The sequence below is a fragment of the Mytilus edulis genome, chromosome 10 (assembly GCF_963676685.1).
Source record: "Mytilus edulis chromosome 10, xbMytEdul2.2, whole genome shotgun sequence".
Lineage (NCBI taxonomy): Eukaryota > Metazoa > Mollusca > Bivalvia > Mytilida > Mytilidae > Mytilus > Mytilus edulis.
Genome location: NC_092353.1, coordinates 62,683,987 through 62,937,581, shown reverse-complemented (window position 1 = coordinate 62,937,581; position 253,595 = coordinate 62,683,987). Strand labels below are relative to the sequence as shown.

The 253,595-nt window shown below is 31.9% G+C and overlaps 5 protein-coding genes across 9 annotated transcripts; 2 read left to right on the top strand and 3 right to left on the bottom strand.

The window, feature by feature from the left end:
• Window positions 1–28,705: 28,705 nt before the first annotated feature.
• LOC139492221 (methylosome protein WDR77-like) lies at window positions 28,706–64,217 on the bottom strand. 2 transcript variants are annotated; one of them, XM_071280405.1, is made up of 9 exons: window positions 64,065–64,217; window positions 54,903–55,088; window positions 52,695–52,836; window positions 51,181–51,230; window positions 46,962–47,032; window positions 46,220–46,316; window positions 38,250–38,433; window positions 37,547–37,618; window positions 28,706–29,681 (listed from the first exon to the last, which is right to left on the bottom strand). In XM_071280405.1, the coding sequence occupies exons 1-9, from the start codon at window positions 64,120–64,122 to the stop codon at window positions 29,402–29,404; spliced, it is 1,140 nt and encodes a 379-aa protein (XP_071136506.1). In that variant the 5' UTR covers window positions 64,123–64,217; the 3' UTR covers window positions 28,706–29,401. The 2 variants fall into 2 exon arrangements, with proteins under 2 accessions (XP_071136506.1, XP_071136507.1); XM_071280406.1 differs by having other exon boundaries at window positions 46,262–46,316.
• A 207-nt stretch (window positions 64,218–64,424) lies between these two features.
• On the top strand, window positions 64,425–104,060 carry LOC139492222 (calcipressin-2-like). The gene is made up of 4 exons (XM_071280407.1): window positions 64,425–64,806; window positions 94,845–95,018; window positions 95,800–95,968; window positions 102,788–104,060. The coding sequence occupies exons 1-4, from the start codon at window positions 64,591–64,593 to the stop codon at window positions 102,913–102,915; spliced, it is 687 nt and encodes a 228-aa protein (XP_071136508.1). The 5' UTR covers window positions 64,425–64,590; the 3' UTR covers window positions 102,916–104,060.
• A 17,112-nt stretch (window positions 104,061–121,172) lies between these two features.
• Window positions 121,173–169,349, bottom strand: LOC139492219 (TBC1 domain family member 15-like). 3 transcript variants are annotated; one of them, XM_071280404.1, is made up of 15 exons: window positions 169,245–169,349; window positions 163,468–163,569; window positions 162,430–162,568; window positions 161,918–162,119; window positions 159,829–159,940; window positions 154,677–154,871; window positions 153,204–153,332; window positions 146,582–146,685; window positions 145,036–145,130; window positions 143,565–143,681; window positions 140,399–140,499; window positions 136,221–136,320; window positions 126,924–127,021; window positions 124,543–124,659; window positions 121,173–123,656 (listed from the first exon to the last, which is right to left on the bottom strand). In XM_071280404.1, the coding sequence occupies exons 1-15, from the start codon at window positions 169,260–169,262 to the stop codon at window positions 123,234–123,236; spliced, it is 2,052 nt and encodes a 683-aa protein (XP_071136505.1). In that variant the 5' UTR covers window positions 169,263–169,349; the 3' UTR covers window positions 121,173–123,233. The 3 variants fall into 3 exon arrangements, with proteins under 3 accessions (XP_071136505.1, XP_071136504.1, XP_071136503.1); XM_071280403.1 differs by having other exon boundaries at window positions 143,478–143,681; window positions 169,245–169,330; XM_071280402.1 differs by lacking the exon at window positions 169,245–169,349 and adding an exon at window positions 168,804–169,056.
• Window positions 169,350–169,496: 147 nt separating this feature from the next.
• LOC139492218 (ras-related protein Rab-21-like) lies at window positions 169,497–205,621 on the top strand. The gene is made up of 6 exons (XM_071280401.1): window positions 169,497–169,834; window positions 179,766–179,825; window positions 186,929–187,036; window positions 189,528–189,646; window positions 202,479–202,567; window positions 203,802–205,621. Exons 1-6 carry the CDS (start codon window positions 169,697–169,699, stop codon window positions 203,921–203,923), a joined length of 636 nt encoding a protein of 211 aa, XP_071136502.1. The 5' UTR covers window positions 169,497–169,696; the 3' UTR covers window positions 203,924–205,621.
• A 5,686-nt stretch (window positions 205,622–211,307) lies between these two features.
• Window positions 211,308–238,568, bottom strand: LOC139492216 (tuftelin-interacting protein 11-like). Of its 2 annotated transcripts, none has more exons than XM_071280399.1 (16): window positions 238,457–238,568; window positions 235,673–235,809; window positions 234,939–235,093; window positions 233,863–233,954; window positions 231,773–231,830; window positions 229,529–229,741; window positions 228,593–228,743; window positions 226,432–226,594; window positions 225,962–226,084; window positions 224,375–224,522; window positions 223,707–223,891; window positions 219,144–219,559; window positions 218,367–218,573; window positions 216,126–216,307; window positions 213,859–213,930; window positions 211,308–211,541 (listed from the first exon to the last, which is right to left on the bottom strand). In XM_071280399.1, the coding sequence occupies exons 2-16, from the start codon at window positions 235,776–235,778 to the stop codon at window positions 211,362–211,364; spliced, it is 2,451 nt and encodes an 816-aa protein (XP_071136500.1). In that variant the 5' UTR covers window positions 235,779–235,809; window positions 238,457–238,568; the 3' UTR covers window positions 211,308–211,361. The 2 variants fall into 2 exon arrangements, with proteins under 2 accessions (XP_071136500.1, XP_071136501.1); XM_071280400.1 differs by lacking the exon at window positions 238,457–238,568 and adding an exon at window positions 237,143–237,241.
• Between the last annotated feature and the right edge of the window lie 15,027 nt (window positions 238,569–253,595).

Genomic DNA, 253,595 nt, shown 5'->3' with positions numbered 1-253,595 from the left:
CATAGACTAGTCTCCAAAATTTCTACGGACCGACTTGTCCAATAATCATCATTAAAGGGAAATTCCGCGATTTTTTACTTATCATCTAATTATGTTCATCTTAACATAAAAAACACATTTGCAAAGTTTTAAATTTATATTCCTTCTAATAACGGAGAAAATCAAGTATTTGTAACTTTTTTGGTTGAATTCTCGAGTGGGTCGTGACGTATTAGCCCGATTTATTGAATTCTGGGAAAAAATAAAATCTGTTTAACTCTTATAGCTTATCGACAATATACGTAATTAAAAGCGCACAGCTGACGAATGGTCGAAGTTATAAACCACAATATAAGAATGAACGAAAGTGAATATGCATATATATACCGTTTTGTATTGATTGAATTAAACTCCTATAAAATTATCTCTGGTAAATGTTTTTGAATAAATTTAATTAATTATTGTTGAGATTTTTTTCATAAAATATTTATTGAACATTTTTACTGATTTTGAACTGAAAATATTTCAGTTCTATTTACCGTTATTGTTTTGATAATCATTTCAATGCAACTAATGTGTGAGCAGAGTGTGTATATTATTTTGTAAAGGTCACTGTATATTTCTCGGCTTGAGGTCAATTCGTTTACCTTGTAGCTATTTAGCCGCAGGTGTGAGTTCAAGCGTACACAGGTATAAATGTTGTTATTTGGAAAGGATAAATAGAAAGGATTAGAGTATATGCTGTCATGATGTTAATACACTAAGATTAAATACACGATGAGAATAAAGATACAATAATTAAATTGTGTAAATTAATTGAAAATAAAATTCAGATTCGTAATTCCGAAAGTGTATAAAAATAAAAGGAAACAATTTTTGATTACTTTCTTAGCGGCAATTGGCGTAAAGATTCAAATATGAAGCAAAAAATAGTAGTTTTAATCTTTAATAAAAACTAAATGCAATATTACCCAATTTGATATACCATTGTACATCTGTTTGATATCATTGACTTTACCGGAATTTCTTAACTTGTATTCAAATCTGGCTGTGTTTAAATGCTAATAAAACTATTGCAATTTTAAAGTTTTTAATTGACAAAAAAATACAACATACAACATGCATATTTTTTTTTTAGTTTCTTTTTAACATTTTATTCTTACATAATTAAATTCATTTGACAATCATTTACACGAACTTTTTGTGAAAAGAATACTAATTATCTAAGCTAAGGAGGCATTATATCTTTTGAGGATTTTTGAGGATTTTTTTTAAAATTCTATGATAATAGTTGTGCAATGTTGAACATGATAGCCGTCATTAATCCAAATAAGTAATACAGTAGTTGTAATAAAAGTTATACTTTAGTCATGCATTACAGATATTGACGAATTTATAATAGTTCGTTCATACATCGTTGTTCATGAAACAATCATTATTAGTATACATGTAAGTTTCCTGACGTATAAGAGCCATTGAGGATGAGCTCCAGAGAAATCAGACTAGTTGCGTTTCGTTCGTTTGTTTGTTGGGAAAGGAGAGGAAATGCAACCGCTTGTACAGATAAACGACAGAATTACCATACAAGCATTTATAGTCAACACAATCAGAAAGAGTTCCCATCGTTAGACGGGGAATATGAAGGCTTCCAAGAATGAACAAGTGACATGTCTAACTCTGAACAGTTAGAGAACAGACTATCGACATCGAACGCTTGTTCTTGATATTTGAAACTGTATGCATATATATACGTATACGTTTATGATATAGTGATGAGTTCTGACAAAAACTAAATTCCTTCATGGTTATATCTTGCCATACGTTTATATTGGTTTGTAAGGTGATTACTCAAAATCGTTATTTGAAAATCCTGTTTGTGAGATGTAGATTCATTTCAATACAGAAATTTCGTCTATATATTTCACAAGTGTATAACACGGAGAAGCTCTGAAGGTTCATTACTCCCATTTTGTTTGGGTGTGAACCATCGATGTTTACAGCAATATCAAGGAATAAGGTGATGATGGTAGAAAGAACTATGGGCGTCATGTGGCAAATATTACATGCATATCGGACAATGAGTTGTCAATCTGTATGAAAAGTTTTCCAATACAACCATATTATTGAGAAGGAATGTTTACATGCTATACTCTCGTACTAGTATTACAGGGTTCTTGTGGCGTTCACCTTAGACACACATCGTTTTAACGATGTTTAAAAAAAGACAGAACCAATTTAATGTCATATTTCCCTATTTTTTGAATATAACTAAAATTCTTTTATCTGACAAGAATATCCCTATTTAGCGAACAAGTAATTTATTCTTTTTTCGGTTATTGAATACCAAGAAAGAAAATAAATCCCGAAATTAATTTGAAACTTTGATACTCAAAAGTTTCCCAGCAAAATATTCACATCCCCTGGGGATAATTAGTGTTCGTCCAGTGGCATATATAACAATTGTGATGACGAATTCCTTCCTTTGTTTGAGAACAATCTTATTGAAATATAAATCTGTGATTTTCCTAGGTCCACAGCTTCAATGAACCAAAGCAAAAGTTATACATCGACCTGTATTTAAATCAAATTGGTTCTCTTCTTCTTTTGGTATACAACTGTAGTCTATCGACATTCGATGATTACATACTGTTGGCATACGTTGGCTAGTCTATTTACAACACTTTTACCCCTATTTATTCAAAATATATGTTTTTTTCTTATGTTCAATGTATACACGTATATATTTTAAATTGCGCTATAGTTCCGTAACTTTATATCCAGTCGTATAAACGAATCGTCGGCAAGTGCGTACATTTTTTTAAATCAATATTTCTGGTCTGTTCCAATCTGTCCTTCACTATTGACAATGACTATATATTACATTTTCCCAAATTCACCCTTGGAAAAAATATATAAATAGATTTTAATTTCATCAAATCTTATTTTTTGGGTATTATTTATATATTATGAATTATATTCTTTACACCAGAAATGTTATTTATAAACAAGCGTATGAGTTTAGTAATGACAAGTAAGACAGAGTTGTATATTATACATCTGATAGTTCAAAATGGAAAGTTATAAGTTATAAGTTATCAGCCGTGTACACTGATCAATACCTGCAGAAGTGAAACGATGCATGAACTTGCAAGCCCGACAGGAAATCGCTTGAATACCTGGACGTGTCACCTCACACCCCTCACAATACCTTTGGAAGTAATACCTTTAGCCATGCTGGTGATCAGATAAGGGAAGATCAAAATATATTTGAAAAAAGTTTATTACTTTAAAGAATTATGAACAAATTAGATTTTCGAAAACAATTTTCACGGAACACTTATTTATGATTTCAACTTTGACTTTTCACCTAATTCCAATATCAACAGTTTAAAAACAACAGACCATGGTAATTTAAAAAAAGTAAGAATATTTTCCGTATCAAGTTAGTTAGTCGTAATAAACAACCGTACGATTGACAAGATATCGACACGCAATTACGACTACATCGGTTACTGTAGTTTTGTTTCTTTGTGGTTTATAGACATATCGTTTTTATTCATCGGGAAAGAAGACAAGATGGCGGATCTCGGAGAATTGATACTCTAAATTTAAAATCGATGGTGATCGCTTATCTAGCGGAATAAAACTTTAATATCTATGAATTTGAACATTTTTATACAGAATGAACATAATATCAATTTTTGATTTTTTTGCGAAGTTTCCCTTTAAAGGGAAATTCCGCGATTTTTTACTTATCATCTAATTATGTTCATCTTAACATAAAAAACACATTTGCAAAGTTTTAAATTTATATTCCTTCTAATAACGGAGAAAATCAAGTATTTGTAACTTTTTTGGTTGAATTCTCGAGTGGGTCGTGACGTATTAGCCCGATTTATTGAATTCTGGGAAAAAATAAAATCTGTTTAACTCTTATAGCTTATCGACAATATACGTAATTAAAAGCGCACAGCTGACGAATGGTCGAAGTTATAAACCACAATATAAGAATGAACGAAAGTGAATATGCATATATATACCGTTTTGTATTGATTGAATTAAACTCCTATAAAATTATCTCTGGTAAATGTTTTTGAATAAATTTAATTAATTATTGTTGAGATTTTTTTCATAAAATATTTATTGAACATTTTTACTGATTTTGAACTGAAAATATTTCAGTTCTATTTACCGTTATTGTTTTGATAATCATTTCAATGCAACTAATGTGTGAGCAGAGTGTGTATATTATTTTGTAAAGGTCACTGTATATTTCTCGGCTTGAGGTCAATTCGTTTACCTTGTAGCTATTTAGCCGCAGGTGTGAGTTCAAGCGTACACAGGTATAAATGTTGTTATTTGGAAAGGATAAATAGAAAGGATTAGAGTATATGCTGTCATGATGTTAATACACTAAGATTAAATACACGATGAGAATAAAGATACAATAATTAAATTGTGTAAATTAATTGAAAATAAAATTCAGATTCGTAATTCCGAAAGTGTATAAAAATAAAAGGAAACAATTTTTGATTACTTTCTTAGCGGCAATTGGCGTAAAGATTCAAATATGAAGCAAAAAATAGTAGTTTTAATCTTTAATAAAAACTAAATGCAATATTACCCAATTTGATATACCATTGTACATCTGTTTGATATCATTGACTTTACCGGAATTTCTTAACTTGTATTCAAATCTGGCTGTGTTTAAATGCTAATAAAACTATTGCAATTTTAAAGTTTTTAATTGACAAAAAAATACAACATACAACATGCATATTTTTTTTTTAGTTTCTTTTTAACATTTTATTCTTACATAATTAAATTCATTTGACAATCATTTACACGAACTTTTTGTGAAAAGAATACTAATTATCTAAGCTAAGGAGGCATTATATCTTTTGAGGATTTTTGAGGATTTTTTTTAAAATTCTATGATAATAGTTGTGCAATGTTGAACATGATAGCCGTCATTAATCCAAATAAGTAATACAGTAGTTGTAATAAAAGTTATACTTTAGTCATGCATTACAGATATTGACGAATTTATAATAGTTCGTTCATACATCGTTGTTCATGAAACAATCATTATTAGTATACATGTAAGTTTCCTGACGTATAAGAGCCATTGAGGATGAGCTCCAGAGAAATCAGACTAGTTGCGTTTCGTTCGTTTGTTTGTTGGGAAAGGAGAGGAAATGCAACCGCTTGTACAGATAAACGACAGAATTACCATACAAGCATTTATAGTCAACACAATCAGAAAGAGTTCCCATCGTTAGACGGGGAATATGAAGGCTTCCAAGAATGAACAAGTGACATGTCTAACTCTGAACAGTTAGAGAACAGACTATCGACATCGAACGCTTGTTCTTGATATTTGAAACTGTATGCATATATATACGTATACGTTTATGATATAGTGATGAGTTCTGACAAAAACTAAATTCCTTCATGGTTATATCTTGCCATACGTTTATATTGGTTTGTAAGGTGATTACTCAAAATCGTTATTTGAAAATCCTGTTTGTGAGATGTAGATTCATTTCAATACAGAAATTTCGTCTATATATTTCACAAGTGTATAACACGGAGAAGCTCTGAAGGTTCATTACTCCCATTTTGTTTGGGTGTGAACCATCGATGTTTACAGCAATATCAAGGAATAAGGTGATGATGGTAGAAAGAACTATGGGCGTCATGTGGCAAATATTACATGCATATCGGACAATGAGTTGTCAATCTGTATGAAAAGTTTTCCAATACAACCATATTATTGAGAAGGAATGTTTACATGCTATACTCTCGTACTAGTATTACAGGGTTCTTGTGGCGTTCACCTTAGACACACATCGTTTTAACGATGTTTAAAAAAAGACAGAACCAATTTAATGTCATATTTCCCTATTTTTTGAATATAACTAAAATTCTTTTATCTGACAAGAATATCCCTATTTAGCGAACAAGTAATTTATTCTTTTTTCGGTTATTGAATACCAAGAAAGAAAATAAATCCCGAAATTAATTTGAAACTTTGATACTCAAAAGTTTCCCAGCAAAATATTCACATCCCCTGGGGATAATTAGTGTTCGTCCAGTGGCATATATAACAATTGTGATGACGAATTCCTTCCTTTGTTTGAGAACAATCTTATTGAAATATAAATCTGTGATTTTCCTAGGTCCACAGCTTCAATGAACCAAAGCAAAAGTTATACATCGACCTGTATTTAAATCAAATTGGTTCTCTTCTTCTTTTGGTATACAACTGTAGTCTATCGACATTCGATGATTACATACTGTTGGCATACGTTGGCTAGTCTATTTACAACACTTTTACCCCTATTTATTCAAAATATATGTTTTTTTCTTATGTTCAATGTATACACGTATATATTTTAAATTGCGCTATAGTTCCGTAACTTTATATCCAGTCGTATAAACGAATCGTCGGCAAGTGCGTACATTTTTTTAAATCAATATTTCTGGTCTGTTCCAATCTGTCCTTCACTATTGACAATGACTATATATTACATTTTCCCAAATTCACCCTTGGAAAAAATATATAAATAGATTTTAATTTCATCAAATCTTATTTTTTGGGTATTATTTATATATTATGAATTATATTCTTTACACCAGAAATGTTATTTATAAACAAGCGTATGAGTTTAGTAATGACAAGTAAGACAGAGTTGTATATTATACATCTGATAGTTCAAAATGGAAAGTTATAAGTTATAAGTTATCAGCCGTGTACACTGATCAATACCTGCAGAAGTGAAACGATGCATGAACTTGCAAGCCCGACAGGAAATCGCTTGAATACCTGGACGTGTCACCTCACACCCCTCACAATACCTTTGGAAGTAATACCTTTAGCCATGCTGGTGATCAGATAAGGGAAGATCAAAATATATTTGAAAAAAGTTTATTACTTTAAAGAATTATGAACAAATTAGATTTTCGAAAACAATTTTCACGGAACACTTATTTATGATTTCAACTTTGACTTTTCACCTAATTCCAATATCAACAGTTTAAAAACAACAGACCATGGTAATTTAAAAAAAGTAAGAATATTTTCCGTATCAAGTTAGTTAGTCGTAATAAACAACCGTACGATTGACAAGATATCGACACGCAATTACGACTACATCGGTTACTGTAGTTTTGTTTCTTTGTGGTTTATAGACATATCGTTTTTATTCATCGGGAAAGAAGACAAGATGGCGGATCTCGGAGAATTGATACTCTAAATTTAAAATCGATGGTGATCGCTTATCTAGCGGAATAAAACTTTAATATCTATGAATTTGAACATTTTTATACAGAATGAACATAATATCAATTTTTGATTTTTTTGCGAAGTTTCCCTTTAAAGCGTTTGACAGATAATGATTGATTTGCCTTATATTAAACGCTAAGGTTACATTGATGTTGATTTTTTAATATTAATAAATGATTTTTTAATATTAAAAAATCAGCGTATTTAATATTAAAAATTCATTTATTAATATTAATAAATCAGACTGAATATTTAATATTAAAAAATGATTTTTTAATATTAATAAATGAATTTTTAATATTAAATATTCATTTATTAATATTAAAAAATCAGCGTATTATTTAATATTAAAAATTCGATTTATTAATATTAAAAAATGATTTATTAATATTAAAAAATCATTTATTAATATTAATAAATGATTTTTTAATATTAATAAATAGGGAATAAATTCCACAACGGCTTGCCATATTGGTCATCAATATTCCTAAGTTAAAACGTCAGGGGCGGATCCTGAACCCCGATGTCTGGATGGGTGAGGGGGGCAACATGAAACAAAACAAAAATATTATGCGAGTGTGAGTAGGTTTTTCTCGGGGCGGGGGTGTCAGATCATCGTTTCTATATTTTAATATCTTTTATTTGTTTCCCTATTTCGGGTCTCACTAATTAGCGACAACAAGCGTCAAGAAGCGACAACAAGCGTCAACAAGCGACAAGAAGCGACAACAAGAATTATTTTAGCGACAACAAGCGACAAGAAGACTATTTAGCGACAAGAAAACATTTTTTTTTATTAGATATGTTTTTTTTAAAATATACAAGCAGATATGTCTAATTAAAATGTTTTATTATATAGATAGACAAAGAAATGAAACATTTGTGAGGAAGAAAGAGATTGTGAAGTTTATATTAGTATATTGGTAAATGAAGAAATTTAACATTTGTGAAGAAGAAAGAGATTGAGCTTCTTTTTTTAATTTTTAAATATGAAGAATATGTATAAGATAATGTATGTATCTGTTTTCATCAAAGTCAAAGTATGAATAAACGAATGGAGATATATATGGAGCGGGCATAATGGAATATAATATTTTGATTCATTTGCTTAATACTATGCTCTAAGTGTACTCTTGTTATGTCAATTCGATGCTTTATTTATAGAACGCTCAGCCACGCTTTGCCATCTTTATTATTTAAAGGGGCACTAGCTGTCAAATTCATTGTAACCGATTTGACTCAAATTCTCATATTTGGTTTATAACAATGTAAAACATTTATCCAAACTATCAAAAGTCTAAAATAAACAGTTTACAGAGCATGGGGTTGATAATATATAGGTTCGTTTCGTGTGTATATCTCGCCAAGGCCTACAACATATTACAAATTTATAAAAATGACTTTTAATCGAGAAACTGTATCGGATGTCTACTTCGGTCGATTCAATTAGTTTGTGTGAAATATTTGAACTGATTTATTTATTTAAGACGCTCATATTCAAGCTTAAATATGACAAATCTATCAGTTATGCCATAATATGTCACTTTTCAGATAGTTTTTGTAAAAAGAGAAAGTTGCCGCATCCGTGTTCAGCCTCAACCTTTATATATGTTTTTTTTTTTTATTATAATCAGATACAACTTACATTTAAATTTTAAGAAATCAATGAACACGAATGCGGCCACTTCCATTTAAGACGAGAACCGTCTAAAATGTAACTCAAATGCTAAAATTGTGAAGATCTCAGTAATTTAGCATGACTTAATGATGCTAGTACCTAGAGCCCCGCTAGGGACATGAAAAGAAAAAAAATATATTGTGCGCACAACTTAAATAAATTGTGCGCACAAAATAATATAGTGTGCGTACAGAATAATATAGTGTGCACACAAAATAATATAGTGTGAGCACAAAATAATATAGTGTGCGCACAAAATAATATATTGTGCGCACAAAATAATATAGTGTGCGCACAACTTAAACATATTGTGCGCACAACTTAAACATATTGTGCGCACAATATAATATGGTGTGCGCCCAAACTTGGGAAAACAGTTTTCACCTGACCATGAACTCGTTTTGTGGATCATTAAACAAGGTTAAGTGTTCGTGGTTTAGACGAAATCTAAGATACCAAATGCAATAGTTTGGTCGTAGGAAACGATTTTAATGTGTAAATGTCCACTTGACAGGTGTCATCTGACCTTGATCTCATTTTCAGGGTTTATTGGTCAATGTTAAATATCTCAGAATTGGTCTATTTTTTAGATCCGATAATAAAGGTATAGTTTAACTGTATTTTATGTACCAAATCATTATAAGGCGCGCGTGTTGTATGATGTTTGTTTCTCAGATACATTTGGTTCTTCAATACAGCAAAAAAAATGCACACCCAAAGGCGCGCTTCAGCTGGCCCATAAACATGAATATGTACTAGTTCAGCGTCAATGGACGTCATATCATACTTATTATGTTTCTCGTTTCTCTTTTTTTTTATATAGATTAGACCGTTGGTTTTCCCGTTTGAATGGTTTTACACTAGTAATTTTGGGGACCCTTAATAGCTTGATGTTCGTTGTGAGCCTTAGCTACGTGTTTAAGACCGTACCTTCACCTGTAATGGTTTTCTTTTATAAATTGTGACTTGGATGGAGAATTGTCTCATTGGCACTCATACCACATTTTCCTTTATCTATCCAAAATATATACAAGAAACTAAAATTAAAGTTCTTAGAAGACCAACCCAAAGGCCAGAGGCTCCTGATCTTGGACAGGCACGAAAATGCGGCGGAGTTAAACATGTTTTGTGAGATCTCAACCCTCCTTTTATACCTCTAGCCAATGCAGATAAAAAAAAACCCACAGCAATACCGACAGTACAACTCAGTTTAAAAGAAGTCCGTATCCGACGCAAAGTGGAAAGGGATTAATATAAGTTGCAAAACTTGTTTCCCAATCCACCATAAGAAAATATGTTGAAATTATCCGATGTCAGAATACATTACAAATGAAACTTAACAAAATGACAATGATACATAAATTAACAAAAGACTACTAGCACTTACTGACATGCCAGCTCCACATCTCAATTAAACTGATTTAAAGATTATGTGTTAATCATTTGAATATCAAGCACAATCCCTCCCGTTAGGGGTTAAATATCAAACCATCATAAAATATACGAGAAGAATATAACCCGTATTAATTGTATGAGCTATGGTGTAAACGTATATAGTTGTCTCATTGGTACTCGCATCGATCGCGATCAATCGGGCCACACATTTTTTTAATAAATGATGCCCCAAAACGGACCATATTTGGAAAAATTGAATCATAATTGTTCCGTTTGTTTTCAATATATACCACTGAGGAATACATTTTCATTGACTATTCCTAAATTGCTTCGTAACATTTCAGTTCCATAATGAATACGAACAATATTCGGTATTAAATATGTAAAATGAAATCGATAAAAAATAGATACGATCAGTGACCTCTTGTCCTCTCTTCTTTTAATCAGAATGAAACATTTGTACACAACTCTTAAAAATTCTAAATCATAATTAGCATACTGTTCTATGTCGGAAACTTGTTATTTAGTGATTCATTATTCATTTAAGTTGATGACACTAAATCATCATCATAAACTATAACCAAAACTTTTACCATAAACAGAGACGGACGGACGGAAGGACGGGCGTAAAGACTTTTAAATATAATGACAATCTCTATCGTCGACGGAGCATATCAAAATCAAAGTCGTGGTAGTCTTGTGTCAATCAACATTAACAAAATCTTGAGATTTTCAGAAATAAAGTATAATGCATAAGTGCATAAGTGCAAATAGTAGTTTTATATTTGTTACACGAAAGTCTATTGTCAAGTCTGTTTCAAATCGTTCCAATAAACTCTGATATAAAGTGGAGACTTCCATCGCATCTGTTGGTAAACTAAGTTTCAGACGAAATAGACGTAACTTCTCCAGTATTCAGGAGTCGATACAAATGCAGTGATGATTTTTTGCTAGAGTATTTCCATGTAATCTAGCCCCATTTCAAAAGAAAACCTTATGCATTTCTCCATTCTGTCACTTTACAAAGAAGACATTGAAGCCCCGTACCATGTGTTAGGTTAAAGAATTTATCGCACACTATATTATTGTGTTGTGCGCACAATATATTTAAATGTGCGCACAATATATTTAAATGTGCGCACAATATATTTAAGTTGTGCCAAAATATATTTAAATTGTGCGCACACTATATTATTTTGTGCGTACACTATATTATATTGTGCACACATTTTTTATATTGTGCACGCAATATATTTAAGTTGTGCGCACAATATATTTTTTTTTCTTTGTATATCCCTAGCGGGGCTCCGTAGTACTTAGTACCTGATATATGTGCAATTATATTGTCAAAAACAGCCCATATTTATGTAACAGAAGTATTCTACTTTCAAATAAATACCTGGAAGTTTACATTTTAAAAATTTTGCAAAACTGATATATTTTGAGGCCAAAAAGGGGCCGTCTTACTGAACCTACTCCTTTTGCTTGAATTTATAAACGACGCTGGTCTAAATACTAATTAGAATGTGATTGATGTTAAGAAAACTAAAACACAACAATACACATTGGTATATCTTAAACGTATTAATATAAGCTATGTTGCTATGAATGATATGACGTTACGCACAGTAAATTGCGTCGCAAGACGTAACATATATATAATTGACTTTGACGCCATATACTAACGTTGACATTTTGATATCAAGAGCGGAGAACCTACTCGATCGACTTTTATCAAATAAATTCCATTAGCTGAAGAAATGTTTCGAAATTTATCCTGTATAACAGGCAATTAATGTTTAAACTAAATTAATTACGTAAGGATCGGTTTTATTTTCTGATCTGTGATGAGATGAAAACAAATGCAAATTTTTTCAATTTTATTTTGGATACTAAAGAAGTAAACCAAAAGTCTTGACTGCTAAATAATACAGAACAACTTTGTCAGAACTATTTACAGAAACAGCAAGAATGCCAGGATAAACTGAAATCAGCAGAAAATGAAATCCTTCAGCTGCGACAGCAATTAGTTCTACAGTCTACACTTGGACAAAATGCATTTTTACCTTTGAGAAACACAGGTATTTGTCAATTTGAAAATTTACAAATATAAATTTGGCTAATTTATTTGTAAAGTGTATTATGAATGACATTTTGAGTTTATATCATGTTGATCATTAAGAGGAGCTCTGTAGGGAACAATTGATATTCAAAAACTTCCTGAACACCAAATATTTTGCATATTTCAGGTGATGTTTTTTTTATGCCCCACTTACGATAGTAGAGGGGCATTATGTTTTCTGGTCTGTGCCTCCGTTCGTCTGTCCGTTCGCTTCAGGTTAAAGTTTTTGGTCAAGGTAGTTTTTTAAGAAGTTGAAGTCCAATCAACTTGAAATTTAGCACACATGTTCCCCATGATATGATCTTTCTAATTTTATAGATACTTGTCAAGTTCCCAAATGACATAGAATATCGTAAATACTTCTTAGGACGACATATATAGTTCGTATGAAGATACTTGTCAAGTCCCCAAATGACATAGAACATCGTAAATTTTTGTCAAGTCTTAGCATAAAATATAACATCGTATAGTCTTAGGACGACATATAGCATTGTATAGATACTTTTCAAGTCTCCAGATGACATAGAACATCGTAGATACTTGTCAAGTCTTAGGAAGACACAAAACATCGTATAGATACTTTTCAGGTATGCAGATGACATAGAACATCGAAGATACTTGTCAAGTCTCAGGACGGCATAGACCATTGCATATATACTTGTCAAGTTTCCAGATGACATAGAACATCGTAGATACTTGTCAAGTCTTAGGAAGACACAGAACATCGTATAGATATTGATCAAGTCTCAGGACGACATAGACCACTGTATATATACTTGTCAAGTCTCCAGATGACAAATCATGTGAAAACATTGAACATTCGCAAGCTAAATCTATTATGTCTATTACATGTACATCTAATACATGTTCAAACACGGAAAATAAGAATATCAATGAAGAAAATTCTGAGATATCAACCAAAGATAACAGTAACATAAAAAAGAAAGAAGATATAAAAGAAATTCACTCCGATACAGTACGCCAACCATTACAGAATGTTAATGAATTGTTACATGCACGTGAAAATATCACGCAAGATGAAAATTCTGTCAAATCACTTTTACATCAACTATTAGATAAAACCGACAGTTTATTTGAACTCGTTAAATCAATAGACAAACAATGTATAGAAGACAAACAAGATTTCCAAAATAAGATCGATCAAGTCAACGATAGGATTACCGCTTTTTCAAAAAAAAATGTGTACTATTGACGAACACCAGACACAACATTTATATGACATTGAAAACAGTGTCAAGTTGGTTAAAGTTGACCAGGACAAAAATTTTAGTCACGTTCATAACAAAATACAAAGCCTCGCCGATAGAGTAAAAGATTTACCAAGCCGTACACAGTACAACGCCAAAAACTTTGAAGTGGAAAAATCAAATGAAAATATAGATTATCGTAGTGTTAACTGCAACACAGCCAATACATCAAAGACATATATAGATCAATCACATACAACAATAAGAAACTCTCAAATATTTCCAGACGAACGGAAAGAAAAAACATTGATAATAGGAAGTTCCATAATTAAAGGCATCGATGCAAACAAAGTTGGAAAAGATGTTCACATACGAACAAATAGAGGCGCAACAGTACCAACATTAACAGAAAAGATTAAAAAATCTAATATACAACATTACAAAAGTATTATTTTAGTTGTTGGTGGAAATGATGCCTCGTCAAGGATACATCCAGAAGCTTTCAAAGAAAAATATGATGATATGATAAAAACTGTCAAATCGATAAACCCAGGCATAAACATTGCTGTATCTGAGATTTGTCCAAGACGGAATGTTGATACAGAAATTTATAATGCAATATTACACAGGGTTTCTACTGAACATAAGTTAAAAATCATCAAACAAACAGATGCATTTGTCTCCAGAGGCGGCGATCTCGTTTCTTCTTACTACCACCGTGATGGAATACACCTCACTAATCAGGGTACAATTCTTTTACTTAGAAACATAAACAAAGTTGTAAACGTTTTCAACCAAACAACTATTTCTCAGTCCAATAATGAAAGTAATGAACAGCATGGTAAAAGACAAACCATTGCAAATACATTCAATGGTATCTGCTTTAATTGTGGCTTTTATGGTCATCATTGTAAAGACTGTCACACACTTTAGGATAAATCTGATGTATTTCAATTTGTAGACAGAAAACAAAGAGATAATTTTAATGGGGGACTTTAATATTGACTTGATTAAAATTGAGAATAAAAAATGGATCAATTTCATAAACAATTTTAATCTTCAACAACAAATTTGCACTGCAACACGTATTTGTGACAAATCTGAAACTCTAATTGATCATATTTACACTACTAATCCTGAAAATATTGTCCATTGTCATGTACCTTCATATGCTTTAAGTGACCACTATCCTGTATGCTTAAATAGAAAAATCAATATAAAGATAAAAAAGAAAATCATATCGAAATAAAGTATAGGTGTTTCAAAAAATTTAATGAAGATGCCTTTTGTACAGACTTACATCAAACCCCTTTTCATATTGTTGAAATGGAAGATGATATTGATATTGCTGTCGACAAATGGTATGAACTTTTTAATCAAGTTATAAACAAGCATGCACCAATGAAAACTAAAAGAGTAAAAACATTTAAACAAGCCGAATGGTTTAATGAAGAAATTAAAAACTCCATTCAATATAGGAATATGTATCATTCAAAAAAAGATTGGATAAACTTTTAAAAGTGGCGTAATAAAACAACGTCGTTAATATTTAATGCAAAAAAGGAATATTACCAAAACGCCATAACTAGTTCCAAAAATAGTAAAGAACTTTGGAATCATATTAAAGAGTTAAATCCAAAAGAGGATAATATTTTTCCACCTAAAATGCAGTATGAAAATCAAACGGTTTATAACAACCAAGATATTGTAAATACTCTTAATGTTCATTTTTCATCCGTAGCTGAAAAACTTATTGGAAATAATACTTCAGATATGGATTTTTCTATGCTACAAAATTTTACTAGTGAAAAATTAAAGAAAACTGAAAATTTTCATTTAAAACTCATTTCCATTGGAGAGGTGTGTTCTCAACTAAAACATCTTAATATTAATAAATCCGCAGGTTTAGATGGAATAGGTCCCAAATTCTTAAAGCTAAGTGCAGAAATAATATCCCCATCACTAACTTTTTTAATAAACAAAAGTATAACTTCAAATCGTTTTCCGCAAAAATTAAAACCTGCAAGAGTAACTGCTATACATAAAGGAGGACCAAGAGATATTCCCTCAAATTATCGTCCAATTTCTATTTTGAATACCATATCTAAAATTTTCGAAAGACATGTATGTACACAGTTATATAAATTCCTTAACAATAAAAAATTGTTACATATCGCCCAGTCAGGTTTCAGACAAGGTCATTCCTGCCAAACACCGCTAACTAAACTAATTGACGAATGGTTAAAATATTTAGATAATGGAGAAATAGTTGGTACAGTGTTTTTAGATTTCAGTAAGGCTTTTGACCTTATAAACCATGCCATACTTCTAGAAAAGTTAAAATTTCATCATATCGGAAAACATATGATAGATTGGATAAAATCGTATTTGTCTGACAGACAACAAGAAGTCCAATACGCTAACATTAAATCTGATAAATCGTTTGTAAAGTATGGAGTGCCTCAAGGTTCTATTTTAGGTCCGCTGTTATTTTTAATATATATAAATGATTTACCACTTCATGTTAAACAATCCAATATGGATTTATATGCTGATGATTCAACATTGCATTTTCATGATAAAAACATTGAAAAAATAAACAGCATATTGCAAAATGATTTAAATGCTATACAATCTTGGTGTAACAATAACAGTATGAAAATCAATGCACAAAAAACTAAGTGTATGAAATTGGGTTCAAAACAAAAACTTAAACAACTATCAGAATTATGTATTACCGTCAACGAAACATGTATTGAGAATGTCCATTCTTTCAAATTACTTGGAACAGACATTGATGAAAATTTAAGCTGGGAAGATCATGTTGATCGTATATGTAAAATTATCTCATCTAAAGTATCACTTTTATATAAAATTAAAGTATATTTGCCAATACACACAAGGCAACTATTTTATAATGCATATATTCTACCATATAAGGACTATTGTAGTTCAGTTTGGGGAAATTTATTACAAAAAGATTCAGATAGAATCATAAAACTTCAAAAAAGAGTAGCAAGAATTATACTGGAATGCGATATTTCTATTCCATCTAATTTCATGTTTTCTTCTTTAAAATGGCTATCTTTTACCAAAAGAATAAAATACCAACAATCAATTCTAATGTATAAAATTGTAAATGGGCTAACACCTGATTACTTAGCAATACTAAATATTGATGATGTGCAACGCCACAACTTACGATCTGTCTCTAATAATGATCTTTTTGTTCCAAGACCAAATACAAATTTTTATAAAAAATCTTTTCATTATTCTGCAACCAAAGTATGGAATAATTTACCACTCGAAATAAAAAAAATGTCCTAATGTGGAATTATTCAAGAAACATAGTTATAATCATTTTCTTGAAAATTATATGCAAGTCAACTAATTTGTTTTCCTTTAACAAAACTATATCAAATATTGTCATTTATTACCCTTTGTATATTTCAATGATTGAATTGTGTATATACTAGTAATATATATTGTAAATTAATGTATGAATGTATGAATGTTAACTGTATGCATGTATTTTGTTTGAGGGCCTCAATGAAAATTAGACTATTTCTAATTGAGTTACCCTCTTTAAATAAAGAATTTATTATTATTATTATTATTATTATAGAACATCGTAGATACTTCTTAGGACGACATATATAGTTCGCATAGATACTTGTCAAGTCCCCAAATTACAAAGAACATCGTAGATTTTTGTCAAATCTTAGGAAGACATATAAAATCGTATAGATATTTGTCAAGTCTCAAAACGACATATATCATTGTATAGGTACTTGTCAAGTCTCAGGACGACATAAAACATCGTATATATACTTGTCAAGTCTCCAGATGACATAGAGCATCGTAGATACTTCTTAGGACGACATAGTTCGTATTGATACTTGTCAAGTCCCCAGATTACATAGAACATGGTAGATACTTGTCAAGTCTTTGGAAAATACAGCACATTGTATAGATATTTTTCAAGTCTCAGGACGACATATATCATTGCATAGATACTTGACAAGTCGTAGGACGACATAGAACATCGTATAGATACCTGTCAAGTCGTAGGACTACATAGAGCATCGTATATCCACTTGTCAAGTCGTAGGACTACATAGAGCATCATAAATATACTTGTCAAGTCCCAAGACGACATAGAACATCGTTGATACTTGTCAAGTCTTAGGAAGACTCAGAACATCGTATAGATACTTGTCAAGTCGTAGGACTACATAGAACATCGTATAGATACTTGTCAAGTTTCAGAATTACATAGAGCATCTTATAGATACTTGTCAAGTCGTAGGACTACATAGAGCATCGTAAAGATACTTGTCAATTCTCAAGACGACATAGAACATCGTAGATACTTGTCAAGTCTTAGGAAGACTCGAAACATCGTATAGATACTTGTCAAGTCGTAGGACTACATAGAACATCGTATAGATACTTGTCAAGTCGTAGGACTACATAGAACATCGTATAGATATTTGTCAAGTATCAGGATTACATAGAGCATCGTACAGATACTTGTCAAGTCTTAGGAAGACATAGAACATCGTATAGATACTTTTCAAGTTTCAGGACTACATAGAGCATTGTTTAGATATTTGTCAAGTCTCAGGATTACATATGGCCTGATAGACACCTGACATTTGTTGACGACTGATTAGGTTTTGTGTGTTTTTACAGCACTTTTAAGCAATGCTTTGTGCTATCTCTTGGCAGCCAGTTTCTATTTGATGAAGAAGCCGGAGTCACTGGAGAAACCTACTAACCTTCAATAGGAAAACTGACAATCCTAATCAATTAAAATTGAATGCACCCACACGAGCAGGGTTCCAACTTACAACCTTAGTGTTGACTGGCTAGTGATTACAGCAACTTCTTAAGACCACTCGGCCATTGAGGGCCCTGGTGAAGACTGTATGTGCTGTCTAGATGTTCTTTTGAGCTTTATATGTTTAAGGTAGTTTTTTGAATAAGTTACTCAGGACATGTTGATGTATAGAAGATTGGCTTTGCTCTGAATTTTTAACATTTGAACTTCAAATTTGGAATCCACAATCATTTAACTTTGGTATAAGCATATGGATTGTTATACTTATTAGGTCTTTCCACCTTTCCGTGGAAAGACCTATTGATTTTGTTCTGATTATTATTAGGTCTTTCCACCATTCCGTGGAAAGACCTATAGGTTTTGTTCTGATTATTATTATTTTTTTCTTCCGCCAAATTTTTTTCTTGCGTAGTATGGTTGTTTCATAAGTTGTCGCTTAGATTTTTATACGACCGCAAAATTTGAAAAATTTTTCGTCGTATATTGCTATCACGTTGCCGTCGTCGTCTGCGTTGTCGTCGTCGTCGTCGTCGTCGTCCGAATACTTTTAGTTTTCGCACTCTAACTTTAGTAAAAGTGAATGGAAATCTATGAAATTTTAACACAAGGTTTATGACCACAAAAGGAAGGTTGGTATTGATTTTGGGAGTTTTGGTCCCAACATTTTAGGAATTAGGGACCAAAAAGGGCCCAAATAAGCATTTTCTTGGTTTTCGCACTATAACTTTAGTTTAAGTTAATAGAAATCTATGAAATTTTGACACAAGGGTATGACCACAAAAGAACGGTTGGGATTGATTTTGAGAGTTTTGGTTTCAACAGTTTAGGAATTAGGGGCAAAAAAAGGGCCCAAATAAGCATTATTCTTGGTTTTCGCACAATAACTTTAGTTTAAGTAAATAGAAATCAATGAAATTTAAACACAATGTTAATGACTACAAAAGGAAGGTTGGTATTGATTTTGGGAGTTTAGGTCCCAACAGTTTAGGAATTAGGGGCCAAAAAGGGACCCAAATAAGCATTTTTCTTGGTTTTCGCACCATAACGTTAGTATAAGTAAATAGAAATCTATGAAATTTAAACACAATGTTAATGACTACAAAAGGAAGGTTGGTATTGATTTTGGGAGTTTAGGTCCCAACAGTTTAGGAATTAGGGGCCAAAAAGGGACCCAAATAAGCATTTTTCTTGGTTTTCGCACCATAACGTTAGTATAAGTAAATAGAAATCTATGAAATTTAAACACAAGGTTTATGACCATAAAAGGAAGGTTGGTATTGATTTTGGGAGTTTTGGTCCCAACATAATAAGGGGCCCAAAGGGTCCAAAATTAAACTTTGTTTGATTTCATCAAAATTGAATAATTGGGGTTCTTTGATATGCCGAATCTAACTGTCATGACTGTGTATGTAGATTCTTAACTTTTGGTCCCGTTTTCAAATTGGTCTACATTAAGGTCCAAAGGGTCCAAAATTAAACTTAATTTGATTTTGACAAAAAATGAATCAGTTAGGTTCTTTGATATGCTGAATCTAAAAATGTACTTAGATTCTTGATTATTGGCCCAGTTTTCAAGTTGGTCCAAAATTAAACTTTGTTTGATTTCATCAAAAATTGAATAAATGGGGTTCTTTGATATACCAAATCTAACTGTGTATGTAGATTCTTCATTTTTGGTCCTGTTTTCAAATTGGTCTACACTAAAGTCCAAAGGGTCCAAAATTAAACTTAGTCTGATTTTAACAAAAATTGAAATCTTGGGGTTCTTTGATATGCTGAATCCAAAAATGTACTTAAGATTTTTTATTATGGGCCTAGTTTTCAAGTTGGTCCAAATCAGGATCTAAAATTATTATATTAAGTATTGTGCAATAGCAAGTCTTTTCAATTGCACAGTATTGCGCAATGGCAAGAAATATCTAATTGCACAATATTGTGAAATAGCAAATTTTTTTTTAATTAGAGTTATCTTTCTTTGTCCGGAATAGTAAGCAAAAAATATCTAATTGCAAAATATTGTGCAATAGCAAGATTTTTTTTTAATTGGAGTTATCTTTCTTTGTCCAGAATCAACTTAAATCTTTGTTATATACAATATACAATGTATATTCACTTTTTACTACCAACTGATAAATTAAAATAATCTTTACCATTCATTGATAACAAGCAGTTTTTTTACATCTTAATATTTTATGATGTATTTAAATGAGTAGTTATTGTTGCAAAACTCCATTAGAAATTTTAATTGAGATTAGTTTTGGAATAAGGGAAAGGGGGATGTGATTAAAAAAATTGGGTTCAATTTTTCTCATTTGAAATTTCATAAATAAAAAAGAAAATTTCTTCAAACATTTTTTTGAGAGGATTAATATTCAACAGCATAGTGAATTGCTCTAAGAGAAAACAAAAATTTTAAGTTCATTAGAACACATTCATTCTGTGTCAGAAACCTATGCTGTGTCAACTATTTAATCACAATCCAAATTTAGAGCTGAATCCAGCTTGAAAGTTGTGTCCATACTTGCCCCAACCGTTCAGGGTTCAACCTCTGCGGTCGTATAAAGCTACGCCCTGCGGAGCATCTGGTTGGAAGATGATATCGCATAGTTTATACGCTTCAAAAACTGACAACCGCGTAACCAAATACTTTACGTTGTAAGAGTTGTCTCCCCAAACACTGTTTTTCTTGTGGCCACTACTCCTTCGCAACCATAAAACATTATGACAAATTTATTTTACCAAATTGCTCGTTACATCTTCAGGATTAGGCTGGCTGTTTATACCGAAGCTATATGGAGACTCCATATGAGAGTTATTCCCCCTTATGTATTTGGTATAAGTGATTTGCATTTCTAACTGGTAAACCATAAGTGATAGAGGCCTAGGGTTTTCGGATTTGATGTCCTTGGTCCAAAAAAATGAAAATAAGGTCAAGGTCAAAGGTCAAGGTCATATTTTAAATTTTGATTTTGGCTTATTTTCACTTATTTTCAATTACCGTATGACATATCGACAAATAATTTTTCATAAATTGTTAGTTGCGACATGTCCTTACTTGTATATTTTGGTTGAAAGGGTGCGCATACAATAAATGGGGGTTTTTGTCAATCTTACATTTACAATTACGCGTAAAGTGGTATTACTCATTAACCAAACATATTAAAGGCCTAGGGTCTTTTGATTTAAGGTCTTTGGTTTGTGACCTTGAAATTGAGGTCAAGGTCATAGGTTAATAGGACGTTCTATATTTTGACCTTTGCTTTAAATTCATATTAATACATCACAAAGCCATAGGAACTAACATTTTAAACTGATTTTTCATATTTCAATATCAAAATAGATCTTTACTAGTGGAAAGACCTTCAATTGTTCTCTGAACAATTGGTTTTTCGTGGAAAGACCTATTGGATTTCTTCTTCTGATTATTATTATTATTATTTTTTTTTTATTCTTCCGCCTAATTCTTTTCTTGCGTAGTATTGATGTTTCAAAAGATGTCGCTTAGATATTTGGAATATGATATCGTAAAGCGTATGCACTTTTAAAACTGACCACTGCGTAACCAAATACTTTACGTTGTAAGAGTTATCTCCCCAAACACTGTTTTTCTTGTGGCCACTACTCCTTCGCAACCATAAAAGATTACGACAAATTTATTTTACCAAATTGCTCGTTACATCCTCAGGATGTTCTGTTTTATTTTGACCGAAGCCGTATAGAGACTCCATATGAGAGTTAGTTCCCCTTTTGTATTTGAAATTTTGAAATGTATTTTAAACTGGAAAAGCATAAGTGATAGAGACCTAGGGTCTTTTTGTTTTGAGATCATTGGTCCAATAAAATGAAAATTAGGTAAAGGTCAAAGGTCAAGGTCATATTCTAAATTTTGATTTTGGCCTATTTTCACTAATTTTCATTAACCTTATAAGATACCGACAAATTATTTTTACTAAATTGTTAGTTGCGACATGTCGTAACTTATAGATTTTGGTTAAAAGGGTGTGTAGACATAAAATGGGAGTTTTTGCCCCTCCTACAAGAATTAAACGTAAAGTAATATAACTCATTAACTATACATATTACAGACCTAGGGTCTTTTTATTTGGGGTCCCTGGTTTATGACCTTGAAATATAGGTCAAGGTCATCAGTAAATTTGACGCTCTAGATTTTGACCTTTGCTCAAAATTCATATTTATACATCATTAAGCCATAGGAACTGACATTTTCAACTGAATTTTAATATTTTCATATCAAAATAGATCCTTATTGGTGGAAAGACCTTCAATTGTTCTCTGAACAATTGGTTTTTAATTATTTTTTTTTTCTTCCGCCTAATTTTTTTTCTTGCATAGTATTGTTGTTTCATAAGATGTCGCTTACATATTTGGAATATGATATCAGATAGTTTATTCACTTACCGCGTAACAAAATACTTTACATTGTAAGAGTTATCTCCCCAAACACTGTTTTCCTTGTGGCCACTACTCCTTAGCAACGGTAAAAGATTACGACAAATTTATTTTACCAAATTGCTCGCTACATCTTAAGGATTAAGCAATTCATTTGGACTGAAGCTTTCTGGAGACTCTGTATGAGAGTTATTTCCCTTTATGCATATGATATAAGTAATATGCATTTCTAACTGGTACACCATAAGTGATAGACCTAGGGTCTTTTGATTTAAGGTCCTTGGTCCAAAAAAATGAAAATAAGGTCAAGATCAAAGGTCAAGGTCATATTCTAAATTTTGATTTTGGCTTATTTTCATATATCGTATGACATAACAACAAATAATTTTTAGTTAATTGTACGTTGCAATATGTCGTTACTTGTAAATTTTGGTTTAAAGGGTGCGAAGACAATAAATGGGAGTTTTTGCCCAATTTACATTTAGAATTACGCGTAAAGTGATATTACTCCTTAACCAAACATATTAAAGACCTAGGGTCTTTTGATTTAAGGTCTTTGGTTTGTGACCCTGAAATTGAGGTCAAGGTCATAGGTTAAAAGGACGTTCTAAATTATTTTTTTTGACCTTTGCTTTATATTCATTTCAATACATCATAAAGCCATAGAAACTGACATTTTAGACTGATTTCTAAAATTTTGTTATAAAAAATATCTTAACTGGTGGAAAGACCTTCAATTGTTCTTTGAACAATTGGTTTTTAATTGTAAAATATTCTTCTTTCTTAATAAATTAAACTTTTTTTGCAATAAGTCCAAAACCTGACATTTCTTTATATATAATTTACAAGTAGTATAAGGTAGGTAATTCCAAACATACCCAACATTTTATGTTACGAAAAACTGCCGTTTCACTGCTTTAAAATTGTCTTAATTGTCCAATGACCAGAAAAACCTAGTTTTCCCCCTTTTTTTGCCCCTCATCCCAAAACATTTTGAGCCATAACCCCCCAAAGCCAATACTAACCATCCCTTCATGGTATGAAAACTTGTGGTGTAATTTCAGAGAGATTCATACACTTAAACACAAGTAATTGTTTGAAAACTACAAAAATGCTTATTTTGGGCCCCTTTTCTATCCCGTAATTCCTAAACTATTGGGATAATAACCCCCAAAATCAATCCCAATTTTCCTTTAGTGGTATTGAACATTCTGGTAAAAATTTATAGAGATCCATTCACTAAAACTAAAGTTATTGTCTGGACACTAAATGCATCTTTAGACAACAACGCAGACGACATGATAGCCTTATACGACGCAAATACGGTCATATAAAATATGCTAAATGTTTGCTTTATTCAAAATGAAAGCTAAATTCTGGTTTTAAGATATTAATAGCTACTGTGGGTACTACCAATTTTAGTGGATGAACATAAACTCGCATGTTTGTAGATATTCAATTTTGTGGTTTTGCTGAAATCTGCACACAAGCCTATTGAAAATTTTTCATTCGTTGAATATTTATTATCGTGGTACTTCTGGGAAGGTATAACAAAATGCTATAAAGAAACAGCAACTAACACCCTAGGTTTCAAAGAGCGTGGGCAAAAGCCCTGGATCTCCAATGAGTCATGGAAACTTGTAGATGAGAGAAGACAACTAAAGGAAAGAACTAACAACAGTAGATCAGAATGAGTTAAGAACAACTTACATGCCAAGTACAGTGACAAAGACAAGGAGGTGAAGAAAAGTATGAGAAATGACAAAAGGCAATGGACAGACAACTTAATAGAAGAAGCAGAAAAAGCAGCAAGCAATGGTATGATGAAAACAGTATACGAAGTAACAAGAACAATTTTCAATGAAAAACAGAAACCACCTCAAGTCATCAAAGATAAGTCTGGAAATCCTTTATCTAGCCATGATGAACCAGGTGCTCCACAGGGCGCAGCTTTATACGACTGCAGAGGTCGAACCCTGAACAGTTGGGGCAAGTATGGACAAAACATTCAAGCGTGATACAGCTCTGAATTTGGATTGTGATCAAATTTTTGACATTACATGGTTTTTTTTTTACACAAAACAAATGTCAAGATTTTACAAATCAATTAAAGATTTCTTCTTCAAACTTTTTAAATCTAAAATTAAATAGTTGACACAGCATAGGTTTCTGACACAGAATGAATGTGGTCTAATGAACTTAAAAGTTTTTTTTTGCCTTTGATCAATTCACTATGCTGTTGAATATTAATCCTCTCAAAAAAATGTTTGAAGAAATTTTCTTTTTATTTATGAAATCTGAAATGAAAAAAAATTTAAACCCCCCCCTTTTTTTTTCTTCACATCCCCGTTTCCCTTTTTCCAAAACTGATATCAATTCAAATTTCTAATGGAGTTTGCAACAATAACTACTCTTTTAAATACATCATAAAATATTAAAATGTAAAATAAAGTGCTTGTTATCACTGAATGGTAAAGATTGGTTGGTAGTAAAAGTGAATATACATTGTTTATTGTATAAAACAATAAAAAAAACTTCATCAGCAACAATTTATATTGGCAAATTTCCAATGAAGTTATTTACATAAAGTTATTGGCAAATAAAAAAAAATAATGACATCATAGTCATGTCTGGCAAATGTCCAACATACATTATCTAAAAACATTTTAGATAAGATAAGGAAAAAAAGCTTCATCAGCAACATTTTATATTGGCAAATTTTCAATGAAGTTATTTACATAAAGTTATTGGCAAATTAAAATAGAAAATGACATCATAGTCATGTCTGGCAAATTTCCAACATATATTATCAACTACTATTCTATACAAAGAAAAATAACTCCAATTGAAAATTAATTGCTATTGCACAATATTGTGCAATTAGATATTTCTTGCTATTGTGCAATACTGTGCAATTGAAAATTTCTTGCTATTGAACAATACTTGATATGGAATCCTGATTTAGACCAACTTGAAAACTGGGCCCATAATCAAAAATCAAAGTACATATTTAGATAAAGCATATCAAATAAGCCCAAGAATTTAATTTTTGTTAAAATCAAACTTAGTTTAATTTTGGACCCTTTGGACCTTAATGTAGACCAATTTGAAAACTGGACCAAAAATTAAGAATCTACATACACAGTTAGATTTGGAATATCAAAGAACCCATTTATTCAATTTTTGATGAAATCAAACAAAGTTTAATTTTGGACCCCCATTTGGACCAACTTGAAAACTAGGCCAATAATTAAAAATCTAAGTACATTTTTAGATTCAGCATATCAAAGAACCCCAAGGATTTAATTTTTGTTAAAATCAAACTAAGTTTAATTTTGGACCCTTTGGACCTTAATGTAGACCAATTTGAAAACGGGACCAAAAATTAAGAATCTACATACATAGTTAGATTCGGCATATCAAAGAACCCCAATTATTTAATTTTTGATGAAATCACACAAAGTTCAATTTTGGACCCTTTGGGCCCCTTATTCCTAAACTGTTAGGACCAAAACTCCCAAAATCCCAACCTTCCTTTTATGGTCATAAACCTTGTGTTTAAATTTCATAGATTTCTATTTACTTATACTAAAGTTATGGTGCAAAAACCAAAAATAATGCTTATTTGGGCCCTTTTTTTGGCCCCTAATTCCTAAAATGTTGGGACCAAAACTCCCAAAATCAATCCCAACATTCCTTTTGTGGTCATAAACCTTGTGTTAAAATTTCATTGATTTCTATTCACTTTTACTAAAGTTAGAGTGCGAAAACTAAAAGTATTCGGACGACGATGACGCCAACGTGATAGCAATATAAGACCAAAAAATTAAAATTTTTGCGGTCGTATAAAAACTAAAAAGATGGAAAGAACACTTTCAAGAAGTCTTGAACAGACCTGAACCTGAAATACCATTTAACATTAATTTAAACTATGAAATCGAGGAAAGAGAAATAGATACAGGTCCAATCAGGAAAGAGGAAATTTCAAAAGCATTGAAAAGACTAAAAAATGGGAAGTCAGGCATAGATGGCATAACAGCTGAGATACTAAAACCTGATACAATAACAACCACCAAGTATTTACATAAACTTTACAATATGATATGGATTGGAGATGAAATACCAAAAGACTGGAATAAAGGTCTGATAGTTAAAATAGTAAAGAAAGGAGATCGAACATACTGCGATAACTACAGAGGCATAACACTACTTTCTGTGCCAAGTAAGGTATTCACAAAAATCATTATCCAAAGAATACAAGAAGGAATAGATGAAGAGCTGAGACAAGAACAAGCTGGCTTCAGAAGGGGTAAAAGCACTACAGAACAACTTTTCACGTTAAGAAACATCATAGAACAATGTTTGGAATGGAATGCTCCTTTATACATCAACTTTGTAGACTTTGAAAAGGCGTTTGATTCCATCCACAGGGAAAGCTTATGGTCCATCTTAAAAGCTTACCACATCCCAGACAAACTCATCACAGTTATAAAACTCTTTTACAACTCATTTGAGTGTGCAGTCATAGACGAAGGAATACAATCGGAATGGTTTAAAGTAAAAACGGGAGTAAAACAAGGATGTGTGATGTCTGGTTTCTTATTTCTATTAGCCATTGACTATGTCATGAAACAAACGATTACAGATCATGAAACAGGAATCAGATGAAAATTTACCTAGTTTAATCTAGAGGACCTTGATTTTGCTGATGACCTAGCACTACTGTCTTCCAAATTCCAACACCTACAACTGAAAACAGATAAACTTCAAGAGAATGCCAGCAAAATAGGACTAAAGATAAACACCTCTAAAACAAAAGTAATGCGAATGAACACCACAAACAACAACCCAGTGAAGTTAAATGAGAAAGACCTAGAGGATGTCGATACCTTCACTTACCTAGGAGGAATAGTAACAACAAAAGGTGGCTGTGACAATTACATGGACAACAGGTTGAAGAAAGCTAAAGGCCAATTTAGCAGGCTAAGAAAAATATGGAGATCGTCGGTACTGTCATTTAAAACGAAGGTCAGGTTGTTTAACAGCTTAGTCACATCAGTCCTACTATACGGATGTGAAACCTGGAAAACAACCGAACAAGACAAGAAGAAATTAAACACCTTAGAAGTTTAAGACAGATACTGAAAATAAGATGGCCTGATACAATATACAACGAAAACCTTCACATAAAAACTGGAACAAAGAAGCTAAGTGAAGATATAATAGAACGAAGATGGAGATGGATTGGCCATGTACTAAGGATGGATACCAACAGAATATGCTTAGTTGCACTGACATGGAAACCTGAGGGAAAGAGGAAAGTTGGACGTCCCAAAACTACCTGGAGACGGACTGTAGAGACTGAAAGAACATCACTTGGATGGAACAGCTGGGCTACAGCAAGAACAGCAGCTAAAGACCGTGTAAAATGGAAAGAATGTATCAGGGCCTTAAATGCCGACCGGCATGAAGAGGATAGGTGAGGTGAGGTGAACATTTATTATTGTGGTACTGCTGTTCCCATGAAACCCACAAAATTAGTATCCAATGAATAATAATAAATCCACAGTATAACATAATGGTGTTTCTCAATAGTTGTAGATCCTTTCAAGTGATACATAAGTGTTTAAAAAACAGTGCTTATGGTCGTTTCAAACAAATTCATATCTGGTTACATCAAGCAAATGTTAGCTTAATACAGTGAAATCAATTGGAATGAAAAGTGATCACATGCTGCAGTTTCAAATCCTTTCAATCTGACCAAAAAACAAGCTGACTGGCATTGAATTGTTATGATTTTATTAAAAAAATCAACATGATACTGAACAATCATATTCTCTGACATGGCACAAATTTCATCTTTTTGTCATACAAGATAGATAAAAAACAATGGAAAACCCTGATTAAACTTGTCATATGAACTGTTTTTTTTTTTTTAATTCATTTGTTATTCCATCTTGTTTGTACAAACTTCATCATTGAAAATGCTGCTCTCTTTCATCCAAGCTAAGACTGATTCTTAAGGATATTTAAACTGCCCTAGCACATTTATTACAACATAAAAGGAATGGTAAAAGCTCATATGGTTCATTGGCTCAAATGGTTTAAAAATGCGTGTTATCAGGATAAAAAACAACTATCAATGGACATTTTTTTTTCAATTTAAGACTATCCAACAAAATTTTATATAAAATATTCAGTCAACAAATCTTATATTTTGTCAAAATAGACTGAAATAAAATATACATTAAAATGCATTCCCTTCTAAGGAATTGGAATAAAATAAAAGGAAAAATGCATTCCCTTCCAAGGACTGGTTAATAATTGAAAGAAATCATAACAAAATTGAGTATAGCTTCAAGATCACTACTTTTTCAGATCCATAACAATTAAGGATATAACAAAACAAAAACAATATAAATGCAAGTTGTTGTGTTTGGTCTTGTTGTAGTTTGTTACATGTAAAGAGAGGTAGTAGTTATGTTGTGTCTAGCTTTGTATCTGTAGCACCAGTTTCTATAGTAACACCATTCCCGTTACATTTTACTTCCTTTGTTGATTGTTTTGCGTTTGAGTTGTCATCTGATCCACCATTAACGTCCATTTGAACACTGTTTTCTGCTGATTCCTTTTTATTAGACAATAAATGCACAACATTGTTTAATTTGACTTGTGAGTCCCAACCACACGTATATAACTGTAAGTCATTCATCCAAGACACTCCTCGTACATAATCTTTATGTGAACAATCTCTATATCTGAAAATATATATATAATTTTGCTAAATTGACAGTGTTCTCCACAGATTTTTGGATAGCATCACATTTGGCATAAAAAAAAAAATTGTATTTTTGTCAATGTAATTTGTCACGTCGTGGCAATGCTCCTTTTCCTTTATGTTATATACATTTTTGTTTATTACAAAATGTATTATATTGTTTGTATGCTATAGGCCCTTATTTGGTGAATAAAATATTCTATTCAACACTTTTCTTTGTGTCTATATTGTTGAATTCATAACTGAGAATACAATTAAACTATAACCATGATAACAGTATTTTCAGTTTATGTTTTCTATATTCCTTTATAGATCCAGAATTATTTTTTTCCTCTTGGGCCAAATAAAAATATATGTGTGGTTCTAGTTACCCTACCTACCCTAAATAAATGGTTCATTACAGTGCAACCTGTGTAGATACAATTGCACTAAATATGTAGGAAAAAACACTGGTTTAAAAAAAAAATATATGACCACAGAGGTTGAACCCTGAACGGTTGGGGCAAGCATGGACACAACATTCAAGCTGGATTCAGCTCTAAATTTGGATTGTGATTAAATAGTTGACACAGCATAGGTTTCTGACACAGAATGAATGTGGTCTAATGAACTTAAAATATTTTTTTTGCCTTTGAGCAATTCACTATGCTGTTGAATATTAATCCTCTCAAAAAAATGTTTGAAGAAATTTTCTTTTTATTTATGAAATCTGAAATGAGAAAAATTTAACCCCCCACCCCCATTTGTTTTCACATCCCCCTTTCCCTTTTTCCAAAACTGATCTCAATTCAAATTTCTAATGGAGTTTGCAACAATAACTACTCATTTAAATACATCATAAAATATTAAAATGTAAATAAAGTGCTTGTTATCACTGAATGGTAAAGATTGTTTTAATTTATCAGTTGGTAGAAAAAGTGAATATACATTGTATATTGTATAAAACAATGATTTAACTTGATTCAACTACTATTCTGGACAAAGAAAGATAACTCCAATTAAAATATTAATTATATATATTGTATAAAACAAAGATTTAAGTTGATTCAACTACTATTCTGGACAAAGAAAGATAACTCCAATTGAAATTGCAATTAGATATTTCTTGCTATTGCGCAATACTGAGTAATTGAAAATATTTGCTATTGCACAATACTGTGCAATTGAAGATTTCTTGCTATTGCGCAATACTGTGCAATTGAAAATTTCTTGCTATTGCACAATACTGTGCAATTGAAGATTTCTTGCTATTGCTGAATACTGTGCAATTGAAAATTTCTTGCTATTGCACAATACTTAATATAATAATTTTGGATCCTGATTTGAACCAACTTGAAAACTGGGCAAATAATCAAAAATCTAAGGACATGTTTAGATTCAGCATATCAAAAAAGCCAAAGAATTCAATTTTTGTTAAAATCAAACTTAGTTTAATTTTGGACCCTTTGGACTTTAATGTAGACCAATTTGATAACGGGACCAAAAATTAAGAATCTACTTACACAGTTAGATTTGGCATATCAAAGAACCCCAATTATTCAATTTTTGATGAAATCAAACAAAGTTTAATTTTGGACCCCGATTTGGACCAACTTGAAAACTGGGCCAATAATAAAAAATCTGAGTACATTTTTAGATTCAGCATATCAAAGAACCCCAAGGATTCAATTTTTGTTAAAATCAAACTAAGTTTAATTTTGGACCCTTTGCACCTTAATGTAGACCAATTTGAAAACGGGACCAAAAATTAAGAATCTACATACACAGTTAGATTCGGCATATCAAAGAACCCCAATTATTCAATTTTTGATGAAATCAAACAAAGTTCAATTTTGGACCCTTTGGGCCCCTTATTCTTAACTGTTGGGACCAAAACTCCCAAAATCAATCCCAACCTTCCTTTTATGGTCATAAACCTTGTGTTAAAATTTCATAGATTTCTATTTACTTATACTAAAGTTATTGTGCAAAAAACCAAGAATAATACTTATTTAGGCCCTTTTTTGGCCCCAAATTCCTAAAATGTTGGGACCAAAACTCCCAAAATCAACCCCAACCTTCCTTTTGTGGTCATAAACCTTGTGTTAAAATTTCATTGATTTCTATTCACTTTTACTAAAGTTAGAGTGCGAAAACTAAAAGTATTCGGACGACGACGACACAAGACGATGCAGGACGACGACGCCAACGTGATAGCAATATACGACGAAAAATTAAAATTTTTGCGATGGTATAAAAATAAGGAAGAGAAAGTTTCATAAAGGCAATAAAATTTAAATTAAAAAACTTTTTCTTTATCATGTCTTTGAAATATATTGGTTTATGGTACTCATTGAATTAGTCCCACTTGGTTCTTTTTATCAAAATGATTGTTATCTAACAAAATGTCTGTTAATGCTAAGTTTTCTCTTCAAGTATCATTGTTTTCTGTCTACTGTGTCATTTGTGCATATATATGTAGTTATTATCGAAAAATGCAGATTTTTGTCATATCTGGTCTGGTTCCGATCAGTAGTTTACACTAAAATATTCAATGGCCGCCGAAAGCAATAAAAAATACGAAAATAAACAATGTTTGACAAGAGATTGGAAATGAATATTGTGTTTTTAATGCAATTAAATGGATGAAACATAACTAAAGCCAATTATAATCACTCTCTAAAGAAAGTACAAAACTTATTAAGCTCATAATCAAAATGTTCACTCTCGATTTACAAAAAGTAATAGGAAGAGAAAGAAATTAATACTAATATTTTAAGTCATAAAAAGATACGACTCAACCTCTTCTTGAAAGAGAAAAATTGTATGTTTCTTTGACTTTTCATTTTGTAAACATATATTTCAATTTTTTTTATGTTTTTTTGACTACATTTTCTCCTTGTTGAAATTTACAATTGCAGACCACGTTGTATTAATCATGTCACAAGTGACAGCTTGGGGTATTCCTATCCAAACAGTTATCATCCAAAGGGCAATTAACACCTTTTTAATCACTCTAAATTGCTTCTATTGTCCGACTTGAAGGGATTAATTTACAGTTAAAGATGATGTATTTTTTTTATGATCATAAGCGGTAATTAGATAAAGTTTAAAATTTAGGACATGTTCTAAACGAGAAAAATAACATCCTGAAAATAACTAGAGGCTCTAAAGAGCCTGTGTCGCTCACCTTGGTCTATGTGAATATTAAACAAAGGAAGCAGATGGATTCATGACAAAATTGTGTTTTGGTGATGGTGATGTGTTTGTACGTCTTACTTTACTGAACATTCTTGCTGCTTACAGTTATCCATCTATAATGAACTTGGCCCAGTAGTTTCAGTGGAAAATGAAAATTGTTAAAAATTGACTATAAAGAACAATAAATCCTTAGGGGGTCAATTGACCATTTCAGTCATGTTGACTTATTTGCAAATCTTACTTTGCTGTACATTATTGCTGTTTAAAATTTATCTCTATCTATAATAATATTCAAGATAATAACCCAAAAACAGTAAAATTTCCTTAAAATTACCAATTTAGCGGCAGCAACCCAACAACGGGTTGTCCGATTCATCTGAAAATTTCAGGGCAGATAGATTTTGAACTGATAAACAATTTTACTCCATGTCAGATTTGCTCTAAATGCTTTGGGTTTTGAGTTATAAGCCAAAAACTGCATTTTACCCCATGTTCTATTTTTAGCCATGGCAACCATCTTGGTTTGATGGCCAGGTCACCGGACACATTTTTCAAACTAATAACCCAAAAGATGATTGTGGCCAAGTTCGGATTAATTTGGCCCAGTAGTTTCAGAGAACATTTTTGTAAAATATTACTAAGATTTACAAAAAATGGTTAAAAATTGACTATAAAGGGCAATAACTCCTAAAGGGGTCAGCTGACCATTTCAGTCATGTTGACTTATTTGTAAATCTTACTTTGCTGAACATTATTGCTCTTTACTGTTTATCTCTATCTATAATAATATTCAAGATAATAACCAAAAACAGCAAAATTTCCTTAAAATTACTTATTCAGGGGCAGCAACCCAACAACGGGTTATCCGATTCATCTGAAAATTTTAGGGCAGATAGATCTTCACCTGTTTAACATTTCCACCCCATGTCAGATTTGCTCTAAATGCTTTGGTTTTTGAGTTATAAGGTTATAAGCCAAAAACTGCATTTTACCCCTATGTTCTATTTTTAGCCATAGCGGCCATCTTGGATGGTTGGCAGGGTCACCGGACACATTTTTTAAACTAGATACCCCAATGATGATTATGGCCAAGTTTGGGCCAGGTGAGCTAAAAATGGTTAAAAATTGACTATAAAGGGCAATAACTCCTAAAGGGGTCAACTGACCATTTCGGTCATGTTGACTTATTTGTAAATCTTACTTTGCTGAACATTATTGCTGTTTACAGTTTATCTCTATCTATAATAATATTCAAGATAATAATCAAAAACAGCAAAATTTCCTTAAAATTACCAATTCAGGGGCAGCAACCCAACAACGGGTTGTCCAATTCATCTGAAAATTTCAGGGCAGATAGATCTTGACCTGATAAACAATTTTACCTCTGTCAGATTTGCTTTAAATGCATTGGATTTTGAGTTATAAGCCAAAAACTGCATTTCAGTTTATCAGTTTAATAATATTCAAGATAATAACCAAAAACAGCAAAATTTCCTTAAAATTACCAATTCAGGGGCAGCAACCCAACAACGGGTTGTCCAATTCATCTGGGCCAGGTGAGCTAAAAAAATCTACCATGATGTAAAATATCTGTCTTTATTTAAACTTGAATCTGACGTTCAGTAGTTGTGGTTTGCTGGTGTGGTTCATAAGTGTTTTCTGTGTCCTGATTTTTTTTATAGATTGGTTTTCCAATCCAAATGGTTTTACACTAGTCATTTCATAGCTTTCTGTTTTCGGGGTGAGCCATTGAAGGCTCTGTGTTGAAGACCAAACCTGACCTATAATGGTTTACTTTTATAAATTGTGACTTCGATGGAGAGTTGTCTCATTGGCAATCATACCACATCTTCTAATATTGAATGTTGAAAATATTTTTTTTATTTCAATCCCTCAATGAACTGCCCTTTTATTTATTGCAGCTGAAAAATGGTCAGTTGTTGTCAGTATGTCACAATTAACTTGAATACTTACACTTGTTTCTGTGTGTCCAGTGATGTCACAACTAAGTTGAATACTTACACTTGTTCTGGGTGTCCAGTGATGTCACAACTAACTTGAATACTTACACTTGTTTCTGGGTGTCCAGTGATGTCACAACTAAGTTGAATACTTACACTTGTTCTGGGTGTCCAGTGATGTCACAACTAACTTGAATACTTACACTTGTTCTGGGTGTCCAGTGATGTCACAACTAAGTTGGAATACTTACACTTGTTCTGGGTGTCCAGTGATGTCACAACTAACTTGAATACTTACACTTGTTCTGGGTGTCCAGTGATGTCACAACTAAGTTGGAATACTTACACTTGTTCTGGGTGTCCAGTGATGTCACAACTAAGTTGAATACTTACACTTGTTCTGGGTGTCCAGTGATGGCACAACTAAGTTGAATACTTACACTTGTTCTGGGTGTCCAGTGATGTCACAACTAACTTGAATACTTACACTTGTTCTGGGTGTCCAGTGATGTCACAACTAAGTTGAATACTTACACTTGTTCGGGGTGTCCAGTGATGTCACAACTAACTTGAATACTTACACTTGTTCTGGGTGTCCAGTGATGTCACAACTAAGTTGAATACTTACACTTGTTCTGGGTGTCCAGTGATGTCACAACTAAGTTGAATACTTACACTTGTTCTGGGTGTCCAGTGATGTCACAACTAACTTGAATACTTACACTTGTTCTGGGTGTCCAGTGATGTCACAACTAAGTTGGAATACTTACACTTGTTCTGGGTGTCCAGTGATGTCACAACTAACTTGAATACTTACACTTGTTCTGGGTGTCCAGTGATGTCACAACTAACTTGAATACTTACACTTGTTCTGGGTGTCCAGTGATGTCACAACTAAGTTGAATACTTACACTTGTTCTGGGTGTCCAGTGATGTCACAACTAAGTTGAATACTTACACTTGTTCTGGGTGTCCAGTGATGTCACAACTAAGTTGAATACTTACACTTGTTCTGGGTGTCCAGTGATGGCACAACTAAGTTGGAATACTTACACTTGTTCTGGGTGTCCAGTGATGTCACAACTAACTTGAATACTTACACTTGTTCTGGGTGTCCAGTGATGTCACAATTAACTTGAATACTTACACTTGTTCTGGGTGTCCAGTGATGTCACAACTAAGTTGAATACTTACACTTGTTCTGGGTGTCCAGTGATGTCACAACTAACTTGAATACTTACACTTGTTCTGGGTGTCCAGTGATGTCACAACTAAGTTGAATACTTACACTTGTTCGGGGTGTCCAGTGATGTCACAACTAACTTGAATACTTACACTTGTTCTGGGTGTCCAGTGATGTCACAACTAAGTTGAATACTTACACTTGTTCTGGGTGTCCAGTGATGTCACAACTAAGTTGAATACTTACACTTGTTCTGGGTGTCCAGTGATGTCACAACTAACTTGAATACTTACACTTGTTCTGGGTGTCCAGTGATGTCACAACTAAGTTGGAATACTTACACTTGTTCTGGGTGTCCAGTGATGTCACAACTAACTTGAATACTTACACTTGTTCTGGGTGTCCAGTGATGTCACAACTAACTTGAATACTTACACTTGTTCTGGGTGTCCAGTGATGTCACAACTAAGTTGAATACTTACACTTGTTCTGGGTGTCCAGTGATGTCACAACTAAGTTGAATACTTACACTTGTTCTGGGTGTCCAGTGATGTCACAACTAAGTTGAATACTTACACTTGTTCTGGGTGTCCAGTGATGTCACAACTAAGTTGAATACTTACACTTGTTCTGGGTGTCCAGTGATGGCACAACTAAGTTGGAATACTTACACTTGTTCTGGGTGTCCAGTGATGTCACAACTAAGTTGAATACTTACACTTGTTCTGGGTGTCCAGTGATGTCACAACTAAGTTGAATACTTACACTTGTTCTGGGTGTCCAGTGATGTCACAACTAACTTGAATACTTACACTTGTTCTGGGTGTCCAGTGATGTCACAACTAAGTTGGAATACTTACACTTGTTCTGGGTGTCCAGTGATGTCACAACTAACTTGAATACTTACACTTGTTCTGGGTGTCCAGTGATGTCACAACTAACTTGAATACTTACACTTGTTCTGGGTGTCCAGTGATGTCACAACTAAGTTGAATACTTACACTTGTTCTGGGTGTCCAGTGATGTCACAACTAAGTTGAATACTTACACTTGTTCTGGGTGTCCAGTGATGTCACAACTAAGTTGAATACTTACACTTGTTCTGGGTGTCCAGTGATGTCACAACTAAGTTGAATACTTACACTTGTTCTGGGTGTCCAGTGATGTCACAACTAAGTTGAATACTTACACTTGTTCTGGGTGTCCAGTGATGGCACAACTAAGTTGAATACTTACACTTGTTCTGGGTGTCCAGTGATGTCACAACTAACTTGAATACTTACACTTGTTTCTGTGTGTCCAGTGATGTCACAACTAAGTTGAATACTTACACTTGTTCTGGGTGTCCAGTGATGTCACAACTAACTTGAATACTTACACTTGTTCGGGGTGTCCAGTGATGTCACAACTAAGTTGAATACTTACACTTGTTCTGGGTGTCCAGTGATGTCACAACTAAGTTGGAATACTTACACTTGTTCTGGGTGTCCAGTGATGTCACAACTAAGTTGGAATACTTACACTTGTTTCTGTGTGTCCAGTGATGTCACAACAGTTGTACAATCCTCTGATACAGAGGCTAATAATTGAGGTCTAAAAAATAAAAATAATTGTGCTAATTTTTTGAACACTTTCTAAAAATAATCACATCATGAAAATAAAATTTATCCATGCAAGGCTTGTTTCTGCCTTTTCCAAGTCATACATGAAAACATGAACAAATCCATGTTTTGGTTTAGGACACTTAATTCAGATTTATTTTTCATAAATAGATGAACAACTTCATGACCTCTTAAAGAATCTGTGCAATTTTGGTTGAATTCCCATGCATGGCATGTCAGCCTTCCAGATTGAACATGAATATTTGTAACATGTATTTATTGAAGCATTCTGTAGAGAACTTTGTTCAAAACTCTGTACTCCTGGTCTTATCTTGAGTTTACTAATTTGAATACTTATTTGAACTAACTAAATAATTATAATACCTTTAGTGGATACTTAGGATTCATTACAATTTATTTCAATTCCAAATTTACAATTTTGTGTTATTTTTGCAATTGGAATTTTATTCTTCCAATGCTAGGGTTTAATATATTCTTTCATCAAATAGAAATCAAATAAAATCTAGACAACAAAACTTAAAAAATATGTGAAAAATTTAATTGCATACAGCCAATCAAAATGCCAATTTTTTTTTAATATATGAGTTTGAATTATAGATTACCTGTCACTACAGAATTCTAATTTATACACATCTCTTGTGTGTGGTGTAAATGATAAAGGAGTTCCAATTGAGGTCCGTGTGTCCTTAAAGACAATCTGCCCTGTGCTGCTACCAACAGCAAACATGTTCTTGGATTGTGGTTGCCATGCTAAGCTCCGTGGAGAATTTTCTAATGGGGAAGAATCTGTTGGAAAAAATGTGAAAGAAAAAACTTATTGATAAATACAACAATACTTCTTGACAGCAATACTATATCTTTATCCGGCAGATAGAGTTCAAATAAGAGCAAGCAACAACATTACCATGCAATTTCAGAATACATATGGTAAAATTTGTAAGGGTTCCGTGGAACCCAGTGTCTGGGCCAAAAACAATAGATGTATATGTCTGTTTAAGGTTACATGCTTAAAAAAACTAGGGTAGGTAGGTCGGTATTTCCATTTTATTTTATTTTTTGTGACATAATTTTGTGTCATGCAGTTTTGTCTTGTTGTGGTTCGAGTTGTTCATGGGCCGAGTTTACCTGAATTTAAATGATTGGATTATATCCCTTACTTATTGGTTGGACAAAAAATGGCCGCAAAGTAGTTACTTCATCACAAGAGTTGCCAATTTCCTTAAAACAGCTAACGTATTCACGATTGTGAACATTGGGATGTATCAGACAATTAATTATTATTGGCTACACTAACTTCACTTTTGACACCAGTTCAGTTTATTTTCACTTAACGTCGGAAATAAAAATGACTTAGGGTTGGCGCTCAAAATAGCGACGGTCAGGTAACTGACAGCAGGGAAAAAAAATAATGGTCGCCCAGTCGCAAATGGCGAACAGAAATTGACCTGGGCGATCTTTTTACTCAGTTGTGGTAGCCAGGGTGGCGAATTGAAAACAAGTTCTTGACTGACTGAAATCCCTTTTTGTAGTTACATTTTCAAAGCCCACGTGGTGTACAGAGAATGAAGGTCAAAAAAGAAAGTAGAGTATTGTCGACCACAATAAATAACATTTATAGTTAACTAGAGGCTGTGTCGCTCACCTTGGTCTATGTGCATATTAAACATGGACACAGATAAATTCATGACAAAATAGTGTTATGGTGATGGTGATGTGTATGTAGATCTTACTTTACTGACATTCTTGTTGCTACAATTATCTCTATCTATAATGAACTTGGTCCAGTAATTACAGTGGAAAATATTTTCTAAAAATTTACAAAAATTTATGAAAAATGTTAAAAATTTACTATTAAGGGCAATAACTCCTTAAGGGTTCAATTATTTTAGTCATGTTGACTTATTTGTAGATCTTATTTTTTACTGAACATTATTGCTGTATACAGTTTATCTCTATCTATAATAATATTCAAGATAATAACAAAAAACAGCAAAATTTCCTTAAAATTACCAATTCAGGACAGTAACCTAACAACGGGTTGTCCAATCCATGTGAAAACATCAGGGCAGATAGATCTTGACCTGATAAACAATTAAACCTCAGTCAGATTTGCTCTAAATGCTTTGGTTTTTGAGTTATAAGCCAAAACCTGCATTTAACCTCTATGTTCTATTTTACCTGCATTTAACCTCTATGTTCTATTTTACCTGCATTTAACCTCTATGTTCTATTTTACCTGCATTTAACCTCTATGTTCTATTTTTAGCCATGGTGGCCATCTTGGTTGGTTGGCCGGGTCAAAGGTCACATTTTGTAAACTAGATACCCTAATGATGATTGTCGCCAAGTTTGGTTTAATTTGGCCAAGTAGTTTCAGAGGAGAAGATTTTTGTAAAAGTTAACGACGACGGAGGCCAAGTGATGAAAAAAGTTCACTTGGCCCTTCAGGCAAGGTGAGCTAAAAAAATGACATTAAAAAAAAATGCCAAAATTGTCAGAAGAGCAACACTTTTTCTTGACATTTTGAAATTATTTTTTTTATAAAGACAGAGCAACATGTAATATGATGATATGTGCCATAGATTCTAAATTATATAACAACTATTATGTCTTAGTGATGATTTTAGGTACAAATGAAGCTTGTCTATTAAACAGTTTTGATACAGATATGTGTTGAAAAAAAAGTTGTGCCCTGTCAGGAGTGCAACACAAAAATTAGTACAACTAAGGAATCAAATGATTTTTAACAAGAATGTGTCCATAGTACACGGATGCCCAATCCGCACTATCAATTTCTTTGTTGAGTGGACCGTGAAAATGGGATAAAATCTCTAATTTGGCAAAAAAATTAGAAAGATCATGTCATAAGGAACATGTGTACTAAGTTTCAAATCGATTGGACTTCAACTTCTGAATCAAAAACTACCTTGACCAAAAACTTTAACCTGAAGCGGGACATACGGAAGGATGAACGAATGGACGGACAAACAAACCGACTGACGCACAGACCAGAAAACATAATGCCCATAAATGGGGCATAAAAATATGAATCACACCTAAACTTAAACAAAAGTCAATCCAGTAAAAAGGATGTGTCCTGAATTACTGAATATTTCATCAATGGAAAGCAGAAGAATATCAATAGTGATTCCAAGACTATTACCACATATTAAATATTGAAAAAAGTTTGATTATCTCCCCTTTAACAGGTAGGACAGATTATATATTTCTTTTCCTCAGGTAGAGTATTGTTAAATATCCATACAGCCTGTTTGTTAAGATAAGGTCAAGATTGGCTTACAAGACAAATAGACGGACAGGGTGATTTCTTTATCACACTAAAATTGGTTTGGAAAGTTGATACATATCTGTCATAAAATCATACTAGTTTTGTGCTGTAGATAAAATGATAAATAAATATTTTTTTGCTTCTGAGCATCTATACTATTAAACGAGAAGACCTCATTTTTGGTGTCGCTTCTCTTCTTTCCACAATAAATTAATCAACACGACTCTGTGTCCTATATGTACAGTGCATAGTCGCATTTGTCATCCATTCATATGATTATTCAGATTGAGTTATTTTGGTAGAAAAACGATAAAAAAAAGGCATCCGGATATTGTCCCGTCATTGGACGAAATTTTAAGTCAGATTATACTTCCGGTTTGCGTTTTTCTGTATACTTTGAACAAACAAATAGTACGAATAAAGTGTATTTTAATTCTGTTCAGAGTTTATTAAATGGAGAGGTTCTGTATACTATGTCAATTGACCACCATGGATCGATTACTTAACTAAGAATTGAAAGTAAATACACTTTATTTATATAGTAATATATAGATAAGCGCTAAATTATTCATGTGAACTTTTGATACCTTTTCTGAAATTCTCCATTCATTAAATATTTTACAAAATTCATTGATTACAAAAACTAGAGGCTCTAAAGAGCCTGTGTCGCTCACCTTGGTCTATGTGCATATTAAGCAAAGGACACAAATGGATTCATGACAATTTGTATTTTGGTGATGGTGATGTGTTTGAAGTTCTTACTTTACTGAATGTTCTTGCTTCTTACAATTATATCTATAATGAACTTTGCCCATTAGTAACAGAGAAAAATATTTGGTAAAAATTTACATAAATTTACCAAATCAATGAAAATTGTTAAAAATTGACTATAAAGGGCAATAACTCCTTAAGGGGTCAATTGACCATTTAGGTCATGTTGACTTATTTGTAGATCTTACTTTGATGAACATTACCACTGTGAACAGTTTATCGCTATCTATAATAGTAGTCAAGATAATAACCAAAAACAGCAAAATTTCTTTAAAAATTACCAATTGGAGGGCAGCAACCCAACAATTGGTTGTCCAATTCATTTGAATATTTCAGGGCAGATATATATTGACTTGATAAACAATTTAACTCCTTGTCAGATTTCCTCTAAATGATTTGGTTTCAGAGTTATAAGCAAAAAACTACATTTTACCCCTGTTCTATTTTTAGCCGTGGTGGCCATCTTGGTTGGATGGCCAGGTCATCGGACACATTTTTCAAACAAGGTACATCAAAGATGATTGTGGCCAAGTTTGGATTAATTTGGCCCAGTAGTTTCAGAGGAGAAGATTTTTGTAAACGATAACTAAGATTTACGAAAAATGGTTAAAAATTGACTATAAAGGGCAACAACTCCTAAAGGGGTCAATTGACCATTTCGGTCATGTTGACTTATTTGTAAATCTAACTTTGCCGAACATTATTGCTGTTTACAGTTTATCTCTATCTATAATATTATTCAAGATAATAACCAAAAACAGCAAAATTTCCTCAAAATTACCAATTAGGGGCAGCAACCCAACAACGGGTTGACCGATTCATCTGAAAATATCAGGGCAGATAGATCTTGACCTGATAAACATTTTTACCCCATGTCAGATTTCCTCTAAATGCTTTGGTTTTTGAGTTATAAGCCAAAAACTGCATTTTACCCCTATGTTCTATTTTAAGCCGTGGCGGCCATCTTGGTTGGTTGACCAGGTCACGCCACACATTTTTTAAACTAGATACCCCAATGATGATTGTGGCCAAGTTTGGTTCAATTTGGATTAGTAGTTTCAGAGGAGAAGATTTTTGTAACGACGACGGATGACAGACGACGGACAACGACGACGACGCCGGACGCAAAGTGATGGAAAAAGCTCACTTGGCCCTTTGGGCCAGGTGAGCTAAAAAAGATGTGGTATGATTGCCATGTTGAGACAACTCTCCACAAGAGACCAAAATGACACAGAATGGAAATTCTCCATTCATTAAATATTTTACAAAATTCATTGATTACCAAAAAAAAAAGATGTGGTATGATTGCCATGTTGAGACAACTCTCCACAAGAGACCAAAATGACACAGAAATTTACGACTATAGGTCACTGTACGGCCTTCAACAACGAGCAAAGCCCATACCGCATACTCAGCTTTAAAAGGCCCCGAAATGACGATGTAAAAAAATTCAAACGAGAAAACTAGCGGCCTTATTTATGTACAAACCAGATGCTCCGCAGGGCGCAGCTTTATACGACCGCAGAGGTTGAACCCTGAACGGTTGGGGCAAGTATGGACACAACATTAAAGCTGGATTCAGCTCTAAATTTGGATTGTGATTAAATAGTTGACACAGCATAGGTTTCTGACACAGAATGAATGTGGTCTAATGAACTTAAAAAAAATGTTTGCCTTTGAGCAATCACTATGCTGTTGAATATTAATCCTCTCAAAAAAATGTTTGAAGAAATTTTCTTTTTATTTATGAAATCTGAAATGAAAAAAATTGACCCTCCAATTTTTTTTTCACATCCCCCTTTCCCTTATTTCAAAACTGATCTCAATTCAAATTTCTAATGAAGTTTGCAACAATAACTACTCATTTAAATACATCATAAAATATTAAAATGTAAAAAAGTGCTTGTTATCACTGAATGGTAAAGATTGTTTTAATCTATCAATTGGTAGTAAAAGAGAATATACATTGTATATTGTATAAAACAATGATTTAAGTTGATTCAACTACTATTCTGGACAAAGAAAGATAACTCCAATTGAAATCCAATTGGAATTTCTTGCTATTGCACAATAGTGTGCAATTAGATATTTCTTGCTATTGTGCAATACTGTGCAATTGAAAATATTTGCTATTGCACAATACTGTGCAATTGAAGATTTCTTGCTATTGCACAATACTGTGCAATTGAAGATTTCTTGCTATTGCTGAATACTGTGCAATTGAAAATTTCTTGCTATTGCACAATACTTAATATAATAATTTGGACCAACTTGAAAACTGGGCCCATAATCAAAAATCTAAGTACATGTTTAGATTCAGCATATCAGCATATCAAAGAGGCCCAAGAATTCAATTTTTGTTAAAATCAAACTTAGTTTAATTTTGGACCCTTTGGACGTTAATCATTGTTAATGTAAACCAATTTTAAAACAGGACCAAAAATTAAGAATCTACATACACAGTTAGATTTGGCATATCAAAGAACCCCAATTATTCAATTTTTGATGAAATCAAACAAAGTTTAATTTTGGACCCCGATTTGGACCAACTTGAAAACTGGGCCAATAATAAAAAATCTAAGTACATTTTTAGATTCAGCATATCAAAGAACCCCAAGGATTCAATTTTTGTTAAAATCAAACTAAGTTTGATTTTGGACCCTTTGGACCTTAATGTAGACCAATTTGAAAACGGGACCAAAAATTAAGAATCTACATACACAGTTAGATTCGGCATATCAAAGAACCCCAATTATTCAATTTTTGATAAAATCAAACAAAGTTTAAATCTGGACCCTTTGGGCCCTTTATTCCTAAACTGTTGGGACCAAAACTCCCAAAATCAATACCAACCTTCCTTTTATGGTCATAAACCTTGTGTTTAAATTTCATATATTTCTATTTACTTATACTAAAGTTATGGTGCGAAAACCAAGAAAAATGCTTATTTGGGTCCCTTTTTGGCCCCTAATTCCTAAACTGTTGGGACCTAAACTCCCAAAATCAATACCAACCTTCCTTTTGTGGTCATAAACATTGTGTTTAAATTTCATTGATTTCTATTTACTTAAACTAAAGTTATTGTGCGAAAACCAAGAATAATGCTTATTTGGGCCCTTTTTTGGCCCCTAATTCCTAAACTGTTGGAACCAAAACTCCCAAAATCAATCCCAACCTTTCTTTTGTGGTCATAAACCTTATGTCAAAATTTCATAGATTTCTATTTACTTAAACTAAAGTTATAGTGCGAAAACCAAGAAAATGCTTATTTGGGCCCTTTTTGGCCCCTAATTCCTAAAATGTTGGGACTAAAACTCCCAAAATCAATCCCAACCTTACTTTTGTGGTCATAAACCTTGTGTTAAAATTTCATAGATTTCTATTCACTTTTACTAAAGTTAGAGTGCGAAAACGCCAACGTGATTTTTTCAAATTTTGCGGTCGTATAAAAAGGAACGAAAAACAAATATGTAACACACAAACAAACGACAACCACTGAACTACAGGCTCCTTACTTAAATGTTCATAACATACTAAATGTATGTTCATATTGAAATTGATGGAAAACCAAAAATTGGGAATTTTGGAAATGAAGGAGGAGGTATAAAACTTCTAACAACACTTAACATACTTTTAACTCCGCTCTGAATGCCCGCGATTTCACGGGTGTGTTCTAGTGTTTTTTATACTAAGAAACAAACCCAGTTTTCTCATTGAAATAATATTCAAAATGAATATAACCATCAGATGACTGAAATGTTTTGTTTGGTCTTTGAATATAAAGTCTTATCAGTTTCCAAAATGATTGTTATATTCAGGCCTAGGACACATGAAAATCAATTGTACTTTATAAACCTCAAATGTTTTTATGGAACTTGAATGGAACTTTATTTTGTATTAACAAGTCGTTAATTTGAAACATAAATGTATACATTCTCACTATGAAAAACCTTTTTGCAAAACTTCATGGATAATTGGCAAGTAATTGTGAAAAAGAATCTATGACTTTGAACAAATATGGGTCATATATTTATTTACTGGAGTGAGTCATTTCTTTTCTGGATATTTGTACTTCTTACTTAGAGTTTTATTTTTTTCTCTCTATCTGTTTGGTTTTGTTTCTGATGATTTGGTTATATATTTTATTTCCTAAAAACTTGTACCTAACAATGAGTGATTATTCATTTGGAAGAGATTGAAAATGTGTCTTGTTTTGAATAAAGTTACTATATTATTGCGAACCCAATCATACTTGACCACAGATTCACCTGATAGTTACTTCTTTCAATTTAGCAGATACATTTTTTACTCAGTGAGTGATAGATTTCTCTTAGAAAAAGAAATTTAAAGGTCCCAGTGAATAAACTACACACAGAACAATACCTGTTGTATTTGTTCAATCGGACAATAGAACTGCCAAAAGTTTAAATGGACAGGTAACTATCAGGTGAATCTGTGGTAAAGTATGATAGGATTTCGCAATAAAACAATCTTCTAGCAACATGCACCTACCTACAATAGAGGGTAAAAATTTTCGTTCTATAGGAAACATACCTACTACTGATGCAGGTCGAGGTTTCCGTGTGTCCCATAGTAATATTCTATTATCCTGAAAAAATGGTCTTGAAATAAGTTTTACAATGTAAAATACATCATACAAAAAAGTCCTGAAATCTAAATAATGTCAATAATTTATCTGCAATTTTCAACAAAAATTGTATTGTGATTCACATCAGCAAAATTTATCTCAAAATCAATATAGAAATAAAAATGCCTCTGTTTCTCAATGAAACTGCTTATAAGTAATTACAATTACAACTTTTATAACCAAACATTTACTAGGCAACAGGATTTTTGGCATCAATTCATAATTCATAGGAATGTTGTTTTTTTGACAATGACTAAACAAGACAAATATTAATATATCTGATTATTGCTTGCTCATCTTTAAAAAAACTTTTTTTGTTACGTAATAACTATCACCTTTAAACAATCCATACATCTATTATATAATTATTTAGTTCTAAATGACTCTTCAACATCTATCACAGATTCGTTTTTGTTGGTACTGTTTTAATAATGATCCTGGAAAAAGCTCTAGATGTTGTTCAAGGCAACACTTTCTAGATTAAGAACAATAACTGCCATATTATTCAATAGGTTTTCATTTCTCAACGATGATTTGAAATGATTTCATCATTATCAAATGTGCATTGCTCTTTGATCTTTAGTTATTATTAATTTGTTATCTTACTTGTGAACAAGACAGGAACATGGATGGTTCTAAAGGATGACATCTGACACATTCTACTATATCGTAATGCCCTAAAATTAACAAAATAAATAAAAAATAAATATCTTTCTATACTTCTGCCTCTTGATGAAATTGTGCATTGTACGTTTTACCTCTTGATGATTTTTTGGGCTGTTGGAATGCTGTCTCTTTGATGTACACTAACAGATCCTTTTATTCATAATAAATAGATTACGACCCTCAGCATTATCTGAATAAACGCAGGTGTGACATTTAAATATGATCAGCTTTAAATGAGAATCTGGTTTTTAGCATCATGTGAATACTTTTTTGTAAATTTTGTAAGGCCAAATAAAATAGTGTGTGGTTCCAGTTACATCTGAAAAAAAGTTAGGGTAGGTAGGTAGGTTTTTTTTTTACATTGAGTCTATGGGAGCATCATTTTGACTTTAACAGTGCTTAATGAAAAATGACAATATCTTTAGGGTAGGCTAATTTCAAGACAAACCAGGTGCTCCGCAGGGTGCAGCTTTATACGACCGCAGAGGTCGAACCCTGAACAGTTGGGGCAAGTATGGACAAAACATTCAAGCGTGATACAGCTCTGAATTTGGATTGTGATCAAATTTTTGACATTACATTTTTTTTTTTACACAAAACAAATGTCAAGATTTTACAAATCAATTAAAGATTTCTTCTTCAAACTTTTTAAATCTAAAATTAAATAGTTGACACAGCATAGGTTTCTGACCAGTGTTTTCCTTTTTTCACTAAGGTAAGGTGGGTGTTTTAAAAAAATAACTTGCAACCGGGTGGTTTTTTTTAAATGTCCAACCTTTTTTTTTATTATTATTGTGGGTGCACGCGGGGGTCACAAGACTAAAGATAAGTATAATATTCACATTTAATGGAGTTGAACAAACATAAATAGAAGTAGTCATGTTAATTGTCAAATATTCTTTGATTTTATTTTTTCAAAAATTTATCTCTTCTTTCATTTACAATTTTATGCATCAGCATGGATTTAACCCTTTCACCGATTGCTGCCCAGACAGAAACTACTCTGAGACGATGGCTTCCCTGGCTACTTTTACTCAAGTGAGAGATCTTCATAATAAATGTCAATAAAAACTTGTTTGTAGTTATTTGTTTATTTATTTCATTCACTAACACCAAGTTCACAGGTTTTTTTATGTTTTGATAATTTTTTCCTCATAAAATTTTCAAATTTTCAATTTTTCGGCATTATTTCAGTGAAATTCTCAAAATTCTGCTTATTGACCCCAAATCGTAATTTTTTTAACCCAAAATGGCAAAATTTTGAAAAAAATTATGAGGCTGTACAAATTCCTCACACTGAACGATGTCCATTCCAAGTGTTTTGAACATAAAACGACATTTTATGTCAAAAAAGTATACTGGTTTGGCTTAAATTCTTCCATATTCTTTCCAAAAAATTGTTCCCTCATTTCAAATTCTCGTAAATTCCGTAAATTTCCTCTGATTTTGACACGGTTTTCAACAAACTGAAGCGTCATGTTTACACTTTCATCCGGGTTATTCATCAAAGAAAGATAACTCATGTTTGCACTGTTTGAGCGGAAAATATAAAAGATGTATTCCGATCCCGGTAAAACGGGACTCGTCGTCAGCAGTCTGAAGCGTGAATCCCGGTAAACCGGGACTCATCGGCGAAAGGGTTATTAAGGCCTTTTGATCCAGGTTTCTGTCCTGTTTTTTGCTTTTGTGCCGTATTTTTGGCACACAGAACAGTAGTATCCTTCCTCTGTGACTATAATACATTTGAAGTCTTGCTCATATTTGTCTTCACTTGCCTGTCTTTTCCGTTGTTTGGTTGATTTTTGTTCAATTTCCACAACTTAAACATTACTATCATTTTTTTTTAACTTATTTGGTCTAGTATTTTCTTTATCATCACCGTCATCTGCCTTTCTTTTTCCCCCGATTGATAAATGAAAACATTGAAATTTGACAATTGGACGCCATCTTTGTTAATGAAAACAAGGCGGGATTAGTATTCAAATTTTAACGGTAAAGAACCGAAAAAAATCCGGATTTTGAAAAAAAAGGCCGACCACCTCCTAAAATCGAAAGGTGGTCGGCTTTCAAAAGAATGTGGTCGGCACACCCGGCTTAAATGCCGAATGGAAAACACTGCTGACACAGAATGAATGTGGTCTAATGAACTTAAAAGTTTTTTTTTTGCCTTTGAGCAATTCACTATGCTGTTGAATATTAATCCTCCCAAAAAAATGTTTGAAGAAATTTTCTTTTTATTTATGAAATCTGAAATGAGAAAAATTTAACCCCCCCCTTTTTTTCACATCCCTGCTTCCCTTTTTCCAAAACTGATATTAATTCAAATTTCTAATGGAGTTTGCAACAATAACTACTCTTTTAAATACATCATAAAATATTAAAATGTAAAATAAAGTGTTTGTTATCACTGAATGGTAAAGATTGGTTGGTAGTAAAAGTGAATATACATTGTTTATTGTATAAAACAATAAAAAAAACTTCATCAGCAACATTTTATATTGGCAAATTTCCAATGAAGTTATTTACATAAAGTTATAGGCAAATAAAAATAGAAAATGACATCATAGTCATGTCTGGCAAATGTCCAACATACATTATCTAAAAACATTATAGATAAGATAAGGAAAAAAAGCTTCATCAGCAACATTTTATATTGGCAAATTTCCAATGAAGTTATTTACATAAAGTTATTGGCAAATAAAAATAGAAAATGACATCATAGTCATATCTGGCAAATTTCCAACATATATTATCAACTACTATTCTATACAAAGAAAGATAACTCCAATTGAAAATTAATTGCTATTGCACAATATTGTGCAATTAGATATTTCTTGCTATTGTGCAATACTGTGCAATTCAAAATTTCTTGCTATTGCACAATACTTGATATGGAATCCTGATTTGGACCAACTTGAAAACTGGGCCCATAATCAAAAATCAAAGTACATATTTAGATAAAGCATATCAAATAAGCCCAAGAATTCAATTTTTGTTAAAATCAAACTTAGTTTAATTTTGGACCCTTTGGACCTTAATGTAGACCTTTGAAAACTGGACCAAAAATTAAGAATCTACATACACAGTTAGATTTGGCATATCAAAGAACCCCAATTATTCAATTTTTGATGAAAAACAAACAAAGTTTAATTTTGGACCCCAATTTGGACTAACTTGAAAACTAGGCCAATAATTAAAAATCTAAGTACATTTTTAGATTCAGCATATCAAAGAACCCCAAGGATTTAATTTTTGTTAAAATCAAACTAAGTTTAATTTTGGACCCTTTGGACCTTAATGTAGACCAATTTGAAAACGGGACCAAAAATTAAGAATCTACATACATAGTTAGATTCGGCATATCAAAGAACCCCAATTATTCAATTTTTGATGAAATCACACAAAGTTCAATTTTGGACCCTTTGGGCCCCTTATTCCTAAACTGTTAGGACCAAAACTCCCAAAATCAAACCCAACCTTCCTTTTATGGTCATAAACCTTGTGTTTAAATTTCATAGATTTCTATTTACTTATACTAAAGTTATGGTGCAAAAACCAAGAATAATGCTTATTTGGGCCCTTTTTTGGCCCTTAATTCCTAAACTGTTGGAACCAAAACTCCCAAAATCAATCCCAACCTTCCTTTTGTGGTCATAACCTTGTGTCAAAATTTCATAGATTTCTATTCACTTTTACTAAAGTTAGAGTGCGAAAACCAAGAAAATGCTTATTTGGGCCCTTTTTGGCCTCTAATTCCTAAAATGTTGGGACCAAAACTCCCAAAATCAATCCCAACCTTCCTTTGTGGTCATAAACCTTGTGTTAATATTTCATTGATTTCTATTCACTTTTACTAAAGTTAGAGTGCGAAAACTAAAAGTATTCGGACGACGACGACAACGACGACGACGCCAACGTGATAGCAATATACGACCAAAAAATTAAAATTTTTGCGGTCGTATAAAAAGTAGGGACGGTAGGGTCATTCGAGCCACACATATATTTTTATTTGGCCTAATGAATTAGTCAGAACATTAAAAATATCTGTCTATGTTACAATTTATGTGTTGCCAATAACAAAGGTGAAAACTTCTTAATGGTCCTAAAACCAATATTAATCATAAAAGCCTACTTTTCATTGCTATAAGAGGCTGCTTACCTCTAAATGAGTGAACTGATGAAAGTGTTTCTACATCCCAAACTTTGATACTGCAATAGAAAAACAATTTATTTTACTTGTATATAGTTTATACTCAAAATAAGCAATAGCATACATGTTTAAACCCCACCATATTTTTGCGCCTGTCCCAAGTCAGGAGCCTCTGGCCTTAGTAGTCCTTGTATAATTTTTAATTTTAGTTTCTTGTGTATATTTCGGAGTTTAGTATGACGTCCATTGTCACTGAACCAGTATACATTTTTGTTTAGGGGGCAGCTGAAGCATGCCTCCAGGTGCGGGAGTTTCTCCCTGCATTGAAGACCTATTGGTGGCCTTCTCCTTGGTCAGGTTGTTGTCTCTTCGACACATTCCCCATTTCCATTCTCAATTTCATTTTATATAAATATACATATTAACAACTTTTTGTGGAACTGTTCAACTTTATAGGTGTAATACCACCATTGATTTTCCCCTATTAGTCTTTGTTAAATTTGCACTTTTCAAAAAAATGTGCAGAATTTGTCTTTGTTTCAAATAAAAAAATACTTGGCATAATTAAAGTTTTATCCTGTCCAGTACTATAGAAAAAATTTCACATAACATTTCATTGATTATAAGAAAATAAACATCATTGGAAGTTAACCAATCAAATTTCTCCCCTTGTTCTATCTGTGTTCAAGGTTTAGTCACCATGTAATCTGAAGATTACAAAATATTCTATAGAAATCCCAAATAAAAAAATAATGGTGTTTTGAAATACCCAAGACAAATGTTTATGACACAGAAATTGTTTTACTGCAATAAAATGTAGGATTAATAATCTACAACTGTCAAATTCAAGGGAATATTTTTTCGACCTACTTTCGTATACAACCGGATGTGACGTACCATGATTTGGTGGTAATACACCTTTATTTATACTCAAATTAAGAAATTTTAAAATCCTTCAGTATTCATGTTAAAAATAAAGCTTATACTTAAGGAAACTTTAAAGCAAGGTTAAAATGTGCAATATTCAAGTAATGGAAAATAACCACATTGTTTTTGAAATGCAATGATACTTTTGGAAACAAATAGCTTTTCAGAACATACATATAAAATTGATGCATTTTTTAATTTGTGTTGTTATGAAGAATATTTTTTGATGTAAAGAACAATCTGTACAAGGCATGATATAATGCAACATTTTTAGTAATGTTCATTTTGATTGGTTTACACCATAAAGTTCACATGTTGTGTAAGAGATTAAAAATTGAATGATTTTCTCTTGCAATAAAATAAAGATAACAGTCAATGATAGTTTGCATTTAAAAATTTGTGGGTTCAAATTTTGTTTGATGTCACACAATACCCTATGACTGAGCACAGTAAATTTTCACCAGTAAACTCAATTTCTGACCATTAAATCTCTCTTTGAAGCCAACAAATATTCAAAAACATATTACTGTTATCTCCTTATGCTCCTAATTGACACAACTATATAGAGGTTTCTGTATTCCAATGTTTATACATACCATTTATCATATCCACATGATACAGCTCGTTTGTTGTCACATGACAGATGTACACTACTGATGATGTTATCATGTTCTAAGGAGGAATGAACGTGTACAAATGTGTGGTAATTTTCTATTAACTCCCAGATCTCTATACCACCTATAAAACAAATATTGTATCTTTGAGAATGTTAGTCTAGCAGATGGTTATTTCATCAGATCTCCAACATAATGAAAAATAAGGGTCTTTGGAATCTTTTGAAAGGCAGAATGGTCTCATGAAATGTTACATGTCATTCAGATATGCAAGTCTTTTCTTGTTGAAATGATGGCAACGTCTTTAACTCTGGTTTTATTTCAATTCTGTCTTAAAATGGGCATTAGCTACGATTTAGACAAAAATCTAAAATAAGCTTTTTTGCTTCAACTATTAAAAGTGGAATTTTGAAACAATATTTTGTTATAAGCAGACAGGTTGGACCTAATAAGTCGATAAAAAAACCCAAAATAATGTTCTTATACAGGTAAAAACAATAATTAGTACATTTTTCTTATTTTCCACTTGTAACATAAAATCCAACAGACCTAGAAAAATCCAATTGCACATGTTTGCTTTCTATTTAGATGTTAGTATATATGTATAGTTATATTATAAGTACAACCTGTATATTTAACATACTATATAACAAAGTATTAATTTTCCTGACCACCACGTCCTGAAGTGGTCAAGAAGACATTATTATTTTTCCAGGGGTTGACAGGATACACGTAATTGTTATAAATTTTAACTTCACAGTTCTTATGTAAGCAAATTTAATAACATTTCATAGGGCAATATTTCTAATCTTATTTCTGTGTACACAATTCTAAATTTTCAAAGTTCACCTTTATTATTTGGACAATTCCATATACCATTACCGGTATGTTTTATGTTTTTTTTAAACCTTCAGTGTCGAGTCGGTGTATACTATTAAGGCTTGTAATTATATAAAATATCTGTATGTTCCTCTTCAGAGGAACTATTAGACTTCTGATAAGAAATATATTTTTGACCAGGATAAGCCAAAGAACAGTCAGGGGTGCTACTTGTGCAAGTTATTTTTATTTACTTGAAGAAGTAAAAAAAATATATACACATATCAGTAAATATATATAATGTTTGAATAATTTCCCCTTAATTTTCTCAAAAATTTACTTGTATAAGTATAAGTAAATTTTTCTTACATCCCCACAAAAGTCCTCAAGTTTTGAGATGTAAAATCATGTCTTTAATGATTTTTCCCATGTATGCTCAAGTTTTTTTTATTAGAGTTCAATGTTTCATCTCATTAATTCAACAAAGAAACTGATTGCGCAAAGATCATAAGTATTTGTGCAAGGCCTTCTAAAATTGCTCCTAGGGGCTTGTAAATGAGCAGTGTTCTGAAGATAACAGACAATGGGATTTTCATTGTCCATGAAATTACACTTTAACAAGAATGTGTCCATAGTACACTAATGCCCCACTCGCACTATCATTTTGTATGTTCAGTGGACCGTGAAATTGGGGTCAAAACTTTAATTTGGAATTAAAATTAGAAAGATCATATCATAGGGAACATGTGTACTAAGTTTCAAGTTGATGTAACTTTAACTTCATCAAAAACTTTAACCTGAACTTCGCACTATCATTTTCTATGTTCAGTGGACCATGAAATTGGGGTCAAAACTATAATTTGGCATTAAAATTAGAAAGATCATATCATTGGGAACAAGTGTACTAAGTTTCAAGTTGATTGGACTTCAACTTCTTCAAAAACTACCTTGACCAAAAACTTTAACCTGAAGCGGACGGACGAACGGAGGCACAGACCAGAAAACATAATGCCCCTCTACTATCGTAGGTGGGGCATAAAAATGATTAGTAAAGACATCTGCAAAGGGCAGATAATTTAAAATTCTATTAGAGCAAAGAAATCATAAGAATTCAATAAAAGAAGATGGAATGACTTTTTTACTTCTACAAGTAAAAAATCTGAATGTCTATATATATAGCTAAGGGACATAACTCAGCCAATATTTTCTTTTTTACCTAATCAAGTAAATAAAATTCACTTGTATAAGTATCCTACAAATTTACTTATATAAGTATATTAATATTACTTCTTCAAGTATTCAAAAATAACTTGTACAAGTAGCACCCCTGACTGAAGACAATTCCAGCATGTTTACACATGTCACATGTACCTGTATCTAAGCCCACTATAACTTTGGTATTATCTATCCATCTGGCATCGGTAAGGCCAGCCTCTAACTGGACGCCAGCTGTACATTTTTCTACATCAGGTGCATTATTTGGATTCTGATAAAACCATAATGAACCAAGCCAATATCTGCCTGTTAAACTTGAGGCACCAAGTAATACTCCGCCATCTGAAATTAAAAGAATATCAAGTACAGATACTGGATGGCTTAAAATAACATTTAATAGATATGAACTATGATCATGATGATTAAACTATTGTAACTCTGTAAGGCAGTCTGGTTTTGTTATGCACAGGTGTGAAACTTCATGCTGTATTTAATAATTTAAGAGTTGTAAATATATCATTTACATGTATATTATCCCTGGGCCAGTATATACATCTACTGGATAAGAAATATACACATATTTTGCTTATTACTCATATCCCTTTCAATCTGAATCTTATAAACCTTTTCACCTAGAAATATAATTATTAAAAGATAATTGTTAGACTTGAGATTTAAGCCAATTTAAAAAACAATCATGAGAGAGACAGTAAATATACAGTTACAGGGCTCACACTACTTCATTTTTTATTTTATTTAAAAAAAATGTAAAGAAATTATAATATATCAATTACAATTTAATCAAAATCTATCTGGTGTATGAAATTCAGTGTTTTTCATAAAAAATTATAAAAGTTATTAAGCTGGGCCATAATATATTGATATTAGTATAGTCTCAGTGTTCAGCAACTTTAATCAATAGTTTGAAACAATCCATAATAAACAGCTGCGCCATGAGCGCATGATACGCCCGACGTCTTGTGTGGAAGTTTTATGCAATAATCATAAATAGTTTCTGAAAAAGTTTTAAGCAATAACCATATATTGTTTTTGAGACACGGCGGGACATGTGAAACCCCCAACCCCAAAAAAAACTAAATATCACTAAAATAAAATTTTGAATCAAAACCAAAAAGTATACAGATCTTTAGATTAATATAACAAAGAAGTGTGTAAAGTTTTAAGCAATAATCATAAATTATTTTTGAGATACAGCGCGACATCTCCCCTGTTTAACAAAATACTCAAAAACTCCAAAATAAAGTTTTGAATCATCACCAAAAAGTATACAGATCTTTAGATTAATATAACAAAGAAGTGTGTAAAGTTTTAAGCAATAATCATAAATTATTTTTGAGATACGGCACAACATGTAAAAAAAACCTCCCCCTTTTTTACAAAATACTCAATAACTCAAAAATGAAATTTTGAATCATCACCAAAAAGTATACAGATCTTTAGATTAATATAACAAAGACATATGTAAAGTTTTAAGCAATAATCATAAATCGTTTTTGAGATATGGTGCGACATGTAAAAAAACCCTCCCCCTTTTTTACAAAATACTCAATAACTCAAAAACGAAATTTTGAATCATCACCAAAAAGTATACAGATATTAAGATTAATATAACTAAGAAGTGTTTAAAGGTTTAAGCCATAATCAAGAATCGTTTTTGAGATACGGTGCGACATGTGAAAAAAACACATCCCTGTTTTAGTTACAAAGTGCTGTAACTCAAAAAGTTTTAATCTTATTTTCACCAAAAAGTATATAGATCATTTGACCATCATAAGAAACAACTATGTTAAGTTTTATGAAATTTGGATAAGTCGTTCTCGGTGCGACATGTTTACGTCGGACAGACAGACAGACAGATGGACAGACAGACAGACGGACGGACGGACACACGACATTTGTATACCATAATACGTCCCGTCAAAATTTTGACGGACGTATAAAAATTATAGGGAGTTTATATACACCAATCAATTAGATGTAACCAAAAGTCTGTTAATGCGTGTGGAATGCATAATTTTCCCTTTGGGATCGATATTCTTCTGTCAGCTGTTCCATCCGTGCGTCTGTAGTAATTATTGTAAAAGTACGGATTTCAATCATAGCTGGTGCGGTTCCAATGCGTAGTTTAGAAATCAGTGAATGTCGGACGAATGCAAGAAAATTTACAAAAATAAACGATGTTTGACAAGTTATTTGGAAAGGAACATGACGTTTTTAATGCAATAAATGGATTAAACATTTACTGGAGGCAACTTTTATCACATTTACAATGCTTCAACCTCTTTTCTTCTTAAGATAATGAATCGTTTATGTCTGAATTTCTTTAATTATCAATAAAAAATTGATGTTTCATCAATTTGGTAAAAATTGAAAATGTTCGATGACGGAAGCGACTGAAACGAGTATCGTAGAGAACAGGGCGACATAATGTTGCTAAGAGCTTTTATAGTATTAAAGCTTATTGTAATAGCTTGGACTAATAATATAGTATAAATAACACCTCCATGCAATGTAGATATAAAATATGTATCTCTTATGGTCCAACTAAAATTAATTAGTAGATTTTCATCCAAAGTTTTGAAAAAAATGGGGCAGGTGGGAGGATTTTATTTTTTAAATTTTATTTAATTCGAAACCTTCTTGTGGCGTGAACTTCATATATATATATATGTAAGTGTTATAATTACAAAATGTAGCTTATACCATGTAAATGTGTAAACATGTATAAAGAATCGTACATATTTTTCATAATTCTTGAATAAACATCTCTGATTTGCAACGACTGTTCTACATGCCATTGCTACTTTAAAAACCTATTTTCAGTAAACAGTAAAACCATGGAGAAATTCTCTATTCAGTTTGACAACCAACTCCAAATTAATTTTGCTCTCTAAGCGATGGTTTGTAGTCCCCATAAACTTATGCAAATGCAATGGTATGCAACACAAGTATTATGAATTAAATGAAAACTCAAACAAGTGTTGGGAATACATTGTAGTAAAGTTGGCACTTTTAAGATTCTTAAGTTATGCAAGAATGACGCAAATATAATAACATTGTAAAACATGAAGTTGTGTAAGGTAGATTCATGGTATACCGCCATCTTGGATTGTACAATCACAGTACAACAGGGGCAGATGCAGGAATTTTCGAAAGGGGGGGTGCTAACCCAGGGCACCCAGGGCAAAGGGGGGGGGGGGGGGGGGGGTGCAAAACATATGTCCCGATACAAATGCATTGATCGGCAAAAATAAAGGGGGGGGCGCGCACCCCGGAACCCCCCCCTGGATCCGCCACTGGTACAAAATCGGTCTAGATATTTGCCTAAATCTGCAAATTTGGAGACAGATTTGCAATTCAATTGTTAGAATGTTTTTTTTCTATTTGAAGAAAACTTGTTAATTAATTGTTTTATACAAAATATTTTAACAAATATCAATTTTTTGGGTTTAAAAATCATTTTTTTCAAATGAGCCATTTAAGGGGAGATAACTCTTTTAGTACAAAATTTATACTGGGCTAACGGGGAATTTTTTTATTTTTACTTGTAGCAAGAAAACAAGATCGGTGACACCATGTTTTCTTTATATTTTCTTAAAACATATTATGAAACCTTTCTTCTCACAATTTATTTCAAAATTCTATCTCATAGAATATTTTTTATGCACACTAATGTGTCTTTTCATGATCAAAGTAACCAAACTTAGACAATTTTCAACGACTCATAGCTTGAAATATAGCACATAGACCCATACTTTTTATTAAATTTTTGAAAAGGGCATAGTAAAATCTTCATTTTAGCATTTTGTGGTTATCACTGAATGGTAAACATGGTAAAGAGTGTTATAATTTATCAGTTGGTAGTAAAAGTGAATATACATTGTATATTGTATAAAACAATGATTTAAGTTGATTCAACTACTATTCTGGACAAAGAAAGATAACTCCAATTGAAAATTTCTTGCTATTGAACAATACTGTGCAATTGAAGATTTCTTGCTACTGCTGAATACTGTGCAATTGAAAATTTCTTGCTATTGCACAATACTTAATATAATAGTTTTGGATCCTGATTTGAACCAACTTAATCAAAATCTAAGTACATGTTTAGTTTCAGCATATCAAAAAAGCCCAAAATTCAATTTTTGTTAAAATCAAACTTAGTTTAATTTTGGACCCTTTGGACTTTAATGTAGACCAATTTGAAAGCAGGACCAAAAATTAAGAATCTACATCCACAGTTAGATTTGGCATATCAAAGAACCCCAATTGTTCAATTTTTGATGAAATCAAACAAAGTTCAATTTTGGACCCTTTGGGCCCCTTATTCCTAAACTGTTCGGACCAAACCTCCCAAAATCAAACCCAAGCTTTCTTTTATGGTCATGAATATTGTGTTCAAATTTCATAGATTTCTATTTACTTTTACTAAAGTTATGGTGTGAAAACCAAGAATAATGCTTATTTGGGCCCTTTTTTGGCCCCCAACTCCTAAACTGTTGGAACCAAAACTCCCAAAATCAATCCCAACCTTCATTTTGTGTTCATAAACCTTGTGTTTAAATTTCATTGATTTCTATTTACTGATACTAGAGTTAGAGTGCGAAAACTAAAAGTATTCGGACGACGACGACGCCAATGTGATAGCAATATACGACGAAAAATTATAAATTTTTGCGGTCGTATAAAAATGGATTTAATATAATTGTACATGTACATATAAATAGCTGGTCTATTTATTATTCAGGCTAGCTTTCATTTGCTAACCTGTTTCTTTGAGGTAAACGGATTAAAGTTACATGCCTTCCCCATTCCCCTCCCATTTTGTAAAGTATCCTGTTTGCAAAGATTTTCCAGCATTCAGAGAGAATATTTGTAAATTCTGTATATTTGTTAGGCTAAGAATTGTAAGAAGCTAGAATAATTACTGTTTAACTACTCTCAATCTCAGTGATTGAAGTTTGTCTTCCTGTGCTTACTCCAGGAGGCTGAAGTCTATTAGATAATATAACAAGGTACTGTTATTTTTAAAGTATAATTTATTAGAAGATGGCATAGATATAATATACATGTATGTTAATGTTATAGCATATTGAATAGTTGGTTGAACACTGTAGCAAATAATTTAGATAAAAACTGTGTAATATTGTTTACTGAACAATTCGTGAATTAACTGATAAAACATCTTTATGCTCACAATTATCTTACTTTTCCTTGCTGATAACACATAATACACCATACAGTCGGAAACCAGGTTGAAATAGAACAAAAGAATCGAAGCTCTTTGTTAGAGAAGGCGATAAATGTTTACTGTATTGTTTACTATAGTGACAACATTTTACAAAGTTAATAGAAACAAACAAGGTTGCAATTTTCTTCTCAATTACGAGGTGTTTTATTTTAAAAACACCATTTGCATAAGTTTTCAATTTATCTAGTACATAGTTAAGCAGAACAATTAGATATCAAGTCGACGACATGGGTATCTTTCAAGTTGGATGAAGAAAATTCATAACCTCCGATTTTTATGAAAAAATTAGGCCAAAAAAAAAAAAGGTGTGTTTCCGGTCACCCGACCGACCCTAATTTTTTGGCGCCGACCCTAACTTTTTTTCCACGGAAAAAAAAAAATAAAAAATCCGGATTTTTTTCGTTTTTTCCGGAAACGGTTTTTGTTTAGTATAGCCTTTGAATGGCATCTTTTAAACGTTTGATTTCAAATAAAATTTTAATACAGTAAGCATTTGTGTGATACAGATTGAAGTCAAACAACGGCATGGCTTCTGCTATGGCCATCAGTCAAAGTGTGTTATCAATAACAATCGATGAGTGTCCACACAGGAACGAGAAAAAAAGTATAATAGCCCCATTTTCTAATTCTACCACCTTTATTGATATATTCAATCAGTATCATGACTTTGGATTAAAGAACAATGAATTTACATAGCCCCAAAACTCAATTTGTAATTGATTTTCTTTTAAACAGCTAGTATATAATCAAAATTTCAAAGATTTTCACCCATCCCTCTATCATGTTATTAATAATTTGGTATTTGTAGAAAAGCTGGCATCAGTTCTGTGAACTAAATTGTCTGAAAGAAACTGATTATAAAACAGGTCTTTGCTGAGACAGACTTTGATGGGCTTTCTGTGTAAGACTATAGCCTGACCCGTACAGATGGCATATCAGTTCTGAAAAGTTTGAAAATTTTATAAGCTGGAAGTCCTGGCCAAGTCTTCTGCAACTTTTGAACATGGACTATTCATATCTTGTATACTTTATACAATGAACTGATGAAAATAACCTGAAAGAATAACAAACTGATTTATATAAAAATACACAAAAAACAACCGAAGCAGGCCAGTAAAAAAAAAAAAAAAAAAAAGTACCTACCTACCGACCCTAATTTTTTGGGGCATGCAACAGGAAACACACCTATTTTTTTTTTTGGCCTTACCACGGACGGAAAACATATCAATCTATTAGTTCAGTAATTTTCGTGTCTGCCCTTCCATTAAGTGACTGAAGAAAAAATTTCAAAAAATGGGTAACAATTGTATCGAAAAGAGAAAATCGAGTGCACCTTTTTATGTTAGGGCGTGTTTGAGTTGAGTATTTTGTCTTGATATCGTACAAAATAAGAATATTTCATACATCGTCTTGCTTCAGATTCTATCATTTTTATATATTAAAGCTACAGGTTGACTTTATAACACAAAAAAATTACAGTACTAAAAGATGAAATATATGGGTCAAGTGAAATACCTATCTAATGAGTGACAAAAACAGAGAAGGTGTGTTCGAATAGCTATTTTTTTACTGAAAGTACTTGACGACAGTCTTTCAAGTTGGATGATGAAAATGCATATCTTCGAAAAATTCTAATTTTTTGTGTGTGATTACTAGGGTTTATAGTCTTCATACACTAAAAAAATATAGTCTGCCCTTCCACAAAATATTTAATTAGAATTTTTTTAAATGTTTATGAATTTTCGAAAATTCCACCTGACAACCGATCAGACAATAGTTTTAAGTTGAATCAATGCAGACAAGATTATTAACTGATGCTCATTAGCTAGTTGATACATTTGTCTTTTAAAATACAACTGACATATAAGGATCGTAATGGTGCAATGTTGATAAATTTATCGGTTTCCAAGAGCAATATTGGTAGCGTGTCATCCCTACAATGGCTTCCATTTCTACTATTGTGAAAATGAACTGGCGTAATGGGGAGATAATTTTGACAAAGTAGACTCCTGACTGCATAGTTGTCCAACTGGTCTCTGATTGTTGTCATTACACTGTCTCGTGAGAGAATAGATCTTCTTGTTAGACAGAGACAAGAGACTATTCGATTGTCAGATAGATAATATTCATTTGTGGAATAGTCTGATGGTACTGCCCTGGAAGTTTCCACTTCTTGAGTGTTAGTTTATATGCGATTCCAGGTTATAGAGGTGCAGCCTCTATTTGACAGTGTAATGCTGTTCTATAAACTACACGATAGAAAGTGCGTTTAGATACACTGACTATTACGTATTTGAATATTCTTTACCCATATTGTTCTCGCAATTTGAGTTTCTTGTTAAATATAAAGTGAAGTTAATGTGTCAGAAGTATTTTAACCCTATTGGCCTGGTAATATTAAGAACACCAGTGTTTAAACCATTCTCTGTTTTAGACTAGCTTATTCTAGTCTATTGAGGTTCCCTGTGTACCTGTAAACACAGGTGGTGGCAGCAAAGTAAAAGACACCTGTTTGGCCAGTTATTACAATAATGCTAGAGATTATAGCCAATATAACTAGAAAATGCCATTCTGCCCTAATTTGCTTTAAATACAGTGCAAACAAAAATACCCCTCTATAGAGGAAGAATTTTATCCCTCTAAAGAAGGATTATCCCTCTATACAGGTATAATCACCATACAGGGGGTTTGTTCCCAACCTGTCCAATTCAAGATGTCATAATTATTTGGACTAGCAAACTTCCTTCTAGTATTGGACTGTCGATTGTTAATGTCCAGTGGATTCCTATAGTAATGACTTCTGGTAAAAAATAAACATGCACATGTTTTTTTAATCTATCTGGCAAAAATGTCTGGATGGGATCACTTTTGGGGAAATCGTGTATAATATTAACCCTTTCAACGCTATACACGGCATATGCCGCGATGACGTACGCCGTTCGCCACTGCTATTCGCGGCGATGAAAAAGGATTTTTCATTAGGACTCTTAAACCATTCGGTTTTCATTCGGGTTCTCTCTAATTTTTCCTCGTTTGAATCTAGGATATGCAAGGTCTCTTTTGCGCTTGAAATCCCGACAATTTTTATAGTAAAATCATGCAGTAGAAGGAAAATAGAAGGAAAATAAAAACAAATATTTTGACAAATGCAAATGGCGGAAATCGGAAACGAAGCTGTAAATATGGAAAAATTTCAGCATTTCCTTGGCGAAACTAACAACGAGGATTAGTTAAAAGGTTTCTTGTTATCTCAATGTGTTTATTACATTAAATTCGTGTGGGAAATATGATTTGATCGATCATTACGAGACGTAGAAAAAGGGGGGAAAACGGAGGTTGACTGAAATTTTTTAGGACGGAGCTATTTATTTGTGCCACGATTACATAAAACGTTATGTATGGTACAAAACGCTACGGAATCGGGCAACTGGTGTCTTCTTTACAATATGGCAGATAAAACAACAAAATAAATGAAGACTAAAAGTAGTTTTTATTCAAAATTCAACACAAATGTAATAAATTACACCTTTTACCTGTTAATTACCTGAAAACGCAGGTAATCTGACAAAAATTTCAGTAAAATAATTGCCTAACATTACAGTTCATGCTCTCCTGATCATTTTTCATGCAATAACTTTCTCTGTATCTCATATAATAAAAAAGATACAGCAGTCTGAAAAGGAAAATACTGTTCTAATGAATGAACTAAAAAAAAATGCAGCAGCAGCAGCCATTTTTCATTTTTTTTGTGTAGCGTTGAAAGGGTTAATAAATTATGTTTACTGATTTTATAACTTTATAATTAAATTGATTAACACAACTATTTTACTCTTTTTTATTTTTTGTAATAACCACGTGTATTTATAATACATACATGTAATTGTTATCTTTATAACCCGATGGAAAAAGTTAAAAGTGGCATTCAAATAGAAAGAAAAGGGAAACAAAGCACTGTGATATGTGCAAGGTAACAAAGTCAAACCATGAAACACGTTTTCACTGATGGACAGTCAGTTGTGTCTGATTTATCTAGTATTTCTACAAACCTGTGTGACACTGAATCACATCTAATTGTCTATCCATGGCGGCCGGGATTTGATCCATCACTGCTCAACCGAAGCTTGTTTATTTTCCGGATAAGAAAAATTCGTCAACCAAAACCATGTGCACTGTTTGCCGGAAATGGGCGCGAAATTTGAATCACTTTTTTATTATAAGTTATTTAAAATAAAAATAAAAAAGTTACCATTTTAAAGAGACAGTCAGAAATATTTTTTGATTACTTAGTGTTTTTAAAACCCCAAAAGGTAATGTTATTATAAGTTACGACATCAACTGTTTTGGTACGTTGTATTGTATTTGGTTTCAAATTGACATTTGGTAACGTGCTAGACCTAAAAGTCTGAGTCATAACGATGCTTCAAATTTGACCTAAAATTCATGTTTTTATAAACGACAAAAAGGTAAAGATCTCGTATTTTTAATGAATCTAGTTTGACAGATTGACGTCATGTACTTTTTTCGTATTTTGATTCTTCAGTCGTGTTGACCCACATAGTGCATTATTTTAGCATGCCAAAAGCATTGAAAGAGTCAATTGAACCAGAGCGACTTGACAATCGATGGGATATAATGGAAATAGAAGATAATATCAGTCATGCCGAGGATGTTGGCACCGGCGCCAGCATGGAAAGGGAGTTTATGGAAGACAATACATTTACAGACTTGCCAAATGCATTAATTGTCACTAACGTTGCTGAATGTGTATTTGATGATGAAGATGCAAAGGTGAGATACTCAATTTTTGCTGGAAGCTGTTAGTTTTAATTATAGTCATAGTTATACATATAAAGTTTGGCATCAGATCCATTCATGCATTACCTGTGAATAGGGACGAAGTCTGTATGAATTATTTTTTTTGTAACTTGAATATTTGTTAAAAAAAGAAACGGAAATACCGTAACGTTTCCAATTTTGGTTCTGTTGTTAGGGATTTAAGTTGTGACGTTATTTAAGTTATGACGTCATATGCAATGTAAACAAAGAAACGCTATCATCAGGTAACATTTTTATATATCAAGGAATTATTAAAAATGAAATTGGTATTGCGTTGACCTTCCTTTGTTATACTACTAAGACTGATAAATATATATTTTACTAAAAGTTTCATACAAACGAGACCGGAAAGAGGAAGTACATCGTAGATTTCTGCCCAGATGCCCAGGAATTCAAAACATGACATCAAAAAAATTGAGTTCATTAGTACAATGAAAATTTCTGGGAAAATTTTCCCGATTTTTTTTTTTTTTATTGAATTTTCTACTGCTACAGTATTATAAAAAACTCGGGTTTGAGTGAACGTCGATGCATTTCCGTCAAAAACTCTGGTTTTAGTGAACATCATTTGTGCGTTTAGGGGCGTCGTCACTTCCATTCCAATGGTGAGCTATATTGTACGAATTATTCGGCAAATTGAATCCTCAAAATTGACAATCAGCATTGCTGTCACTAGCTATATATAGGGAATTGTCATTAGCAAATGATTAGTCTGCGTCGTCGTCGTCGTCCGAATAGTTTTAGTTTTCGCACTCTAACTTTAGTAAAAGTGAGTAGAAATCTATTAAATTTTAACACAAGGTTTATGACCACAAAAGGAAGGTTGGGATTGATTTTGGGAGTTTTGGTCCCAACATTTTCGGAATTAGGGGCCAAAAAGGGCCCAAATAAGCATTTTCTTGGTTTTCGCTCTATAACTTAAGTTTAAGTAAATAGAAATCTATGAAATTTTGACACAAGGTTTATGAGCACAAAAGGAAGGTTGGGATTGATTTTGGGAGATTTCGTTCCAACAATTTAGGAATTAGGAGGCCAAAAAAGGGCACAAATAAGCATTATTCTTTGTTTTCACACAATAACTTTAGTATAAGTAAATAGAAATCAATGAAAGGAGTAGGTTCAGTAAGACCCCTTTTTGGCCCCAAAATATAGCAGTTTTACAAAATTGTTAAAATGTAAACCTTTAGTTATTTATTGGACAGTAGAATGCTTCTGCTACATAAATATGGGCTGTTTTTGACAATTCAATGCACATATATCCGGTACTAGCACCATTAAGTCATGCTAAATTACTAAAATCCTCATAATTCTAGCATTTTAGTTAAATTTTAGACGGTTTTCGTGTAAAACGAAAGTGGCCGCATTTGTGTTCATCCTTAATATTGAAATGTAAGTTGTATTTTATGATAATACATAACACATATAAAGGTTGAGGATGAACACGGATGCGGCCACTTTCATTTTTACCAAAAACCATCTGAAAAGTGACATTTTTTGGCATATTAGGTAGATTTTTCATATTTGAGCTTGAATCGGATCGTTTTTAATGACTATATCTGTTAAAATCTTTCACATAAACTAATTAATTCAAATAAAATAGACACTTAAGTGTTTAAAAAGGGGTCAAAATCTTTCGTCAGATGAACCTGAAATTTGAGGCCAAAATCGGTCCTTACCGGACCTACTCCTTTAAACACAAGGTTTATGACCACAAAAGGAAGGTTGGGATTGTTTTGTTAGTTTTGGTCCCAACAGTTAAGGGGCCAAAAAGGGGCCCAGCTACATGTAAGCATTATTCTTGGTTTTCGCACCATAACTTTAGTATACTGTAAGTAAATAGAAATCTATGAAATTTAAACACAAGGTTTATGACCATATAAGGAAGGTTGGGTTTGATTTTGGGAGTTTTAGTCCCAACAGTTTAGGAATAAGGGGCCCAAAGGGTCCAAAATTGAACTTTGTCTGATTTCATCAAAAATTGAACAATTGGGGTTCTTTGATATGCCAAATCTAACTGTGTATGTAGATTCTTAATTTTTGGTCCTGTTTTCAAATTGTTCTACATTAAAGTCCAAAGGGTCCAAAATTAAACTAAGTTTGATTTTAACAGAATTTGAATTTTGGGCTTTTTTGATATGCTGAAACTAAACATGTACTTAGATTTTTGATTAAGTTGGTTCAAATCAGGATCCAAAATTATTATATTAAGTATTGTGCAATAGCAAGAAATTTTCAATTGCACAGTATTCAGCAGTAGCAAGAAATTTTCAATTGCACAGTATTGTTCAATAGCAAGAAATTTTCAATTGCACAGTATTGCACAATAGCAAGAAATCTTCAATTGCACAGTATTGTGCAATAGCAAATATTTTCAATTGCACAGTATTGCACAATAGCAAGAAGTATCTAATTGCACAGTATTGCACAATAGCAAGAAGTATCTAATTGCACAATATTGTGCAATAGCAAGAAATTTTCAATTGGAGTTATCTTTCTTTGTCTAGAATAGTAGTTGAATCAACTTAAATCATTGTTTTATACAATATACAATGTATATTCACTTTTACTACCAACTGATAAATTATAACACTCTTTACCATGTTTACCATTCAGTGATAACAAGCACTTTATTTTACATTTTAATATTTTATGATGTATTTAAATGAGTTGTAATTATTGTTGCAAACTCCATTAGAAATTTGAATTGAGATCAGTTTTGAAAAAAGGGAATGGGGGATGTGAAAAAAAAGGAGGGGGAGGGGGGGGGGGGTAAATTTTTCTCATTTCAGATTTTATAAATAAAAAGAAAATTTCTTCAAACATTTTTTTGAGAGGATTAATATTCAACAGCATAGTGAATTGCTCAAAGGCAAAAAAAATATTTTAAGTTCATTAGACCACATTCATTCTGTGTCAGAAACCTATGCTGTGTCAACTATTTAATCACAATCCAAATTTAGAGCTGAATCCAGCTTGAATGTTGTGTCCATACTTGCCCCAACTGTTCAGGGTTCAACCTCTGCGGTCGTATAAAGCTGCGTCCTGCAGAGCATCTGGTTGTATTTCGTTGTAAAAATATGTTAATTTACTTCAATTAAAGCAGGTTGAATGATTAAAATAATTTAAAAAATTAGATTAAATATAAATGTTTTGAGGGGAGACAACACTGTAAACAGTCTGTTTTTTTGGCAGTGAAAATTGAAAACTTAGCAGCCTCTGTAGCTCTTTTTTGAGCAGGTGAACATATCCTGAAACACAAATTTTTTGAAAGACCAGGTAAAAATCTATGAAATTCATTCAATTTTGATTATGAAAAATGTGCAGGTATCATGTCTTCAGGGGTGTGCACATAACCTGATTTCAGGTTTTTTCAAGCTTAAATTAGGCAATGTTTTTCCCAGTTTCTCTGGATAAAACTTTTTTATACTATTAAAAGTACACTTTTTTTTATTCCTTTATAAACTAGAGAACATTCTGATTCCAGTGATATCTAGTTTTATACAAGTATCCTTATTAATCAGTCCACCACTAAGGGTCACTTATACATGTTCCCTCAAATATGACGTCATAGGAAAAACTGTTGAATGTACCCTAAATGAGTCATAAAGGCGTGTATAATTGACAAGTTTTTTTCCGGTGACGGATAAACTCGAAAGTGATCTATTGAATTATTTTGTTGACAAATATCAATAAAGATAAATACATTTATTGTTTTCCAGTATTATATATACTACATGTACATTGTATATACATGCAAATTAAATCAAAGAGAAGATAATTATAGCGAACCCTATGATAGTTTTCCATAGATTCACCTGCAAGTTACCTGTCGATTTAAACTTTTGGCAGTTCTATCACTGGCAGACCTATTTGGAAAATCACCGTGATTTTTGTAAAAAAATCGGTGTTTTTTGGACAATCTGCGCGGAACGGATAATTAATAGAGGTTCATCGTAAATTTTCCGTTTTACAGAATATTTTGCGGTTCTCCGGAGATTTTCCGTGTCTCAGGGAATTATCCGTTTGTCCGATAAAACGGGTGTGTATTGAGTCATTGATAGAACCAGTGATGCGTGAGCGACGGTTATTAAAAGGTCGGTTGTATAATCCGTTATGCGTGAGCGACGTTCAATCATTAATTGATCGTTGTATAATCCGTGAAGTGTGAGGGACGGTTGTATTGAGGTACAGATTGTGATATATGTAGAAGTTTACAGAACTACTAGTATCATTAATCGATTGAGATATAAGGAATTTTCAAAAATTTATCACATAATGTTTCTGTAAATTTAGAGAGAAACAGATTATATATTTCTCGGGGTTAAAGGTTTACTTTTATGATGGAAAAATACATGTGTATTTCTGAGGACGCAGATCATTTAAACTTCATTGGCAAATAGGAATTTTTAAAACGATCTTGATCACCTGCTGATCCATTAATCTTTCAGAATGAAATGCACATTTATACCTCTTGGGGTTGAAGGCATATATTAGCAAAATTAACAATATGCTACGATGAGATAATAACAAGTTGCGAATTTTAGTCCGAATGTGTATATATATATGAGCATATGGACATACATTCATCTTTATAATTAATCAGTTCATCTGTCATTTGTTTTATTAAATTACTTTTCAATTGTGGTATAAATACAATTTTATCATTGTGTAAGACGATTTGAGAATAATGCTTTCATCGTAAATACTTCAGAAATTATAATTGATTCAAGAACCGTTTTATTGGAACAAAAATAAAATGAACGGCCTGGAGGAAGTTCTAACCTTAGTTGATATTAGGGGTCAATTGGTATAGCAGTATGTTACGTAATACAACGATCGTCGATGCATAATATGCATATGTATGTATATAGTATGCATGCAACTGGATTTCGACAACTCGTGGGTTGTCTTTTAGACAAAGAAGTTCCATTTTAAAGATATGAAAGTACGTCAATGCACGTCTTGTAAACTAATCTGTTACTTTTTGATATATAAATAAGTTATATTTAAAAGATTGGATGGTTATTTCACACGTATCAAAGTTCTTCTGTCATCATTACTGTTTTTCAATTATCTTTTGAGAGTTCGATCTTAAAACTAAGTTCGTCCTGACATTTATGGAATATTTGCCACTGGAAGTTAAACAACCAACAATCAATCATCTTATTACAAAATTTAAAATATGTCTGAGCGATAATATTCTTTTAAATTTTAATGTGAAAGACAGTTTCTCCATTTATAAGAAGGCACTTCCAGGTCTAATGTTAAGTGTATCTACATCCCGGGATTGAGATTTATTTACTATACTAGCAAAAAAAAAAAAAAAAAAAAGAAATGATGATACGTTTTTTTTTAATAATTAAATAATTAACGTTAAAAATATATGTAATTAACTTGATCTAAAACTTGACCTCGCTCATAATAGAGAATGTTAAAAATCAATTGTGTCGACTGCACGGGATTGTCCAACGGCGGGAAATACCCTGTAACTATAAACACAGGTGATGTTACTGACCGATTGTGGAATGTCAACTCAGGGTTAAAGTGATGTGTAATGATTGTGCGCTTGAAAGTTGAGGCTCTAGTAGGTTCATTTCAATTGATAATCGAAAATCTAAAATCATTTTTTTTTCAAATCAACGATGAAGTTTTGGATATTATGGAAGGGATTTTTTTAAGGACAACGGAGGTACCTTAAAAGTCTATAGGAAAATATACAAATAAAATAATATAAAACAATTTCGAAGGTCACAACTCGTATCTTATAAATCAATGATAAAGCGACTTCATCAGTATTAACAGTTATAAGATTGCAATCAGATGATTTTTAATTTTGTTTGTGTTTCAGGAGTGGGAGTGTATAAGATTACCTTATATTACAATGTTTGTTTATATTGCTTGACCCTTATGGGTGTAAAAGGGGGCGGACACCGTGTCATTCCCCCTTTATAGCCGACTGAGAAACTCAAAGGGCTGTTTAGGCAGTCAATGTCGTCAAAAGCTTCTATGTGTTGTATAGCCAGTCATTGAGTCAGTGTCGTTAAAAACTTCCATGTATATCAATCAATCAAATCAAGACTATTAAAAACTCTCATCAACGCCATTCCCCACTAAATCCGGCTCTGGTTCTATTAATTTCATTACTTCTGCAACATACTAGTATCGGGAGCATGTGAGTATGGTAGCACTCCGTAGATAGGTCTGTAGTTTTGCTTGTATGACAATAACAGTTTGCCTAACGTATTAGAAGGCCAGGGTTGGAAGGTTATTCAACATTCTGTGGCTCAATTGTAACTATATTTTCTGTGAAGTGCTACCTAAGCCGTGGCCTGGTAAACCCTACCCATTTTTTTCAAAGGATTTTCCAATAGCACATCGAAACACTTCCAGCATTCTATATTTTTTTCACCAAAAAAATTGTACCTCAGCATAATACAAGTCATGAGGTACATTTGTTTGAGGAGGGGGTTTCAATTACTGTTTAATTTCCTGTTACTACGAATTTTCGGGATTTTTTTTTCATCAGATTTGCCCTGTTGTCTTTTCTTTTAACTCCGTGTAAACCCTCACACGCGATGTTTACAGAATTATTTGTTTGAAAAATTAAATTTGTTGTATTACCTCTTTTATCAAAATAATATTTAGTTAGCTTTATTAGCGCCTTTTCATTGTACAAGGTACAAGCATTGAAAATTGCAAACACATATAGATATTTTCAAATGAATTAGAAAATATCTTCCCAAATCGACAGAACGAACAGAGAGATATTTGCCACTGGTCTTTATCCAGTTAACGATTCACTCTTAAATGCATTTCTCAAAAAACGATGAGAAACAGAAAAAAAACCAGACTATATCTTTTGGATAAACAGCCAAGGACATTTCCAGACATGAATATAACTGCATGGACCATCGCTTACAAGTTTTGTGACAGAACAGACTTACAACTTTACTATAGTACATGTACAGTGCTTAGAACTCTCATAATTTTACTCCAGTTTACAAAGTGCATTCTTTTATGTTTTATGATAACAGAACTGTGTTTTATCAAGGTTTATCATAACTCGTATGGTTTTATGATAACTGATTTCTGAGGAATATGTTTAATAATGTAAACTTTATTTAAAGATACGTTTTTTTCCAATTGGCGCTTAAGAAAAGCACCATATGAATATTCATGAACCTACAACGATTGCTCAAAATCGTTATTTAAAAATCCTGTTTGTGAGATGTAGATTCATTTCAATACCGAAATTTCGTCTATATATTAAGTTTCACAAGTGTATAACACGGAGAAGCTATCAGAAGGTACATTACTCCCATTTTGTTTGGGTGTGAACCATCGATGTTTACAGCAATATCAAAGAATAAGATGATGATGGTAGAAAGAACTATGGGCGTCATGTGGCAAATATTACATGCATATCGGACCATGAGTTGTCAATCTGTATGAAAAGATTTCCAATACAACCATATTATTGAGAAGGAATGTTTATATGCTCTCGTACTAGTATTACAGGGTTCTTGTGTCGTTGACCTTAGACACACATCTTATTTAACGATGTTTAAAAAAAAAGACAGAACCAATTAATGTCATATATCCCTATTTTTTAATATAACTATAACAAGAATATCCCTATTTAGCGTACAAGCAGTTTATTCTTTTTTTCTGTTATTGAATATTGAATACCAAGAAGGAAAATAAATCCCGAAATTAATTTGAAACTTTGATACTCAATAGTTTTCCAGCAAAATATTCACATCCCTTGGGGATAATTAGTGCTTGTCCAGTGCCATATATAACATGCATGTCGGAACAGGAAATTTTGCATAATGTACTTTCAGAACCATGTTCACATCATTATACATTATAGCCAACAATTGTGATGACAACTCCTTCCTTTGTTCGAGAACAATATTGTTGAAATAGAAATCTGTGATTTTACTATGTCCATAACTTCGATGAACCCAAAGCAAGTTAAATATCGACCTGTATTTAATTCAAATAAGTTCTCTTCTTCTTCTTCGTCCATCGACATCCCATGATAACATACTGTTGTCATACGAGGACTAGTTTATTTACAAAACTTTTAACCCAAATAAACAAAATGTATGTGTCTTTCTTATGTTCAATGTAAAAATGTATATAATTTTGAATTGCAACTATCTATAGTTCCGTAACTTTCTATCAAGGCGTATAAAAGAATGGTCGATAACTGCGTATTGTTTGTTAAATCAATATTTCTTGTATGTTTCAAACTGTCCTTCACTTTTGAGAACGAGTACTTACATTTCCCCAAATTTACCCTTGGAAAAAATGTGAAAACAGATTTTTATTTTATCAAATCTTTTTTTTTTGGAATTATTTAGATTTTTATAGATAATATTCTTTACAACAGAAATGTAATTTATAAACAAGCTTATGCGTTTAGTAATGACTAGTATATCGGACACGCAAGACAGAGATTTATACTATACACCTGATAGTTCAAAATGGAAAGTTACAAGTTATCGGTCGTATACACTGATCAATACCCTTAGAAGTGAAGCGATGCATGAACTTGCAAGTCCGACAGGAAATCGCTTGAATACCTGAACGTGTCACCTCACAATACATTTGGGAGTAATACCTTTAGCCATGCTGGTGATCAGACAAGGGAAGGTACAAATTTATTTAAATAAGTTTATTACATAAAAGAATTATGAACAAATTAGATTTTCGAAAACAATTTTCACGGAATACTTATTTACGCTCATTTATGACTTTGAACTATGACTTTTTCACCAATTCCCATATAAACAGTTAAAAACGACAGACCTTGGTTACCACGGTATAGCTGGCTTATATTAACCCTTAAACCAAATTTCAGAAATCCTTGTATTGTAGTTCCTGAGAAAAATGTGACGAAAAATTTTCAACTTGGCTATCATGTGTAAAATCAAACAAGTGTTCGGTAAACAGGAAGTTGTTGAGTGATGAATCTGAAAACGCATCAACTTCCAAGTATAGCTGACTTATATCAAGCCTGAAACCAAATTTCAGAAATCCTGGTAGTGTAGTTCCTGACAAAAAATGTGACGAAAAATATTCATGGGACGGACGGACTGACTGACAGACTGACGGACGGATGGACTGGCGGACAGAGGTAAAACAGTATACCCCCCTTTTTTCAAAGCGGGGGTATAATTAAATATCTTACAATGCAAAGCTAGTTATTTGCGATGTGCGATGATGCGTAGCTGCATGGTAGATTACCACGTGAATTAGATCATTTTGATTATCTTTGAATTCACCACAGTCGCTTGAATTTTAGTGATATATGTATGAAAAAAAAATTTAAACAATACTGTTATATCAGAGACATATATATACACATATATGTCTCTGGTTATATGTACAATATATATATATTATACATATAACAGTATTTAAAAAAAAAAATTTCATATATATTATACATATAACAGTATTTTAAAAAAAAAAATTCATACATATATCACTAAAATTCAAGCGACTGTGAATTCACTAACACGTGGCTGTTGACACATTACACACAATATACTTAAAATACCTGGGGCAATTTACACTTCTGGTTTATTGTCCCTTTAACCAGCCAGTGTATCTGTGTATATTGTATTTATCTACCGTGCAAGGGTTGTGTAGCCAGTCAAGGTCGTTAAATGTATCTCTAGCTCCATTGACAGACTCCCATAATATATTCGAAAGCGGATCCCGAATTTTTAAAAAAAAGAATGTGGAAGGACGTAAAGACAACATTACAAATTGGACTAGTGTACATGCAACATTCAATCTATTTCTTGTGTGACAGTTTAATGACTGTCAAACCCGTGTTCAATTTATTATTTTGATATGGTTCCATCATTCGAAAATAAGTAATTAAAATCTCAGTAGGCTAAAAAAAAACTACTGGATTTTACCCACAGAGTGCAACAAACTCAGGTCACGGAAATGGTCTCTACTACTTCAAACTTTGGCAATCATGGCTAAAATAAAATCTAATCAGTCAATTTCACAGTATCACAATTTCATGTAACAGAAGAAGATAGTGCCTTGAAGATAGCTGAGTAAAATAAATATTTTTTTAAACAAGATATATGTAGGGAGCTCTATTTTTAACCAACCCGCGCATGAACAGATTCATTTTTTCTTGTATTTACTTCCTGAATGACACGACTCTAGAAATGTTTGCCACTGGACATCAATTTAAAAATTAAATAGAATCAGACAGTCATGCTCGAGCAAATAACATTGAGAACGGAACTTTATAGCAAGATATATACTATATATAGTGTATACAGATTGTATTTGAACACATACGAGGGTCTTGAATATTGTCTTATAGTTGTAAGTAATTTTTCTGTAGTCTTCATATTTCCCCCCATTATTCTATATTCTTTGTTTTCGTGGTGTCTATTTTATTTACTTTTTTGGCCCTTTGTTGTGCACTTTTTGTCCATATATATTCTCTCTTCTTCTATATAAATCCTATTCAAACCCTTATAAACATACACAATCAAAATGTTCAACTCAAAATCCCAGTTGATTTGTCATCCATGGAGTTTTTCTCAACCGTTGAGAATATAACAAATGCTAAATGAGTCCGTTTAAAAAAAAGATGTGGTGTGATTGCCAATGAGAAAACTCTCGTTAAGAGACCATATGCCACAGAAATTAACAACTATACATGTAGGTCACTGTACGGCCTTCAACAATGAGCACAGCCCATACTACATAGTCGGCTATAAAAGGAGAAAAAGTCTAGGAGTCCATTACTGATATTACATATATATATGATTAATGTATCACGTATACGTCTGATGCTTAATTGTTGGCTCTGCTGGAAGGCAAAATATTTAGCTCTTTACTGACTAGTATTTAACAACTGAATCTAGATAAGTTATGAAAATCAAGGAATCTATACATGCTATAACAGCAAATTTGAACGGAACCAAAACGCAAATTAGTAAAATAATAAGTATACAACTTGCATTTCAGCATTTTAATATTGGTAATTATTAATGAAGTAATGCGTAAATAATTTATCCTACACAGTGGAACAAATGGGAAGCCAAAGTACGTTAATGTCTGGATTAATCTTCTGCAAAAACAATGTCATTTTTTTTATTTTATCTGGTTAAATCTTCTGACATCAGACTCGGACTTCTTAAGAACTGAATTTTAAATGTGCGTATTGTTATGCGTTTACTTTTCTACTTTGGCTACTAGAGGTATAGGGGGAGGGTTGAGATCTCATAAACATGTTTAACCCCGCCGCATTTTTCCGCCTGTCCCAAGTCAGGAGCATCTGGCCTTTGTTAGTCTTGTATTATTTTAATTTTAGTCTCTTGTGTACAATTTGGAAATTAGTATGGCGTTCATTATTACTGAACTAGTATATATTTGTTTAGGGGCCAGCTGAAGGACGCCTTCGGGTGCGGGAGTTTCCCGCTACATTGAAGACCTGTTGGTGACCTTCTGCTGCTGTTTTTCTATGGTCGGGTTGCTATCTCTTTGACACATTCCCCATTTCCATTTTCAATTTTATTTCAATAAACTGACTTAAATAAAATTTAAGCAAGTTAAACTGTAAGCTTGCCGCCGTTGATACCCCCGCCGAAATATTTCGGTTCACAGGAAGTTGTTGAGAAATGAATCTGAAAACGCACCACACGGTACAACTTACTTGCATAAACCCTGTAACCAAATTGATAGATACGAAAAAGATAGATACGAAAAAAATTTACTTAAATAAATGTTTAATTTACATGTAATGTATGACGTACTTAAAATCATCTTTGTGTAAAGAAACGTTTGAATTGGCTGATCTTTTTGTAAAGCATGCTATTTTAACGGTTACGGATTCAGACTCATTAAAGATGCATTTCTTTCTGACACAAACGATGCAAACAGCTAAGCTCGCACATGTTTTGATCAACGTTTGTAAAACAAGTCTGATTACCAACAACATGTGCATGCATTATTGACAATTCAAACAGGGTCATTAAAGATTTATCAAACGATGTATTTGTTTCTACTCGTGTATCGTTTAGAAAACAGTAACACACGCGACACAACGTTTACAAAATTCTTGTTAGAAAATAATGCGGCCTAAGAAAAATCTTATTAGAATCACAAGAAGTTCTGATAGGTCGTAAAATAAACTTCCCATCACTTTATTCTTTTCACATGTCAATTTAAAAAAAAAAATTCGCAACGATGTCATAATTGAAAGCACGAGGAAGGCTGGCCAAAATGTTCAACTTGCGGGTAGTGATTGACAGGTATGATTATATCTTGGGGCTCTTGTGGGGAGCGTGGTGTCGGACGGAAAAAAGATTTCCAGTATTCATATATATATAAATGTCGATCTGATGTGGAAAATTGTGAGTTTTTTTTTAATAGCACAAAGAAAAAGACGTTAGAAGAGTAACAATGTGTAACTATAAACGAATAACTCGTTTATAATCTACGAGACTGATCAGATCGAAGTTTGATAAAAAAAAAAAAAAAAAAAAAAAAAAAAAAAAAAGCATTCAATATCAAACCTTCTTGGTTGGAGAAAACATGTTCAATGTATACCTGCAAATATGTCTTAATAAATTATATTGTGTATTTAAATTATCTCCATTGAATACAATACAATTTATTAAATGTATCTATGATATCCTCCATAGATAAATATCTGTACAGGTAAAGTTAAATTCGGATCAACAGATTGATTTACGACCTTCCGCTTGTCCATGTTGTATTGCAAAAATATCACAGCAGATGTTACTCACACTAGACAAGTGTCAAATCAGTATGACATTATGTCGGATTACGGCATCTGCAGTAATTAAGACTCTGTTTTTACTGTTTTTACAGGAACTGATTTATCTTAACATGACAATAAAGAAGAATTTTGTAAGGTGAACATATTTGTAGTATTGCAAAGTTACCACGTGCATTTTCGTGTTCATTGGTCACATTTAAATAGATTATTCTTTATTGAACTAAATTCGATATTTAAATTGCAAGTAACTTTAATATCAAAACCACCGCTTTTTATTTCTCGACTGAAAAGGGTAATAAGACGGTTATTTTTATCTGACTGTAAACAGTGTATATAATCACAACGATCTATTAATAACCGTTGCTCACAGATAACGGATTATACAACGATCTATTAATAACCGTCGCTCACGCATCACTGGTTCTATCACTGACTCAATACACACCAGTTTAATCGGACAAACGGATAATTCCCTGAGACACGCGGATAATTCCCTGAGACACGGAAAATCTCCGGAGAACCGCAAAATATACTGTAAAACGAAAAATTTACGATGAACCTCTATTAATTATCCGTTCCGCGGAGATTTGCCAAAAATCGCGGTCATTTGCCAAATAGGTCTACCAGTGTATTGTCCCATCTAACAAATACAACAGGTATTGTTCTCTGTATAGTTTATTCACCAGGACCTTTAAATTTCTTCTAGGACAAATATATCACTCATTGATTAATTTACCTGAACAAAAAATTGAACTGTCAATGATGAAAAAATACTTATACCAATACTAAGAAAGGACTCACAAAACTGCATGTGGTGTTGTATCTTTCAATACCAAAAACTCGTTTTTAATGTGTTCAATATTATAGCGAACCCTATGATAGTTTTCCCTAGATTCACCTGCTAGTTACCTGTCGATTTAAACTTTTGGCAGTTCTATTGTCCCATCTAACAAATACAACAGGTATTGTTCTCTGTGTAGTTTATTCACTTGGACATTTAAATTTCTTCTAGGAGAAATCTATCACTCATTGATTAATTTACCTGAACAGAAAATTGAACTGTCAATGATGAAAAAATACTTATACCAATACTAAGAAAGGACTCACAAAACTGCATGTGGTGTTGTATTTATTCAATACCAAAAACTCGTTTTTAATATGTTCAATATTAATACTGATTTAAAAATTAAAAGTTGATTTCTGATCAAATATTCAATATTTTTGTGTGTTTGATAAATAAAAATTTGAATATTATTATTTTTAAATTAAGGTCTTCATAAACATAGTCTATAAATTAACAACAACAAAAACATGCAAATTCTTTGGAAAATACTAAAAAATGTGTCTAAAATAAACTTTTTATTATTAAATCAGATTTTATATTGAACAGATTGAAAATATATTAATGATATATTGAATAAATACAATATTGCATACATTTTATGTGAGTTTATAGAAGTATTTCAATAACAAAAAGATATAATTTTTTGGTCAGGTAAATAAATCAATGAGTGATATATTTCTCGTAGAAGAAATTTAAAGGTCCTGGTGAATGAACTATACAGAGAACAATATCTGTTGTATTTGTAAGATGGGACAATAGAACTTGCAAAAGTTTAAATCGACAGGTAACTTGCAGGTGAATCTATGGAAAACTATCATAGGGTTCACAATAATAATGATTTAAAAATTAAAAGTTGATTTCTGATCAAATATTCAATAAATATTTTTGTGTGTTTGATAAATAAAAATTTGAATATTATTATTTTTAAATTAAGGTCTTCATAAACATAGTATATAAATTAAAAACAACAAAAACATGCAAATTCATTGGAAAATACTAAAAAAATGTGTCTAAAATAAACTTTTTATTATTAAATCAGATTTTATATTGAACAGATTGAAAATATATTAATGATATATTGAATAAATACAATATTGCATACAGTTTATGTGAGTTTATAGAAGTATTTCAATAAAAAAAACAGATAATTTTTTGGTCAGGTAAATTAATCAATGAGTGATATATATTTCTCCTAGAAGAAATTTAAAGGTCCTGGTGAATAAACTATACAGAGAACAATACCTGTTGTATTTGTTAGATGGGACAATAGAACTTACAAAAGTTTAAATGAACAGGTAACTTGCAGGTGAATCTATGGAAAACTATCATAGGGTTCGCTATAATTGATTGCGGCAATACAAATACTCAGCAAATTTTTCAACAAACTTATTCTGTTCAAATGATAAACATAATATGCAAGTACTCACAATTAGGCAATAATAAAAAAGATTAAAAAATCAGGACCCAGGGCGAACAAGTATCAGGCGAACAGATACTAGGTTGTACAGGTACTTAAGGGCCAACTGACCCAGATTCATTGAGTTCTAAGCTAAATGTAAGAAATCAGTTTTCCAAGTTTGTTTGAATTATAAGCCTGAATTTCAAGTGTCTCATCAGGTGGACACCTCCTGTCTTTCAAGGGACATAAAGTTTGATATACATGTATAAACGTTTAATCCCGCTGCAAATGTTTGCACCTGTCCTAAGTCAGGAATCTGATGTACAGTAGTTGTCGTTTGTTTATGTAATATATACGTGTTTCTCGTTTCTCGTTTTGTTTATATAGATTAGACCGTTGGTTTTCCCGTTTGAATGGTTTTACACTAGTAATTTTGGGGCCCTTTATAGCTTGTTGTTCGGCGTGAGCTAAGGCTCCGTGTTGAAGGCCGTACTTTAACCTATAATGGTTTACTTTTTAAATTGTTATTTGTATGGAGAGTTGTCTCATTGGCACTCACACCACATCTTCCTATATCTATATATATAAATACATGTAGTTGTACATTTTGTAATTACACATATGCAAATTTTTCAGTGATTTCATTGTCATGTACTTGAAATATAAACTTAAATTAAGGCATTCCAATTTTAAAAGTTTGACATCATAATACATGTGTAGTGATTGTTGCTTGATGTCAAAATGTTTTTCAGCAACAGCTGACTAAGGTCATTTGCAGACAAAGTTCAGATGTAAATTACACTATGATACAATAGGTTTTTAAAAGTTCACAATAGAATGGTATTGGTCATGAACATTTTCATTTTAAATATAAATGTTCCAGACCGTATGAGTATTTGGACCGTACGTGTATGGTCTGGCCCATATGCATACTTTTTCAAAATACTCATCTACGGTCAAGTGTATTAGATACAAATGCATATAACAGATCAACATAACTTACATTTTTACTTCTCAAATTAATAAACTTTCTATTTTAACTATTTAAAAAATTCACACTTATTAAATCTGTTAAATTAGCATGTCCATCAGTAATACATTAATTGAATTAAGATCACTGAAATTGAAGATATCGGAAGTAAACATAATGTGGAAGGACAATTGTTCTAGAATATTTAGCAACTTTACGAAAAGAAGCATATGCAAAGGAACATGCATGAACTGCTAACATGTAAACACGTAACTTGTTGTAGCATTTATTAAGTGTCACTTTGGGCTAGAGTACCAAAATTGGATTCAGATAATCAAATATTTAATTCTAATTGTTCGTTTGTTCATTTTATCCATCAAATTGTAATAATAACAATTTGTAAAACTGAAAAAAAGATTATGATAAATGTTTTTTTTTTTTTAATTTAACCTATATGATCCAATAACATTTATGGTCAGCTCGTACTGTACCATACGCATATATACTCATACTGTCCGACCGTACACTCAGGTATGGTCAAATACTCATATGGTCTGGAACATAAACACTGTAGTTCCAGAGGCAATAAGCAGATGAACTTTTTTTTCAGTATAGTAAAGTCAATCAATTGTAGGTAACTAAGCTTGATTTTACTTTATTTAGTTGCTCTTACTTGACCTAGTACCAAGCTGTCCTATTTCAGCATGTTCAGAGTACAATGTATATAAACTGTTGAAAAGTATAATCCAGAGTCATGCGTTACTATAAATACAAAAAAGGTCTATTTGTTGTTACAGCTAATCCTCTTATTTGATTGGTCATAAATGATCTTCAATTTCAAAAGTAATTTGTATAAAATTTATAGATTTGGTCAGTCACTTTACATAATTACTTCAGAGGAGGACATAATTTGTGTTTTCATGAGTTTCACATTAAAAAAGACATATTTGCAGTAAGAAGAAAACTGTAATGGACTCATAAAAAGATATTGGGTAATTTGCATTCTGTTATTTCTTTTTTAATAATCAGAAATTTGTTGGGTTCTCAGCAGTACTTGTCGGTCTTCATTTCTAATATTGATATACACATGCAAATGTACATGTACTAAAGGATGGCCATGCTATATAATTTGTTGATAGTTGATAGTATAAATGTACTTGTGTATAAGACTTTGAAGGTACAAATGTACATGTAGCAACAGTAGGAGCACACCCGGGAAGCATAATTTCTTTTCAAAAAAGATATGTCAATGATAATTTTTCCCTGTAATTAAAGATGCTTTGCAACTCTATTACTTTTGAACACGTTGTAGTAGCCTTTTGAATTTAAACTTTTTAAAACAACTCACTGTATTAGTAATTGTTTTTAGATGTCAAGTAGAAACTATATAATTATTCAAATGTGAAAAGAAAAAAAAACCAATGGATTGATTTATGACCATTGAATTATAAAATATGAAAAACAAATATATACATGTATGCATTTGACAGCCAGCAATCAAGGACAACTAGTGAATTGCAGGCACATGAAGAATTTTGTAGGGTAATAAATATGTGTGTGAGCACGTCACTGAACAGCCAAACCAGCCCAAACATATACATGAGACATGTACAGTCACATGTATTTATTGCGAACCCTATGATAGTTTTCCATAGATTCACCTGCAAGTTACCTGTCGATTTAAACTTTTGTAAGTTCTATTGTCCCATCTAACAAATGCAACAGGTATTGTTCTCTGTATAGTTCATTCACCAGGACCTTTAAATTTCTTCTAGGAGAAATATATCACTCATTGATTAATTTACCTGACCAAAAAATTATCTGTTTTTTTTTATTGAAATACGTCTATAAACTCACATAAACTGTATGCAATATTGAATTTATTCAATATATCATTAATATATTTTCAATCTGTTCAATATAAAATCTGATTTAATAATAAAAAGTTTATTTTAGACACATTTTTTAATATTTTCCAATGAATTTGCATGTTTTTTGTTGTTGTTAATTTATAGACTATGTTTATGAAGACCTTAATTTAAAAATAATAATATTCAAATTTGTATTTATCAAACACACAAAAATATTTATTGAATATTTGATCAGAAATCAACTTTTAATTTTTAAATCATTATTAATATTGAACACATAAATACAACACCACATGCAGTTTTGTGAGTCCTTTCTTAGTATTGGTATAAGTATTTTTTCATCATTCACGGCTGGTAATCTACACACGCAGAACATTTGGTTCTGCAATGAAAACCGTGAGAGGATTTTCCGGTTGTGCTTGAGTGGAGTAATTGTCACCGCTTCAAAAGGTATGTACATTTCTAAATCTCAATTTTCTTATACAACTGATCAAAATATTGAAAATCAGAGAATGCTATGCTGTGGTGAATACTTTAACGAAGAAATACATGTATCATTTACTGTTGTACGTAGAGTTGAACTCTTACATAATCAGTTGCCCCACGAGAAATCGCCTAAAAAAGTGACATTTTAATTTTAAAATGGTTCTATTTACAGACCTACAAGTTCAAATTTAGTTTTTTTTAGGGCAATGGGTATGAATGTTGTTTTTGGCGGCGTGTACGCTGTCCGGTGTTGATAGACGTCTTAATAATTCAAAAAACTACATTTTTTCATTAAGTCATGCGTGAGGGGATCGGTTCTGATTGAGTACATCGTGAATGCGTGAGGGGAAGTACAAATCATATCTTTATATTCAAGCTATGAGTCGTTGAAACTTATCTAAATAAGGCTACATTGTTCATGAAAAAACACATAATGTGTGCTAAAAAAATCACTGAGATTGATATTGAAAAAAATTGTTGGAACCTAGGGTTTAATAATATGTTTCACGAAGAATAAAAACAAAAAATGTTGTCAACGATAACCAAAAATACTGCAGAGATGTTGGGGAGTATCTCATTCGTCTTGATTCGTCCTTTTCAAACCACTCAACAATGTCCAAAAACAGGTCGAATGCAATGTTGTTTTAAAGGAAAACGTCCACTAATGAAAAAAAAAAAGCACTTTGAAAAACTTTATGTTCTTCCTCAATGTCTTCCATGTGGTATTTCTCGTGGTCTACCATGTGGTCTTCTTCTGTGACTTCTTCTATGTCTTCTTCGTTGTCTAATACATGCTCTTCCTTATGGTCTTCCTCGACATTATCTTGGCTTACATCGATGTTCGTGAATAATAAATTCTGTATATCTGCCCTTTTTGTTTCGGAAATTTCGTGATTTTGGGTGAACAGATTACGTCTAATATATATAAGTATTGAAGTTTTGATCGGCGATATACTTTTCTTTAATATATGTGGTGATCTCTGTGACGTATATTTGACGACAGGACTACTCCCACAGGGTTTAGTTCGCTTCGAGGGCTGGGATAACTTTTATCTCCATGGCTTTTTGTAGAGAGTCAATTTTAGTTCTCTTTTCCTTTTACCTTTGAATAATGGCATTTTCTGAATTTGAGCAAACAATTTTAAATAGTTTGATTTTATTCAATCAGTGATCAGTTTAAATCTGTTAAAGTATAAGGACAAATCTGTGATGATTTTTAATCAGCATTGATCACATTTATTGAGTCAACAAAAGTCACAAAGCCAAAGATTAAAAAAATTTTCTGTACTTCCCCTCACGCATTCACGATGTCCTCAATCAGAACCGATCCCCTCATGCATGACTTAATGAAAAAATGTAGTTTTTTGAATTATTAAGACGTCTATCAACACCGGACAGCGTACACACCGCCAAAAACAACATTCATACCCATTGCCCTAAAAAAAACTAAATTTGAACTTGTAGGTCTGTAAATAGAACCATTTTAAAATTAAAATGTCACTTTTTTAGGCGATTTCTCGTGGGGCAACTGATTTTGTAAGAGTTCAACTCTACGTACAACAGTAAATGATACATGTATTTCTTCGTTAAAGTATTCACCACAGCATGGCATTCTCTGATTTTCAATATTTTGATCAGTTGAATAAGAAAATTGAGATTTAGAAATGTACATACCTTTTGAAGCGGTGACAATTACTCCACTCAAGCACAACCGGAAAATCCTCTCACGGTTTTCATTGCAGAACCAAATGTTCTGCGTGTGTAGATTACCAGCCGTGTCATTGACAGTTCAATTTTTTGTTCAGGTATATTAATCAATGAGTGATAGATTTCTCTTAGAAGAAATTTAAAGGTCCTGGTGAATGAACTATACAGAGAACAATACCTGTTGTATTTGTTAGATGGGACAATAGAACTGTTAAAAGTTTAAATGGACAGGTAACTTGCAGGTGAATCTATGGAAAACTATCATAGGGTTCACTATAACAGCACAACATAAAAACAATCACATACATTGTAGGTTTTTAGAAGGCATGCCAGGCACTTGTTCTGTACATCAGATTTATATGCTATGATGCAGCACTGTTTAAGGAAACAGATACATTTTAATTGGAAGAAGTAATTATTGATTTTATCATCTTTCCTCATGGTTAGATTGTCATAAAATTACATAATCTCCTTAAATATTCCATTTTTGTATTGCAAACTAAGTTTTCTGCATGCAAATTACTTGAAATATAGCTATAGTTATAAACTAATGTTAAAACCATTAAATTGAATTTTTTGTATAACATTAATTTCTATCTTTAACTGAAGGAAAGACACAAAAACAAAAGTCTTACACACTGATATGTCATCAAGTTATAAATAGAAATATGAAATGTCTAAAAGCCTTTCGAAAAGTGTGCACAAATACATGTATGAAAAAAGGAAATGTGCTCTGATCAGAGACAACTTTCAACCAGACAACCAAGAACAAGGGTTTTTTGTTTTGTGGCCTTTTTCCCTCAATATTTTGACTATTCATTAATCAGCCCACAAAATGTTATTTTGATGTACCGTTACATTTACATTTAAAGATTGAATATATATATGCACATGTACAATGTACATATATGATACTTATTTCATTACACTTGGCAGGTTTCTGGAATTATATTAAGGACTGGAAGTTTAGAAAGCTGTGAATGCACAAAATAATTCAGAGCATCGAAAGAAAAAAAGACAAAACCACAATTATTGTCCATGCTAAACTTTGCCTTGTAATCCTAGTTTAAGTACAATAACCAGGTACATATCCAGGATTTGAACAGGGTTGTGGCCCTTATACAACTTATTTTATATATGCAATAAATACTATTTTTCTTAATTATAGGGGGACAGGGGGATATTGAAATACCTCCTATCATATAGTGTATGAAATTTGCATTAAGAATTAACCTATTAATTTGAATAGTATTTTAAATGGTCTGTCTGTATGTGACAATATTGTGTTTTATATGAAGCCCTGACTTGTCATGATCATCTTAATGGAAACTAAAGGCAATCAATAAAAAACTCATAAATCTGCAAAATTATACAGCTAAAACATGAGTAATGAACTCTCTAGCTTATGGATAAAAATTGGAGATTTTGGGACATGTTTAGTAGAACATCAATATGGTATGACGTCAATGGTAAACAAAATACATTAGGAGAATCATACAAAAGAATTTATAGTCTAAATGATGACTATTTGAGTTCGATGTTATAGCAAGAATTGTTGTACAATATTGAAGTAAGAATTGTACAGATTAAAAAATGGAATACTTTTATGATTGTCATTATCCATTGAATTGCATAACCTTGAATGAAATAAATGAATAAAACTGAATTAGTATGTTAGTGCAGTACTCAACTTTAGATTCAGAAATATATAGTAACATGTAGTTCTTAGTCATGGATGTTGTCGTTTCATATAACAAATGAAAGGATAAGATAAACTTCATAACACTGGTGGATTATTCTTTGATATTTGAAAATTATTATTAAACCATTTTGAACATGTTGAAATGACATGTACATGATCATGCAATAAACTATTTTAATGAAAACTTCTGTATAAAAAATTCCCGAGGCACTTAAGTATAACAGGAATTAATTGTCTTCTTGCGCATGTGTAATACATGTACGTGTAGGCGTAGGAATTTTTGGCGCCAAAAATTTAGGTTGTAAAGTGACTGTTTTATATAGTTAATTCTAGCCTGTACTTTGTACTGTGATCATCGTATTTTTAAGGGTTTTTTAAGGAAAAAAGATTTGCATTATTTTGTATTTTGATAAATATATTGATTTTTATGTCCTATTGTCCATGCCAACGAAACTGTAAGTGTTGGACCTCACTTATCAAATGAGAAAAAGAAAAACATAATTTTGTTTGTAAATATCGAAATAGAAAAGAAAGCGAGTCTTTTAGACTCAAGGGCTATGAAAATTTTTGGTACAAAAGTCTAAATATGATTACGTTTGTATAGCCAATCAACCTACATAAAAATCAATATATTTATCAAATACAAAATTATGCAAATCTTTTTTCCTTAAAAAACCCTTAAAAATACGATGTTCACAGTACGAAGTACAGGCTAGAATTAACTATTTAAACAGTCACTTTACAACTTAATTTTTTGGCTCCAAAAATTCCCGTTATACTTATGTGCCTCGGGAATTTTTTAGTCTTCTTTCCACTTAATACATCTAAACTATTTAAAGAAAAACACAACACAAACTTATGTTTATGCAGTACTCCAGCTAGTCAACAACATAAGTTTGTGTTGTGTTTTTCTTTAAATAGTTGAGTTTAGATGTATTAAGTGGAAAGAAGACCTAAATTTTTCTGCATTGCCCTGAGCACAAAGTTATCTTTTTTGGTAATAAAGTGAATTCCTCTTTTTTTATTAACCTTAAGTCTTTTCCTTAGTCTCTTTGATTTGATAACATTTAAAGCTATAAAGGCATCTGATCAGCTTTTTATACGACCGCAAATTTTGAAAAAAATTTCGTCGTATATTGCTATCACGTTGGCGTCTGCGTCGTCGTCGTCGTCGTCGTCGTCGTCGTCGTCGTCGTCGTCGTCGTCGTCGTCGTCGTCCGGCGTCCGAATACTTTTAGTTTTCGCACTCTAACTTTAGTAAAAGTGAATGGAAATCTATGAAATTTTAACACAAGGTTTATGACCACAAAAGGAAGGTTGGTATTGATTTTGGGAGTTTTGGTCCCAACATTTTAGGAATTAGGGGCCAAAAAGGGCCCAAATAAGCATTTTCTTGGTTTTCGCACTATAACTTTAGTTTAAGTTAATAGAAATCTATGAAATTTTGACACAAGGTTTATGACCACAAAAGAACGGTTGGGATTGATTTTGGGAGTTTTGGTCTCAACAGTTTAGGAATTAGGGGCCAAAAAAGGGCCCAAATAAGCATTATTCTTGGTTTTCGCACAATAACATTAGTTTAAGTAAATAGAAATCAATGAAATTTAAACACAATGTTAATGACTACAAAAGGAAGGTTGGTATTGATTTTGGGAGTTTAGGTCCCAACAGTTTAGGAATTAGGGGCCAAAAAGGGACCCAAATAAGCATTTTTCTTGGTTTTCGCACCATAACGTTAGTATAAGTAAATAGAAATCTATGAAATTTAAACACAAGGTTTATGACCATAAAAGAAAGGTTGGGTTTGATTTTGGAAGTTTTGGTCCCAACATAATAAGGGGCCCAAAGGGTCCAAAATTAAACTTTTGTTTGATTTCATCAAAATTGAATAATTGGGGTTCTTTGATATGCTGAATCTAACTGTCATGACTGTGTATGTAGATTCTTAACTTTTGGTCCCGTTTTCAAATTGGTCTACATTAAGGTCCAAAGGGTCCAAAATTAAACTTAGTTTGATTTTGACAAAAAATGAATCAGTTAGGTTCTTTGATATGCTGAATCTAAAAATGTACTTAGATTCTTGATTATTGGCCCAGTTTTCAAGTTGGTCCAAATCGGGGTCCAAAATTAAACTTTGTTTGATTTCATCAAAAATTGAATAAATGGGGTTCTTTGATATTCCAAATCTAACTGTGTATGTAGATTCTTCATTTTTGGTCCTGTTTTCAAATTGGTCTACACTAAAGTCCAAAGGGTCCAAAATTAAACTTAGTCTGATTTTAACAAAAATTGAAATCTTGAAGTTCTTTGATATGCTGAATCCAAAAATGTACTTAGATTTTTTATTATGGGCCCAGTTTTCAAGTTGGTCCAAATCAGGATCTAAAATTATTATATTAAGTATTGTGTAATAGCAAGTCTTTTCAATTGCACAGTATTGCGCAATGGCAAGAAATATCTAATTGCACAATATTGTGAAATATCAAATTTTTTTTTAATTAGAGTTATCTTTCTTTGTCCAGAATAGTAAGCAAGAAATATCTAATTGCAAAATATTGTGCAATAGCAAGATTTTTTTTTAATTGGAGTTATCTTTCTTTGTCCAGAATCAACTTAAATCTTTGTTATATACAATATACAATGTATATTCACTTTTTACTACCAACTGATAAATTAAAATAATCTTTACCATTCAGTGATAACAAGCAGTTTTTTTACATCTTAATATTTTATGATGTATTTAAATGAGTAGTTATTGTTGCAAACTCCTTTAGAAATTTTAATTGAGATTAGTTTTGGAATAAGGGAAAGGGGGATGTGATTAAAAAAATTGGGTTCAATTTTTCTCATTTGAAATTTCATAAATAAAAAAGAAAATTTCTTCAAACATTTTTTTGAGAGGATTAATATTCAACAGCATAGTGAATTGCTCTAAGAGAAACAAAAATTTTAAGTTCATTAGAACACATTCATTCTGTGTCAGAAACCTATGCTGTGTCAACTATTTAATCACAATCCAAATTTAGAGCTGAATCCAGCTTGAATGTTGTGTCCATACTTGCCCTAACCGTTCAGGGTTCAACCTCTGCGGTCGTATAAAGCTACGCCCTGCGGAGCATCTGGTTAGTACACTGTTAAGATATTACATACATTATGCTATATATATATATATATATAAAGAACATTTAAAAAATTTACATTAAGATGAAAGATAATAATCTGTTATGAATTGTTTTATGGTTTCCTTTTACTAAGAATTTTAATTTGCTAAGAAGACAATTACTTTATTAATTTTTTATACAGTTTGGATTATCATTATACATGCTTATATTTTATCTGAAACAAAGAACAATTCCCTTTAAGTATTTGTTGGTACATGTATAACTTTATTTGCACCCTTAATTACTAGACATGCTAGAAGGCACATTGTGACTTTGAATTTTCAATTAATTCATCTAGTTATGACAATTTATAATCAGTTACAATTTATTTAAGGATTGACTGTTATATTTTTAAGCCTTCCAATTATTAGTGGGGGATATGGCCGGAGCATTACGTTCCATAAATACTGAAATTGGTTTCTGTTTTTTAACTATAGTTTGCCTCAACCAAATGTTAAGAAACTTATACACAATACTTATTACCACAAAACACAGATCCAGTTTGACATTTGGGGGTGTCACTTTTACCATTCTATAGATCTGCCCCTTTGCAAAACGAAAAATTGTTGAATTTTAGCTTCCTTTCTATGACTTATATTTCACTGTGTCTAAACCACACCGGCAAAATTTGCTCGGACTCGATGGTATCTAACATCCGGCACAATGACGGAACACCAATAGACAAAAGAAAGGTAGGTTTCTCCTTATTTTTTTATTTTTTTTATGATATCGAAGAATATATATACATATACAACTATTTTCTATTGTGAGATGCAATATTTTCTACAACCGTTCTATATTAACGGTGAAATAAGTCAAAATGCATGTCAAAATGACGAATTGAGTGAACCTTGCCTCGAAATTGTTTAATTTCTCGTTAAATTGTTCACATTGTACGAAAAGAAGGTACGTGAAGATAGATATTGACACGGAGATTGCAAATTTAGTTATTATGAGCATCTCAATAATTGTATTTCTGTGTATGGAACGAAAGAAAAGGGTCATGTCAAATTAAAATAAACCGGTTTCGTCAATGTTGTTACTACACAATCACCCGGTTTCGTCTATATATATCACCCGATTTTTTTTTTTTTTTTAACAAACAATTTATTAAAAGAAACTTTGGCACGGATCTGAACATTGCCTTTCGAGAATTTAAATATATATTTATTGTAGAGTAAACTTGGTGTGTTAAAATCTATTTTAAACGGGCACTTTTGGACATAGTTAATTATGATAACACACATTTTCCTAATGAAAGGCGTATCCCTTATTTCACTTAACTTCAAACTAATTTTAAATGGAATATTATACTGAATAGCAAACACTGGTATCTAATTATTTTGTAACATTATTATATTTTCTTTGTTTATAATAGTAGTATGTAAAGATGAAAAATAAAAGGATGTGTTTTGATTGTGCCATAATTTTAATTTACTATACTATATTATATACACTTACAATATTTACTATCAATTATTAATACATTTATGCATTCAATCATTGACGAACAGTCCCAAACCGTCCCAAACCGACTATAGTCTATACTGTTCTGCACAAATTAATCATGCATGCAGTCCTGCCAGATTTTCTGGTACTCTATATACTGTGTTAATTGCGCACTAAAGCGAGTTTTCACACTTAAGCATCCATAACATAGCAGTGAGATTTGTAACTTTCTACCCGTTTCTGGTAGGCACATTTATTTTCATAGGCATGTTTTTCACATTATTTTTACAGTTCAAATTCTTTTTTTGTAGTTCAAATTCAATTGAAACTTCAAGATAACTTTCGAAAACAATATCTGACAGTTTTGTATTTTCAATGTGAATAAAAGTTGGTTTGCAAAACATGACCGTCATTTATATCTAGGTCTTGTTAAGAAGAAGTGACGGTAACCACTTATCCCATAAACATTGACAATGAGACAACTTTCTTTTAGACACAAAAATTATGTTGAATTAATCAAGTTTAGGTCAGCGTATGCCTTAAACAATGAGAAAAACACATGTAAACTTAAGAAAGCAACCTATAACAGGACTCTGAATTATAAATGTAAAACAATTCAAACAAGAAAACTGCCTACCTATTTTATGTTCAAAACGCATATGGTATAAAGCAACCAAAGACAACCATGGAATTACAAGCGTGTGATTCGGGAATGGACTGAGTCAAAGTGTTGTCGCTGACATAAACAGTACAACAAAAGTACAAATAATAAAAAATGATGAAAAAACTTTAACTCGTCCGATGACCAACGTCAGTGTACGATCATCATAACACAACGGCGACAGTACAGACTCGGTTTTTTTTTAGTAATGTTAACAAAATAATTAGGTCTTTCCACTTTTCTGTGGAAAGACCTATTGCTTTTCTTCTGATTAATTTTTTTTCTTCTGCCTAATTTTGTTCTTGCGATAAATATTTGTTTCGCAATATGTCGCTTAAATATTTGGTATATGATATCGAACAGTTTATGCGCTTTTGAAATTTACCCTGCGTAACCGAATACTTTTCTTTGTAGGAGTTATCTCCCCAAACACTGTTTTCCTTGTGATCACGACTCCTTCGCAACCGTAAGAGATTACGACAAATTTATTTTATAAAATTGCTCGTTATATCCTTCGCATGATTTGTCCAATTTCGACCGAAGCAATATGAACGCTCCATATGAGAGTTATTTCCCCTTTTGTATTTGAAATTTTGAAATGTATTTTAAACTGGAACACCATAAGTGATAGAGACCTAGGATCTTTTGATTTGAGGTCCTTGGTCCAAAAAAAATGAAAATTAGGTCAAGGTCAAAGGTCAAGGTCATATTAACATTTTTTGAATTAGGCTTATTTCCACTCATTTCCAGAAACCGTATAAGATATCGACAAATTATTTTGACTAAATTATTAGTTGTGACATGTCGTAACTTAATAATTTTAGTTGAAAGGGTGCGTAGACAATGAATGGGAGTTTTTGCCCCTATCATATCTAAAATTATGTGTAAAGTGATATAACTTATTAACCATACGTATTAGAGACCTAGGGTCTTTTGATTTGATATCCTCAGTTTGTGACCTTCAAATTGAGGTCAAGGTCATAGGTTAATTTGACGTTCTAGATTTTGACCTTTGCTTTAAATTCATATATATACATCATAAAGCCATATGAACTGACATTTTAGACTGATTTTAATATTTTAATATCAAAATAGATATTAACTGGTGGAAAGACCTTCAATTGTTCTCTGAACAATTGGTTTTTAATTATTATTGAATTTTGTCGATGACCTGAGACTATTATACTAATTTGTACATAGCAGTATAGTTACAATAAGGGATAAAAAAAATTATTTTAATGCATGGTAGTTGTAATCCTACATTCATTTTCTATGTCGATTATGCATGCATATATACAGTTGTCTTATTATCAACGTTTATCCTTAAGAAGATTTATTTTTAACGATTGTAGAAAAGATTACATACATAGAATGATTAGATTACTTATAAAGGTGTCCATCCTTTTGTGCGCGAAAATCACATATCAATTGTGTGTTTCGATTTTTAAGACCGTAAACTTTAATTTCAAGTTTAAACATGTTCAACATATTTTCCCATAACTCATATAGAAAACGCATATTTAGAGAGCTTTAATCTCAATATGCTGTTAAAAAATTTCGGAATGCAAAGTAAATTAAAATATTTGTGTTCTATAAGAGTAGGAATTCAAGTTTTTGCTTATTATTTATTTGAATCTGAGACTCATATAAATAAGAAGCCGTTGTCCGGTGAACGAACTTGTTTTCCAACGACCCACAAAACTCCTTTTGAATGCTGAAGTTAAATAATCAATTATAATGTAATGCGATTATGATTTTTTTTATTTGACCAAACCGGGTTATGCATTTTGAAATCTATGACGAAACCGGGTTGTATACATTGACGAAACCGGCCAGTTCCATTTTGACATGACCCATTTCTTTCGTTCCATACATAGTGATATAATTATGAAGATGCTCATAATAACTAAATTTGCAATCTCCGTGTCAATATCTATCTTCCCGTACCTTTCTTTCCGTACAATGTGAACAATTTAACGAGAAATTAAACAATTTCGAGGCAAGGTTCACTCAATTCGTCATTTTGACATGCATTTTGACTTATTTCTCCGTTAATATAGAACGATTGTAGAAAATATTACATCTCACAATAGAAAATAGTTGTATATGTATATATATTCTTCGATATCATAAAAAAAATTAAAAAATAAGGAGAAACCTACCTTTCTTTTGTCTATTGATGTTCCGTCATTGTGCCGGATGTTAGATACCATCGAGTCCGAGCAAATTTTGCCGGTGTGGTTTAGACACAGTGTATTTGTCTCAACCAAATGTGATAAAACTTATATATATATACAAAATGCTTAATTCAACAATTTTATAAAAAACACATCAAATTTTAATGTGGGTGTGTCACTTTTACCGTTCTAAAGTTGTGCTTCTTTACAAAGGATTGCTGAAATTTTCCTTTATGTTAGCCATGTTGGCTTTAAGTTAACCTCAACTAAACGTTATGAATCTTTTATATAATGTTTTTACCACAATACACAGATGGATTTTGAACTTTGGTAGCATAACTTTTCTTGAGTTATGTTCCTTTATAATGTTGAATGCAAGTGTTGGCAACATCTCCATTGACACATTCCTCTTTTGTCTACAAAGAAATAACATAAAAAATGTGGTGCACAGTCCACAGGTTAAAAGTGTGCACCACATTTGTTGGGGTAATTGTAAAAAGGACAGAAAAGTATTACAGTCAATCTTTATAATTTAATTCTGAATTCCATTTTTAAGGACTCAGGAGTAGATAATTAAGAAAATGTTGATGAAGTCACTGTCACATGACAAAATTGTGTCTGTGCTGATAGACTAAAATCTCAGGCAATCAGAAGATGTGTTAATTACATCCAAAATTAAATTGGTATGACATATATAGATAAACATTACTCTATCTACCAAGATTGAAAGGAATTAAAAGTATTCATGAATTTACCTTTTATGTTTTCAGACGAAACTAGAAGATGTGTTTAGAGTTTTTGATGAAGATGCGTCTTTCCAATATTTAAAATGTTTTCGACGAGTTCGAGTAAACTACATATTGCCTGATGCTGCAGTTAAGGCCAGAATACATTTACATGAAACACAAATTTGTGGGCAGGTGTCAAAATGTTTTTTTGTTCAGGTAAGCATATATATGTATACAGTAAATGATGGCCATACTTTTACCTATAATGGTTTACTTTTACCAATTTTGACTCGGATGGAGAGTTGTCTCATTGACACTCATACCACATCTTCCTATATCTATATTCACAGTTCACTACACTTAAAAAGCTGTCCAAACCCCTCAAAATGTGTTCATATGATGGCACTGAACTCTCAAACATATCTAGTTGATGAACATGTCCTTTTTATGAACGCCTAATAGTGTCCATATTTTAAAAATGTTCAAACGTGTCCACCCTTTATATTAATTAAAGAATCTTACAAATGTGGAACAAAAACAAAATGAAACCTTAAATACAAGGATATATACTTTTTAGAATTAATAAACCAGGTGATAAATTTTTGCGTCTTTGTCACTATAATTTACCACGTTAAATGTCTGAAAGTTGTTTTTAAAAAGTGTAACAAAAATCTAATGCTTCAGATTAAAACATAAATAACAATTGTTCTTAGATTAAAAGACCAAGCTTTTTATTTTTATGCCCCATTTATGGGCATTATGTTTTCTGATCTGTCCTTCTGTACCGTTTCAGGTTTAAGTTTTTGGTCAAGGTGTTTTTGATGAAGTTGAAGTCCAATCAACTTGAAACATAGTACACATGTTCCCTATGATATGATCTTTCTAATTTTAAAGACAAATTAGAGGTTTTACCCCATTTTCACGGTCCACTGAGGCACTGAACATAGAAAATGATGGGGCATTCGTGTACTAGAGACATACTTGTTTTATTTTTCAGCCAATACATACCAGTGGAGGTAACAGTCCTCATCTGAAACTGCCACCTCTTACTAAACAATTCCTCATCTCACCACCAGCCTCTCCACCTTTAGACTGGGAACCAGTGCATGAAGCTGAACCAGTCATTAATTTTGATTTATTACATGCTATGGCCAATCTTGCTCCAGGTTTGTAATTTTTATGCCCCATCTACGATAGTAGAGGGGCATTATGTTTTCTTGTCTGTGCGTCCGTCCGTCCGTCCGTTCGTTCGTCCGTCTGTCCCGCTTCAGGTTACAGTTTTTGGTCAAGGTAGTTTTTGATGAAGTTGAAGTCCAATCAACTTGAAACTTAGTATACATGTGCCTTATGATATGATCTTTCTAATTTAAATGCCAAATTATAGTTTTGACCCCAATTTTACGGTTCACTGAACATAGAAAATGATAGTGCAAATTTCAGGTTGAAGTTTTTGGTCAAGGTAGTTTTTGATAAAGTAGAAGTCCAATCAACTTGAAACTTAGTATACATGTTCCCTTTGATTAGATCATTCTAATTTTAATGCCAAATTAGAGAATTTATTCCAATTTCAGGGTCCACTAAACATAGAAAATGATAGTGCGAGTGGGGCATCCGTGTACTGTGGACACATTCTTGTTTATTGACAATTCATGTTAATATTGTGAGAAACTGAAGTCCAAATAAACACATCATAAATCTTAGGTCCGAGACCACAATTATTTTGTAGTGCATTTCTTTTAGAACATAAATGAAAATTAAAAAAATCCCACCTTCGCTTTCTCAATGAAATTTTTATAGTGTGTTGTACTATTTTTGGGTCAAATTATATCAAAAATATAGAAAACTTCTTCGGCTCTAACTCAAAATATGGAAATTTAATGTTTAGGGCGTCTTGAAATCTTTTGACAACTTCCTAAGTGCTAATTATACGACCACAAAAATTGAAAATTTTTTGGTCGTATATTGGTATGACGTTGGCGTTGTCATCGTCGTCGACCGAAGACATTTGGTTTTCGCACTATAACTTTAGTATACTGTAAGTAAATAGAAATCTATGAAATTTAAACACAAGGTTTATGACCATAAAAGAAAGGTTGGGATTGATTTTGGGAGTTTTGGTCCCAACAGTTTAGGAATAAGGGGCCAAAAAGGGCCCAAATAAGCATTTTTTTTGGTTTTCGCACAATAACTTTAGTAAAAGTAAACAGAAATCTATGAAATTTTAACATAAGGTTTATAACCACAAAAGGAAGGTTTGGATTGATTTTGGGAGTTTTGGTCCCAACAGTTTAGGAATTAGGGCCCAAATAAGCATTTTTCTTGTTTTTTTGCACAATAATTTTAGTATAAGTAAATAGAAATCTATGAAATTTTAACACAAGGTTTATGACCACAAAAGGAAGGTTGGGATTGATTTTGGGAGTTTTGAACCCAACAGTTTAGGAATTAGGGCCCAAAATGGCCCAAAATTAAACGTTTTTTGATTTCATCAAAAAATGAATTATTGGGGTTCTTTGATATGCCAAATCTAACCGTGTTACTCAGATTCTTAATTTTTGGTCCTGTTTTCAAATTGTTTTACATTAAGGTCCAAAGGGTCCAAAATTAAACTTAGTTTGATATTAACAAAAATTAAATTTTTGAGGTTCTTTGATATGCTGAATCTAAACATGTACTTAGATTTTTGATTATGGGCCCAGTTTTCAAGTTGGTCCAAATTTGGGCAAAATTAAATTTTGTTTGATTTCAACAAAAATTGAATATATTGGGTTCTTCAATATGCTGAATCTAACCATGTATTTAGAGTTTTAATATTTGGGCCCGGTTATCAAATTTGTCCACATTGAGGTTTAAAGGGTCTAAAATTGAACATTATTTGATTTCATCAAAAATTGAATTCTTGGGGTTCTTTGATATGCTGAATCTAATGTATTTAGATTTTGGATATTGGACCATAATAGGTAAATCTTCAATTTGAAATTTTAAAGTTTTTAAGTTTAAGTTCTTAGACCACATTCATTCTGTGTCAGAAACCTATGCTGTGTCAACTATTTAATCACAATCCAAATTCAGAGCTGTATCAAGCTTGAATGTTGTGTCCATACTTGCCCCAACTGTTCAGGGTTCGAACTCTGCAGTCGTATAAAGCTGCGCCCTGTGGAGCATCTGGTTTTTAACTTTTAAAACCAAATCACTACTTTCTTTAAAAATTCTGGACCCAAATTTTTTTACAGTGTAATTTCACCCCCTTAACTTGCAATTTGAGGCATTAAACATGGAGAAATAAATTTGGAAGGGGTATAAAAAGTAATGGCAAGTAACCCACTGTCAATTGATACTAGCGACTATATTCGTGGACAACGAAAAAATCAAGGAACGACAATTATGGTCTCGGTCTTTCGAACCTAAAAGGATAGAAGAGTTGACCAATCTTAAAAAAACTTGGTAGGACCAAATCTTAATAAATTATAACACTGCTTACAAAGTTTCATAATAATAGGATATATATATCATAGACAATATGTTAAATTCTATACTCATCTTTGCGTGTTAAATTTTGAAGTTAAAATTGAAAATTTTCAACTATCAACATTTGGGGCTTTAAAAATTAAAATATTGCAAAAAAATAATTTTTAAATGCCTTAATATATAATTTATCATGTATTTAAAGCAATAGAGTGCTCATTTGATCTATCAGACTTAGCATAATTATTCAAAAGTCAAATTTATATGAGCCTGTGCCTAAAAATTGAGGTTTTTCAATGAATAGGGGGGCCTTACATGAAGATGTAATATTTTCCAGCAATTTTAAATTTGTGAAGCTTTTTGGTTATAAATAATCCTTACATATGTATTGAATGTACTTTAAATGGAAAGAAACAATACAAATAACCTATCATATTAGTTTAAAAGGGGCTTAGGCCAAGTAATACTGGACAAAATTTAGGGTCAATTTAGGCTGTGCCACATATTTACATTAAAAATGCATATTGAGGCTATAAGAAATAAAAATGTGTGTCTTTTTATCATTTCTATACTCATATGTGACATGATACAACAAATCTGAGCACAAAAGACTCTTGCAATTAACTTTTCTTGCAGACAGTATGGTCTGATACAAAGATTTTTGCCTTTTTAGTGAAAAACTTGCATGCAATTTTAGTCTCAACAGGCTAATATTTAAACCACTTGATATCCTACAGAAGAAAAGAAAGATATTATGTGAAATGGAACAGGTACAATAGACATCTGTAAAGTGCTTTTATGTACCAAGCTTCCCACTTTTGACTACATCCAAACAGGGCGTTAGACAAGGGTCATTTATACAACACATTTTGCAGAGTGCATAAATAAGTAAAAGAACTAGATAAAGGCATAGAAACACAAATATTGACACATGAAATCCTGTCTGATAGAAAGTCAGGATGCCATTTATGCATCAATATTGAAAAAAGCTATAAAATGACTATTTGACCATAAAATGCCAAAATTTGTCATTTTTACAGAAAGTCCTTAAATCCTTTTAGTTCATGCTATTTGACAAAGTGACACCATCAAATCATTTAGGGAAATGGCCAAAGTACAGATTCTATATTTACAAATATTGCAGACCATAATTTTTTTGTAGTGTATTTCTTTTAGAACATAAATGAAAATTAAAAAATCCCACCTGCGCTTTCTCAACGAAATTTTTACAGTGTGTTGAGCTGCTTTTGGAACAAATTATATCAAAATTATAGAAAACCTCATGGGCTCTAACTCAAAATATGGACAATTTTATGTTTAGGGCGTCTTGAAATCTTTTTAAAGCTTCTGAAGTGCTAATTTTTAACTTTTTAAACCAAATCACTACTTTCCTTTATAATTCTGGACCCACATTTTTTACAGTGTAATTTCACCCCCTACTTGCAAATTGAGGCATTAAACATGGAAAAACAAATTTGGAAGGGGTATAAAAATTAATGGCAAGTAACCCACTAGGGACTATATTCGTGGACATCGAAAATCAAGGGACGACAATTGTGGTCTGGGACCAAATACCAGGACTAAAATTTTACACTTACACCAGACCATGTTTCGTCTACAAAAGACTCATCAGTGACGTTCAAATCAAAAAATGTGTAAAAGGCCAAATAAAGTACAAAGACGAAGAGCATTGAGGACCAAAAAGTCCTAAAAGTTTTGCCAAATACAGCTACGGTAATCTATTACTGATGTAGAAAAGCCTTAGTATTTCAAAAATTCAAAGTTTTGTTAACGGTTAATTCATTATTATGAACATATCAATGATAACTCTAGTCAACACGGAAGTGCTGACTACTGGGCCAGTGATACCATCGGGGAAATAAATCTCGATCAGCAGTGGCATCGACCCAGTGGTTGTAAATAAACTCATCCTATATACCTGGACTAAAATTTTACACTTACGCCAGACGCACGTTTCGCCTACAAAGGCTCATCAGTGATGCTCAAATAAAAAAATGTTTAAAAGGCAAAAAAAAAGTTATTTCCCTTGATGAAGTGTTAAGTAGTCATATATAGTTATATATATGTGTGAACTGAAATCCTTGGAGGCCTTTTGTCAGAGTATACTTCTTATATTGAATGGACTATAAAAAAAAATTGTATATAAATCTACCCATTTTGAATCCAAAATTTTGAATTGGTGGCAATTGTTTTTTGTCTTGAGGATAAGGTATGAGTTGCTCAACATTTTCACTATTGTTGCCTGTTAGTTAACAATGTTTTTTCACAACGACTATAAGTAATACTGTTTCAGAATTAAACGCATTGGTGGGGGTAAGCTTCATTACCAGTTACCTGGTTTTAGTTGCTCTTACTTGAACTTTTACCAGAATGTTCTAATACAGAGTAGGTAACTAATCGAAAAAGTTATATACTTCAGAGTCAAAAGTCGTATGGAATTAGTTAATTAATAGTGTCTACAGTATAAAGAACACATTAAAATGAATAGAATAAAATTAGCTAACAACTCTAGCTTAAGGTGGCTCGTGGGTACAAAAATTTCAGCAAAAAATCAAACCTTTATTTTTTCATTACAAATTTTATTTATTACACTATTAGTTATAACTTTATGATATGGTACAAAAATCAACCCCAAAAAAACGATTCGGTTTGGCCCCAGATGACTTTTAAAATGTTTATATCATTGAAAAAGCTCCAAATTATCTCCCTTTGGTGCAAAAATGCCATTTTTTGGCATTAAATTTGAAATATCTTTTTTAACTCATCAGTGACCTATATTTTTTATTAATGTTTTCAAATAAGCTGTACATAACTAAATAATTGTAAAATTGAAGCGATTTCTGTAATTAGGTTATTTTTTTTTTATTTCGATATTACCTCTATTTCTCCTATTAGCTCAACAGAAAAAAAGGACATTAACAAAAATGTGACCTATATTTTTTATTATTGTTTTCAAATAAGCTGTACGTAACTAAATAATTGTAAAATTTAAGCGATTTCTGTAATTAGGTTATTTTTTTATTTCGATATTACCTCTATTTCTCCTATTAGCTCAACAGAAAAAAAGGACATTAACAAAAATGTATGCTTCTTCTGGAGGCAGATTGTGAGCTTAAATGAACGGTGATCCATTTTTTTTTATTTCATTTTTCTTGTAAGGTGGTACCTAACACTGCAGGGAGATAACTCTGTAAAATCAGCTAAACGTTTTAATTACGTTGTGTTGTTAAGGAAATATTACAAATGTATTAAGCTTCTCCAATGATCAAAATTAGTGTTTGTCAAACTGCTATGTAACCAGTGTAATTTTTCTGATAAATTGGTTGGTTCAAATTTGTAGAAATTTTTATATTCATGTCAAAGGGTCAAAGTAAATACTTTGTCAAAATTTTATGAAAATTAAACGAGCCAAATTAATTTTAGTAAAGGTGTTGGGTACCACCTTAAGTATATGATAAAGTTCATTTATGAAAAAATATAGCGAAATCATATATAAGAAAAAGAAAAAAAGATTTATACCCAGGAGCCCCCTTAAGCTTAAAAGAATCATTTCTCAAATTGAAAAGATAGAATAATTCGGCAAAACAGAAAAGCCCTTAATAAATATATCTAACTGATGAATAGAATATACAATAATTGTCACATTCCTGACTTCAGAAAGGCAAGTTAGTATACCCATGGGAACAATATTATGTATGCAGCATTAGCAAATGAAATGTATTTATTTTTAAATCAAAAATCATTATTGTAGAGCATTGTACTTAAGAATAACATGAACCCTGGTATTTAGTTGAAGACTGTCAGCCATGAGTAGCTGTTTTGGTAGTAAAAGTAGTCATTTATGTGTACCTAATCTAATTTAGAAACATGGCTTACATTGTAATCTGAGTCTAAAGTAGGTCATTAATTAAAGCATGCTACATAATAGGTTAATTATAAATCTCCAGTCTTTAAATAATTGTACAATTTCCTGTCATTAATTCTTAAATGAATATGAAAAGATTCATTATATTACTTGATATTGACTGGATTGAGGCAATATGACATTGATTTTAAATAAAATGAATATCATTTATAAGGAAAAGACAACCCCTTCAGCAGTGTTTAAACATTTAATTAGGAAAACTAAGAGTAATGTTTATTTATTGAGAACAGAAGTTTGAAGTGTATACCAGATATTCCTAGCAACAGATGCTATTAAATTTGAAAATTAATCATTTTTGAGTGAAATGGATACAGCAGTATAAAATCCTCAGCAAACAGGATCTAATAGACCAGAAGTTTAAAATCATAACATTGTTTCCTGCTATTGATTTCAAAGCAAATCCAATCAATTACTGATTTTGTAAAGTTTTTAAAGCAGAGTGAGTATGAAATAAGTCATATTGCACATGCATTGATCCGCAAAGAGGAAAGGTCAAGACTGAGAGCAACTTTGTGTTTAATTAAGAATGCAATAAATATTGGCACACATAATTTTTTGTCTTTTCTTTTCGCAGGTCAAAGTCACGAACTTCATCCTCCATCAGACAAACACCCAGCCATTGTTGTACATATTTGTGAAGACTCCTCAGACCCCGACATGAACCAACCTCCAAAGATTATCCAGACACGTAGACCGCCATAGTCTTATATCCCTTTATATGTGACAGAAAACTTTTCCAAGAATTTGTTCATGGCAATTATGTATTCTTCAACTGTTACCATTGACGACCTGTGTTGCCATCTGTTGGACATCAAAAACCAATGTACAAAACATGTATTATTTAATCAGTGTTATTGTGTTATATGTAGATTTTATTTTTACAAATATATTGAATTTGAAAAAAAGAAAAAAAGATATTTTTGCTGAAGATCTGCATTTGTCCTTTTGTGAACTGGAAAGTTTTGATATATAGTTCAATATGAGTTATAAAAGGTCTGTCAGACATGCTATCCTTCAATGGGCAAAAGGATGAGGCAAGCCAAAACAAATAGTCAAACAATAAACAATAGTTAAAAAAATCAGACCATTGAAATATTTTAGTCACCTAAATGGTTTAGTTCACAGTATATATATCTCTTTGATCTAATTGTGTTTGTTTTATTGCAATCTAGTTATTTCAGAATAAAAAACCCTCAACTGTAAGCAGTAATCCTAAAAGGTCCTGTTGGACATTGGCAAGGATCCTATAAATTAGAGTTTGGTACAGTGACAGGTTGTCTTAGATTTATTGTAACTAAATAAAATAAAAATCGTAACTACAATCTATGAAATATGAATAAATCAAGTTATATGTTGATATGAGTGTGAAGCAAAGCAACATGAAAATAATCCTAAGAGGACATCTTGATATCGCAATAACTTATCTAACATTTTTGTCAATAACAACTGCACATAAAAATTTCTAAATGTATAGTAAACATGGTATACACCGCATCTCCTTTTATTCATACTTAAAATTCATTTTTTCTATAAAAATGCACAATTTGATTAAGAAATATTTGATCATTTCAAATTGGATTTTTTTTTCATAATATTTTTTGTATTGGTCAATTTGATACTTGTTCATGTTGAACATATACAAATGAAATAAAGTATCATAGCGTAATGTTTGTAATAAAAATACACTAAAAGAAACCACTTACTGAGTATGGGGAAATATTTTCTAAATGCACGGCAATATAGAACAGACTTGTATAACAATATTTAGAAAGTTGTCTCTAGTCATCTAAATTTAATATTGTCAGTACTTGCATGTAGTTTGAAAGAATATATCATTAAACACTGGTGCTAGATGTATATGTATATAACAAATATGTAATGTAGTTGTATAATTTAAAGTATTCCATGTTTTGTTGAGGCAGGAAAATCTTCTATATAAACATTGATGGTTTTTATACGACCGCAAAAATTGAAAATTTTTTGGTCGTATATTGGTATCACGCTGGCGTCGTCATCGTCCGAATACTTTTAGTTTTACGCACTCTAACTTTAGTAAAAGTGAATAGAAATCTATGAAATTTTAACACAAGGTTTATAACCACAAAAGGAAGGTTGGGATTGATTTTAGGAGTTTAGGTCCCAATATTTTAGGAATTACCTGGGCCAAAAAGGGCCCAAATTAGCATTTTCTTGGTTTTCGCACTATAACTTTAGTTTAAGTAAATAGAAATCTATGAAATCATGACACAAGGTTTATGACCACAAAAGGAAGGTTGGGATCGATTTTGGGAGTTTTGGTCCCCACAGTTTAGGAATTAGGGGCCAAAAAGGGCCCAAATTAGCATTTTCTTGGTTTTCGCACTATAACTTTAGTTTAAGTAAATAGAAATCTATGAAATTTTGACACAAGGTTTATGACCACAAAAGGAAGGTTGGGATTGATTTTGGGAGTTTTGGTCCCAAAATTTTAGGAATAAGGGGCCAAAAAGGGCCCAAATTAGCATTATTCTTGGTTTTCGCACAATAACTTTAGTATAAGTATATAGAAATCAATGAAATTTAAACACAAGGTTTATGACCACAAAAGGAAGGTTGGGATTGATTTTGGGTGTTGAGGTCTGAACAGTTTAGGAATTAGGGACCAAAAAGGGGCACAAGTAAGCATTATTTTTGGTTTTCGCACCATAACTTTAGTATAAGTAAATAGAAATCTTTGAAATTTAAACACAAGGTTTATGACCATAAAAGGAAGGTTGGGTTTGATTTTGGGAGTTTTGGTCCCAACAGGTTTTTAGGAATAAGGGGCCCAAAGGGTCCAAAATTGAACTTTGTTTGATTTCATCAAAAATTGAATAATTGGCGTTCTTTGATATGCCAGATCTAACTGTGTATGTAGATTCTTAATTTTTGGTCCCGTTTTCCAATTGGTCTACATTAAGGTCCAAAGGGTCCAAAATTAAACTTAGTTTGATTTTAACAAAAATTGAATCCTTGGGGTTCTTTGATATGCTGAATCTAAAAATGTACTTAGATTTTTGATTATTGGCCCAGTTTTCAAGTTGGTCCAAATCGGGGTCCAAAATTAAACTTTGTTTGATTTCATCAAAAATTGAATAATTGGGGTTCTTTGATATGCCAAATCTAACTGTGTATGTAGATTCTTAATTTTTAGACTCGTTTTCAAATTGGTCTACATTAAATACCAAAGGGTCCAAAATTAAACTAAGTTTGATTTTAATAAAAATTGAATTCTTTGGCTTTTTTGATATGCTGAATTTAATCATGTACTTAGATTTTTGATTATGGGCCCAGTTTTCAAGTTGGTTCAAATCAGGATCCAAAATTATTATATTAAGTATTGTGCAATAGCAAGAAATTTTCAATTGCACAGTATTCAGCAATAGCAAGAAATCTTCAATTGCACTGTATTGTGCAATAGCAAAAAATGTTCAATTGCACAGTATTGTGCAATAGCAAGAAATCTTCAATTGCACAGTATTGTGCAATAGCAAATATTTTCAATTGCACAGTATTGCGCAATAGCAAGAAATATCTAATTGCACAATATTGTGCAATAGCAAGTAATTTTCAATTGATTGGAGTTATCTTTCTTTGTCCAGAATAGTAGTTGAATCAACTTAAATCATTGTTTTATATTCACTTTTACTACCAACTGATAAATTAAAACACTCTTTACTATTCAGTGATAACAAGCACTTTTTGTTACATTTTAATATTTTATGATGTATTTAAATGAGTAGTTATTGTTGCAAACTTCATTAGAAATTTGAATTGAGATCAGTTTTGAAAAAAGGGAAAGGGGGATGTGAAAAAAAAAAATGGTGGGGGGGGGGTTTAATTTTTCTCATTTCAGATTTCATAAATAAAAAGAAAATTTCTTCAAACATTATTTTGAGAGGATTAATATTCAACAGCATAGTGATTGCTCAAAGACAAAAAAAATATTTTAAGTTCATTAGACCACATTCATTCTGTGTCCAAAACCTATGCTGTGTCAACTATTTAATCACAATCCAAATTTAGAGCTGAATCCAGCTTGAATGTTGTGTCCATACTTGCCCCAACCGTTCAGGGTTCAACCTATGCGGTCGTATAAAGCTGCGCCCTGCGGAGCATCTGGTTAAGTTTAAATTCTTATACCACATTCATTATGTGTCAGAAACCTGTGTTGTGTCAACTATTTAACCACAATCCAAATTCAGAGCTGTATCAAGCTTGCATGTTGTGTCCATACTTGCTCCAACTGTTCAGAGTTTGAACTCTGCGGTCGTATAAAGCTGTGCCCTGTGGAGCATCTGGTTATTATTTTATTTCAGTAAAGGACAAGGGCTATTGTAGAACAAAGTTTTTAGCACAAGATTTGTCGTTTCTATAGATAAAAGTAGACAACATTTGTACAATTCAGATTTCCTTGCTATTTTCTATTGTTGACCTCACTTGACAAACACTTCCATTTAGCTTAATTTAGGGGTCAACTATGTATGGGATTTTTTTCCTGTCATGGGCTGAATTGATCAAATTTTGTCCCAGTGTTTTTTTATTTTTATCAATAATGGTTTATAGATGTATAGAACTTAAATCATTTGTTTTAGCTGGTGGTGTCAAATTCTTCAGAGCAATTTTTGCATTACTGTGTAATAAATTATATCATTTCAGTGGAAGCTTTAAAGGGTCATATGAGGTTTTACCATCTCTTGGTATCCATGAACTTTCTTTAAGGGAACTAAATGGATTAAAGCCAAATTTGGTATAGATTTTCATTACTTTCATGATCAAATGCAACTATGATATCCAATATACCAACCTTGTCTCTGATGGATGGAAATAAAACCTCTCAACTTGTTCAAACCAGTGATGACATCCTTTTGGGGAATGTTTTAGGAGTGTTAAAAATTAAAATAACATTCCTGCTTGTAGAAAACTTTTTATATATACATTGAACCAAGTGTGACCTTTACAGATAAATAATCTTGTGGAGAACTACTTTATTAGTCCAAACCAATAATTAGAAATAAATGGATAAAATTTGTTCACATGTTTCTAAATCCATGGTTTGACTCAGTAATCATCAAAATTGTGGAAAACTTTATTTTACTTGGTTATGAAAGTTTAATTAATATAAGATTGACTGAACTGATGAAGATATCCTTGTGGTTTATTTGATGATGAATGTTTGCTTATATGGTAATATGTTAGTTTGACAGGACAGACTGTATGCCTTCTGATTGAGAGTAAACAGTAGAATAACAAAAACACTGAGCCCTGTGGAAAGTTCAAAATGCAAAGTCTCTTATCAAATGGCAAAATCAAAAGCTCAAACACATCAAACTAATGGATAACAATTGTCATATTCCTGACTTGGTACAAGCAAAATGATCTCAATATAAAATTTGTTTTTTTAAAAACCATTTTTTTTAATACAACAATTCATACCACCAATTTACAGCATCTTTTGTTGCTCATTCCATATACATGCATGACAGACATTTAACCTCATAGTCCACTGAAGACTCAGAATTGGGGAAATACAGTTTAAAATTCTGTCATGTTCATCTTGGGTCTTATAGACTATATAAGAAGTGAAAAAAATATTTTAAGATAATAGTTCTTCTCCATAATTATTTTGTTTATTTTTAAAAGTTACTTGTAAATTACAACCTCATTTTATGAATTGTTGTGTATTGACATTAATTTATTCATTGGTATTTTGCAATTAATGAAAGAAAGTTGAGGTCTGCTTGCATTTTGGAGGCTTTTTTTCAGATTTGCATATTTAAAATAAGAGGGGAAAATTACCGGATTATTTGTTTGGTTTAAATGAAATTCTGGAACTCAGCAATTGGTTGTCCTGGTTTCTTGATGTTATTTCTTTTATCAAGGAGTATTTCATCAGTAGTTTCAATTGTTTTGGATTATAGGATTATACTCTAGTCTTCACAATTAATCAAAAGCTTGACAGCCAGTAATTAGTATTGGATCAGATGCCTCATTAGCCATATTACTGTAATTGATAGATTTATTTTTAATTAAAATATTTGAACATCTGAAAACATTTTGTGAAGACTGGCACCTTATGTTGACATCTGTTTGCTTTTTTATTTGGTTTGTGTTGAATTTTTGGGGTGCTGTACGTATTTGTAAAATTACCAGAAATTAATTCTCTGCTAATGATTGTATTTTCTCCACAGTTATCATACAAACTGTATAACGTTGCATAATGCTTAGAGATATTTATACTTGTTTTGTTGTTTTACGTTTGTTAATATGTTCATTATAATTGTGTATTTACATAAATGAACAAAACTGCCTATAATAAATATGAAAACCATAATTTTGTACTTGTAGTTTTGGCCCTGTCAAATAAATTCCTTACAAAGTAAACAGAGTCTACATGCCTATGCTAATACCGTGGCGTCATTTATTTTAGTGGGTACCAATATGTTGTGGATTGAGGAAAACTTGCATATTCAGGAATATTTGATTTCATGGCTTTGGCAAAGTCTTCATACATTCCTATAGAAAATTTGTAGTTTGTTCAACATTTAAATTCATGGTTCCCCTGTACCCACAAAATCCACGAAAATTAGTATCCAACGAATATTGATGAATCCACAGTAACCCCCTGTTGTGAAATTAAGTATTGTAGCAATGACATTTTGATACATCTGCCTACATAGTTTTGTCAATCGAAAGGCTTAGTTCTACAAAAATTATAAACCAAATGCATATCAGGCAATATTTGACTATGATAATGGTCAAAGTCTAGGTCAGAGTGACCTGACTTAGGTATATGGTCCGAGACCACCATTGTCGTCCCTTGATTTTCGTTGTTCACAAATATAGTCCCTAGTGTTGACGGTGGGTTACTTGCCATTAATTTTTATACCCCTTCCAAATTTATTTCTCCATGTTTTATGCCTCAAATTGCAAGTAGGGGGGTGAAATTACACTGTAAAAAAGTTTGGGTCCAGAATTTTAAAGGAAAGTAGTGATTTGGTCCAGGTAAAAAAGGTTGAAAAATAGCACTTCGGAAGCTGTCAAAAGATTTCAAGACGCCCTAAAGATAAAATTGTCTATATTTTGAGTTTGAGGCGATGAAGTTTTCTATAATTTTGATATAATTTGTCCCAAAAGTAGTACAACACACTGTAAAAGTTTCTTTGAGAAAGCGCAGGTGGGATTTTTTTTATTTTCATTTATGTTCTAAAAGAAATGCACTACGAAATAATTGTGGTCTTGGACCTAAGAGGTGAAATCTGTAAATATAGAATCTGTACTTTGGCAACTTCCCTAAATGATTTGATGGTGTCAATTTGTCAAATAGCATGAAACTAAAGGATTTAAACTTTTATTTTATAGAATTTCTGCAAAAATGGACCAATTTTTGCATTTTATTGTCAAAATAGGCATTTTATAACTTTTTCAATATTGATGCATAAAGGGCATCCTGACTTTCTATCTGACAGGTTTTCATGTGTCAATATTTGTGTTTCTATGCCTTTATTTACTTTTTTTACTTATTTATGAACTCTGAATCTACAGAAAAGAAGATTATCTCAGACAAAATGTGCAAAATGTGTTGTATAAATGACCCTTGTCAAACGCCTTGTTTGGATGAAGTCAATAATGGGGAGCTTGGTACATAAAATTTGATGTCCATAATAAAGACCTCACTAAATTTGTATCAAATGCACTTTACAATGTCTATTGTACCTGTTCCATTTCACATAATATCTTTCTTTTCTTCTGTAGGATAGCAAGAGGTTTAAATATAAGCCTGTTGACAATAAATTGCATGCAAGTTTTTCCCTAAAAAGGCAAAAATCTTTGTATCAGACCATACTGTTTGTAAGAAAAGTTAATTGCAAGAGTCTTTTTGTGCTCAGACTTGTTGTATCATGTCACATGAGTATAGAAATGATAAAAAAGACACACATTTTTATTTCTTATAGCCTCAATATGCACTTTTTAATGTAAATATGTGGCACGGCCTAAATTGACCCTAAATTTTTTTCCAGTCTTACTTGGCCTAAGACCCTTTTAAACTAATATGATATTTTATTTGTAACTTTTCTTTCCATTTAAAGTACTTTCAATACATATGTAAGGATTATTTATAACCAAAAAGCTTCACAAATTTAAAATTGCAGGAAAATATTACATCTTCATGTAAGGCCCCCCTTCATTGTAAAACCTCAATTTTAGGCGCAGGCTCATATAAATTTGACTTTTGAATAATTATGCTAAGTCTGATAAATCAAATGAGTACTCTATTGCTTTTAGTACATGATAAGTTATATATTAAGGCATTTAAAAATTATTTTTTTGCAATATTTTAATTTTTAAAGCCCCAAATGTTGATAGTTGAAATTTTTCAATTTTAACAGTCAAAATTTTACACGCAAAGATGAGTATAGAACTTAACTTAATGTCTATGATATACATCCTATTGTCATAAAACTTTGTAAGCAGTGTTATAATTCATTAAGCTTTGGTCATACCAAGTTTTTTTTAAGATTTGTCAACTCTTTCTACCCTATTAGGTCCGAGACCACCATTGTTGTCCCTTGATTTTCGTTGTTCACAAATATAGTCCCTAGTGTTGACAGTGGGTTACTTGCCATTAATTTTTATACCCCTTCCAAATTTATTTCTCCATGTTTTATGCCTCAAATTGCAAGTAGGGGGGTGAAATTACACTGTAAAAAAGTTTGGGTCCAGAATTTTAAAGGAAAGTAGTGATTTGGTCCAGGTAAAAAAGGTTGAAAAATATAGCACTTCGGAAGCTGACAAAAGATTTCAAGACGCCCTAAAGATAAAATTGTCCATATTTTGAGTTTGAGGCGATGAAGTTTTCTATAATTTTGATATAATTTGTCCCAAAAGTAGTACAACACACTGTAAAAGTTTCTTTGAGAAAGCGCAGGTGGGATTTTTTTAATTTTCATTTATGTTCAAAAAGAAATGCACTACAAAATAATTGTGGTCTCGGACCATATGACAGACTAAAGCCCATGATGCATGTTTGACCAACCTTATTTTTTTGGTACAAAAGATATTCACAGGGCACAAATCCAAAAAGGTAAAATTACTATCATAGGAGTCAAAGGTCAAAGCTAAGGTCAGAGTAACCTGTATTTGGTATATGACATACAACATCCAAATATGCAGCTGCATGCCAGGTTTGGTTTACCAAAGTTTTACGGTGCAAAATTTATGAGCCAACAATAATTGAATAAGGAATTTCTATAATAGGGATCATGGAACTTGTATGAAATATTTGAAACTCTGAAAAAATGCTTACTTTTGATTGTATCAAATACTGTAATTGGTGGAATACAATGATTCAATTCCAATTGCATTTTTTTCTGCATAGCCATTACTACTTGATGTTTGTTGAAATACCAGGAAAATCTCATTCATAGGATCACATCTTTAGTATTTTTTCAAATAAACCTTTCCAGAAAATCTGTGTCTAGCTGAAATTTGGTCACTCTGACCTGTTTTTCTTAACTGATATCAAATTACATCAAAATTTATATTGCAATTAATTAACACTAAGAGTGCAGATGGTAAACTATTTACTGCTTTAATTCCATGATTGATTTAATGTTTAAAGTCCCAATGGTAATTAAAGATTTTACTGCAAGTGTCATAAACTTAACATTATCCAAGACTCATGACAATAAAGGTCAGATAAACCCTGCAAGGCAAACATTTACACCTAACATTCATACACCAAATATGGTTGACCTATTGCTTATAGTATCCAAGTAACAAACCAAACCATTAAGATTCTACATTGACCAATGCACCATGAAAGTTATGTCAAGGTTAGATGATACATATCAGATAGACATGAATACCTTACCTTAAGTCAGCCTCATATCTTGACTTGCATCTAAAAATTGACAATGAGGGTCAGTTGAAAACAACTTTAAGACAAAAGAGATGATTTCAGCTTTCCAAACGAAACTTTCCATTTCAATTCCATTTCCAAGTAGCAACATTCCAGTAGCACCTGCATACAGGGTATATATCTTCCAATTGATACAATATTCCCTTTCTTGCATTTCCTATTATGATTTTCTTGATAGAGGGTTGCTGCTCACAAGGAAGCTATTAAAGCAAGAGTTCCAAATGGTGAAGTTGAAATCATCCCTTCGTAAATTTTACGGACGCCATCATGAGTTGGTTGACCGTTATGGAAAAACCGTTTCACAAATGATCGGATATGTTCTTTACGTAGTAACTACAATCCCCTTCCCTTTCATGAATGTGACCTACGGAATTAGACTATTTACCGGATTTGTTATCACATAAGCAACACAACGGGTGCCATATGTGGAGCAGGATCTGCTTACCTTTTCCGGAGCACCTGAGATCACCCCTAGTTTTTGGTGGGTTTCGTGTTGCTTATTCTTTAGTTTTCTATGTTGTGTCATGTGTACTATTGTTTGTCTGTTTGTCTTTTTCATTTTTAGCCATGGCGTTGTCAGTTTATTTTTGATTTAAGAGTTTGATTGTCCCTTTGGTATCTTTCGTCCCTCTTTTATAGTAATTCCATGCACCATATAACATATTGCTTACAGTATCTGAGAACCAGACCTAGCCATAAGACTTTTATTTTTGTGGATTGAGAAAAAATGTCTGCATGTATGGCTGTACAAAATTTGTACTTAAGTTTTATGACATTTAAATTCATGGCTCACTAATACCCTCTGAATAAACATAAACTGGAATCCAACAAATAATGAATCAACAGCAATTCTAGTTTATATATAGCCTGGCATGAACATATTCTTTATTGAGTTGGTTATTATCCTGGTAGAACTATGTTAGCTCAGCTCACTTTACCATGCTCACTTGCTCAGGAGCCTGTTGTTCAGTGGCTTCCATTTTTTGGTTTGATTCATAGGTGCTTCTCGTTTCTTGTTTTTTATAAAGATTAGACAGTTGGTTTCCTGTTTGAATTTTTTACACTAGTTATGTTGGTGCTCTTTATAGCTTACTGTTCGGTGTGAGCCAAGGCTCTGTGTTGAAGGCCATACTTTGACCCTTAATTGTTTACTTATAATACGACCGCAAAAAAAAATTGGGATCGTATAATGGTATGATGTTGTCGTCGTCTGTGATGCCATCCGAAGACACATTGGTTTCCGGACAATAGCTTAAGTGAATGGATCTCTATGAAATTTTTTAAGAAGGTTCAATACCACAAAAAGAAGGTTGGGATTGATTTTGGGGATGATGGTCCCAACCGTTTAGGCAATAAGGTGTCCAAAAGGGGCTAAAAACAAGCATTTTTTCTAGTTTCGGGATAGTAACTTGTGTATACCGGTAAGTATTTTGATTGCTCTGAAATTGTACCACAATATTCCATATCACAAAGAGAAGTAGAAGGTTGGGATTGAGTTTTGGGATAATTGCAAAAAACTTGAAGGAATTAAGAGGCAACAAAAGGGCAAAAAACAAGCATTTTTTAGTTTTCAGACAATAACTTGTGTTTAAGTGTATGGATCTCTCTGAAATTGTACTACAAGGTTTCATACTATAAAGGGAAGGATGGGATTGAGTCTTGGGCTAATTTTTCCAAATGGGAGGGGGGGATTTTTCTTCCAATTTTATTGAGGAATTCATATTTTTTTTCAAAAATTTTCAAATTTCAAATTTGAAAAGGTTAAAGAATAAATCTCTAATTGCGCAGTATAGCCCAATAGATTTGTAAGATCTTTGACCATTTTTATTTTGTGTCAAGAGACCTTTACTATGTCAAAAATTTGACCACAATCAAAATTCACACAGTATCAAGTTTGAATTTTGTATCCAAATTTGCCCCAACTGTTCAGGGTACAACCACTGCAATCGTAACAGGCTGCGCTTAGCGAGGCATTTTATTATACATTGTGACTAATTGATGGAGAGTATTCTTATTGGCACTCATACCACATCTTCTTATTTATATTAACTAAATTTTTCATCGTCATTTACATCTGTTATTCTTAAACTTAATTGAAGCATTATCTTAAAACTAGCAAAGACTGAGTTAATAGATTGTAGCTAGTTCAAAAACCTGGCAAAAGTACCAAAAGTTCAGTCTTTTTCCATTTAAATACTGTTATATAAATCAAGCCTAACTGAGGCAGTTGCATATATATGTCGTGTACAAGTTGCGATTTTGTACAGGTTATAACATGTACAAAAATATTGTACATGTTATAACTTGTATAATGCAAAAATACAAGTTATAACATGTACAAAAGTACCTCGTACATGTTATAACCTGTACAAAATATTGCTTAAAAATGGTTTTAACTTGTACAAAATCGAAAAAAAGGATATGTATCTATTATTGCAACAGATGTTATTGACCTCAATAATATTTTCATAACGTTTTTATTATTCCTTCATGATAGTGTGTTTTGTCCTTTTTTGATATAGTTAATGTCCAGGGGTCGGTATTACGAAGCATTCCTAAGATTTGTCATAAGATATATCTTAGGACATGTCTTATGATCCTCTTATGACTATCTATGGACATATCTTTATTTGATGAATTATAATTGTGAGTGTCCACTTTGAGGGCAATAGTAAAATACTTTCATTCTGGTTCACACTTAAAGACAGAAGAGGATAGCCAGGACAGATGTGTCTACAAATAAAATTGGGAATGGAAATGGGGTATGTGTCTAAAAGACAACAACCAGACCATGGAGCAGACGACATCCAATGGACACAAATACATGCTTTCAAAGTAGAGGATATATATTTAAAACATCAAAATGACATCTGCCTAATGCAATGATCTTATAGTTTATATAAAAAAAATAATTATAAATTTACATAAGTCATGCTGAAGGCCAAAAATGTTGAAGAGTAGATCCAAAGATATTGATAATGAAGCGTGGTCCAATGATAATTATTTCAGCTCTCTCTTGCTTTTACAGAGTAAGCATATAAGACATTATTTTAGTCTTTGCATGCTATAAAACGAGAGGGAGGAGTATTACCCAAAATTTTAAGGCATCGTTCTTAAAATTTTTGGAAGAATTAAATCACAAGTATCCAACATGTCTAATGTAATTGTCATTGAGGAAATGCAAGCTTTTAGTAAATAGTGTCACATTTATTTAAGCCATGATGGACTACATAAAACATACAATTACATGAAAACACATTTTGCCAACATAAGTCATAAAACATATATTTCTGAAACTTTGTGATCATTGTCCTCCACAGAAAAAGACACATTCTGACCTATTTATTGTTGTTCTTTATGCATTGGTGAATTTAAATGTATATTTTACTTCATTAAGATTTATCTTAAATTTTGTACAAGTTAAAACCATTTTTAAGCAATATTTTGTACAGGTTATAACATGTATGAGGTACTTGTGTACATGTTATAACTTGTATTTTTGCATTATACAAGTTATAACGTGTACAATGTTTTTGTACATGTTATAACCTGTACAAAATCGCAACTTGTACACGACATATACATACTAAAACACACATGCGAAATCGCGGGCATTCAGAGTGTAGTTTAAAGTATGTAAAGTGTTGTTGGAAGAATTTTGTGAAATATTGAATGACTGGAGAATTTCAGCAAAAGTATCATAAATCATAGGTTATTGGGGACAGGAAAATGTTCAGTTTTTTAATCCCTCCTCCTTTATTTCCAAAATTCCCAATTTGTGGTTTTCTATCAATTTCAATATGAATATACATTTAGTATGTTATGAACATTTAAGTAAGGAGCCTGTACTTGAGTGGTTGTCGTTTGTTTATGTGTTACATATTTGTTTTTCGTTCATTTTTTGTACATAAATAAGGCCGCTAGTTTTCTCGTTTGAATTGTTTTACATTGTCATTTCGGTGCCTTTTAAAGCTGAGTATGCGGTATGGTCTTTGCTCGTTGTTAAAGGCCGTACGATGACCTATAGTTGTTAATTTCTGTGTCATTTTGGTCTCTTGTGGAGAGTTGTCAACATGGCAATCATACCACATCTTCTTTTTTTTTGTAATCAATGAATTTTGTAAGATTTAATGACTGGAGAATTTCAGAAAAGGTATCAAAAGTGCACATGAATAATTTTAGCGCTTATCTGTATATTATGAACATTCACTATATAAATAAAGTGTATTTACTTTCAATTCTAAGTTTTCTAATCGATCCATGGTGGTCATTGATATAGTATACAGACCCTCTCTATTTAATAAACTCTAAACGTGTATTTACTTTCAATTCTAAGTTTTCTAATCGATCCATGGTGGTCATTGATTATGATATAGTATACAGACCCTCTCTATTTAATAACCTCTGTGACCACCGTGGATAGTAAACTTGAAAATGATAGCAGATAGAATTCTGAAAATACACTTTATTCGTAGTATATATACAGAAAAACGCAAACCGGAAGTATAATCTGACTTAAATTTTGGCCAATGACGGGACAATATCCGGATGCCCCTTTTCTCGTTTTTCTCCCAAAATAACTCAATCTGAATAATCATATGAATGGATGACAAATGCAACTATGAACTGTACCTATAGGACACAGAGGGGTGTTGATTAATTTATTGTGGAAAGAAGAGAAGCGACACCCAAAATGAGGTCTTCTCGTTTAATAGTATAGATGTGATTAAATCTTGCATATAAAGGTGATTAGTGCCAAAATGCAAAATCTTCCACACAATAAACTCTTTTAGGTATAGAAATCCTCAAATGGACACATAAAGACATGAAAAATATCTTAGATTTTTATTTGTTTCAGTTTCATAAAAATGCAAGTTCAATACAAAACAACCATATATATCAGCCATAAAACTCTCATACTCACAAATAAGCAATCTTTAACATGGTTGGTCTACATAAATATATAATCACAGCTTCTATATCGACACGTTTAAAAATATAACAATGAATAAGTTACTGAATTCTGAAAGAAATGTCCCCAAAAATATAAAGGGACATTTAAAAAAAATATTAAAAACATTTTTTTCCCTTTAAACTCTGTTTTAAATCAATACTTTTGATAGAATCGAAAAACATACCGGTATTTGATTTTTTTTTTAAATTACTTTTATAAATTATGGAATGTTATCAGAAATTACCAGTGCAAATAATTTTTTTTCCAACAACTTCATAGACTTAAAGAATTCACTCTGTCAAAATGTTGCACTACTATTCAGTGTACCATCTTAACAAGATGACAAGATTTTATGAAAAGATATTTTTATTCTACCCTTTAATTACTCTAATGACTGTCACAGGATTTTTCTTTTAATTCTTAATATTATATTATGTACAGACTGAAGGGTATAAGGAGAAAGAAAAAATCTTCCTTTTAAATCCCCCTCCCCTGAAAGAAATCAAACAAAAATTATACCCATACAAAGCTGTAACTAAATTCAAATCAATTCTACTTTAAAACTATCTACTTTCTTCTATCTATGGGTTGGTCACATTTCCTTATCAGAAATCCAAGCAATCTCTTAAACCTGAATGTTGTTCACTATCATAAAGCACATTTACTTTTCCATCAGAAACTCACCATTAATATTTAAGTCATATTTACATGTATGTACACATAACAAGAGGCTCTCAAGAGCCTGAATCGCTCACCTGAATTTTTTTGGTTTAATCTCATATCAATGATTATTTTGGCTTTTCAATTTATTTAAATGTTCTTTGAATCGTCCTATTTTCTTCAAAAGCAAAAAAAAAAATCATTTTCTCCTATGTTCTATTTTAGCCATAGGAGCTATGTTTCTTGACATACAAGGAAATGAAATATAAAATTTACACTAGATACTCTGAAACTCTAAAACTCATTTAGCCTAAGTTTGGCTGAAATTGATACAGCAGTTTCAAAGGAGAAGATTTTTTAAAGTAAGTCAACATGATGAACAAATTGTGAAAAAAGTCTTTAAAGGGCAATAACTCCTTAAGAGGTCAATTGACAATTTTGGTCAAATTGACTTATTTGTAGATCTTACTTTGCTTAACATTTTTGCTATAAACAGTTTATCTGTATCTATAATAATATTCAAGATAATGACCAAAAACTGCAAAATTTCCTTAAAATTACCAATTAAGTGGCAGCAACCCAACAATGGTTTGTTTGATTCATCTGAAAATTTCAGGGCTGATAGATATTGACCTAATGAACATTTTTACTCCATGTCAGATTTGCTCTTAATGCTTTCGTTTTTGAGATATAAGCCAAAAACTGCATTTGACCCCTATGTTCTATTTTAAGTAACGGCGGCCATGTTTTTTGACGGATCAAAAATCAAAGCACACACTTTGTGCAGGATAATCTAAGGAACAACCATGCTAAGTTTTAACCAAATCCATTCAGTAGTTTCAGAGGAGAAGATTTTTTAAAGTTAGCAAATATGATGAACAAATTGTGAAAAATTGTCATTAAAGGACAATAACCCCTTAAGGGGTCAATTGACAATTTTGGTCTTATTAACTTATTTGTAGATCTTACTTTGCTGATCTTTTTTGCTGTTTACAGTTTATCTTTATCTATAATAATATTCAAGATAATGACCAAAAACTGCAAAATTTCCTTAAAATTACCAATTAAGTGGCAGCAACCCAACAATGGTTTGTTTGATTCATCTGAAAATTTCAGGGCTGATAGATCTTGACCTAATGAACATTTTTACCCCATGTCAGATTTGCTCTAAATGCTTTCGTTTTTGAGATATAAGCCAAAAACTGCATTTGACCCCTATGTTCTATTTTAAGTAACGGCGGCCATGTTTTTTGACGGATCAAAAATCGAAGCGCACATTTTGTGCAGGATATACTAAGGAACAATCATGTTAAGTTTCATTCAAATCCATTCAGTAGTTTCAGAGGAGAAGATGTTTGAAAAATTGTTAACGACGACAGACGACGACGACGACGACGACGACGTCGACGACGACGACGACGGACGCCAAGTGATGAGAAAAGCTCACCTGGCCTTTGGCCTTTTAGGCCAGGTGAGCTAATAAATACTAAAACAAATTCAAAACTGTAAATAAAAGCAACAACAACAATGATAGATAAACTTCACAACACGTGTGTATGTGATATACTATATTTAGGAATGTTATATATATGTGATAAGTCATGAATATTAATGAAGACTTATTTCAAATAAATTAATGCTGATTAAAAAATTAAAATCAATAAATTCTGATTATAAGAGTTCAAATTCAACTTTGATTTAAGAAAACAAAAGTATATCTAATATGTACAATGATGAGTGATTTTGAAAACTTGCCTTGATCAAACCATCCAATATTCAAGGTAAAATCAACACTGCTTTAATGGATGATACAAAATAGAAAACACTACAAATGACCAAAAGGTATCAGATTAATTATCAAGACAGTATAGATTACCAAAATAAGGTCATTTTCAAAATTCTCAACAGATACAAAACTGCTGTCAAGTATATGACCCTGATCTATAGGACTAACTGAGAAATTAGAGATCATTTCTGTCCCGACCTTTGGCACAACCCTTATCTTATTATATATTCATTAATGATGTAAGGTTGTTTGCAATAATATATTTAACATAAATATAACAGTTAGTAAGAAACTTTAAGAACAAAAAGGCGGCATTACTTACATCCATTCAAAACACATCAAACCAAAATAACAAATATCTCAATAGCACTTTATAATAGATCGCACCATATTGTTGCAATAAAGATACCTTTAAATGCAAAAGAATTGATTTTCAAGATGAAATGGAAAATACTACATTTAACATTTCTTAGAAGCATGTATGTGGTTTGTGTCCTTATAATGAATCTATAATTTTGGCATCCTAGCAGGAAGTGCTTGATGTTCTCTACTTGTCAATAACAGACAAGTTATAAAACAAGATCAAGGAAGAAAACATTGAACACTTTGTAAGTTACATTGTACAACATATTGTTTTCTAAATGTTTACATAAGGTAGGATCCATAAGGGTATTAGTAAATGCATAATATTGACAACAACTGCTGCTACCTAATAATAGTATTAGCCTATAATTAAATATTGCACTTGATCTTTGGAAAAATGGAAGATGATCAACTTTAATTTACAGCAGCATTTTTCATGAATTGAAACGAAATTTAAAATTGTATACTAAAAAATAGAATTATGGTAAATCTTTGTTCCAAACTGTTCAAGACTAAAATGCATTTTATGAATAAGTCAATTTATTTTTTCAGTCACTGAAACCACTATCAAATTATCAATATCTACTTATAAGATTCACAAATTATCATACTAAATGTGTTTCTATATACGATATCACAGATGAAAAACATAATCATTTTTGTTCAGACTGGTTGGTGGGACAAGAAAATAATAAAGTAGTGTGTGTGAGTATGTTAAATGATTAGAATTGAGCATATTTTGGAAAAACTGATCACTCAAAAAAAAATCTTTTCACAGATGATTACATAAGCAAACATAATTCATATATCTTCTCACAGATTATTTACATTGAATAAATAAATTCAACATTACTTTTTTAATTAAATATTCAATTAACATGATTATAAAGTTTAACCAGTTTTAGATGAGAAAAAAAGAAACATAAGAGATTGACAGGAATAAAAAAAACTGATCATATTATTTTTGAGAACAAGAGAGTAAACAAACAACTCTAACGTTTCTGAATCTTCTCATAGATCCCCAAAAGATAAGAAGTTGACTAAATCAAAGTAGTTCAATCTTATGCTTAAAAAACAACGACTTATACTTTTGTATGCCAGAAAATTTGTCGACAAAAGATTCATCAGAGAAATAAGATACCATAAGTACAAAGCTGAAGAGCATTGAGAACTGCAATTTGTGAAAGTTTTTGAGGAATACAGCTAATATACCTACATTTGAATAAGGTGTTAAAAATTCATTGTCTGGGTTTGGCTTTATTTTTTGTCCTTTTTTGGTATTATCAGATAATCAACATTTGTATAAGGTTTTGGATTTTCAATATTTATAGTCTTGAGCATCACTGGAGAGACATTTCTCTAAATGTGTGTATAGTACAATTAGGTCAATATTGTTAGTATTATCATAATTATTGCGAACCCAATGAAAGTTTACCATAGATTCACCTGATAGTTACCTGTCCATTTAAACTTTTGGCAGTTCTATTGTCCCATCTAACAAGTACAACAGGTATTGTTCTCTGTGTAGTTTATTCACTGGAACTTTTAGATTTCTTCTAAGAGAAATATATCACTCATTGATTAATCTACCTTAGTAAAAAAATATCTGCTAAATTGATAGAAATAACATGTTTACCATTAAAAATGCATGTGATTTCGTGTTTATTCACTATTAATAAAAAAAAATTCAATCTGTTCAAATTAAACACTAATTTAATCATAAAAAGTTGATTTTTTAAATACTTGAGCATTGTTTCTATTGAAATTTTCAGTTTTTCAGTTTTTGTTAAGTTATAGAATACTTTTTTAAAAGAAGGCCTTAATATGAATATCACCATTTTTAGGGTTTTTATGTCAAATGTTTGTTTGAAATCTAGGAATAATGTTGACTTCCCTCAGTCCTCCTTTATTCGGACCCAGAACTGACAGTTTACACAGCAAATGTTTCCTTTTCTGAAACATTTCTTGTTCTTACTGCTGCTGCATGGGTACTTCCCAATTCAATGTATGTAGTAGCTTGTAACTTCACTTTATTGTCCAAAAACACAAACATTGAAGGATGAAATGTATAAAACAGTTAATCATAATTCCTGTGGAATGCTTCTGGTCCATTACTGGTACGTCTTGTGGTAGATAGTTTCAGCCCATATGCATGGTTTGAACAGAGCACTGTGTCATCAACATATGTGGCTAAAACATAATCAGCAAAAGTTCTATTTTCCTCTCTTTTGGCATATCTTGTATTAAATATTCAGCAAAGCAATAAGTTTTATTCTCTCTCTATACATTGACTGTCTTATGCATTTTAAGTCATTTTTCTGCAGATGCTCATCTTCTTGGTGAAATATATCCAAACATATGATACTTTTTAAGCCAAAAATAAGAATAAATATATATTAATCATGAATATTTATGATAGATATGTGTACTGGTAAATTGGCACAAGTGAGTTCTGAAAATATTGGCGCAATTGATACATTTGGAAAACAAAATTTGGCACAATGATACCCCTGAAAAACAGTAATTAAGCAAAAGGACTGCTGCCAAACTTTCATAGGGTTCGCAATAACAGTACCCATGCAATGTCTTTTGCATACAAATATTTGCTGACTTCCAAGACAATAAGATTGGCAAATTACAAAATTAAATATGAAGGTAACTTTAAAAATAGTCAAAGTGTAGAATGCTTTACAAAAGTTGATCAAAATACAAAGAATATAAAAAAATGTTTTCCCATTGACTTACTAAAGAATGTTTAGTACTTGTTTGTACAGCTGTGTAACATTACAATAAAAATAGTACTAAATGCCAAAGATAGTTACTGTAATCTCACTTCATTCTGAATTTCTTTTATCACAGTTCGTTATATATAAAGTTACAACATAATTATTTATTAAACAAAACAGACTAGACACAAAAATCAATTACAAGGAGGTATGTAGTTTGTTGAATAGATAAAATATTGATATTTGAAAAAAAAATACACCATTACATAATAGCACACTCTTTTCATCCTTCTAGATTGCGGTTAGTCTATACTAGTAAAGCTTTAAAGTTACATGTGATGTTAATCTTAATTCATAAGTCAAAAGCTATGAACAGATTTGTTACCAACTTGATGAAATTCTTTTTCTGAATCCATCTGCCAATATTAATCCTAAAGACACACTGACTGTAGCAGTGATTTTCTGATAGGATACTTATATACTTAATCAACTAGTCTGAAAGTAGGTAGGTCTAATTCTAAAAACAAGACTAGAACAACCATAAACTTTCAATTGAAAGCCCATCTGAAAAGCAAGTTAATTTCAAAACAATCAGTTATAAAAGTTATTGACAGCGGTGTCACAAGTGTCTGACAATATTTCAATACTACTGTCATTGTTTGGTGTACTGACAGCTGTCCCACTCCCTGAACTTGGATTACTGTGGCCATTTGTCTGAATACTTGAAAGACGTGCAGATAGTTCTAGTTTTGGCACTATTGGGGGGAACACTGGGGTACTTGCTGGAGTTGTTTTGACTGGACTTGCACTCTGAACTACTTCAGGGAACACAGGGGTACTTGATGGCGTTGTTTTGTTAGAACTTGATGCAGAATTATCAGGTGACACTTCAAATCCAAGGATTTCTTTCAGATGGTTAGGTAACTTTTTACTCTCCTTTAATTGTAGAAAGATAGATTCTGCCTTCTTCAGTGTTTCTTCTAAATGTATTGCACCTGTCATATCATTTATATGCTGAAATACAGAAAAAGAATGTATTTGTTTTTAAAGTTAAAATCATCAGGAATCAAAATTCCACCATTCAGCAGATTCTGTAGATTCATTATTATTTGTCAGTATAGATGGACCATAAATTAAAAGTGATAAATGCAAATTTCTAAAACTCTCTATGCTGAATTAGTTAAATCATAAAAAAATGATAAATTAAATTTCTTCTCCATACAAACATGATTAATGAAAATAATAAATGAATCCACAGTTACATATGTTATTGTCATTTTTTGTTAATGTTAAGAGTTTTAGTGTCACCAATTAATAAAAGATTGACAAGCGTGCTCTAACTTTGTATTTCTGAAGTATGAAACAATCATCAGGTGTATAATGATAGATTTATGAATCAACCATGTTGACCTATACATGTCTTTAATTATATGTATCTTTGGGTCACTGTCTCATCGGCTCAATTATTTCTTTATCAATGTCATAAAAGTGTTTTATAAAAACAAATTTCAGTACGAGGCTTTTTATAAAAAACATTAATTTTTATGCCCTTACTACAATAGTAGAGGCGAATTATTTTATCTAGTCTGTGTGTCTGTTTGTTTGGCCCTCTGTCCCGCCTCAGGTAAAAGTTTTTGGTCAAGGTAGTTTTTGATGAAGTTGAAGTCCAAGCAACTTAAAACTTGGTACATGTGTTCCCTATGATATGATCTTTCTGATATTAATGCCAAATTAGAGATTTGACCCCAATTTCACAGTCTACTGAACATAGAAAAAGAAAGTGCGAGTGAGGCATCCGTGTCAATGGAGGCATTCTTCTTCTTCAATGGTTTTACTTGGAAAAATGTTTTTTGTTTCATCAATAGTTGTAAAAGAAGTATTGATTCGTAAGTAAACATACCTTTAAAATTTCAGTAAAACCAAATTTGTTTTCTATGAGTGTAGATTTTTCTGTATCAAGTATGGCTAAGCAAATAATGAGATGAAAATTCTGGCAAGGTCTGTCTGTCCAAAGAACCTGAAAATAAATTATCCATTATATTGCAAATTTCACCAATAATACCTCAAAACATTCTAAAAGAATAATATAAGAATACAACTTATTTCAACAATACAATTGTGTCATAGTCTTTCAATTCTTATTGTTTTTAAGGATGTTACTATTTAACTACCAACATGTTGTTACATATAAAACTGTAGGAATATGAAGCCTCCTTATATTAAAAGATTTTACAATTATATCTATAAAAATTATTGAAACAAGTGTGCATGGAATTTTCTGAGTTATGTCCCTTAGTGTACCCAATTATTTTCTAATTGCTCTTTACTGACAGTGGTTGTATATTATGTAGCAAGGTCTGGCTGTATGTTGTTAGTATTTTCTAATTGCTCTTTACTGACAGTGGTTGTATATGTAGCAAGGTCTGGCTTTATGTTGTTAGTATTTTCTAATTGCTTTTTATTGACAGTGGTTGTATATGTAGCAAGGTCTGGCTGTATGTTGTTAGTATTTTCTAATTGCTCTTTACTGACAGTGGTTATATATGTAGCAAGGTCTGGCTGTATGTTGTTAGTATTTTCTAATTGCTCTTTACTGACAGTGGTTGTATATGTAGCAAGGTCTGGCTTTATGTTGTTAGTATTTTCTAATTAATTTTTATTGACAGTGGTTGTATATGTAGCAAGGTCTGGCTGTATGTTGTTAGTATTTTCTAATTGCTTTTTATTGACAGTGGTTGTATATGTAGCAAGGTCTGGCTGTATGTTGTTAGTATTTTCTAATTGCTCTTTACTGACAGTGGTTGTATATGTAGCAAGGTCTGGCTGTATGTTGTTAGTATTTTCTAATTGCTCTTTATTGACAGTGGTTATATATGTAGCAAGGTCTGGCTGTATGTTGTTAGTATTTTCTAATTGCTCTTTACTGACAGTGGTTGTATATGTAGCAAGGTCTGGCTGTATGTTGTTAGTATTTTCTAATTGCTCTTTATTGACAGTGGTTATATATGTAGCAAGGTCTGGCTGTATGTTGTTAGTATTTTCTAATTGCTCTTTACTGACAGTGGTTGTATATGTAGCAAGGTCTGGCTGTATGTTGTTAGTATTTTCTAATTGCTCTTTATTGACAGTGGTTGTATATGTAGCAAGGTCTGGCTGTATGTTGTTAGTATTTTCTAATTGCTCTTTACTGACAGTGGTTGTATATGTAGCAAGGTCTGGCTGTATGTTGTTAGTATTTTCTAATTGCTCTAATTGCTCTTTACTGACAGTGGTTGTATATGTAGCAAGGTCTGGCTGTATGTTGTTAGTATTTTCTAATTGCTCTTTACTGACAGTGGTTATATATGTAGCAAGGTCTGGCTGTATGTTGTTAGTATTTTCTAATTGCTCTTTACTGACAGTGGTTGTATATGTAGCAAGGTCTGGCTGTATGTTGTTAGTATTTTCTAATTGCTCTTTACTGACAGTGGTTGTATATGTAGCAAGGTCTGGCTGTATGTTGTTAGTATTTTCTAATTGCTCTTTACTGACAGTGGTTATATATGTAGCAAGGTCTGGCTGTATGTTGTTAGTATTTTCTAATTGCTCTTTACTGACAGTGGTTGTATATGTAGCAAGGTCTGGCTTTATGTTGTTAGTATTTTCTAATTAATTTTTATTGACAGTGGTTGTATATGTAGCAAGGTCTGGCTGTATGTTGTTAGTATTTTCTAATTGCTTTTTATTGACAGTGGTTGTATATGTAGCAAGGTCTGGCTGTATGTTGTTAGTATTTTCTAATTGCTCTTTATTGACAGTGGTTATATATGTAGCAAGGTCTGGCTGTATGTTGTTAGTATTTTCTAATTGCTCTTTACTGACAGTGGTTGTATATGTAGCAAGGTCTGGCTGTATGTTGTTAGTATTTTCTAATTGCTCTTTATTGACAGTGGTTATATATGTAGCAAGGTCTGGCTGTATGTTGTTAGTATTTTCTAATTGCTCTTTACTGACAGTGGTTGTATATGTAGCAAGGTCTGGCTGTATGTTGTTAGTATTTTCTAATTGCTCTTTACTGACAGTGGTTGTATATGTAGCAAGGTCTGGCTGTATGTTGTTAGTATTTTCTAATTGCTCTTTACTGACAGTGGTTGTATATGTAGCAACGTCTGGCTATGTGTTGTATTTTCTAATGATTTTTTTAAATAGGCTGTGTGTAGATATCTCCAAAGTTACAAAATTTTGGCAGGTGGATGAACTTGTCTAAAATTAAATTTGTCTTAAAACTGATATAGTTCTTACCTCCCATAATCTCTGAACATCAGGAAAAGAAAATTCTCGTTTAAATAATATCAATATCCACCGAAAACAGAAATAAAAGTTACCAGAATCATGGCTCTCTGAAAATAATAAAAGAGTATAATATGAACTAAAAGAGATAGTTTGTTCAATAAGATAGTAAAACACAATTGTCCTTTTTCACATTACCGATTTTTGACTCTGGAGTAAGTAATTTTTCTACAGGTTACGCAGTCTGTGGTTAGACATCTTGACACTACGTAAAATCAAACATAAAATCTGAGCCTTTTGAAAGCAATGTGTACTGTTTTTCGTTTATTTTGTCATATACATGATATAATGAAAACATAAAACAGTCTTTTTCCTTAAAAAAAAATGTACTGATTAAAAGTTTGAGTTGACTTCTTTGTGTTGTTCTTGATTGACACAGTACCAGGCTGTCCAACCAGAGACCAGGTTACCTGTTGAAAAAATATAAACTCTGGCGTCAAAATTCAGTAATATGAAAAAAGTCTATTTGATAACGAAGCAAATCTTTATAAATACTAATACTGAAATCTCCATCAGTAGTGTTTATTACTTCATCTAAATGTAATTTATCTCTTATAATACAATCCTCTAACCAGATGCTCTGCAGGGCACAGCTATATACGACTGCAGAGTTCGAACCCTGAACAGTGGGGGCAAGTATGGACACAACATTCAAGCTTGATACAGCTCATTTGGATTGTGATTAAATAGTTGACACAACATAGGTTTCTGACACAGAATGAATGTAGTCTAAGAACTTAAACTTGAAAACTTAAAAATTTTAAACTGAAGATTTACCTATTATGGTCCAATATCCAAAATCTAAATACATGGTTAGATTCAGCATATCAAAGAACCCCAAGAATTCAATTTTTGATGAAATCAAATAAAGTTTAATTTTGGACCCTTTAGACCTCAATGTGGACCAATTTGATAACCGGGCCCAAATATCAAAAATCTAAATACATGGTTAGATTCAGCATATATCAAAGGACCCCATATAATCAAATTTTGTTGAAATCAAACAAAGTTTAATTTTGGACCCCAATTTGAACCAACTTGAAAACTGAGCCTTTAATCAAAAATCTAAAAACATGTTTAGATTTAGAATATCAAAGAACCCCAAGAATTCAATTTTTGTTGAAATCAAACAAAGTTTAATTTTGGACCCCGATTTGGACCAACTTGAAAACTGGGCCCATAATCAAAAATCTAAGTACATTGTTATATTCAGCATATCAAAGAACCCCAAGAATTTAATTTTTGTTGAATTCAAACAAATTTTAATTTTGGATCCCCATTTGGACCTTAAAGTAGACCAATTTGAAACCATATGCTCCGCAGGGCACAGCTTTATATGACGGCAGAGGTTGAACACTGAACGGTTGGGGCAAGTATGGACACAACATTCAAGCTGGATTCAGCTCTAAATTTGGATTGTGATTAAATAGTTGACACAACATAGGTTTCTGACACAGAATGAATGTGGTCAAATGAACTTAATTTTTTTTTGCCTTTGAGCAATTCACTATGCTGATGAATATTTATTCTCTCAAAAAAATGTTTGAAGAAATTTTCTTTTTATTTATGAAATCTGAACTGAGAAAAATTGAATCCCCTCCCCCCAAATTTTTTTTTCACATCCCCCTTTCCCTTATTCCAAAACTGATCTCAATTCAAATTTCTAATGGAGTTTGCAACAATAACTACTCATTTAAATACATCATAAGATATTAAAATGTAAAAAAAGTGCTTGTTATCACTGAATGGTAAAGATTGTTTTAATTTATCAGTTGGTAGTAAAAGTGAATATACATTGTGTATTGTGTAAAGCAATAATTTAAGTTGATTCAACTACTATTCTGGACAAAGAAAGATAACTCCAATTGAAAATTTCTTGCTATTGTGCAATATTGTGCAATAAGATATTTCTTGCTATTGCGCAATACTTTGCAATTAAAAATTTTTGCTATTGCACAATACTGTGCAATTGAAGATTTCTTGCTATTGCTGAATACTGTGCAATTGAAAATTTCTTGCTATTGCACAATACTTAATATAATAATTTTGGATCCTGATCAGGGATCTCCATGGATGAAAATTGAACGATGGAGGAACTTTCACCATTACAAACTGTGTCTACGCTGTACAGTGTAGCGCGATCGGAAGTATTTTATTCCTCCATACAAGGAATGGTGAACATGCTAATTCATTGCTTATTTAAATTATATTTATTTGAATTTTCATTATAGAATTAGAAGTATCAATATTTTCCTTTATTGTTGTTTTTAACCATTCAAATGACAAGTCCTCATGGTCCCCCCTTAGTCGACAATGACCAAAAGCTGTCATGAAGGTCCCCATGTAGATTTCTTGTATTTTTGGTAATTGTTATGGGGGTTAAAAATCATATGATGCGGAGCTTATTTTTCATGGACACTCAAATTCAGAACCCATTACCGGTATGGCTGATTTGCAGCAACAACAAAACGATTCGTACGGGTTAAGTAAAAGGTTAAAGAGATTTGTAAAGCAAACGTTGACAAATGAAAAGGTTTTTAATGACTTTATCTGGCAAATTAATGCTGTGGAACATGCATCTTTCGAGTCTGAATAGAAACCGGAAACGCGGATGTATCAATTTGATTGTAATATACGAAATGAATTCGGAATTACGATACGATATTTCTTTACAGGAAATATTTAAGTTTTTACTTTTAAACTTTTAAAGTAATTCTAAATTATCGTTACAGCAGTACTCGAGTTATTTCCGATGAAATAATATTTACTGTTTTGCTTCTTATTTTGTACTTCTTATAAAAGGGGGATGCTGATTGCGTAAGTCAAAATAAAGCATGTGTTCGACTTGTTAAACTGTTTTCTTTGTAACTGGATTATTTATTTATTTAATCTAAATTATCATAATCATTTGCTGAAACTTAGTTGATTAATTCGACAAATGGATCGTCTATCCACAGATAGTATTCTCCTGTCTGGTTTGTTGATCTACCTGTACAAGCTCAGGTACAAGTGATTAGCGATCTTAATCCGGATATGCCTCAGGTGTTAGAACTGTATTGGATTATAACATAAAAAGCCTAAATAAAAAGCCTAAGGGTTATGCAATTACATGCATTTGATTATAATTGATAAAAAAAAATGGCGTCAGGCTACAAAAAACGATGAAGTTTTGAACGATGGCGAAAGTCAATTTAACGATGGCGCAAGACAATTTAACGATGGCGCGAGTCATTTGACGATGGTGGGGCGCCATCGTTAAACAGGCCATGGAGATCCCTGCCTGATTTGGACCAATTTGAAAACTGGGCCCATAATAAAAAATCTAAGTACATGTTTAGATTCAGCATATCAAAGAAGCCCAAGAATTCAATTTTTGTTAAAATCAAACTTAGTTGAATTTTGGACCCTTTGGACTTTAATGTAGACCAATCAAAACGGGACCAAAAATTAAGCATCTACATTCACAGTTAGATTTGGCATATCAAAGAACCCCAATTATTCAATTTTTTATGAAATCAAACAAAGTTTAATTTTGGACCCCAATTTGAACCAACTTAAAAACTGGGCCAATAATCAAAAATCTTAGTACATTTTTAGATTCAGCATATCAAAGAACCCCAAGGATTCATTTTTTGTTAAAATCAAATTAAGTTTAATGTAGCCCAATTTGAAAACCGGGCCAAAAATTAGGAATCTACATACACAGTTAGATTCGGCATATTAAAGAACCCCAATTATTCAATTTTTGATGAAATCAAACAAAGTTTAATTTTGGACCCTTTGGGCCCCTAATTCCTAAACTGTTGGGACCAAAACTCTCAAGATCAATCCCAACCTTCCTTTTATGGTCATAAACCTTGTGTTTGAATTTCATTGATTTCTATTTACTTATACTAAAGTTATGGTGGGAAAACCAAGAAAAATGCTAATTTGGGCCCCTTTTTGGCCCCTAATTCCTAAACTGTTTGGACCTCAACTCCCAAAATCAATCACAACCTTCCTTTTGTGGTCATAAACCTTGTATTTAAATTTCATTGATTTCTATTTACTTATACTAAAGTTATTGTGCGAAAACCAAGAATAATGCTTATTTGGGCCCTTTTTTGGCACTTAATTCCTAAACTGTTGGGACCAAAACTCCCAAAATCAATCCCAACCTTCCTTTTGTTGTCATAAACCTTGCGTCAAAATTTCATAGATTTCTATTTACTTAAACTAAAGTTATAGTGGGAAAACCAAAAAAAATGCTTATTTGGGCCCTTTTTGGCCACTAATTCCTAAACTGTTGGGACCAAAACTCCCAAAATCAATCCCAACCTTCCTTTTGTGGTCATAAACCATGTGTTTAAATTTCATTGATTTCTATTTACTTATACTTAAGTTATTGTGCGAAAACCAAGAATAATGCTTATTTGGGCCCTTTTTTGGCACTTAATTCCTAAACTGTTGGGACCAAAACTCCCAAAATCAATCCCAACCTTCCTTTTATGGTCATAAACCTTGTGTTAAAATTTCATAGATTTCTTTTTACTTATACTAAAGTTATTGTGCGAAAACCAAGAAAAATGCTTATTTGGGCCCTTTTTTGGCACTTAATTCCTAAACTGTTGGGACCAAAACTCCCAAAATCAATCCCAACCTTCCTTTTATGGTCATAAACCTTGTGTTAAAATTTCATAGATTTCTTTTTACTTATACTAAAGTTATTGTGCGAAAACCAAGAAAAATGCTTATTTGGGCCCCTTTTTGGCCCCCTAATTCCTAAACTGTTGGGACCAAAACTCCCAAAATCAATCCCAACCTTTATTTGGTGTTCATAAACCTTGTGTTTATATTTCATAGATTTCTATCTTGTTATACTAAAGTTATTGTGCAAAAACCAAGAAAAATGCTTATTTGGGGCCTTTTTTGGCCGCTAATTCCTAAACTGTTGGAACCAAAACTCCCAAAATCAATCCCAACCTTCCTTTTGTGGTCATAAAGCTTGTGTATAAATTTCATAGATTTCTATTACTTAAACTAAAGTTATAGTGCAAAAACCAATGTGTCTTCATACAACGACGAACACGATGAGGCCGACGCCAATGTCATACCAATATACAAGCACAAAATATTTTGCGGTCGTATAAAAATTATTCAATAAATTTCTCAAATTAAACAATACTGTATATTCAAATAAAAGCAACCTTGTTCAACATTATTGTAAATATAGCATACCTAGATAACTACATAATTCTGGATCTGTATGCTGTATCAGTTTGTGTATTTGTTTTGTAATGTCATTATCTATATACTATACCATACCTAGATAACTACATAATTCTGGATCTGTATGCTGCATCAGTTTGTGTATTTGTTTTGTAATGTCATTATCTATATACTATACCATACCTAGATAACTACATAATTCTGGATCTGTATGCTGCATCAGTTTGTGTATTTGTTTTGTAATGTCATTATCTATATACTATACCATACCTAGATAACTACATAATTCTGGATCTGTATGCTGCATCAGTTTGTGTATTTGTTTTGTAATGTCATTATCTATATACTATACCATACCTAGATAACTACATAATTCTGGATCTGTATGCTGCATCAGTTTGTGTATTTGTTTTGTAATGTCATTATCTATATACTATACCTTACCTAGATAACTACATAACTCTGGGTCTGTATGCTGCATCAGTTTGTGTATTTGTTTTGTAATGTCATTATCTATATACTATACCATACCTAGATAACTACATAATTCTGGATCTGTATGCTGCATCAGTTTGTGTATTTGTTTTGTAATGTCATTATCTATATACTATACCTTACCTAGATAACTACATAACTCTGGGTCTGTATGCTGCATCAGTTTGTGTATTTGTTTTGTAATGTCATTATCTATATACTATACCATACCTAGATATCTACATAATTCTGGGTATTCTAGGTCTGTATGCTGTATCAGTTTGTGTATGTGTTTTGTGATGTCATTATCTATATACTATACCATACCTAGATAACTACATAACTCTGGGTCTGTATGCTGTATCAGTTTGTGTATGTGTTTTGTGATGTTATTATCTATATACTATACCATACCTAGATAACTACATAACTCTGGGTCTGTATGCTGTATCAGTTTGTGTATGTGTTTTGTAATGTCATTATCTATATACTATACCATACCTAGATAACTACATAATTCTGGATCTGTATGCTGTATCAGTTTGTGTATTTGTTTTGTAATGTCATTATCTATATACTATACCATACCTAGATAACTACATAATTCTGGATCTGTATGCTGCATCAGTTTGTGTATTTGTTTTGTAATGTCATTATCTATATACTATACCATACCTAGATATCTACATAATTCTGGGTATTCTGGATCTGTATGCTGTATCAGTTTGTGTATTTGTTTTGTAATGTCATTATCTATATACTATACCATACCTAGATAACTACATAATTCTGGATCTGTATGCTGCATCAGTTTGTGTATTTGTTTTGTAATGTCATTATCTATATACTATACCATACCTAGATAACTACATAATTCTGGGTATTCTAGGTCTGTATGCTGTATCAGTTTGTGTATTTGTTTTGTAATGTCATTATCTATATACTATACCATACCTAGATAACTACATAATTCTGGATCTGTATGCTGCATCAGTTTGTGTATTTGTTTTGTAATGTCATTATCTATATACTATACCATACCTAGATAACTACATAATTCTGGGTATTCTAGGTCTGTATGCTGTATCAGTTTGTGTATGTGTTTTGTGATGTCATTATCTATATACTATACCATACCTAGATAACTACATAATTCTGGATCTGTATGCTGCATCAGTTTGTGTATTTGTTTTGTAATGTCATTATCTATATACTATACCATACCTAGATATCTACATAATTCTGGGTATTCTAGGTCTGTATGCTGTATCAGTTTGTGTATGTGTTTTGTGATGTCATTATCTATATACTATACCATACCTAGATAACTACATAATTCTGGATCTGTATGCTGCATCAGTTTGTGTATTTGTTTTGTAATGTCATTATCTATATACTATACCATACCTAGATATCTACATAATTCTGGGTATTCTAGGTCTGTATGCTGTATCAGTTTGTGTATGTGTTTTGTAATGTCATTATCTATATACTATACCATACCTAGATAACTACATAATTCTGGATCTGTATGCTGCATCAGTTTGTGTATTTGTTTTGTAATGTCATTATCTATATACTATACCATACCTAGATAACTACATAATTCTGGATCTGTATGCTGCATCAGTTTGTGTATTTGTTTTGTAATGTCATTATCTATATACTATACCATACCTAGATAACTACATAATTCTGGATCTGTATGCTGCATCAGTTTGTGTATTTGTTTTGTAATGTCATTATCTATATACTATACCTTACCTAGATAACTACATAACTCTGGGTCTGTATGCTGCATCAGTTTGTGTATTTGTTTTGTAATGTCATTATCTATATACTATACCATACCTAGATAACTACATAATTCTGGATCTGTATGCTGCATCAGTTTGTGTATTTGTTTTGTAATGTCATTATCTATATACTATACCTTACCTAGATAACTACATAACTCTGGGTCTGTATGCTGCATCAGTTTGTGTATTTGTTTTGTAATGTCATTATCTATATACTATACCATACCTAGATATCTACATAATTCTGGGTATTCTAGGTCTGTATGCTGTATCAGTTTGTGTATGTGTTTTGTGATGTCATTATCTATATACTATACCATACCTAGATAACTACATAACTCTGGGTCTGTATGCTGTATCAGTTTGTGTATGTGTTTTGTGATGTTATTATCTATATACTATACCATACCTAGATAACTACATAACTCTGGGTCTGTATGCTGTATCAGTTTGTGTATGTGTTTTGTAATGTCATTATCTATATACTATACCATACCTAGATAACTACATAATTCTGGATCTGTATGCTGTATCAGTTTGTGTATTTGTTTTGTAATGTCATTATCTATATACTATACCATACCTAGATAACTACATAATTCTGGATCTGTATGCTGCATCAGTTTGTGTATTTGTTTTGTAATGTCATTATCTATATACTATACCATACCTAGATATCTACATAATTCTGGGTATTCTGGATCTGTATGCTGTATCAGTTTGTGTATTTGTTTTGTAATGTCATTATCTATATACTATACCATACCTAGATAACTACATAATTCTGGATCTGTATGCTGTATCAGTTTGTGTATTTGTTTTGTAATGTCATTATCTATATACTATACCATACCTAGATAACTACATAATTCTGGATCTGTATGCTGCATCAGTTTGTGTATTTGTTTTGTAATGTCATTATCTATATACTATACCATACCTAGATAACTACATAATTCTGGGTATTCTAGGTCTGTATGCTGTATCAGTTTGTGTATTTGTTTTGTAATGTCATTATCTATATACTATACCATACCTAGATAACTACATAATTCTGGATCTGTATGCTGCATCAGTTTGTGTATTTGTTTTGTAATGTCATTATCTATATACTATACCATACCTAGATATCTACATAATTCTGGGTATTCTAGGTCTGTATGCTGTATCAGTTTGTGTATGTGTTTTGTGATGTCATTATCTATATACTATACCATACCTAGATAACTACATAATTCTGGATCTGTATGCTGCATCAGTTTGTGTATTTGTTTTGTAATGTCATTATCTATATACTATACCATACCTAGATATCTACATAATTCTGGGTATTCTAGGTCTGTATGCTGTATCAGTTTGTGTATGTGTTTTGTGATGTCATTATCTATATACTATACCATACCTAGATAACTACATAATTCTGGATCTGTATGCTGCATCAGTTTGTGTATTTGTTTTGTAATGTCATTATCTATATACTATACCATACCTAGATATCTACATAATTCTGGGTATTCTAGGTCTGTATGCTGTATCAGTTTGTGTATGTGTTTTGTGATGTCATTATCTATATACTATACCATACCTAGATAACTACATAATTCTGGATCTGTATGCTGCATCAGTTTGTGTATTTGTTTTGTAATGTCATTATCTATATACTATACCATACCTAGATAACTACATAATTCTGGGTATTCTAGGTCTGTATGCTGTATCAGTTTGTGTATGTGTTTTGTGATGTCATTATCTATATACTATACCTTACCTAGATAACTACACAATTCTGGATCTGTATGCTGCATCAGTTTGTGTATTTGTGCCAGCTGATGCTTCATTCCACCTTGGTCCATTTCAAAATTGTTACACTGTATTAATATAATAACCATAAAGTGAGAATATTTTCTATTAATCATAATTGTCAGTTTCATTTCCATGATAAAATATTCTTATTTTATAAACTGTATTTATGTAATCTTAAAGGTTTGATTTAAATAAAATAATTTTATTGTACTGATTTCCCTGAAACATTTCTGAAATAACCTTCATGAGTGACAAAAAGATTTTATAGGTGAATTACATTACATATGAAAATACAAAACAATGTATCATACCAATTTCCATGCACATGACATGTATTTCATGAGGTAGGCTTAATGTAGTTGATAAATATATGTGTTCACTATCGAAAATTAGATAACAAATAAGGCCTTTGAAAAATAGTGGAATTAATTACTTTTGGAGTGTCAAAAACTCATTGGAAGTACTTGATAAGTTGCATGCTTATATTGGTGATTTTGAATCTGTTCAAAGTTTTGATTTTTCTACCCTATATGCCTCACATTCTCATTAAGAAAAAAATCACACACCTAATTAAATGGGCATTAAAAAAGTCAGAATGTGAATATATATGTTCAAACTCTTTTAGGTCATTCTTTAGTAGCAATAAAACAAAACAAGGTGCTCGGCAGGGCGCAGCTTTATACGACCGCAGAGGTCGAACCTTGAACAGTTGGGGCAAGTATGGACAAAACATTCAAGCATGATACAGCTCTGAATCTGGATTGTGATCAAATTTTTGACATTATATGGGTTTTTTACACAAAACAAATGTCAAGATTTTACAAATCAATTAAAGATTTCTTCTTCAAACTTATTTAAATCTAAAATTAAATATTTGACACAGCATAGGTTTCTGACACAGAATGAATGTGGTCTAATGAACTTAAATTTTTTTTGTTGCCTTTGAGCAATTCACTATGCTGTTGAATATTAATCCTCTCAAAAAAATGTTTGAAGAAATTTTCTTTTTATTTATGAAATCTGAAATGAGAAAAATTTAACCCCCCCCCCTTTTTTTTTCTCATCCCCCTTTCCCTTTTTCCAAAACTGATATCAATTCAAATTTCTAATGGAGTTTGCAACAATAACTACTCTTTTAAATACATCATAAAATATTAAAATGTAAAATAAAGTGAATGTTATCACTGAATGGTAAAGATTGGTTGGTAGTAAAAGTGAATATACATTGTATATTGTATAAAACAATGATTTAAGTTGATTCAACTACTATTCTGAACAAAGAAAGATAACTCCAATTGAAAATTTCTTGCTATTGCACAAAATTGTGCAATTTGATATTTCTTGCTATTGCGTAATACTGTGCAATTGAAAATATTTGCTATTGCACAATACTGTGCAATTGAAGATTTCTTGCTATTGCGCAATTGAAAATTTCTTGATATTGCACAATACTGTGCAATTGAAGATTTTTTGCTATTGCTGAAAACTGTGCAATTGAAAATTTCTTGCTATTGCACAATACTTAATATAATAATTTTGGATCCTGATTTGAACTAACTTGAAAACTGGGTCCATAATCAAAAATCTAAGTACATGTTTAGATTCAGCATATCACAAAAAGCCCAAGAATTCATTTTTTGTTTAAACTTAGTTTAATTTTGGACCCTTTGGACTTTAATGTAGACCAATTTGAAAACGGGACCAAAAATAAAGAATCTACATACACAGTTAGATTTGGCATATCAAAGAACCCCAATTATTCAATTTTTGATGAAATCAAACAAAGTTTAATTTTGGACCCCGATTTGGACCAACTTGAAAACTGGACCAATAATCAAAAATCTAAGTACATTTTTATATTCAGCATATCAAAGAACCCCAAACTAAACTGTTGGGACCAAAACTCCCAAAATCATACCCAACCTTCCTTTAATGGTCATAAACCTTGTGATTAAATTTCATAGATTTCTATTTACTTATACTAAAGATATGGTGCGAAAACCAAAAATAATGCTTATTTGGGCCCCTTTTTGGCCCCTAATTCCTAAACTGTTGGGACCTCAACTCCCAAAATCAATCCCAACCTTCCTTTTGTGGTCATAAACCTTGTGTTTATATTTCATTGATTTATATTTACTTATACTAAAGTTATTGTGCGAAAACCAAGAAAAATGCTATTTGGGCTCCTTTTTGGCCCCTAATTCCTAAACTGTTGAAACCAAACATCCCAAAATCAATCCCAACCTTCCTTTTGTGGTCATAAACCTTGTGTCAAAATTTCATAGATTTCTATTTACTTAAACTAAAGTTATAGTGCGAAAACCAAGAAAATGCTTATTTGGGCCCTTTTTGGCCCCTAATTCCTAACATATTGGGACCAAAACTCCCAAAATCAATCCCAACCTTCCTTTTGTAGTCATAAACCTTGTGTTAAAATTTCATAGATTTCTATTCACTTTTACTAAAGTTAGAGTGCGAAAACTAAAAGTAATCGGACGACGACGACGACGCCAACATCATACCAATATACGACCAAAATTTTTTTAATTTTTGCGGTCGTATAAAAACTATGTCAATTGGACATGCTTTGATACTATATCTGCCCTTGAATTTTTACTAGATAACATTATTGTTCACTTTGGAGATTATGTATATCGTCAGGTTATCTGAATTCCAATGGGGACTAACTGGGCACAACTTATTGCGGACCTGTTTTTGTATTGCTATGAGTAACAATTTATGACAAAAATCAGCAGACCCATCAAAACAACATCTGATACATAAATTTAATAATACTTTTAGATATTTGGATGATATTTTGACTCTCAATAATGACGACTTCAGTATGTATACTAAAGAAATTTATTCTGTTGAACTTACTTTAAATAAAGCTAATACTAACAATGACCACTGCCCTTTTCATCGATGTTGATATCTATATCATTAACGGAAAGCTTAATACTAAAATTTATGATAAAAGAGATGATTTCTCATTACCTATTGTTAATTATCCATTTTTAGATGGTGACGTTCCCTTGTCACCATCTTACGGTGTTTATATATCTTAACTTGTACAATTTGCTGGTGTATGTAACAATGTTTTAGATTTAACGAGAGGAATTTATGTATTACTGAAAAATTATTACACCAAGGTTTTCGATATCACAAACTAGTCAGGCTTTATTAAATTTTATCATTGGTATAAGGACATCATTCGTAAATATAGCTCAACATTCAGACTTCTTATATGTTCAGGTATTTCACATCCAATATTTAATGGAAATATCCTTTATAAAGCATAAAAATGTCAGTATTCACCTCAGAAGCTAACAAAACCTTTAAATAGACTTATTAAGAAGTTACAATACTGTTGTCAGGTCATTAAAGATTGCATATTTTGATGTTAATATTGATTCACTCATAGGGTCTTTGCATCGGAACTAAACACATTTATTTAAAAACCAGTTGTTGGCATGACACCGGTTATGTCCTTCTCATATATGTTATGACGGTATGATACTAAACCCCTCACGGGAAGGATTGTGCCTGATATTCATATTATGAAGACATAATCCTTCAGTCAGTTTAATTGAAGTCTGGAGCTGGCATGTCAGTTAACTGCTAGTAGTCTGATGTTATTTATGTATTATTGTCATTTTGTTTATTTTCTTTGGTTACATCTTCTGGCATATGACTTCTCTTGAACTGAATTTTAATGTGCATATTGTTATGTGTTTACTTTTCTGCATTGGCTAGTGGTATAGAGGGAGGGTTGAGATCTCATAAACATGTTTTACCCCGCCTCATTTTTGCGCCTGTCCCAAGTCAGGAGCCCCTGGCTTTTGTTAGTCTTGTATTATTTTATTATTTTAACTTTTAGTTTTTTGTGTACAATTTGGAGTTAAGTATGGCGTTCATTATCACTGAACTAGTATATATATTTGTTTAGGAGCCAGCTGAAGGACCCCTCTGGGTGCAGGAATTTCTCGCTGCATTGAAGACCTGTTGGTGACCTTCTGCAGTTGTCTGCTCTATGGTCAGGTTGTTGTCTCTTTGACACATTCCCCATTTCCATTCTCAATTTTATCATAAGTTTTTGACAATGAAAACCAAAAAAAGCTTTGATTAGATATTCATACATACCACTCGTTCCATTAATCCAGCAAAGCACCAAAAAGCATCTACTTCATTCTCCATGACAACCAGTACTGGTGACAGTAAATCACTCATTCCTTGTACATAACCTGAAATATAAATATAAAAAAAACCACTTCAATTAATCAAAGTACTGAAGAATGAACCATCACATAACCACAAGTTCTGGTGGATGGTCTCAGGTAAAAAAAATCATATCTTTATAACTGAAGTCGATTCACTTAAAACTACTGCTGAGATTTATCACAAGTATACAGAATTGTTCTTACGATCAATCTTAATTGTAAGTTTTTTGTGAAACTGACTCCTGAAAAGTTAGGCTAAGGTACATAGATCTATCTCATCTGAGACAAGATCCTGTGTGGTTAATGAATAAATGACATGGAATTCAACCTCCCCATAATAATTATCATATTATAGTGATATTCTCATTGCTATCAGTATAATCCAGATGGTTTATTGTTATATATTCTGCTATCAGTCAAAAGGGCTAGAAAATTTCTGCAGCAACATCATTGTCACATCTGATGTAAAAATTGACCAGATGCTCCGCAGGGCGTAGCTTTATACGACCGCAGAGGTTGAACCCTGAACGGTTGGGGCAAGTATGGACACAACATTCAAGCTGGATTCAGCTCTAAATTTGGATTGTGATTAAATAGTTGACACAGCATAGGTTTCTGACACAGAATGAATGTGTTCTAATGAACTTAAAATTGTTGTTTTCTCTTAGAGCAATTCACTATGCTGTTGAATATTAATCCTCTCAAAAAAATGTTTGAAGAAATTATCTTTTTTATTTATGAAATTTCAAATGAGAAAAATTGAACCCAATTTTTTTAATCACATCCCCCTTTCCCTTATTCCAAAACTAATCTCAATTAAAATTTCTAATGGAGTTTGCAACAATAACTACTCATTTAAATACATCATAAAATATTAAGATGTAAAAAAAACTGCTTGTAATCACTGAATGGTAAAGATTATTTTAATTTATCAGTTGGTAGTAAAAAGTGAATATACATTGTATATTGTATATAACAAAGATTTAAGTTGATTCTGGACAAAGAAAGATAACTCCAATTAAAAAAAAATCTTGCTATTGCACAATATTTTGCAATTAGATATTTCTTGCTTACTATTCTGGACAAAGAAAGATAACTCTAATTTAAAAAAAATTTGCTATTTCACAATATTGTGCAATTAGATATTTCTTGCCATTGCGCAATACTGTGCAATTGAAAAGACTTGCTATTGCACAATACTTAATATAATAATTTTAGATCCTGATTTGGACCAACTTGAAAACTGGGCCCATAATAAAAAATCTAAGTACATTTTTGGATTCAGCATATCAAAGAACCCCAAGATTTCAATTTTTGTTAAAATCAGACTAAGTTTAATTTTGGACCCTTTGGACTTTAGTGTAGACCAATTTGAAAACAGGATCAAAAATGAAGAATCTACATACACAGTTAGATTTGGTATATCAAAGAACCCCATTTATTCAATTTTTGATGAAATCAAACAAAGTTTAATTTTGGACCTCGATTTGGACCAACTTGAAAACTGGGCCAATAATCAAGAATCTAAGTACATTTTTAGATTCAGCATATCAAAGAACCTAACTGATTCATTTTTTGTCAAAATCAAACTAAGTTTAATTTTGGACCCTTTGGACCTTAATGTAGACCAATTTGAAAACGGGACCAAAAGTTAAGAATCTACATACACAGTCATGACAGTTAGATTCGGCATATCAAAGAACCCCAATTATTCAATTTTGATGAAATCAAACAAAGTTTAATTTTGGACCCTTTGGGCCCCTTATTCTGTTGGGACCAAAACTCCCAAAATCAATACCAACCTTCCTTTTATGGTCATAAACCTTGTGTTTAAATTTCATAGATTTTTATTTACTTAAACTAAAGTTATTGTGCGAAAACCAAGAATAATGCTTATTTGGGCCCTTTTTTGGCCCCTAATTCCTAAACTGTTGAAACCAAAACTCCCAAAATCAATCCCAACAGTTCTTTTGTGGTCATAAACCTTGTGTCAAAATTTCATAGATTTCTATTAACTTAAACTAAAGTTATAGTGCGAAAACCAAGAAAATGCTTATTTGGGCCCTTTTTGGCCCCTAATTCCTAAAATGTTGGGACCAAAACTCCCAAAATCAATACCAACCTTCCTTTTGTGGTCATAAACCTTGTGTTAAAATTTCATAAATTTCCATTCACTTTTACTAAAGTTAGAGTGCGAAAACTAAAAGTATTCGGACGACGACGACGACGACGACGACGACGACGACGACGACGACGACGACGACGACGACGACGACGACGACGACGACGATGACGCCAACGTGATAGCAATATACGACGAAAATTTTTTCAAATTTTGCGGTCGTATAAAAATGTATGCATAATAATATTCTTTATAAAGGAATCATCTTAATTTTAAGTTTTTTAATTTCAAGCATAGTCTCCATTCTAAGATCTTTTTATCAATTCCAAAATCGTACAAAAGTTAAAGTATGAGAGGTCAAATATAATAATGGATTTGCTATTTTAAAAAGAATAAAAGTTGAACTATCATCAATAAGGGAATCTACCAACTTGAATCTACCAACTTACCTAAATCAAAGTTGTACATACAGTATGTCATCAGAATATCATTTAATACTTGTAGATTAGGATTACCTTCTCCCCCAAAACTTACCTAAATCAAAGTTGTACATACAGTATGTCATCAGAATATCATTTAATACTTGTAGATTAGGATTACCTTCTCCCCCAAAACTTACCTAAATCAAAGTTGTACATACAGTATGTCATCAGAATATCATTTAATACTTGTAGATTAGGATTACATTCTCCCCCAAAAAATGTACCTAAATCAAAGTTGTACATACAATATGTCATCAGAATATCATTTAATACTTGTAGATTAGGATTACCTTCTCCCCCAAAACTTACCTAAATCAAAGTTGTACATACAGTATGTCATCAGAATATCATTTAATACTTGTAGATTAGGATTACATTCTCCCCTAAAAAAAACTTACCTAAATCAAAGTTGTACATACAGTATGTCATCAGAATATCATTTAATACTTGTAGATTAGGATTACATTCTCCCCCAAAAAACTTACCTAAATCAAAGTTGTACATACAGTATGTCATCAGAATATCATTTAATACTTGTAGATTAGGATTACATTCTCCCCCAAAAAACTTGTGTGTTCTGTCTGTCCTTGTTACATCTTTCTCTGAAATAGTATGTTTCAATTATAGAAGACAATAGTGATGTTTTTTATTGTTAAATGTGTTGTGTGGTTGCCATATCATTTGTTTGATTGATCATTCCCATTGATAAACAGGCAACACAGAATCCTACCATAAAGACTCTTCATATTAGGTGTGGGGGGTATATAGGTAAAACTAGATGAATTCTAACACATTTTATGCTTGTACCTTGTCAGACTATCTAAACTATGTGTTATTCATTGTTGTTTGTCATATTTGTGTGTCTATTTTCTCAGAGGTTACTGGTGTAGGTACACTATAGCTGGAATAGTCTGTTGTATTGTCACTCATTTTAGGTAATTCCATTTATTCCTTTTAAGGTCAGTAACATGTTATTTGAAAATAGAGTCAGCACCTAATGACACAATTTAAGAATTTCAAATACATAATGTCTGTACAAATACTTGACACTTTCCTAGGTCCAGTGTATATTTTTATGAAACAGAACTATGGGAAGGGTATTAGAGAAAAACTTTAGTTTTAATTTCAAATCATGTATTATCAAAGTTTTTTTTCATTATCTTACAGTCATATGAAAGGAGTGACTGGTGAAAAATAATGTTTATCCAATTATTGAACCAATGCATGTATATCATAAACTTAGTCTTCTGTGCACAATTTTATCATTTTTTACGCAAATATGTTGTATAATCTTCAATTTTTTTTATTCTCTCTGTCTGTTATGATAAAAATATGGCAGCTAATTAATTGTCGTGTTTTAAAGCAGTAGTTTACCGATTGTCACCTAATAGTTATCAATCAGCAAAGAAGCATGGTTATTGAGCACGTGTATAACATGTTCAATCAGATAATAGTTTATTTTAAACACAGATTCATGCTTATTGTGATCACCAATTTTTACAAGAGGGTCACGCTAAGGTCACTTGCATACTGAATATATGTCAGCAAATTGCTTCTAGGAAGCAAGCAATTGAAAATGATAAACGTCTTCTAAATGCGGTCAAATTAAAAAAAAATCTTCAGAAAAAAAGTTTATGTACATAAGCATGATAAGTTTTATAATGAACAATATCCATTTCGTTATAAAAACATACATGTATGCATCATTTTTTTTTAATTTGAGGTTTCATATGACTTTAACTGATTGTATGGTTTTCTAATTACAAATAGAACAAACAAACAAAATTAAAAAGTTTGAAATTTGCAATTCACTTTTATCAATTTCTCCTTTTATTTCAAACTAATTCTGATGACTTAAAATTTTGTTTCTTATTTGTCTTTTCTTTTCTATATTTGTAGATGGAATTATTAACAAAAATTCTTCTTTTAATTCAGAATGGATTGACTAGTTTTTACCAATAAGACATTTCCTCTCTCTTAACATTGCAAATCTTTTTTCTTGTTCAGCAGTTATAGTTTTCCACTGTAACTTCATTCTAAAGTAATCATCTCTGAAAAATAAAAGTAATTTATAACAGTTTCATTGAAAATTAGTTTTGACCATCTTATCCGAGTCTTTTGCTTTCTATGAAAAAAGTTAGGCACAAGATGTGTAACACCAAATTTTAACTTTTTTGAGGCATTAACCATTTCACACTACACAAGAAAAATGGCTGCTGCTGCTGCATTTTTTTTGTGTTCATTCATTAAACAATATATTCTTTTTCAGACTGCTGTATCTTTTTTATTATAAGAGATCCAGAGACAGTTATTGCATGAAAAAATGCTCAGGAGAGCATGACCTATAATGTTAGGCAATTATTTCAGTAAAATTTTTATCAGGTTACCTGCATTTTCAGGTAATTAACAGGTAAAAGGTGTAATTTATTAATTTTGTGTTGAATTTTGAATAAAAACTACTTTAAGTCTTCATTTATTTGTTGTTTAAAATATAAAAGACACCAGTGGCTCGATTCTGTAGCGTATTGCACTATACACAAAGTATTATAATCTTGGGACAAATAATTGGCTCCGTCCTCAAATTTTTCAGTCAACCTCCGTTTCCCCCCTTTTTCTACGTCTCATAATGATCGATCAAATCATTTTTACCACACGAATTAAATGTAATAAACACATTGAGATAACAAGAAATCTTTTAACTTATCCTCTTTGTCAGTTTCGCCATAGAAATGATCAAATATTTCCATATTTACAGCTTCATTTCTGATTTCTGCCATTTGCATTTGTCAAAATTTTTGTTTTGATTTTCCTTCTACTGCATGATTTTACTATAAAAATGGCCGGGATTTCAAGCGCAAATGAGACCTTGTATATCCTTGATTCATACGAGGAAAAAGTAGAGAGGACCTGAATCATTGGCAGATCCAGGGGGGTTTCCGGGGTCGGAACCCCCCCTTTTTTTTTGGCTGATCAATGCATTTGAATGGGGATCCATATAGTTGGAACCCTCAATTTGTCCTGGGTTGGGAACCCCCCCCCCCCCCCCCTTTTTAAAATTGCTGGATCCGCCCCCTGCGAATGAAAACCGAATGGTTTGAGAGTCCTAATGAAAAATCCATTGTCATCACGACATATGTCGTGAATAGCAGTGGCGCAAGATGAACGTATAGCTTTGAAAGGGTTAATATAAAATAATGCTTGCAAATGAGACAGTTAGCTAACATATTCCAAATAAAGTCGATTTAAACACACATAGGTCAGCCTTCAAAAATGAAGCAACACCAACAGTCAGTTATAAAAGGAACAGACACAACAAAATGTGGAACAATGCAAACAAAATATAACAATCATTAATTTCTTACAAAACAATAAGCGAACACAAATATGACAGATATCAACCTTCTCTCAAAATCACTCTTGATAAACCAATATGCATGTTTTACAGAAATATATAAGTAATATATATATATATCTATAAAGTAGTAGTGAAAAGTAAACTTACACCCTTCTTTTCCTTTCATCTGTTCTAGTTTTATATGTTGACTGCCAATTATAATAACCTAACAAGAATTTCCATACATCTATTCTTAAAGCTGGATCAACTCCCTGAAATAAATAAACATATCTTCTATAACTATATATGTATTACAACACTAATAAATATAATTCTTTTTTTCCTTAATGTAGCAAATTTACCTGACCATATCGGGAAATAGGTATTTAGTCAGATCTTAACACATACTTGTGATTTGTTTAAAACCGGTTTTGATAAAAAAATAAACAATTAAATCTGTATTTCGGTAAGATGGTGCAAGCATACGATTTTTATTGGGGCTTACACTTTGAGAAGCGAATAATCTTTAACTATTTTATTCAAATATTGTGTAACCAGGTGCTCCGCAGGGCGCAGCTTTATACGACCGCAGAGGTCGAACCCTGAACAGTTGGGGCAAGTATGGACAAAACATTCAAGCATGATACAGCTCTGAATTTGGATTGTGATCAAATTTTTGACATTACATGGTTTTTTTTTACACAAAACAAATGCCAAGATTTTACAAATCAATTAAAGATTTCTTCTTCAAACTTTTTAAATCTAAAATTAAATAGTTGACACAGCATAGGTTTCTGACACAGAATGAATGTGGTCTAATGAACTTAAAAGGTTTTTTTTGCCTTTGAGCAAATCACTATGCTGTTGAATATTAATCCTCTCAAAAAAATGTTTGAAGAAATTTTCTTTTTATTTATGAAATCTGAAATGAGAAAAATTTAACCCCCCCCCTTTTTTTCACATCCCCGTTTCCCTTTTTCAAAACTGATATCAATTCAAATTTCTAATGGAGTTTGCAACAATAACTACTCATTTAAATACATCATAAAATATTAAGATGTAAAAAAACTGCTTGTTATCACTGAATGGTAAAGATTATTTAAATTTATCAGTTGGTAGTAAAAAGTGTATATACATTGTATATTGTATATAACAAAGATTTAAGTTGATTCTGGACAAAGAAAGATAACTCCAATTAAAAAAAATTCTTGCTATTGCACAATATTGTGCAATAGGATATTTCTTGCTTACTATTCTGGACAAAGAAAGATAACTCGAATTAAAAAAAAATTTGCTATTTCACAATATTGTGCAATTAGATATTTCTTGCCATTGCACAATACTGTGCAATTGAAAAGACTTGCTATTGCACAATACTTAATATAATAATTTTAGATCCTGATTTGGACCAACTTGAAAACTGGGCCCATAATCAAAAATCTAAGTACATGTTTAGATTCAGCATATCAAAGAGGCCCAAGAATTCAATTTTTGTTAAAATCAAACTTAGTTTAATTTTGGACCCTTTGGACTTTAATGTAGAATTTGAAATTTGAAAACAGGACCAAAAATGAAGAATCTACATACACAGTTAGATTTGGCATATCAAAGAACCCCAAGGATTCAATTTTTGATGAAATCAAACAAAGTTTAATTTTGGACCCTTTGGACCTTAATGTAGACCAATTTGAAAACTGGACCAAAAAACTTCAATAATCAAGAATCTAAGTACATTTTTAGATTCAACATATCAAAGAACCCAACCGATTCATTTTTTGTCAAAATCAAACTAAGTTTAATTTTGGACCCTTTGGACCTTAATGTAGACCAATTTGAAAACGGGACCAAAAGTTGAGAATCTACATATACAGTTAGATTCGGCATATCAAAGAACCCCAATTATTCAATTTTGATGAAATCAAACAAAGTTTAATTATGGACCCTTTGGGCCCCTTTTTCCTAAACTGTTGGGACCAAAACTCCCAAAATCAATACCAAGCTTCCTTTTATGGTCATAAGCCTTGTGTTTAAATTTCATAGATTTGTATTTACTTATACTAACATTATAGTGCGAAAACCAAGAAAAATGCTTATTTGGGTCCCTTTTTGGCCCCTAATTCCTAAACTGTTGGGTCCTAAACTCCCAAAATCAATACCAACCTTCCTTTTGTGGTCATAAACATTGTGTTTAAATTTCATAGATTTCTATTTACTTAACCTAAGGTTATTGTGCAAAAACCAAGAAAAATGCTTATTTGGGCCCTTTATTGGCCCCTTATTCCTAAACTATTGAAACCAAAACTCCCAAAATCAATCCCAATCTTTCTTTTGTGGTCATAAACCTTGTGTCAAAATTTCATAGATTTCTATTAACTTAAACTAAAGTTATGGTGCGAAAACCAAGAAAATGCTTATTTGGGCCCTTTTTGGCCCCTTATTCCTAAAATGTTGGGACCAAAACTCCCAAAATCAATACCAACCTTCCTTTTATGGTCATAAACCTTGTGTTAAAATTTCATAGATTTCTATTCTCTTTTACTAAAGTTAGAGTGCGAAAACTAAAAGTATTCGGACGCCGGACGACGACGACGACGACGACGACGCCGACGCCGACGCCGACGCCAACGTGATAGCAATATACGACGAAATTTTTTTCAAAATTTGCGGTCGTATAAAAACGTTAATTATGAGCCATGAAAGTCAGGTGGCTTGAGCATTTTTCTGAGGAAGTTTTAAAAAATTGCAAAGAAATATTTTTACAGTGGGTTAGCTTTCATTAGTCTTCACTATCTATAGATTAACAACTTTTGTTTATATTTATAATTTAGAATCATCATTGAAAGTGGAGCACAATTGCACAGTTAATTAATTATATTGATGTGCCATTTGATTTGTATGCAAGAGTGACATTCCATTGTATTATGTGCCAATTCGAAAAAGTTATGCGAGTATTGTCTCCCTTTAACAGGTTCATTACTTTATAATTAAGTTTAGGTTTCTGATATAATTTTGAATAATTACAAAATGTATCGATTCAATATGTTTCAGTTTTTTGTTATTGGTGTATCAAAAACATTGATGTACGAATATAATTTCATAAATTTGAAATGTTTAAAATGATTACATACCAATATAAAGAACCGTTCATCATTTTTGAAAAAGACTATGAATATCGAATTATATATGTCGACCGTGCAAGGGCTGCATAGCCAGTCAAGGTCGTTAAAAACTTCCATTTGTTGTATTATTTATCTTCCATAGATGATATATTGATGGGGAAATGAACTAGAGTTATATAATGGTTATCACAGAGAGGGATTAAGAAGCAATTTTTAATTGTAGCTTATTAAACGTTAAAACGAATGTAACTTTATACAAATATAAGGACTTTGTTAGCTAAATCTACAAATTTTATTAGATATTATGATTTTTTATTGCAATAGATTAATATGCTACTTAATGTGGTCCACCTAGATAAAGGGAGATAACCCTTTAATTGGTAATGCTTTTGCAATGATTTGTTTCATCCATGTGAAACAGAATTAAAATCATTTGTGGTTGATACTTAGAAGCGTTGAATATACTTATCAAAATTGTAAACACAAAAATGCAAATGATTTTTAAGAGTTATGTCCCTTAACCTTAAATAGCCCTCCTTAAAATATCTAGCAATGTCACATCTAAATATGTTAAAACTGAAAGGGGTTAGTTCTGTAGGGGCCCTAATTGGCCCAGATTATAAAGTTCAATGTAAATGATAAAAAAAAGTTTTTTAAGATGACTTAACTAGAGCTCTCAAGAGCCTGTGTTGCTCACCTTGGTCTATGTGCATATTAAACAATGGACACAGATAAATTCATGACAAAATTGTGTTTTGGTGATCATGATGTGTTTGTAGATCTTACTTTACTGGACATTCTTCTTGCTACAGTTATCTTTATCTATAATGAACTTGGCCCAGTAATTACAGTGGAAAATACATTCTACCCCAAGAGAAAATGAAAACAGGATCCATCGGGATCCCAATGCTATCCAGGTGAAATTGTTGGGAAAAGCCGGGATAAGCATCTGGAGGAGGGATCCCATTCGGGATAAATATCTGAAACTGGGATCCCATTCGGGATAACTGTCTGAAGCCGGGATTCCAGTCAAGATGAAACGGGATAAATATTGGACACTGGGATCCCAATCGAAGTAACTGTCTAAAGCTGGAATCCCAATCGAAACTGTTTAAAGCCCAGATCCCAATCAGGATGACTGTCTGAAGCTGGGACCCCAGTCTAGTTAAAACGGGAAATTGTATGAACCATATATTATGTTGTTGAAAATATGTAAGTGTTTGGTTTCTGTGGTCGGGTTGTTGTCTCTTTGACACATTCCCCATTTCCATTTTCAATTTTATTTTTATATGTCTCTGATAACATCAAGTACAGGTTATTGGTGTTAATTAACAATGTGTATGACACCAAAGCTGTCAGTTGAAGCCAATCACATTTAAGTGTCACTTAAAATTCAGTTTGACAGATATTTATAAGTCAGAAAAATGCCGAGATTTTCGCGATAAAAATGGCAGGGCGTCCGAGAAATGTCAACGAGTGTTTTGCCAGAAAAGCTTGGGCGTTTCTGATGTTCCCCAAGTTCCCATAAGTGCGTTTCTATTAGTTGTCGTCCGGCATCAATGATAAGATAATGATCGACATCGTAAAACTTTGATTTCTCAACTTATGAAAACTGTAAAAAATCATAACCACGTTCTTTGTTTTCAACTGTACTGCCGCAGAACAGTTCGACCCTAGAAAATACTGACTACTGTCCTAAATAATGCGGCCACTATCTTATCCGCATGCACCATGTGCCGATTTATAAAGTATAATTTTCTTATATTTAGTAAAAACTGGCCAGTAATTAATACTTTTATGGGATACCTTTAATTTATTTATAATACCGTTACAGAGACAGATCAACTTCTGGCCGATATAATTTGGGGCGAGATTCGACGTTAGTGTACTGGTAAAAACGTCATCAAAATCTGATTACGCTGATGATGATTTACGGAGGAACAAGATGATGCAGATGTTTTCAGATAAGTGCATTAATAATAATATTTAACATGTGTATATGTGCATATAATGATTATAAAAATAATTTATTGAGAATCTATGATTTTTTATGGTTTTTATTTCAGCAAATCAACATCAGAAAGTCTGAATGCATAAACTGAAAATATATTTATTTTTAACATATACAATGAATAAACTTGTTGTCACATAACAGGCATAACTAGTAGGTATGTACAAATTTAATTCAGTTGTGTATATGTTTATTTGGTGAAAATAATAAGTCGCTAGTTATTTATCTTCAGGGGATAAAAAAGGGGGAGGGTAATTAATTTGCCAAAAAAATTAAAATAGCCTTCCAAGACTTCATAATTATTTGCTACTGTATAAAAATGCAATAATATTTCTATTGAATTTGTTGCTTCAAAACGTATTGAACAAATGATTCTTTGTGGATTTTTTTGATACTTTTAGGGGATTTAATGATATTTTTAAATGGAGCTGCCAACGGAACAGATTGCATGCAGATATTCCAGTTACCATAATTTACTCAGGAATACTAGTTGGAAGTACAGAGACAGCAAATTAATTAACAGAAGGGAGAACATGACATGTATCCTTTTGCATAAATAACCCAGGAATCCCAGTAGCTGAGTGCAATTTGAATTGGTGCATGTATATCCTGCTGGGATTTATTTTTGGGATCCCGCTTTTTTTTCCAGGAATCCCAGTATATTTCCACTGGGATTTACATCGGGATCCCGCTTCTTTTACGGGAATCCCGAAATTTTATCCCAGTACATTTACATCAGGATCCTGCTTCTTTTGGATCCCAATTGAAATCCCACAATATCCCAGTGGTATCCCAGTACATTTCAACCGGGATTTGCATCAGAATTCCCGGATTTTGGGGGGGTTTCCTGAAATTTTATCCCGGTGGAATTAGGTGGGATCCCACTTGGAATCCCCATCAAAATTCCAGCCGGGATTCCAGTGGAATTTCAGATTTATTTTCTCTTGGGTAATGCTTATTTGGGCCCTTTTTTGGCCCCTAATTCCTAAACTGTGTGATAAAACTCCCAAAATCAATCCCAACCTTCCTTTTGTGGTCATAAACCTTGTGTCAAAATTTCATAGATTTCTATTTACTTAAACTAAAGTTATAGTGCGAAAACCAAGAAAATGCTTATTTGGGCCCTTTTTGGCCCCTAATTCCTAAAATTTTGGGACCAAAACTCCCAAAATCAATCCCAACCTTCCTTTTGTGGTTATAAACCTTGTGTTAAAATTTCATAGATTTCTATTCATTTATACTAAAGTTAAGAGTGCGAAAAACTTAAAAGTATTCGGATGACGCAAGATGACGCAGGACGACGACGACGCCAACGTGAAAGCAATATACGACAAAAAATAAAATTTTTTGCAGTCGTATAAAAAATATTAACAAAATGAAAAGCAGGTACTTTTGCTGTTGTTGCATTCAAATTTTAAATTGGTCTTGTAAAAAACAACTCAAGAAATTCTATCAAAATGTCTTTATATGAAGTATGTAAATCTGTTTTAATGCAGCACCAATCTGATACACGGAAATAACTGTTTTGTTAAATTTTTTTATTTGGTTGCAAATGTACGGCCATTTGTTATGATGAACCTTAAGGACTATTGTATCTATACTTTCATTAACTTTGTATTAGAGCCAGGAAATTATCTTTTTTTTCATGACTTTTACCTACCCCTCTAAATATAACATCTTTCAGTTTATCTATATCTTTTATTTTGCCATCACTATCCATATGTTTAGACCATTGCTCTCCTGTAAGTGGAGTACCTCTGGATACTGAAGGTCTGCTGGGTAATTTTGTCTACAATAAAGGATCAATACAAATTAAACATCAAATATATGCTGAACAATAGACAGTATTTGAAAAAATAAATACTTATTAGTAACTGTAGATTCTTTGACAAATCTCTGTATTTTCTAAGTAATTGATGAAACATAGAATAAATAAAAGTGACCCCTAAGAAAATCAAAAATTAACTGTATTTTGTGGTTATAAGCACTGTGTATAAGTTTCATAACATTTGGTTGAGGTAAACTCAAGTAAGAGAACAAAAACTAAAAAAATTGCAATTTTTCCATACATAAAGGGGCATAAATCTAGAACAGTTAAAATGATCCCACCAAAATTCAATCTCGATCTGTTTTGAGGTAATTAGTATCGTGCATAAGTTTCATAACATTTGGTTAAGGTAAAACAAGTAAGAGAACGGAAACTAAAAAAATTGCAATTTTTCCATTTATAAAGGGACATAACTCTAGAACAGTTAAAGTGACACCACCAAAACGCATACTTGATTTGTATTTCATGGTAATAAGCATTGTGTATAAGTCTCATAACATTTGGTTGAGGTAAACTCAAGTTACAGAACGGAAACTAAAAAATTTCAATTTTCAATTTACACTACAGCTCGGTGTATAAAGGGGCATAACTTTTGAACAATTAACATGACGCTACCAAAATTCAAACTTGAACTGTGTTTTGAGGTAATAAGGATTTATGCATACCTTTCATAACATTTGGTTGAGATAAACTCAAGTTAGAAAACGGAAACCAATTTTGGGAAGTACATATATACTTTCAGACAAGGGTTAAACTTAATGCTCCCTCCGCTACGACAGGGGCATAAAAACATATTTCTGTTTGCCATAAACATGCATAACACTGACCCATAAAAAAAATATGAGAGAACAAGAATGTGTTCCAAGTACACAGATGCCCCATACACCATGTACACATTATCATTTTCTATGCTCAGTGGACCATGAAAATGGGATAAATTTCGAATTCTAATTTGGCATTTAAATTAGAAAGATTATATCAGAGGGAACAAAATTGTTTACTAAGTTTCAAGTTGATTGGACTTAAACTTCATCAAAAACTACCATGATCAAAAACTTAACCTGAAGCGGGACGAACAGACGGACGGACGAACGGATGATAGAGGAACAAACGGACAGACAAAAAGACACACAGACCAGAAAATGGGGCATAATAAATGGGGCATAAAAATAAAAAAAAGTTTTTGTAGAATAAAACTATTACAATTTTTGTCAGATACAGCTAATAAAATGTATTAATTCATCTAAATATTCAAGCTTTAATATATGTAGCATTGTATATTTCTTTTCATAAACCAATAAATACCTTTGTTATTAACTCATATCCCGGTTCGTCCTGGTTACTTATTTCCATTCCAGGAATGTCCTCACTGAGGATATCTGCTACCTCCTCCCGTTGTCTAGGGATCTGGGCATCAGGTTGTAACAACACATCTTTCAGGAAATTTGTAACCTTGGAAAATCCTGCTAAGGATGTTGTGTAAGGATCTTTAATAAATTTCTGAAAATAATAGTTTAAACATACATTGTATACATTTTATAGTGGATTGGGAAACAAGTTTTTCAACTTATATTAATCCCTTTCCACTTTGAGGGTGTGATTGCTATAGATATGAACTACGACTCTTTGAAGATAAACTGTACACATGACAGTGAAACCTTGATCCTCTGTGTTAAAAATTACATATACATGTAATTTCATCACTAAGAAAGCAAAGCATGGTCAACTAATCTCATTTGAATCAAATTTCTTTTCCTAGTATCTTATTCCCCTATTTATTTACTTCATGATTTGCACTGTATGGCTTTCCTCCTGCTTCCCCAACATTCACAAACACTGAAAGAATGATGTCTTTAGAAATATAGATTTATAAAATATATAAAATAAACTGCTACGCTGAGAGTACCTTGATTGCATCCCAGAGGTCCAACCCTGAACAGTGGGGGCAAAAATGGACTTAATATTAAAGCTTGATACAGGTCTGAATTTGAATTGTAATTAAATATTTGACACATAATAGGTTTCTGACACAGTATAAATGTAGTCAAAGAACTTGAAATTGGTAATATGATTGGAACTTATATTCAATTGAAGATTTTTTTTTTCAAAATCCCCCCCCCCAATTTTTTTTTTGGTTTAAGCATTTACCCCCAATATGAATCCAAGCCTTCTACTTGTGATATTGAACCTTGAATTGCAATTTCAGAGCAATCAAAATACTTATACACAAGTTATTGTCCTGAAACTAGAAAAATGCTTGCTTTAATTTGGGTCCCTATTAGGCACATAATTCTTAAACGGTTGGGACCATCATCCCCAAATTCAATACCAACTTTCCTTTTGTTGTATTGCACCTTATGGTTAACCTGCACAGAGATCAATACACTAAAACTAAAGTTATTGTCTGAAAACCAAATGTGTCTTCGGACAACGACACAGACGACATCATAGCATTATATAAACCTCCAAAAATGTCTGTGGTCGATACAAACCGGATTTTCTTCAATTGTTTTAATTATTTCATAAAATTGAGAATGGAAATTGGTGATGGGTCAAAGAGAACAACCTGATTAAAGAGCAGAACAGCTGAGGCCACCAATGGGTCTTCAGTGAGAAAATACCATACCTGGAGGAGGGGTTCAGCTTGACCATAAACTAAACAAAAATTATAAAGACTTATCCCAAGCAGTTTCAAACAGATATTTACTGAAATAAAAGATAACTAGATGGAATTGCCTTAGTTCTACTATCCCTTTGATGCATGTATATAGAAATCATTTTGACATAACAAAAACAATTGATTATGGTACTCCGACTACTGAACTAAATATTTTATGTGATTTGGTGAATTTTCTGATCATGGCAGCTGAACATAGATATTCTATGATGAATTCATTCACAACTTTTTCAGACTCATGTCAGTACACAGCTTGACATATTGTATACAGTTGGTAAAGACCATTCATTGACATTTAGATGTCTTTCAAATTTTAGTATTGTTGGGTTGCTGTCTCAATGATATATCTTCGTTTATCATTTTAGGGGATGTTTGAGTGTCATGGGGCTTTCATGTTTATTAATTTGAAACTATACATTTTTCTTTTAAATCAGAAAATGAGAAACCACTAATCAATTTCAGGTGGTTTTTTAAAAATCATCTTTTTAGTTTAAGGCATTGCTTCCTGATTTTGAAAAAGCTTTACGAAAAACACCATTGAATAAAATGAAGTACCATGATACATGTACCATGGTGAAATGGGATCCTAGGGAGAGCACTAACAGCTTGATATTTAAGAAATTTATCATAACTGCGATAAAAAACAACATTTTTCAATTGAAGACCATAGCAATATCTTTTTATCTAAAACGAAAATTCTAAACACAATGCTTGGTTAATTTCCTGGTAACTTTTTTAAGTCTTAATTTTCATAATATTTGTGCATTGTATTGACAGCTTATTTTAAGGTACTTTATATATGTTTACATAATTAGAGTTAATAAAATAGAAAAATAAAAATTTCCTATTATAAGGAGTATCTGTAAAGTTGCATAACATAATTAAACCTTATATCTTTTAATACCTGTACATATATGTTTATATATTCTAAACATTCATGTTCAGTTAATAATGAATTTAGCCATCTCAATCTCCCTAATAAACAAACAATGACCTCACTTTACCTTAGATACAGGTGTAAGACCAACACTTTATATCCTTAGTCATAATGATCTGTACATTTTATCAACAAACCACTTAATACAGAACAATAAGGATATCAATACTTAATTGTATACTCAAGGTCAATACACACAAAATTATCTTTTAAAACACACATCACACCTCATTAATTCTTCCTTGTCTTGTTATGTAAGAACCTGATTAACTGTGTCAGCATTATGGACTTATTTGCGTTGTCTTGGTTTGCTTTTTTTATTAAGTGAACTTAGTTCAAATAATTTTCTCTCACTTTATTTTGTATTATGGAAATTTAAAATCTGACAGGAAACTTTATTTTCATAATATTTATACAATCAAGATAATAATCAATTTGGTATTAAGAGTTGAACAAGGAAAATGTACCAGGACATTATTATTCCCATACATACTGAATTGTACATTTTTTGTAAAAGTAATTTTCAACCAAAAAAATGATCTTAAAATTTGATGATTTTATTTTAAAGGGGCATTAGCTGTCATACTATTCATATGTTATCTATCTCTAGCTAAGGGGTTAAATTGAAGTTCACATGAATACAGATTCAATGAGGTCGAATTATTTAATTGCAAGTGAATAATTCATCATCAATGTTTCTTAGCTTATTTTGACAAAACTGAACCATGCTGGCTGCTAAAAGCGAATAATCATTTCACTACTTCACTTTCAATAATGACTGAACAAAATAAATGGGGAATGTGTCCATAGGGACAGATGCCCCAGCTAGCATATAACATTATAAATGGACATAACAACTCAAGAACTGTAAAAGTGACAGTTCCAAAATTTGAAGTTAAATTTAGTTTAGTGGTACATTTATATATACATTTCATTTAATTTAGTTGAGACAAAATTATGTTAGAGAACTGAAACAAAATATCATATAAGGTTATCAAGGGACAAAACTGAAGAACAATAATCAAAGTGCTTGTAAGCACCGATGGGTAAAGACTGTTTTAATTTTTTCAGTGAACATTGCATTGTGTAAAGCATTGGTTGTACATATGTAGTTGATGTAATTGTTAAAACTATTTTTTTTTCAAATCAGAGTTATCTTCCTTTGTCCATAATTGTAGTTAATTACATCATTGATATTTTAATAAAAGAACAGACATAGATTCATATTTTCCATTTGTAAAGGAGCATAACTCTAGAAGGGTTGAAGTGACACCATCAAAATTCAAACATGAACTATGTATTTTTTTGTCGTTATAAGCATTGTGTATAAGTTTAACAACATTTGGTTGAGGCAAACTAAAGTTACAGAACGAAAATAAATAGCTTTTTTTTATATTTGTGAAGGATTATAACTCAACAACAGGAAACGTGAAGCCACCAAAATTCAAACTTGATCTGTGTTTTGTGGTAATTAGCATTAGTATATAAGTTTCATATCATTTGGTTGAAGCAAACTGAAGTCAGAGAACGGAAACCAACTTTGGTACGTACATATGTACAGATGGACAAGGGTAAAACTTAATGCCCCCATCCACTATACCATAAAAAAAATCATTATTCATTTTTTTATATATCTCGTAGCTAGTGCCCCTTTAATGAGATGAAACTAAGGCTCTAAAGAGCCTGTCGTTCACCTTTGGTGTATGTGAATATTTAACAAAAGACACAGATGGATTCATGACAAAATTGTGTTTTGGTGATGGTGATGTATTTGTAGATCTTACTTTACTGAACATTCTTGCTGCATACAATTATCTCTATCTATTATGAACTTGACCCAGTAGTAACAGTGAAAAATGTTAGTAAAAATTCACAAATTTATTGAAAATTGTTAAAAATTTACTATAAAGGGCAATAACTCCTTAGGGGTTAATTGAACATTTTGGTCATGTTGACTTATTTTTAGATTTTACTTTGTTGTACATTATTGCTGTGTACAGTTTATCTCTATCTATAATAATATTCAAGATAATAACCAAAAAAGGCAAAATTTCCTTAAAATTACCAATTCAGGGGCAGCAACCTAACAACAGGTTGTCTGATTCATCTAAAATTTCAAGGCAGATAGATATTGACTTGATAAACAATTTAACCCTTGTCAGATTTGCTCTAAATGCCTTGGTTTTTGAGATATAAGCCAAAAACTGCATTTTGCCCCTATGTTCTATTTTTAGTCATGGCGGCCAACTTGGTTGATTGGCCGGGTCATTGCACACATTTTTTAAACAAGATACCCCAATGATGATTTTGGCCAAGTTTGGTTAAATTTGGCTCAGTAGTTTCAGAGGAAAAGATTTTTGTAAAAGTTAATGACGACAGACGACGAGGACGGACGCCAAGTGATGAGAAAAGCTCACTTGGCCCTTTGTGCCAGGTGAGCTAAAAATGAAATGATAAAGATTTAATCTCTACAACTATTAAAACAGTCTTGAGTGAATTATACATCTAATTTATGCCTTAAACTAAATCTATCTTAACAGTCATAAAGGCAGAAACCAAATACTGTAAATTCAGAAATTATTACATGCATTTATATTATGATTTTGAAAAATGAACAAAAATGAGAGATTAGTTATTGCTCTTTTGGAAAAAACTGCATGTACAGAAATATTAATTGGATATCAGAATGTGACTTCTTATCATTGCAATACTCATACGCATTATTTGCATTAATTAAACCTTTTATCTAACAAAAATCTTTATTATTAATAGGTTGGAATAAACTTACAATATTCTTGGTCCTTGAAATTGTAAATTATTGTTTGATTGAGATTATAACTTACAGTTACAAGGTCTCCTTGAGAGTCAGCAAACAGATTGAGTTCATCGAAGGACTTGGACAGCATATCAGGATCGTGTTCCTGCACAATGAATAATCTGTTATCCTTTGGTGACCTAAAATAACAGATGGTCTTTTATACATGTATGTAAGAAGGCTTGATCTGCACATCATAATCTTGTATAAGACCTCTAAATATAGGAGAGTTTCCTGCCTCCCTATACTACCTACTCAAATGTTCATGTATAAGTTTATGGGGATTCATTAACATGATCATGATTAATATTTGTTGGATACCAATTTTAATGGATTTTTTTACAGCGGAACCACAAATTTATAAAATGTTCAAAACAAATACAATTGTTCTGAAGGAATGTAATGCTGACTTTGCAAAGCAAAGAAATTTAATATCTACAAAAATCCACAGAAATAAAATTCAAGTTCAGCTTTTTTGAAATCAAGAACATTCCCCTATATACATGTAAAATATTTGGAAGAATAAAATAATGGCACCATCATACCTGCTCTGTTGATTTTGATCTGTGAGGAAACATGGAACAAGGACCTCATGTACATGTATAGATTTTCTGCCTCCTAAATAAGCTATCAGTATTGGTAATGGTAAACACATTTGGTGGCAGAATGCATATGGCTTGGATACAATTAATATTCTTTTATGTATGATAAATAATCATAATACAAACCAGTATATAGAGATCACTTATGGAAGAAGACGATTGTTGTCCTATAGGTTCAAACATTTGACAAGGAAGAATTATTCAAGTGCATAATTCTTAAAATAAATAGTACTTTGGTGAAGTAAGTTTATAAAACTCTATACTGAATATATGCTGATATTCTAGTTATGCATGTTGATAAAAGATAAATCTGTACATCATGTAGTACATTGATAAAAGATAAATCTGTACATCATGTACATGTCTTGTATGTTGATAAAAGATAAATCTGTACATCATGTACATGTCTTGTATGTTGATAAAAGATAAATCTGTACATCATGTACATGTCTTGTATGTTGATAAAACATTAATCTGTACATCATGTAGTACATTGATAAAAGATAAATCTGTACATCATGTATATGTTTTGTATGTTGATAAAAGATAAATCTGTACATCATGTACATGTCTTGTATGTTGATAAAACATTAATCTGTACATCATGTAGTACATTGATAAAAGATAAATCTGTACATCATGTACATGTTTTGTATGTTGATAAAAGATAAATCTGTACATCATGTACATGTCTTGTATGTTGATAAAACATAAATCTGTACATCATGTAGTACATTGATAAAAGATAAATCTGTACATCATGTACATGTCTTGTATGTTGATAAAAGATAAATCTGTACATCATGTACATGTCGTGTATGTTGATAAAAAATAAATCTGTACATCATGTACACGTCTTGTATGTTGATAAAAGATAAATCTGTACATCATGTACATGTCTTGTATGTTGATAAAAGATAAATCTGTACATCATGTACATGTCGTGTATGTTGATAAAAGATAAATCTGTTCATCATGTACATGTCTTGTATGTTGATAAAAGATAAATCTGTACATCATGTACATGTCTTGTATGTTGATAAAAGATAAATCTGTACATCATGTACATGTCTTGTATGTTGTATGTTTCAAAACAAATTTTCTAATTTGACTGCTTGTTCCTTTTATCATTTATAAAACACATCCCCTCCAATTCAAGTTCATCTGCATTTTTGAGAGGCAAAATTCCTTTCTTCCACTATATTTGTTCAATCAAAAGTAAAAATTTTGTTTCTAAAATATGTTTAAAATATTACATTGAACTGAAATATAAATAGCTATTAGTGACCTTTGGATTGGACGATTGGGTATAGACATCGGGATTGCTGACATATATTCAATTCAAGTAATTAAAGAGGCCAAATCTAAATATAAAGGTCACATAAAAATTACAATGTTCTAATATAAAATAAAGAGACATACATGTACCAACAATAAACATGAATATTTATAATAATCTCATTTGTGTTTATTTCAACATAAAATATTAAATAAATACTCAAAAGTCATGGTCACCTCTGAATGTGAAGAGTTTTCCCTAAGAATTGTAGCATGGCTTTACTACCTCCACTATGGAAATGTAATGCTGGATATGTGGTCCCATCCTTCAGTATAAATATCACATAGGCCCAGCCATGGTTTGGTGCATTCCTCTTGAAACTTTTTAAATCCAAGATATCAAAACTTATATTATACTTTCTTCTTGCCTCTTCTTTTGCTGCAAGGTGAAAAATAATATTATGTAAACCATTATTATCAATTCAAAAGACTTTTAATGCTTTTTTCCAAATTTTTGAAATCTGTTGAGCCCATTATTTTTCAATAGAGTAAATTGAATGTTTCTGTTAATATGGATATAGGATTCCTACTTAGAAAGGTGGTTTTTTTTTTAACAATTATAGTTTTTCATAAAACAAATCAGGCATTTCCCATTTTACAATTAGTTTCAATTTGTTCAGTATGCTAATATTCATTATGAAGAATGATTTGTTTGTTTATTGTTCGGTACATCTGAAAAATTTACTTACTAGGAACATCTGATCCTGACCCGGTATCTGGTTTATAGCCGACAGATAAAGAGGAACCTATAACAGCCCATTCTTGTTCATTCTGACCATCTACCTGTAGTATCTCTTCTGCTTTCCATTCTATAAATGTCCCTTCAGGCTGAAATTTAGAACCATCATGTTAGAAAACACAAATTCCTTATCACACAAGACAACAATTCAAAATCATATTTTTGTGAATCTTTTTCAACCAAAATTTTTCAATTACTTTCAATATGTAGTTAGTATATATTACTTTCAACATATATATTATATGTTAGTATATATTATGATTTGGTTTTTGTATATATTTCAAACAGTTAGACAAAGAATGATGAATTTATGATGAACACCATAAAAAAAGGGTGATGTCAGGTGCACAAAATAAATCTGTAGTTAGTTTCATTAGATAATGTCACAATAAAGGAAATGAGGAGGAGATAAAATACAGATAAAATACTATCATAATTTCTTTTGAACTTATCAACTGTTTTAAAATGACTACTGTCTTTTCGTTTCATAATTATATTACATGTATGTTTCATTTCGATACATTATTTGATTGGCCAACAGCAATCTCTTGTCATTCTGAATTTGACCTTCATTTCAGAATAAAATGCAACATTCATTTTGACACCAGCTTCCACAAAAAAGTGCATAAGTAATTCAAAGAAAAACTTGATGGAAATCTTGTTTTCATGATCCTAGCAAAACAATGTAATCAGAAGTATTGAATGCTTTTTTGGTAATCTTTAAGGGTTGAAAAGGTGTTGACATTTTTTTGTACATTAGTTATTTTTCTCCTTTTAATTGATTTACAATTGCCATTTCAGGATGTTTTATAGTTGACTATGCAGTATGTGGTTTGTTAATTGTTGAACGCTGAATTGTGACCTAGTTGTTAATTTCTGTGTAATTTGGTTTCTTGTGAAGAGTTGTTTCATTGGCAATAGTACCACATATTCTTTTTTATATATAATATTCTTTATTAAACCAGCTTCATTGGTACAACAGTTTTACCTTTTGTATTATAAACACCTTTCCTGGAATGTGTGCATCTTTGTCTGAATGATGTGAATTCACATTAACATGGATGAAAACACTATCTTTTTCAAACAACACCTACAATAAAAAAAAATATACAAATTTAAAGCTTCTACCACAAATTATATACATGTATATGTTTATTTATATGTAGTTCTGTACACTCACATCAAATCTAATCATATTGATGTGACATGAAAAAATATGTAAAATCTTAAATATACAACATTTTGTACAAAGTACAGTTTGATAACATGTTAAAACAAAAATATCTTTTGCAGTAAATAAAGAAGACAGGGTTGACCATGTCAATTATACACAAAGATTGTTTAAAAAGATTTCTAACTAATCTAATATAACAACAATTTTAATAGACAACTTTCATGACTATCATATTCATCTTGCCCTTTGTTTAAATTTCCCATAAAATTCCAACGTCACAAATCTTTAATGTTTTTAAGGCAAAGTAAGAACTGATTGTTCATTTACTTTTACTACTCATTCATTAAAAAACAAACTTGAAATTGGTGTGTTACAAAATTTTAAATCAAAATGAATAAAACTGAAGCAGAAGCAGCAAATTTAAAAAAGTAAGAAATCATCACAATCATGACAATAAATGAGTTCAGAAGATCTGAGTGATAAACTGATATTGTAGGACAAGAATAATTCAGAGTTTTCCTAATTTAGTTTTACAGTCTGAGTAGGCCCTGGAAAGAGTTTCTGAAGAATTCAACTGGAGTTGTTTAACATTGCAGTTCATGGAAGTGATAACAAATATAAAAATTTTCAAATTCTAACCTTCTTGGTTATCAAAAACAGAAATGCCTAGATGTTTAGTTTTCTTATTGTGATCATCATAAAAAAAACTTAGAGACATATTGCTTGTGATGATTTTAAGGTGCAGAGTTCTCTGCTTTCAACATATTTTTTGTTTGAACCCGTCTTCATTTTCTTACTACTTGAAGACCATTGTCCTATATAGTCATAATAATAATAATATAATAATAAATTCTTTATTTAAAGAGGGTAACTCAATTAGAAATAGTCTAATTTTCATTGAGGCCCTCAAACAAAATACATGCATACAGTTAACATTCATACATTCATACATTAATTTACAATATATATTACTAGTATATACACAATTCAATCATTGAAATATACAAAGGGTAATAAATGACAATATTTGATATAGTTTTGTTAAAGGAAAACAAATTAGTTGACTTGCATATAATTTTCAAGAAAATGATTATAACTATGTTTCTTGAATAATTCCACATTAGGACATTTTTTTTATTTCGAGTGGTAAATTATTCCATACTTTGGTTGCAGAATAATGAAAAGATTTTTTATAAAAATTTGTATTTGGTCTTGGAACAAAAAGATCATTATTAGAGACAGATCGTAAGTTGTGGCGTTGCACATCATCAATATTTAGTATTGCTAAGTAATCAGGTGTTAGCCCATTTACAATTTTATACATTAGAATTGATTGTTGGTATTTTATTCTTTTGGTAAAAGATAGCCATTTTAAAGAAGAAAACATGAAATTAGATGGAATAGAAATATCGCATTCCAGTATAATTCTTGCTACTCTTTTTTGAAGTTTTATGATTCTATCTGAATCTTTTTGTAATAAATTTCCCCAAACTGAACTACAATAGTCCTTATATGGTAGAATATATGCATTATAAAATAGTTGCCTTGTGTGTATTGGCAAATATACTTTAATTTTATATAAAAGTGATACTTTAGATGAGATAATTTTACATATACGATCAACATGATCTTCCCAGCTTAAATTTTCATCAATGTCTATTCCAAGTAATTTGAAAGAACACATGAAGAATGGACATTCTCAATACATGTTTCGTTGACGGTAATACATAATTCTGATAGTTGTTTAAGTTTTTGTTTTGAACCCAATTTCATACACTTAGTTTTTTGTGCATTGATTTTCATACTGTTATTGTTACACCAAATCATTTTGCAATATGCTGTTTATTTTTTCAATGTCATGACTCATATATAAAGAAAAATTCTTTATTTGTTGATTTGAAGTCATGCCCTCTAACAAATTTGACCTCTTCATTTACCTGTACATGTACATGTAGGTACAACAATGTAGTATCTATAGATACTTGATATCTTTTAAGGCCAAATAAAAATACATGTATATGTGTGGTTCCAGTAACCCTACCGTCCCTACTTTTTCGGCTTAAAAATAGCCTACCCTAAAGATTTTATTGTCATTTTTCATTAACCCTTTCGCCGATGAGTCCCGGTTTACCGGGATCGGAATACCTCTTTTATGTTTCCCGCTCAAAACAGTGCAAACATGAGTTATCTTTCTTTGATGAATACCTGGATGAAAGTGTAAACATGGCGCTTTCGTTTGTTGAAAACCGTGTCAAAATCAGACGAAATTTACGGAATTTACGAGAATTTGAAATGAGGGAACATTTTTTATGAAAGAATATGGAAGAATTGAAGACAAACTAGTATACTTTTTTGACATAAAATGTCGTTTTATGTACAAAACACTTGGAATGGACATCGTTCAGTGTGAGGAATTTGTACAGCCTCATAAAATTTTTCAAAATTTTGCCCTTTTGGGTGTAAAAATTACGATTTGGGGTTTAAGAGCAGAATTTTGAGAATTTCACCAAAGATAAAGCTGAAAATTTGAAAATTTGAATATTTTATGAAGAAAAAATTATCAAAACATGAACAGAACTGTGAACATGGTGTTAGTGAATGAAATAAATACACAAATAACTACAAACAAGTTTTTATTGACATATATTATGAAGATCTCCCACTTGAGTAATAGTAGCCTGGGAAGCCATCGTCTCAGAGTAGCTTAATTCTGTCTGGGCAGCAATCAGTGAAAGAGTTTAGCACTGTTAAAGTCAGAATGTTGCTCCCTTAGCTTTCGGGTCGATCCGGCCCCACGTCGATCCAGCCCAAGTCGATCCGTCCCACGTCGATCCGGCCCATATGTAAAGTCGATCCGGCCCCAATAAAAAAAATTATTTCAAGGAATAAAAAATAAATATATATTATTGCGAACCCTATCTTAGTTTTCCATAGATTCACCTGCAAGTTACCTGTCCATTTAAACTTTTGGCAGTTCTATTGTCCCATCTAACAAATACAACAGGTATTGTTATCTGTGTAGTTTATTCACTGGGACCTTTAAATTTCTTCCAAGAGAAATATATCACTCATTGATTAATTTACCTGAACAAAAAATTGAACTGTTAATGATGAAAAAATACTTATACCAATACTAAGTAAGGACTCTCAAAACTGCATGTGGTATTGTATTTATTCGATACCTGGAGTAACTCGTTTTTAATGTGTTCAATATTACATTTATAATACTGATTCAAAAATTAAAAGTTGATTTCTGATCAAATATTCAATATTTTTGTGTGTTTGATAAATAAAAATTTGAATATTATTATTTTTAAATTAAGGTCTTCATAAACATAAGTCTATAAAATGAACAACAACAAAAACATGTAAATTCATTGGAAAATACTAAAAAATGTGTCTGAAATAAACTTTTTAGTATTAAACCAGATTTTATATTGAACAGATTGAAAATATATTAATGATAATATTGAATAAATACAATATTGCATACAGTTTATGTGAGTTATTAGAAGTATTTCAATAAAAAAGAAGATAATTTTTTGGTCAGGTAAATTAATCAATGAGTGATATATTTCTCCTAGAAGAAATTTAAAGGTCCCAGTGAATAAACTACACAGAGAACAATACCTGTTGTATTTGTTAGATGGGACAATAGAACTGCCAAAAGTTTAAATCGACAGGTAACTTGCAGGTGAATCTATGGAAAACTAAGATAGGGTTCGCAATAATTGTAATTCATAAATGTTTATTATTTTTATTATAATATTTATTATAATAAAGTAAAAAAGGCCTTTGAAAAATATTTTCTTTAGATGAGTATAAAACAACTAGGTTGATTATGTCTTTATTACAAGTTTTCAAGATTATTGGGTATAATTATATTAAAACGTATATATAAGAATTCAGACATCAACATTAATCAGCAGTAATTAGCATTTTCTTTCAATTGACTGTGATCCTAACAAGTCTTTCATCTTGTGTAACATGTATAATAACAAATAGTTACATACATGAACGGTACAAGCCGATCCCCAAGCTGATACATATAAACTTTGTTTTTCTTTTTAAGTTCTTAAAATTTCTAAAATTGAGAAATGTTGTTTGATTTGCCGGATCCTTTCTATAAAAGAGTGCTGATATTATATTTTAGAGAGTGAAAACGTGCATTCAATGTCATTGTTTTGTTATTTTCTTGCAATAAAGAATAATGGATACTCATATGACTTTTTGTTTATCTACACTATTCAAAATATTGTCGAAATAAGAAAAATATATTGACTATATCAGATGTTACAAAAAAAAAGTGTTATAGAATAGAATATTTTTATATGTTATAGAAGCCTATGATGTAACCTAAAAAAAAAATACAAATAATTATTATAATATACACCAACCAGAAGATCAAACTATAAAGACCTCGTTGAAAAACAGATTACGTAACGTTAATTAATCAGCATTGGATTGAATTAAGTGATTACAAGTGGCATTACCTTAGTTCACAATCATCAGACAACTGTTGAATAAACAAACCAATTATAGACTAATGATTTTATTAAATAAGTCATTATTATGCGTTAAATTTTATAGGTCCATTGGACTGTAAATATTTATTTAGCTACATGTATTCTGTGTGTCAACTGAATAAAATAAAAATCGCCATGAAATTCAAAGTGAAAGTTATGGAAAATTACTTCATAATTTTAAAATGTAGAAACTGCGATACAAACAGACACAATAACACTAATTTTCGTATGGATTTAAAATAGTTCGTTAACTGGTACTCCAATACTTCACTGACCTGTTGTCATCCATCATCGATCGGACACTTTTTTCAAATTCAATTTATACTGTTAAAGTTTGTGACAAATTCCTCCAAAATCTAGTTAATTCATATTTTTTTATGGGTCGGATCGACTTTGGGACGGATCGACGTGGGCCGGATCGACTTTGGGCCGGATTGACTTGGGGCCGGATCGGTTTGGGGCCGGAACGACCGGATACCCTCCCTTAGACTCAATGTAAAAAAAAACCATAAAATAAAAAAAAATACCTACCTACCTACCCTAACTTTATTTTCAGATGTAACTGGAACCACACATACTTTCTTATTTGGCCTAAGTGAAATATGAAAACAATAAGCAACTCACATCTGGCTTTCTCTGTTTATTTCTCATCATTCTATGATGCTTGTATTTATGATTGTACTTGTTATATCTAGATCGAAGACCAAGTTTCACTTTAATTATTGGGTGCATTTTAAAGATGGTGCCTTTAAAGATTTATTTTTGAAGACTACAGCTTTGCTTTACAAGTTAAGTCATTCAATTTCCTACTCTTATAATCATGTGTTATTTACCATGACTTACTCATTCTTATTCCAGAAGAATTCTTAAAATAACCGTTTACGGATGTACATGTGACATATGACCAGATAATTTTGAAATACCATTCATGACTGATGACACTGAACTGCTGAATAGTGAATATTGTTTTGTATCTTGTCATAACACTATACCCTACACTGCTGATCATCAAGTGCTAAAGGAGGGTTATTCTATACGCTAGAACACATTATGTAATTATTTTACCTGTGATTGTGTTGCCATTTCTATATTTATCTAAACAGTCGATTTCTGACAGAATGTTTTGATTTTGTACATGACGTCAAATCACCTGTTGCCGCTTAAATCAATGATTATGACAAGGTTTATTTCGATTATGATTAAAATGTGAGAATAATATAGCATTGTTCTTTTCGCTATTAATTTGAATAAAAGTAATTTTGCTTTTCATTGATAATCTTGAAAGTTATCAAAGTGCGAAAAATGGATATGTTTACATTTGTCCATGATGTAAGGGTCTTAGCGGAACTTCCTCGTGACCTCCCACCATGACGTAAAATATAGAAACGCCATGTTGCTGTATTAAACAACGTCGGAAAGAAGTGAAAACACTGAAGACAATTTTATGTTACACCTTTTAACCTCTTTATGACATATACATACATAAACTGAAAACAAACTGTTAATAGGAACACACTATGGCTGGCGTTAACGCCGGAGGTGGACGTAATTCATTCAAAGTTGTTCTTCTTGGAGAAGGATGTGTTGGAAAAACGTCTCTCGTTTTACGTTACGTCGAAAACAAATTTAACGATAAACATTTAACCACACTTCAGGTACATAAAATTTGAAGCATGTATAATTTATTTGTTGTATGGTCACTTCGAATTCATGCATTGCAATTTGATTTCCAGTAGTAATTTTCTATCAATATCATTAATAAATTATATACCAATCATTAGAAAGGCAAAGATCATGACACTTGGCCAAAACACTTGTCTCCCTGCATACCTATTCTTTTCAGATCTGTTCACCAAAATTATTCTGTGTTGTGTTTTATACATGTTATAACAGTGACAGTTTGGAACTCACTACCAGCAACTAAAGCTGAGGCTCCCTCCTTGGTATCTTTCAAGAGGGAGCTTTCAACACTTTTTATCTAATCTGTGCAGTTCCCCATTTGCCAAGTAAGTCAAATGATGGACTGGAGCTGTGCCAGCTGGGATTATTTTTCCCTGGTACATGTACCTCTAGGGAAGCCGGATTGGTTGAGGCCAGATGAACGAATAGCAAATGGGACCCCCCCCCCCGTTTTCATACATTGCTTTACTATTATTATTTTTCTTTTTCTGTCATACTTTATACTCGCTTGTATATTCTTTGGTTATCTTACAAAATTGCTCTTTTTTTTGCGCCCATTGGAAGCTGTTTTGAGTATTGGTCAAGTTTGACAGATCAACGTAAAATGTCATGACATGTCAAAAAGCGTGTGAAAACGCGTGACGTAGATGCGGACTTGTTAATATGAATGTGGTGATGTTCATAATTTCATACAAATTGTGAATATAAAAAAACAATATATATTCTACTGTGAACTTTTATTGTATTAAAAAGTGGTCTGTTATGTTGCTTTTAAAGCACCACCACTAGGCACATATTGAAAACAACTGCCATTTCAAGTTTAGTTACATTTATTTGATAACAGCACACAATACAAATGTAACATAGTCAAGTTCTGATCAGAATTCAGTGTCAATTTCTTTATAATTGAAAAGGCTCTCCAACAGTAGGAATTGAAATTTGACTGAATTAGCTTTATCAAGATTTGAAAGAATGTCATGTTTTTTTTTATTGGCAATGTAAAATGTCATCTATTATCTCTGCCATTGCTATTGCCTGATTAAAACTGGGTAGTTCATCAGAAGAAAGCTGGTACTATGAGAGCTGATTCAACAGTTCTGTGATATTTTTATCCCCATATGCATGGCCTGTAGAAATCTGTTGCCGTGTTTGCTAGATTTGAAACTGAAATTGAAAAAGAAAAATGTTTTATAAATTTGATTTCCATTAGATAAACATGTTAAATGCTTATTCAAATAGCTACATTGTATTTCTCCTCTCGAGCTTATGCCATCACTTGGCGTCCGTCGTCGTCCGTCGTCTGTCGTCGTAAACTATTTCAAGAATCTTCTCCTCTGAAACTACTAGGCCAAATACTTCCAAACTTTAACTGAATGTTCCTTAGGGTATCTAGTTTATAAATTGTATCCAAAGTTTTGATCTATCAACAAACATGGTCGCCATTGCTAAAAATAAAACATAGAGGTCAAATGCAGTTTTTGGCTTATAACTCAAAAACCAAAGCATTTAGAGAAAATCTGAAATGGGATAAAATTGATTATCAGGTCAAGATCTATCTGCCCTGAAATTTTCAGATGAATCGGACAACCCGTTGTTGGGTAGCTGCCCCTGAATTGGAAATTTTAAGGAAATTTTGCTGTTTTTGGTTATTATCATGAATATTATTATAGGTAGAGATAAACTGTAAACAGCAAAAATGTTCAGCAAAGTAAGACCTAAAAATAAGTCAATATGACTGAAATGGTCAGTTGACCTCTTTAGGAGTTATTGCCCTTTATAGTCAATTTTTAACCATTTTTCGTAAATCTTGGTTATCTTTTACAAAAATCTTCTCCTCGGAAACTACTGGGCCAAATTGAACTAAACTTGGCCACAACCATCACTGGGGTATTTAGTTTGAAAATTGTGTCCGGTGACCTGGCCAACCAACCAAAATGGCCGCCATGGCTAAAAATAGAACATAGGGGTAAAATGCAGTTTTTGGCTTATAACTCAAAAACCTGAGCATTTAGAGCAAATCTGACTTGGGTAAAATTGTTTATCAGGTTCAGATCTATCTGCCCTGAAATTTTCAGATGAATTGGACAACCCATTGTTGGGTTGCTGCCCCTGAATTGGTAATTTTAAGGAAATTTTGCTGTTTTGGTTATTATCTTGAATATTATTATAGATAGAGATAAACTGTAAACAGCAATAATGTTCAGCAAAGTTAGATTAACAAATAAGTCAACATGACCAAAATGGTCAGTTGACCCCTTTAGGAGTTATTGCCCTTTATAGCCTTTTTTATCATTTTTCGTAAATCTTAGTAATCTTTTACAAAAATCTTCTCCTCTGAAACTACTGGGCCAAATTAATCCAAACTTGGCCATGTGTCCGGTGACCCTGCCATCCAAATAAGATGGCTGCCACGGCTAAAAGTAGAACATAGGGGTAAAATGTCAAAAACCAAAGCATTAAGATCAAATCTGACTGTGGTTGAATTGTTTATCAGGTCAAAATCTATCTGCCCTGAAATATTCAGATGGATCGGACGACACGTTGCTAGGTTGCTGCCCCTGAATTGGTAATTTTAAGGAAATTTGCAGTTTTTAGCTCACCTTTCCTAAAAGGAAATGTGAGCTTTTCTCATCACTTGGCGTCCGTCGTCGTCGTCTGTCGTCGTTAACAATTTTTCAAACATCTTCAACTCTGAAACTACTGAATTGATTTGTATGAAACTTAGCATGATTGTTCCTTAGATTATCCTGCACAAAGATTGTGCTTCGATTTTTGATCCGTCAAAAAACAATGCCGCCGTTACTTAAAATAGAACATAGGGGTCAAATGCAGTTTTTGGCTTATATCTCAAAAACTAAAGCATTTAAAGCAAATCTGAAATGGGGTAAAAATGTTCATTAGGTCAAGATCTATCAGCCCAGAAATTTGAGATGAATCCAACAACCCATTGTTGGGTTGCTGCCACTTAATTGGTAATTTTAAGGAAATTTTGCAGTTTTTGGTCATTATCTTGAATATTATTATAGATAAAGATAAACTGTAAACAGCAAAAATGATCAGCAAAGAAGGATCTACAAAGAAGTTAATATGACCAAAATTGTCAACTGACCCCTTAAGGGGTTATTGTCCTTTAATGACAATTTTTCACAATTTGTTCATCATATTTGCTAACTTTAAAAAATCTTCTCCTCTAAAACTACTCAACCAAATTCAACCAAACTTCATTTGAATGATCAGTAGGGTGTATAAAATAAAGTTTGTGTTTTATTTTCTATTTCGTCAAAAAACATGGCCGAAGGCATTGTTTACCAGGTGAGCGATTCAGGCTCTTGAGAGCCTCTTGTTTATCATTGCAACGTATAATGCACAAATTATGCGTTGCTTGTCACTCGATCATATAAACTCGAACTCCAAAATATAATTTATAAATCTTGAATCTTCCCGTACACAGCGTTTTGGCTTAACAATCGGCACTTTAGACGACGGTACAGGCCCTGAAAGTGACCTCTTTTTGTGCACATTTCCCCTATCAAGTGAATTTGAAAGAAAGTCACAAAATCGTTAAAACTAATCACAAACTTCTTACCTTTTACTGTTTGTCCATATAGAAAAATAAACAATAAGGCAGCCAAACAATTACTTCAAATTTTTCAGTATTTATCGCCGAATAAGGAAAAAACCCGAGAATAGCAATATCACTAACGACCAAAAAATGAAAAGAACGAAAAAGCGTGTAATTGCAAGTAAAGTGGTGGAAAGCGTGTACACGCCATGTGACAAAATCCTCGCGTGTAACTGTTGAAAAAGCGTGTATGACACACGAATATCATGTCACTAAAAAAAGGACGTGAGACAATATGGCCCAGGCAGAGACAACATAGACGACTCAGAATGTCTACTAGAAGGATTCTTTATGAACACAATTCGAACCTACTGTTAAATTCAATTCAAATCATCAATAAGTAAAATTGGACCATCTATGAAATTAAATGCCAACCACATTTGTAAGATCAAGTATGAAATAAGAGTTTTGACGAAACAAATGATTTAATCTGTCTGAAGAGAATTCTCTATTAAAGTTTCAATGTCTGGATTGATTATTGAAATGACGAAAAAAGACAGCTCAGTGTCTACAATGGACAACTTTGGAGTTCGATGCATATCCATCAAAAACTTTGGTTTAAATGAACATCATTCATGCATTAAGGGTCATTGCCACTTCGGTCCCCGTGTTGAGCAAGTGGTTGGAAAACTATAATGCTACATTGAATATTGCACTGTTCATTTGGCAAATTGCATTCTCATAAAATTTTGACAATCAGCACTGCTCTTATTAGGGAATTGTGATTATGTACATACAAAAAAACATTATTTTTGATGTTATCCTGCACAATGACAATCACTAAGACCATGAAGACGTTTGATGAACGTTAATAGTGCAGTGATACAGGCGATCCCCTCTAAATGGTATATAATTATGATGTCATAAAGGTGGGGCTTTGTAATGTTTTATTAAATTTTTTTTTTTAGAATAATTCAATTAACATTATATCGTCTTAACTGACTGTCAATTTAATTTGATAATTATCATGATTATTACAGAATAACAATTTTAAGTAACAAATTGATTAGGCCAAATAAAAAAGTATCTGTGGTTCAAGTTATATCTGAAAAAAAGTTAGGGTAGGTAGGTAGGGATTTTTATACGACCGCAAAAATTTTAATTTTTCGTCGTATAATGCTATCGCGTTGGCGGCGTCATCGTCGTCCAAATACTTTTAGTTTTCGCACTCAAACTTTATTAAAAGTGAATAGAAATCTATGAAATTTTAACACAAGGTTTATGACCACAAAAGGAAGGTTGGGATTGGTTTTGGGAGTTTTGATCCCAACGTTTTAGGAATTAGGGGCCAAAAAGGGCCCAAATAAGCATTTTCTTGGTTTTCACATTATAACTTTAGTTTAAGTAGATAGAAATTTATGAAATTTTGACACAAGGTTTATGACCACAAAAGGAAGGTTGGGATTGATTTTGGGAGTTTTGGTTCCAACAGTTTAGGAATTAGGGGAGAAAAAAGGGCCCAAATAAGCATTATTCTTGGTTTTCGCATAATAACTTTAGTATAAGTAAATAGAAATCAATGAAATTTAACACAAGGTTTATGACCACAAAAGGAAGGTTGGGATTTTTTTTTTGGAGTTTTGGTCCCAACAGTTTAGGAATAAGGGGCCCAAAGGGTCCAAAATTAAACTTTGTTTGATTTCATCAAAAATTGAATAATTGGGGTTCTTTGATATGCCGATTCAAACTGTGTATGTAGATTCTTAATTTTTGGTCTCGTTTTCAAATTGGTCAACATAAAGGTCCAAAGGGTCCAAAATTAAACTTAGCTTGATTTTAACAAAAATTGAATTCTTGGGCTTCTTTGATATGCTGAATCTATATTAAGTATTGTGCAATAGCAAGAAATTTTCAATTGCAGAGTATTCAGCAATAGCAAGAAATCTTCAATTGCACAGTATTGTGCAATAGCAAGAAATTTTCAATTACACAGTATTGAGAAATAGCAAGAAATCTTCAATTGCACAGTATTGTGCAATAGCAAATATTTTCAATTGCACAGTATTGTGCAATAGCAAATATATTCAATTGTACAGTATTGTGCAATAGCAAGAAATATCTAATTGCACAATATTGTGCAATAGCAAGATATTTTCAATTGATTGGAGTTATCTTTCTTTGTCCAGAATAGTAGTTGAATCAACTTAAATCATTGTTTTATACAATATACAATGTATATTCACTTTTACTACCAACTGATAAATTAAAACAATCTTTACCATTCAGTGATAACAAGCACTTCTTTTACATTTTAATATTTTATCATGTATTTAAGGTAGCACAATACAAAGATTTTATAACTCCAACTCCCAAGTTTTAAAATGCTGTAACTTTCTTAATAAAGCTTGAAAATTTAAAAAAGTGGTAGTTTTGGATAGCTAACAGATCACTCTTTCAAATAAATGCAATGTTAGTATTATGCAACAATTACGTAACCAATTATAATGTTAACTGTGTCTAAAAGATTTTTCATCAAATTTCCACTTTCAAATGAAATTAGCTTCTGCATAGGTATCCCTAGAGGGTTGATTTTATTATATGTTGTTCCTATGGCCATTATCTACAAAAGGGTGTCTCAGATTTCAGATAGAATGTATAGAACAAATTTTACACCTAATTAATCATTATCTTCTTTTATGTGGTTAGGATGTTTACACTAATTAGAGATTTATGAGAGAATGGAATACCATAGAGACAATCTGAGACACCCTTTTGAAGCCCAAAATGTGTTGATTAAGATTTCGTTAAAATTTTCTGTATAGTTAAAGAGATGATAGAGATAAATTCATTCAAGTGAACTTACCCAGATTTTGCCACTAATTACATAATAATTGATTACATAATGATTGCAAAATAAAAATATTGCATTCATTTAAAAGATGCATCTTTTATCTATCTATAAATACCTTTTTTTATTATTTGCTATGCATTCATAAGAAAGTTACAGCATTTCAAAGGTTAGTGATTGGAAGTAAAAAAATCTTTGTATAGTGCTACCTTAAATGAGTAGTTATTGCTATTTCCATGATTTCTTCAATTTTTTTGAGAGGATTAATATTCAACAGCATAGTAAATTGCTGAAAAGCAAAACAAACATTTTAAGTTCATTAGACCACATTCATTCTGTGTCAGAAACCTATGCTGTGTCAACTATTTAATCACAGTCCAAATTTAGAGCTGAATCCAGCTTGAAAGTTGTGTCCATACAGGGGCGGATGCAGGAATTTTCGAAAGGGGGGGTGCTAACCCAGGGCACCCAGGGCAAAGGGGGGGTGCAAAACATATGTCCCGATACAAATGCATTGATCGGCAAAAATAAAGGGGGGGTGCACATAAATAAAAATCTACATTCATGACATTGTAAAGGATACATGTACTTTTATCAGTCAGGGGTGCTACTTAAACAAGTGATTTCATTATCACCTATTTCAGTGATTTTTTATATTCAGTTATCACCTATTTAAGTGATTTTGGTGTTTTCTTTGATCTTCAAATGCTAATTTCATTGATTTTCCATATTTTCACAAACTTTTCTATAATTTTCCTACATAAATCAATTATCCCTTTATCTTTTGATATCAATTTCACCAGTGCTGCTAAAGCTTATAAAAGTACCCTTGGGAATTGTTCTGTAATCAAATATTCATTAACTACTCTTACTATCAGACAAAGGTCAACAGTATTAGGTGACCTGATTGGTTTTCTTTAGAATTAGAATGATTTATTTTAAGGTTATGTCCTGATCTACAAATTATTCCAGTTTTTGCATATTCAAATAAACTGTAAACACTGGCAGGCTTACCAAGCAAATGACAATTTCTGCATGTACATAGTTGTTTTTTCAATGGAATTCTGGTCTTTATACATGTACCAATAAAAAAATCAAGCTTGTGGGAAAAATATCCAAAAAATGTTATAAACACTTATTGAAGTGATTGAATTTTAACTTCTCAAATTACTTGTTTCAGTGATTTTGAAAAGTCTGTGCAAAAATTTTAAATATTTCACAGCCAAAATCACTCAAAGAAGTGATTTTGAAATTGCTTGTTTAAGTACCACCCCTGACTGTTTATGATAATGAGAAATATAACACGATACATTATCATATATATATAGCACAATTTAAACTGTATGTACTTTTTAAGATTTTATAAACATGGTAATACATGTACAAATGTAGATATAAAATATTTTGTTGTTTTCAAGCAAATTGATACATTTATTATTATTCAGAGCAAATTGTTATATTAAATTAAACCCCTTGCGACGCAAAATCTGACACCCCGAGCGACACTTTATATTTTGATGAATAACAGTTTTAAAACCAATTATTAATTAATTTTAACTAAGAAACTGGTATTTGGTATAAGTCAATGAGATGAATACAATTATATATAAATGATACGGAGGGTAGCTGTGTAAAGTAGTTTTTTATATCGAAATTTGCATATAAAGCCTCAAAATCTGCAACATGGAAAACTAGGGCGAGGTGTTTGTGAAAACTGAGCACTGAAAATGACTGCTTCTGCTTTCAGGAAATAGATTATGTTGCGGTTCCTTCCGTGCAATACATTATATGGTACGGAGAGTTCTAAAAATAAGAAATTTTGATGCTTGAACTTACCTTGTTACTTTTTCGTCGCTTCAAAATTGCCACCCCATGTCAAACATAGCCGACACCCCGCAAGTGGCGTTCTACACGGTGAATCAACTTGAAACTTAGTACACATATTCCCTATGATATGATCTTTCTAACTTTAATGCCAAATTAGAGTTTTTACCCCAATTTCACGGTCTACTGAACACAGAAAATGATAGTGCGAGTGGGGCATCTGTGTACTTGGGACATATTCTTGTTATTATCTCACTCAATATAATCTTATTGTGTGTCAGAAATCTCAAATACTTAAAGCACCTTTGTTTAAGGAAAAAAATTAACGTTACTTGTATTAGTCAAAATTAGCCTATTGGTTAATCGTCATAAAGAAAGTGATCGTTTTTAAGTCATGCACCAAAAATTACTGTTAACGTCATTTGGCAACATATTTTACTATCATTCAACATGAAAGTACAATTTACCCGCAAAACAACCCTCATATATCAGTCAAGGAACTTATTGAAATAAGTGATTTTTAAATCATTTATTTAGAAGCAAATTCCAAGTTTTGTCACAAATTTTGATTTTGTAGCTTTACCAAAATTTTAAACACATATGATAGGTATTATAGATACATGTAATATCTTTTCATTAGTAAAATTGAAAATATGAACTTTTTTGCTTCTTTACAAAATATATAAATCCAAAATTATTAATATTATTAAAGAAATGATTTCCGTTTAAATATGAAGATATGGTACGATTGCCAATGAGACAAATCTTCACAAGAGACCAAATGGCACAGAAATCAACAGCCATATAGTCACTGTAAGGCCTTATACAATGAGCAAAGCCCATACTGCATAGTCGGCTATAAAAGGCCCCCAAAATCACAAATGTAAAACAAATCAAAAGAGAAAACTAATGACCTAATTAGTAAAGAAAATTTAACAAAAAACAAATGTTTTCTTGCTTCATTAAAGACCCATTGGTGGCCTTCAGCTGTTGTCTGCTCTTCAGGTTGTTGTCTCTTTGACATATGTTGTTGGTTGACACATTCCCCATTTCCTTTCTCAATTTAATGTAACACAGCTACGAACGACAACCACTAAATTACAGGATTGTGACTTGGGACAGACTAGAAACAGACAGAATGTGGCTAGGTTAAACATATACACAGGAACCCAACTCTCTCCTAACATTGGACAGTGCTGTTGCAGCACAACATCCATAACATAAGAACACACTATATATATAAAAATCAGTTGAAAAAGGCTTAACTTATCAATTAGGTACAAATAGAAATTCATCACACAGAGTACATGTATGTGTGTGTGTGTGTGTGTGTGTGTTGAGGAGGGGGTTCTTGCATATCAAAACAACAAAACTAGTTCGAAAGTACATATGGACTATATTGTATATGCATGTAAATATGCATCAAAATTAAAGGATAGTATTACATAACAATACCTGTATCATTATCAAATACTTTCATGTGAACCGGTGGTTTGCAGTAAATAAAAAAAGTATTGATTGATTGATTGATTGATTGATTGATTGATAATTGGTTGGTTAATTAATATGACAAATGGATCAGATATAGATTTGTTTTTTCCCTATTTAGGCTGAAAAGTTATAATGAAGATTATTATTATTTAACTACTTATTGAATTTTATTATATTTTAGGCATCTTTCTTGAACAAAAAGTTAAACATTGGTGGAAAAAGAGTTAATTTAGCTATATGGGTAAGTTCAGGTAATATATCATGTTTGTACATATTATAAATGAATGATTTTTTTTTATTCATAGAGGTAAATAAAGAGCTGCTGAACCAACACCTCTTATGTTTTGTGCTGGTAGAGTTTCCTTAAGTGGATACCAGATGGTATGCAGGGTGGTCAGATAAAAAAATCAAATACTGCTACATTGACAACAACACTTAAGTGAACTGCATCTTTTATTGTCGACATGTTTCGCCAATTAGATCGGCTTCATCAGGACAAAGTATATACAGAATTGGAACCCCTGAAGTACAAAAAAGTGGCATCATGTATGGTACGTCATAATTGTCCATTGTTGACGTTGCTATGGGATACTCTATATCATTATGTAAATTTGAACAGAAAATGAATCTATTTTTTATGGAAATATTCTTTATAAAGCACAAAGGTGTCAGTATTCACCTCAGAAACTTACAAAACCTTTGAATAGACTTATTAAGAAGGGATATAATTACGATACTGTTGTCAAGTCATTAAAGATTGCATATGTTGGCGTTAATATTGAGTCACTGATAAGGTCTTTGCATCGGAACTAAACACATTTATTCTAAAAACAGTTGTTGGCATGACACGGGTTATGTTCTTCTTATATATGTTATGGTGGTATGATACTAAACCCCTAACGGGAAGGATTGTGCCTGATATTCATATGATGAAATCATAATCTTTCAGTCAGTTTAATTGAAGTCTGGAGCTGGCATGTCAGTTAACTGCTAGTAGTCTGTTGTTATTTATGTATTATTGTCATTTTGTTTATTTTCTTTGGTTACATCTTCTGACATCAGACTCGGACTTCTCTTGAACTGAATTTTAATGTGCGTATTGTTATGCGTTTACTTTTCTACATTGGCTAGAGGTATAGGGGGAGGGTTGAGATCTCACAAACATGTTTAACCCCGCCGCATTTTTGCGCCTGTCCCAAGTCAGGAGCCTCTGGCCTTTGTTAGTCTTGTATTATTTTAATTTTAGTTTCTTGTGTACAATTTGGAAATTAGTATGGCGTTCATTATCACTGGACTAGTATATATTTGTTTAGGGGCCAGCTGAAGGACGCCTCCGGGTGCGGGAATTTCTCGCTACATTGAAGACCTGTTGGTGACCCTCTGCTGTTGTTTTTTATTTGGTCGGGTTGTTGTCTCTTTGACACATTCCCCATTTCCATTCTCAATTTTATTCAAACATAGTACAATGCAAATGAAGTTACTAAATTTAGAGTTAATCTATAATTGTTCGAATTGTTTTTAACTTTAAAATGGTTGTAAACTATTATAATGGTAAGTGTATAAATAAAATGTGTTTTTAAGTAGAAATATAAATTTGTGTAACATGAACAATGATGAATGTAAGTACAATGTCAGTGTACAGTTTTATCAAGTTTCAGCAGCTCTTTATTTATCTTTTGATATTCCGGCTGAACCCTTGCATCCCCGGATCCGCCTATACCACACAGCGCCAACCCCATGGCCATCTCTACACCGAGCAAGAACGAAGAATTCCAAGAAGCGAACAAACAACTGATACCATCAATTACTGCCGAGAAACCACCAAACAAAAGGAAAATTTTATGAAGAACAAACAGAAGGTTACATTCCTACAACAGGACGGCCAATATATCAAGTTTTATATTTACCATCATTCCGTGCCATCAGAAAATTAAATTAATATTATTTAAGTGTGAAACCTTAAAAAGGATCTTTCAAAAGTAGATGGAGATAACATAAAACAGCCAAGATAGACTTCCAGTACTATTCAGAACCTACAGGAAATTAAACTTAAAAGAAGTAAGATACAAAGAACATAAATCCTTCCCACCACCATTTCCAGTTTAACTAACATTGCCAAGACATTTTGCGACAGTAAACCACTTTACGGCCTTCCCAGTGCGATTGGAAGTAGTACCTCCGATCAAAGGGAACCCAGTCGAGTGGTAGAGGTGTGCCCTAAAAGTGTTGTCCAAATTAGGAAGAAACTTTATAAAAATGTACATCTGTACACTGACATTGTACTTACATTCATGTTACATAAATTTATATTTCTATTTAAAAACACATTTTATTTATACACTTTCCATTATAATAGTTTACAACCATTTTAAAGTTAGAGACAATTCGAACAATTATAGATTAACTCTATATTTAGTAACTTCATTTGCATTGTACTATGTTTGATTCATTTTCTGTTCAACATTACATAATGGTATAGAGTATCCCATAGCAACATCAACAATGAACAATTACATGAATTATGACGTCACATACATGATGCCACTTTTTTGTACTTCAGGGGTTCCAATTTTGTATACTTTGTCCTGATGAAGCTGATCTAATCGGCGAAAAATGTCGACAATAAAAGATGCAGTTTACTTAGGTGTTGTTGTCAATGTAGCAGTATTCATAGAGGTGTAAATAAGCATGAACCAGAATGTAATGAACAAAAAGGTTCTGTACATGTACCTTGTAATTTTAGAACATTTAATTATCACTGCCACTTGAGAATACATGTACATGTTTTACCTATTTTTTACAAGATTCCTGAAATGGCTGCTATTCATTGGGGTTAGAAAGCGTTGACCGAAGTACAATTTGTATAAAGCGTAGAAGCGCTTCATTCTAAAAATGTGGACAGGGTCAACACTTTTACAACTCTATGAAGTTTACAAAAAGAAGCATTCAATACCTATAATTACACTTTTTAGCTAGGATCATGAAAACATGTTTTTTATTTTTATCAAATTTTTAATTTAATTTACCTCATGTACCTGTGCACTTTATTATGGGACCTTGTGTCATCATGAATGATAAATTTCATTGTGTAATTTGAAATGACGCAAGATTGCAGTTAGCCAATCAGGATGAAACATACATCTAATGTAATTATTACTAATTTAAAATAAGTAAAAAATAAGAAATGACTGACATTGAGAATTATTTGAACATTGGTTGTTTTATTTAAGTTAGCCATCTTTCCATTATATCTGTCAGGTTATAATCTTGACATTTTATGAGTATCCTGCAACATACTTAAAATTAAATTGTCTCTTCATTTCTATATTTTAATTAAGCTTTTTTTCAGACTTGCTGTCTTTTCTAAGCAGTTTACCTGGGTACATACTTACAATGTACATACATTCTTTGTAGTTTGACACTTTACAATTTTGCTATTAGAATCATCAATGTTGGACTAAGATTACACATTTTAATTTATTTACCTAGAAAACACATTCTCTCAGTCACTAAGTGGATGTCTGATTTATTTATTTACACCTACAAATCCATAAATTCATCGTCTCTTGATTTTGCTGTGCATTAAACATGTTAAAGGTATATTTCTTAGACAAAATATGATACAGACAAGAAATTCAAACAAATATGGCTTATTTTATAGACAAAAATTATGTTTCACTTGAAAGACTACATGTACACATCATTTTCCTGATTATTTCCTTCTAACAGTGTGGAAGGTGTTTTATGAAAGAATCACTCTGACTTTCTGTCAGTCTGTCCATTTTTTATGTAAACAAACAGGTAAACATGTCAGATATGAGCCTCCAGATATTGACAAAACACAAAACAAGGATCACTGGGGTAAAGCTGATGACCGTAACTGCATTCACGGTCATCCCAAGATGTCGGATGAAAAATTAGGTCAGTTTCTGTATTGTCTGTTAAAGTGTTTCTATATCATTTTCTTTACAAATCATACATTGAAACGATGTAAATTTATAAAAGAATCACTCGAAAATCACTAATTACTTCCGAGAAATGTGCATGAAACGGGAAATTCGATTTGAAAAAATCGTTAAGATGACCGTAAATCATAATCAAAATATTTTCAAGATGACCGTAACATAAAACAAGGATGACCGTGATTGGTAAAAAGATGACCGTAACTTGTAAAGGATGACCGTAATTTGTAAAGACTGACTGTAATTTATATAGGACGACCGTAACTTTTATAGGATGACCATCAATTCTAAGAAATATCCGTATTGTATTCAAAGCTTTTTTGTTGAGTTTGTCGATCTCAATAGGAGCTCGGTTAGCGGATATAAATATGTTTCATAAATTTCTTTTTTTAAACTATAATATAATTGGCCATATTTAGGATTTATAACAATTATAGTAAATCGCATATTTCTCGTAAACAATGAAATATTTATTGATATCGACGTTAAAATTTTAACACAAATTGACAGCGATACGACGAAAATTTGAAGAAACATGAATGTGTTCCTAGTACACGGATGCCTCATCTACACTATCATTTTCTATGTTTTGTGGACTATGAAAATGGGATAAAACTGTAATTTGGCATTAGAATTAAAAAGATCATACCATAGGGAAAATGTGTACTTAGTTTCAATTTTATTTACCTTGAAGCTGGACAAACGGACAAACAAACAGACGAACGGACGAACGTACGCACAGACCAGAAAAACATAATGCCAATAAATGGAGCATTAAAAACACTAATAATACATACGAATATTTGGTAACCGAGCCCATGTGTATGGTTCCAGAGGAAGCTGATTAAAATCTTAATTTGTCTTGATATATGCAGGCGGAAACACTTTTGAAATAGAACAAAAGAATAGAAGCTCTGTGTTTATCGAGAAAGCGATAAATGTTAACTGTAATGTTTGATATAGTAACAAAATTTTAAAAAGTTAATAGAAACAAATAAAACTACAATTTTTTTATTTAAAAAACACCTTTTGCATAAGTTTTCAATGTATCTATAACATAGTAATGCAAAACAATAAGATATCAAGTCGACGACATGGTTCTTATCGGGGCCTTTTATAGCTGACTATGCGGTATTGGCTTTGCTCATTGTTGAAGGCCTTACGGTTACCTATAGTTGTTAATGTTTGTGTCATTTTGGTCTTTTCTGGATAGTTGTCTCATTGGCAATAATACCACATCTTCTTTTTTATATATAGTATCTATAAGTTGGATGTAGAAAATGCATAACCTCCGGTTTTTTTTTTTTATCACGGACGGAGAACATATCAATCTTTTAGTTCAGAAATTTTCGTGTCTGCCCTTCCATTATGTGAATCAAGAAAAAATTCCCCAAAACAGGTAACGATTGTATCGAAAAGGATAAAATCGAGTGCACCTTTTTATGTTGGGGCATGTTTGGGGTGTATATTTGTCTTTAAAACGTACAAAGCAGGAGTATTTTATATAGCATCTCGCTTCAGATTCTATCATTATTATATATCAAAGCTACAGGTTGACTTTATAACGTAAAAAAATGACAGTACGAAAAGATGAAATATATGGGTCAAGTGAGATACCTATCTAATGAATCACAAAAACAGAGTAGGTGTGTTCGAATAGCTATTTTTTCTAAAAGTACTTGACGACAGTCTTTTAATTTGGATGATGAAAATGGATATCTTCGAAAAAATATGATTTTCTTGTGTGTGATAACTAGGGTTTATAATCTTCAACCACTGAAAATGTTTAGTCTGCCCTTCCACGAAATATTTAATTAGAATTTTTTTAAATGCTTAAGAATTTTCAAAAATTCCATCTGACATCCGAACAGACACTATTTTAAAGTTGAATCAATGCAGACAAGATCATTAACTAATGCTCATTAGCTAGTAGATACATTGTCTTTTAAAATATAACTGACATATAACGATCGATCGTAATGGTGCTATGAGGATAAATTTATCAGTTTTCAAGAGCAAAATTGGCAGAGCGTCATCCCTACAATGGCTTCCATTTCTACGATTGTGAGCATGAACTGGCGTAATGGGGAGATAATTTTGAAGAAGTAGAATCCTGACTGTATGAATAACATTTCTGTATATATATTATAATTATACAAATTGACAACGTTCCGCCTTGTGATACGCTTTTCGTACAATACTATTTTAAGGATTTACTTTGCTGGAGTTCACCTTCACTAGTTTATTCGAATGATATTTTCAAAATATTTCTGTTATTTTATTTGCACGACAAAATGAAAGACAATATAATATCAATGGGTGTACATGCAATTTTTTGGCATTTTTAAAAATGTGAATTTATTATATGTCATTAAAAGGAATCCCAGAAACAAAACAAAAAATCTTTTGTTGAGCAGTTGAAGGCTGTGCACCGCATTTTTTTCATTATGCTTGTAAGGTGTCATTTTATCGCGCTTTTGTAGCATGTTTTCCCTTCCTGTTCATTTGCATGTCTTTTGGCAAATTCATTTTAAAAATTAAACCCTCTACTGTAAAAAAGATACATATGGTAATCTTTGCATTTGAAGCACGTCTTATTTTCTTCTACCTATAGGATAAAACTCTCATATTAATATGTGTATACCAACACGATTAATCATTTGATACAAAAAGATAGTTATATAAATACGGTTATTTCTAAGAATTGAGGGTCATCCTTTAAAAGTTACGGTCATCATTTACAAATTACGGTCATCTTAAAAGCAGTTACGGTCAGCCTTGTTATGAATCGCTGATTCTGTTACGGTCATCTCGATTGTGATTTACGGTCATCTTGGCGATTTTTTCAAATCGAATTTCCCGTTTCATGCACATTTCTCAGAAGTAATTAGTGATTTCCGAGTGATTCTTTTATAAATTTACATCGTTTCAATGTATGATTTGTAAAGAAAATGATATAGAAACACTTTAACAGACAATACAGAAACTGACCTAATTTTTCATCCGACATCTTGGGATGACCGTGAATGCAGTTACGGTCATCAGCTTTACCCCAGTGAAGGATGCACATGAAAGCATATAATCTTTGTCCAACACAATTATTTTGATAAAAGGGAGATAATCAAACTTAATTACTTGATATTGCAATAAATTGTAAGTAACTTTTTCAGAACTCCTCATTAGGGGTCTAGGTTTGAATTTAATGTCTCATTCATGATCAAGAATACATGCATAAACTTATTATATAAAATTTTACCAGCAATCATTTAAATAACAGCACAGCTGCCCCAGTTCAAATGTTATAATTAAAATTGCTGATCAGAATATTTGTAACAGATTAATTTTTAACCAAGTTCCAAAATGAAATGTGATTATTTTTCAGGATACAGCAGGACAGGAGAGATTTCATGCCTTAGGTCCTATATATTACAGAGATAGCAATGGTGCCATATTAGTTTATGATATAACAGATGAAGACTCATTTCAAAAAGTTTGTTTACATTTCAGTCATTATACCTCGCTTTAAAAAAGGGGGGGGGTATACTGTTTTACCTCTGTCTGTCAGTCCGTCCGTCCATCAGTCCGTCCGTCAGTCAGTCAGTCCGTCCCATGAAACTTTCGTCACATTTTTCTCAGGAACTACACATCCACCCTTTCTGTAATTTGGTATCAACATTTATATATGTCAGCCACACCGTGTGATGCGTTTTCAGATTCATCACTTGACAACTTCCTGTTTACCGAACACTTGTCTGATTTTACACATGATAGCCAAGTTGAATATTTTCGTCACATTTTTCTCAGGAACTACAATACAAGGATTTCTGAAATTTGGTTTCAGGATTTATATTAGTCAGCTATACCGTGTGATGCGTTTTAAGATTCATCACTCGACAACTTCCTGTTTACCGAACACTTGTATGATTTTACACATGATAGCCAAGTTGAAAATTTTCGTCACATTTTTCTCAGGAACTACAATACAAGGATTTCTGAAATTTGGTTTCAGGATTTATATAAGTCAGCTATACCGTGTGATTCGTTTTCAGATTCATCACTCGACTACTTCCTGTTTACCGAACACTTGTATGATTTTACACATGATAACCAAGTTAAAAATTTTCGTCACATTTTTCTCAGAAACTACAGTACAAGGATTTCTGAAATTTGGTTTCAGGATTTTTATAAGTCAGCTATACCGTGTGATGCGTTTTCAGATTCATCACTCGACAACTTCCTGTTTACCGAACACTTGCATATTTTTACACTATTAATATTATCCACTTGCGGCGGGGGTATCATCAGTGAGCAGTAGCTCACAGTTTCACTTGTTCTGTAATCACTTGCTTGCTTATAGGATTATATGTATCTTGCTGCCTTCTTAATATAAAACTTTATTTTGGTGATTGATAAATTTTCCTTTTAGGATTTATCATGTTTAAGGCATATGAAATATGTTTCTAAAAGTGTCATCTTGGATTGGAACTTTAATTAAAATCCATTCATGTTTAAATTTTGAAATAGAATAGAAAATAGAAACAGGGAATGTATCAAAAACACAAGAACCAAACAAAACAGCCAGGAAGCAGTCATCATTTGACCCTTAACAATTATGTATACTAGTCCAACAAAATGATCGCCTAACTAAATTCTGAAACACACAAATCAACAAAAATGAATAAAAACAAAAAACACAAGACTATCAAAGGCCCACATGCCTCAAAATATGGCTTGGTTTTTGTCGAGCCTGTAACTTTTGTTGATGAAAGCTCGACATAGGGATAGTGATCCGCCGGCGGCGGCTACGACAGCAGCGGCGTTAGCTCACTTCTTAAAAGCTTTATATTTTAGAAGGTGGAAACCCTGGATGCTTCATACTTTGTATATAGATGCTTCCTGTTATGAAGTTTCCGTCAGTCACATATCCAATGTCCTTGACCTCATTTTCATGGTTCAGTGACCACTTGAAAAAAAAGTTCAAATTTTTTGTAATGTTGAATTCTCTCTTATAATAAGTAAAAGGATAACTATATTTGATATGTGCGTACCTTGCAAGGTCCTAATGTCTGTCAGACAGTTTTCACTAGACCTCAACCTCATTTCATGGATCAGTGAACAAGGTTAAGTTTTGGTGGTCAAGTCCATATCTCAGATACTATAAGCAATAGAGCTAGTATATTTGGTGTATGGAAGGACTGTAAGGTGTACATGTCCAACTGGCAGGTGTCATCTGACCTTGACCTCATTTTCATGGTTCAGTGGTTATAGTTAAATTTTTGTGTTTTGGTCTGTTTTTCTCATACTATATGCAATAGGTCTACTATATTTGTTGTATGGAATGATTGTAAGGTGTACATGTCTAGCGGGCAGATGTCATGTGACCTTGACCTCATTTTCATGGTTCAGTGGTCAAAGTTAATTTTTTGAGTTTTGGTCTTTTTATCTAATACTATATGCCATAGGTCAACTATATTTGGTGTATGGAAATATTTTATGATCTTTACATCAGTCGCGAAGGTTTTATTTGACCTTGACCTCATTTTCACGGTTGATTGCACAGTGTTAAGTTTTTGTGTTTTGGTCTATTTTTCTTAAACTATAAGTAATGGGTCAACTATATATATTGTATAGAAGCATTGTTAGCTGTACATGTCTGTCTGGCATGGTTCATCTGACCTTGACCTCATTTTCAAGGTTCATTGGTCTTTGTTTAGTTATCTTGGTTAATGTTAAGTTTATGTGACAGTTGTAATAAAGCTTGTAATAAAGCTTAGCTTTATACTTAGGACTATCAACATAATATCAATGATTAGTATAGAAGGCGAGACATTTCAGCGTGTGCACTCTTGTTATACATATATATATATATTTCTAGCCAATATTAAATAATCTTTTTTTTTTGTACACATTTTAACAATGAATTGTATATTTATTATTAATGTTATTTAATTTCTTAATTAATTTTTTTTTATGAAATCTAGGTTAAGAACTGGGTTAAAGAATTAAGGAAGATGTTAGGGAATGATATCAGTCTATGTATAGCTGGTAATAAAATAGATTTAGAAAAAGATCGCCATGTGGCAGTATCTGATGCAGAAGCGTAAGTATTTTTCATTCAGCAGTGGTTCAAATTAGCGGTTTTTTGCAATCGTACTCTCCTTTTGGTTACAAGCTATGCCCAAAAAGACCTTTGATTTGAAAGAAAATTAAAATTAACTTTGCTGACCAAAATTTCAAAACAATCTCAAAATTTATTTTCATCTTTATCTTATTCATGACAGCCATGTTAATTTTATTCATCAGCTAGCTTAATACCGAAAATCGCCAACAAGTAATGTGTCAATCAGAATGAAATCCTATCTGACTGACAGAAAAAACATAGAAAAACAATATATGCCATGAACTGGAAATGAAGACATTACAATACCAGATCAGATTCCGGTGGCAGATAAGGGTTAATTCGGGTTTCCTGATCAAATACAATTTTTTTTTTTAAATCCATGTAGGAGACAATACATCTATGATGATGAAATATATAGCATGTTTATCTATTGTCATAAAAATTCATAATATCTAAAAAATTAGTAGATTTATCCTTATATTTGAATAAAGTAACATTATTTGTTAGTGGAAAATTGTTTTAATGTTAATTAGGCTTAAAATAAAAATTGTTTGCTATCCCCTCTTTGTGATTAAAGTCAACTTTCCTAACATTCAATCATTACATGGACTAAACTTAAATGTTTTTCTCAAGGGGCCAGCTGGGCCCCTAAGATATTTTTTTCAGGGGCCAACTTGAAATTTTAGGAGCCCACTAATCTTTATACTAAAAGACTAATAGAAAATAAAACTGAAAATTACTTTTTATATACTTACTAACGGTGTTCCAGCTTGAAACTCAGGGTAGAAGGGTGCTAGTTTTCTAAAATGGGCACTAAAGGGCAAAAACACATACTGTAAGGGTACTTTGTATAAATTACCTTGAATATTGCTAGCTATAGGTTCAGCTGTAAAAATTAGTTATGCCCCACCTACGATAGTAGAGGGGCATTATGTTTTCTGGTCTGTGCCTCCGTTCGTCTGTGCGTACGTCCGTCCGTTCAGGTTAAAGTTTTTGGTCAAGGTAGTTTTTGATGAAGCTGAAGTCCAATCAACTTGAAACTTTGTACACTTGTTGCTTATGATATGATCTTTCTAATTTTAAAGCCAAATTAGACTTTTGACCCCAATTTCACGGTCCACTGAACATAGAAAATGAAAGTGGGAGTTTCAGGTTAAAGTTTTTGGTCAAGGTAGTTTTTGATGAAGCTGAAGTCCAATCAACTTGAAACTTAGTACACTTGTTGCTTATGATAATTTTAATGCCAAATTAGATAATTACCCAATTTCACGGTCCATGGAACTTGGAAAAGGATAGTGCGAGTGGGGCATCTGTGTACTTTGGACACATTCTTGTTTTATCCAATTATCATACCATGAAGCAAAGCATATATCATTTTAATGTTTATGTAAACTAACTTGTACATTTGGTTAGGAAAAAAATCATCAGAAATTTCAATGTTTTATAACTTTTATATATATCATTCTATGAAAATAAGTAGTTTTGAAAGATGGAGGTTTTAAGTCTCTTTCTTTGAACATTAAATACTATCTCAATCCGAGCGATCCTCTAATAATGTTGATCAAAATATATTTTTATGCCCCACCTACGATAGTAGAGGGGCATTATGTTTTCTGGTCTGTGCGTTCGTCCGTCCGTCCGTCTGTCCGTTCGTCCGTCTGTCCCGCTCCAGGTTAAAGTTTTTGGTCAAGGTAGTTTTTGATGAAGTTGAAGTCCAATCGACTTCAAACTTAGTACACATGTTCCCTATGATATGATCTTTCTAATTTTAATGCCAAATTAGAGTTTTTACCCCAATTTCACGGTCCACTGAACATGGAAAATGATAGTGCGAGTGGGGCATTCGTGTACTGAGGACACATTCTTGTTCAATAAGTTTTTAAGGAAGATTGGGTATCGAATTAGATATTAGGATATATATTTACGAGATTTTGCGTTTTGTTTTTTTCATTAAATATTTTTGTAAATAGCCATTCAGGGACAAGTTACCGTATAACACAGGCTTGTAATGACTCCCAGGGCAATAAGAAAACATAAAATTGAGAATGGAAATGGGGAATGTGTCAAAGAGACAACAACCTGACCATAGAAAAAACAACAGCAGAAGGTCACTAACAGGTCTTCAATGTAGCGAAACATTCCCGCACCTGGAGGCATCCTTCAGCTGGCCCCTAAACAAATATATACTAGTTCAGTGATAATGAACGCCATACTAATTTCCGAATTGTACACAAGAAACTAAAATTAAAAAAAACCAGGACTAACAAAGGCCAGAGGCTCCTGACTTGGGACAGGCGCAAAAATGCGGCGGGGTTAAACATGTTTATGAGATCTCAACCCTCCCCCTATACCTCTAGCCAATGTAGAAAAGTAAATGCATAACAATACGCACATTTAAAATTCCCCTTTCGTAATGCTTATTGAACAGTTTAGAAGAACACACTATTCAATAATGAAATGATTGTAGAAATTTTTCAGAATTACGAAAACATGCGGAAAGAAAGGTATATGCCATACCGTGACTCCGGATTGAAAACATAGCTGTCCGACTGGGTTTAGGTTATTAGAAAGAACCTACTGGTTTTTGGGAAATACTCTTTATATCTATATCACTTTGATAAGACAAACAGGTTTCCTTTTGGGAACAGTCTTTGTTAATATCGCGTGGGAAAGGGTACAAATGGGATTTACTTCAATTTTTTTACAGTCGCCAGCTGGGCGATTAGGATGATTAAATATATTCGCCCAGCCGAAAATCTGGTCGCCTTGGGCGACTGGGCGAGCGTTAAGTTTAGTCCCTGCATTATGTGAAGATGATATATTTCTGTTTTCATTTATAGTCTTTTTATACGACCGCAAAAAACTTTTGCAATCGTATATTGGTATGATGTTGGCGTCGTCATTGTCATCGGAAGACACATTGGTTTTCACAAAAATTGAATTCTTGGGATTCTTTGATATGTTAAATCTAAACATGTACTTAGATTTAATACGACCGCAAAAATTGAAATTTTTTTGGTCGTATATTGGTATGACATTGGCGTCTTCGTCGTCATTGTCTGGAGACATTTGGTTTTCGCACTAAAACTTTAGTATAAGTAAATAGAAATCTATGAAATTTAAACACAAGGTTTATGACCATAAAATAAAGGTTGGGATTGATTTTGGGAGTTTTGGTTCCTACAGTTTACGAATAAGGGGCCAAAAAGGGTCCAAATAAGCATTTTTCTTGGTTTTTGCACAATAACTTTAGTATAAGTAGATGGAAATCTATGAAATTTAAACACAAGGTTTATGACCACAAAAGGAAGGTTGGGATTGATTTTGGGAGTTTTGGTCCCAACAGTTTAGGAATAAGAGGCAAACAAGGACCCAAATAAGCATTTGTTTTGGTTTTTGCACAATAACTTTAGTATCAGTAAATAGAAATCTATGAAATTTAAACACAAGGTTTATGACCACAAAAGGAAGGTTGGGATTGATTTTGGGAGTTTTGGTCCCCACAGTTTAGGAATTAAGGGCCAAAAAAAGGGCCCAAATAATAATTTTTCTTGGTTTTTGCACAATAACTTTAGTATAAGTAAACAGAAATATATGAAATTTAAACACAAGGTTTATGACCACAAAAGGAAGGTTAGGATTCATTTTGGAGTTTTGGTCTTTACAGTTTAGGAATTAGTGGCCAAAAGGGTCCCAAATTAAATTTTGTTTGATTTCATCAAAAATTTAATTCTTGGGGTTCTTTGATATATGCTGTATCTAAACACGTACTTAGATTTTTGATTATGGGCCCAGTTTTCAAGTTGGTCCAAATTAGGGTCCAAAATGAGACTTTGTTTGATTACAACAAAAATTGAAAGTATGGGGTTCTTCAAATATGCTGAAAATAACCATGTATTTAGATTTTTAATATTTTGGGCCCTGTTATTAAATTGGTCCACATTGAGTTCTAAAGGGTCCAAAATTGAACATTATTTGATTTCATCAAAAATTGAATTCTTGGGGTTCTTTGATATGCTGAATCTAACCATGTATTTAGATTTTGGATATTGGACCATAATAGGTAAATGTCCAATTTAAAATTTTTAGGTTTTTATACGCCCGGGACGGGACGTATTATGGTATACCTTTGTCCGTCTGTCCGTCCGTCCGTCTGTCTGTCCGTCCGTCCGTCCGTCCGTCCGTCTGTCCGTCCGTCGTCCACACTTCGGACAATAACTCAAAAACACTTTCACCAATTTCCATGAAACTTTAGTGAATTGTTTATATCTATTGACGTAAGCTCCCTTTCGTTTTTTTTTAATTTCAGATTTTAAGTTTTGGATTTATGGGGCTTTATTCATAAAAAAGGGGGGATTTTCAACACTTCGGACAATAACTCAAAAAGGCTTTCACCAATGTCCATGAAACTTTGGTGAATTGTTAATATCTATTGACGTAAGCTCCCTTTCGTTTTTAGCTCACCTGGCCTAAAAGACCATGTGAGCTTTTCTCATCACTTGGCGTCCGTCGTCGTCTGTCGTCGTTAACAATTTTTCAAACATCTTCTCCTCTGAAACTACTGAATGGATTTGAATGAAACTTAGCATGATTGTTCCTTAGATTATCCTGCACAAAGTGTGTGCTTCGATTTTTGATCCGTCAAAAAACATGGCCGCCGTTACTTAAAATAGAACATAGGGGTCAAATGCAGTTTTTGGCTTATATCTCAAAAACGAAAGCTTTTAGAGCAAATCTGACATGGGGTAAAAATGTTCATTAGGTCAAGATCTATCAGCCCTGAAATTTTCAGATGAATCAAACAAACCATTGTTGGGTTGCTGCCACTTAATTGGTAATTTTAAGGAAATTTTGCAGTTTTTGGTCATTATCTTGAATATTATTATAGATAAAGATAAACTGTAAACAGCAAAAATGATCAGCAAAGTAAGATCTACAAATAAGTTAATATGACCAAAATTGTCAATTGACCCCTTAAGGGGTTATTGTCCTTTAATGACAATTTTTCACAATTTGTTCATCACATTTGCTAACTTTAAAAAATCTTCTCCTCTAAAACTACTGAATGGATCTGGATGAAACTTAGCATGATTGTTCCTTAGCTTATCCTGCACAAAGTGTGTGCTTCGATTTTTGATCCGTCAAAAAACAATGCCGCCGTTACTTAAATAGAACATAGGGGTCAAATGCAGTTTTTGGCTTATATCTCAAAAACGAAAGCATTTAGAGCAAATCTGACATGGGGTAAAAATGTTCATTAGGTCAAGATTTATCAGCCCTGAAATTTTCAGATGAATCAAACAAACCATTGTTGGGTTGCTGCCACTTAATTGGTAATTTTAAGGAAATTTTGCAGTTTTTGGTCATTATCTTGAATATTATTATAGATAAAGATAAACTGTAAACAGCAAAAATGATCAGAAAAGTAAGATCTACAAATAAGTTAATATGACCAAAATTGTCAATTGACCCCTTAAGGGGTTATTGTCCTTTAATGACAATTTTTCACAATTTGTTCATCACATTTGCTAACTTTAAAAAAATCTTCTCCTCTAAAACTACTGAATGGATTTGGATGAAACTTAGCATGATTGTTCCTTAGATTATCCTGCACAAAGTGTGTGCTTTGATTTTTGATCTGTCAAAAAACATGGCCGCTGTTACTTAAAATAGAACATAGGGGTCAAATGCAGTTTTTGGCTTATATCTCAAAAACGAAAGCATTTAGAGCAAATCTGACATGGGGTAAAAATGTTTATTAGGTCAAGATCTATCAGCCCTGAAATTTTCAGATGAATCAAACAAACCATTGTTGGGTTGCTGCCACTTAATTGGTAATTTTAAGGAAATTTTGCAGTTTTTGGTCATTATCTTGAATATTATTATAGATAAAGATAAACTGTAAACAGCAAAAATGATCAGAAAAGTAAGATCTACAAATAAGTTAATATGACCAAAATTGTCAATTGACCCCTTAAGGGGTTATTGTCCTTTAATGACAATTTTTCACAATTTGTTCATCACATTTGCTAACTTTAAAAAAATCTTCTCCTCTAAAACTACTGAATGGATTTGGATGAAACTTAGCATGATTGTTCCTTAGATTATCCTGCACAAAGTGTGTGCTTTGATTTTTGATCTGTCAAAAAACATGGCCGCCGTTACTTAAAATAGAACATAGGGGTCAAATGCAGTTTTTGGCTTATATCTCAAAAACGAAAGCATTTAGAGCAAATCTGACATGGGGTAAAAATGTTTATTAGGTCAAGATCTATCAGCCCTGAAATTTTCAGATGAATCAAACAAACCATTGTTGGGTTGCTGCCACTTAATTGGTAATTTTAAGGAAATTTTGCAGTTTTTGATCATTATCTTGAATATTATTATAGATAAAGATAAACTGTAAACAGCAAAAATGATCAGCAAAGTAAGATCTACAAATAAGTTAATATGACCAAAATTGTCAATTGACCCCTTAAGGGGTTATTGTCCTTTAATGACAATTTTTCACAATTTGTTCATCACATTTGCTAACTTTAAAAAATCTTCTCCTCTAAAACTACTGAATGGATTTGGATGAAACTTAGCATGATTGTTCCTTAGATTATCCTGCACAAAGTGTGTGCTTCGATTTTTGATCCGTCAAAAAACATGGCCGCCGTTACTTAAAATAGAACATAGGGGTCAAATGCAGTTTTTGGCTTATATCTCAAAAACGAAAGCATTTAGAGCAAATCTGACAGGGGTAAAAATGTTCATTACGTCAAGATCTATCAGCCCTGAAATTTTCAGATGAATCAAACAAACCATTGTTGGGTTGCTGCCACTTAATTGGTAATTTTAAAGAAATTTTGCAGTTTTTGGTCATTATCTTGAATATTATTATAGATAAAGATAAACTGTAAACAGCAAAAATGATCAGCATAGTAAGATCTACAAATAAGTTAATATGACCAAAATTGTCAATTGACCCCTTAAGGGGTTATTGTCCTTTAATGACAATTTTTCACAATTTGTTCATCACATTTGCTAACTTTAAAAAATCTTCTCCTCTAAAACTACTAAACCAAATTCAACCAAACTTCAACTGAATGATCAGTAGGGTGTATAAAATAAAGTTTGTGCTTTATTTTTTATTTCGTCAAAAAACATGGCCGTCATGGCTAAAAATAGAACACAGGGTAAAATGCAGTTTTTGGCTTATATCTCAAAAACTCCAGCATTTAGAGCAAATAAGACAAGAAGTTAAAGTATTTATTAGGTCAAGGTCTACCTGTCCTGAAATTTTCAGCCGAATTGGGTAACTGGTTTTTCAGGTATAATGCCCCTGAATTGATGATTTTAAAGAAATTTTGCAGTTTTTGGTTATTATCTTGAATATTATTATAGATACAGATAAACTGTTAATAGCAAACATGTTAAGCAAAGTAAGATCTACAAATAAGTCAATTTGACCAAAATTGTCAATTGACCCCTTAAGGAGTTATTGCCCTTTAAAGACTTTTTTCACAATTTGTTCATCATGTTGACTTACTTTAAAAAATCTTCTCCTTTGAAACTGCTGTATCAATTTCAGCCAAACTTAGGCTAAATGAGTTTCAGAGTATCTAGTATAAATTTTATATTTCATTTCCTTGTATGTCAGAAACATAGCTCCTATGGCTAAAATAGAACATAGGAGAAAATGATTTTTTTTTGCTTTTGAAGAAAATAGGACGATTCAAAGAACATTTAAATAAATTGAAAAGCCAAAATAATCGTTGATGAGAGATTTAACCAAAAAAATTAAGGTGAGCGATTCAGGCTCTTGAGAGCCTCTTGTTTTTTAATTTCAGATTTTAAGTTTTGGATTTATGGGGCTTTATTCATAAAAAAGGGGGGATTTTCAACACTTCGGACAATAACTCAAAAAGGCTTTCACCAATGTCCATGAAACTTTGGTGAATTGTTTATATCTATTGATGTAAGCTCCCTTTCGTTTTTTTTTAATTTCAGATTTTAAGTTTTGGATTTATTGGGCTTTATTCATAAAAAAAGGGGGATTTTTAACACTTCGGACAATAACTCAAAAAGGCTTTCACCAAAGTCCATGAAACTTTGGTGAATTGTTTATATCTATTGATGTAAGCTCCCTTTCAATTTTTATAAATTTCAGATTTTAGTTTTGGATTTATGGGGCTTTATTCATAAAAAAAAGGGTGATTTTTAACACTTCGGACAATAACTCAAAAAGGCTTTCAACAATGTCCATGAAACTTTGGTGAATTGTTTATATCTATTGATGTAAGCTCCCTTTCAATTTTTATAAATTTCAGATTTTAAGTTTTGGATTTATGGGTCTTTATTCATAAAAAAATGGTGATTTTTAACTCTTCGGACAATAACTCAAAAAGGCTTTCACCAATGTCCATGAAACTTTGGTGAATTGTTTATACTATTGATGTAAGCTCCCTTTCAATTTTTATTAATTTCAGAATTTACATTTCCGTGTTATGAATTTTTATGCTTAAAAAAGTGGGGATTTTTCCAATTTTGGGACAATAACTAACACTTTCACAAAATTTTATGTATGAATGAAAAATTAAAGACAACAAACTTAGTTAAATTTGAGGTAGCCTTAATAGTGCCAATTTTTTTGTGCATTTTTATTTATTATTTCGGGGGGGGGGGGGGGGGTATTTGACAGGGCTCACACTATTTCTAGTTGATCATATAAATTCATTTAAAGCATAAAAGACAAGTTAAAAGAGCAACGGGCGTATCATGCGCTAAAGCGCAGCCCTTTATTAAGTTTAAGTTCTTAGACCACATTCATTCTGTGTAAGAAACCTATGTTGTGTCAACTATTTAATCACAGTATTTTTAGCTCACCTGGCCCGAAGGGCCAAGTGAGCTTTTCTCATCACTTGGCGTCCGGCGTCCGTCGTCCGTCGTCCGTCGTCGTCGTCGTCCGTCGTTAACTTTTACAAAAATCTTCTCCTCTGAAACTACTGGACCAAATTAAACCAAACTTGACCACAATCATCATTGGGGTATCTAGTTTAAAAATTGTGTCCGGTGACCCGCCCAACCAACCAAGATGGTTGCCATGGCTAAAAATAGAACATAGGGGTAAAATGCAGTTTTTGGCTTATAACTCAAAAACCAAAGCATTTGGAGCAAATCGGACATGGGGTAAAATTGTTTATCAGGTCAAGATCTATCTGCCCTGAAATTTTCAGATGAATCGGACAACCCGTTGATAGGTTGCTGCCCCTGAATTGGTAATTTTGAGAAAATTTTGCTGTTTTTGGTTATTATCTTGAATATTATTATAGATAGAGATAAACTGTGAACAACAAAAATATTCAACAAAGTAAGATCTACAAATAAGTCAACATGACCAAAATGGTCTGTTGACCCCTTTAGAAGTTATTGCCCTTTATAGTCAATTTTTAACCATTTTTCGTAAATCTTAGTTATCTTTTACAAAAATCTTCTCTGAAACTACTGGACCAAATTAAACCAAACTTGGCCACAATCATCATTGGGGTATCTAGTTTAAAAATTGTGTCCGGTGATCCGGCCAACCAATCAAGATGGCCGCCATGGCTAAAAATAGAACATAGGGGTAAAATGCAGTTTTTTGGCTTATCACTCAAAAACCAAAGCATTTAGAGCAAATCTGACATGTGGTAGAATTGTTTATCAGGTCAAGATCTATCTGCCCTGAAATTTTCAGATGAATCGGACAACCCGTTGATAGGTTGCTGCCCCTGAATTGGTAATTTTGAGAAAATTTTGCTGTTTTTGGTTATTATCTTGAATATTATTATAGATAGAGATAAACTGTGAACAACAAAAATATTCAACAAAGTAAGATCTACAAATAAGTCAACATGACCAAAATGGTCTGTTGACCCCTTTAGAAGTTATTGCCCTTTATAGTCAATTTTTAACCATTTTTCGTAAATCTTAGTTATCTTTTACAAAAATCTTCTCTGAAACTACTGGACCAAATTAAACCAAACTTGGCCACAATCATCATTGGGGTATCTAGTTTAAAAATTGTGTCCGGTGATCCGGCCAACCAATCAAGATGGCCGCCATGGCTAAAAATAGAACATAGGGGTAAAATGCAGTTTTTGGCTTATCACTCAAAAACCAAAGCATTTAGAGCAAATCTGACATGTGGTAGAATTGCTTATCAGGTCAAGATCTATCTGCAACAACAAAAGAAAGAGAGTTTTTAATGACCTCAGCTGGCTATACAACCCTTGCACAATCAACTGAATTTTGCAGAAATCATTAATAGGATAGATTGCCCTTATATGATAATTTTTTATTACCTTTTTGTTTTTTTTGGCAAAGTGGGGGGGGGGGGGGGGGGGGTTGCGCAACAACAAAACTACTTCACAACTTTCTCATTACTTTGCATTTCTTGTTAGATAAATTTTACAAAAATTCTCCCCTGAAACAACTGTTGAATTTAAACAAACTTGGTTTAAATCACCACTAGGATATCCAGGGACCACTGTGTATGATGACCCTGCCTGCCCACATGGCTGAAATTAAACATAGGTTTCAAATGCACTTTTTAGTATTATATCTCTGAAACTAAACGACAGTACAACAGTTGCATTTATCATGCAACAATTGTAAATAAAAATATCAGGTGAGCGACACAGGGTCCTTGGACCCTCTAGTTATGATAAGCAGAGAGCCGTGGTGTAGTGGTTAGTGCATCGGACTACTAACACAAAGGTTCCTGGTTCCATTCCTGTTCGGGATGAAAATTTCAGGAACTCAATTTTCGGCTCTCCCTTGACACCATCTGTGAGTATGGTCTGGAGGAAACAATGATAGTCCGTCCGAAAGGGGACGATAAATGGCTGACCCATGTTAAGAGAGAGCCATATCTCTTGCACATAAGAGACACCCTTGTAAATTTCGCTACATTTCGCTACATTGAAGACCCATTGGTTGCCTTCGGCTGTTGTTTGCTCTATGGTCGGGTGGTTGTCGCTTTGACATATTCACCATTTCCTTTCTCAATTTTATTCGAAAAAGAGTAGGCTAATGCTGCTACAAGTCAGCACTCGCACCCTCAAAGTGGAAAGGGATTAATATAAGTTGCAAAACTTGTTTCCCAATCCACTGTTATTACTTTTAGTTTGCAAATTTTCATGTCAAATTCCAATAAAAAGTGACTGTAACTTTCTTTATCATTAATAAATGTTGATATAACATGTAGATATTTTTATAGTGTACAAATATAACTACAATTCCAAGAGGTAATTTCTTCTCAATTTTGAAGGGCCAGTAAAAATCTTTAAGTTTCTTGCTTTATTTTCACAGAGGAACTAATATATATATGATACACTTAAACATCTTTGAGTTTGAACCGTTTGATATCATGGTATAATAAGCAAATAATTACCAATCGTTGAGACAAAACACCCATTCACAGTCCCCCCTTCCAATACAAAAAAAAAGATTTTTTGAATTCATAATATACAAGACAATTACATTTATCATCAAATGTGTACCTTTATTATGCCCCATTTATGGGCATTATGTTTTCTGGTCTGTGCGTCCGTTTGTTCGTCCGTTCGTCTGTCCTGCTTCAGGTTAAAGTTTTTGGTCAAGGTAGTTTTTGATGAATTTGAAGTCCAATCAACTTGAAACTTAGTACACATGTTCCCTATGATATGATCTTTCTAATTTTAATGCCAAATTAGAGATTTTCCCCCATTTTCACGGTCCACTGAGCATAGAAAATGATAGTGCGGATGCAGCGTCCGTGTACTGGGGACACATTCTTGTTATTCATGTAAATGTGATTTTAGATATATTGTAATGGCAGTTTTTGTGCTTTCCTTTATTTGAGTTCTTAAATTTAGATGTTCCACCACAAAGGAAGGGTTTTACTTATATATACCACTGTCTGTCAATGTGTTCCTTAGTCCAGGAAATTTCTACTACATTTTTCATCAAACTTTATATCAGTCATCGTGTGAACATATTCTATACTGTGAAATACAGTCTCTAGTCTTAGTTGCATGATTTTTTTATTAGTTGTTAGTGGCTTTGAACTAGCTTTCAGATAACTGCGAGTACTCTCAGATCCGTTCATTGTGTCTTTTTGTGTAGGAATGTATAAGTACCGGGCCACGTCCACTTGTATTTTTGTCCATCTGATGAGTTAAGCCTTTTTCAACTGATTTTATAGTTCGTTCTTATGTTGTACTGTTATACCACTGTCCCAAGTTAGGGGAGGGTTGGGATACCGCTAACATGTTTAACCCCGCCACATTATTTATGTATGTGCCTGTCCCAAGTCAGGAGCCTGTAATTCAGTGGTTGTCGTTTGTTTATGTGTTACATATTTGTTTTTCGTTTATTTTTTTACATAAATAAGGCCGTTAGTTTTCTCGTTTGAATTGTTTTACATTGTCTTATCAGGGCCTTTTATAGCTCACTATGCGGTATGGGCTTTGCTCATTGTTGAAGGCCGTACGGTGACCTATAGTTGTTAATGTCTGTCATTTTGGTCTTTTGTGGATAGTTGTCTCATTGGCAATCATACCACATCTTCTTTTTTATAATTCATTCATCACATATCAATTTCATGTTAACCATGCATACACTTATATTTTCTTAAACTTGTATAATGGCTATGTTTTCACATTTTTGTGGCTTTTTTTTACATCTGATTCTTCCATAGTTGATACTGGTTTAAAGTTCATCACCTTGATGCATTTGCTTTTATATGTAATTTATTCTTTTAAACTATTGAGAACCCTCATAAAAAAAATACTTTTATTTTCAGATACGCTAAATCAGTTGGTGCAAAGCACTTTCATACTTCAGCAAAACTTAGTAAAGGAATTGATGAGATGTTTTTAGATCTTAGTAAAAGTAAGTATACAATTTATCTGTTAATGTATTTTATGAATTCTTTTGTGGATAGTTGATCATGAAATTTTAAGAAGAGTGAGCAATGAAAGGAATGTAAGAGAAGTAATATTGGCAATCTACAGTAATTCAGGGTACTAGATTATGTAACTGTTTTGTTCAATTCAGGAATATTAACTGGATCGATATAACATGATATAAAGGATATTATATTTTTGGAATAACTAAAAATTGGAAGAATGTTTAATTGTTTTTAATAACTTTTTCATTGACATTTGAGAACTATAAGTTAATGACTACTTAATCAGTTTTAATAGAAACTAACATGAGAATGGATGAACAATATAATTCCTTTAATTGCATAATAAGTGATTGCACAATAGATCTGAAAAACACATTTGGAATAAACACAATACACTGCATGTGAAATTTATTTTGATATCAACTGTCAGTAAAATCTGTGTGACCACTTATAACCAGGAAAACAGAAAATACTTTGCCTAAATTAAAATATTGTTTGTTTGCCCTTTTCCAACCCTATGTTTTGAAACAGGGTAGGTAGGTAGGTAAAATATTTTATTTTTCTTATATATTAATGCTGGTCGAAGGCATCGTTAACATAATCATCCTGATCTATGGATCATCAAAGACCATTCCTACATAGGATATTTTGTACACACGTTGATAATTTTGTATTGGACAAACTTTTTTTTGAATGAACCCTTCTCTTCAAGTATAAAGACACAAAGTAACGTTCGTCATATCATGATTTCAAAGCTTTCAACATCAATTTCAAACTTTGAATGCTTTGAAACTCTAAATGCAAGTGTTCATGTCAAACACTCACATGATACCAAACAGACTAGACCTTATACGGGAAAGATAAAAACCCGAGGATTCCGTTAAAAAAGTTTTGAGCGGGAAATACAAATATAAGATTTTTTGTAGGAACGGAAAAATAAAATAAAATAAAATCTTGCTGGTAAATACAAATAAAAGATTTTCAGGCGGAACGAATTTATAGGGTCAGTCAGTAAAGGGCAAACAAACAATATTTTAATTTAAGCCCTGTAAAACTTGAAGGTAATTGACATGTAGAATCAAGGTAATATATCTTTAGAATTCATTCAGAAAAAAATTAAATATTAAAGAATTAACATGAGAGTAATAAAATGATATTGGAATCTTGAGAGATTAAAGTGTGCCAATTAAGCAAGTTTCTGATCTTCTGTTTTAGGTATGATAGAAAAATCTGCAGAAAATGGCGGTAAAAATAATAGGACAATGACAAAAAGTAAAAGTGTAATAGTTGTGGACGATGAACAGCCACAACAACAAAGTGGTGGTGGTTGTTGTTAATATGTGATAGTGTCGTCTGCAATATCAAAATGGTAACCTCTATTGTTAATGTCATAACCAGAAGTAACCAGATGTGTTATGGTGGTTCTCCGCAACATATGTGGAATCATAATAGTGCTTATATTTTTTGAAATTTAAATAAACATTTCTACCGTTGTAAACACCTTTATATATGTAACTGTGATCTATATTGCAGCTCTTGAAATATTTTTAGATATGGTTTTATTAAATATTCTGTGTACAAACTCTGTTTTATCCTTAGATCGATTGAAATGTATTACGTGAAATAAAAAATAATTGTTTTAAAGCTCATTATAATCTTATGATTGAAATGGATTGTTAGTTCTGAATCATTCTTGAAATACTATTGACTTTATTTTCTAACAAAGGATTACAATTAAATTGAAAACATTTGCAAAAACTTTGGAGACAATATCAAGAAATCCAGTAGACCTTTATAAAAGATACTCATTTGAGTTTGAATTTACCAGTAGCATCATTGCTTTAATAGCATTTATATGTAACTTATAAAGTTAATAATAAAGATGAAGAAATTATAATTATACATGTATCATGCACATAAAATTTATATTACAATATATTACTATTGATGGTTTGACTCCCAAAAAGCCAATCTAAATATCCAGTATCTTCTTCACAAAATATCTTTAAACATTTTTTTTTTATTATTTACTCCCAACATACTTTTTAAGTAGCCTTATCTTTGAAACATAGAATTTTCTGTGAAATTGTGATAGTTATATTTAAATGTATTTTTTTTTATTCCAGTTTATTTATGACAACCTTTAATGTATAGTGTTTCAAATATAGTAAACATTTGAATGTACACAGTGTTGTGCATGTATGTGTACTTGTATTACTCTTCAATGCATTAAGTTCTAGAATAGCTCTAAATTTGAGAAAGAATGAACTTTAGTGTATGAGAGATATTGTTACAGTGTGTAAATTACAATTGCATGAAATGAGAATTGACTGCCAGGAAACTGTAATTAACAAAGTATTTTAAAAATTGCTGTTGAACATCAGCTGTTTATTTATTTGGAGCTATGATGAATACATGTTACATTACAAGTTAAAGTCAAACACATTAAAATAATTCATAATTTGATTTAATTAAATATCCAGTTTTTCTGAATTAAAAAGGCATGTTTTTATTTAATTTCTTGTGTAAAATACATGCTTTAAATTGCAAGAAAATAAGATTTTTGTATTAATAGAGAACAGTTTTTCTCTGAACATTTTTGCTTGATGCTCTGTGCTTTTTTTAAAGACCTTTTCTCTATCATAGTACCAATTACCAGATTTTTTTCAAATCATAATTTCATATAGAGCTTCTAATTGTGAATTAGTAACTGGTTATAATTTTAGGAGTTTAAAACTAAGTGAGTATGGAAATAAAGCAGGCACTTTTAAAGTTTCTATAATTTTCAACTTTTTGAGAAGATTTTTTTTCTGCCTATGAATTTATTGTCTACTTATACATATTTAGGATTATGTTTAATTTATGATTTAACAGATAGAAGAATAGAATTGTTAAATGCATTGTTTTGTGTTATATTATGTTTGAGCTATTTATAAATGTAGTTTTTGTCTATATTACATTTTGTTTTATATCCATCTTCATTACAAAAACAAATGCAGCGTTGTTAAATCATTAAATTGTTCTGGAATTTTGTTGACATTTGTTGCCACTCATTTTATACAGTCCAAACTTGTTGCAAGACAATGTCAACCTTTAAATTGCATAACATAAAATGCTCTTCATTCAAGTCTGACCATGTTTGCGTGGACTAAAGAGGTACTATACTTTGATCTTTAAGTCTGACCATGTTTGTATGGACCAAAGAGGAACTAAACTTTGATCTTTACGCCTGTTTAAATATAATATGGTAGATGAAGCGTGCATAAGGAAAAATTAAAATCATTGGTTTACTACGATTCTTTATTATTCCTGTATCAGTTTCTGTTCACACATGTACATACAGAAAACAGTGCACAAGACAGCAGGAAGATTAGAGAGTGCATGTAGTTATAACACTCTGTTTGCTATATAAAGACGTTACAAAAGTTTAGTGTACTCTAATGGAATTAAGTCTTCACTACACAGTACATGCAGTATATTTGTTGAATTTGGTTTTAAATGTCAGGTATTAAACAGAAATATTAAAGATTCATTTTTGTCTTAAAAGTCCCTTATTTTTTCAGTTCAGATATCAATAACTTAAGATATCAGGATATTTGTAAAACCAGATCAACCATTCAGGTTTTACATTTGCATACCGGTATGTTTACCAAGTATATTCTTATAATTAGCTGACCTTTAATATATAGTTCAGGTTGCAAATAAGGAAATTTAAATTTGTGAACCTATATCACATACTGAAATGATTTACCTGTAAAATAATTTCCAAGAAAATGTAAACATTTTATAAAAATCAATAACACAATTACTGTCTTTGCTATCCTTATGATTTAAGTCACCAGTTACAGTCAGTTTTGAGTACTTACACTGTAAGCTGAAAATTAGTTTTGGGCCTTCTCAAGTAACAGTTCATTCAATACAATACATGCTGCATATTCCAACTGTCCCATAAGTCTAAGTCAATGTTTTGTAAACACAATGCATGGATTGTAGTGATGAACAAATGATTGGATTTGATTGTAGTGTATTGTGATATGCTATTTTGAACATTAATTGTTTTATTTCCTTAAAGTATCTGAAGTGAATAGTATAGAACAAATCTTTACTTTTAAACTTTACAAATTGTATTAAAAATCAATTCTTGCATGAAGTATCAGACACAAAAAAATCTTATTTTTTTTAAATTTTGGTGCATATTTAAGTTTTCTCATTATTTTCCACAATTGTTGACATTCTCTGACAATTCCTGGTATCAAAATGTGTTCAGGATACAAAATTTGGTTATGAGAAATTCTGATTTTGTAAAGGTATGAATTTATCTTGTATAACAGGTTAGGTCATGTAAAGATGTGATAGTAGGATTGTATGAGAGATAAAATATTTATTATTGTACATACTTGAAGCAGAAAATTGAAAATAAAAGTTTAATTTTAAACATGATAGCAGGATCTTTGGCATTTTTGTAATATTTTTTTTATACCCCACCTATGATAGTAGAGGGGCATTATATTTTCTGGTCTGTGCGTCCGTCCCCTCGTTCGTCTGTTTATCCGTCTGTCTGTCTGTTTGTCCCGCTTCAGGTTAAAGTTTTTAGTCAAGGTAGGTTTGGATGAAGTTGAATTCCAACTACTTGAAACTTAGTACACATGTTGCTTATGATATGATCTTTCTAATTTTAAAGCCAAATTAGACTTTTGACCCCAATTTCACGGTCCACTGAACATAGAAAATGAAAATGCAAGTTTCAGGTTTAAAGTTTTTGGTCAAGGTAGTTTTTGATGAAGTTGAAGTCCAATCAACTTGAAACTTAGTACACATGTTCCTTATGGTATGATCTTTCTAATTTTAATGCCAAATGAGATTTTTTATACCAAATTTCACGGTCCATTGAACATGGAAAATGATAGTGCGAGTGGGGCATCCATGTACTTTGGACACATTCTTGTTTCTTGATGACCTTATTAATCAAGTATAATATTTATAAATGAAAACCCAACAATACAAGGTAAAACCTCAAACAAAAAAAGTATCCACAACCAAATTGACAATACAGAAGATACCAAAGGGTGTAAAAGTAAAAGGTGACCCTACTGTAAAAATTGACTGAAGATACAAATGGGACAGTCAAAACTGAAAGACACATGACAAAATATGAGACAACAAAAAGATAGGATCTCAACAATTAACATAGAAATCTAAGGAACATGAACCCAACCATAAACTGGATATTATCTCGCCCATTCTCATGACTTTGGAAGGGTAAGCAGATCCTGGTCTACTTGTTGTACCCGTCTTGTTCTAAAATTCCCTGACTTGTGAATGATAGAGAGGGTGCAGTAAGAGTTTTATTTGGTCTCTAATATCAGATCTGTTACTTCAGAATGAAAAGCGTTACACATGTGAGAATGTAAAGTAGACGGCTTTCTGCTGTGTTTTCTTATTAGTTGTTATTGGCTGTCAGTGACCGTGAGTCTGGTCTGCACTAAGTGTTTTTCTGTTGTGTAATTGCCAAACCACTTCCACTCTGTGTTTTTATACAACCACAAAAAAAAAATTGCGGTTGTATATTGGTATTGCGTCGTCCAAAGACATTTGGTTTCTGGAAAAAAACTTTAATACAAAAATGTATAATTAAATACAAATGTATGAAATTTAAACACAAGGTTTATAATCACAAATGGAAGGTTGGATTTACTTTGGTTCTGGTCCCAACAGTTTTAAAAGAATTAGGGGCCCTAATAAGTATTTTTCTTGTTTCCAGACAATAATTTGTGTATAAGTATTATGGATCTTTCTGAAATTGTACCACAAGGTTCCATACCAAAAAAAGGAAGGTTGGGATAGATTTGGGGGTTTATGGCCCTTACTGGTTAGGAATAAGGGGCCAAAAAAATACTTTTCTATATGGTAAATTATAAATGGTTACTTTCTAGTGTTTTGGTCTCAGTTGGATAGTCCTTATATGCCAATCAAACCATTTTTTTTAACATACAACAGGAGTGCACATGCTGAAATGTCTCCTCTGCTTTACTTTACTAACCATTGATTTTATGTTGATAGTTCAAAATATAAAGTTTTATTACAAGTATCACATAAGCTTCACATGATCAAAGAAAATGAGGTTAAGGTAAGATAAACCAAATGATAAATACACATGTACACCTTACAATCATAAATACACCAAATATAATTGAACTAATGCTTATAGTTTCAAAGAAACAGACTAAACCAAGAAAACTAGACATTAACAAATGAACCATAAAAATGAGGTCAAGGTCAGATGAACCATGCCAGACAGACATGTACATCTTCCTATCAATCTATGCATTAATTGGCATATAGTTGACCAATTGGTTGTAGTATGAAAGAACCAAACTTAACAACGAACATGTAACATCGGCCAATGCACCATGAAAATGAGGTCAAGGTCAGATAATACCTGCCAGACAGCCATATACACCTTGCAATCCATCCATATGGTTGACCTATTGCTTATTGTTTAAGAAAAACAGACCAAAAATCATAATCTTAAAACTGAAAAAAAACAACATGAAAATGAGGTCAAGGTCAAATAAAACCTGTGAGACTCACATGTACATCAAAAAATATTTTCAAACACCAAATATAGTAGACCTATTGTATACAGTATAAGAAAAAGAGACCAAAACTTAAATATAACCACTGAACCATGAAAATGAGGTCATGGTCAGATCATGACACCTGCCAGTTGGACATGTACAAAAGAAATTTACTGGCAAGATATTGTCATGACATGTCATACATAAATACTTTCTACAACCAAGTCACAAATACTGTCATGGCATGTCAGACGTACATCTCACAACCAAGTAAAAAATAATGTGATGAAGTGTCAGAAAGTTATAATGTTTCATAATCGAAATATACCCATCATGACATGTCAGACAGACATACTTCTCTCAACTAAGTCACAAATATTGTAATGACGTGTCAGACAGATATACTTCTTACAACAAAGTCACAAATATTGTAATAACATGTCAGACAGATATACTTCTCACAACCAAGTCACAAATAATGTGATGACATGTCAGACAAATATATTTCTCACAGCCGTCACAAATAATGTGTTGACATGTCAGATATACTTCTCACAACCAATTCACAAATATTGTCATGACATGTCAGACAGACATATACTCTCACAACCAAGTCCCAAATATTGTCATGACATATCTGACAGATATTCTTATCATAACCAAGTCACAAATATTGTTATGACATGTCAGACAGATATTCTTCTCATAACCAAGTCACAATCACTGTAATGACATTTCAGACACATATACTTTTTACAACCAAGTCTCAAATAATGTGATGACATGTCAGACAGATATACTTCTCACAAATAAGTAACAAATATTGTAATGACATGTCAGACAGATATACTTCTCACAGCCAAGTCATAAACACTGTAGTGACATGTCAGACAGATATACTTCTCACAACCAAGTCTCAAACACTGTATTGACATGTCAGACTGATATACCTTTTACAACTGAGTCACAAACATTGTTATGACATGTCAGACAGACATACTTCTCACAACCAAGTCACAAATAATGTGATGACATGTCAGACAAATATATTTCTCACAGCCGTCACAAATAATGTGTTGACATGTCAGATATACTTCTCACAACCAATTCACAAATATTGTCATGACATGTCAGACAGACATATACTCTCACAACCAAGTCACAAATATTGTCATGACATGTCAGACAGACATACCTCTCACAACCAAGTCCCAAATATTGTCATGACATATCTGACAGATATTCTTCTCATAACTAAGTCACAAATATTGTTATGACATGTCAGACAGATATTCTTCTCATAACCAAGTCACAAACACTGTAATGACATTTCAAACAGATATACTTTTTACAACCAAGTCTCAAATAATGTGATGACATGTCAGACAGATATACTTCTCACAAATAAGTAACAAATATTGTAATGACATGTCAGACAGATATACTTCTCACAGCCAAGTCACAAACACTGTAGTGACATGTCAGACAGATATACTTCTCACAACGAAGTCTCAAACACTGTATTGACATGCCAGACCGATATACCTCTTACAACGGAGTCACAAACATTGTTATGACATGTCAGACAGATATACTTATCACAACCAAGTCACAAACACTAATGACATATCAGACAGATATACTTCTTACAACCAAGTCACAAACACTGTATTGACATGTCAGACAAATATAATTCTTACAACCAAGTCACAAATATTGTAATGACATGTCAGACAGACCTATAACTTACTGTTTAACTCTGGAGCATGTCCAGTGGTTGATAACATCATTTAGGTAATTTATGAGTTCTGAATTTGTCTTGTGCTGCTGAAAACCTAATACCTTTATTCTATCTACATCCAATATACACGGTGCAGAAAAGTACATACATCTTCAAATTCCTCCATCTCTGATTTGCTTACTAAGAAGTGTACAACTACTGACGTACCTTTGATAACTATTTTACTGGCAAGATATTGTCAGACAGACAAATACTTTCTACAACCAAGTCACAAATACTGTCATGACATGTCAGACATACATTGTAGTTTTTTGTACATCTCACAACTAAGAAAAAAATAATGTGGTTACATGTCAGACAGACATACTTCTCAAAATTTTACTACTAAAAAAAAAAATAGAAAAAAACAAAATGACTTTATTGGATGATAGTATGTTCCAATTGCTTTGTCTGATATTATGTTCCTATCGCTTTGTCTACCATTTTCTGTATTGATATTGGTATCCACTGTTCATTTTCAAAAACAAATAAAACATTTCTGTCCACATAAACTTGAAACTTTCCAAACTTGTACACTTGCTTAGCTTCTTGTGTTTTTCCTGGAAGAGGCATGAACAGTATATTGTTTTCTTGAGCCTGAAAAAAATAATTAATAATAAAAATCACAGTTACCGTTAAACAATTTCAATCTGAAAAAATATGGAATGATAATCACTGTTCAGTTACTGACTTTAAATAACTATTGATTTTAATAATCAAATTGAACCAACATGATAGTTGTCTCATTGGCAATCATACCACATCTCCTTATTTCTACAATGAATACTGTATTCCCCCAAAAAGCTACATCATACATGTGTAACAATTGATAAAAAAGAAGGGCTATTCAGACTGTTCCCTTGTCACCATCTTATGGTGTGTTTGATTAGCTCGTGTATATAACAACATATTTGATTTCAATGAAAGAAATCTCTGTATTACTACACCAGGGTTTTTGGATAACACAAACTAGTTAAAACATTTTCTAACTTTTATCATCAGTACAATGACATCATTTGTCAAGATAAATCACCATGCAGACATCTTATATGTTTAGGTATTTCACATCCAATATTTTATGGTAATAATCTTAACAAGAACATAACAAAAATGTCGGCATTTACCTCAAAAGCCTACCAAACCTTTTAACAGACTTATTCAGAAGGGATATAGTTACGATATTGTTGTCAGGTCATTAAGGATTGCATATTTTGGAATTGATATTGATTCACTCATAGGGTCTTTGCATCAGAAATAAACACATTTATTCTAAAACCAGTTGTTGGCATGATACGGGTGATGTTCTTCTCATATATTTCATGCTGGTATGATACTAAACCCCTACAGTGTCTTCTCTAGAAATTTTTTGATGCATGGTGGGTCTAAAGTGAATTTACAATGCAGGGTGCAGCGTTTTGAAGAATTAATCTTATTACACTAGTGAAATGAATTGTGCATGTCAGTTTAAAAACTTCACATAAATCTGCAATACAGTCAGGAACAATACTTTACATTTTCTCCAAAGGCCAGCCTGGATCCCAAAGATTTTTCCAAGGACCCAGTAGAAATTTTTTAGGCTCTACCAGTTTTTTTTTTACTACGGACCTAGTTGTAGAGTATTAAATTATTATCATATTCACCCTAGAAAGTATTCATTTTTCATGAATACTTAGCAGCTAATCAAAATGAAATTAATACTGTCTATAAATAACAATGAAATAACTGTTTCCTGTTAAGGGGGTTTCCCAAATTATCCCACCAAAAAGCACATGACTTTCAACAATTGTAAACAAAGCATTCAATTTGTGATCATGGATTACAGCTTTAATTAATTTAATTTGGATATAGATATTTAATTTAAGGTACAGTCAAGCAATGTTTTTACTTTCTTCTGGTTTAAAACTAGTCTGAAAGACCAATTTAAGAAATAGAATAATCTTTGACATCAAAATTTAACAACAGACGATCTGAAATATATTGTGAATATTCTGTGACCCAAATAAATTTTGAATTCTGCTACAGAGGTCAAGTTACATCATTTTTCAAACCGATGATGTGTATTCTCTTATACAACTAATCAACTGTGTTTGATATAAATATTTCAATAAATTAACTATGTCAAACATACCATTTCAAAAGGTAAAATTTATACTGCAAAAGGTTTACTTTTTATTTTTCACAGAAGAATATTTGGAAGATGTGTCAGTCTATAATATTTATTTACAATCTTGACTCCTGATTCCTATTATGTAATGGAAGTCTTGAATGTTGTTCTATCTTATCAATTGGGTTGTAACATCAGAGCGTTGCATCTATTTATGATCAATTGACAATTATCAGTCCAATTAGTTTAATACACCTGTAGAGTTTTGTCACTTGTCACTTCACATTATATGATCATAATTTCACACATAGCAGGATACATTGCAGCTTTGATAAACGCATGGCGGCCGAGTTTTGTGCGTAGCGGTACTGCAATGCATGAACAGCCTAGGGAAAACACCTGATCATCTGATGATACATAATCTTTCAATCAGTTAAATTGAGGTCTGGAGCTGGCATGTCAGAATCTGCTAGAAGTCCTTTGTTAATTTATGTATCATTGTCATTTTGCTTAAGTTTCTTTTGTTACCTATTTTTACATAGTTATACATGTTATAAAAAGCATGTGATTTTTTTAGAGGAAAATATACATTTTTTGCAAGTGAATATGCTTATTATTCAATTTATGAAAAGTTATGTTTAATATTGTTTTCATGAGTAATTATTCACTTGATTGTGACAGACATTTATGAAAAAAAACATGTATTAGGCCTAGTGCACGGGTGCCTGAAATATGAATCCTGGAACATTTCGTAGGTTAAACATAACAACACATTCCAATAAATAGGATTTCACATATACTACTACATACCATTTTTTCCACCAGACCTTTGAAATTTGATGCAAAGGATGAACTTGGACTTGCACTTCTTGCTGTTGTGAACTGTAAATAAAAATTATTAGAATAAATTAAAAAATTTAGACTGTGAAAAACATTTGTTGAAGATAACATGTGAGGCATCTTCGCTAGCCAATGGTTATGATCCACTCCCGTTCTCTTCACCCTTGAAGAGAACGGGAGTGGATCGTCACCCTTGGCTCGCGAAGATGCATGCGAGGGAACCCTGAAAATCTTTTTATTTTTGTTGAAAATAACATGTGAGGGAACCCTGAAAGTCCTTTTTATTTTTATTGAAGATAACATGTGAAGAAACCCTGAAAATCTTTTTATTTTTGTTGAAGATAACATGTGAGGGAACCCTGAAAGTCTTTTTATTTTTGTTGAAGATAACATGTGAGAAAACCATGAAAGTCTTTTTATTATTGTTGAAGATAACATGTGAGGGAACCCTGAAAGACTTTTTTTATTTTTGTTGACAATAACATGTGAGGGTGGCCTGAAAGTCTTTTCATTTTTGTTGAAGATTTCATGTGAGGAAACCCTGAAAGTCTTTTTATTTTTGTTGAAGATAACATAAGGGAAATCTGAAAGTCCTTTTTATTTTTGTTGAAGATAACATGTGAGGGAACCCTGAAAGTCCTTTTTATTTTTGTTGAAGATAACATGTGAGGGAACCCTGAAAATCTTTTTATTTTTGTTGAAGATAACATGTGAGGGAACCCTGAAAGTCTTTTTATTTTTGTTGAAGATAACATGTGAGGGAACCCTTAAAGTCTTTTTATTTTTGTTGAAGATAACATGTGAGGGAAACCTGAGAGTCCTTTTTATTTTTGTTGAAGATAACATGTGAGGGAAACCTGAAAGTCCTTTTTATTTTTGTTGAAGATAACATGTGAGGGAAACCTGAGAGTCCTTTTTATTTTTGTTGAAGATAACATGTGAGGGAACCCTGAAAGTCCTTTTTATTTTTATTGAAGATAACATGTGAGGGAAACCTGAGAGTCCTTTTTATTTTTGTTGAAGATAACATGTGAGGGAACCCTGAAAGTCCTTTTAATTTTTATTGAAGATAACATGTGAGAAAACCCTGAAAGTCTATTTTATTTTTGTTGAAGATAACATGTGAGGGAAACCTGAGAGTCTATTTTATTTTTGTTGAAGATTACATGTAAGGGAACCCTGAAAGTCCTTTTTATTTTTATTGAAGATAACATGTGAGGGAACCTTGAAAGTCCTTTTTATTTTTATTGAAGATAACATGTGAGGGAACCCTGAGAGTCCTTTTTATTTTTGTTGAAGATAACATGTGAGGGAACCCTGAAAGTCCTTTTTATTTTTGTTGAAGATAACATATGAGGGCACCCTGAGAGTCCTTTTTATTTTTGTTGAAGATAACATCTAAATCAACAATGAATGTGCAGGAAAAAAATTATAAGAATTGTTTACAAAATTACTCAACCCTTTAAAGTGTGATACAATTTCTCCTAACTTTATATTTGATAACCTGATCATTAAAAATGTGTCATGACACTAGTCTTTTTTCTTTCTTTTTAACCAAATCCACTAATTGAATGAGTTTTTTGTTAGTTTGCATGAACTTCATTATCAGTTTCTGTAATTTTAGAAATAGTTGCATGCATTTATCATTGCAACATTTCTTTAAAAGACATTCATGCAAAATTAGTAATTGTGATTTAGGGAAAAATGCATACCCATATATGTTTCAGACATCAGAATATGAGTTCTTATTATTGAGATTCTCACCCAGTCACATTATTCCCATTAATATAAACCTCACAATAATTTTTGAATTAACAAAAATGAACAAAATGATAAATTAACACCTAGAACACATGAAAAACATATGGATAAAAGCATGAGGTCTGGAAAACATTACTGGTGAAATTATCCCAATGCAACATCCAAAGCTATGATCAATTACTGTGGATGAGTTATTTTCATGGAAACCAATTTTCGTGGATTGAGTCAACATAAATAAAAAGATGTGGTATGAATGTCAATGCAAAATTGCTTTTTCATGGATATTTGAAACATGGTTTTGCCATATTCTTAATATAAGCCTATTGAAAATTTGTAATTCATTGAACATTTAATTCAGGCTTCACCTGTACCCACTAAACCCTTGAAAATTAGAAGTCCAGGAATAATAATGAATCCATAATGAAAGAACAATTGAGTTTTATAAACATTTCCCCTATAACTTCTCAATAACCTACATCTGGTTCAGTTTTGATTAATGATGGCGGTGGTGGTGGCGGTAGTGGTGGTTTCGTTGGTGGAGTATCAAGCATTTGTCGTCTTTCTGTATGTGTAAAGTAGGCTATATTTTCTTTTACTCCTGGCTGGAAATGACCGCTGACTGCTCTGTTCATTAACTCCAAAGCTTTTTTAAAGTGTTCTAATAAAGAAATATAGAATGATAGTTCTGAATAAACACATACATTATTTTGTTCATCAAAAAAGTATGCAGAAATGACTGTTGTACTATTTACTATGTTTAAAAGAGTATCGAAAGAACAGTGCTTTTATTGTTATTCTTCATCTTGTAAGTTACTGGCCAGTTTGTAGATTAAAAGTATGAACTAAGGCTTCATATAACAGTATGATTATGAAGGCTTAAACCTAGTCAAAGATAGTTTCTCTTAGATTTCTTTCACACAATAGTAGCATTAAATCAAAGAGCATGATTGCTCTGAGGAATATGATTGCCATTATTTTCACTGATATATGTATTAGTCTATTATTTTCAAAAATAATTCAACTGCACATGTAAAATGTAATTTACATAATCTGAATAGTTATTCAACTTTTAAAAAAGCCAATCATCAAAACAAGTGTATGAATAATGTAATTATTGTGTTTTATTTTTGTACTATCAATTCCAAGTTTACTTTCCACAGCAGTCACTGAGAGTGAGAGAAGGTATTTCACTTTGTACCTTATCGTCTATTTTCCTACATGAATTCTAGGGGAAATCTCATTTCTATTTTTTTTAAATATTTAATTTCCTTTGGGTCAGTGGTCATGACTCCTTTCCTTACACATTCCTGTGTTTAAATTGTGATCACTTTTAATATAATATGTCGTCTATCGACAGAACAAGTTTATCTTTCTCGACGTATCATGGTATTTTAATTCAGAATTGACAGAAGTATAAGGGAGACAACTAGAAGTGATATTATGGAAGACGCTATTTCGGCTGAAGGGCTGTTCTAGTTACACCTTTATGTTTTGGACTACATTTATTTTAATTTAAATGATGCATATGATTAAAAATTATGCAACAACAATAACCCTCAATAGCAGACGGATATAGAAAGGATCTCATGAGTTTCAAATTAATCAATGAAGTTGGGAATCTAGAGCAATCATTCAATCTGATATCCCTTGAAGTCAAGAAAACTATACACAGGTGCATAATTACCTAAACAAACCCAAGACTTGTGATTTGTAGCAAGGACGTATATTCAATTTTGATTAAACGACCTAGATGGTTCTCCATTTCTTTATGGAAGTACATCATCAAATATCAGTTTCATAATGGTGACATATAAGAAAAACACCGCTTCAGTTCTTATATTACAGAAATAGATTTATCGGTTATTCAGAGAACTCTCGCATTTTATCAAAACTGGAGACTTCCCTCTGACGTGTTTCTAAATTTATAAAAATACTAAATATAAATACTGCTTAATTCTGATTTTCAGTGTTGTTAAAAACACGCATATTAGTGAGGGAAATATTGAAACATGAAGATTATGAGAAGAACATTATAGGACAGTTGTTTAAATTCAATCCTTTTGTTTTTTATCTTTAAACGCAAGACAATCTTAAGAATCTGAGATGTTCCTTAATGTTTAGAATAAAGCTGTTGATGTGATGGCATGGCCATGAGTCAATGGTAAAAGTGTACAGATTGCTTGAAAGCAATAGTATCCAAAAAACTAACCAATGGTCCATTAAAGCAATTAATGTACCCCCTTAGTTTCCTGAGTGTTAATGGATTGCTGCGTAATTGAGATATTCACTCACTTCAACATTGGATCTAGTGGCATACATTACTCAAAAAACTATCAATAATCAAAAGGTTCAAAATCAACAGCAAGTCTGCCAGATTCAAATTTGAATGTATCTAAATTCTACTATTGAAAAAAATTGTTTCACCTTATGCATCAAATTATGCATTACAAGTCAAATGACATATTACATGAAATGATGCCAACATTCTCTGATTCTTACTCTTCTTGAGCACATTACATCACTGCAATTTTTTAAGAGAGATTGTACTACCTGAGGCGTTACCTTTATTTTACTTGTGCATATTTCTCTACTTGTGCAGACTATAATCTTTCCTAAAATGTCTTAGTTTTGTATTATATTTCTGGATCCCAAAATTTTCAGTAATACAATTGTCCAAAATTGACCCAAAACTTTTTCACCATCTTTACTTAACTTACCTGTAATAGGTGGGTAGTTTCTGTATTCCTCTGAAAATAATGACTTCCATCCTAAATACCATTTAGTAATCTCCTCATAATTTGGCATGTTTGACATCCAGGTACATAAAACCTGTAACCACTTAGGGAAGAATGTCCTTTCTAGCATAGCCACCATATGTTTTATAGGTAGAACATCACTCCATGACATTACCCAATGCCAAGACTCTACAAAAACCAAAAATGTCAATTTCTGTAATAAATTTTTGAATACTTTTCAAAATAAACATTCATTTTTCAAACTTATCATTGATCAATCATATCTATGACAACTGGTATATATTTTCAAGTTAAAATGTTTACTTAACAATTTAGTTCACCATCTTCTGGGTTAACAAGGTAAACAGGATTAGGTGTCTGACATGTCCATTTTACAATTCATCACAGTCAATCTGCTTATCAAATAAGAAGTAATTCTATTCAGAAGTTCTTGAGTTAGAATATTGTATAATTCATATTGGTTGTCTTGATATGTATTAATGGTTTATATAGATTAGACTGTTGGTTTTCCCATTTGAATGGTTTTACACTAGTAATTTTTTGGGGTCCTTTATAGCTGGCTGTTCGGTGTGAGCCAAAGCTCTGTGTTGAAGGCTGTACCTTGACCTATAATGGTTTACTTTTATCAATTGTTTTACTTGGACAGAGAGTTGTCTCATTGGCACTCATACCACATCTTCCTATAACTTTTTGCTGCATGAACTGAACAAGAAGACTAATTCTAATTTAAATATTTACCTAGCATCTGCTGATGAGGATTAATAACAAGCTCCTGCATACACATGCCAAGTTTAGGTAAAATATGTTTAACAAGAAAAGCTTCTGTATGACCAGGTTTGAACACCTTTAACCATGGCTGAAGAATAACTTTAGCCGAACTGTCTGAGGGATGCCAATTTGTAAGAGCATTTGCAAGTTTATGTCTGATTGGAGGATAACAGGGCTCCAGTTTATCTCCCATAAGAGGTAACCATGGATGAAGCCATGAATGTAGTGGTACAGGATCAGTAAGGGGGTTCCAGTTCTCCACTTCCTGAAGAATTCGAGGCAGAACCAGTTGATCTATGATGTTTTCCATCATCCAGGATGGTACAACTGGTTTCCATGTCTCTAACAATTCAATTGGAGGATCATAATTTCTTGGATTCCATTTTCTGAAGGCATAAAGAAATGACATGTTTTATTTGTACTCAATTGCCAGTTTAAATTAACAAATTTTAAGTCTTTATAAAATAAATTTTGAATAAAATAGAAAATGCATATATATATATATATACAACTTTAATAGCAAATATCTTAAAACTTCGCTTCTTTTATTTCCATCTTTTAAATTCTTGTAGAAATACAACTTTATAATTATTTCAAGAAAGTACACTTTGATAATGAAAATTTTAGAGTCTACTTATCTATTCTAAAACACCCCATTTTGATTGAGGGATCTTAAAAAAATCTTATTTATATATAATTATTATACCTCAGTTAACATTTTCTATTAAAAATAAGTACACAATATTCCCTATTTTGCAAGTTACAAGCTTTGAACTATTGGACCAGTCAAAAATTTCCAACTATTGGACCTGGGTGAAACTGCAAGCGTCATTATATTTTCCGGAATTTTAAATGCAGCTACAGGATTAGAGGACTTTGAAAATAACACGGGAGTAACAACGTCATGTTTTACCTTTTGTATCTAGTATAGGATTGACGTCAGTGCAAGACGTAGCCTTAGCATTTGAATATATCTATGAAGTAAACGTTATGGTTTGGTTTCTTCTTTTTAATATAATGAGTTGATTTATCACCGCCATTTATTGTCTGTTGTCTTTTTTGATATAATAAAACACTTACTGACTATATAAACGTGGAATAGTAATTTTATTGTCCCTCGGATACAACTATTGCCACAGGCTACACCTCAGGACAATAGTTGCTCCTCGGGACAAGAAACTTACTATTCCACTCATACCCAGTCAATAAGTATACATTGTAGTACATGTAGTAAATATCTCTGTGCTATACCATTCCAAACTGTGTTAACAAAAAGAAATATCTTCATTTAAGGTTGATCATCGGTATATATTCCCCGAGATAGAATTTTCTTATACTTTGCCAAAATGAAGATTTTACTATGCTCTATCAAAATATAATAAAAAGGATGGGTCACGGCGCTATTTTTCAACAAGCTAGGAGTCTAAATTTGCTTAGAATGATCATAAAACAAGAATGTGTCCCCAGAACACGAATTCTCCATCCGCACTATCATTTTCAATGTTCAGTGGATCGTGAAAATCAGGGAAAATCTCTAATTTGGCATTAAAATAAGAAAGATCATATCATAGGGCACATGTGTACTAAGTTTCAAATTCATTGGACCTCAACTTTATCAAAAACGACCTAGACTAAAACTTTAACCTGAAGCGGGACAAACAGATGGATGGACGGAAGAAAGAAAGAAGAAACGAATGGATGGACCAGAAAACATAATGCCCATAAATGGGACATAAAAACACATTTTTTTGTGCATAAAAAGAAATCTGTGAGATAGAATTTTGAAATAAATTGTGAGAAGACCGGTTTTATTTTTTTCAGAAAATAAAAATTTATGTCACTAAACTTGGTTTCTTGCTACAAGTAAAATTGTAAAATTTCCCAATCAGTCCAGTATCATTTTTTACTTAAAGAGTTATCTCCCATTAAATGGCTTAGTTGAAAAAATTGATTCTAAAACACAAATGTTTAGTATTTGTTTTTAATAAATCAGCATATTTTCTTTCATATAAATAAACAGTTTAACCAATAAAATTGCAAATCAGTCTACACATTTACAGATTTGGGCACCAGACACATGTTTCGTCTACAAAAGGCTCATCAGTGACACTTGTCTAAAAAAAAAAGGCTAAATACAGCTAGGGTAATCTATTTCTGAGGTAACAAAAGTCTAAGTTTAAAAAAAAATGAAAGTTTTGTTAGGGAGATTATTGAAAACATAGTGATAAACATTTATCATGATTTAAGATTCTATAGTCTTAGTTATCTCCCCTGTTACATGTTATACATATATATATCTCACATGCTGAATTCTATAGTCTCAGTTATCTCCCCTGTTACATTGTTATACATATATATATCTCACATGCTGAATTCTATAAAGTCTTAGTTATCTCCCCTGTCAAATGTTATATATATATATATATATATATATATATATATATATATATATTAGGGATGTCAAAAGATCTGAACTTTAATACTCGGATACTCCGTCATGATACTCGAGTACTCGCGAGTACTCGGATGAATCTTAAACGTCTATCGAAAAGTTTAGATTTTAGGTTGGATGCAGTGTGTTTGTTATAACCTTTCATAAACATATTAACGAAAGACAAACGTACTACAAAAATAGCTTGATCTTCTGTTTTTTTGTTGTGTCAATTAAACAATGAATTACCGACCGCCGTTTCTACAAATCAAAATAGAAATTATTATTTGTATACGTGTTCATGAACCATTTTCCAATAAAATCCTAAATATTCGTCTGTTCATGAGGAGTATTTTTCATGATACGGCTTGATTAATTTACTTGTGGTTTTTTTTTCGTGTTGTTTAGTCTTACTTTTTCTGTGTTTTTTTTTTTTTTTTGCACTATCATTTGTCTGATTTTTTTAGCCATGACGTTGCCTGTTTGTTTTCGACTTTTCAGTTGGAATATCGCTTTCGTATTTTTGCCTATCTTTAAATTGTAAATTAAACAATTATAGTTAAGTTTCAAATACAGAGTAATTAAATTAGTTTAAATGTACATCTCCTCATACTAATCACGTTTACATAGAAGTTTTGATTAACAAACAAAGGTAAGTTTTTACGGCTTGTGATCAGTATAATTATTAATCCATGAAAGTGTTGATCGGTGTGCAAACACCGTTAAAAATGTCTCTAATCAGTTGCGTAGGGTTCACCGCAGGTCACTTTGATTTTGTTCTTGTTTAGAAATATGATCTGGTTAACAATTTCAGACGAAAGACTGTTGGACTTTTTATTTTTTGTTACAAGTTGTGCACATGAAAACATTCCTTCAGGAGTAAAGAACGTTGCTGGTTGCTTGTACTACTATAACAAGTAATATACTGAGGATAAACATCTTTATGTTGTTAATTGATTTCATTTAGTATTACAAAGGGGGTATTTCAACGGAGCTAAAGTGAGCGGAAATGTGGAGAGAAATATATCAAGATGTATAACAGGCAATCGAGTATCCGAGTACTAAAACTGTACTCGAGTTCTCGGCCTTCCGAGCGAGTACCCGAGTACTCGAGTACTCGTTGCCATCCCTAATATATATATATATATATCTCACATGCTGAAATCTATAAAGTCTCAGTTATCTCCCCTGTTACATGTTATACATATATATATATATCTCATGCTGAATTCTATAAAGTCTCAGTTTTCTCCTCTGTTACATGTTCTCACATGCTGAATTCTATTAAGTCTCAGTTATCTCCCCTGTTACATGTTATACATATATATATCTCATGCTGAATTCTATAAAGTCTCAGGTATCTCCCCTGTTACATGTTATACATATAGGCCAAGTTCACTTGAAACTCTCGAGTTAACTTTACTTACTCTGGTTTCAACAAAATAATTTTACTTGAACCACTCGAGTTAACCCCTCGTACCCTGGTTCCAACTTGAGACTACTATAACACACTTGAATGACGTCAAACCAATGAGAATATTTTATTTTTTATGCTTGTTCAGGGCCTTACCCTAGAGTTGCTTAGAATTGTTCCAAATATCAACTCTAGTGCGTTCACATGATTATCTATTAACTCTGAAGTCGATTGAAGAGTTTCAAGTGAACTCGGCCATATATATCTCACATGCTGAATTCTATAAAGTCTCAGTTATCTCCCTTGTTACATGTTATACATATATATATCTCACATGCTGAATTCTATAAAGTCTTAGTTATCTCCCCTGCCAAATGTTATACATAACTCGTCTAAACATCAACCATATATATATATATATATCTCACATGCTGAAATCTATAAAGTCTCAATTATCTCCCCTGTTACATGTTATACATATATATATATCTCACATGATGAATTCTTTATAGTGAAAGCATATTAACATCCTACACAAATTGTTTTCATGTTTCCAAGTTGTAATGTTGTTATCTTAGGGAATTGGTGTAATTTTTATTCTTCTAAACTATCCTTAAGTACTATCTAGTTTTCAACTATGAACAGATACTGGTGAAAAAAAGAAAATATGTAAATAACATGAACTTACAATATTGCTGTTCTAACAAATGGCAACCAGATATCCCACAACAATCTTTGGAATATATTCATATTATGTAGACTTGTGTTGTATTTATTGTTATAATCTTCCAGTACATACTGCCATTCCTTGATGGTGGTTACTCCATGACTAGGATCCTTCCAGGGGTCCCAGTCTTTAAAGAAATCTTTAACCTGTCAAATAAAACATTTAAAAATCATTTAGACTTTGGAGTCACAAACTTGTATCTAGTTTTTGAATAGTAAGTGCAATCTTTAAAGTTCTTTGTTTGAATAAACCACCATATCATTATTGGTTAGATAAAGAAAATAAAACAAAAAGAACTTCAATGACTAATGTATGAACTATAGGTTATTTTGTCATCAACAAGAAAGCGTTTTGATGGTATTGTTTATGCAAATATTGTCCCCTACCTACAGGAAGATTGAATGATTTAACTCTATAATATGGTGAATTGTGAAACTGTTATTACTGATGACTTAGGTGTGAATTTCCATTTCATTTTTAATCTCATCAGATGGGGATATTTTCAAGTTATTTTCTTACTTCCACAGAGTTACTCACTCAAAACACTACATTAATCTGTGACTTTAAACAAAATATCTTTTACATTCTTATTTTAGTAAGTTCGGTTTTATTTATTTAATGGTACATACCATAGGAAACACAAGGGCTACTGATAATGAAGCCAGGTCATACATCTTGTACTCTTCATAAAAATCATCTTGCAGACATTTAAATATCTTTGCACATTCTGGTAATGTTAATGGATTCTCACATCCTGGTTTGGTTCTCTCTTCACATCTACAGAAATTGCAATGGTATTGTAAAATCTTAAAACTATTTTTAAATTAAAAAAATAAATCGACACTTAAATTTGGAAAGTTTTGGCAAAATTCATGACCCTTTAAAAACATGAAAAACACTAATGTAAAATGTCAACTGATTAACCTACATCAGGCTGTTTATATCATCTTTTAAATTGTTTCACATTTTGATACCCCAAGGTCTTTTGTAGGTAACTACATGGTGTGGGTTTTATTATAGGCCACACAATGATCTGTTCATGTCCACATCTTTGACCTTAAGGAGGTTCGCTAGTGGCTACTCAGTTTCAAAATAACAAGCTTTTTATAAGGCCAACTAAAATTAATTAGTAGATTTTCATCCAAATTTTTGAAAAAAATGGGGCGGGTGGGAGGATTTTATTTTTTAAATTTTATTTCATATGAAACCCTCGTCATGAGTTTTTCATACCGCGGGGTATATGCTAGTGGGAAACAAGCTTGTATAATGTATATACATGCTGTATAAGGAATCCTACACTATTTTTCAAACTCTTAAATAAAAATCCCTGATTGGCAACCACTGTTATACATGCAATTGCCGCTTTAGAAACCTATTTATAGTAGACATCAAAAAGAAGAGAAATGCTCTCTTCAGTCTTCAGTTAGACTACTAGTATACCTACACCACATTTATTTTGCTTTCTAAGCAATGGTTTGTAGTCGTCATAAAATGGTCCGAGTACACAGTTATTTCGTAGTGCATTTCTTTTAGACAATAAATGAAAATTTAAAAAATCCCACCTGCGCTTTCTCAATAATACTTTTATAGTGTGTTGTACTACTTTTGGGACAAATTATATCAAAATTAAAGAAAACTTAATCAGCTCTAACTCAAAATATGGACAATTTTATGTTAAGGGGGTCTTGAAATCTTTTGACAGCTTCCGAAGTGCTAATTTTTTACCTTTTTCAGCTGGACCTAATCACTACTTTACATTAATATTTATGACTCAAATTTTTTTACAGTGTCATTTCACCCCCCAACTTGCTATATGAGGCATAAAACATGGAGAAAGACACGACCAAAATCCGGAAATCGTATTTTTGTTAAATAAAAAAAATCGGGGCGGGACGATTTCAGAGGGGCGGGCTGGGATGAAAATCTAGCAATTAATTTTAATTGGCCTAACACTAGTATATATTGATAGGGAATTATTATCTAAAGTTTTATGATTCCAAAACATGAGAAGCGAACGTCCTTCACTTAAAAGTTTTCTAATTGGCAATCATACCACATCTACTTATTCTATGTGTAGTCTATCCTATAAACACCGTTTGTACAGGATTTTACGTGATTTGATGAATGAAGTAAGATTGTATTCATATTTCTGATGTATAAAATAATATGCTTGTATACCAAATTTTTACATGCCACTATACTGTAGTTATACATACGTTTCAACAATTTCCATGACTTTCTGTAATTTCTGCAGTTGTTTTTCTTCCTGTTCACATACAGCATCCACTCTTTCTTTCTCATGTTTCATGTTTATAATGTGATCACTTTCATATCTAAGTCTGAAATGTAACTTGAAGTCATACAAACAATACATGGTAAAGTTTTTCTTATCAAGCTGTGCCAACCCTTAATTGATATTCTCCCCCAGGCCTTTCGACTATCTATTTTTTCTTAAAACAGCAAGTGTTTTAAGCATGGAATACAATTTTTGCCTTTACGATTCTATGTTTACCAGTTTCAATATTGTCATTCTAAAGTAAAATGACAATCATAAAATCTATTACTGATTCATTCAAATATCAATCTACAGTAGTTATCTGTGATATTTGTATAAAACTCATAATTCTAGTTTAAACAACTAACAAATATATCATATCACCATCCTATGACATTTCCTAAGCCTTACTTTCTATCATTTACTATAATTTCTTCCTCTGCCATATCCACAAGGATGTTAAGATTGTGTATCAGTTCTGGCATAGCAAATGCTTTCTTTCTTGAAGGTTCTGGCATAGTAATATCCTCATCTTCTTCTGGTCTGTCATGTCGCTGTGATATAGAATGGTAACCTAGTAACAGAAAAAAATCTAACTGGTAAGATACCTTTTTTTCTCAGTTCAAGCATGATAGCTACATTTATCATTAATTTTACTTCATATTTTGAATCCCAAATGATGTTTACCTGGGCAGTGCATTTTTTGCAACCATTAAAATTGTAATTAAAACTAGAGGCTCTAAAGAGCCTGTGTCGCTCACCTTGGTCTATGTGAATATTAAACAAAGGAAGCAGATTGAAAATTGACTACAAAGTTCAATAACTCCTACAGGGGTCAATTGACCATTTTGTTCATGTTGACTTATTTGTAGATCTTACTTTGCTGAAAATTATTGCTGTTTATAGTTTACCTATATCTATAATAATATTCAATATAATAACCAAAAACAGCAAAATGTCCTTAAAATTACCAATTCAGGGGCCGCAACCCAAAAACAGGTTGTCCAATTCATCTGAAAATTTCAGGGCAGATAGATCTTGACCTGATTAACAATTTTACTTCATGTCAGATTTTCTCTAAATTATTTGGTTTTTGAGTTATAAGCCAAAAACTGCATTTTACCCCTATGTTCTATTTTTAGCAGTGGCAGCCATCTTGGTTTGATGGCCAGGTCACCGGACACATTTTTTAAACAAGAAACCCCAAAGATGATTGTGGCTAAGTTTGGATCAATTTGGCACAGCAGTTTCAGAGAAGAAGATTTTAGTAAAAGATATATAAAATTTACGAAAAATGGTTAAAAATTGACTTTAAAGGGCAATAACTCCTAAAGAGGTCAACTGACCATTTTGGTCATGTTGACTTATTTGTAACTCTGACCTTGCTGAACATTATTGCTGTTTACAGTTTACCTATATCTATAATAATATTCAATATAATAACCAAAAACAGCAAAATTTCCTTAAAATTAACAATTCAGGGGCCGCAACCCAAAAACAGGTTGTCCAATTCATCTGAAAATTTCAGGGCAGATAGATCTTCGCCTGATTAACAATTTTATCCAATGTCAGATTAGCTCTAAATGCTTTGGTTTTTGAGTTATAAGCCAAAAACTGCATTTTACCCCTATGTTCTATTTATAGCCATGGCGGTCATCTTGGTTAGTTGGCGGGGTCACCGGACACAATTTTTAAACTAGATACCCCAATGATGATTGTGGCCAAGTTTCAAATAATTTGGTCCAGCAGTTTCAGAGGAGAAGATTTTTCTAAAAGATTACTAAGATTTACGAAAAATGGTTAAAAATTGACTATAAAGGGCAATAACTCCTAAAGTGGTCAACTGATCATTTTGGTCATGTTGACTTATTTGTAGATCTTTCTTTGCTGAACATTATTGCTTTTACAGTTTATCTCTATCTAAAATAATATTCAAGATAATAACCAAAAACAACAAAATTTCCTTAAAATTACCAATTCAGGGGCAGCAACCTAACAACGGAATGTCAGATTCATCTGAAAATTTCAGAGCAGATAGATCTTAACCTGATTAACAATATTACCCTGTCAGATTTGCCCTAAATGCTTTGGTTTTTGAGTTATAAGCCAAAAACTGCATTTTACCCCTATGTTCTATTTATAGCCATGGCGGCCATCTTGGTTAGTTGGCGGGGTCACCGGACACAATTTTTAAACTAGATACCCCAATGATGAATGTGGCCAAGTTTGGTTAAATTTGGCCTAGTAGTTTCAGAGGAGAAGATTTTTGTAAAAGTTAACTCAGGACGACGACGGACGACGACGGACGACGACGACGGACGACGACGGACGCCGGACGCCAAGTGATGAGAAAAGCTCACTTGGCCCTTCGGGCCAGGTGAGCTAAAAAAGCACACATTCCAAATACATTCATGCCAAAATATTTTCCAATTCTTGCTATTTTGCAAGCTAAGCAAGAGTTGCATCCAGTATTTGCTAGATATCTAATAGTATCTCGAAATATTCTTTTAATTCAACTTACTTTGAGATAACTGTATAAAAAGTAATTAATTTACGCATAAAAAAATATTACCTGTCATTACTTTCTGTTCTTTACCAGTCATATCTATGACCTTGACCTTTGAAGAACGATTCGGTAAAGACTTTTTACTTTTCCCTCCAGTTTCTATCAATTCCTGTGCAGTCTTGTAAACATATTTCGGTTTCTTCTTAGCAATCTGACCCTAAAAATAAAACTTCTTCATTTTATATCAAAGTATACATGAAATAATATATTCATAATAATTAATCAAACTAACATTCTGATGAAACATTTAACAAAAATATATTTGGTTATCTAAATAAGTTACTGTAATCCTATTTTTAAGAAGTCATTTCAGGATAGACCCATTAATACATTTTCAAATTTACTTAATAACCCATCCTTTTTTCTGTTATTAAAATTTTATCAGCCCACTTAATTTTCAATTTTACATAAAATATTATGAATACTTAAAAGTGAGGTTTTGTTAAGGGTTACCTTATATACAAGTATGAATATTTCAGAATTGACAACTCTTAAAATATATATCAATATCCTTTACCCAGAAAATAATCTGAATACCCTACTTAATGTTAATTAGATTAATCCAACAAGATTTATGCATAAACATATCAATTCTTCAAAATGAAAGTATGATAATTCAATAAGGATGAATAATTTAATTTTTGTTTGTTTTGTATCTGATTTGGTGTTTGTGCCATATATACTGCAGTAAATATATTTTATAACTTCTTGCTATTTTGCACCTCATATAAAGAATTTTGAAAATACCTCAAAAATCTAAAATGAAAATTTGTTTTTAGCCATTTCAAATTCAAAATAAAAGTTTAAAGTCTATGTCTTTTTTATTTGTTAAAAATAATTAATAATGTAAACCTGATAAAATTATTCACAAATTACTAGCTGCCAATTACTTCTTCATTAGATATTCTTCTCTCGTCACATTTCAATATCATGATTTCTTACCTCAGATTTTTTCTTCCATTGATGTAACTCATTTTTAAATTGTTTTTCTTCTTCCTCTTCTGAATCATAGACAGGGAAATCTCTCAACGACCTTTCTGTCCTCTCTGTTCCATATGCACCAACTGCTGCTCGACCTTTACGTAACTTTGCCTCGACTGGTGTTGTTATTCCCTGGTGTGTTTTGCCTAAACCTTTACCTTGTTCATAACCCATCTTAAAATATAATATAAATAGATTTAGTCATTTATCTCAATTTATAACACAACAAATATAAATAGTCAGTTGATTATATATGTAGCTTGTTATAGGTTCAGCTTGTTAAAATTTCAAAAATAAAATATTTCTTATCACATACATTTTATAATTCAAGTATTAAAAATAAAAATGTACAACAAAAAGCCTTTTTCTTTGAAATTACTTGTAAGTAATATCATATAAATTACTTTTTTACATCACCTTTAGCACTTATAGGTACAATGGATAAGCTAATACATGACAGAAGTTATAGGTACAATGGATAAGGTAGTACATGACAGAAGTTATAGCTACAATGGATAAGGTAATACATGACAGAAGTAACAGGTACAATGGATAAGGTAATACATGACAGAAGTTATAGCTACAATGGATAAGGTAATACATGACAGAAGTTATAGGTGCAATGGATAAGGTAATACATGACAGAAGTTATAGGTACAATGGATAAGGTAATACATGACAGAAGTTATAGGTACAATGGATAAGGTAGTACATGACAGAAGTTATAGGTACAATGGATAAGGTAATACATGACAGAAGTTATAGGTGCAATGGATAAGGTAATACATGACAGAAGTTATAGGTACAATGGATAAGGTAGTACATGACAGAAGTTATAGGTACAATGGATAAGGTAATACATGACAGAAGTTATAGGTACAATGGATAAGGTAATACATGACAGAAGTTATAGGTACAATGGATAAGGTAGTACATGACAGAAGTTATAGCTACAATGGATAAGGTAATACATGACAGAAGTTATAGCTACAATGGATAAGGTAATACATGACAGAAGTTATAGGTACAATGGATAAGGTAATACATGACAGAAGTTATAGGTACAATGGATAAGGTAGTACATGACAGAAGTTATAGGTACAATGGATAAGGTAATACATGACAGAAGTTATAGGTGCAATGGATAAGGTAATACATGACAGAAGTTATAGGTACAATGGATAAGGTAGTACATGACAGAAGTTATAGGTACAATGGATAAGGTAATACATGACAGAAGTTATAGGTACAATGGATAAGGTAATACATGACAGAAGTTATAGGTACAATGGATAAGGTAGTACATGACAGAAGTTATAGCTACAATGGATAAGGTAATACATGACAGAAGTTATAGGTACAATGGATAAGGTAATACATGACAGAAGTTATAGGTACAATGGATAAGGTAATACATGCCAGAAGTTATAGGTACAATGGATAAGGTAATACATGCCAGAAGTTATAGGTACAATGGATAAGGTAATACATGCCAGAAGTTATAGCTACAATGGATACGGTAGTACATGACAGAAGTTATAGCTACAATGGATACGGTAGTACATGACAGAAGTTATAGCTACAATGGATACGGTAATACATGACAGAAGTTATAGCTACAATGGATAAGGTAATACATGACAGAAGTTATAGCTACAATGGATAAGGTAATACATGACAGAAGTTATAGGTACAATGGATAAGGTAATACATGACAGAAGTTATAGCTACAATGGATAAGGTAATACATGACAGAAGTTATAGGTACAATGGATAAGGTAATACATGACAGAAGTTATAGGTACAATGGATAAGGTAGTACATGACAGAAGTTATAGGTACAATGGATAAGGTAGTACATGACATAAGTTATAGCTACAATGGATAAGGTAATACATGACAGAAGTTATAGCTACAATGGATAAGGTAATACATGACAGAAGTTATAGCTACAATGGATAAGGTAATACATGACAGAAGTTATAGGTGCAATGGATAAGGTAATACATGACAGAAGTTATAGGTACAATGGATAAGGTAATACATGACAGAAGTTATAGCTACAATGGATAAGGTAATACATGACAGAAGTTATATTCAACGTCCTACACAACCAAAAAATACTCTGAAATTCACCCTTTAAATTCTAATATATACATGTAGAATGTAGAAGTTTCTGTTAATTATAACTATTGTACTTTATACCTTATGCAGAAGTTTCTGACCAATTCCTCTTGTGTATTTCTCCCATCCACCAAATTCTCTATAAACAAATCATAAAAGCTTAGACATATGTAGATCTAAAAGACTTAAAGCTGAAATCTTCTAAAAATACAGAATATGAAGTATTTTTTTTCAAATGCCAAAATGACTTAAAACTCAAGGATTACCAAGGTCTAAAATAATCATGATAATCAAAAGAATTAATTTTGTTTATAAAACATCGACAGTCTACTCACTCTCAGTGTATACAGAGTGTGAATTTTGTTAAATATTTGCTATTTCTCATAAAATGCAGATTTTCATTTTATTATAGATACATAATGTATCATAATTTCTTCATGACCGGTATTGACAAATCAATATGATTGGTTACTGAATTTAACGTTTTTATTGACATCACTTGCTATCAATGAATCATAGATTCTAAATGATTGTTCCCAAGTTTTTGTAAATAGTTCAATAATTGAGTCCCCTTTGAGTTTAAATTCAGGCTATAATCACTGAAACAAGTATAAAGGATATAATACACAAAACAAAGTAACGAATATTTGTGGTATCAGTAAAGTATTCTGTTAATTGATATTAAACAAACTAGACACCTTCTAAAATTAAAATTCAAAAAAAGTAACCACATTATCTTATTAAGAAATGTGAAAAAGCATAACAATTAGAACAAGTAATCAAACAAATATATAACAGTATTTTTAAAATTTTAATTGCATTACCTCCTTTACACTGCTTTTAAATTGTCTAAATTGACTGGTAACCAGAAAAACCCATGTTTTCCCCCTTTTTTGCCCCTTATTGCTTAATGATTTGAGCCATAACCCCCCCATAACCATCCCTTTATAGTATGGAAACTTATGGGTATAATTTCAGGGAGATTTATACACTTAAACACAAGTTATTGACTGAAAACTACAAAACAAAATGCTTCTTGGGCCCCTTTTTTGACCCCTCACTTATTGAAACCCCTCCCACCTTAGAGCAAGAACCATAAAACTCAATCCCAGCCTTTCCAGTGTAGTAAGAAACCTTGTAGTATAATTTCAGAGAGATCCATTCACTTAAATCCAAGTTATTGCCTGTAATCCAGAAAATGTTTCTTTTTGGCCCCTTATTCCTAAATGTTCAGGGATATTAACCCAAACTAAATGAAAGCCTTCCCTTTATTAGATGGATCCTTGTGGTATAATGTCAGAGAGATCCATACAGTTATAAATAAGTTATTGTCCCAAAACTACAAAAATGCTTTTTTTTGCCCTTAATTCCTAGACTTTTTGCCCTTAATTCCTAGACTTTTTGCCCCATAACCCAAAAATAAATCTCAATCTTCTACTTTATGGTATGAACATTGTGGAACAATATCAGAGCAATTGAAATACTTATACCCAACTTATTGTCCTGAAACTGGATAAATACTTGTTTTGGGCCCTTTGGACCCCTAATTTCTAAAACGTTGGGACCATAACCCCCAAAATCAATCCCAACCTTCCTTTTGTGGTTACAAACATTGTGTTAAAATTTAATTTATTTCTATTTACTTATACTAAAGTATTATCTGGAAACCATTCGTCTTCGGACGACGCTGAAAACGACGACATGATACCAATAATATACGACCAAATGCGGTCGTATAAATATGGACCTCTACTTCATTGTCAAATATGAAAATCTTCACATTCTGCTTTTAAACTATTTTCCATATACATCATTGTACATGTAGGGTTAAAATATATGAGCTTTATAAAAGAAATACTACTGAACAAGAATGTGTCCCAAGTACACAGATGCCCAACTCGCATTATCATTTTATATGTTCAATGGACCGTGAAATTGGGTTAAAAACTCTAATTTGGCATTAAAATTAGAAAGATCATATCATAGGGAACATATGTACTAAGTTTCAAGTTGATTGGACTTCAACTTCATCAAAAACAACCTTGACCAAAAACTTTAACCTGAAGCGGGAGGAACAAACGGACCCACAGACCAGAAAACATAATGCCCCTCTATTATCGCTGTGGGACATAAAGAGTTATGTTAATTGTATAGACAATTTATTATCTTACTTTGTTTGATCTTTGTGGCCAAATCCAGGATAAGGTCCAGATTTCTGTTTTCTTTGTTTCGGTATAGGTACTTCCTCACCACTGTCAGAGTCCTTAAAAATATAATTATCCTCCTTTTAATCATAGCTATAAATAATCATGTTAGTTTATGATTCCAACATTTACCCATTGACTGATCAATGATTCCATAACATACAAAATTTATATAATATCCAACAATGATATCATCATCATAATCAGGTAGTGACATCAGCATTTCTCAGTACATCTCTTCATGACTTTAAATACACTTTTACATTTACAGATAGATTAGGGTGGCACATAACACAACAGCAACACAACAATGAGACAACTCTGTAAAAATCAGCTGAACGTTTTAATCACGTCCTATTGTTAAAGAAATATTTTAAAAACACAAAACATTGAACAGGCAACTTTTTTTATTGTGTGATAGAAATTCCTCTAAAAAGACCCCAAGTAGTTCTGGATTTGTGATTTCTTGTAGTTCCAATAAAAAAAAACCATTTCAACTTTTATATAGAGTACACAGGTATTGTGGTACAGTGAACATTCTCCCATGGCAGTGATGTTTCACATTGAATGTTGCTTTCTAAAATATCTCCCTGTATATTTGAATGTGTCATATATGACAGGCTCTTTATTCAATGAATCACCTTCAATCAACAATTCTAATTGAGTCACATGCATGGATGCATGATGGATAAATTCAATTGAAATTTTTCATATCTAATATATTACTTTATCGTTTAATTCATAAATTGTACATACTGTTTCCTTTCTGTAGCCAGAACTTCTGGGAAGGTACTAGATTCCTATGTTATCATAATTTTTACAGTAATATAATTGAACCTTCATATATGTGTGTTTACTCAACATAAGAAAGATTTTAGGGAAGACAGTTGACCATGACAAAAACTATGCCTAACCCTGGACAAATCCAATAATATGATCACATTATTAAAGAGATTGTTTGATAAATTAGTCAATATTTAGTTGTAAATTTTTCTGATATTTCAATGGTAGAAGATTGGTAGTAAATATTTGTTAAGATTTACTGTGTTATCGGCATCCCTTTCATTCTTGGTGATTTTATCCCCTTCCTTGAAGCCACCACTGACAAAGCCAATAGGGGCTGTCATGTCTTTATTACGTCTGTTAGATTTTCCAAATCCAGGACGTTCATCGTCACTGTCATTGTCAGCCCACATTCCTGAAAACATAATACATGTAAATAATGTAATACAGGTTCACTTACATAAATCAAAATAATATATACATTGTAAGTATCAACTGTAAATTAAATAATAGAGTTAATATCAATTGTTATTTTAATTGAATATAAAACATAATGCAGGTTCAAATAAATAAATTTAAATAAGTAACAATTGGTAAACAGTGGCAAAGTAATTAAATTGAGTTAATATAACTGTGTATATCATTGAATATGTAACTTACACAAATTAAATGTTTACCAAACAATTTGATCCCAAAATCTGTACTATTTCCACATGATGAATTCAGTTACATATGCTTCCTATCAAACTTAGAGCATTAAGTTGCTCTGTTGGTGAAGCAAGTTGAACACTACCAGCTCAATGATACAGTCATGTAAATTCTACCATTCAGCTACATTTTCAATGTATTCAATGATTAAATACATGTCTTCCAATCAAGTTCCATGTATAGCTTTGACATCAAAATAAAAAACAATGTTTTACAATATTATCTCCCTTGATGTTATAAATAATAAATTGACTTTATAACAAATTCTGTCTCATATTTTACATACCATATATGGCCTGGTTTTTGGTCTGTCTCCTTCCCATTCTTGGGTAGAATTCATTTGCCAAATCATCTTCTGTAACCTCAAATCTTTCTACTTCTGGTGAAGACATAGTTCACTGTCTAAACAACATGAACAACAAACTGAAAGCAATCATTGCATGATATTGAAATACAAACACAGTTTTGAACATGGTTTGTACATGCAAATTTAAGTTTTGTTTTGTAAAAAATTTATTTCTTCTTTTTTTTTTAATTGTTTTCAAAGAATCTTAAAATTTCCCAATCTTTTTGATTGGATGAGAATTTTAAATCATTTTTGGACATGTATATACCAGTATGACCATGTAAATCATGTTGATGACCAGCCTCATATCAAATATGACGAAAATGCGTTTAACTGATAAATCTACGACAAAGGAACTTCAAATTGTGATCGTTGGAGAAGTATTAAAATTCAAATGTGAACTGTCAGTGGGGAAACAATTTTGATCAAATGAAGAAACTATACTCCTGGATGTTGCAATGCAGACTTACTGATTTTCCTGGGGAAAATAATTGTGATGGTCAATTATGAGGTTTATAAATAATTAACAGATTAGTGACCCATAGGATGGCAATAAGCGGATTAGTTGTAATCACAACTTGTAACACCTGTAAATGTAAATTACCTAAGGGTCATAAACTTGTCAAAAACATAAAGACAGGTAAATTTAAAGTATTTTAATGTGAAAATATTTTTACACTTCCAAAATTTAAAAAAAAAATAACGAAATTGATTTGAAATACATTACTTTAGTCAATGCGAAAACCATTTCGTAAATTATGAAAGTGAAGAGGGCTAGCAAAACCACTGATTGTATGGCTGTTTAGCTGGGTTTTTTTTAGATAGGTAGTGGCTTCTAATGCCTGACTTATTTTAATATCATAATCATAGGGTAGGGCTGCAAATAGAACATTATCAAATGAAGAGGGCAAAACGGCTATAGATGAAATGGTACTGTGGTCGAACAAGTTGTGTATCTGTATATCATGTATATCTAAGTTGTTATAAATTATGAACCTAACAAGTTACAGATAATTTTTGATGAACCATATGCATAAAACATTATTAACTTCTTCTTCTTCATCTTCCTCTTTTAGGAACACCCCTCTTTTGAGGGTAATATGGATAAAAGTCTTTAACTATGTACACACTCTGTGAATATATGTAAACACTTGCTAAAATCTAAAATAGACTTAAGTTTCTGAGTTGACTGATAATTGTCAACAGCCAATACACACTTATCAGTTTTAGTGTTGTGTTATGCATCTTGTAGCACATATCTCTTGTGAGCATTTTTATAGTCGCTGTCAGCTGAAATTCGTAGCGGTTATCGGTAAAACTAATCTAGACTATCAACCACGTTCATTCATGATATAGTTTTTCATATTCCATTCATAAATCGCAAAAAGAAAAACCACACTACTGACCTACCTTTTAAGTGATTGCAATGTGATAATCCTGACCTTCACATTTTCCAAGACGATTTTGAATGGTGGAATCCGCCATTGTTTTTACCGGAAGTGCTTCCGTGGAGATCAGTTTCATAAAATTTGCATAAAGCGCGGGAAACCTTATCACATCAATGAAAAGAACATTTCAGGAAACTGTGTAAGTGACGAATATCATATGTAAACTAATGATCCTCATAGAAAGAAGATGGTGGAATTACAATGGAAAACATTCTGGAAAATGTGAAGGTCAGGATTATATGGGGACAAAGTCCCCAATTACGGTAGAAAAATCAATAAAAAATTTTTTTTTTTTAAATTTCGGGAAAATTTCCCGAATTTTTCATTGTACTAATGAACTCAAAATCGTTAACTTTTTTTTCAGATCTACTTCCGTTTCCAGTCTTCTTCCGTTTCCGGTCTTGTTTGCATGAGACTTTGAATAAAATGTATATTTATCAATATATCAACAAATATTATATAGGAAGGAAATCAACACCCAATCATTTTTAATAATTGTTTGATATGAAAAAAACGTTACCTGGATAACAGCGTTTCTATGTTTACATTGAATATTACGTCATAACTTAAATAACGTCACAACTAAACCCCTTACAACAGAACCAACATCGGAAACGTTACGGTATTTCCGTTTCTTTTATCAACATGTTTGAATTAAAAAAAAAAATTACAGACTTCGTCCCCATTCACAGGTAATGGCTGCCTCATATTATGATTACTACAGTGTGATGACTTAAAAGGTAGGTCAGTAGTGGTTTGACTTTTTGCGATTTATGAATGGAATGTGAAAAACTATATCTCGAGTGAAAGCGATTGATAGGTTAGATTATTTTTACCGATAACCGCTACGAATTTCAACTGAGGGCGACTATAGTTCTTCTATTTTGAGCTTGCTTTCACTAAATATATATGTGAAGTTTGTACAGTCAATTACAAGGACTGTAATTTTATGTCTATCAATGAATGTTCTCTTTCCACTTCATTTGACATTCCTCCAATGATATTTGGTTACATAAGTTTTTATCTGGTTGAAAGTTTCTTTTCTTGTCTCACTTTAATGCTGAGCAGGTAGTAAGCATATGAGTAAGGTCTTCTGGTTCTTGATTGCACATTTGACGAGTTGGAGCAATTTCATATCTGCTGAATTTTATGCCGATCAGCTTGTAGTTGTAGGGTATACGTTCGTGTCATCATCCTACTTTTGGCATTAACGTAACTTACAGGTAATCTTAAAATCAAAAAATTCTAAATATTTTGAGTTCATAAACCTGTATACCTGCTAGCTAATGAAGCACCGTCTGTATGGTCTATCAGCTAAATACTTCTGCTTTGCAAAACCAGAAGGGAACACAAACAATTTTTCTTCAACGTTCAATAGTATTTTTTAAGGTCAAGTTACAGTAAATGGGCTATGTCATAGATTTCAGTAAAATTTGGCATACAGCTCTGGCTCGATGAACTTCAACTGAAAATCGAAATAATAATGCATTTATCTCAATTATCATTTGAAATATTACTGATTGAATTCTTACAAAATGGGTGAACATTTGTATAGAAAGCACATAAAATCGGCGAAAACTCTTCTAAAATTTGTCTTAAAATCGCCAAATCTCTAATTCTACTCCATAGATTTTTCTTAAAAAACTATATGTTGTTGATACATAAATTTCCGTTATAATGATGCAAAATAAAGATAGGGTCACCGACTTCGTTTTTACGGTATATATCATTCAAAGATGCGTTCTTTGTGAAAAAAACCAACAAAACGTCGAAATAATCGTAACGTTATCGCGTTGCAGGCCGTAAAACGTTGATTTTTGACGTTTTTCACTACCAATAAGGTAGCAAAATGATTATTAGACAAAAAACGAAGTCGGTGACCCTATGATTATTTTATATCATTAAAACAGAAATTTATGTGTCAACAATATATAGTTTTTTAAGAAAAATCTATGGAGTAGAATTATAGATTTGGCGATTTAAAGACAAATTTTAGAAGGTTTTTAGTCGATTTTATGTGCTTCCTATATACAAATGTTCACCCATATTAAGAGAAATCAATCTGCAATTTTTCAGAAAATAAAAGAGATAAATGTATAAATTTTTCGATTTTCAGTTGTAGTTCAACGAGCCAAGGTTGTATGCAATTTTTTAACAAAATCTGCGACATAGCCCATTTACTGTTCCTTGACCTTAATGCATTCGTATTTGAAAACACGACAATGATAATGACTAAAATTTAATATTTAACCAACTTCGGTTATGAAAAAGCTATAATTTCCGTGTTTAATGAAATCATTTAGGTTTGTTTTATTTGTGTAGTCATTGTATGATTTGGCTTATGTTACTGCTTTTTGTATCGCATAGATTATATAAATCATTCTAATTTTCTGATTATTATTTTTTTGTCGTCACTTTATGCCGCCCCTCTTTACATGTATTTCTCAGAATAAGTTTGAAAAATGATCAACCCGGCTCAACTTTATAAGAAAATGTTAGATTAGTTAGTTTTAGTTTAAACATTTTTATAATATGTATAGTGGATTGGGGAACACGTTATTGAAACTCATATTTATCCCTTTCTTAATTTCTGGTGCTGCATTTTATTATTTATTCTGCATGCCTTGTTTTATTTGTTATTGCATATGTTTTTATATTCGGTGAATAGCTCATTAGAGCTTATGTTTGTACTGTTTGTCAATATGCCGAGTCCAAATATAGTTTTACTTATACTTACTTACCTACTTTTCTTTTTTTTTGCGCGTGCGAGTGTTACCTTGTAGAGGCATTATGTTGCTCTTTTTTCGAAATCTACAAGGGAAATGTGGTATGAGTGCCAATGAGCATGATGGGACAACTCTCCAAGTCATAATTTGTTAAAGTAAACCGTTGTAGGTCAAAGTACGGTCTTCAACACGGAGCCTTATTTGGCTCAAACCGAACAGCTAGCTATAAATTGCCCAAACATGACTAGTGTAATAGCATTCAAACAAGAAACCCGACGGCCTTAACTAATTAAAAAATGTGAAACGAGAAACACTTATGAAAAACATCAACAAACAGCAACCGCTGAACAACAGGTTCCTTACTTATCCGCGGACAGGTACAAAAAGATACAGCGGGTTTAAACATTAAAAATAATTTTGTTGTAAGGACAATGGTTAAGGTTTTTCTTGTTTGTGTTAAAACAAACATGAGTTCCCAATCAAATTGTTCCTCATCTATTTCATATTGTATTCCCATGTGTATAACTCTATGAATGAGATTTATAGGATATTTTAGAATAAAGTCGGGGCAAATAAGACAAGACTGTGAGTGAAGAGTGAAGTCATATTCTAATTTGAAAATAAACACTCTATTTACATATTTTTTTACATAAATTTCTAATTATGCAGTTTTTGAGGTGATGTTGCTATAGATAATATATGTTTCCATAGTAACAATTGAAGTCAACAACACTTGACGATAGTAATTTAAAGTTTGCGTTAGCTTTTATATATTTTTATCGGTTATGACATTTAAGCTCTCAAACTGCGATATTCTGCAAATAAAAAATCGGTTGCTATGGTGATAAAACTATAGAAAATCCCACGTATTTTTTTTTCATTTAATTTGGTAAAGTAGTATCCAAACTTCATAACTACAGTGCTAACTATTCTGTACACATTTGGACTTTTCTAAAAAAAAACACCAGAGAAAATTTGATAATTTAGAAGAAGAAAAAAAACAATTTCAGAAAAGTTGAAAATATCACGACATTTTGTCATTTGGCTGACATGCAATCTTCACTAAAATGAAGCTTAAACCAAGTTGTATCAATGTTACATATGAACATTAATGAAAAATACATGATTCTATTCATAATCAGGCTCTAAATTGCGGTGATTTAGCTGATTTTTTAAAGCTTTTTCTACTCTTAACAACCAAAAAATAGATTGTTCGTTAACATGGCAACCATTCATATTTTCCCACTCATAATTATTTTTGAGCAGTATTCATTATTTACTGCTTCTACTATGTCAATTATAAGATAAAATCTGAAACCTTCATATATCGCACTCTTCCTGGTTCTTACAAAGAGTTGTACTTAAATCTAGCATTGGACATCCTTTTTTTCATATAAAGTATAAGTAAAATCATTCGAAAGTAAATAAACTCATCATAGATATGTGAACGTGGAAAAAGTCGCACTAATTTATGTATTTCTTATTTCGGACATTTGGACTTGTTTCTTATATTATTTATAGTTTCTGTTTAATCTTTCGGACAATTTCATTCTAATTCAACAGACAATGTACTTTGATTTGCATTCTTAAAGATCTTTCATGTGTGTCACTTTTTAATCTAAAACTGTGAGAAAAACTATACAAGGGATTGTGTTAATTTATGTTACACAACTATTTCATTTCATAATTATTTTAATCCGTTAATGTCGTACATAGATAATTCTTTTCAATATATATTTTATCAGTTCTTGTCCAGGACATGTTTGATAACAATGACATTAATCCGTTTTTCAATTACGGTCTATTGTTACTTTAAAGTGTTAATCTTATGTTTGTAAAATTTGTCAACTTTATTGTTATGTAATCTTAATTCTTTGACAACCTGTAAACATTGTCTATCTTTATAATGTTTCGACTGAAGTTAATTCTTTAGTCGGAGTCAGCCTTTTGAACTGACATCATCCGTTCATTAAAGTGAAAATAAAATCTATACTGAAAGTCTTCGTTTGTATTCGCTCTACCAGTCTGTGAGTTAGTTCCGCCAGTGGATTTATGTTCAATAGGCAGGGGACCAGTCTTCGGTCACTGTCATTCGTTTCGGCATCTTCGCCAGTTTCAGCAACAGAACCTGTTGCACGGTATCAAACATTCCAGTTACAACAACGTTGTCACATTTGGCGGAGGTAATCCAGAGGCGTGTTGTCTTTTTAGTACAACACACGGTACCGCGTACCTCAGCAGTCAAGCGACCAGAGTTCTTCCCCATCTTCGTATCAACTTTCAGTGATGGATTTTAATCTAAGACCGCAGTGGAGTATGTGGAGACAGAATCATTTCACACATCAATATCCAGTTTGTGGTAAATGTGGACTTGCACATCATCGTTTCGAAATGTGTCTAGCTTACAACAAAAGATGTTTCTCGTGCGACAAATTCGGACATTTCGCAAGACAGTGTTTCACAGCTAGACCAAGTTTATTCGGTAAAGTTCGATTTACTAAATCAACAAGTTCGAAAGTGTCAAGTGAACAAAAGAATTCAACAAAAAAACAACTTAGAGACAATCGCCGTTTAATACAGTATTATTCAAATAAAAACAGTCTCAGGGAATTGCCATTCAGCAGTGTGCGAAATTCAGCATTCATGAACTTTTTCGACCAGGCAGCCCCAATGAAAGTCGAACTAAAACAAGCAAACATTCAATTACGGAAAAATAAATCAGTGGTTTCCGCAAAATCAGAACTTTTAAAAAGTGCACAAGAGACTATAAGAACTCTCACCTGCAAACTAGTGAAAAGTCAAAACCAACTAGATTCGACAGAGCAGTTGAAAGAATGTTTAGACAAAATCACCAAACTAGAGAAAGAAAAGGAAGACAATGCTGCATGCACGAAAAAAATATCAGATCTAAACAATTTCCTAATTCTAAAATGTGACTATCAAACTAATGAAATCGGAAATATTGCTACTCTAAACCATGAACTTCGGAACAAATTTAAAATTCTAACAGATCAATCTGCCGATATGGAAAATCAAATAAGAATTTGTAGGAATAATCATATAAATCGTCCCAATGCAAGTCAGTGTTCCAGAAATGGACGTTTCAACAACCAAAGAACTTTTTATAGATAATTGTCATTTTTTCAATACTTGCGAAACGCGAGGACGCGTTTCATTCGAGGAGGGAGAAATCTGTGAACGTGGAAAAAGTCGCACTAATTTATGTATTTCTTATTTCGGACATTTGGACTTGTTTCTTATATTATTTATAGTTTCTGTTTAATCTTTCGGACAATTTCATTCTAATTCAACAGACAATGTACTTTGATTTGCATTCTTAAAGATCTTTCATGTGTGTCACTTTTTAATCTAAAACTGTGAGAAAAACTATACAAGGGATTGTGTTAATTTATGTTACACAACTATTTCATTTCATAATTATTTTAATCCGTTAATGTCGTACATAGATAATTCTTTTCAATATATATTTTATCAGTTCTTGTCCAGGACATGTTTGATAACAATGACATTAATCCGTTTTTCAATTACGGTCTATTGTTACTTTAAAGTGTTAATCTTATGTTTGTAAAATTTGTCAACTTTATTGTTATGTAATCTTAATTCTTTGACAACCTGTAAACATTGTCTATCTTTATAATGTTTCGACTGAAGTTAATTCTTTAGTCGGAGTCAGCCTTTTGAACTGACATCATCCGTTCATTAAAGTGAAAATAAAATCTATACTGAAAGTCTTCGTTTGTATTCGCTCTACCAGTCTGTGAGTTAGTTCCGCCAGTGGATTTATGTTCAATAGGCAGGGGACCAGTCTTCGGTCACTGTCATTCGTTTCGGCATCTTCGCCAGTTTCAGCAACAGAACCTGTTGCACGGTATCAAACATTCCAGTTACAACAACGTTGTCACATTTACCAGGATTACATTTTGTATTTACGCCAGACACGCGTTTCGTCTACAAAAGGCTCGTCAGTAACGCTCGAATCCAAAAGTTAAAAACATAGATTTCAAATATTATAAATACTTGACATGTATAATTTTGTACAACAGGTACTAGGAGAAAACCATATGTAATAATGCATAGTCGGGTTAAAAGTGTTTATATGATTTTGGTCAGTTTAACTGGGTGATGTTTCTCAACATGTTTCCTTCTATGTGTAAACTGCAACTCACGCCTGACATATACATATATGTAAATGTGTCAGTACTAAGAAGAAAGTATGCTCAGACCTCTTATTCTGAACATTGAATTCGAAAATTCTAGCTTCAAGTTTGTTTTTTAAAGATGTTAATGTGAGTGAAATATCTGTTGCATGCGTACGACTTGTTCATTTTGTCCAATACACTATACTATGTGTTGATTGGTCATTTAAGGTCAAATATGCGAACTTTAAAATTTGATTTTTTAAAAAACTTTTCCATTGTTCCTCATTGTGCCATGTCAAAATATAGGTATCGGCAGATAGTAGTACTGTGAAAGTACATATGTGTAATATTTAGTATAATTTTAATTGACTGATATCAAAACCAGTATTTACACCAATAAAACAATATTCAATTTAATTACAGTGTTGAATGTGTAACCTTTTAGAAAAAGTTTATCTAAAGGATTGCTAAAAGAGGGACGAAAGATACCAAAGGGACAGTCAAACTTTAATAAATCTAAAACAAACTGACAACGCCATGGCTAAAAATGAAAAGAACAAACAAACAACAGCACACACGACACAACATAGAAAACTAAAGAATAAACAACACGAACCCCACCAAAAAACTAGGCGTGATCTCAGGTGCTCCGGAAGGATAAGCAGATCCTGCTCCACATGTGGCACCCGTCGTGTTGCTTATGTGATAACAAATCCGGTAAATAGTCTAATTCGGTAGGTCTCATTCACGAAAGGGAAGGGGATTGTAGTTACGACGTAAGGAACATATCCGATATCATTTGTGAAACGGTCATTCCATAACGGTCAACCAACTCGTGATGGCGTCCGTAAAATTATTTACGAAGGGATGATTTCAGCTTCACCATACACCTTATCGCTATTTGTCCGCCATTACTGGAAATCACACAGATTCCCGTTAAATTTTGACGTCATAAAGCAAAATATCTGACGCCACAATGGAAAAGTGATTGTTGTGTGCGTCAAAAGTTCAAGCGGCCGGGTCAGCCGGGATTAGCGATAAGTTGTATTTGAAACTATTGGTTTAATACTTTCCTTGTGAGCAGCAACCCTCCATCAAGAAAATCATGATAAGAAATGCAAGCACGGGAATATCGTATTAATTGGGAGATATATACCCCGTATGCAGGTGCTGCTGGAATGTTGCTACTTAGAAATGGAAAGTTCACAATTGGAAAGCTGAAATCATCTCTTTTGTCATAAAGTTTTGTTTTCAACCGACCCTCATTGTCAATTTCTAGATGTAAGTCAAGATATGAGGCCGACTTAACTGTATATGTAGTATCCTTTTTATGCTAAGTTTACCCGGATAGTAACTACATTTCCAGACTCAATTTTCAACATCACCATAAAATTTTAGCATTTACAGTGTATGACCTTGTTTTGAAAATGTTTACAGAAATAACCACAAGTTTCTTTTAAGTACTTGGTATTTATGGTAGGAAAGCAGATATCAATTACTACAGTGAGAATTTCTTAATACAATTTGAAATTAGGACAATGTTAACAATTAATAATTAATAAACAAAATTAAATTTATCAGTCTGAAACACTGTTTTGATTTTTCTTTCATCAAGAAGAGGCACTCCCACAGAAAACCCAAAACTCAGGGACAATGTGAAATGTAATTAACTGATTAGAAATCATAAACATATCCCTCGTCTTATACAAAGAAAAACATATAAATAAGGAGGTTGAATATTGTCTACTTCGCAAAACTCATCATTATTATCAGTACATTTTCTGAGATGTACAAAAATTAAAATCAGAAAAATACTGAGCTCCGATGAAAATTCAAAACGGAAAGTCAAAAAATCAAATGACAAAATCAAAAGTTCAAACACACCAAACATCAACAGGATAACAACAGAAAGGTATTACAGTGCAACTGAAATCACTCTAACGTACATACATGATATGTCCGGCATATCTAGACATTTAAGTCTTCTTCTTTTTCCTTTTAACAAACCGAAAGAACACTCAATATTATGTCTGGTTGATGAATAAAAATCTATTGAACTTCAATTAACCAATGGTTAATCATCTTGCATTTCATATGAATCAGGCAAACAGGCTTCTGTATTATCGGTTAACATGGTCAATAAGGCCACTAAAATAATATATGTAGCCTGCTGTATTTTTTTTTACATATTACCATACATCTACTAATATTAAGCACAAAATCAATTCAGTGTGAAAATAAGCGAACTGTTTGTGTTTTAGAGATACATATTCTTTTTTCTTCTGAAACTTTTTTTTATCCCTGTGACAACCCATTTAGCGTTTGAAATGATGCTTTGATTCGGACGTCTTGATAGCCAAAAAAATATTAAAAATATTTCTTATAAATAAAATACAAGGTTAGTTAAAAAAAAAGTCTGACCCTTGACTATTATACATGTACTACGTAGTATATTCCTTTATGCATAACTAGATCTTAAAATTATCGATTAATTGTGTTCAAATTATTCAAAACTTGAATACAGTCTTGTTAGGTAACTGAAAGCCTTTACATATGTCATCATTCATTTAATTGAATTGCATTTCTGGCATTAGTTCTGTGCTGGTTCATTTATCAAACATTATTGTGTTTTGTTGAATAATGCATGCAAACTCAGTTATCAAAAAAGATTAGGATATGAAAATAGTAAGGCTCAGATCACGCATTACGGAAAAGAAATTAATTGTGAAAGTGCGCATTTGGGGCCTATCAATTGGGAATGCGTTTTTATTTAAACAGCGGAAAAACAAAATAGAAAAAAATATGCACATATTTAGACAATATACGTATAGTGTCTTGAATCATGAAATTTATTTGTGTAATGTGTTTGGAATTTCCCCCTTGGGGTACCATTTTGGGGAATTTCCCTATGAGCGTAGTCCAGGCGATAAGACATTGACATTTTAAGGAATTAGAAAGGGAAAATAAACTTAATTAATAACATTTAATAAACATGGTATATAAATTACCAATTTGAAGAAATAACAAGTTAAATTTACTATAATAAACTCATAATAAATATCAGGATTAAAACTCCGAACGCATTTGCTTTTTTATTGAAACAGTAATTTAATGACCTCCTATACATCAGGTGCCATTAGGTTGACTAAGGAAATGATTGTGTGTTTCTCATTAAATGGCCTCCTATACATCTGGTGTCATTAAGTTGACTAAGGAAATGATTTTGTGTTTCTCATTCAATGCCCTCCTTAAATTAACATCTGGTATCATTAGGTTGACTAAGGAAATTATTGTGTGTTTCTCATTAAATGGCCTCTTATACATCTGGTGTCATGAGATTGACTAAGAAAAATGATTGTGTGTTTCTCATTAAGCGGCCTCCTATACATCTGGTGTCATTAGGTAGACTAGGAAAATGATTGTGTGCTTCGCATTCAATGACCCCCTACACATCTGATGTGATTAGGTTGACTAAGAAAATGATTGTATGCTTCTTATTAAATGGCTTTCAGTTTAATACTTGATTCCTTGTATACATGAGAATTCAACAATTTATTTAATTACTAAAATAAAAGGTGCCCAGTGTACATGGTTTGTACAACTATTCAGTGTTATCAGTATAGTTTATGAGTGGGTGGTTTGATCTCTTTAAAAGGAGCTGGTTTTTTTCAGATCAAGTAGTTTTTTCCTTTTTATTCATGACAATACTATTCTAAAAATAATAGTAATACTGCATTTAAGAATTATATATTCTCTGTGTTTAGACTATCTATTGTGTTACATCTGTTAAGTTTGTAGAGATTTTGTGCTGAATGAATTATCTTTCTCTCAAAGATGATAAAATCTATGTAACCTTCTTCGTTTATCGTGGGCAAGTAAAATTTTGAAAATCATTGATATTCAGATATTTTACATTTTTTTAATGCATTTATTTGTGACTGGTCTAATCGTTTGATACGCATTATAAAGCAACTATAGTTCATCGGGTCAACATGAAAAGATATACATAACAATGCCTTTCAATTATGAAGTAGTGCGAAAAGCTAAACGAGCAGTTTGAAAGATCATGCATCTTAAGTCTTGATATCAACATCAAGAACAGAACTAAGTAAGTACTATGTTTTTCCAAATTTAAAACTAATTGCACTAATTGTACACTGTATGTACAATGAACTAAATAACCTTGTTTGAAAATTTGACGCATCAAATCTAATTATTTATATTTTTTCCCATATTAAAATCTCAACATGTTAAAAATGTTTCTTGTAAAAGTTGTAAAAATTCAAAATTGGATAGGAATAGAATGAAATAAATAGACCTTTTTATAGAATATGGCATACCCTCTAAATTTATCAAACGTGTAAATTAATAGGGAAAACACAATTTACTGATTTGAAAAAAATATGTGGCACGACCAATTTCTATTATAAAAAAATATACTGAATATTAAAGTTTTCCCCTATAAATGTTGCTGAATAAAAAAATGGATTTTTTAATTCGGAAAACTGACCGAATGTACAATGATATTATAACTGTTTTAAGTATGTATGTTTTTAGATAAGTCTCAAACATTCATTTTAAAATACCTTTTTTTACAAACGATGGTAAATTACTATCTTTTCTAAGATGTTTGGTGATTTTAACATGTGTTACAGTCATTTGATACAGGGGAGGAAAGTAATGATTTTAATGTGTGTTACAGTCTTTTGATATAGGGGAGGAGAGTAATGATTTTAATATGTGTTACAGTCTTTTGATACAGGGGAGGAGAGTAATGATTTTAATATGTGTTACAGTCTTGATACAGGGCAGGAGAGTTTAATATGTGTTACAGTCTTTTGATACAAGGGGAGGAGAGTTATGATTTTAATATGTGTTACAGTCTTTTGATACAGGGGAGGAGAGTTTCAAACTTGTTTCAAACGTTATCGAGAAAGTAGTTATCAATGGTCGTTTACTACTGTAAATTGACTGATAAATAAAACTTTAAAGTATAAGTTTTAAATCAATATGCATTTAAAGCAGTTGAGTATGTGTTGAACAGTACAATTAAAGCTAGCGTTGACAATATGTTTTTTTTTACCAACATAAATGGTTATTTACAGTTAGTGATTTGTGGTTAAAACAGCATTCTATGCACATGTAACACTATTGTTACATAATTGAAATGCTTAACTAAAACTGTGGTCAGTATGACATACATTAAAACAGCGATGGAAAACTTTTATAACAAGGGCCAACAACTATAGATTTGTTCTTTCTTTGTTAAATATATTCATAAAATCCTTGTCCTGGAGGGTTTCATAGCCCTACATATATGCACAGTCAATATGTATTTTAAGAACCCATGGGTACATAAAACCTTTAATGTTTGTACCTTTTGAAAATAGCATAACCAGTAAAGAAATGCGTAACTTTGTTTAAATTCCATATTGCTTGAATTATATAATACATAATATTTTTCGGCTTTGTCATCTTTTATTTAACATTTGAATTATATTTAGTTTCCAAACATGATAATGCGATTTTTCACGTAGTATTTTAGTTTTTTAAATTGAAGTAACTCAACTACGAATGTTTCATTTGACTTCAAATTTTTTATTTTTCTATTTCATTCGACAAATAAAATCAAAGAAATCTACATCATTAAATACCAAAATAAAACGTTATACTTTTAATGCGTCAAAAGTGCTTTTCGTGAATTACCTTCACCAAAAACAACAGACGCCGAATTTTTGAAAGCCAAGGATGTTTAAGAACCAAAACAGTTGAAAAGCTTTATGACCAAAAGTACATAAAAATAGACAAATCTATCTAAGGTCAACTTTACCTGATGATGTCCAAACTCAGTTTCTTTATAATTGCAAAATTTATAAACGGACAACTTTAGAAATGTTTGTTATAAATCATGTCAGTACCGAAGTACCGAGTACAAAGCAGATCATACACTCGGATAATAGATACCAAGACTAAATTTTGTATATACGCCAGACGCGCGTTTCGTCTACAAAAGACTCATCAGTGACGCTCGAATCCAAAAAAAGTGAAAAAGGCCAATCAGGAACGGTTAAAGCCGAATATTTGAAAGCTAATAGGAGGAATAAGAAATGAAACAATTGAAGAATATTTTTTTTCCAGAAATGATTTGAATATCTAATAGCTTTTATGCATCGCCCTGACCTAGATATTAAACAACCGTATAGCTTTGTGTCATCATATCAATTATGTTATCATTTACAACGACGTTTGATTTTTATAGTCAAGTGCAAAAAATACTTGATCGGACGTGGGAGTTTTTTAATGTTTAAATTTACATATTGATTTGATATTACATAACAATATTCGAATTTTTCATCTTGTATTTTACTTTTAGTTCCAAACCATGCAAACACGATGAAGCGATTTCACATGAAGTATTCATCAAATGTTTTATTAGACTTTTTATCTTGTTTTGCCCTTATATATTCAGTTGTCAAGCAAAGGTGAATCGTTAACTCTTTTTTTACGAAAATCATTGATATTTAAACATTCAACAATTTTGATTCATTCATTGATGTACCGGCTTGACATAGATATTAAAGCCACCGTATAGCTTTGTATCATCATATCAATTAAGCTATCATTTACATCGACATTCATGTCATAGTCATGGACAAGTGTAGGACAAGCATGGTTAGCAATTTATGGTAATTCGCGAGGTTAACGTCTCTCGTTTTAAATAGATACGGAGTGGCGACACGCTTTAAATTCCTAAACTGATTGTGTATCTAGTTTATTTATTTTAATTTTTAAAGTTAGCTAAAACTTCACGCAGCATGGTAAATGAAATGACTTTGATGACGACTCAGATTATCTAAACCAAGACCCATAACATTGCTGAATTCCATACTTTTATCATATAGATAAAAATGTATACCAGGGGTGCTGTTCTCGAAAGTATCCTAAGATTCGTCCTAAGACACATCTTAGACCAATGGATGGAGTTCGGATCAGTTTAGAACACTCTTAAGTTGTGTCTCGAAGCTATCTCAGACGAATCTTATATTAGGACGTCCTAAACATATCCTAAGTCGAAATATTAAATCATAAAGTAATTTTTTGATAAAACATTTATTTATGCCGACATTATTTAATAAAATTGTTTACGAATTTTATTAGAACATGTATATAATTAAATGCATAATTACCAATGTAATTATATCAAAAAGGATTGTAATTTAAACTGGAAAACAATTTGTTTTAAAATGAGAATTAAATTTGTAGTGTAATCGTATCATGAAACACGAAGTTCAAAGTTTAAAATCATGCACAATTTCTTTATATACGAGTTTTATAACCGATGGTGCGTTTTATTTCATGTTCATTTTCACGTAAAATAATGAGCAAAAAGCGAAATAATGAGCAAAAAGATGATCTTAAGACACCTTATTGGGTGTTCTTAAGTTAGGACGAAAAATGAGATATATCATAATTTAAGAGAGCTTCGAGAACACGACATAGGACAAAGAATTGTCATAAGATAGACCTGGGACACGTCCTAATCCTAAGATAGCTTCGAGAACACCACCCAGGCATGTTTTAAAACAATAAAATTATTGTTATTATTTATCATCATCATCATTATTATCATTTTACCGTGAAATGAAATGTTTTAGATTAATATTTGACGTCAGTAGACAAAAGTATTGCGTCCACGAATTGATGATTATATTATATGTAGTTTGCGTTTATGGATTCTCCTAGTGTATTCAGACAATCCTAGAGTTTAAATGGACATAACTTTGCACGGACCAAATCATTTTAAAATCGTCTGAATTTTTCTTGGACTTTCCTATACATTTTTGCCGCCATGATAGCGTCTTCAGTTGTTCATCAGAGCCCCTATACATTTTCAACTCATCAGAAATGTACTCAATTGAGGGTGGCCACTAAGTAATAAGGAAAGCCTGGATAACACTTTACATTTTTTTAAATGCACTTCGAAATTTGAATTAAGAGGATAAACACAAGTTAACCGCCAATGGGTACAACCAGAAATATTTGAATTTATGATCATACTTTTGAATTGATATTCTTAAAATATTTCAAATTGAATATTGAGACCGCAATACAATCATGCAAAATTTGTAAAGTATCCTGTCCTATGTAAAGTAACTGCCAGAACATTTTGTTATGATAAGCGTTATGTCATCTTCTTATTTATAACATCTGCTCGACGTATAGGATACCATTACGTTTTCTACATTTTTAGCTCACCATGCTCGAAGGGCCAAGTGAGCTATTCTCATCATTGTCGTCCGTCGTCGTCGTTAACTTTTTACATTTTTACACTGAATGGAATGAAACCAAACATAGCATAAATATTCCTTATGAGGTGCTGATCAAGTGTTTTAACTTTGTATCCGATCCAGCATTCAAGATATCCGCCAGTGGGGGACTTAGTTTAACATAGGATCCTATGAGAAATACATACACATAATGTCTTCTTTTAAAGAACCACATAATGGATTTCAATATTAAACCAGATTTGCCCTCAATCATTATATAAGTATCTTTTATAAAAATTTGTTAATATGATTTCAAAAACCCAAGCATCTCATTAAAAGTGCTTTTGACACTGTATGGAGATCAGGATTGTGGCAAAAAATGCAAAAATCAAACATTAAAGGTAAAATATTTAATGTGATATATAATATGTATCAAAATATACAAACATGTGTCAAGAAAGGAAATGAATTTTCCGAAATTTTTATATCTCACGTGGGAGTAAAACAAGGTGAAAAATATCACCTTTTTTTCTTTGTTCCTAAATGATCTAGAAAGTTATTTTGTTGAAAATATTATAGAAAGTCTAGATAATATTTCAAATCTGTGCTTGGAATCATGTATGTTAAATTGTTTCTTATACTGTACGCAGATGAGACTGTGCTATTGTCTGAAAGTGTAGAAGGATCCTTGTATGCTTTGAAAAAATATTGTAAATAATGGAAACTGAAGAATATAACAAGCCAAACTAAAGCAGTGATTTTTAGTAAAAAGAAAGTAAAAAGGAATCAGAATTTTATGATATATAGAGAAAACATTGAAATAGTTAATTCCTAGTGCTACCGTTGGGAACTTCCCGTCGATTTGCAGCTAAAACTTTTTGACTCATTGGTTAGTCCTGTTTTAATATATGCTTCAGAGGTATAGGGATTTGAAAGTAAAGATAGCATTAAGAAAATACACCTTCAATTTTGCAAAAAGCATTTTGAAACTAAGAAGCAGTACACCAAATTATATGGTGTATGGAGAACTCGGAAGATTCCCTTTGGAAACTATTGTTGTACGTAAAATAGTGTTGTTTCGGAATAATTATTATTGGAGAATAACAAAGTTATCTTCAATTATGTATTTATTAATGCTCAAATTTCATTTTTAATACCCCACACAGTTTAAATGGATTACGTACGTTAAATCCATATTTGACGAAAATGATATTAGTTTTATTTGGCAAGATCAACTTCCATTGGATAAACTGGGTTTAAAG

What these genes read in the sequence shown, in the direction of transcription:
- LOC139492218 (XM_071280401.1), top strand. Translation starts at nt 169,697, where the DNA reads ATGGCTGGCGTTAACGCCGGAGGTGGACGTAATTCATTCAAAGTTGTT. An exon ending in GAGTTAATTTAGCTATATGG is followed by an intron (nt 179,826 to 186,928) that starts GTAAGTTCAGGT and finishes ATTATTTTTCAG; the next exon opens with GATACAGCAGGACAGGAGAG. An exon ending in GTTTTTAGATCTTAGTAAAA is followed by an intron (nt 202,568 to 203,801) that starts GTAAGTATACAA and finishes CTTCTGTTTTAG; the next exon opens with GTATGATAGAAAAATCTGCA.
- LOC139492221 (XM_071280405.1), bottom strand. Translation starts at nt 64,122, where the DNA reads ATGGATCAAATCCCGGCCGCCATGGATAGACAATTAGATGTGATTCAG. An exon ending in TGTGATTCAGTGTCACACAG is followed by an intron (nt 55,089 to 64,064) that starts GTTTGTAGAAAT and finishes TTTTAATTTCAG; the next exon opens with ATGGCGGAGTATTACTTGGT. An exon ending in TTAGAATTCTGTAGTGACAG is followed by an intron (nt 37,619 to 38,249) that starts GTAATCTATAAT and finishes TTTATTTTTTAG; the next exon opens with ACCTCAATTATTAGCCTCTG.
- LOC139492216 (XM_071280399.1), bottom strand. Translation starts at nt 235,778, where the DNA reads ATGTCTTCACCAGAAGTAGAAAGATTTGAGGTTACAGAAGATGATTTG. An exon ending in GGCCACAAAGATCAAACAAA is followed by an intron (nt 231,831 to 233,862) that starts GTAAGATAATAA and finishes ATTTGTTTATAG; the next exon opens with AGAATTTGGTGGATGGGAGA. An exon ending in GTCAGAAACTTCTGCATAAG is followed by an intron (nt 229,742 to 231,772) that starts GTATAAAGTACA and finishes TTATATTTTAAG; the next exon opens with ATGGGTTATGAACAAGGTAA.
- LOC139492222 (XM_071280407.1), top strand. Translation starts at nt 64,591, where the DNA reads ATGCCAAAAGCATTGAAAGAGTCAATTGAACCAGAGCGACTTGACAAT. An exon ending in CAAAATGTTTTTTTGTTCAG is followed by an intron (nt 95,019 to 95,799) that starts GTAAGCATATAT and finishes TTTATTTTTCAG; the next exon opens with CCAATACATACCAGTGGAGG. An exon ending in TATGGCCAATCTTGCTCCAG is followed by an intron (nt 95,969 to 102,787) that starts GTTTGTAATTTT and finishes TTCTTTTCGCAG; the next exon opens with GTCAAAGTCACGAACTTCAT.
- LOC139492219 (XM_071280402.1), bottom strand. Translation starts at nt 168,911, where the DNA reads ATGCACCCAATAATTAAAGTGAAACTTGGTCTTCGATCTAGATATAAC. An exon ending in GATATGAGTTAATAACAAAG is followed by an intron (nt 153,333 to 154,676) that starts GTATTTATTGGT and finishes CCTTTATTGTAG; the next exon opens with ACAAAATTACCCAGCAGACC. An exon ending in ATGTTCAGAGATTATGGGAG is followed by an intron (nt 124,660 to 126,923) that starts GTAAGAACTATA and finishes ATTTATTTTCAG; the next exon opens with GTTCTTTGGACAGACAGACC.